Source organism: Zonotrichia leucophrys, chromosome 8 (genome assembly GCF_028769735.1).
Source record: "Zonotrichia leucophrys gambelii isolate GWCS_2022_RI chromosome 8, RI_Zleu_2.0, whole genome shotgun sequence".
Lineage (NCBI taxonomy): Eukaryota > Metazoa > Chordata > Aves > Passeriformes > Passerellidae > Zonotrichia > Zonotrichia leucophrys.
Window position 1 is genome coordinate 16,800,667 of NC_088178.1, and position 288,358 is coordinate 17,089,024.

Consider the following 288,358-nt stretch of genomic DNA (forward strand, 5'->3'; position numbering starts at 1 on the left):
CAAGGTCATGCAGTCCTGCTGGGGACATTTTCATGGTGTCAGGACTACCCCACCACCCTCAAACACAGCTTGTGTCAGAGACTATGGAAGGTTCCGATTTTACCCTTCAGGTTGTATGGGTGATTCCCATGTCTTTGAAGTTCTGTTCCCACTGAAGATGAAGGCAAATTCCTGCTGATATTAATGGGGCTAGGATGTGTCCTTGTCTCTGTTTCTTGCTGTTGTTTCCTTTGTTGCAGTAGACCTATTCCTTTATTAAAGTTTTTGCCTGGGGGAAAAAGCAAAGCCACGTTGCTAAATAAATTATGAAATATTTACATTTGTGAAGCCAACCCCTTATGCCTAGCTCCTCCTCTGATATTAAGCTGACACTTTTTATAGAGCTTCAGCTTCTATGCTGCCATTATTCCTCTGTGGGATCCGAGACCAGGAGGTGACAAAACAGCCACCATGAGCCAAGTGACAGTAAGTAATACCCAGGAATGATTGCTGATTTTGACTCAGTGCAGTAAGAAACTACTATAGTAGACCAGTGGTGGTTTGTTTAGTGCAGGAGAGCAAAGTAGGATCAGAGATGAAACTGAAAAAACCATAAAACTGGGGGAGGTTTCTAAACAAAGCTTGATTTTTAACCTGACAATAAAAGGTCATATATTGTACAAAATACCCATAATAATACTGATCCCAGGAGCAAAGTCTTAAAGGCATCATTTTGCTACTCCCTATGTATATTCTTTTTACTTTCTTTTGTATTTGTATTTACCTCTTTTTGTCTGTGGTACTCTCAATGCTGCAAGAATGAATGCAGCTCACGTTAGTGTCACCAGCTGTAATGAAATTATCTGCAGTTACTCTTGTGAACATTTTGCATCTCTTGTTTTTATTGTATTTGTACATTGCCTTTATACCTTAATAGTAGTTTCCTTCTTTTAAAAAATGGTTTAGCATGTTGTTCAAATATGTATGGTTCAAACAGGTTAGCCTAGCTTACAAATTTCTCCCTCCTACTTTTACCTGTTTAATGCATTTGGCTTTACCTTACCCCACCTCTTGCAGGTTTGGAAACAGAGAGGTAATGACTTTCTGGGGTGTTGGTTTGCACTGTGGTTTTTTACCACTTGGCTAAGTCACTTCAGTTTATGCCGTTTGCTTTTATCTCTGTGATGTAGCCTGTGGAGAGTGAATCTGTAAAGTGCTTAAGTGTTAGGTAACTACCATAGCAAATGAAACATCCTGTTAACTGGATTTTTGCACAGCTAACTCCAAAAGTTGCTCTGTCCCAACACACAAGGTCTCTGACTGCCTTGGTGTTGACCATTATAATGTTCCTTCTGCTCTTCCCTTGCTTCCCCCTTCTTGCTTGCCTCCAGTTGTTTTGTTCTCTCTTCTTCCTTTGTCCTGCAAACAATTTTTGCTGCCATTTCTCTGTCTATTCCCATCTTTTGGCAGGTTGGTGAGCAGCTGGGAATACAACTGCACAAATTGTCCCTATCTACTGTGAAGTGTTTCTTTCTTTGCAAAATGTTCTGCGCAAAATTTTCAGTTCCTTCATTCTCACCTTGGCCTTCCTGAAAAAAATATTTGGAGTAGTTAGAAAGCAAGAGATTAAAATATGAGATTTTCCTTGCACAGTGCCTAGGAATAACAAGGTCAGGATGTGAAATGAAGCAGCTTTCAGAGCAGGGAAGAGTTTCTGAAATTGTGCTGAAGTGGAGGACAGTGGTGCTTACCATGTACCTACTTGTTAAAAAATACATTTTTAAACTGCGTTACAGCAAGAGAAATATTGATATTTGGCTGACAGAACATTAACCCAAAAAAGAACCCTGGAAAATGGCAGACACAAAAGTGCCCTGGAGCTAAATACTCTCACTCTTTAGAAAGTCAGCAAGCAACAAGAAGAAAACACTCAGTGACACAGCTTTTAGTGCTTTTGGCACGTTTTGGAATGTAATGGAGAAACCATGCAGTGCTATAATGTGCTAAATTTGTGGGCATTAATACATGTGAAGACAGATTTTTTGATTACTGTATTATGATGCACAACTCTCTGGCTAATTTGCATGCAACATTTCTATGATTAATAAATGAGGCAATGCTGGAAACTACTGTACTACAGTGAACCACTTGTAGCAATTGCCAGCACTCCAGCATGCAACATTAAATACTATGCTCTGCTTCTGTAAGCTTTGAATATTTGAACATCAGTTTGCAGTTCCCAGGCTGCAAAGTGATCAAAGGAGGGGAAGAATGTTCCTTACTTTTATCTCTCTTACAGAGAACCAGAATAGTCAGCAGATACCTTGTGTAGAAATGTCAAGCAAACACAAATAGAAAAAAATAAAATCGAAAGGACTTACTAAAATAACTTGAGTAAAAGTGTAACACAGCTCTTTATAAAAAGCAAGATATATTTTTCAAGTCCTAAAGTTTTGTAGTTAACAGTTTTAGTAAAATGAACATAAATCATATTGCATAGAATAGCATACTCTCAATACTGGGATAAATCATTTAAAGACCATGAAGATAAGCATACAATGGGTCTGCATTAAAAATTTCTTGTTGTCTGAATCCAAGATCTGAAAATACTACAACTGATTTCTTGGTTCAAACACCACTTCTTTTACAGCATTCATGCCAAATTTGTGAGGATTATGTGAAAATTGAGAAGGTTAGATCTGTAATCTGGTATCTTCCGTCTAAATAAAAAAGTGTCAGATATGTGACACATATGGCTAGCAACTCAGGGTGTCAGGATATCTATAATACATTGATAATGCTATCCTAGCTTGGAATTTCAGATCAGGCTCTCTGCCTTTTACTATGAAGAATTTTTTCCCTGCTACAAAGGGTTTTTTTCTGACACTAACAGAAATTTTTCTCAGCCTGACACAAATTTCTTCATCTCCATTCTCATTTTTTAATTCCTGTCTTTTTAAGAAACCTCTTGTGAAATTAAAGAGGTGCATCATATTCTTGCATCACTCCCTGAGCAGAGTTAGGCTTTGGCTTCCTGAGCTTTCAGATGACGCTGCCAGCACCACTCTGCCTCCTGAACATTTTACTGCAGGCATGGGCAGCTTACATCTTCTGAAGCAATGACTATATTAAGTACCCAGTGATGTATCCTTCCCAGAAACTGAAAATAAAGGTATAAAAGAAATCTGCACAATAATTTATGGGTGTTAACATATGGGTGTAAGTTTCCCTGTGGGTAATTATGTGGCTATGCTAATAATGCCAAGGATGCTTTGATACATTAAAAAAATTTCTCACAATGATGTTATTGAGCATTTCATTAGTCAGAAGTACGCCTGCAGACCCCTATGACAAGACAAAGCACCAGGCTGCATTAGCATGCCTTGAAGAAGGTTCCCAGCTCAGAGAAATTGCTCCCAAAGCTTCCTTTGACTTGCTGGCAGGCAGCTGGCATGGAGCCCCAGAGTCCTTGAGAAATCCTCCAATACATTGCTCATCACTCCCATCATGAGAGCTCAGGGTATGTTCAGTTGCTGTGGAGACACCAGAAGCAATTCCACCACAAAGGCTGTCCTCTGAAGTGGGCTCAGGCTGCCATGCCTCTGCCTGTTTTCCAGTATTGTCATTGCTCAGCAGGAATTAAACTTCACACAGTTTAAATTTTTAAACCTTCAAGTTTTTTTTCTATTTTTAGCTTTTCTTCAATGTCTAATCCTTTGACATCTTGCATTAACTTTGTATAAAACTGCACTGTTCAAACCACTGCCCTACTGACACACAATTACCAGCATTGGGGAAGAATCCTCAGGGATGCAGGGGTTTATAGAAGAGCCAGCCAGGTTGTCTGAGCAGTGTCAGGGAGGCAGAGTCCTGCCCTTGCTCTGGCTGTGGGGAGGGCAGGAGATGCCCTGGTGGGGGGTTGGATCTGGGGAAGCTGTGTCTGCATTTCCTGCACCCCGCCAGCGTGTCAGGCGTGCTGGGACCGAGCCTCAGCTTGTGGAAATTTATAGCAAACAACCACCCCTACTGCTGTGTTTGTTACAAACTTGGCTGCAGCACAGTAATGTTTAGTGGATTAATAATGTTTGCTTTTGGCCTCTCCTACTCCCTCGGCAAACAATTTTCAGGTATAATAAATGTTCTTATTTAGTCTAACTAGAACAGAGCCCAAGGGTCAGAATAGCCAAACCTGCATGCTGAGAAGAGACTCCAGGTTTCCACACCAGGCAGCAGCTTTCTTCTCTCTCCAAGCCAGGGTCCAGTGTTTGGGCACTTCTGCAGAGTCAATTTTGCTGAGCAGATCTCCCTGAAACAGCAGAGGGGCCATGCCATGTGTCCCCTTTGGCAGGAACCAGTCTGTCCAGTCAAAAGGGTTGCAGTGGGCAGCAGAGGCAGCACAGAATCACTGGGACAGGCAGATGTTTCTTGCGTGTTTGGCATCTTAAAATAGAACAGCATATTTTAAATAAAAAAACCTTATATATATATATATATATATATATATATATATAACAGGCAAAAAGTAAACATCTCACATAAGGCATGCTGTGAGGGTGAGTAAGTGGCTTATGATCTTGCATTTTTGAAGAAATTCCTAAGACTTTTAGAGTTACAAACCCTTTAAAAATCTATACTGTTTATTTTGTTGACTATTAGTCTCTTCAGGGAAACAAAGAGTCTGGCCCTGTTTCATAACATGTAGCAGAAATACGCAGATATGCAAATACAGAAGTTACACAACGAAAGCAAAACCGAATTAAAGCTGTTTACAGTCAAAAAATGAGAACCAGATCTGCAGCCTTTTTATTGCTACACCACTGAAATGAGTGTGTGCACAGCCAGGCTGCTGAGGTGCTCATAGGGCTGAATGGTACAGCTGTTTCTCTGCATCTTCCCACTGCTCTTTTTGCCTCCTCAGTTATAGCTAAAATGGAGGCAACCAGTCTTAGGTATAATGAAAGACAAATGTTTAAGTAGTCCTGTAAAACTTTATGACAGCTATTAATTGACCAAGTAATTAAGAACAGCAATCAGCACTTATTGCAAGTGATGCACTGGGGAGCAGAAGGCTGGCAACACTTTGTGACAACCAGTGGGACAGAGATTCTTGGCTATTGAACCCTGTGACCCAAGTGCTGTGGCTGAGTATTTGAAAATACTACAAGAAGTACAGGTTGGTACACAGATCCAGGAGCTCCCTGACACACATGGTGAGCTTGCCAGCACTGTCTCCAGCAGAGGATTCCTTGCCAGTCCTGTACACTGAAGTTGTGCTTACACAAAGCTGTGGGCAAGACACAAGAGCTCAGACAGGCAGGTTAGGTCAGTGTCTGCCATGAAAAGATAGGCAAGATAAATTAATTTTTTCTTGGCTTATCTGAGCAAAGCCCTACCATGCCAAGGTGCAGTGTTCTGTGGCACAGCAATTTTCGCTGCCACAAAAGGTGTGGCTTGACCACAGCCAGCAAAACAGGAAGTAAATATATAAAACAGTTTGACAGGCATCAGAGAAAGAACATTATCAAACAAATCATCTATCTAATGTTATTGGGTCATATGCATGGAAAATAAAATAAAAAATTTCTTGCAGGATATCTAAGCAACAAAACTATTTTCACTGAGCTATGAGACTCAAGCTACGAGCTACCTTCAATCCAGACTGGCTAATTAAGAAACCTATTCCTGTACAATTCCCTTCATTATACATCACATAGATTATTTCTAGCTCTTCAAGAAATATGCACAAGTGTTTTCTGAAATTAATTAGTTTGACACTTTTTACACTTCGTTGTTTGGCTGATTGTTCAGGGTGAAAAGGGAAAGAAATCTTTGGCAACCTCTTGTGGTTGTGGGGCATTTCTTCATACCTACTTCCATGGAGGATCAGTAGTGGGGACTACAAACACAGCAAAACAGAAATATCAGTGGGACAGCCAGATCTTCAGATGGGAGTTTATATTAGCAATTCAGGAAAAGAAGAGACAGAAACATAGAAATATATTTAGGAACATATTAAACACAGATACACTTCTGAAATCTGAACACAAGAGTGTATTGGGAGTTTGCAAATCAGCTTTGTCTTTATAGCAAGACTGAAAACTTCAGCTCCTAAGCCTGAGAGTAGAGATATTGAAAATTACAGCCATCTTTGTTGTAATGTGAAAATGTAGGTTAAATAACATCTTTCTTCAAATATATTCTTCTCTTTATAATTTTTCCTAATTGTCTTCATTTTTCCTTTGGCAGCCATAAAACATTTTAACCAACCACAAATAACTATACAGATGGGAAAGGGAGAACGCAAACAGACTATTGTTACTCCTTGTTTTGCTTATTCATATTTGGAACATGTTTATTTGTTTATAAAATTGCTGTACATTAATAGAAGCACTAGAAATATTTCCAAGCTATTGGTTACAGATAATTTGAAGATGATTTAAAGTTCATTAATTTTCTAAAAATGAATCATGTAAAAATGAGGCCTTCCTGTCCTCAGATCTACTCATCTCCCTGTCTGGGTCTAATTTTCTCAGCTCTTTTAGAGATTCAGCCCAAGCTGAGCAGAAATGCTGTGATTTATCTCAACAGTGCCAGAAATCCAGGGCAGTTCTGAAGTTCTTGGGGGTGCTTATCCCTTGCTACCTGCCAGTGCTGACAGCCCAGTTCAAGGGAGAGGTTTCTGTTGTCCCTCCCATCCCAGGCCCAGCCCCACTCCCAAGGTGCCCAGGGATGCCCGTCAGGGTGTGCACAGAGATGTGCTTTGGTGCAGCCCCGTGCAGCAGTGTCCCTGCCATGCCATGCCATGCCATGCCATCCAGGGAGGCCAGGGAGCAGAGCAGGGCCCAGCACACACCCCCTGAGGGCCCCACAGCACAGGAAAGCAGCTGCCCTTCACCTGCTCCTACAGCTAACAAGAGGATGGCCTAGCATATCTGGAAACTCACAGGGCTGCTTTTCAGAGTGAAAATACAGTTCAGAGAGAGAGAGATTTCCTACACTTCCCATGTAACAAGGGCTGTGCTGGTTGGAAGGAATGTTTGTTAGAGGTCTCTGGGAGCAGAAGTGCAGCTTTCATAGTGGATTATCAAATGCCTGAAGGCTTTGTAGATCTGTTCATTCTGGGTACAGATGAACCCACCACTTCTCCAAGCTTGCTCAGCAGCACGGTTCAAGTCCCCAATGCATGTCCACTGATCTTTGTATTTCCTTGAAACAGCCCATTTGGAATGATCATTAATGGAATGGAAGGTGGAGTTCAAAGGCATCCCTATTATGTTTATGTTGTAGACGTGGTAGTCGAGAGAGCAATTTGAGTAAAGCTTTTCGCCAGAACGCTGCCAGGATTCAGCCAACAAATCAGTCTTCAGTTCCTGAGCCATCCAGGCCACGTAGATATCTGTGGAATAACACAGGGTGTGGGCAATCAGTGTTTCATGTTCCTTCATTTAAGGACAGACTGAAAAGCATAATCTAAATTGTGCTAGTTTCATTGTAAAGCATGAAGTCGGACAGAGAGAATTTTGTCCACTCCCCTTATTTTGACCTTTTCAGAAGTTCATTTCTACATTTTCTCCTTCTAGAAAACCTGTTACAAACAAACAGCACGAAAAAAGGGAACAGACAGAAAAATTGCAAGTCCTCTTCATAACAAAATCTTCCAGATGATTCAATGATTCAATCCCCCTATTTCTTCTTCTTTATTACTGTTGAATAATGGAACATAATTTTCCTGAAAATCTGATTGTTCAATACTTTAGGATGGACCAGACAGCTTTTTGCTTTGTGAGGTTATGAGAACGTTAGGATAGGACAGCAAACCTTGCCCTCTCACATTTATTGCTGAAGCTGAACTTCCTTTTTCTCCCTCAGAGAGAATATGAATTTTAAAAGAATTTATTAATTCATATTTTAAGAATTAATTAAGAATGTATTATATAGAGAGCAAAAGGTTCTCTTACCATCTATGAACAAGTGTGACTTTGCAAAGTGGAGAAAGGTTTCCCCCTGAGCTGACTGGAGCTTGGAGAGGCGGTGCAAGGGGGGCGAGGGCAGCCTGGACTTGGCACAGAGTTTCTGGAGATTTGGGAGATCAGCTTGGAAGATGTCAGGGATGGAACAGCTGTAGATTCCTGGATTATAACTCAACATCTGTTGGTCTGAGAAAAACCCACAAAAATGAACACATGCAGAATTAAAATGGGTTAAAGAAAAGCAATCAAGAGAGGAAAGTTCTGTCTTGGACAGAAAACCTAAATCCTTCTTAATCTTTCACAGCCCATCTCCTGGATGAGTTAAGTGTCAAAGTATCTTATTGTAGCAACTAAGAATTTGTGTATTGCTTTGTATTCTGACTGGCCCTGCAGCACAAAGACTGTCTGGGAGAGTACACTCAGGCTTTCCACTTACAGCCCTTTATTGCTAGCAGAGCTGTTAACTGGTGGTTTTGATCACTGCCACTCCCACTCATGCCCATCTTGGAGCCTCTCTGCAGTCAGGAGCCCTCAGACATCATGGGCAAATCCAAACCTGGCTGTATTTACAGGACTAGTCTCCAGCCAGTTACAGCTGCCAAGCCTAATGCAAACAGAGGAGCTGCCAAAGGCTTGAGTTTGGTTTTAGGGAGAACAGAACTTGACTTTCAGCATCTGGATTGAATCTGTAGGAGAAATCTCTTTTTCTGTAGAAGTCCTTGCCATGGATAGCATAAACAGCTAGGGAACAAATGGGCTCATTAGGTGAGTTCATGGAATACCAGTCCATCAGAAACATTCCAAGTCTTCTGGCTCAGGAAATCCCTGAACCACAGATTAGCAGAAGCTGGGAGGATGAGCATTAGCATATGCATCTCATTTTTTGTCCTCTTCTGCTAAACACATGCATAGATGTGTTTCCACAAACAGGAACCTGGGTTAGAGAGCTCTGAGGTGTGGCCAGGCTGGCAATTTGCACAGCATGTGCCGTTCATTAACTTGATTTGAGGTATGTAAGTGAGAGAAGAGGGGAAAAATAGTGTGAAAAGAGTTGAGAAACATGCCAACATGACTTCTTGTGCTGTCTTTCAACAGTCCCTTTTCAGGATTCCAGTACCAGTTATCACTGCCAGACTGTTCTCAATCTTGCAGCTGTATTTTGTTGGTTTTTTTTTTTGGGGGGGTTTTATATATTTAGCATTGGCAATTTTTGTGACAAAGAAATACCTGGGAAAATTCTAGGTGGTATTTATTCCATACTTCATATTTCTGATGAGTCAAGGCTACTCCAGCTCAAGCAGTGGTTGCCTTACATTTTTAGAAGTGCAGATGACTGATGCTGACTGAGCTATTACTGTTAAAAGTGATTAATCATCCTACTTTGTATTTCCAAAGCATTTGTTTGCATGGGCTGAGTTTACTCTTGATATGCACTTGTGACTATTATTATCCTGATAGTCCCCACAGGGAGATGAAAACAGAGCAGAAGAGTGAATTTCCCACATTCACACAGGAAATCACTGGATAAACACAACTGAAGCCAAGAATGCTTTTTCCAGGCTCCACTTGGTTTCCCAATGTCACAAAAAAACCTCAAGAACAAGGAAGTTTTGAGGGGAAACCTCAAGGAAAGCATTCAGAGAGGTGTGGTGGGACTTTCTTAGGGAAGCTTTTCATACCTATTTCTGTGAACTGATCATATTTGAAGGTTATACAGATGGCTGTCTGTCCAAAGGACTCCCCAGTAGATGGATATCCATAACCATCCTCAGGGCTGGGAGGGAACAGGGGCACACTGTGAATCACCCAGAAGCCTTGTGATTTATCCAAGAGCAGAAATCCTGTCAAAATAAAAGTTACTGCAAATGAATAAAGGAGGAAAAACCCCTGAGATGATAGAGTTGTGCCCTGCTTTGGTTTTGCTGCTGCAGATCCCACATTTCAATGTGTTAATGTCTACAGTAAGCTGTTCTAGAGTAGATTATTAGGCCATAGGAGACACTAATATTGAATTAAAATTGCATCAATTCTTTCCTGCATAACTCAAACTGTCATCATATTTTATTTGAATAAAATCCTTTCACACCCCCATCCTCTGCTCAAATTTTGCCTTCAAGAGTTCTGACAATAGAAGGTCACAGGTTGTGACCCTCTCTCCATCGCTCATCTTTCTTCACTTCAAATGTTCACTGGACAAAGGGAAACATGTTCTGTCAACACTGTGGTTCTTTCCCAGACCAAAATGTCTCCCATGGGGAAGCAGGAGAGAGACAGGCTATGCTCCTCCCCTCCAGGGGGAATCATGCTCCTGAGCTGTGCCCATTGCTGCAGCCTGGAAATACAGCCCTGCAAAATGTGCTCATTTCCACCTCAGGCTGGGCAAACCCCACCTGCTTCCTCAGGGGAACATTTAAACTCCACTCAAGTTTGTACTCATTTAAAGTCTCGATTTTCTGTAACTACATCCTACAGTGCTTCCATGATCTTGGCAGCAGTTTCTGGTCCCAGAAAGTGTGCAGAGGTTTCTGTTGAGGGAATGGTTCCCTTCACAACTTTTACTGCTTTGCCATCAGGCACAGGATGGTGCTCAAAGGATTTGTATTGGTTTCAACTCCTGAAACAAAAAGTCCATAAGCCCCAGGATCCTTCACACAGCACAGGCATAGCAAAACCAAAACAAGCTGCAGCGTAGGTAACGATACAAAAACCACACACCATGCAAATCACTCTTCAGTTTTGCTTTAGGGAGGAATTTTAGATATGCAGATAGGCAAACAGACAGACAAGCAGATGTTATCTGCAACTGTAGAAAGAAGAAAATAGTAGTTTGGGACTCTCCCTGTACCTTTGGTGTGTCCACATTTTGATCCTTTGGAGTCTGATTCAGGGATCTCATCGTTGTATATTGCATATGCAGTGGTGTTCCTCTGCAGGGAAACACACATTTCTGAAACATGACATTCAGTAAGAGAAAGGCACTTAAGCAAACATCTGCTGGGAACAGAAGAAAGAATTCAGGATTCCTCTGTGTGAACATCATGAGCCTAATCCTGCTCCCAGTTCAGCTGACACAGTCTCCACAGAGCTTACAGTACAATAAACCTGAAGACTCAGCATTAGGCCTCAGCTGACATGAAGTGGAAGCTCTCTCAATCGCTGCAGTTGCCCTTTCCCAAGGGTTGAAAATGCTTGCTAAGCCAGTTTATGTGGGTTTAGTGGCCCCTTGCTTGCAAAGAACTTCCACTGTCTGTTTTTTGGGCCTCTCTTTGATTTAGCAATCAGATCTGGTAAAAAATATTTGCTGAATAAAAATAGACATGACAACTGTTGTTATTAAGGGCAAGCAATTAAAGCTTTTTTGCAAAAAATTTGCATACAGCCACACCTTATTTCCCCTGAATAGAGAACTTCAAAGGAGTTGGGACATGCCTCCCCTCCCAATGTACTTTGTAAACAGTTTATTACAGCTGCAGTAAGACCTGGGATTTGACAGTTTTCTGGACTGCCAATATTTGAGTGACTTTTGGGAGTCTCTTCTACATACAAATTAATTGCACCCTACCACAAACCCACAGGAGAAATGTGAGGACACACCCAGACTCCCAACAATACCACAAGATGGGGAAAAAATAATTATAGGGAAATCTTATGATATTTTACAGTCACTTCACACAAATGTACGTGAGGTGTCTGAGGGTGGGAGCAAAAAAAAGGTCACAGTCATTTCAGGAGGACAATGAAAACCCAGACTTGATTTGAGTCAGAGTATGAAACACATGCACATAGCAGGGCTTAGGACAAGTGTCTGTAACAATTACCACTGACCTTGGTCAGATATTGCTTCAGATATTGCTCAACATGAATTGTCAATTCATGTTGGCATGAAAAGAAGCCAAAGGGAGAATGCATGAACACTCTTTTTTTGATGGACAATAACTATATTAAAAGCTTTATGAGAAATTAGAAGTTTGAGGATTATCCCTAATTGTAGCCAAAACTGCAAATAATCTGTCCAGCTGTCAAGGTGCTCCTCCCCTATGTGTTTTAGCAGATCCATTGGTCAGGCCTGGCCTTATATGCTTATTTTGGCTGCTTTCATGTCATCTGCACAAAATATCGAGTAACCACACTAACAAAAACAAAATGTCACTTGCCTTGGATTCGTATGTCTCATAGAGCTGCTGCAGTGTTTGTCCCAGAGCACCCTGGCTCATGTTGATGAGGTGTTTACCAAGCTGCCACTGTGGAGTCAGAGCATCCATGTACAGGTATTCCAGGCCCAGCAGGGGAATCTGTCCTTTGGCATGCTTTGGCAGCTTGTAAAGAGCAAACCTGCAACAGTGAAGAGCAATTGGTTTTTCACCACCACCCTGTTGGAATGTGTAAATGAGCACCTCCTTCCCTGAGGAAAAGGAGGGTGAATCCAGGGATGCCTGGGCTGGAGGGGGAGCAGAGGGGGGAGCTCAGCCTCAAAGCAATGACCCAGGGACCAGCTGCAGTTTGGCAGCACAGTCCCTGCTGCAGACAAATTTGTGCTGCTTCTTAGCAAGCAAGAGAGGCAGACTCAGCACCAAACTCCTGTTGCTGTGGCCAGACTGCTGAACAATCTGAGGTAGCCTTGGCTGAGTCCATGAAATCCCTATTGCTCCTGGTTCTGGCAAAGGTCCCAAACCCAGTCTAACATTCTCCCATGTCAAACAATTTCTATATTATGTAAATATGGCTTTATATTAAATAGATAAAAGGTATTGGAATAAAAAGTGCATTATATAATGTTTATATGTATCACAATCACAAAATAGGTACAAAGCAAAGTGATAAAGTGTAGTTCCAATCATACTTCTCATAATAGACTTGCACTCCGATGAACTGTTGCAGACTGGAAATTTTCAAACCATTAGCCAGGAATACAAATCTCTTCAAAATTGTAAAGTACTCAATATTGTCAGTAAACAGAGTAAATGGCTCAGTTCATACTAAGGTTCCTGATAAAGTAAACAAGTTTTCCCAGTGCACAAGTCCATGGGATTAATCACAATGTAATTAACTCAGCTACTTTCTCTGAGGGCTGTAATTGAGTAATTTGCTATTAATGTCAACAGTAAGGACTGAGTGGCATTATTTTCAATGTGTTTAACAAAAATGCAGCCTGTACTTAACCCCTCAAGTATATGAGGAGGAGAAAACCTTGCCCAGTTGATTTAGAGGCTCAAGTTGGTCACAAAAGACATCTCCAAATACAGGTAAGAAGTGGCAGGAAAACATTTTGCTAGAGAAGAACATTTAATCCACACGTAGAAGAAAAACACACACCAGTGGTGGTCCTGGTAATCTACCTGCATTGCCACTGACTGAATGATCTCCTCAAAGTATCTCAGGAGAAATAACTTCTGATGACAGATCACAGAGAAGAAAGTGATTTATATAACTAGGCTGGGGAGAGTGGTCTGTGCCTCCACATGCACCAGAAGTCACAACAATCCCTTTATTTGAAATAAAGATTTGAAATGAAGACTCGGAAAGGAGGGGAATAGCAGTAGTTACAGTAGTAAGAGCTGATCCAGGTATTAGTAGATGAAGCCTTTCCAAACTACTCTGACACCTCCTGAAAGGTTTATGCTCTGGAAGTGTTTACAGCCTTGCATCTGACAAACCCACCTTGGCAGACATACTTATGAAATGCTAGTCATTGAGCTATCAGGAAATTGCCTGCCAATTCCCAGTGGATACATGTTTTGGCTCTTCCCAGAAAGCCAGCTCAGTGTATTACCAATTAAAGTTGTATAAAATTTTTAGTGTTATTCGTGCACAGGAAATTTCTCAAGAACTTAGGCATTGGTGGGAGCAGAGTAAAAGTTATTTTCCTGAGAACCAAGAAAGAGCAAATCCGCTTAGACCGGATTAGCATTGTCACATTGTTTTCTTGGGACTGAACGCAACTTACAAACAAGAATCACATCTTTACTTCTTCCCTTCCTCCCCACCCCACCAAAGAAGCCCAAACAAACAATGTGCATGGCGGCTTCAGTCCTTGACTCAGCATTTCTCAGAAAGTATAGTTCTGGCTTTTATCTGCAGGGAAGGCTTCCCACAGAAAGCAGTGAGTTTAGATGAATAAAGGGAAGTCTCTGCCCTGCTCACACAGCCGGTCCTGCGAGGATTGTGGGATGAGATCCCGAGTGCAGGGAAAACACAGGAGCGATTTCTGCCCGCCCAGTGCTGCGTGCGGGGAGGAGCTGCCAGCCCAGCTGGGGAGCACAGATGGGATCCGGTCAGATACAGCAAGTGATCCCTGTGGTGCAGCGGCAAATGAAAGGGTGTGTGAGCACTGAGGAGTTGTGGAATACTGCAGGATGAAACCACTGCATAGCAGGAACTCACACAAACCTGCTGCTAACTGAAAATAACGCAGTGTTGTTTGTTTAAAAGGACATTGACATATTTTGTTTGAGAGGAGGCTTTTCTCAGCAGTTTCAGTTCTGCTTCTCCTGTCAGCTTCATAGCAACCAAATCCAGAATCCAAAGGCTGACTCTTTTTAGTAAAGCAGAATTACCCCAGCTGACAGGCAAGTTTCTCTTCTTTTGATCAGGGCATATTGAAAAGGTAACCCCCCTGTCCTAGCTGCTAAATTTGTGAAAGGGAACATGGATTTGCCTCTGCAGACCCCCAGGTTCCCTCCTGGAACAGGCCCCACGACACTGGCATTGACATTGAGGCACAGGTGAATTACTCCTAGCCCCTTTAAAGAATTTCTCAGAAAATTTTAATACAAAAATTGTCTTCATCTAAGAAATTGACTGTTTGTGTATATATTGGTCTGTAGTTTTTGTTTGTTTGTTTGGGTTTTTGTGTTCATTTGTTTTTCATTAAAAACTTCATTCTACAAGGAATAAATCCAGTTTAGGGAGAAATCAAATATCTCATACCTTTTAGTTCCTGGGTAGCTGCACCAACTAAGAGTCTGATTCCTGAAAAAATTACATTATCCAGAAGTGCCTTGGCAAAGGTGACAAGTCACAGGGATGGATTAGACCCTCATACATTTGATGCTATGCCAACAGAGAGCAAAGCCAGCCCTGTGCTCCTGCCTGTGGTGCAGGACCGCCTGCCTTCCCTGCAGTTAGCTCTGTGTGCAAGGAAAGGGATGGGCCTACTTCTTTAGCACTGGTATCCAAACTAATTGTTGTTCACAAGAAAAACATTTTTCTTTTGATATTTATCTTCAGGAAGCTCTTTTTAAAGAGCCCTCATTTCGCTTTTAAAATCTGAGGTGGATATTATGCAATTTTACTTTGCATCTTTTCATCTTGAAAAGCTCATTAATCCAATTAATCACGTAACGCCCGAAGTTGGGCTCGCAGCTGGCACTGGGAAGGCACCGGCGGTGCCGTGACGGCAGCTCCGGGCAGGGAGCGATTCCTGCTCCAGGCACGGGCACAGGAGCTCGGCCAGCCCAGGGCGGCCCAGCCTCCACTGCCCTCGGTGCCCTCAGCAGGGGCCAGAGCTCCGCTGCTGTCGGGGCCAGCCGAGGGACACCCGGGCGCCTTTCCCGCCCGGCGTTCCCGGGCCCGGCCGTGCCCCCGGGGCGGCCGCTGGCGGGAGCAGCCCTGGCACCGCAACACAGGTTGTGCTCCCTTTGATCATGAGACATGAACGCCGTGTAAAACCGTGCTTATTTGATTGTTCTGCAGTTAGTCATGATGCTGCACGGTGGTTGGTCGAGGGAAATGAAATCCGATTTCAGTGACTTATCCCAGGTTTTTCAAACGCAGCACTCCGCCACTACTCTCGTGCCAACAGCGCGAACCAGCGATTGCCTTTGCATTGCTTCTCGGTGACCCAGCCACTTCCCGCAGTTTAATCTCAATGTATTTATTTACTCTCCCAGCGTTTCTCTCCAGCACGGTATTTACTCACCAGTCCACTGTCTCCCCATCTTCATTCCTGCAGGAAATCCCAGCGGCCCACAGGGGCACGCAGGAGAGGAGTAAGAGCAGAGCAGGCTGGCACCAAGCAGATCCCGCCGGCATTTTGCTTTCCCGGCTGCGCAGGGCGAGCCCCGAGTGGCTCTGAAAGGAGAAGTTGCGCTGCCGGAGCTGTCGGCTCCTGCCCACGGAACGGGGAGCGCACCCCGCCTGGGAAACCGGGCTCCAGGGCAGGGCCGGCCACGGACAGTGGGGCAGGGGCTCCTGGGAGCCGCCGGAAACTGCTCCCGGCTTCTTTGGGCAACAGAATGACAGTGGACAAGCTATGTTTTTGACAAAAACCAGAAAAAAAGTATTTTGACTATTCAGAATATTCATGGTATTCTGCTTTAAATAAAGCTCCAGCCTGCAGATACCGAAACCCTTTTTGTTTTCCTTTCGGTTCTCCATGACTGACGTACAAATTTTTCACAACTATCTGAAAAACCCCTGGTGTTCAGACAAGCAAAACAACATCACTCCAGCTCACTGCTTCTCCGCCCAGCCCTTGCCCCGTGCCCGCAGAAAGGGCTCGCGGTGAGCGCCCGATGCCGGCTCCGGCGCTCGGCACCTCCAGTCCCCCTGGGGACTGAGCCCTTAGGGACCGAGCCGGAGAAACGCTCTGATCTCTGAACCAAATGAATTTACTTACAATTACCTAATGCTTTTTACGACTATTTTTAAAGTGCATTTAAGAACAAACATGTCTGAATGGAGCGATTTCACAGCTGATAATCTTTTAGCAACTCACACATAAAAAGCTTCAATTTATATTTTGGTGCGGAAAGTGTTCTTTCTCCATTCTCATTATGCCTACATGAAAAGGGGCTAATTTACATTAAAAGTTGATAAGGAGTATGGGATATTTCAGCCTCATGGAAAGTCTAGTGCAATGAGCTCTGGGTACTTTAGCACAACAGAAATCCTCACATTTGCAGAATTTTGTCATCTTGCTAGTACAGCCTGTCCAACACTGTAAGAGATGTGTAAATGGGGTGTGTTTGACAGAAGCAGGGTAAAACTTAATAACAGGGCTTAATGCAAACAAAACCAATGATCCCAGAGAAGGGACTCAGTGAAGGTCTATATAGGCAGGATTAATTCACACATGACAAATGAGAGATTAGTTCACTGTGACTCCTGTTCTATAACCTGTTCCTCAGAAAATTTTAGAATTTCATCACAGCTGCTACTAATACAATAATAGTCTCCTAAAGCATTTTTTCTTCCTGTCAGGACTCTGCAATTTATAATGAAAATACTCTCACTGTCATGGGTAACTACAAAAATAAAGGCCATAAGCACTGTTTATGTTTCACTGACATTGTTTCATGACTGCATAACTCAGGCTTCCACTGCATTTCTTTACTACTGCCACATGTTTTCTTTGCAGATCAAGGACCTTGAAGTCCTCAACTGTGAATATGGCAAGAATACAATTAAGTTCCTTCGCCTTCATAAAGAAGGAAAGAAGCAGTTTGTTAAAGAAGTGGAAGTGTGTGCGCATCTCCGACTGACTTCTCCTCAGGAGTACCTGGAAGGAAACAATTCTCTTGTGATACCTACAGACACCATAAAGAATATTGTTCTTGTGCTGGCCAAAAAAAATGGGGTATTTTTTTATTTTTTAACTAGCCTTGCTGTTTCTTACAACTTCATTTGGAAGTATTTGTTATACTAACTTTTTATTTTCAATTTGTATATCATACCAGTACCAAAGTAATTTCCAGTGATTTTAGTTTTCCTCCTCCACTGCTTGTCCTGTGGATTCTTTCTTAGTTTTCCAAAGCCTTTCTTCTCAAGATATAGCACTGTGGATTTATCATATAAAAGCCATCTTTTTTTTTTAAACTTAATAGCCCATAATCCCGCATTATTCCTATATAGTATTTTTAAACAGAAGGTCTCAAAGTATGAGACGCCTCTTAAGTCTTCTGTGTTCTTCCTGCCATCAATTGCATGTATCATAATGACAATCTGTAGCACTATATTTCTCCATAATGGAATCCCATCTTACCCTGTAAAACTTAATAACGGTATCACCATATCAATCAGAATAATTGTGATAAATTATTATTTCAGCATTATATCCGCAAAGCATAACACTCCTGCAGCAGTTTCTCTCAGTCCAAGAACTGCAGCTCATTGTACCAGAATGGAAGATTTTTGATACAACTTACAGTTGCTATTTGCAGCACACGCTGCAAGCTGGTCAAATGACTGGGAACAGTGAGCCAAGCTAGAAATAAGAGAAATGTGTTTTTAACCACACCGATTCTTACATACAACAACCAGAAAAATCTACTTTTGTACAGGAAGTTATTGCTTCTTTCTAATAATACTGTTTGCTGCCTTAGATCTCAAGTTTAGAACAATTTGCTATAGATATCTGCAATCACTTCATGACAACATTTTGCCAAGTGGCGTACGTCAAAGCCTACGTTCAAGAAGTACCATGGCAACGTCTGCATGAGGTATCTAAAATACTAATACATTCCATTTGTTTATGCTGTAGTCATTCCTCACTCTCTTAGCTCCTGTTTCCAAATTAACATAATAATATTTATGGCACTTTTACTTACATGTCTGCTCTAAATTGCAGGATGGCGTTCCCCACATCCACTCATTCATATGTGTTCCTGACGGGATCCGCTTTTGTGAAGCTGAGCAGTGCCGGAATGGTGAGAAAAGAACTGGCAGCATCCCCTACTTCTCTGTAAATATTTCTGCCAATGAGAGATGAAATGGCTTTAGAGATAGCTATGGGTGTTACAGGGCTTTGGGCACAGCCAAACTGCTCCAGAGGTCTAAACCAAAGAAGATTTTTATAGTGTAATTTTGATGTTCTTGATCTCTGAGACATGGCTGAGGAGCTAACGTAGCTCACATTTGTATGTATGTCCCAAACATGGAATGGTTACAACAGCAGATCCAGCAGAACTGTTACATCCTGCCACAGGATTTAACAGCCTTCTGAGAACAGGCTGCTTCCTTTTCTACTTTATACTACAACCTGTGGTCTCCTATGATCTTACCTGATACCACACTGCTGCAGGCCAATTGCCTGCTTTGCAGTAATTTCCAAACTCCTGTCAGCATGCCCTGATTTTATTTCTAGGAAAGCAATTTCACTGCTGCAAGCCAGACTAGCTTGCACATTGTGAGCACTCAGGTCTACACGTGAACCATTTTTCACATGAAAGTACTTCAGAGTGTGCTTACTATTTTTGCACACCATGCATAAACAAAGCAGCATTTGGCTCGACCAAGAGTTTTGTGATACTTAAAAGACAAGTTTTCAAGCTCAGCTGTCTGTCCATGAATTGGCATTCCAAAGGGAGTGTAAAAATTATCTCTACTTGCTGTAGTTTGCATCAAAAGCCCAAGTTCAGTCTCGCTGTGATGGTGTTTTGTTTAATGCATCTCCTGGATTACTGGGAACCGAGCTGAGGTCACTCTATCATTTTCACATCATGGCTTTAGAGGGCTTAGGTTTAGTTCAGTACCTGGCTATACTACATTAATGTAACTTAGAACTACTTGCCATCCTATCCAGAACCAGTGGCAAGACCAGTTTCACTTGCAGACAGGACACAAGTTTTGAAAGGTCCATCTGAGCATTGTTCCTGTGGTCCTGCTGAAAGAACACAGAAAGTCTCCAGTGCCTCTTGGCCTCATCTTTTTAATATCTCTAGTATTAACTACTGCTGTACTTTTGGCAGCCTCAACAGTATTGACTGTATTTTCTGGAAAATGTTAAAAAAGACACCTGAATTTAAAATAAAAAAGAAACAAACAAAAAAAGTCTATACATTTTTGAAAAGCTGTTGCTCTTAATATAGATTGTATTAAATTTTTCATAATCATGAAAATTTAACAAGCAATTCTGCAACTTCAGTTTCTACACAAACAGAAAGCTTTTATGGCTTACTGAAGAAACCACCTTTTCTTCTTAGACTTCCCTTCATGTAGCCCTTCAGTTGTTTCTTTAGAATTCCCTGCCTAGGTGAACAATAACCAAAGTGATGATTTTCAAATCACTTTTATTTTTCTTATAAGAGAATGTTCTCTATATTTAGCATCCTCCTATGCACCTATCAACCAGACACAGGAGTTCATTTCTCAGTTAATCCTATTGTTTAATGATTTTCTTATCATGAAGAAGAAAACCCTAGTGAAGTTTAATAGAATTATGTTTTGCCATTGTATCAGCTGATAAAAGGCTCACAGTTTTTTGGAAACTCAAAACACTGTAAGTAACTTAACCGAATCAAAATTTGTCAACTGAAGACAGCTCAAGCACAAAGCCCCCTGAAAGCACAGCACGAGCTGTTCACCTTGGAAACTCTCCCTTTGGAGCTAGTTTCAGGCTGATTGCTGTACAGTCAGCCAGCCTTTCAGTCAATCTTTTGTTGCAAGGAGCTCTTTCAAATAAGTCTAATTATTTGAATATAAGATAAATATTTCTCCAGGTTCACTGACAGTACCTGCACTACATTAATAACTGTGTGTCACAGTCTTATGCCCAAGTGCTGAATTATTCAAGAACTGTAAAAACCCCAAAATATCCTGTCCAAGGTCAGTCTCTTTTTTAGATTTTTTTACAGTTTTAGTATATACCAGGGGGACATGGGCAAAATGATAGATACACCTCCTTAGACTAATTCAAAAACAATACTGCATGTAAACAAGAAAAGAAATATAGATAAGATACAGTGTCAGTAATATTCAGTCACAGAGCAGTTTAAAAACACCCAAACCTCTAAACAACCATGCAATATAGGAATGCCTACCACGGTGGAATTATTTCCGGTATAAATTCCTTCAAAGACGTCATTTAAAGACAAAATTTGTGAATCCTCCAAATCCTAGTCAGGATTACTATGCACTTGACATATTCAAGGATGAATTTTGAAATAGCTAGTGTGAGCACCAAGAGCAGCACAAAACCAGCAGCTTGGACTTCAGACCTGACTATCTGCACAGGCCCTGAATGAGCCTGCATGCCGTGAAGTTTCTCTTTTCTGAATAAGCTCTTTGGCAGCTCTGGTCAGTGAAATTTTCAGTTACCATTTTGGTGTGCTCTAAATAACTGACTGCTTGAAATTGAAATAGCTGCCGTTCAAAAGGTGTCAGCAGAAAAAGTTCACAACTGCTTGGTGTTTGGAAGACAAAGATCCACCCATGCAGCAGTGATCCTCGACAGCTTGTTTTATAAATAGTGGCTAAGAGCAAAGCCACTGTCAGTTTGAACCTGTGGGTGGCATCTGTATCAGTGCCAGTTCCTGCTCATTAGCTGAACTGCAGGGATTTGCACTGGCTCCTGGCTCTCATTTTCAGAGATGCAAAACTCCCAACAGGATGGGTATCTAAAGCAAATTACTGACTGAGGCTCTGTGTTTATACCGAGAATTTTTACATTCGTCTGTGTTCTTGGAAAAGGCACCATCACAGCACTGATAGCCTATTTCATTTCCCTTTAGAGCCATTCCTAAATTGACATCAGCATGAGCCAACCCAACATGTCCCAGTTGCAAGCAAGATAAAAAAGTCTATCCTCAATTCTCCTTAACTGCATATCACTTGATGGGATTCTCCATTTTCTAGACTGAGCCTGACTTCAGTAGTTTCTGTAATTTCTTACCTTTCTGCCAATATCAGTATGCAGAAAGTTATTGTCTGCTTTCTGGCTCTGGAGCTGTCAATGCAAGTATGCACCCAAAGATTTCTTTCTTTGTGTAAAAAGAAGCTCATATTTTCTTGTAATTTTCAATCACAGGTCCTCTGATTGTCTTTGCTGGAATTAAGGACCTGAAACTTATGAAGACAACACAGTCTGGATTTGAAGGCTTCTATAAGAATGAACACACCACACTTCCTGAAAGACATGACAGGATTCTGTGTGGAGAGTTCTTCTGCAAATGGTCATACGGCGAATGCAAGGATTTTGACTTTAACTGCATATGGTATATGTTATATCAAGTAATATTAATTTCCCAATCTACACTCACAAAGTTCCTCTATACAACACAGAAGGTGTAAGGGCCAGATCCACAGCTGCTGTGCACCAGCCACTCACAGCAATAAGCTCTTGTTATGAGGGGTGAGAGGCATCTCTTAGGGGTACTTCCCTCTCTAAGGGTACATCATTGGACAGGATTCAAATGAAGAGTTCAGTGTACAGTACAGAAGACTTTAGGAAAATAAAATAACTATTTTGTTAAATAGTTTTAACAAAACCTTTTTGTGAATTATATATCTGGCGTGGGGTGGGGGGGAGAGGAAACAGAATTTGGATGAAAGTACAACTTGTCCTTGCATAAAATCCCATGGGCTATATATTTGTCAGAAAAGACATGCAAAATATAAACAAAAAATAGCCCACAGCAGAGCATTACAGATCTAAGCAGAGACAGCTGATACAAGGTTTTGTAAGAACCTGTGTTACCTCTAGGAAAAAAATCCGTGAATGTATCCTTGAAGCCTTTGCTGGACCACCTGACTGTGGGGAATATTCACCCTCTTACCAGAAAACTGTCAACTGTATCCAGATGCTTGTCCTTTCCAGAGTGCCACAGGTATCTTCTTTCCTCCTAATGATGTTTTACTTCAACAATAGTGAATGTTAATTGCACCACCGAGAAGACCAACATGAGGCTGTTATTTCCTCTGTCAGTTCTAAGAGTGGAAACTCACCAGCTGGAAACACAATGGGGGAGAACATCACTCAGTTCTTGGCAACACTTGAATAAAAGTGAAAGGTGTGCCACACATGCTCACTAGATTGCATTTGATCAACTGTACTGAGGGGGTGGCATTGTTCTTTTGTACACAGAGTGAAAAGCCTGCCAGGCTGTTGACTGAAAAGGTGCCCTAATTCATTGTCTCATCCATTTTCATGGTTTCAGGTACAGGTCATAGAAGTCGTCTTGAACAACACCTTTTATAATGTTGTAGACATGAAGAATCTAGGCTTGACCAATGACAAAGAAGTAAGTAAATGCTTCAAATACAACTTGACTGCCCTCTTTAGAAATACTCAGCCTCAAAGCATAGCAGCAGTTCTACATAAAACAGAGTTAAAGTGAGCAAACTTTCTCCAAGCCCCAGTAAAAGCTCTACATTACCTCTAAAAGAGACTTAAACTGATTACAAAAGGAGGATAAATAATTGTCTTTTTGTGTTATTGATAAAACTGAAACGGCAAGTGGAATACTCTGGACATCAAAAGGATCTGTAACAGAGACTATCTCTGAAAAATTATTCCTGCTTTCTCCACGGAATTTGACTCTCAATTATAATGCCAACCTGTGCATTTTACCCAAGCAGAATGCATTGTGGCATCCCAGATTGGTCAAATAGTGGGTAAGATACAAGCCTGGGATCAGGCAGCGAGCAAGAGGTAGGGGGTGAGATGTATTTGCTCCTCCCTCCACAGCCAGTATAGCTGCCAGCTAGGTCCAGCTGAAAGTCTGTCACATGAAAGAGAAAAATTGGGCTATTCCATTGACATTGATGGTCTATAGACTGTTTATGCTCTAGTCTCCCTCTAACGTCCTGTGGTTCTGCTACTGTGCTCTCGTATCCTTCCCCTCCTTCGGGTGGACATTATAGATCCACTCTATAATGTCAGCATCTACCACTGTTGTTCCGAAGAGGGAGAAAAGGTCTGGGCATGATTTTCTGCTGGTCTATCCCGGTCTCAAACATAACCTTTGTGTTTGTGCTCATCCCCCTCAGGTTTTGGTTCCAGTGGAAACTCCTTATGGCTCCTGTACTTGCACACTTGGCCGAAAGACGTTTTTTGAAGCACAAAGCCAAATGCTGAGAGATGAGAGGAGATGTCAGTTTGGACTGGCAGCTGCCCAGGGAAACTAAACTTCTTGGCTCTACTCAACCTTCCTGATAAACTTAACAGCATGGCTTTCCTATCAATGTTTACTCCTTATTGGCCTCTTCCATTGCTGACTGCTTTTCCCTCTATGAACTCCTGAACATGGGATTTATGAAGGACCCTCACGAAATTGGAAATCAAAGTCTGTCCCTGACTTCCAGTGTGATTTGCAGACTGAAGTGCCCTAAGCTCTTTGGAAAATCCCAGCTGGAAACATTAGGTAATTCAATTTTTAAACTAGCTATTCCTAGACCTTTTAATGAAACAAATAATTTGATGTCTGTAACATGTTTTTGACATGTAAAATCAGGAAATCTCTATATTCTCTTTATTAATATTTCTTCAGTAAGTTGAATATACAGGCATAAGACCTGCTGTTTCATTGACAACCTGTCATGACCCCTTGACACCACACTGATCTACAGAGCTGATGTTCTGACCGAGTGACTGAACAGGGAATCAGTCAGAATCAGGATTTATTTAAGCAGAAGATGAGAAAGAAAAAAACAAACATCTCTCATATCTCCTTTGTGTTGTAATAGTTACAACTTTCTCTGCATGTAATCTGACTGCATGACTGCTGCTGCTACTCATGAGACTGTAGTTACTATAGTACTTTTACATTAATCACTGAGGTGATTTGAGGGTTTGGGCTATCTCTGTAGGTTTAATTAAATAGTTTTCTTTATTCTAATAATCTTATCATGACTTCTGAGCAGGTAGGAGTCAACCTACGTAGCCCTATTACATTTGGGAGGGGTAGGGAGAAAACTAGACAGACAGATAATGCATATTTTACTTTAGTTACCCCAGGTGAAAGCTTTGAACATTAAGATAAAACAATACAGTCAATGATTCTCATCTCACAAACTGTGGCTACCACATTTGCAACAGGAATCATCCTCATCTTCCAACAGCTTCAAACTCTTTCTCTCGTTTTCTCAGAGTGTCATTTTCACAGACTCCATGTGACAGAGTACAAAACAAGTGGGAATTGCCCAAAGTAAAAACTGCAGTTAAGTTGCCTTTGTGCCTCCTGAGTTTGCAGACATGCAGCACTGCTCTGGTACAATCATTAAATTCACAGGCACCAAAAATAGGGGAGATGTCCTGCTCTGTGTGATATTTTGAGGTGCTCTGAAAGACAGAAACTTGCCTTGATGAGCAGGGCATAAGAGATGCAAGAGAAGAACACTCCACCAGCCTGGCCTATGCCCTGAACAGCAAGCAGGAAAAATGACACCATGGAGTGAGGCTGTCCCAGCTGTGATGTCCTCTGGTCACCAGCCAATTCTGAAAGCTTTATTCACAACACTTCTAGCTTTTCCTGGGGATGTTCTTGCTTACCTTCTTAGATTGTGTTGTACTGTACTTGCGGGCTTATGTCTTGCTACTTCTGTCACTTCTAGGCACTTTTAATTTATTAATGTATCTTTTAAAGGCAAATAAAGAGCAACATCAAAAAACAAAGTAGCTTTTGACTATTTACTACCTATATATAAATGTGAACACTTTAAGTAAAAGAACTATTTTAATTCATCCAATTTCACCTCAAGAAGTGACCAGTCTTCTTCCAAATGACACTTCACTACCAGTAGATGAAAAAGAATCTTACTGAACATTTCAGGATTTGCCTCCCTCTGAAACAAAGCAGAGCTGCACAACCAACTTCCTTTCTACCTTATAAGAAATTTATTGCATTAGGCACAAGGTTTCTTTCATTACTTTTTGTGCTTCATTTGTGGCCCTGCAGGGTAGCGGTGGACTATGGTAGAATGAGGACACAAAGCAGTGAGCAGTTGTTTACTGAGCCAACAAACACACACACACACACAGTCAGTGCAGTTTGTATAAACCTCCACAGACAGGCAGACATGGACTGTCTTTGGAGCATCTCAGTGCAGCTCCATCCAGCACTGCAAACCTGAGTCACTTATGTGGGCAGATTGCTTCCAAAGAAAGCACTCAGGCAATCGGAAGCAGCCCCAATTTCCCATATGGCAACAAGATTAGGGTAACAGTGGCATAAATCAGTCTTGAAAATGTGAGTTAGCCAGACTCACTTGGGCCTGAAATCTCACCAAATTCCCATTGGCTTCATTAGATTCAGCCTCCACGATGGACTTGCATTAATTTCATTCAGACAGATGTTTTTTCAGTTCCTGTCCTAAGGAGCTGCTCAAGTTGCTCACTGTGTTTTACTCAGAAGCAGCTGTGATGCTTTGCTGACGCCATCACACTTGATGACAATGAGCAGTAGCTAGCAGGTTGTAAAACTGCTGTTTAAAATACAACTTCTTGCTGATAACATGAACCTTGCTGGTCCTGGGCTACATCCCAGTATTCATAGGGGATGAAGTCTCCTACCAACAAACAGAGTATTTCAAGTGCACAAACACATTATCTTTTTAGTCTCTGATTCTTTCCCATCCTGTTTCTGTTCAATTCTGATAACTGCCCAGGACAGTCCAGCACAGCCTGCCTCAGCTGCTCACCATGCTCCATGCACAACCAATGTCACCCAGATAAAATGTACAAGCTAAACTCATCAGCCAGTACCTAAAACAGAGAACAGATGTCACTGTCAGGGTCAGGACAAGTCATCTGTCTTCCCTGACTGTATTATTCTATATATATTGTTACCTGCTTTCCAGTATACATTTAAACCTGCCAGTTTTTATTAACTATTACGGCTACTTTTGTTTCCTTCCTTAGAGTTGTCTTTTTCCTTTCCTAATTTAACCTTGTTTTTATCAAGAGTACATAATCTTGACTCTAAGTTAAGCTGAGCTACTTAAAGTGACCAAAAAACTGTTTCTGGCTAAAAATCTCAAAATAAATACTTCTGAATTTAGAATTACACTATTTTTATATATACAGCAGCCAACCATATCTCTCCTGGAAAGTGCACAGCTGTATCTAGAAAGGAAACATATGAAATATTTCCAGTTACTGGATCAAAAATATCAGCTCATATGTCAGCTACAATATAAAATGTTTTTTGAGAGCTTCACCATTCATAGCAGCCTGAGAAAGACACACACACGTATGTGTATAAAACATGAGTATAAATGACACTTACTAGATCAGCTGATGTATGTAGGACTGATCTATGTCTATCACATCAGAAAAAATGATGATCTGGGGTTAGTTGTTGCTAAAACAAAAAAACAACCCAAACAATACTGGAAGGATTCAAAATTAGATAAACGAGGGGGTAGAGCAACCTTTGATTCAGAGGGAAGTACAACAGAAATTCAGAGTGCCTGACTACTGTGGAGGGCTTCTGCCACTTCTCAAGTGTGGCATTAGGAATGAATTTCTACATTACATCTGACTGAAAAAGACAAGAGTTCAAGTTTTCATGACCTTATACTCCTGCAATGTTTTCAAATCCTCTAGACACACATATTTCCAGGCAGGAAGGCCCAGGCAAACTGGGGTGGGTTATTTATGCAGAAGGGAGGAGGGAATTTGAAGAGTGTCCTTGTGAAACAGGGTTGCTACACCCAGGCACACACCCATTTCCACATTTCTCTCCCCACAGTTTGGCCACCAGCTTGTGAACAAACTCACCCACAAGTTCCTTACTCTGACTTCCTTCCTCCTTCCCCAATCCACTAAGATCCACTAAGACAAGACAAAGCAATGTTACTCTTGAATCCAAAAGATCAGTGCAAATGATAAGCCTTCCCTCCCTTGTCTGATAAAATTTAGCTGCTAAAATCAGAGGCATCCTCAATATAGTAAGTACCAAAGAGTGCACTCTATAGAGGGGCAGCTGGATTATAGCAATCATCCAAAAAAGGGAAGAGAACATCCTGAGATGAATGCAAGTCTGCCAATGCCAAGACATTTGCTGCTGCCTTATCAGCAGATCAGCTGATAATAGAGCACTTGTAACTGCTGACTGCTCCTTCAGCAAGGATGCTCACGAGATCAGCATATAAATACAACACCAGTCTCCAGTACTCACCAGCAGCCTTCAGCAGCAATGAAACCCTCACATGGAGCCCAACAACCACTTACAGTCTTAAGATGCTCCCCTTGGCCTCTCCAGGTGCCTGAGGTTGCATTTCCCAAATTTATAGCAACTATAGACCAATGTTATTGTGGGAATCAAACACACATTGAAGATCCAAATGAACATCACTAAATCAACTCCCTAATTAGAGGGGCTAAGCAAAAAGTAATTTAATGACCTTGTTACACTATCAAAAAGAAGACAGACTTTCTCAATAGGAATGAAAGTTACTTACTAAATCAGTCTGCCCATTCTTCCAATGGAGACTGCCCCTGCCAGTGGGCTAATGGCAGCCACTGTCCTCAGCACTTCCCTTGGGGAAACTGCTGTCCAAACTGAGCAACACAGAGGTGATGGAATGGGACATGGCTGAGATCCCTTGGATCACATCTTCATGCACCAATTCCTCTCATTTGATGAAGAAGCCAATCCATTGCCTGTGTAAATTGCCCAAGGTGAAGGAGAGAGTAAAGCAGACCCTCCTCTGCAGTGCTCCACTCACCCTGCTGCTTAGGAGCCAGTGATTTTTACACCCTCCATCATGCACATTTGCAGTCATTTCATTTCCCACACGACTTTTGGGCCAAAAGCCCTGGAAGAGAAGGAACTGCTGTTCTGACTTAGAAAACCAGAATGAAGACAAAGTAAGGTAATATTTTTCTGGTCCTACCCAGACTCAGCCTTTAAATGTACAATATTACCATTAAAAAATGAGAAATAAATGTGCAGCTTTTGTCAGACTCACAGAAAATACGACCCTCTGATTTTAAAGCAACTGTCACTGTAACTTAAGTGTGACACTGGAAAGACGATTGGTGAAGACTAAAGATCAATTAAATGCTGATTTTTAAAAAGAGGAAGAGTGAAATGATTTGGTAGAATTTGAACATGCTGGAAAAAGCAGGGAAAAGAAAGAAGAGTTAATTTAGCAATTAATGTCTGATATTGACAGCCTAATGAGACATTTTGCCAGGGTCATTTCTAACCAGGAGTGATGCATGGGGGCTTACTCCCTTTGTTACAGCTGTTGAATCTTGTCTTATAATTATATGGGCAAAGAATCTTCTACAATCTAATCAAGTGCAGCACATTAGAACAAACTGGGACCAATAACATGTAGGCATGGGAGACAGCAGCAAGTAGCAAGAACCATTTTTCTGGGCTGAGAAAGTGGTCCTGGTGGACAAGTACTGCCACAGATCCCATACTTTGCTGACAGGTGCCTGACACATGCTTTATGTGTGGTACTTGGCTCTGTTTGGATGCAAAGAGAATGTGCCATGTTTTGTATCCACAGCTTTAGAGGAAAGTGACCAGAGCTGATGAATAATTCCTATACATTTCGTACCCAGCATACCAGAACAGACATATTGTAATGCTTTGAAATAATTTTAAAAGTGTATCAAAGATTCTGAATGATATGCACTTCTGATATTAGGAGAGAAGAATGACAGGGAAGACCTTGGCTGCAGCATGACTTCTTGTGCTGACCAACAGCAGGGCAGGGGAGCTCAGTGCTGCTTTATTCCTTAAAGCTGCCTCCAGGAGAAGGGCACTCTCTAAGCTGTGATTCAGTGTGAAAGCCAAGACCTTCATCACACTCACCCCCTGGATCAGCTGAGCAGCCAGAGGCTGGCAGCTTAACCATCACCCAGGGCACAGGCAGGGCTTTTAAGGAAGAGGGACTCTCCCAGCTGCAGGCACATATAAGGGCAGGATTTAAACTGGATTCCTGCATAGCTCTGCAACTCAGAGCTGCAGTACTGACATGGTATCCAGTAATGCCTATCAGTTGCTTCCTCATCTCAATAGCAGCTGTGTTTTCTGCAAGAGGAATGGTAGCTAAAAATAATCTGGCTTTGACTTCCTCTTTTAAACCCTTCAGTGTCTTAGAAAGATTTTTTTGTTCTCCCAGAAATGGCAAAGAGAATGTAAGAAACAAAACCAGAACAGTCAACTGCACAAAGAGAAGAGCAGCATTAGAAAGCTCAGAGAACAGTAGGAAACTACAGTAAAAATCAGAGACAGTAAAAAAATTGTCATGGTTTTGACCAATATTTTCCAAATTCCTTTTTGCACTTGCAATGAGATTTCTGTTATGCCTTTACTTGTATGACTCAGTGGTGCTGAGCAAAGGGGAAATAAAATCTGGATGTTTCTGAATGCAATTCATTTGCTCATTAAACATATTAAAAGAAAGAACTTTGTTCAGTAGTCATCAAATGCACTCTCATGTCTGCACAGTGGAGATTTTTACTCCCTCTTGGAATAAGGACATTTTACTTCAAATTCTGTCTTCCACAGGACCACAAAATGTAAATCCCATACCAAACATGCAAATGGAGAAAAAAAGAATATTCAATTAATCCTTCCATAACACAGCACTGCTCTCATCCAAAATAATTCTACACATACAGTACTGGTTAACATGTCCAGGCTACTTTTATGATCCTTTTCATAAACACACCTAATTCTATATTAAAATATTTAGGAGTTTCATGTATAATTTTTACATTGCAATCCAGAATTAGTCAGATACAGACTATAGCTCGATTCCCCAAGGCAGGGTTGATGATCTCTATTTGAATCTAGTCTTCCAGCAGAGCTCTACTCCCAGCAGGTATCTCTGGACATGACAAACTATAAATAAAATCATAAACAGAATTCAGACCATGACTTACAAACCTGCTGTTAACAGACCAATGCCTGAAGTAAGGTCAGTACAAGGGACAGTCAAAGAAATGATGAATACATCTCTGTCTTATTGTCTCAAATTCCAAATAAATACACTGTACCATGTAAAGGTTAGGAAGAATCCAAGAAAGCATGCTGCTGTATATATTTATGTAATATAGCATATACCATGAGCTTCACCTATGGCATCGGTATTAGCATGGCTTTGTCCCTTTTCTCCCCTCTTCTCCCTTTAACCACACACAGCCACCGCACACTTGGCCAAGTCAAGGGAAGGGACAAGGGAAGGCAGGGCCACTACCGAGGCAGGAAATTGCAGGAGATTCTCCTTCCTCTCCCTGAATCCTGTCCCCACTTTCACCACACTCTCATGCTTAATTCCTCCCTCCTTGTTCTTCTGCTCAGCATCACTGATGCAAGCCCACATTCCCCATTTCAGGGCTCATGGCAAAGCTCTCTGGGCCAGAGATGATGGTGAGCCCAGACAGGGTTTAGCAGCATCCTCGGGTGTCTCCAGACATTCTGGGGTAAATGGACCCACCCTGTGTACCAGGGCCAGCACAGCAGCTCCACAGCACTGACAGCTCCATACACGGTAAGGGAAACACAGATGTTACTGGTGAACTGTGGCCAGGGCTTCTCCTTCCGCAGTATGTGACACCAGAGAAGAAAGAACAAAAATAATTAAATCTTTAAATATTATGGTAGGCAGTGTTACAAGTAATCACAAGAACATAGAATAGTAAGTAGATTTTGATACCTTTTTAATAGGAAAATGGAGGAAAGGAGCTCCAGTATACCACAACAGAGAAAGTAAAAGATCTGTAAAGTAAACTGAATCCAAACATAAGCAATGTTTTATTGGGATATAGCAAGCAACCTATCAAATAGGGAACCAGTACAAACAGATTGAACATGACTCTCTTTTAACAGAGATGTATGGTGACAAGACAGCTTCTTTCAGTTCTTAAAACAAGTATTCAAAGTGTTAAGTAAAGCATTAAAAAAAATCAATCATTACAACACCAAAGACAGACAATATTAAAAATGTGCAGAATTTTACTTTTTACAAATTTCTGCATAATGTTAGAAAACAATCATAAATTAAAAAAGGAATAAAATGAAGCTTTTTTGTTTGCAAAGCAACACAAACCTTTAAAAACCAACTATATTTTACATAGGACTACTATTAAAAACAGGTGAATAGCTGAAAATTTAAAGGACAGCAAAAAATACACAACTCAGTTTCACCTGTCAGCAACACCTTCTGCTATCGAAGGAGTTATGTTAGTTCTATGTACAGCTTTAAACATTGCAGCATACCACAAGTAAACCTTAATAAGGTCAAAATAGGACCCTCTGCAAAAAAGGGTGACTTGGCAAGTGTCAGTCCCATCCTGAAATTATAAGTAGTAATAATTTTAGTAGGTCTTTAGTGTAAACCAAGACCTACTTTAATTGGTTCCTCTCTCTAAAGATGCATGTAAACTTTGGGGTTCTTTTTGTTTAATTTTTTGGTATCTTAATTAATGAAATCAAGAACACGTCTGGCTCAAAAATGAGAATGACATACCTCCCTTTTGTTCTGGATACAGTGATGTAGCTATCTCAACATGCTCATTGACACTTCCTAAAAGAGAAAATCATTATGTACTATGTAAAAAATACACACCACCTCTCTCAGTTCAGACTCAGCATATAGTATATTGCCAGCTCTATCCAATAGGATATATATTCTAATTTGGTTTAAACTCTTAATAGATATATTCTCTCTTTACAAAGTTCCATCACATGAAACCAAATTGCTTATTTTTCCCTTGAGGCACAGCATGACCCCAATTAGACAATTAGCTATAAAGAGTTGTTCTTTAGATGTTGTGTCTGTAGAGGTTTTACGTGATATTCATAGATTTTCAGCGCAGGCCCCAGTTTTAATGAAAGTCCAGTCAGTACATCATTTCTTGTCATCAACAGTAATGATTTGCCATCAATTTCCTATAAGAAGAATTAAAGAGTTGATAAAGACAAATGTACAAATCTAACAGAGGAGAACAGTCATGCAACAAATGGAATACTACTAGAGAGGATCAGTGAGGAAAATAGTAGCCTTGATTTTCCTGAAACCATGTTCACAGCTGCTGAATTCTGCTTGCTGTCTGTTTTTCAAGTGCTCACCTGTGCTGACTAAGGCATAAATACTATTTAGTCAAGCACAAAATCCAAATGAGCCTAATTTCAAAATTCCCTCCTTGTAAACCTTTTTCTAATTAATAGGTACAAGTGAAGAATGCCTAATTATCAGCCATTTAGGGAAGGATACTCCTAAGAATGCAGCTTATGAAGTGCATTTCAGAAGAATTACTATTGACAGCAATATGCAAGTTTAAACCAGTGAATATCTGCTAATAACTTCAGGTGCCTTCTTTAAAAGGCCAACCTTCCCATGCATCCTGTGGGGGAGAAAAAAGGAAAAGGCTCTTGCAATCAAAAATTTTGGAAGGGCTTAACTAGAACTTGACACACTGAGAAAACTTCTCTTCCTCTACTTTTAAGGGAAAATGAGAAAAGCAGCAACTTGTCAGCCTAAGTTTCAACAGCCCTAACACTTTCCTGCTTAAAATACCTCTTGTAAATCACAGATAGGGTGGGATTTTTTTTCCTTTCAGACCTGTTTAGGTTAGAAATCCTGTAGGCTTTGGGTTTTTGTTTTCCATCTTAAAACCTTGACATATGCTTGAAAACTCCCTCTAAATCATTTTTAAACTCAAAATGGAAGAGAAAGAATCCACATCTCTTCACTCCCTTCTATTATCTTGAAAATATCAGAGATCCAATCCTTGATTACAATGCAAGACGAAAAGAAGACTTCTATTAGAGCTCAGCAGGAATTTGTCAAGATGGATCTCTCTTAAATTTTGATAAATTTTATAAATACAAAATACATGGACAAACGACAACATAGTCAAAGATCAGCTGAAAGTGGCATTTTTAAAAAATATCCCCAAGATGTATACAACTACTAATCCCTCAGGGAAGCATAAAGTAACAGTAATTCTAAAAGAAAAAAAAGTTTCCAATAACTTTTTACCCAATTATAGCAGGTGCCTCTTTCCAATTACTGTTGAGAATGTTAATGGAAAAAACCAGTTTCTATCCTCTCTTTTCCATTCGTCACAATTCTTTCTGTGGGAATTTTGACACCAGTGAGTGTTTTGCTCATTGCTATGACCGATCTGAAGTTGCCTTTTCTGCTGCTGTTCAACGATGCTATGGAGGAAGAACAGCCTCCAGCTTGGTAGGATCCAAATGGAGTAAATCCAGTACCTGGAATAGGAGAAACTCCAAGAATAGGAAAAAAGCATCTATTCCTTTCCCTTCTTCTTCCACAGGGTTCCCTGTGCTTTGCAGAAATGCTGGTAACTACTAAGACTTCCACTGAATAGGAAACTGATTCTTTAAATACAGCTGTGTAGGAAGGAGTGATTACATATTCAGAGTTCTAGCATTTTATATCTTTGTGTGAATTGTAAGCTTTACCTTTTTCACTTCCTTTAAGTTTTCCACATTTACCTGATCCTGCAGAATTGTCACACCCTTTTTTGCACCAGGTAAGATTTCGTATGCTCTGGTGACTTCTCTGATCTCTTCTCCACTACTTCTCTATTTTCTGGATTTTTTTCAGGGTGCAATTTCAATGCTAGCTCTCAGTATGTCTTTAAATGCTACTTGCAGAGAAACTTCTCTGCACAAGTCAAGCTAACAGTAATTATCCAGGTGCCAGGATGACCTTAACACCAATATCACACTGTCTTCAACAAATAACCAGGGGACTGCTTAAGCTTCAAGTCCCCCCACCATCCCTTCTAAGTGACTGAGAAATGCAAAGTTTTAGAGTAAGCCAGCACACTCACGTGCTCCTCCCTACTGTGGCTCTGCCAGAAAGCAGCAGTGGACCCCAGCTGATGTCAAACCCCAGTTTCCCTTCTGGTAAGGCATTGCAGTGAGGCCAGCAAACTGGGTCACCTGGGCATGTCTGGCTATCACAACACAATGCTCAAGAAGCCACATGGACATAACAAAGGTCAGAGCACAAGCACAACTTGAGACCTTATAAACAGCTTCAGTCTTGGAGTGAGCCACAGTCCCCTGTGCTTCCAGGACTCCTACAGAAAGCTCAGCCACAAATTGGCAAGCTGTATTTTTCTGAAAGTGTCCACACCCTCGTCCTGCAACTGCTACTCCTCCCTCTTCAGATATCCTGTGTCCTCAACTTCTTGGCTTGTCTGATTTGCTTGCTGATGTTATGGATTTTTGTTATTGGGCAACATCCTTCAGCTGAATCTGTTTTCATCAGTGAACTCTTTTGATTTGCTGACATCAGGGAACTCCAAGAAGGAATAACAGATAATTATCATACAAGCATCACTTCCTACCAGCACTTACAATAGAGGTTAATAAAACTTTCTGCAGCCCTTAAAATGTCTCCTAATTATCCTTCAAGTATTGTACAAAAAATTCAGGTCTCAAAGATCTTTTGAGACACTTGTTTCAGGTGAGTCCAGATGTATTCAGATTCATCAAAGGAAAGTGTGGACCTAGTTATTGCTGTGTAAAAGCTCAGTGTAATAAAAGATGTCATGATTACATTCCGGGCTAAGGATATTTCCTAAGGAAACCATTGTGCTACCCCTACTGAAGCAGTTGTAGGTGAAACTGAATACTTTCCTTTACTGCTTACAATCTCATTCCTCTTCCAGTACATATTCAGGGCAGTAGATCAAATGAAACTGGGTTTCTGGGGCCCAGGCAACTGCAAGTGACAGAGGAAAATAGAGATGGCCAGAATTGCAGCTGCATGCCTGGTGCTCTATAGACAGAGGATGGCTAAAGGTTCAAAATGAACCTGTCTGCACTGCCATACCTGGGAGATCCTGACAAAAATACTGTAAGAACACAGGTAAAGTTAGTGGTAGCAGTTAGTGTAGAAGAAACTGGACAGCACCACTGATAAGAAGTTAGGGAGAGGATTGTTTATGGGGCTGTTCTTGATGCAGACAGGGAACAGGCTGGCAAACCTGGCACATAGAACCAGGCGCTTGCTGCTCCTCATGCTGCTAATGGAGAGGAAGAAGGAAATGGCAATGACTTCTGCTGCAATTATCCATCCCTCAGCTCCTGGCCACATCCTGGTGGCAGCTGTCAGCCCCTCTTTGCAAGGTTTTAGCATAAGGTGAAGTTGGCAGTGGAATCACAGCCACATTTCTGCACATGGCTGTCCCAGCAGAGTCCTCAGTTACCCTACTGAAACCACTTATACTCATTGCAAAATACTAATAAAACCTACAAGGCTGCTGTTGCAGACTGATTTGTCAAAACTCAGAAATCAGCCTCACCTTTTTGCTACAAAATCAGTAGTAATTATTTCAATATTATTGACAATAATTGCCAGCTGTGAGGCAAAGAGGTCGAGATATTTGATGGAAGCCAGAGGTATCTGTCAGTATAAGGAAAAGACTCCCAGAGACCACAATTACTTTGCCTGTGTCGTTGCCCACATTTCCAGGGCTTTTGTGAGATGGATGCTGGTATTAAGGAATGGACACACTCAAACACTTTCCTTTTTAGCCTGTTCACTCATCTTCAAATTCTGAAAAACTAGCAGCAGCTGCAGAAAGAACCTTCTCTGCAGCCTGCTAGATAATCACCCAACACCAGGCTTTTCACCCTCAAGAACAAAGAACTGAATTTAGATACTTTGTTATATGCATCAGTTACAATCAGACTGGATTTCACAGACGTGGTGCTGAAGATCAGCAACATTACCCTGCCCAACCACGACGTTATTTCAGGGGCCAAGGACAGGCTCCCTGCAAAGCTGCCAGTAACTTGCACCAGCTCAGTACCTTGGAAGGTCGAGCCATCTATTTTGATAACTAATTACAAGTGGGGGTGACTGATTTGCTGGTAGTCACACACAAGCCTACAGACTAATCTGGGGAGGTGCTGAAGTGGCAATGTGATGTAAGTTAGTTCTCTATGGAACAGGGGGGCTGTAGGCCAAGCAAGCTGACTCCCCAAGCCTGCCCCACCAGCACACAGCCCCAGCTGCTGGCAGGTGAGTCCCAATGGGCCACCTGACTGTTTAAGCTCTGACCTAATCTACCAGCAGAAGCCCCCCATCAGTATCAGCAGTTACAGGGCCCACAAACAAAGACCCAACCTTTTCTCAGACTGAGTCCTACAAAAATGCTGCTCCTCTGCCAACTTAGTGCCAATCTGTCCTTTCCATATTCACTTGTACTGCCAAGTTCAGTGCAACACAGCAGCCCCTTTGTCACCCTATGCCTTCACACTCACATTGTTGCTTAGAAGCCCCAGGTTTTATAAATACTCATGAGTGTAATTACACAATACACTAAGAAAGAAGGGAATTCACATTTTAAACACCATTCACATTTTAAATAACAAGACAGTGAAACTGAGTGGGTTGTATAGGGAGACTGAGTTCAAGCCAGAAAATTTATTTAGATTTCTCACCTTTCTGAATCCTATCTTAAACAAACTCCAACTCATTATCCACAGCTTGCAGAACAAGAGAGATTATTACATTACTCAGAGATCACAGTCCCATGCATTGTCACCCAATAACAGACTCAAATCCCACCATTAATGTGGGATTTTCTCACCTATTTTACAGTATATAACCAGGCTCACAGCAAAAATTTGCAATGTGAGAAACTGGTGGCAGTCAAAAGGTGTTTGCTAAGAGATTTACCTGTTCCTGAAAAGCACTGGCTTGTTCTTCAAATCCAGCTGTTCTGAAATAATTCACAACATCAGTAACAGCCCAGTCAGCAGGATCCAGAGGTCTCCCATTCTCTAGTGAACTGCAAAGTGCAAATGCAGACAAGTAATCACTAAAGGTGTGCAGAACATCTGCTGCTGCTTTGTGCATGCCTCATGTGCCCCCTTCCTTCCTTGCTTCTGCAGGAAAAGTGTTCTTTGATACATCTCCTTCAATACAGAACAGTGTCTCCTGTTCTTTCACATTCCACCTCATGCTGGGGAAGACTGAGACCCCTCTCTTTTCAGAAAAGAAGAAAGTATATGAATCTTCACATCAGCCAAAGGCAATCAGTTGGATCTTCATACAAGTGTGCTGTCTTTGCTGTTGGAGAATGAGAACTGCCATACTGGGGTACCAAACTCCTGCCTTTATAGCCTGCAGCTTGCTTTCAGCTACCAAGTACTTAAAGAATTAGATGTGGATTATTCTTTACACAGATGAGACTGTCCTTGTAACATGGGTAGAAATTACTGCTAGGCATCTTTACCTTGCAAAACAACAAACAAACAAACAGAACTTCCCAACCAAAACAAAAAAAAAGGCACCAAATGATTGAACTAATTCTCAATATAGAAAATTTCCCAAAACTGTTGTTAGACTCATCTTTAGACAAATCTATGGACTTTTTAAATAGCTGTGCATCTGAGAAAACATCTGTTAAACACAATCAGAATTAATTCCTTCTGTGATTAACCTCAGGCAATTGTTTTCCACAAAACATTCATATTTTTATCTTTATCTTGCATTTCTTTTCCTCAAACTACAATCACCCTGTCACAAACATAACGGTGTATCTTAAAATTTTTGGTAAAAAAAACCCCACATAGTGAGCTTGACTTCCTGTTCTACTGCAATTTATGAGGATGAAGAGCAAGATATAAAAGAGAGAGCTTCTTTAACATGTTTCCTCAACCAGAAGTCCTGAAGTCCATGCCAAATATTCCCATCATTATACTTGCTTAACCATAATGCTCATGAAGCAATATTGAAAATACACAGATTAGGGCAGGTGTCAGAATCCTGTCCATTTTCTTGTCTGAAGCTTGGAGGCAGGACTTTGATTTCAACAGCACCAGCTGGAAAAGAAACACAGATTATACTCTCCTGACAATATTTTTGTTCTGTCCTTCAATTTTTTTCTTTTCCAACTGTCAGTATCTCTGCCTTGCCTAGACTTGTCTGTTTTTCAGCAAAATAACTGGGTGAATCAAGGGCAGACCATTTTTCAAAGCAGCCAGATGCAATCCATACACAGAGTGCCTCCCATCGCCATTTCTATAACATTCTTACTCCTACAACTATCTGAGTCCTGGGAAGGAGGACTCATGGAAACAATGATTTTTGCATGTCCCCAGACTCTTGAAATGTGTATGTCAATATGGCAACAAAATCTGACCACAGGGACCATCTGCAGCCTGTGTTACACTGGGCCTCCTAAAAGCAGTTTCTTTCATTTATCACAGATCTCTCAGCAATGAGGAGCAGTTTCTTACTTTTGCTCATCACATGATGACTTACTTCATGAATTGCTTCACTGATTGTGATTACACAGAAAGCAATACTCAGCAAAATTGAAAATGAGGCTATATGGTCTTATCAGAGCTGCACTTTTTTCTTGTGGGTTTTTTTTTTTTTTTAATCAAAGAACGCCTTTCAAATAAGATTTTTTGGTGTTGTCCACATTCTGAGGCTTAAGAAATAAAATGTGAAAACTGCCACACAAAAACTACACTTATTTATAAAAGCAGCATTAGAGGAATTATATTTAAATCTTTGCATTTTCCTTAAGACATGGACTGTCACTTTCAATTACTCATTTTTAGTAAAAAAAAATAAACTAAATGCGAACCACTCAGTTAAAAAACCAAACAAATTGAATTTAACCCTTCCTAAACAGCAAATAAAAGGTTCAGTCTGTAAAAATATCACCTAACTGTAATTAACTTACTTGTTCAAACACTTTAATTTCAAATTAAATATGGCCCCAAACCCTCCTTCCACAATTTTTTATCTCAGCCCAAGTGCTCCAGTTTTCTTGTAGCTCCTCTTTTATCACTAGGGAGCTGCAGCTTGGTCTGGGTCCAGCCCCATCCAAGGCTCAACTGCAGTGACTTCAGGGGCTCTACCTCAGTCATTAATTAATCACAGGAATTAATTGCAAGCTCTTGCCTCAAGGAATAACATCATGCTGGACCTCAAGTGGAGCCAATTTCCACAGCTACAGCTGCAGAAGACTGGAAGGCATGTGGCAGACTGCTGGAGGCTGGCTGGATTTTAACCCATCTACCCACACAGAGGCTCATTCTGCTTGTAGACTTTGTCAGTCTCCTCCTCACACTGCTGCTGACATGGCTCTATTCTTCAGCCAAGACAAGGGAATATATAACAGCCATGGCTTAGCCATACACTGGCTTATGCCTCACATCCTGGATGCTTTAAAATCTTACGAGGACTGGCATTTTAGGCTTTGAAGCTGTATACTAGATGCACTAACAATGAATGAAAATTAGGCTTGTCTGTTTTTCACCACTGTCCCTGTGCCTTTATTGCCATCATGTGGCAGAAGCAGCAAGGTCTGAAAGGATATAGCTGAGAACAAACAGATTTTATCCAGCTTATTTATAGGCACTTCAAGAAAGTGTCAAATACTTCCTTTGTAGATATGCCCACATACATACAATATACATTCATCTAGAAACCACAGTCCCACAGTTTAAATACGATTTCCATCCACTCTAAAAGGCCAACTTAGCAATCAGTGGTTGAGTCTTTATCACCCAAGCCTTGGGGAAAATGATTAAACGTAAACTGTCCCTGCTTTGACTGCCTCCTTTCTCCTCCCACCCCAGAGTGCTCATTGTAGAAACCAGCCTGCCAAAGGGAAGGTGGTTTCTAAGGGACACACGATAATTATTCATAGTCACTGAATAGGAAAATGCTCTTTATGTTGGTGTGGTGTAGCCAGCATCTCAAGTGAAGGGGGAGGATGCTGATTTTAATGGCTGCCATCAGATCTTTTGATGCTTTTCATAATCAGGTGTTTTATCAGTAGCCTGAAGTGACCATTATGATTTACCTTACTCTAGTGCCTGGTAGCCTACGCACTGTCACGTTTTCTTGGACAGCTTATGTAAGAGAGATCTGAAAGAGAATAATGAGGTGCAGCTGCACAAAGTGTTGCAGCTTGACAGAACAGACTAAGAGCTTACTCTAGTATCTTTCCTTATGGTCTTTTTTCCTTTAATATATACACATATGTGTACATCTCTCTCACCATGGCTTCTGTAATCCTAAAGCAGCAAGGCCAGATTTTTCCACACAGAATGTCACTTCTCAGTCCATAATGTCATTCAGAATTGCTAGTCCTAAATAAAGAATTTCTGATCTTAAATAAATGCTTACAAAAAACTTCTATGCCTTAGCCTGTAGTTTACCATACAAAAGAAAGCTGTAGAGCAATGAACACTATGTCTCTGCCTTATTCCTCCTCTAGGTCTGAAATAAAACCCCAGCAACTTCAGGCTTCTCCAATAAACAGCTTAAAGTATCTGTTTCAGAAGGGAACTGACACCTAAGTGATATCCTGCTACTACTCAGCCCCAGACAGGTGGGCTGTCAGCAGAGAAGGGCACAGAGAGGTAACTTCCACACAGGACACTTCTCCCATTAGGCACTGGTTCTACAAAAGCCACTGACAGACAGGTGAGCTGAGCACAGTATTGGCTACAGTGCTACCACTTGCTTTAGTGTCTGGTTGAGAGGAAAAGAAAAAACATAATCCTGATTTAAGTTACTATCTTCTACATCTCTTCATTGCTATACAGTCCTACCACATACCACTTTTAATCAGCTCAGTGGCCTGGACTCTTCTATTTCAAAGCTGAAATACAACAGAAGTCATTAAGAACAGGGAGAATTTGAAATGTGCAAAGATGGACATGGGCACTCTTGCCAACCACATTAGCTCAAAGGAAAACTACATTCAAAATCCATGTGCTGTTTATGTAAAAGAAACACTTACTTTTTGACATCCAGAGAGCCATTTTCCTTGTTTTCCATGTCAACAGTTAGCATGGGGAGGATAGAAGTTTTACTTCAGCAACTGATTGATAGGGAGGAAAAAAAAAAGCTGTGTTTAATAAGGTAGTATGACCAGTGCAGCGTAACGTAACAGAAACAAGCATTCTACAGGGACACACGCATGTTTCCACTTGAGAGCAACAGCACTGTCAAAGACTGATTTCCCTGGAAGCCTGGCAAAGCTGATAGTAGCTAATGAACTAGAAAAGAAAGCTGATCTGTGCTTCAAACACAAGAAATAATTCTTGCCTGAAAATCAAGGAAGGTAATACTACATTTAATCTTTTTCACAAGTGTTAAAATTTTGATCAAACGGTATGTATTCAAATACAAGGAGACTGATGTGCAATATATAGCTGTGTATCAAGAGCTTGATGGGTCTTCCTGTGATACACAGGATCCAAACAGATGGAGGATCTTTAGAAAGATTTGGAAATCCATAGCCTTGTTTTACAAATGTGGACTTGGATACAGATGAGCATGTCACTTATGCCCATTGTACAAATAAAGCTGGTAAGCAGTTACTAATTGAGCCCCAAACTCCTGAGGCCTAAATCATAAGACCTCCCTTCCTGCACTAGAGCAGCTTCTTCTATAGGTATGCTACACTGAACTCCAAAAAGGAAAGGAGCACATGAAGGGCACAGGAGAAAATCCAGTTTGTTTCCTTCCTTGCAGCACGCTCGAGTACCTGCACCACACAGCTTTTTCCATCACTCCACGGAACACGCAGAAATAACCCAAGCCTTTCCCTTCTGTCCTCAAGTAAGCCATTTCTATTTCAGAAAGCACCAGAGAACGGGCCAAGGACTCAGGATGCTCTTGGTGTAGCATTAACGGATGCCAGTGAAATGTCTCAAAGCTCTGGGATACGGAATAGGGAAATCATGCTCTTCAGCTAAAACTTTGCAAAAACAGAGAATAGCAATTAATATTGCTGCGGGGGAAAAAAGGAAAAAAAGGGAAAAAAATAAGACGACCCTTTATTATACACATAGAAGCGCGTAAAGCACCAAGAGCACAGTAACAAACTAATCGAAAAGATGCTTCTTCCTGCACCGCTGACCAAACAACTCCACGAATTCCCTGAAATCACTTCTCGGTTCACCTGAGGTGACTGCAGACGACACCCGCACCAGCCTACCTGCGGAACGCCCCGCGCACGGCCCGCAGCCCCCGGGCTCGGGGCGGGCACTCCCGCGGAGCCGCGGGCCCGGCCGGCGGGGGCTCCCGGGGCTCCGCTTCCCGCGGCTGCGCCGGGGCTGCCACACGCGTTCAGCATCTCCCGGGCACCCGCTCGCACTGCACCACATTGTCACTCCTGGCTGGGGGCGAGGGAAGCAAGGCAGAAAAACCTACCTACGAGCAACTAAACCGGCGCATGGCTACCGGCTGCTGCGGAGCGGCGGAGCCCGCGGCCCCCGCCCCCCGGCGGCAGCGGGCGCTCCGCGGCGGCTCCGAGTGACACCGGGAGCGGCCCCGCCCGGCCCCGTGACGCGCCCGCCACACACGGACCGCCCGCGTCATGGCCGCCGCGTTAAAGGCGCCGCGCCGCGGGACCCCCGCCCGGCCGGGAGAGCACGCGGGGCCGGCGGGCTGGGCACGGCACGGCATGGCACGGAGCGGCGCCTCCGCCGAGCGGCTCACCCCGCAGCGCTTACCTGCTGGGGAGCCGCGGGCAGCGCCGGGGCCGGTATGGGCGGGCACGGACCTGCCGGCGGCACACGGCCGGAGAGCAGCGATCGGAGCTCGGTTCTTGACTTGAGGTTCTTGGGGCCTCCTTGTGGACATTTCTGCTCCTCCTAACAAGCGGGGTGTTAAAGGTAACGGAAAGGAAACACATCCCTTGTTGTTGAAGGATGCAGTACCAAGCCGAAGAAATTTTATACAAGGTACGAAGTAGGAGTTGCCAGATGCTGGCAGATTAATAAAGTTACAAAAATTCATTCCTAGAATGAGTTCGTCAACATGTTTGTGAGTAGCTGACACTTGGTTTTCTGTGGAACTCCTGCAGCTGCAGGCTCCGGGTGATGGGAAAGAGGAGTGACCCAGGACAGCACCACCGAGTCACCCCCACCGTGCCAACGCCGGCAATGGGAAAGGGAGGAGATGGAGGCACTGAGTCTGCAGATCTTGCTCGTCTGAATTCCAGACTTCATTTCACAAGGAGACCATGTACAGAAAGAATCAACTCAAAGAACTTACAAATTACTAAGTGTCCCACTGGCAATAACATTGCCACAGAGTTTAATACAATCACCCACAGAGTTTAATACAAAAGTTGTCGTGTTTTTCTGGCAACAGTACTTCTTCTTTTCTTTTTACACTATTTTTTTCTCTTAAGTATTTCCTTGCTTGGTGATGTTTTCTAGTGGCAGGTAGGCATTACCTAGATGCACTGTCAGTGCAAGGGAAATCAAGCAAGGACTATCAACACACCCTGTTTCCCCACACATGGGCTTTGTAGCCAGGGCTGCGTCCCAGCCACTAATCAGGTGCTGTGACCTTTTGATTATCCATAACAGGCTGGGTTACTTCAAATTGAAAAATTTCCTTCCAAGTCAAGGCACTAAAATTACACACCTGCTCTTTGCTGGAATGCAAGGGGGACATTACAAATTACCTGGGGATTTGCACAGAACCTACTGGTGACTTTGGCCTGATTTCTGCAGGGCTCTGACACGAGTGCCCAGCTGGCACAGACAGAGCTTGCTCAGCCACCAGAGTGGGCACCTGGGACTGTCCCAGGCACTTTGCATCTGTCTCACTCCCAGACAAAGCTTACTGCACCCAGACTGCATGGAGATCCAGGTCACCTAACTGCTAACTGGGCACACTTACAAGCACTAAAATTACCAGCAAAGTGGACTTTTGGGCAAAGGACTGCAAACACAACTTCCCAAACCACTTCATTTTGTCTTACTTATGTGCTGTCAGATAAATAACCAGAGCTTGCAGGAGCTTTGCAAGTAATGGCACTCAAATATCGACAGAAGCATTGAGAACGGAGGGCAGTAACAGTCCTCACTGCTTTGGGATTTAAATAAATGCAGATAAACAAAATAAAGAAAGGATTAAGTGTATGGTGCCCTAAACAAAACCCTCTTTACTTCCCATCCCAAAAAGTACTGTAAAACGTGGCATATTTGTATTGGACAAGTTAGCCAAGCAAGGCAATTCTTTTCTGTCTCTAAAGAAATAAACATTCTAAATGAAGCCATAATGAGTTTTCTGCATCAGCTGGTTTCTAACTTTGGTAATGAACTGACATTTGAGGATACAAATATAAACGAGCTATTTTACTCACACTCTCCCTTTCATCATGTTCTTCTGTTAATCCTTTGAGTATTTGAAGTGAGGCTCACACAGTGCATGCATTCCTTCTAGAGGACCTTGAACAGAAAAGAGAGGAATTTTAAGAAAATGGGTTGTGGAAAAATTCAGTGTGGGATATGATCTGTGGCCTGTATTTTCATTCATTGGTGTAAGGTAATTTAATTATAATGAAATTATGTCTGGAGGGAGATAAAGCAGAGAAGTGAATTAGCCTTTTGTTTGACTATTTGCATCCCGCTTACGGCCAAAAAGAAAAAGTTTCCAAGCCATACTGGGGACCAAGGGAGACCAGGGCTGGCAGATCCAGGTCAGGGGTCTGTCCTGTGTGTTTGTCTGAACTTCTGCTATCACATGAGGGGAAACATGCAAAGGTCAGTGCAGGTATCGGACACCATTGGACTCTGTTTTCTGGGTATTGAAAAATGTCAGTTTCCTATTGGAATCCTTCCTATCCTTTTGTTTTGTCCCTGGCAGTTAAAGAGTAGAAGACAAAATGCACGGCACATGTGGCAAAAGGAGAGCACAGCACCCTGCTAGCTGTGCAGAGAGTACTGAATTTCAGCTCCCCAGGGCTAAATAAAGCCCTTGGAACCTTCTTTTCAGTGCCCTGGGTAAAAAAACCATTGGGGAAGCTGAGTGAGAAAATAACGCAGGAAATTGAGGAGAAACCCCTCTCAATAAGGTGGCATTATGCAGAGTAGAATGGATCTAGCCCCGTGTAAAACACGTATTTCTTTGCCAACAACGACCGAATGTTTCAGAGCCCTAGGGGCCCGAGGGAAGCCCTGCGCCCTCAGCAGCAGACGCCAGGCAGGCCGCGAGCCGCCGGCGCCGCGGGGGCTGCTGGGAGTTGTAGTCCCGCGGGGGCCGCGCCTTCCCCTCACAGCCTCTGGGAGCTGCTGGTGCCGCCGGTACCCGAACCGCAGCGTGGAAGGTGCCTGCTGCTCCTCTGGGTTCTCAGGGAGACATTTCGGGGCTGGCCGCGATCGTTTGTGGTTCCTGCTGCTCATTGTGAGGAAGAAAGTAAACCAAAGAGATTTCATGCAGATGTGGCTGGCGGCCAAAAAAGCACCAAGTCCATGTAATGCTCAGGACCATGTAATGCAGCATGGGAATCCAATGGGGCCACAGGCTGTTTCTAAGTAACTTTCGTCATGAGTGTGGAAGTGGCATGGGTGTAAAACGCCAGGTTGCCCAGCAAACTGAATAAATGTATAGCTACATCCAGTCAATTACTAACAACAGTCTAAAAATCCTTTTGCATCACTTCCCTCCTAGCAATACCAGACTGGAAAGGGACTATCCAGGCCACGGGGTTTGATCTCCTGGCATGACAGCCAAGCCCTCACATAAGCACATTCACACCCAGTGCTGGCTTGGGGCCCGTGGGGAATCTCAGCCCACTCTGCCCTGCAGAAAGGCTCTGTCCAGCTCCTCTTTGCAGGGGGTTAAAAAATTTTAATCTAAAATTTAAAATATAGAAACAGTTTATTCCTGTTTGTTCGTCTAGTAATAATCTTTAGTTTAATATTGCTAAGTGCAATATTTGATCTCTCTGTTTCTCTGGTATTTACATTCTTATATAGACTCAAACATCTGAATGACCACAGTCCTTTTGTGGTCTGCATTTTCTGATCTTGTTCCCCTTTTCTCCTTTCTGTACATTCACCTTCCAGGTGAGGACATTTGTAGCTGCAGTAGGGTTTTGGCAGTACCTTCTCCCCTTCCAGTCTGCTCTGAATGGCCCCTTACCCCACGCTACACACTTATCCCACCTATATGGTACTGATGATTTGAGGCATCCTTGCACTGAAAAGTAACTAAGGGTCTTCTCCGCAGTTCCTGGCAACTCCTATCTACTCAGAAAGAGGAAAAATCCCTCTTACTGGTCCAGTTGCACCTTTTCAGCATTTTAGTCTCAGAAAACTGTCCTTCTTCACTTAAGGTATTTTCCATCCCATTTTCCATTCCATCTGTCCATAGTATTTCTAGTTTGCTTGAATGGAATTTTGCCACTTACCTTGCTCCAAAGTATCAACAACTTAATACCTGTTGTCCTGCTGTCCCTTCCCTACTTCAGCACTCCACAGAGGAATGAGAGACAGTTCCCTGCCCATGGAGTCCAGTAATGAAGTGCCTCTCTTCAATTCCTGTCTTGGCCAGGAAGGTCCTCCAGAAACCATGCTGTGTCTTCTTCACAGTTCCCTTCTGGCCTTCCAGGGTGTTCTGCATGGCTGGGTATTGTCATGTTGCTCTGAAGTTCTGCATAAAGCCTAGACAAAAGCCTAAAGATCACAATGGTGTTAAGCAAGTGAGGAGGGAAGGGAGGCAGAAAACCCCTGGCCAGAATGCAGCAGTGACTTGGTACCAGCTGGCATTCATTTTGGAGGCAGTTATGTTACGGTGCGTGTATACTGTGTATACTGTGGGCCTGAATTTACCCTCCCTGCAGTTCCCAGGGTGCTCTCCCACAAGGCAAAGAACAGGGTCTATAGATATGTAGGAACCTCCTGGGAAAGCTCTGGCGCCAGGCTGGGGGCTCTGATGGTGCCCAGCACTGGGTCAGTGACAGCTCCTGGCTGCAGGCTGGGGAGAGCAGCCCTGCTTAGACTCACTGACCAGGCAGGGGGCAAAGATCTGGCTTCTGTCCTGCTGGGCAGCCCCTGAAACCTTTGCTTTAGTATCCTAAGGTACTGTGGATACAATGTGCATTACCTGACCTTTTTCTCATAATCATATGTATCTCCAGTTAGATGACTGAAGTTGCACCCGCTTCATACAGCCTAAAAATGAATGTGTACAGTAGCTAACTAGAATGAAAGGCCAGTGACACCTTTATGCTTTTACTTCCTCTTTTTTCCAAGACTGAATTGCTTAAATAAATCTTCCTGCACCTGAATTATATACACTTCACTGAGAATTTCCTGCCCTACTTATTTTGTTGTGCAACTCCTTATTGTAGTAGTTGCTCATATTTAATAAAGCTTCTGTCTAGACTTAAGCCTTTGTTATTTTAAAGCTTATACTTCATAATAAAAAAATCACTGTATAAAACACAGCTCATTGTGCCCATACTAGCAGTAATACCTGCCACATATTTGCCCAGCTTGTAATAATGTAGCAAGAAGTTTATAAAAAGTATTTATATGAAATACCAACAGTGTTAAAGGGAATCCAGCCTGATAAAAACATTTTATATAAACATGGATCAGACATCTCAGTGAAATAGCAACTACCTGTCTAGGAAATCTCAAATGTAACACTTGGTTGCAGGAAGTGAGGAAAATGAAAGAGCACAACATGGTGATGCACTCAGAAAAACAGTTACAGACAGAAATGTGTCAACAAAACTCAAGCAGAAATTTCAACTATATTTCAAACAATACATTGAAAAAATAGTGCTAGTTTTTTCCCCCCACTTTGCTGGGAAGCTCTTCTCCTGGGAGTGAAGAACTGACTGTCAGAAATATCCAGATTTTTAAGATTTGTAAAGCAACCATGTCTCAGCAAATACTGGCATTTTCTCTCCATGTTGTTATTTGGGTGTAACTTTCATTCTTTGCTCAGCCTTGGAGGATGCTGCTCCTCAGCCCTGGGAAAGCATCTCAGACCCAGGCAAGGGTCTCACTCACTGCTTCTGTTTGGGGGACTTACAGGTCTCTGTGTGCTCTCAGGCACTGAACTGTGAGCAGAACAGAAGGAATGGCATCCCTATGATTTGTGCATCAATGTGCAAGCTCAAAGCATGCACACAGTGCTTTGGTAGGACAGTGGTTGCCAGAACAGACTGCAAGAAAGGAAGCTCTGTTACAGGGGGGGCAAATGTTCCAGTCACACTTTGGATGACCCTGTTCCCCCCTCTACTCTCTCCTTTGATATAAACCAAACCCAGATGCATCTGAACATGAGCAGACATGACATTCAACAGTTCTGCATTAAGATTGTAACAGTTAAACTGATCATTTAAAAACTTACTCAGCTCTTAAATTGGTTGATGATGCTCTGATCACGGGTGCTCTCAAGAGCACATTTGCTGTAACTTGTTCTCCAACTGCTCTGGTGATCACATAATTCAGAAAAATATAAACAGTTGTTGTTTTGCCTGTAAACATAATTAGTAGAGATATATCTAAATTTGATTACCATCCAACACAAAATTTTACATCCACTCTACTATAAATACTATTTACTTAACAAATCAGCATAGGAACTCTTTTCAATTTTTATTGGTGACCATCTTGGGTTAAAACAGTGTATTTCTGAAATTTCAATTGCACATAAAATAGAAATGTAATTGTGGGCTATGAGTATGGACACTCACCTCTAGTACTAGCTTCAAATTGAAATAGGAACTATCAATCAGGGATTTTTAGTGACATTTTAATGTAGTCCATGCAATAATACATATTATGAAAAAATACTTTTGTTCAAATTAGTGTCAAAACCTACTTTTTTGCTCATGCTGATGTGAAAACCAGTATAAAATATTGCAGCTGTTAACTCAAAAAGGATTTAAAGGCAAAATCTACTGATACACAAAGAACAAATACTCATGGTTGGTATTGCATGTATTATTCCCTGACATATTATGTGACTGGTACAATCTAAATTTTTCATTCCCTATTGCTCTTAAATACTTTCCAAGTCTCTTATTACTGTGCTCTGCAGCTGACATTTCTTACACAGCATTCCACACCATGTAAATGTGACATCTACTGGCAAATAAATGTAACTAGAGCAATTGGCTATGGAAAGCTCCTGAAGATGCAATCATGGAATACTTTGTGTTGGAAGGGACCTTAAAGATCATCTCCTTTCATGATTTTAGTTGACAAGATTTTGCAGTAACCTGAAACATTAAAAAAAAACTTCAAGAAAAGTCAGAGTTGAGTTCTGTTAGTCAATATGTAGTAGCAGAATGAAGACGAGTTTAATAACTTCAGACACAACACTAGGTATGCCCGAAAGCAGAGGTTTGTGTTGCACAAATCCCAAGTGAAAAAAAATTTGTGCTGATATTTCAAGTTTCCTTGAGTGGCTTTAAAAAAGATCAAATAAGTTTATGAGACTTGAGGGAGTTATTTTCCTCCCAGCACTCCCTGCAATACTTCTCTTGGCAGGAAGTACCCCTTGCAGCAAACTCAGTCTTGCTCTGAAATTCCTTTCCAGAATCCATGAGCTGGGTGCTGTGGCCTCAGGAGGTGGCTCTCTGGAGTGGTTCTGGGGAAGCAGAACCACTCTGGAGATGAACTCATGTGCTTGCACTAACAAACTGTATCACCACATGCAGGTTACATCACATGTTCTGCCACTGGGATCCTCTTTCTGCCTCCATGGGATGTTTTTACTAAGGCTGCCTGCTCAGTTCCTCTCTTAGTTTTGCCACTGGTAAGCAAAGCTGCCAGATGCACACTTCCCAATGCCAGAGAATGCCACGTCCCAATATGGCCAGAGAAAAAGGGAAATAAAGATAATATATTAACTGAGTGCCTTTTTTTAGGGGGGCAGTTGAAAACAGATACTTGATAAACACTGGGCATTTATGAAAGGATTACATATTGGTTGCTTACCCTGAATTAACATGTCTATGAGATGGGCGAATCATGTTTTACTTGTCCAGGGTGTTACCTATCATTACCAGAGTCCTGACACTCAGATCCTCAGTTCATGCAAGCATCAAGTATAAGGATGGCAAAGACAGGAGAAAGTGAAAGGACTCCCAGTCAAGCATTCATTTTGTTGAACTGTTATTTAGATAACTACATACACATTCAAAGTAGCAATGTAGATACAAATTAAAAAGAGCAATACTTTTGGTATTCTTGTGATATTGCTGTGTAGACCAAAGCATTAATACACCACTAAATCTAAGTGAGGTCTTGGATTTTTTTTTTTTTTTTTGCCTTGAATTGAATTAAAACACCTTGGTGGGGGAAAAATTTCAGTTAACCAAGCCTTTCCAGCACTCCAACTTTCTCTTTGTTGCCCTAGTCAGCAGTAATTTTTCCTAGAACTTACTGAACACACTCAGAAGATATCACACTGCTTGCCAGGCTGTTGAGACCTTGCTCCCTTTGTGTCAACACAGCTACAGCTGTGTCCTCTCTGATCTTCCACAGCACCTTGGAAGCAAAGGCAAAGGAAGAAGTCTCTGATAACAACCTCCCAGCAAAGGAAAACACCAGTTACTGTGGTTGCACACAGATGGAACAGATCACTGACCTCCCTCCTCAAACTCCAACCTTTCATCCTGAAGAGTTTTTGTGCTGCAGCCTTGTCATCAGACAAGTGTTGCCACTGTGTGCTCCATCACAATCTAGACCTGTGAGCTTGGCAGCAGTAAGAAATGTGCAAGTTTGTCACTGGCTCCTCCATTTGTGCTTACTGACAGCAGCTCATGTCAATGAACACCACAATTATGTTTCTTTAAAGCTTCAAAGCAAAGAGCCATACACACACAATTCTTAGGAATATGTTTTTGCAAAGACATTGGTACTTGACCCTCCAAGGGAGGGAACAGCACAATGAAGCTGTAAGGATTCTAAAGGAATTTTTACTGGCTTTGAAACACTGGTGGGAACTGATCCTAATGATGTCATACAAACCTCAAGCTGTTTTTATCCCTTTGAGGGACTACATTCTTTGTACTAGTCAATTACAAAAATAAAATACATTTTCAGTATATGCAAAGCTCCTTCAGGCATCCCTTTTTGTCATACAATACCCCTTCCCAAATCCAAACAATAAAGAGGTAAAAATGTGACTAGATCTCAGATTTAATTCATACTTTTATTCATCATCAAATTCAGAAGTTAGAAAGGGAAGATTTCATGAGATCCTGTCTTGCCTCTAGGTACCCATCTTACACTTCTAAAAAAATCCAACACTTCACATAATCCCTACATAAGATGACAAACACTATCTATAAGGCATTTAAACACCCTTGTGGAGTTCTAACCCTTTTACTGCCCAGCTTGAAGCTAGGGGCTCATATTTTACCTATCTGTTAAAGAACTTAAATCAGTCAATACCTTGTGAAAATACCTTTCCATTAAAAACATTTTTAAAATGTATGCAAGACCCACACTTGTAAAACTGTGGTGGTCAAACTCTTTTTTCTTTTTTTTTTTTTTTTAATATCATCAAACAGATCCAGATCAGCTATATGCACCTCAGCTAGAGAATGGAATTGGTTTTTTACCAGTTTCTTATGGAATGGCTCTTCAATTCTGATCTGGGATAAGTCCTCCTTATGCAGGAAATCAGAACAGATTTGAATGACACCTTCAAATCTGTGGCTCGGCATGCTGTGCTTGTTTAGGAGCTGTAGTAAAAGTAGAAGACAGTATTTTCACAGGTTTTTTAGCTGAGCTTTAGAAAAAGTACAAAGGTCTTTAAAATGTAAGTAGCAGTGGTACCAGGAAACCAAGAACACAAGACTGCAGTCGCAGGCGCACAGCAGCAGAAGCACAGAGGCCACAGCTCAGCTCAGACAGTGGGAAGAGGAGGAGCTGCATTACAGAGCAGGCACCAGAGCCTCTCCAAACACCACTTGCAGAAAAAGCCTCAAGACAAACAATGCCAAGACCATGAACAGTCTTTACTTCTATCAGTTGTTTCACAGCACAATGAGACACAGCACAAAGTTTGTACAGCGGGATCTGCAGACAATTTAAAAACAGGCAATTATCTTTAATAAAAAGCATTGAGTCTGAATGAAAATAAAATGAAGACAAACAATACTGAAGCTAATGATCACCTTGCTTGCTTTTGATTGTCTAAGAAGTCCAAGACTTCTCATAGTGCCTTTAATGTTCTCCACATCACCTTCTCCAGACACCCTAGTTAGTGTAAAGCTTACTGTGCCCCAACTCATATGTGTAGTAGGTTTCATAACCTTTTCCTCTTGCTCTCAAACTCTGCTCACATGTGGGGAGGTGCAACAACTGTCATCATACAACATTCTGATTCACAAAGAAGCAGCACAAGTGTTGTACATAATTTAATTTGCACTTCTGTATATAAATGTTTACTATTGCACACTATTGCAGCACTTAAAAACATCTAATTATTTGCAAAAATTAGTAAAATACTTTAAAGGATTTAAAAATAAGGGTTTTAATGCAACTGACAAGATAATAAAAAAAGCAATTTACTTAATGAGATACAATCCTTTATGTTGGAAATGAAAGTTACATACAACTAGAGTACAATTAAAATATACCATATAGTTCAACACTTAATTCCTCAAATGTGTAAAATTAACAAGCTTCTACTGTCATAGATATACAATTTTTCCATATTGTGAAAAGGATTTTTCAAATTAAATACAGGTAACATAATATTCTGTAGTTATATTTCATGACTGTGTTTAAATGAGAGGGTTGTATAATACTCACATTGTCAAATGTACTCACTAATGCCTTGGAAATTGCACACTTCCCCTCCTTTTCCAAAATAGAATCTCATTTCCATACTGAAGTCTATTATGCCATATTGGAAAAGTGTTTTACTTTCTAACAGGATTTTCATAAAATTAAAAAATAGCATAATATCATGGCATTATGATGACTTTTCCACTTATGCCCGTGTAGAATTTAATCTGGATATCAGACAGACATGTCAGAACCAATTTCCTAGACTTTTGTCTTATTGTACACGCCAGATGAATGATTACAGTATTTTACAGAACAGAAAAATCTTTGAACCTTTCTAGAACTATAAATGTAATGATTAAAAATTAAAATCATAACAGAATCAAATTGTGATCTTCAACATTTATTAAAATCTTTTAAAGTTCATAAACGACAACAAAGTTACTGTAGAATTTATCGCATACAGCTAGCATACAGCAGCATGTCCTTGGTCTAAATGAAATACAAAAGATTTTAACATTTTCATACAAAGGATTTCTTTAAATTTATTAATGTGACGATATATCTTTGTTACATAAAATTTGCTACAGCAAAGTATCTTATACTTTTCTTGCATGTATGTAAATATGGGTGGACAAAGACTGCATTCAGTGTCAGCCTCCTAATGACGTTGTGCAAAAATGCTCAACAACCTAAACAGACAGAACATTGGGTGGTATGTTTCATACTCTTTTGTAAAATGTCTACAAAGGCCTTTCTTTTAGGAGCGTCGTACAGATTAAAAGGAAGGAACGCCAGCTGTTTATCTGCACTGGCATTCAAACAAATCCAATGGCTATGTATCAATATAGCTCATTTTTTAAAAAAACAATTCATCCTTGTATGCATGTAAATTTATCATAAAACATGAGTCTAGTTTAAATTTTTAGATGTGCTGTTTTAAGACAGGTCACTGAGACAGCCAGAACCAAGTGTTCAAATAAAACTACTATGAATAAGTTTAAAAGCAACCCCGAAAAAAGTGCTGAGCCGCTGATTATTAACATTGAAATAAATGTGTAAAAGTGCCCAAAGCTAGCACATGGTAGCAATACCTTTTAAGTCAGTTGGTGAGAGTATACAAAACATAATTAAACCCAAATACTTGTATCTGTGTGACCATACATTCTGATTGATTGAAAGAAAGTAGGTTAGAAATGAAGACACAACGCAACTAAAATAAACTCAGCTGTTGCAGTTTTTAAACTTGATCTCTTTTCTTCATGAATGAAGTGCTGTAATTAAAAAGAAAATGATTGTAGCAGTACTCCATCCTCAGTTTACTAATATAGTATACCAGAATAAAAACTTGGCAATAACCTCTTATTCTTAACAGCTAACAAAAAATAACCGTGTTCATCCAGCGATGCATCTAGAACATTATTTTGCATTTGCTAAACCATTTGTTTTTCATAGCTAATGGCAGAGCGCATTTTGCTTTCTGTGGCATGATGGTTTTTATTCTAATGGATGCCTTTTTTAATCAAAAAAGGCTTGAAGCAAGGAATACTTTGGGAGCCGAAACATTGGCTACTTTAAAAAAAATAAGAAAAAAACAGAAGAAGAAAAAGTGAATCAAAATGAATTCTCTACAGTACTGACCAAAACTTCCTTTAAGAGTTTAGGGTTCTTGATCTTAAACAAGCCATTTCACACCTGCCAACTGAAATGCTGGTAAGTTGACTTGGTTTAATATGGTCCAAAGTGCAGACCAGGTGGAATTACTCCCTCTCATGAGACTGCAAGCTTTCCATGGTACAGTCTGGTTATGGCAACCCGCCTACTGCCTAGGTGGGAAATACAAAGGAAGGAGGCAGTGACGAAAACTGCAGGGATGTAGAAAACCAAGGCACGGGGTCTAGCTACTGTCCCCTACTTAAGCCATCCAATTGATTCTACTGAATTTTGGTCAGCCTCCAAGAAGAAATGTTTTTAAGTTAATTTAGCAGACATTTATATGGCGATAAATACTACCTTCAAAAATGCTAAAAATGTTGGCTAGGTTTAGTCTGAGCTACTAAAAAATTATTATAAATTGTAGCATCAGACACAAGACAGACATGAATTATTGGCTGGCACAGACTAGAAGCAACATTTATCTTTCACTTCAGTCTAAATCACACTAGCCGCAACACCTTCCATTTCACTCACACAAATAATACATTATTCAAAATAAAATGGAGCATTCTTGGGTAAAAAACTACTTCATTTCAAAGGGGGAAAATGAACAATACACAGAAACAAAGAACGACAGAAACCAAAGTTAAGTAGGAAAGTGGTCTATTATTCTGTGTTACTGCACAAACAGTGCTTGCTTAATTGTGCCTAGTTAGAAGGGTTGGTGCAAACTGCACACATGGAAGATGGCAATAAAGACCTCAGTCAGCTTTGTGGAATGAAGTAACTAGGTAACTGTTTTGACATATGATGGTCTCAGCTCCACCTCATCTGTTAACAGAGTGCAAAGATCCCAATGTGAGCCCTGATGTCATCTTGTCCTCTTACTCCTACTAAAAATCAGCAAATTCTTTTGCACATTTTTCTGTTAGAGAAGCACGAATATCTTCTTCTTCATAGTCATCAAAGTTGCTGGTATCTCCAGGACCTCTGCACTTTGGTATGAATGGAGCTTCTACCTGTATTGGTAGGAAATACAAAAAGGCAAATGAAATGTTACTGGCCAAATACCAATAGATTTAACGTTGTAATAATGAGCACAGCAATACTCCCATTACTTCTCACATCCTACCAAGAAATCAGGTATTACAGATTTAAGTCATGGCACAAACAAAACCAACCTAGGAAGGTAGAGGCCTAGATGTGTGAATCTAAATTGAAAAAGATTAATCTCTTGCTGACAGACTCAAAGATTAGTCCCCTCCTTGCAGAGGTGATGCTGCTCCTTCCAGCTCATTAGCACAGACATGGAGTGCGTTGATTGCCACCACCAATACACAAAAACCTTAGGAAAGCTTGGAATGCCTCTCCCTCTTACTTGAAAACAATCTTTTATTTCCAAACAAAAACTAACCTAATTCAAGTGGAAAAGAATTTGTTCTGCATATTTTATGAAGTTTCTCCTAGGAGCTAAGTGAGAAGTGAAAGCCTTCTAAAAACTAGGCCACAATGAGACACAAGCAATGACTTGAAGGAGTCACTCAAAGACTGCACTATCAGGTAAGCAAAATTACAAAAAATTATGCCGGTGATGCAATTTTAAACCTGGAAACACAAAGTAATCAGTATCTTTCTCCCAAACATCTCAAGGAGTAGGTGTGCCAGAGGCAGAATGGTGGGGAGACAATGAAATGGGGCAGGCACATCTCCAGCTGAGGCAAAGCATCACACCACACTGTGCCCCCAGGTAGATGCTGATGGTGGGGATGTGTTGCATGTTTAAATCAGTAAATTTAAGAGGTACAGCACAGACTAACAATATTAAACTCCAGACTGTGGGCAATACCATTATACACTGCCAAGAAATAACAGTAACTTGTGCATTTGTGCGTGCAATTGTCACATGTATATCCTCCTATTCTTAAAACAAGATACATGTTTCAGTGACTTAGCCTGAGTGAACACAGTCTGTGTACATATCCAGCCTACAAAGGCACACATTACCAGTATCTGAATTCTGTCTCTGTGTCTTCTTAAACTGATTTTCAGTTACTTTATTACAGCAAAACTCAGAGCACAGAAAATATCTCATTTACTGCTTGAACTTTAAAACACTTTCAAATGGGACACAGCATCACCAGCAGGGCAAGGGAGGGGATTGTCCCTCTCTGCTCTGCACTGGGGCAGCCTCACCTCCAGTGCTGGGGGCAGTTTTGGGTGCCACGATGTCAGAAAGACATTGAACTGTGAGAGTGTCCTGAGGAGGGCAACAAAGGTGGTGAAGGGCCTCGAGGGGCAGCTGTGAGGAGCAGCTGAGGGCACTGGGTCTGTTCAGCCTGGAGAGGCCTGAGGGCAGAGCTCACTGCAGTCACAGCTTCCTCGAGAGGGGAACAGGAGGGGCAGGCACTGATCTCTGCTCAGTGACAGGGACAGGACCAGGGAATGGCCTGGAGATGTGCCAGGACAGGTTTGGGTGGGATATCAGGAGAAGTTTCTCCATCCAGAGGGTGTTTGGGCACTGGAACAGCTCCCCAGGGCACTGGTGACCACACCAGCCTGAGAGGTTCAACAAGTGTTTGGACAATGCTCTTGGGCACATGGTGTGACTTCTGGGGTCCTGTGCAGGACCAAGAGTTGGACTAGATGATCCTTGTGGGTCCCGTCCAAATCAGCAAATTTTGTGATTCTGTATCCAAAACATGAAGTAATTGACTGGTTTACTTATGACCATAGCATTAAAAAAAACCCCTCAAAACAGCAACAACAGAAACCAAAGCAAACAAACAAACAAAAACCAAACAAAAACCCACCCCAAACAAAAACAAACAAACAAAAAACAACAACAACAAAAAAATCAATAAACCCCAATAAACCCCCAAAACCATTCACATGACATTAGCTGCTAATGGAACACTAGGTTTATTCAGGAGAATACATGCTGTGGTAACAGCCACTGTGAAAAACTAGTATCAGTGTAAGGTTTATTGCTGTATTTCTGTGACTACTTGAATGACATTACAATCCATGCTGTTGATTCAGACCCTATTACAATATTTATTCTTTATAGTTGGTAGCTTCAAACTTACTCAGTATCAGTTTTCACAACCTTTAAATTTAGTAATAGTTATTCTGACTCTACTACTTCTTAACATTTAAAAATATTTCTTATTTATGTGAAAGTAATTCACTATAGCAGTACACTAGCAATGCTAAGAGTATTTAACACAGTATTAAAACACTGTTAATATTATGGGGCCTGGGTGTTCCCAAACAGCATACTGGCAAATGAATCTTGCAGCATATAATGCCTCCTTGCAAAGAGCCATTAAGAAAGTGAAGAGCAGATAATTAGAATTCCACAATGGGGAATATTTTCTTAAAAATATCTATACTTAATGCAAGGAATACAGGATGCATTAATTGTACCCTGTCTTCTAGTAATTAATACATTAGTGAATAATTCAACAATTGTACTGTCAGTTTGTGTAGCCAAACAACCAGTTTCCTTTTATAAACTATTGTTAGTATTCAGGTTTGGCCCTTAAAATACTGCTGTTACAGCAGCAAGTTCATGCCTCTATAGTCAAGACTGTTAGCATTTCAAATCCAAACCAATTTCTTTAAATATTATCGCTTATCTCTAGCTTTTTTTACAGAAAGAGCAGGTTGCTTTAGGAGAAAAGAAGAAGCTCTAGCTTTGGCATGAGCTTCTCCACACTGAAGTACAGTCTGAGTGCTGGCTGGAAAGGAAAACAAATTCATTTCTGCTGTGGAGGAGTATTTATAGATGCCACTATAGCAGGGGTTAAATAAAAAGTGAGAGAGGCAGGAGATGCCTTGTCCTGAGATAATCCAGAAATACACTAATGCACAACATGTGTGTTAAAGAGAACGTGAATGTACACAGAGGTCCAGGCTAGAATACACAGAAGAAACAAACATAATTCAATCTATATATATCCTTTGGAACCTTAAAAGATTAAACTACTTTCACCCTTTCTCAATTAAGAAGTCACAGAATGGAAATGGGAATGGAAATTAAACACAACAATTAGAAACTTTACTTCAATCCTTTAAAGACTTGTAGTAGTTTTGATCAGGAAGGGTCTTACCTTTCTCTGATAAATGGCAATCCAATCTGTAGTTGCAAACCACTTGTGATTCTTTATGTCATTTACACCATTCTTGAGATTTCCATATCGTTTGGTCAAATCTACCTGGAGTAAATTTCTTAGAAGATCCTTTAGGTCTGAACTGAAGTGTGATGGGAACCTCACCTAAAATTATACACCCATAACATTAAAAAACATGATACAAATTTGATTCTTTCCCCTGTGAAGGGAAACAACTTGACACAAAGGGAAACAGTAGGGCAATTTTCTATCTTTCTTCTAAAATCAAATCACGCAGGAATGCATGAAGAGAGAGATGATTATTGTTACACATGCATTTCTGTTTCACAAAGCCTTCATCAGCAGCATTACATTGCCTATTTATGATTTCTTGAACTGGAAGTTTCTAGAGAGCAAGATATTAATTTAATGTAACAGTGGTCTAAAAGCTAAGTTGAACTTGGTGTTTTAACAACACATCATCTCAAGAGAGTCTCAGCTCTTTTCTAGATATATATTTTTAGATTATATTATATATATACATATACAGAGGAGACACAGTATATAGCATATATACAGCATATAAATACATAGATATGCTCTGAAATAACTGTACATTCAGCAATCATATATGAAAAGTCAATCTGGAACTTCATGCTGTACTGCAATCTGTTTCTCATAACTAAATGCACCAACATCAGAAGCCTTACATAACAGCACTATTTGAAGACAGCACACTAGTGACTTGCAATTCATTCAAACCTGGCTAAAGGATATTTGAGGATGATTCGTGGGATGTAATTACAAAGGGTTTTTCTAACAAATGATCTACTGACACCATTTGAGTTGGCAGAGAGAAGGAAGGGGAAAAGAACAGGCAGAAAGCTGTATTTGTCATCCTCATAGTCTCAGTGTTTGACACTCCTGATACTGAGCTGATCAGTTATGATGTAAATATAGATAATGGAATTACTTAACATAAAAACTTTTAAAAAATCAAGAAGTCCAGATATTAAGAACCCTGCTTCAGTTTACCTACCAATATAGTTCTATTGTAGATTATGAGAAATTCACAGGTTTAATGACTATATTATCTAGACCACTGAGAAGTAAGGAAACATTAACTCAAATTTTTATGTAGAGAACTATGCAAATGAGGTAGAATAAATGAAAGACCCCAGGTTGTAAACAACTGCTAGCTGAGGACTGAATTGCAGTCTCTAGAGCTGATGTCCAGTACTATTTCTGCTGTAGTGCATCCATGGACTCAGTAAAAAAGGTAGATAATGTTTTACAGATGTCAAGACAATTAGATAAAACTACAAAAACTGCCTAAGGTTTTGTTTTTAGTTTAGAAGAAAAAGATTTCTTTAAAAATATGTCCTGGTAAATTTATTCCCATATATTCATGGACACAGCTGAAGCTTCACAACATTAAACCTTTCAAAGAGCAACCACCAATCACCTTCTTTATTAAATAAGAATCAACATCAGTGCAGGGCACCACAGGCCTGCTGAGGTACTGTCCTTGATTGGAATTACAGAGGCACCCGAGATGCAGCACAGCATGTGTCTGTGCAGGGGCAAGGAAGAGAACAACTGTAACAAATCAAGTGAGCACAAAGAATCAACACTGGCTGGCAGGGAAACAACAGAATGACTACATTTTGCTGCTATCCAGCACACTAAGAGATATTAATGAAAAATAAATGGGAAACATTGGATACACTTTTCAAAAATTTTATATAACAATGAAAGCCAAACAACACTAGACATGTCTACCTATAAGACTGTGGAAGTAAAGAGACCTAGGAGTGATGGAAGCTATTCAGGGCTTCTCAAAAATTGCAAAAAAAAATTATAGAAAATAGCTAGGCAAATTAAGCACACAGCTAAGTAGTTGTTAACAGTCGTTGGATCACTTTAATCCAAGCATAAAAGGATACAATACCACAATGTCTGTAAATTTAGTAACTTACATTTTAAATTTGAAGGCAGGGAACAGATTTTTATAACTTTGGTTTTCAAGTAACAATGTCTGTACTTATGAAACATACATTACAAACTTCTCTTAGGTCCTTTTCAAATTGCTCCGTGTCTAGAGGCCAGTGAATTCTGCATCTTCTCTACCAAAACCCAGGTTCTATAAAAACAACTGTGTTTGTGGAAACACCCAGAGCCATAACCCACCTTGCCAGACACAATCTTCTCATAAATTTGAATGGGCTGATCTGCAAAGAATGGGGGATATCCAGCTGCCATCTCATAGATTAACACTCCTAGTGCCCACCAATCCACTGCCTTGTTGTAACCCTGAATGAGATGAAACATGCCACTGTTAGTACAGGTTCTAACACAGCTTAGGATTTTCAGTATAGATCTATGTATTTATGCAATACAAAGAAAGCAAATACATTTTTGTTCATTTAATGCAGAACCTGCAACCTGTCACCAACCAAATTAGCATTCACCGATTCTAACAGCAGTACACTTAAAACCTAACACAGCAATGACAGTGAAATAGGGATGGAATTAAAGCATTTTGCACACATTCCTGTGATGAGTGTCAGTGATTTCTTTACACTCCTGGGTAAATGGGCACAGCTTATTTATTTAAAATCAAAACAATTTTTTATAGACTGATAATTCTTCAAAGCTTAAGGAAATTTCATTACAACAACATACATAACATTTCCTATATTGTACACTGTCACCATTTTGCTTGATTATCCACATTTTGGAACATTCAGTTTCATATGTAGTTAACCAGCTACAAGAACTTAGAAGTTTAGTTAATTAGCTGTTAGAGTAATTTATGATCTGATCTTAAAAGCCTGAACCTTAAACCATTAGTAGGTCCTATTCAATGTTATGAAAGACAAAGAAACCACCAAACCCATTAATTTCATATATGTTCTTGGAGATTTTTTACAAAGCTCAGGGCTGAGACTCAGTCTTTCAGGAAAATCCATTGTGAAGACATTGCAGTAGATGCATTGTAATTTTTTCTGCTGTTTTAGCTGCGCAGGGGAGAAAAACATGCAACCAACAAACATTTTTTCCCCAAACAGAAGTATTTTCTGTTCACTTCTGACAATCTGTAAAAGGTATTAATTAAAGCACATGTTTAATGTGTACTTTAATATTATGCACTATGATTGTTTTATAGCATAAGCAGTTCTGTATTTACCATTTGCAAAACATACAGTGTTGCAGTTGAACAGCTATAGGATAAATAACTTTTTGTAAATGTTGGAACACTTAATGCAAGTAATGGACACACAGATCTACAGTCAGCTTAGACTGCATGTGCTTTATGTGTAAAAACAGTGGATTGTCATGTTTGATTTGATGTCAAATGCCCTAAACCTGAAACTGCAACTAGTTATGTAATGACTACCGATTTATCCCATATACAGTTCTTGTTACCTCTGGAGTTCTTGTTCTAGTGTGTTAACACTTCAGAATGGAATCACTCAGATCTGTTCTTCTGATAAGGATGTTAGTTAAATAACCTAATTACAGGACTTTAAATCTCTTTGCTCCTCATAAGTTACATGGCAAGCATATGTAGAAAGTTTGGTACAGTTATGTGAAAATTCCTTATCTGGCATAAATTTTGGCATACTGAACAAATATTTACAATGCAATGACTGCATTTTGTGTCATCTGTCAATTAACTAATCAAGATTTAATTTTTGGAAGTATCAGCAACTCTTTATCCCTCAGAGCTTGATAATTGGGTGAGAAGCTTTAACTACATCAAATGCATGGCTGAGTAACAAGACAAAGTACCTTGCTGAGAATTATTTCAGGTGCCAGGTATTCTGGAGTCCCACATAACGTCCAAGTTCTGCCTTTTACTCTTTTTGCAAAGCCGAAATCCGTGACCTGTCACCAGAAGAAATAAATTGATTGTAAGTGCATTGCTACAAAGAAAATTTAAAGGAAGTACTTTAGAAATATTTTGGAAAGCCATTTTTTTACAGGGGAAAAATTTATTTCTCAAAGCACATAGTATCATATACTTTATTAGTCAGTCTTCCTGGAACTTCTAAGTCAGACAAATAGGGCTCATGATGAAATTAATAAAGAACACAAAATATGTATTATGACCCTGACATCAGCTTCTACTTATAATTTAAAAATCACTAGAAACTATGATTTACTAATCTTCCACATGTACTGCAATTACATTATTATTTTTTGTTACATTTTAACATCAGACTGTTTGTCATGCTGAAAATTTGAAGAATATAAACAAGATATTTATCTTTTCCTTTAGTTAACAAATAAATGAATCACAAAAAGGGTCAATATATTCTCCAGTCTTGTAAACTTTGAATTTTATTGCATAAGTGTATAAAGGTCATATGTAAAATTAGTGTGGGAAGAAAACAACATAGAAGAGGTCTTCCAGTAACTTCTGATTCTGAGTATCTTTGAAAGCATCATCAGAGTCAAGTTTGTTTATTTGAGGCCTGGGGGGAAAATGCAGCAATAACTGTATTCACAAATGGCAAGTACTTGAACATTATAAATTCCTCATTTCACTTGTCATGTTTTCTACAGTAAGTTTTCAGAACTCTGTATGCAATATCATACTGGCTGTGTTTTTACCTGGACCATATTGTGGAATACATCCAGAACCCAGGTAATTACATGTGGAATTCTGGGATCAGTTTCAAGCTACTAAGTCTGTGCTTGTTTCTTTTGTTTCCTCCTTCTTGGTTTCAATTTCAACCCATTCCTTGAGCAAACATACTGTACCAAATGAGAATCACTGCTAATTATACAACAACCTGTGCTGATGTTACTGTACATTAATGTCACAACTAAAGAAGCCAAACTATCAAGGCAGCTTTTTTTCATTTTTGGTAGAAACAACAGCATCAGCAGCTGGAACTGAATGGAGTGGGAGACATGCTGACTGGAGAGACCTGCTTCAGTCAGCAAAGAATCACTTCTGTGTTTGGGAATGCACATCACTCTACGTATGAAGAATACACTGCAGGCATAGGACGAGCAGTAATTTAACTTTAAAATACAAAAAGAAAATTAATTTGGAGCTGCAGCATCAACATATGAACACAAGCCTCCCTCTGCCACCATCACAGAAACATGCTGTTGCACAGAGAGAGCTGCCAGTGCTGGAGTAAAGCAGTCACAGTAAATGGAGTAAACCAGCCATACATTAATGGTGCTCCCCAGCTACATTAAACTTGTATTGATCTTCTTCCTACAGTATTATCTTAGACTCCAAAATTATCTTACAGTTATAAACAACATAAGATATGAATCCTTTACACTTCTCTCAAACATTTTTATTATGTATTTTCTCCTTTTAAGTTTAAGGATTGCACAGCATTGCAGAGTGCTTGTTGCTGCACTCTGCCTTCCCATTTGCCATTTAGCTAAAAACATAAGAGATAAGAGGAAGATGAGAAGGTGCCATGAGAGGCTGTTGTAAAACAAAAGCTGTTATTTGAGCACTGCAGTGCAGACCTCAACTCAGCTCCCACCCCAGCTGTGCTGGGAAGGCTCGGACTCTCCAAGGGTGGGAGTACATGATTAAGTACTATCATGTCAGGGCTAATATCTAAGCTGGTTTTCCTACACTCCTTATACAGACAGTGCAGAGAAACAGACATTTTAGGGCATCTTTCATCTTGTTCTAGGGCAGACGTATAAAATAGGTCAGATGAACAGAGCCATGTAATCACCTACTTCTCACCACAGACCCCAAGGGAAATCCTGACAACTGGCTCAACTGCAGACAGCTCTACTGTGCATACTTAATTTTAGTCAGAGGAAGTACAACCCAAGGGTTTTAACCATTACTAGACTGTATGGCATTTGAATGCTCCACACAAACATGCTAACAGACAATTTATTCTAAACACATTTTCTCAAATTACCTAAATCTACACTGCAAGACAAAACTTCATCCCTAAATATATGAAAATATCATACCTGGATGTATCCTTGCTGATCAATTAAAAGATTTTCAGGCTTTAGATCTCTGTAGATGAGGTCTAATGAATGGAGGTACTCAAATGTTAGCACTATCTGAGCTGCATAAAACCGTGCATGTGGTTCACTGTGAAGAATTAAAAGAATATTAAGTACCCCAATGCTATGCTAAGGTACCAAAACAACCACCTAACTGTCAGGCATAGACAAAGTAAGTATCTTTTAACTGGTTCTTTTACTGTGCAACAAGAAAGAGCAAAACCAAACATTTTCAGAACTGATACATACATTCCTTAAATTAAAGTCTTGCAGCTAAAATACACAAGCAAATCAAGGTAAACGTATCCCACAGTGCAGAGCTTTGACTTCAAATTTTACTTTTAGAAACTATCATGAATTTCAGTGACAATATGCATAGGAATTCCAAGATTCTATTATGCACAGATCACAAATGCCTGCATTAACTAAATGAAAAATGAATAGGAGTTCTTCATTGCCTAATTTAAGTCCACTGAACAAGGGGTAAATGCACTTAACCTTTCAGAATTTTTCCTCAATGCTAACAAATTTTACAAACCCCTCTTCCCAAATCAGCAAATTAGGCTTTTTAAAAGGAATAGTGTCATTAATACTCTTACCTGAACCTTCCGATTCTTCTTAGATGTGAAAACATTTCTCCACCAGGAACATACTCCATTACCATGTATAAATTAGAATTGTCCTAAGGAAATTCAGGAGACAAGTAAACACATACAAATGCACATTAGGCATGCTAGAGTCTCTACAACTCCTACGTGGAGCAGATTTTATTAATGAATGAAAATGAAAAATTGTAGCCATCCAATGACATTGGCAAATGTAATGCAATATAGGTAGAAATTCTTGAAAAACTGCAAAAGAAGCATCATATATCTCAGGAAATATATTTTAAAGCAAATCTGATAAAGACAACTAGCGAGGTCCAGACGCAGACTGGTGTGTAAGAGACCTGACGGAAGAGAGGGTAAGATGTCTGCTGCAAGGCAAGACCTTGAACCCTTCAATATTTATAACTGACAACCTGAGGTATTCTTGTCTCCACAGCCCCTGCCCCAAACCTCAAACCTCTAGAGATTAAGGTAGAACATGTGTGATCATTTAAAATTAAAAAAAGAAAAAAAGAAGGCACACATCACTCCATAAACTAGAAAGCTTCTCAATTTCTTTACAAACTAACTAGTATGTACTGTCATTAAATTAGAAGCTTCATGTTAAAACTGTCCTTCATAGTCAAAACTGTCATTAAGACCTGCCTCAGGTACAAATCTCAAGCAAAAAGATCTGCAGAACAATTACAAATTTACCATTCTATATAGTGGTACAGAAGACACGCTTTGATATCTCTCAAAGGTAAAATTATGCCTTAAAGCTCCCTTGCTGTACAATCCAGCTGCCCTCCAAGAGAAGAGAAAACTCTGAGGAGTTCAACTTAATTTAATTTTTATTTTTTTTATTTGGAGATATCCTTTCAAACATTACCTGATGAACGGGGGTATATGAAGTGTACACGAGTGCACTCCACTCCTACTCAAGCCCTGGCAACAGTGCCAAATGAAGCATCTTTGAAAACAAAAATACTTGAACTATTGTACAGTAAAAGTTATATATTTTAATATCTAAAGTGTAAGCATGCACTTCCCTGAAACCCAACAACTATTTTGAAAGTAATGAATACCTTAAAAGAATACTCCAGTTTAACAAGGAAAGGAAAGTTCACTGCTTGTAATATCCTCTTCTCATTCAGTGTGTGTTCTATCTGCTTCAGTTTGACGACCTGGGAGAGAAAAAACAATCTTCAGCTTAAGTGTGATATTTTATAGCTCTTCATAAACTTTTCCATGTTGAACAATTAGCTGAAAGCAAATTTGTAACTTTACAGAAAATTAAAAACCTTATGGATTCCTAGTACAGTAACAGCACCAAGAAAGGACTTAAAAGTCTAATAACATTTTAAAGAGTAACACTTGTGCAATATGGTTGGCAGACAACTCTACAAATAGTGTTTCTTCCTTTTTGCTAAGTGTAAGAGTCAGTAAGGAAAACCTGTCTGCATTTTCTATGAAAGGTTTATGTTTATTATGGCCATATTTTCTCAGCACTTCAATAAAGTCCACTTGATCTTTGGACCCTTTGCTATGAAAGGCAGGAAACTGTGTAGGACACAATTATGAATTTTGTTACCTGTGAACAGAAGTAAACAGGCTTATGTTATACAGCTCACACATTAGTGACAAAACTAATGTGTGACAAAACTAATGTAAGGAGAACACAAATTCAAAATATCCATTTTTATGAACAAGTTACTTGTTATAATTCATAACAATGTTAGGGTACTAACAAGGCAGCAAGTGGCAGGTTTCTGTTCATTCCTTCTCAGCAATTAATAATCAGTTTTCTTGTGTTAGACCCCCACGGTGCATAATAAATTACATCCATTTTATTTAATCCCAATTGCACAATTTATCTATAACCCATTTTCAGAATGGCATGATTTCCAAGTAAAGTTAAGAGATTTTCCTCACTCCATAGGAAAAGCGAAGGAAATGTACATAAGTGATCAAAACAAGTCTGCTTTTATGTTTGGAAATCAAATCTAACTGCTATAAATAAGAGATAATCAAGATACTCCAACCCTGAATGAAATAGCATTTAAATTTAATTTTAGAAGCAAAAAGTAGTACCCATAAAAAACTCACTACTGTTTTGAAATAAACATCATACAAAGGAAATAATGAAACCCATTTGGAATTCTAGATCTTCAGGGTACAAATAAAGTTTCGCTCAAATCAACTAATTTGTGGGAAGTATCTCCTTCATCCCTAAAAAGCTACAGTGCTGGAAAGATCTTGTCCATCCAAGCAAGAAAGCCAGGGCTCTTGTCTGTGAGGTGTTCAGCTGCAACGCCAGACCAGACTTCACTCCTGCTCCTGCATCTGCTCCCAGGGAGGTACTGCAAGGGGATGGAGCAACACCACAGGCTGAAGCTGCTGTTTAACACTTCAGAATGTCCAACTGGGGCTTCAGACCCAGCTTGGTCACACTTCAGCACAGACTCAGGGCATGGCCAGTGTCAGCTTCCCATATACCAAATGGTATAATGGCAGATTCTCCAACAGCTTCTTTGTGCCCAGGCTCTTGTTCAGGATTTTTTTCTTTCCAAATACAATTACCTAATTAAACTAGCCAAGCAGTGGCATGTTACAGCCTTCCGAACTCAAGGCAGACAAAGGAATAACTTTAATAATCCTTACACAAGAAAACTCCAGGCTGCCTCAACATCCATTACATTTTTTTCATGTTCTATGAATCAAGCATGAGACTGGATAACAAAGACATTCACTGGATGCTTTCCCTTTTTTTCAAGCAAAATGGAAATGAAAAATTATAGGCAGCCTGCCCATTGTCTAATTTCAGATAGCTGTATGCTTTCTGTCATAAACAAAGAGACAGAAATGTATTCTTTATTTTTCTAACAATTAATGGAAGCTACTAATATATTTCTAATAGAATACATAAAAAATAATTATGCTAAGATAAGTTGAAAAACCAGGTATTTCATAAAGGAACACATCAAGATTTCTTATTATATACAAAACTATCTAATTTATGAAAGAAGACTGATGTCTGGATGCAAACATCTTTATAATCCTAGGAATCATTTACTGCAAGTTCACTGCAGTTGTTAAAAATGTGACCTTTTTGCTTTTTCCAGATAACTTTCCAATTTTGAGAGGTAGTAATGAATTTAATTAACTTAAAAAAAACCAACTCTTGAAGTATTTTTATGGCAGCTTTCTGAAGTAAGATGTTATTTCCTAAACTCCTCCAGTAATCACAACTCAGCCATTCACAAAAAAAGGGTTCAAAGTAAAAAAACAGCTGAGACTCTGAAATTTGGTGGTGGACTCTTTGTGCAGCACTGGGATGCTCTGCTGCAGGATGCCACCAGCCATGCTGAGGTAATGCTGAGGCACATTTCCACATAGGTGGAAATGGCTGGGCTGCCTTTATTTGTACTACGCTGGAATGTCATTTTAACTTCATTAGATTTTTTAAAAATACAAGTTATAATGGTGTCTAACAGGAGAATGCTTTAGATGCAAAAAATGGGGTTTTCTATGCAAAAAAAAAAAAAAAATCAAACTCTTCTGTAGCACAAAACCCCCAATGAATTATACCAACCTTCTGTTTGTCCAGTATCTTCATAGCATAATACTGTTCTGTGGATTTATGTTTCACCATCATTACTCTCCCAAATGATCCTGTTCCAAGGGTTTTTTGCCGCTCAAAATCATCTAGGCCAGCAGTATTCTATATGTAGGATATAATCACATTGTTTACAATAATACCAAAGAGAATTTTAACTGTATGAATTCAGTTATGGAAAAGAGTTGGGAAATACTACATTTAACAAAGATAACTATAGCCAACTATACTGTAATTTGATATCAGTCAAATTTTAAAAAAGAGATTTTACATTGCACTCATTGAAACAGAAGAATCAACATTTCTGTAATTTGTCCATACATGCTTAGTAAGGAACATCTAGCAGCAAACAGATCCTGAATATAACATGCAGATAAATAATCCCTTCATGCTTCATGATCAAGAATATTAGAACATGCAAAAGACCCCAAGCTCTAGAGAGAGTTCTACATGAGAGCTGTCTGAAGAGCACATCCCCAAGTACATTTTCTCAGACATTCATTTCCATAGCATCTCAAATATTGCATTAGAACAAGAATCTTACCCAAAATCCCAAATTTTACAAGACTTCACTCTAACAAGCTCATTAACCAGCTCCCAAGCACTATGCAGTAGTCTTAATACTCTTAATTCCACATACTAGCAGAAATTATTAACATGGTAAATTACAGATGTGCCAATGCTTCTGGTTATTAAAAAAAAGCCAACTAAAAACAAGCCAATAGATTTTGAGTCTTGTCATGTTCATTGTGAACATCATTCTCATAAGAGAAAATGTTGTTCAGTGGGAGCATTTTATCAGCTCAAATCTGGAAAATACTTGATAATCTCTGTTGATAAACTTTGATGAAAGTGACAAAGCTGGCATCAAAACAACCTGAAAATCCTTTACAAATTGCACTAAAATTATTTCTGCACTACTCATTACAGACTGATAACATATTGATAACATTATCCAAAAAATGCAACACAGAAAATTACTGAATGCTTAAATGACTGATACCTGAGGGGGGCTTTCCCATTTTCTTAAAAAGTCTTCTTTGGCTTTGGCTAGGAACTCTTTCACTGAAAACACACAAAGAAGGTACATTTCAATTAATCTAATTCATCATGAGTGCAATGGAGATGGTTTGTTAACAAAATACATAAACTTCATTATCAACTTCTTTCTTCAATTGATAATATGCTATTTTCACCATGGATGAAAGCAAGCATCAATGCCTCTAGAAGTTCTACTCTATCTCCAGGTGATATCTAAGCTTTCTGGAGTAACTACATCATTCTACACAAATTACTTAAACTTTACCAGCTCTAATAGCTCAAATACTCTATAGGCAAGCAGGCTTTAAGGTGATGTCAGACATTCTTAATTCAACTGGGAAAAAACCAAACACCTGACGTTTATAAATAGCCATTCCACAAAGATTGACTTCTTATCTCTTTAAATGTTGCATTCTCTTTCAGCTGCTTGAGTGTAATGTCAATCTCATTGCTTTTTCCCCTCATCACCTTTATTTAAAGGCTGTTTGCAAGCTCAAGGACCAAATGGACAGCATTACTGCAAGCAAAGACAAAGCACAGGGCTACAACAACACTGCACATTAGGCATGCCCACAGTCAGAGAATATGCAGTTTTAATATTGATTTTCCATTGAAATTGAAGGAATGTACAATGGCAAAATTCTGGATGACTGTTTAAAATGTGCACCAAAATATTTTGTTCAGATCATCTCTCAGCTGTTCTCTTTTTTTTGAATATCAATGCTCAGCCAGATCAATGTGGATTACTTCATGCACAGTCATTAATGGGAGGTGTTTCAGACATTGCTGTGGTTCTGAAAGAGTCACAGAATCAAGAAAATATCATACTGGTTGTGTGTTCTCTGAATCATTTCACATAATACAACATTAATAACAGTGTTTTTTCTGTACTGTGACGTTCTGCCACAAGCAATTGCTAAAAATACACCACAATATGCCAAGATTATTCTGGTCAATATCTAGCACTCTGTGTTTTAGCAACTGTATTTTACATTCTGACAGTCAAAAAATTAGGTTTATAACAGGTTGTAAACAAATCACTTGATGAATCAGAACTTCCTTGTACTTTTCAGTGAATACTAATGTTGACAAAGAAAACTTCAAAAATACTCTTCTTATACTGGTACATTTCCAGCAGCAGTAAAAACAGCAGCAGCCCTGGAGAAGGCTGGTTGTAAATTACTATTTTTCCTTTTCCCCCCCCTTCTTGGGTGTGCTATGGGACTTGATTATCACAAAACACTCAAAGGAGGTTTATGGCTCCCACTACCACTGGCTCTGATGGAGCACTAAATAAAATGGCAATTTCATAGAAGTTGTCAAAAGTTCTGGCTGACCTCAACATTAGGAAAGTGTTTAAAGCATGATATCCACTCAGCAATGTTATTTGAAGAGAAACAAGCAACATCACAGAGGAGGAGCATATTCAGTACTCTAAACTTATGGTTAAGAAGTGCAATAAAAACACAGTTTGTATCAAAGAAACTGGTAAAATGGTATTAAAACTGAGAGTTAAAAAATATTTTAGTGGCTAATTAGCAAAAAATGTTAACGTATTTATCCTGTGTGTCGAAAATATTTCCTTTGTTTATAAGTAATAGAGGTTATTCATGTAATGACTTTTAATTATCCTAATTTGAAGATAGGACAGGATTTCCTGTGGCATGAAATAATTTTCAACACAAAAACCGGAAACTAGCAATGTCCAAATTCATGTTTGATGATCCTTTTTCCAGTAGAAGAACAGAGATGACTTGATCAAGTGAGGAATACTGATACAGTTATTCAAACATCAATTTATGTCAAAGTAGCACAAATATTTTCTCTTAATGACAAGAAAAAAACCCCAAGAAAATCATTAAGATTACCAAAGAGCTGAGCCTTCAAACTTTAGCGGCTGTAGCTTAGAAGTGAACATTAACACAAAGTAATTTTTTTTTTTTAATGTCATTGCAGTACATATGTTTAAATATCTCTCATGCCATCTCTGTTCATATAAATAAATATTTTATGTTGCCACTTATTTCACATTGAAGTATGACTATTCAGTATATATAAAAATATACAATGACATTTACAGTCATTTTTATCTCTGTTCTACTTATGGAATAAAGAATGCTGTTTATGAACTAAATGTGATCCAGCTGGAAATATTCAAATTGTGGATTCATGAGAAAAATCTCTCATTTCTAGAATACCATTAAGCCACAAGCTCTCCTGCAACAAAACTCCTACATTGTTCTACTTTACTTTGGCCCTCTTTTCATAGAAAGCAGCATTGAACATAAATTTTCAAAATAAAGCTACCCAAGGCTAACAACTTATCTGAAAATCACTATATTTTAAAAACAGTTTAATGCTTTGTGCTCAGTTTTATTAAAATCAGTTTCTTCCTAATGACAGAGTACATTGAATTATGCCTGGTTCTCACTTCCAGAGGTCACCTGGGCTCCTACACGGCAAGATAATTCTGCAGGTGCTTTCAAATAGAACTTAGGCAATTTAAGTGCATGCACTTCTGTCATTTCTCAAAACACGACTTGGAATTTGAACTTTTGAAAATTATCTCTCAAGCACAAAACAGCAGCTCTTGCTAGAAGAAAACACATTTAATTTCTACTTTTAAGTGCAGAATCAAAATTTTTGCCAACTGGGTAGCAGTGGCCATTGGTATTACTGTGATGATGCAAACAAATAGGTGTAATAGATGATGACTTAGAGGTTTTCCTCAAGTGCACATTTTTAGCCACCTTACATTGTGATGATGTGGCTCTTGTTTGCTTTTCTAGTCTAAACTGTACCTAGCATCTGTGACTTTGGGCACTAATGAAGGAATGAGCATACCAAACGTCTCTATAGGTTCCCCAAGGGTTTGCAGGAACATTCACCCACACAGATGAGATGATGAAGAGAGGAAAGAAAGAGAAGAAGAAAAAAAAGTTTTATGCATTTCCACAACAAACACATAGAAAACACAAATACATTCCACCCTTTCCCCTCCCCACTCAAGAACAGACCCTGTAATAAACCAGCCCTTTCCCACACAGACAGAATGACTCATGTTAAATCACAGAATGTTTGAGCAAAGAAAGAAAAAAAATCACCAAAGGCAGCTAAAATCAGTATGAAAAAAAGATGATGCATCACAGAAATAAGCACAGCTTAGAAAACTTCAGGAGATCAAGTTGGCATCTTTAATTATTAAGCTATTCCAAGACATACACATCCACGGAACTGTTGCTAACAATAGTGTATCTATCTTCATCACAGCATGCTGGATCACAATAAAACCTGTAATCGGGTGATCTTCCCACTACTTAGCACTTTGTTCCAGAAGACAGCATGTGTGAATTGCATGGCATGTGGTAGATAGCAAAGAAGTGGCAAGCAGTCTCCAAAAAAAAAAAAAATCTCAATCAGATTTCAGTGATTTAAGTCCTATTACCCAATAGGACTGAGCAGCAACTTGAGGAGTCTAATCTGCACAGCTGAAGTTACTGTATGCAAAGTGGAATGCACACAGGGATCTGGTATGGACACCATATGAGCATGATTTAATTCGGTAAAGCTGTCAGAAAAAAGGAGCTAAGGATGTGGACATACAGGTTCCCATAAACACTGAAGAACAAGGATCACTTGTCTATGGCTGAACAAAGTGAAGATGAGAGTGGGGCAAGGAGTGTATGCACAGACCAGCAACAAACACTGCTCAGACTGGGTATGCTGGTACATTGGAAGTTGGAGTGCAGGAGGCTGAAAGCAAAGCAGGAGAGCTGCTGCTCAAGAAAGGAAGGTACTAGAAGGAGACAGCAAAGCACAGGTAACAGCACCAGCACAACAAGGACCACAGCAGAAACAACTGAACACGGCAGGAAGGACACCAGCTGGAAGCAGAGAGGATGCACCCACCAGCTGTGCAGGGATCAGGCAAGCACAAACACACAGCACAAACCCATGAGCACATGAGCAAGCCTTGGCAGGAGAGGCAGGCTCTCTGCAGTGCAAACACCCAAAGCAGGACATTTGGTGAGATTCAGAAGAGGGTGGGAAGAAATGGAATCATGGCCAAGGACCACAAGTGAATGGCTTGAAGCAGTCACACCTTCTGCCTGCTCTGGTTCACCTTGGTCAGAAGCAGTGCTACAACCACTGCAACACCAGGCCTCAGCTACTCCCTTGCATATCACAGGGGGCTTGTGGAGAGCTTACTTGGAACCAAGGCAACAGGAGGATAAGCAGGAAAATCTGCTGGAACAGTGTTCTAAGGGAAGAGGAACCCAACATCCAGAGGTTCCTAGGTAATGCCAGCATAGGAGGAATTAAAGAAAACCCCAAGCATACAAACCAACAACACCCAAACAAATGAAAAAACTCTGCTGCATGCAAAACAGAAACACCCCTGAGCCCACCCCCAAACAAGAGGAGATTGGTCTCTATTGGTATATTCACACAGTTCACAATATGTTTGCTTGTTTTATTGATCAACTTTTCTATGAAAAGTTAACATGCTTATAAAAAAACTGTTAACTAAGGGTATGAGTACTGTAATGAGTACTTTGACCTAAAACACAGTTTAAGGGCAAGTGAATCAGAAGCAAGTTCCTGAAAAAAATCAGGAGGGTGAAGACCTCTCGGTTGCAGGATTGCAATGACAGCAGAGGGAAAGGGGTCACAGATGGAGCAGTCCTGAGAGTTACCATGAGTTACTCTGCCTTTCTCCCACCTCCCACATGCACAGTATTTGTTATTCTCAACCACATCTCCCACAAGAGCCAGCAAGCCAGGATTTTTTTTTTTTTGTAAGGGAAAAAAAAAAGTATTTGGCTAGGATTCACAGCAAGAAAGCAAGAACTAAACTGATTAAGACTAAACACTGGGCACCACTACAAACCCCCATCTGCTGTGCTAAATGCCAATCTCTGTCTGGTATTTAAAATGCCCTTTATCAAAATACAATTCAAATTTTCTTCCAAAACTGTAATATAATCATTTGAAGTCTGGAGTTAAATGGGCTATTTAATTAAATAATTTAATGGAAAAATGAATATGTATGAAGAGATTCTGGTAAATGTATATGTATATTTCATTTTTATAAAAAGTGTATTTATAGCCTTAAACTTCATCAAGATGTATATAGATATCTGTGGTTTTGGTACCATATTTCAGATGCAAGTGAGAAGCTTCTGATTCTGGTTCTAAGTCTCATTCTTACACTATTAACCTGTTGTCTAAATTTTTAAATATTTCTCTTTTGATTAGCAGGAGTAATAAAAAGGGCTCAAAACAAGGTTTCTCTGCCCTGGCAAGTGTTTCAAAATGAACACAGCTAAGTGTTAAGTATTATTATACACTCAGATGAAGCAGTGTGAGCAACATTTAACAATTTAATAGCTGGAAAATACTTCAAAGCATAAACTAAAATGGTATCATTGAAACAGACTGTCAACAAAACCAAAATACTTTGCTTCTCACAGTATAAAAATGGTGGGTGAAAAAAGTCCAGGTGATACAAGCCTGGTTGAGGGCAAGTTCACCTTTTTTGAACACTGCAGAGAGCACAGCCACCAGCCCTCTTGCGAAGAGCTGACCAGCAAGGAGTCTGCCTTGTTTCTGCCAAGGCTGGATCAATGAACTGCCTCAACTAAATATCTCATTTATCAGGTTTTGACTTCAAGAGCAAGGTTTTGACTTCATATTTCTCTATAAACACTAATTATGGTAAACACAGATGATGCAGAGCAAACCAACTTACCAGCTGAAATGGGTAAGACTCTTTCTTCAGTTAAAAAAACAAACCAAACCAAATCAATCCAATCCAAACCCAAAAACCAAAATCCAACAATCCCCAGAAACAAAGAGCCAAACAAACAGAGCAGTTCTGAAAGAGCCCAATTGCTGAAATACAAAACCAGAAAGTTCTTAGTAGCTACATGATCATGTAAGAATTATGTATCTACTAATTAGTAGATTAACTGAATTAAGCTTGCTTTTCACTGAATATAAGCTTACTATTAAAATGGAAGCACTAATTATCAACTGTACACTGTAAACTTTTCTACAGAATAGTGGAAAGAATGGGGAAGAAATGGGAAAAGAGAGAGGCACGGAAAAAAGGGAGACAAAAAGGAAAAACCAGTAAATTAAGACCAATTACAGCTGTTGTGCCTAAAAACTAGAAGGCACTAGAATCGGATCTTCGTAGGAGCACATTCAGGAGTTAATTTAAAGTGTGCAGAAATTGTAAAGTACAAATTGATCTTATCCATTACAACTCAATTTTCAAACACGGGCACAAATCTTATTTGAATCCCGTGCATGATTTTCATGTTTTGAGTTAAACAGTATTTTGTGACTTTCCAAAAAGCAAAGTTAAAAGAGTTAAGAGCTCTGTAAAGAACCCAGTTCACTGCTTTACTTGGCTGGCTACACGGCAACAGCCTGTACAAGAGATGTGACAGATTAAGACACATCAGAACCGGAGCCAGGTTTTCAGCCATCAGAGATAACACTGATCTCTGTTGAATTCTGAGCAGTAGATACTCTACTGCACACAACTGCCACAGTCAGACTGAATTCCTTCTATTTTTATTATAGACAATATAATTAATTTCATTTTCAAATCCAATGCTCAGTCTTTCTCCCTTGATCTTTTCTTAAATACCAAAGTACTGCTTCAGAGGTGGCGAACCCTGCTAATGCCAAAAATAGAAGATAATATAAGGGGGGCACTCTGGGGAGACAGAATCAAACCCAAATAACAGAGTCACTTAGGACATGAATCCCTAAAATTTTGTTTCACCCCCCTCCGCCCCCCAAATTTATAATGTAAATCAGTAAAGTCAAATGTATAATGCAAAGCAGTAGTTTTTCAGTCACAAACACAATCAAATCTTGTACTAGCACTGCTCAGCAGAGTTGCACATGCACCCATGCCCCAGTTGAATCATTTTCCACAAAAAAATATACATACAAGATAAAGCTCTACTTTCTTAATCTAAAAGATTAAGCTCCTCCAGACCCAATGTTCATCAAAATTTACAAACACATACTTTAATAAGCGACTTCTCCCTCAACAGAAGATAAATGCCAAAAGCACCATAGCAGTTAACTTTATGATCCAACCTAGGATCTGTTATTCAAATCCTAAAGTAATAATGATTTGCAAGACTTTCTCAATGCTGACAAGCAGAATATTTTCATCTGAGCATCAATGTACAGGATGCGACAAAGCCTCCTGCAGATTCCTGGTGTCTGAGAGCCGTTCAACCCCACCTTTAGGTATTTTGGTCCTTCAGGCTGCCGCCCCTTTTTATTACTCAAGCTTCCCTTTCAAATTAAAGGGCTATTAGCAAGCTTTTGCTGATGGATTAGAGTTGAGGTTTTTGTTTCAATTCTTTAAATGGATCAGTTAGAACTAGCATTCAATTAGTTCTGGAATATATTAAAACAAGCCTTTGGCTTAATGAACAGAGTCTCACTCATACCTTCTTCCTGCCCTTGAAGCATAAATTGAAGCAGATGACACATTCGTAAACCTGCTTCCTCTCTTGCAACAATCCATGTGACTTGAGGCTTTAAAGTCCAAGAAACAGCAGCTTGGTTTGTCAGGTTACAGTTCAGTGTTCAGTATGGGCTGAAAAAACCCCCACAGCAGTCCTGTCCTCCCACAGTCATTCACTCCTGCATTTCTCTAATGACCTTCCTTGAAAGAGTAAAAGCATTCTCGTGTCTGACTGCAAGTCAGGCCAGGGAACCAGCCCAGACTGAAAAGGAATGGGCAGAAGGCAGGGAATGAGCAGAGAAGCAGCTCCCTCCTCTTCTCTTGAATGCTCCTCCCGAGGTGAGTGGGCAAATATGAGAGACAGAACTGCTCCTTTCTGAAAGGGTATCAGCTTGTGCTACCATGACAGAACCATGAACACATCACCCTGGACTGCTGAAAAGGCTTCTGAAAAATAATTCTCAATTCAAGTTATTGGTTTTCAATTATTGTATTGAATAATTCCACTATCTTAAAATTTAAAATTCATAAATTTTGTGTTTAACACAATTACTTTCAAATGCAGTACATAACACTCCCCATTTAAAAAATTTGCTCATACAGAAAAAAATCTATGTGAAGAATCTTAACATGTAACTGAAGAATCTTAAGATGTAATATACTCAATTGTCATCCTCTGAGGAACTCAGTAGGCAATTACGAATTAAGGTGCAGCTGTGCAGTACCATCCTCTATAGTTGTTGAACTTTATCCAGCAAATAATCTAAAATGTTACAACTATCACAGGACCTGTAGTGTAAAAGACCACATTCCTGTGTGAAATATAACAGGTATTAACAATACAACAAAGAAAGCTGAAAACTGTGTGACAATTGTCAAAATTCAAACATCTTTTGTTCCTGCAGTGCATACATTTCCATGGTTACCATGTGGGGAGAAAAAAAAAGAATACAGTTTAAGAATGAGTTCCAAGAAAAACATCTTCTAGGGCACTACTATAAAGTATTTCGTAAATGTATCACATTTTTGAGTAAAGGTTTTTAAGAAATTCTAGTAGTTGATACAAATACACAAATTAATCAGATTTTCCTATTACAGTCAAAACCACTTACCAACAAAAATGTTTTCAGCACCTGCTGCAGATTCCCTCTAGTTAAGCTCTCTGCGCCATTAAGATTCTGGCCAGTTGGTCAGCACCCACTTCCCTCTCCATATCACTGCCCCACATTTCCTCTCTGCAGCAGTTCAGTGACTACAAAGGATAACGTGCAGCTATCCCTAAGACCAGGCTTTATGGCTAGATTATTAGCAACAGTAAACAGAAATCTGCAGGTAGTTGATCTTATCTGCATATTGACTAATGAACTCCCTGCAAGCAGGGAATAATACCACACACACTCATGCACAAATACCCCTTCCTTTTCAAAGTAACCTTTAGAAGTTTTACCAAACTAACTTCTTCCTTATACTCCAACTAAAAACTGCAGGGGCTGTTCACTGTATGGATGCATTTAAAAAGTTACTTGAGAAGAGAAACTATTTTGTTGCTTTTTCTTTTTTTCAAATATTTAATACAAGGCATAAAAATAATAGTGGATGCAACAATCTTGGTCTGTGGGCAGTCATGTCCAAGCCCACTTCCCACAGGCTATCTTGTTCCAGCCCTTGCATTTTTAAAACTCCACAAAAATTATCATATAGATACTTTGGGATCAGCTAGACATCTTCACAGCTGTCAGGGTAAATCAGCAAAATAGTTCTTCATCTCCTCACAAGATCTGAGCTTCTGACACATTGCTGCACTGACATATCTCCTGCAGAACATGCTTTCAATATTTACAGGAAAGGGTTGCCTGCAGTAACCAGCCAAGCAGGAGAAGTTCATTTATACCCTTAAATAGCAGAGACTGGCTTCCTGAATAAGGAAGTCTTATGTAAATAAACACATTTCACAATTCAACACACTGGGTGAATAACAAATTTTTGTTTGTCTCAGGATTAAGGCAAGTAAAAAGTAGGTAAGAAGGTTTATTATCCATTCTGATAAAGAATGAGATTTTAGAGAGAAACTGGGTAAATTCAGCACTTATTTGGCATAGAGGCATGCCAAATAGAGGCATGCATAGAACTGAACTGCAAACCCTGAAAAAAAAAAAAGCTGAAGAAATTAAACCTATTAAACCGAAGAAATTAATTCTTAATGGGCTGGGCTATCTGTCAGCAGCTAAAGATGAATAAAGAAAAACAGCAAAAACATTGTGCAAGTTACAAAACTACCTGTAAGAATCTCCACAATTAAAGCTGGGAAACTTCTGTGAACTTTGGCCTACAACAGCAGGACTAGCAGAAACTCTCCGAGTAACCAGCAACAAATATATAAACAATTTGAGATGTTAACTAAAAATGAGGGCAAAAACCAAATATTTCTGATAAAAAAAATACTCTAGTCACCATTGCATTACTTTTGTAAGTGGGAGTTCAAGACTACAAAATACCAAATACCCATTCCTTTGGAAGAAATCTCAACTCTGTTACTCTCATTTTTTGCTTCTACCCCAAACCAAGCACTGTGTTCACTTTGTGGATATATTTCATGAATTATGTAAATGCAGCAGCCTTTGTCTTGTCTTTTTCAAATATTTTGTACAAGAACTAGAATAAAACACAAACCCAAGTTATCACCCAAGAAACTGCTGTAGTTTGCTGACAGAGGGTAATGAGTAACAGTAGGGAATTTTTGAAAATAAGAAAGCATTAGTCCCATGAGACATACATAGGAAGATATATGGTTCTGGCACCCAGAAATTCCATGGCATTCTTCCATTTTTTACAATCTTTTGAGCAGTGGGAATAATCAGTTGCTGCTTATTGCCCCTTGCTGTTAGAAATGTTCTCAGAGCACATAACTAATGCATTTATACTACCTCCCTTCACTCCTTACACAAGCCTATGCTCTAGTGTGCACTGAACTGGGCAATATTTCAGCAGAGTCCATCAGCGTGGCTCACGCCCTTTCCATGCACTGCTCCATCTGTCTCCATATACATCTGGTGACTGTCTTTTGAGTGCAAATGTCTGTATCACCAATTACCTCTATTTGCAGTATTGGAAAGTAGCAGCAAAATCATCTAATTAGTGACACTTCAGAATTTTAAGCCTATTCTTAGTGAAACAGAAGATTTAGCAGACTATACCTTTGACCCCTGGGAGCTGGGGCTATTATTTACTTGACCTTACAGTTTTATCTGTTCAAGCTGTTCAAAACAAAAGTCCAACTTCAAAGAAATAGAAAACCACCTTTTCCTTTGAGTCTTTCTAGAAAACAAAAAATCTAAGCATATAACCAGACCTTTTCTGGGGAGGGAAAAAAAGGAAGAAATAAAAGGGGGAAAAATTAGCCACTTGTACTTGCAATTGAAGAAAATACATAATTTTTTTCATCAAGGTTTCACTTGCATCTCGGTCGTCTTTCTCAAGGAAAGCATCTGATTTTATCCGCTGACAGGGTGTAATGTAACACTGCTGCAGTGAAGCCAGCCACAAAAATGCATTGAAAAGCATAAGTGGTTTAAATAGGGAAATGTTTACAGCAAAGACTTAATCTTGATGGAGCAGGAGATAGCTGCCTTTCCCTTGTCAAAATTAGACTAATTTATAGGTATTTTTGATTGGGAATCAACACCTGTTAAAAGTTGTTCCTATTTATTTCTATGTTTTAATGGAACTGGGAGCCTGCATGTCAAGAGGAATAAAATCTACAGATGCAAATTGCAGAACAAACCCCCAGGGAAAGAAAAAATCCCCAACCCTAAGAAGAACCACCACCCTCCAAAAACCCACACCACTAAACAAACAAAAAACCAACATAATTGTTGAGGTTATAAACAACTATAACCTCTTTCTCACCTAGCTTGTGTGAAATTTATTCCTTTATGACTCATAAATCATAAGAGAATATTCAAACAAAAACCCAAAACTCAGAATTCACAGAGCTGACTTCCACAAATCTCAATTCCTATGGAAGCTATGACCTAACTGTAAGAGAAACAGAGGAAAATGTGATAGAAAAACCAGTCTGGTACCAGCTGGTGAAAAGTGGAGACTTTCTGACCCCAGGAGAGACCTCTCCATGAGCAGAGGAGTGGCTGTGACATGGAGGAAATGCAGAGGCTGTCGCTTCCCCCTCCCCCGAGGCTGAGCAGGGCAGGTGGTGCGGGGATGCCGGGACGCCATCGCGTCCCTGCGGGGCAATGTGGCCACAGCAGCTCCGTGCTGGGCTCCACCTGCCAGCATCCCTGCGGGGATGTGGGGAGCACACACCCGGGCTGGGACAGCACTCCCAGGGACAGCCTGCGTTTGGGTTTATTCAAACAGCCGTGAATGATGCTGTGCCACAAATCTCCATCGTGTAGGTACAAAGTACTGAAACACTGCCTTAATAACTGCATCGGTTTTGACATTTGTACTTTGTACACCAAGGAAATGACAGCCACACTTTCCATTCTGGGCAAGATGACCTCAACACATTTGTATGAGATAAGTATAGATAAGCTGATATTAGATAAGGCAGTGGGATAACTCCTCCCTGCCATGCACACAAATGAAATCTTTGTAAAAATGGTCCTTTAAATTTGTAGTATTAAGCAAAACCACACAGACACACATGCACACAAACACCCCACATACATGATTAACTGCTCTTTCTTTTCAATAAAATCTGTTTCAAGTCATTTTCCAAAGCTCTAGACTATCTGTTTGAAACAAAAAGGCATCATTTCCATAGCTAGCATATTTGGGCTTTTTGAAAACAATTTTCAAAGGATATATTTTTCTAAGAAAACAGATTTACAGTCTATATATTGAGAAAAATAACTTTCAAAAATATTACAAGAAGGACTATAGCACTTCATTAACTCCATTATATTCAAAGTACCTTATAATAACTAGTCACAGTGGTTTTGGAAAGTAAATACCTGCCTGGTAAGTTTACTAGATCTATTACAGTATCTCATTTCAAATGAGACTCCCCTCCCTTACTTCCATGAATGACCTCAACTATTCTGCCATCCCAGCATTTGGAAGACTAAAAATAATAGCAGAATAAGCTGGTTCAGACGAAAAACAAAAGCCTGTTTAGATTTTCAGGTGATGATTACAATAATTTCAGAAGGCCTCTCTGATTTGTATAAATTCACAGAAAATAATTTATTATGAGTGACACAGAAAATTAAGTGAACAGACATGTATATATTCAATTACAAAATTGTCCAAATCGGATATTTCCAAAAGAAACCTTTAAAATAATATTTTAAATAATAATATCTAAATACCAGTCATGCAAAGCAAGCTGTTTAATAAAAAGCTGCAAATCTTTAAGACTAATAATTTTACATAGAAACCCACAGCGAGTCGATTACAAAAACAAAGAAACCAGCAGTCGATGCAGCTCTGCAGACAAGAAAGGGAAACCTGGTAGATTTTCCCTGATTGTGAAGACGGAACAAAAAACGTCTCAAAAGGGAATAGAAAAGACTTACCATTCATGCTGAAGAGCTAGTTTTCAGAAACATATTGCTCCAAATATTAATCCAACAGTTGATGAAATATGTTAATCTCTACCAAATCAGTGCTTCAATCTCTAAATACACTTACACACTAAGCAGAAAGAGAGCACACAGAATCCAGAGAGCTGCTCTTCCTTATGAGCTCCTTGTGATGCAAAAAACTACGAAGCACAAGATACCAGTAGGATATCAAAATCAATATTCAGGACACAGGTATTTGGTTTTGCTCATTAACTACTACTGTTCTGACCAATGCTACCTATTCATGTCTAAAGCAACTCAAAATGGCAGGGGAAAAAAGCATGCAAACACCAGGAGGGTTTAAGATGTTCTCAATTATATCAAGCACTGGTTGTTTCCATGGCAACCTTAGACCAGAATTATCTGTTGACTTGTACCCAACTAGTAGTTATTCTAAAGCTTTAAGCAATTCATACAGTATGCTCTGTACATTATTTCATATTTAACATGTGTTTTTCTCTCTCTGCACACACATATACAAGTAACTATTCTGCTAAATCTCTATAAATCATTCTACTGTATTTGGAAGTATACTGGTATTATTTTGAATCAGAGATCAAATTATATTCTTTTGATTGTTTATCACCCATCCGCTTTCAATTTAGAGACTGAAGATGGCAGATGCACTAGTGGTGACCCTTCTGACCATTTCAGGTATCCAAGTTGTTGATATTCTTATGCAGATTTGGAAAACACTTATTGGTTCAAGAATATAAGACACACTGATCTTACTGTCACTACATTCAAAATCAAGCAACCTCGTTCTCCTTTCCTTTCGCATTTCAGTTTTTGAAAGAGCAACAAGAAACTAAGAAAACAAAGCAAAGACCAAAATGTAGGTTCCATATATTTGCAAGTGGCCACAGTCAAGACTTTTAAACAAAGAATGAAATGCATCGTTCTGATGGCTCCCATCATGTCCCTTTCACCCTTGGGCGGTGCAGCACAACTGACCTGGTCACCAGTTCAGGCTGTGCCATCACATGTGCGCTCAGGCAACTTCTTAAAACAGATTTCAAGGCCTGTGGTGCCCTGAGTCACCTCTGCCCTACTGGACTCTGAGGACATTACAAAACACATTAATTTCATGCATCAACCAAGTATCCAAGGCAAGCTGGAGAAACTGTATGCTTTATATATCAAAATAACAAAGCAAAGATGTTAAGTTTCAAACCCAACCACTGAAAATCCCCAAAGGCCATAGACCACATGGTAATTTATTCAAATCATAACACTGACAACGGCAACTAACAACCAAAGTCCACCCAAACAAGCTCCTTCCCCTTCAGCAACCCCAGAGCTTCTGCAGAAACCACTTGTAAAAGAAACAGACCTGCTATTGTATTTCATTACACCAGAAGATACAAATACATCCACTTCCTTTTCATATAGTTTCTACCTGAAGCCTAAAACAACAAAAACTCTGAGAAGTTGCTTTGCAATTTTTTTTTTCAGGAATAAGAGTGTTTTTGCCTTGAACTTCAATAGTTATTCATGCTGTGTGCTAAGTAGCTTCACCTAAAACTTTACACTAACATTTCTAAGTTGCAGTGATATTGAAAGAATAGTTGAGAATATTCAAATATCCTTCCAAGACAAACCACCAGCATGTTTCCAAAACACTGCTTATTAATTAAACTTTCTGGGAAATTAATCTACAAGCTGAATTCAGTGACTCTAGGCAATTCAATTGCACTCTATTCAATTGACTCTAGTGCAATTCAATTGCACTCTTGGATATAAAACCCCCCCACAACAAAACAAAATGACCCCCAAACAAACATACCAACCAAAATGAAATTAACAGAAAAACCCAAACACCTTGTTTCTCTTTCATGTTTTACAAACTATTTTCAGTGATTATGGATTTTTCTGAAGATCTAATTAGAAGTCAGGAGTAGACAGAAATACTTCCTCCACTGTACTCCCTTTTCTTCTCTATTAGTCTGACTTCAGTGGTAGCAAAATGAGAACATTTAAATGTGAACTCAGTGCATGGGTACCTACAGTAATTTATATTATTACTTTTAAAAAATAATCTAGAGATTGAAGGTAGAGTTTCAGGATGAAGATTCAGAATTTCATCCCAAAACCAAAGCTACATAGTCACCCACCATTCAGTTACCAGCTCAGCAACTTCAGCTCAGAAAACTGCATGCAACTGTTCTGCTTAATTACGACTTAAAATAGCACAGAACAGCCATTTTCTCCATGTTTATCAAGAGACACGACAGTCCATTTCCTCATCAAACATGTCACACTAGGAAGCCTGCCTTATGAAGAGGGGAAGAAAGTAAGAGACTTGTACAAAACAGGTCGCAATTTGTGAGTGTCACTAGGTCATTACCATGTTTTTTTCTTCATGTTATATAAACAAAAATGCTTCAGTGTTATTTTTTTCAAACAGCTATTTACATAAAAAAGAGCTTCTTCATATACACAAGTATGTGCCTATTTTTACCAAGCTGAAAATATTATGGAGAAGTGAAAGCTCAGAATTTATGCACTTTCATCATTTATCTTCCCAACAAAACGAGTCAATTCTTCCTGTCTCATTTGGGAGACCTAGATTTAATCTATTTTAGATCACTGCATTAACACCTTTTTGTTTCCATGTTTACGGCTTATCCTCCGAGAATAGATTCACTCCCTACTCATAAAATATTTTAAATTTCAAGTAAGAAGTATAAATGCTGATTTATTTCATGGCAATACTGTGATGCTGAGAATTTCCAACATGGCCTATCTTCAACTGAAATAATTGTGCTATCTCAAATCCATCAATGAATCTGAAATTTGGAACAAAATTATCATAAATTACCATATTGTAACATTTTAAAATGAGTATTTAACCAGAGACAAGAATTGCTTTGCAAAATACTACACAGCTTTAAAGTTAAAAGGAAAATCAAACGTCAATTTATTTAGATTGTGATTTTTTGAAATCTCTTTCATTGCTCAAAATACAACCATGGAAAATATGAATCCATACAAATAATACTGTAAACTGTTCACTAATTAAGAAATTAATTAGCTAATCCGTATTCCCACACTAAGCTAATATGTAATAGTTAAAATTCAAACTCAATTTTATATTGTTTACCACTATATAGAACATTTCTGATGTATATATCCCTTAAAATCCAACTATGAATGATGAAAAATCCCTTTAATTAGAATTTTAATCTGCACAGCAATGTCTGCCTATTTTTAAGTTTAAACCTTCTAGTCTTTAGTTAGTCTTCTACTTCTGCTGAACTCACTGATTTAATTTGAAAATAAGTAATTTAGAAGTAAGAACTGTGGTGGGTGCTTGCCAAAACAAGTCAACTGTGCTTTGAAAGAAAAAGGAATGCACGATAAATTCTCCTGCCAGCCACCAGTCCATGAACCAGCCCCCATCTTCCCCTGCCTGATGCAATATGCTCTTCTTCCCATTAATACCTTTAGGTAATGAATTACAAAACTGCCCCAGAACCTATCACGCATCAGTGTTCACACTTCATTCACGAGGCAAACTGAAGAGCAACCACCTATAAAAGAAACCAACCCCTCCCCACACTTACTTGATGCATCCCACTGGGCAGTGTACTCAGAGCACTGCTGGCTCTCATTTTCCAGAGCCTCTCTCTGCTCATGCGCACCATTCTTGGAGTGCCTATGGAAGAGGCGGTTAGCAAACCCTTCCAGTCTCTGCAGCGCCGTGGCCGTGCCCTGGCTGCCAGGGACCTCCTTATGCCCTGACATCTACACACACCAGGGACTCACAAAAGCAAAAGAGAACACATCTAAGGGGAGCTGGACGCCCCAGCGCCACTAAGAGCTGTGCATGTGCCGAGCTTCCTGCCTGCAGTGTTTGCTAACCACGACTCTCTTCTACTTCCTGTTAAGGAAAGCTCTATGATGTACTGAGCTCTATGATGTATTGGTTTGTACAGTGAAAAGTTTCTTTTCATGTAAATTGAATAGTGTTTTGTTTTTTAGAAAACAAACAAGCAATAATTTCTCTAGTATGTATTCTCATTGCTTTTTAACGCATTAAACTTCATACTTAAGTATACATTTTATGTTAGAGAACTACAAACAACCCGTTTAGAAGTAAAGATCAGAAAGTAGATAGGTAATTTTTTCATTTACCACAACCACACGTGAAAAAAACCAAAAGTAACTATTCTGCAGTTCCTCTCCTGTTATTAAGATGGAGTACTACATCATCACAGCAACATATCCAGCTGGAATCTAATCTTTAGTAATCTCATGCTTTCAACTAATCAACTTCCTAAGCAAGGAAGTTACTGAACAAACTTACGTTATTACTGGAGGAAGAAAAACCATATTATTTTCTTCCTTTGTGGATAAAATCAGTGAAGAAGTTGAATTCTATTGCACATTTAAACACAAGCGCATTGTACTTTTTCAAACTGGGTTCTACTTATTCCGCAAATGAACCAAACACATTTAAATTTTGCTGATAAGATTTCATTCTTTCACAAGAAATCTTAGTATTTTCAACTGTGGAGTAAGTCTAGAAAGTGTAACTTTTAATGGCACAAAATATAAGGAAAAGAAACCGAAAGCTGTATTTAACACTATAATTATTTGCAAATTATGTAATTTTGCATGCTTACAATGGGTAATACTAAATATTCGTTTTTGTGAAAATGGAAACACATCTATTTCTGCACATCTACAATGTGGCTTTTTAAAACTTTAGGCTATTCTTAAGAAAGATTGAAATATGTTTTCCACAATCTGTCTCCTGTCTTACAGTCAACACGTGTTAAAGACATACCTCTCATTTTTCACCACCATACTTCTCACTGCATAGTTTTCAAATGTCAGCAGATACCCACCCTTGGACATTATATAACCATTTCATAACAGCCCTGTGCCTCAGAAAAAAACCCCATGCTGACAAACTGCCCATGACAGTGATAAAACAATAAAAATGCCAACAGACAGATTTTACAAATTTGGCTACATTCTTCCTCATGGGCACTGCTACACTTGTGATTTGCCTCTGCCAGCACAACCCATTACATTTCTAGACTCTACACAAAGCCCAGGAATGCCCTGTGCTTGCAGGCTCCAGATACTTTGGAAATGTAACTTCTTTCTCCAGCCCCTGGTCAAAATTTGGAACCAACTGTTGAGGTGCCTACATTCTGCACAGCCATCTGACAATTCGGGTAATCATCAGCTATTGCAGAGGTGCCCAGGCTGCTCCTCCATCAGGGTCTGGCGCTGCAACCTTCCCTGGATGCCACCTCATGCCTTGCAGCCTTTCACCTGCTCTGTTCCAAGGCCAATTATGACATCCAGAACATCCCATTGGCTCAAGGCTCTCTGCTAGAAACAGGATGTAGTGAAGATCATGAGGATCTGTTTGCCTTACCAGGGGTCACAAACAGGCAGAGGGGATATGTTCCAGCCATATATAACCCAACACAGAGTAAGGCCATGCTACTCCCACACAACAATGCAGAAATTATTTAAGACAACATCAAGATGCTTATTCCATGCATGGTGATCTTTCTGGAGCTGAAGAGCCTCTCTGGAATTGTACAGATGTGCTCCCCCTGCAGCTCACCACAAGTCCTCGGGCACTGAGAGATTCTTTCCAAGAGACTCATATTCTCTCTAACCTTGGCTGTTTTCTCCAGTAAACAAAGCTACCTGGTATGATGGTGTGCTTGTCTCTCTGCTCTCCCACGGTTCTGAGCCATTACACTGCTGCTGTTTTATCATTCACACAGCTCTTCAACTAAATCATTTTGTTTCCCTGATCTGAAAGACAGTAATTTACAAGATTCACATTACTTAAGTTCCAGTCTGCCAGCCATGTCGAGTCTATGGAGAGATATGGAAACTGCCACAGAGCAACTCTGCCCATCAAAATTCAGGGCACTTAATGCACCCAAATGTCTAGCCTGGACACTTGAAGCAGGGGTCAAAAGAAGAATCATCAATACTCATACTCTGACATCACAGAAGTAAGTGGTTTGAGTGAAAACATGTTACCAAAAAGGAATTCTTAGAAGAAATCCTAAGAGAAAGCCTGAATTTGCCAGAATTTTAAGAACTTCTGCCAGTGTATGGTTACAGAAGTTTCTGCACACATAAAACATGAAAAGAAAGTGCTGGTAACATTTTCACAGATAGTAATACACTTTCCTAATCTAGGAAATTCTTGGCATTGACTGGCATTGCCCAATGCAGTACAAAAAGCTACCATACAGACCAACATCTCATATGGCTTTCAATGTCTCCAAATGAAGTCCATGATTTTTAAAGATGGAACTTCCTATTTCTGTTTACTTAATCTTTCATCTTATTGACACACTGATCTTCCAATTAATTATTACATCAAGTAAATTATATGCTATATAGGAAGAACAGAATGCAAGAGAGAATCTGAAATTCCTGTTCTGTAAGAGATAAACTTCCAATTTCTTGCAGCCAAAGTCAACACTGAAATGTTGATTTTCTTTAGAAATTTTATTTTTGCTATCTTCTGACCACCAAATCTTGGCAAAATTTTAAAACACAGTCAAAAACTCAGAGCAGTAACATTCAACAAGTAACATAAAACTGAGACCTTCAACTCCGAATTTGAACATTGCATGTGCAAATTCTGGTATTTTCATAAACAGCATTTCAGCAAAAATGCTCCCCCAATTTTATAAAAAGCAACACCAGGATGAGTTAGCCCAAGGACAAGGGCTAACATAGTGGTCCTCCAAGCTGATAAAGGCAACAAAGCCATTTACACTTCTCCTGATGGCCAATCTATTGGCTGGGCAGATTTCCCAGGGGCTGATGCCCTGTGGCATATTACAACACACAGCACTATAACCCAGCCACAGATCCTCCAGCTCCTGGCTGAAAAAGAATCTACCAGGTAGCTACATGGACAATTTATTTTTAATAATCCCTGCTAAAACAGTATTTCTCAATTTCTAAGAAGAAACTCTACTGTACCAGTCAAGCCTTAAAAATGAAGGATTAAGAATGAGACTCCTCTCCTCAAAGGACCCAGATGGTTGAGTAACAGCATGTTACCATGTGTTGTAACTTTACTTGGAAATCGTTTGAAATATTTTTAAAGGATAATGTGTGCATTTTTCTATATTCAGGCAAAGCAGGACTGTACAAATAACACCATTCTCTAGTGTTTAATGAAGGTTAACCTTGAGAATCTTGCAATCAAGAACAAGAGTTTTTAAGACAACTAAATCTATTCCTTAACAGGACTTAGAAAAATGGGTTTACAATACAAACCAAATTTCAGATCACCTACAGCTAAATAAAATTTAGGCTTTAATTCCATATCTTGAAATAATATTTTTCTGGTTCCATCTTCTAGTTCTCAAAATAAAAATACTATTTTCTATCTTCTTTTACATATGAAACATATTATTTGAAACGGAATTTTTTTTTTTCACAGGAGGCCTCTATCTGTATTAAATAGACATACTGCAACAGTTTCTGCTTTTTTTTTTTAATCAATGGAAAAAATAACTTAAACCTTATAAATGACTAATGAAGAACTTATTTTTCCTAGAGGTTAAAGAAAGTTTGCTTATTTGCTTTAAAAATTGATGACTTGATGAAACACATTTTCTCCTTTATGCATCAGTTATTTCAAAAATGAAAGAAAAAAATCCATCTTCAGCATTTTTTATTTATTACAAAAGGAATGAGCAATTACTTGATACAACGCATTAGTGAGGAATCCTCCATTTTTAAGAGCTTGGGGATCTTGCCAAATTTTGCTTGTCTCTTACTGACCAATAAAGTATTTCTAAGTTGAAAGACACAGCCAACACATTACATAAAAAGAAAATAATTTAAGTGATGAATTTTGAATTTGAAAATAAAAAAAGTTTCTAAGTATTGAATGATTCTCAAAATTTTTACATGATATATACAAAAAAACCTAGAGTGTCAGTGCTATAAGCCTTAGGCAATACGTGTGGTATTTTTCTAGTTGTTAGATAAACCTTGAGAGAAAATGACGTAAAACAAAGTATACAGATAGCCCTTTTGTAACTTAAAAACCCCCTTCATTTTCATCCGAAATTATGTAATTGAACACAATCCATTTTGAGTCTTGCCAGGCATGCATATTTCAGAAGGAATTATGGGTAGAGAGACAAAAAAAGGCTCTTGAAAAAGCAGATGTGTTTTGATTTTCACTGTACATCCAGCACTATTCCACTGGGTTGCATTTCTTCTTAAACACACGGAAGGAGGAGCAGTATTTGCTCACAGCTTACAGCTTTGATGGCTCTCCATTTTGAAACAAAGATTTTTCAAAATGTACATAAGGAAAATAAACACAACCAGCAACCTCATTGTTTAATAAAACACAAGAAAGCAAACCCATCCAGGTTCAGTGTGCCTGTATGCCTACATTTTTCCTAACAAGGTTAACCCTTCCTAGAGAGTCCCTGCGAGAGCTGCACCGAAGCTGGGACTGCAGCACTGCTATAAATAGGAGCGCCAGGAGGAAGTTGTTGCTATGGAAACAGCAGTCATAGTTCTATTTTCACTCCACAGGACTCTACTGGCATCTACTGTACACCAGTTTAACTGCAGCACGCATTTAATACCTTCTCATCAGGAAGCATTAATTTAAGCTCACATGGTCAAACAGCATTGTTTGCTTGTTAACCATGATGATACAAAATAATTAAAAACATACGTGAGAACTTGGAGTAAAAAAAGGAATAAAAATGTCAAATTCAGCATCTGATTTTTCATATGTAGGCTAAAAGTTCTTACTCTTCCCATCAGTTTTCTTGTCATAATTTGACAAATTCATCATCTCAGATATTGTGATTCATGTATGTGCTGTGGACACATACCATGGCAGCAGATCAAGTTTCCGTTTCTACCAACACATTATCTGGTCTTTTTGAAATCAAATACCTTGTAGTCACCGTCTCACATCTAGCACAGACAAGAAAGGGACAGAGAATTCTCTCAGTACAAAAGGCAAATCTTCAACACAACTGTCCAATTTGCCAAAGACAACTGGATTTCTCCCCTAAGACACCACCTTGCTCCATGCTTGTCTCACAGCTCCCTTCAAGGTGCTGTGCTCACTGACACTGGCCAGTACAACAGCGGAGACTGCAAGACGGGTGTTGGCAGAATGCGAATAAAAATTGCACAATTGTTCCACAGTAAAACAAAGGTTAGCCAGCAACCATCTTTGAAAAAGCTGCTTTAATATAAGCACAGGAGATCTGAAAGTACTGGTGAGATCTGCTTGGTGTCCATGCCCTTCCAAATCACACACATTGCTCAAATAACCTTCTGTAGTTACTTGCTAGCACAATTTATGATAGCCTGACAGCCAATCAGAAGTTTTGTACTCTTACTTTGCAGCAAAAGAGAAAGTATCTATGTAAGTGGTTTTTATTGTATTTACACAAAATAGTAATCCACCAGGAGAAAACGGTTTCTGCTTTTGAACCAATGAGGTCTACAAAAAAAATGTAAGTATGTGGACTTTTAAAATTAAAATCCTAGGCTGAATTGTGAAGCAATTTAGCATGAACTCAGTTAATCTGCCTCTCTGAAAAACCCAACAGCAAATAAAGGTTTTGGTCCACCTAATTTACATCAAACTAAGTACTACTGTTGATTAACATTGAGCATTAATGGGTTATTGATCCAAAATGAGGTAAGATGAGGTTCTTGAATTAGAAGAACCATGTTTGCTCAGTATCTGACTGGGCCCAAGGAGAAGCTCTCTGCTTCCATCCTGGCCATTCTCCATCAGAACAAGGATGCTGAAGATCTGCCTTTCACAGGAACCATAAAGGCTCCTGCAGGTGCAAAGCTGCTGTGGAGAGGATCTTGGCTACAGGAAGCTTTGGGTAGAGGGGCTCTCCTTTTTCAAAAATCTGCAGGCTTGGTCTATCCTTCCTTGGTTTAGCTACTGAACTAAAGGAACTTGTAAGGAATTGCACCATATGAGGCACACTTAGGTTCAAAAACTCCTTCCTAGGACACATTAAGCATAATTTGTTGTGAATCACAGTGCCACACATCATGAATTATTATTAACTCTGAGAGATCTGGACTCATATTTACACATAATTTTTGATGCAGGATAATGGGAGGAAGCAAGAGAAAGAACAGCAGTAAAATGTTCACCTAAACTGAAGTTTTGTAGGCAAAAATTATTCACAATATTAGCAGCTAGACTTCACTATCAGATCTGTACTGAACAGTAAAAGACCAGAATGCTAAATACTAGAGCAACCAGAGACATTTTCGTAGCACTTTCAGGAAGCCAATCTGCATTTTAAATCACCAGCACACTTCCTAGGGGAAAAACAATTACCCAAACCAAATGACTCCACCTTGAGCAAAGTATTTTAAATTCATACCTTTGTTTTCCTTCCAAAACTGGAGCATTCCTTGATTATATGACACTTAGGTTCAATTAGAAAAATATCCCAATAAGGAAGAAAGCTAACCCAAAGTAACTCTATTAAAAGGGATAGTGCTTTTTCATAGACTGAAGGAGTAGAGAGTGCAAATTAGAATACAGAAGTGGCTTTTATAAAGTACAGTCTGAAGCACAAAACATTTGGCCAAGCGCTGCAGAGATGCACTCCCCACTGCAAAGCCCCTGTATCGCAGCGCCCCACCAGAGTGCAGGCTGCCCTAGAGGGTCCTGCTCCCTCCCCTCCCACCAGCCTGCTCTGCATCAGATACCCCACAGCACAGAGGAACAAGTGAAGCACTCGCTGTCCCCCCGAGCAGCTAGAGTGCAACATGGGCATTATGCCCTGACCAGTACAGGGGATGCTGCTGGCCACAGGACAAGAGGCTGCAGAACATCTAAGAGGGCATTTCAGAGCTCACCAAACACACCTTGTGCTAAGAGAGGGGAATCTCAGCTACAGGAACTTGCAGGACTGCAGAGGCATCAGAAGCACAGCTCAGAAAACAAGATTTCTCTATATACTGAGGTTAATTACACCGTGTTTACAAAATATATGTTAGTCTGCACTTAAATGGAGTAACAAATGCCATCTGCTGGTTTAAGACCAAAGCAAGCATGAGGTAAAAAACTATAATACTAAACAGAAAATTTTAGAAGTACTCGGTCATTCATTTGTAATGCGTTGCACAAACACAACTGAATATCTAATTTTTTAGAGGGGAAATATTTCACACACCAGCCTTCTAATTACTAGGTATTTGTCTTAGTGAAGCAGCAATGAAGTTCACAGACCGTACTTTTTTCCCTATTTGTGATGGGTTTTAATTTAAATACTAATTTATATTGAGTTTATTTCACATAAGGTGAATTTGTTTATTATTAGTCTGAATATATTGTTAAATAGTATTTACATTTGAATATAACAGAAATAATTCACAAAGTTAAAAAACATTCTTAAAATTAAACATTTGCCTTTGGCTATTTATGAAATGTGTTTACCAGTAAGCGACAGGCACTTTGCTTCTCAGTCCACATTACCTTGTGGCATTCCCAAGTTTTACTTTACAACAAATGCCAAAACAACTAAAGCTTGGACAGGTGGAATGGTCAAAAGACAGCTTTCACTCTTCTATTTACAAAGAATGAGATAATAACATAACTACAGTATATTTAATTTGGTTTTATGTTTGTTTTAAAGCATAGGAAAGCAGGAAGCACGTTCCAGGAAAGAAACACTACAAGATTAAACGCAGTGTTTCTTTTCTTTTTTGTGGATAAATTACACCAATCTTTGTAATTCTCTGAACAACTGTTGAACAAAGTCAAACAATTCACACGGCATGCTAGCTCCACATGCAATATGAATATCACAAAGATATAATTCCTTAATATTGTATCCTCAGCCTTTCAATTGTATTTTCCCTTTCAAAGCATCATGATCAAAGGTTTTTTTAAAAAAAGATCAAAAGAAACTAGTGGTTCCTTTACCAGCTTACAGAGAAAAAGTTACAAGCTGTGCTACACATAACATTTTTTTATTTTAATGGAAAATGAGTGCTTGATAATACATAACAGTTTTATTCTGAGAAGTTTAACAATTCTGCATTTTGTTTAAAAAGCAAACATTTTCTTTCTAAGAAACAGGTTTTTGTTATGCTGGCTACTTGTAATAGAGCTCACTCCATTCGATTTCACAAAGAATAAACTTTTCCACAGTAACACTATTTAAATTAAAAAATAATTTTCAGTGTAATATAAACTTTTAAGTGACAGGTTAACCACAGTAAATCACCTTGAAGCTACTTTTTAATTAGATACAAGAACATCCATTAGTTGAAATTGTATTTACCTTTAATTTTCTCTAAAGAGAAATAAGAGCAAAGGGCAATTAAAAATGCATTCTGAAAATCACTGTATTTCATACCGTGAATTGCCACTAAAAGCATTTTCTCAAAGCAGTGCCAATCAACCCCATACCCTTCTGAACAAGGATACTGTGACCCTTCTGTGCCACCGTGTGCTTCAGTGCCCACCTCCACTGCAGACTGCACACAGGGGCAGCAGATCCTTTCCAGATCCAGCAGATCCATCTAGGGCCTTCCTGCTAATACCTGGCAGTGGTCACACCATAGGATAGGCCATCTTAATCATGATTACTCCAAAATAACGAAAATGTTTTGACTATTCCTATTTTGAATGGGTGAAGTCTATCTCATGATAGCATTGTACAGACCCTTCGTATTTCTGGGAAATAAAAATCTCTCTCATTTAGCAGAGCTTGAAGATATCTCTTGAGTTTTTATCTTAATTTACTTGAACCATTTTGAGAAAAAAATGCTTAAAAGTTTGTAACTAGCCAGAGGCTTCATTTCTTCCTGCTGGAAGAACAAACATGTTTCACTGGGAGCCAGTCTCAGATGCTCACAGCTCTTCCTAACAAGCTCAATACAGAATTGTTATTTCTGGGAGTCACATGGCATGTGGGAAGGTTCTGGTTTTCTTCCAATTCCTCTCAAGTTAAAATCTACCCAAGAAAGCTGCCAACTGCCAAAATGAGGTAACAGTTGCACTACATTGGGCAATTTTTCTAAACTTATTTCCACTATAAGATCCACCTTCCTCCATTCTAGGGAGGGTGGGTGGAAGGAAACACATGGCATCCCATGTAAGTGAAGTATCAAAATAATGAACTTCGTAATTGCAGTAACTGAGCCCTCTTCTCACCTTTTAAATACAATAAAAAAAAAAAGCCCAGCACTTAAACTACAAGAAATAAAAGCCTAAATGAATACTTATCTGAAGCGAAAATGAGTGCTTACATATTATTATTAGGTAACATATGACATTTGCATTCCTTTGTCTCTGTGAAGTTGACACTTCCAGAAGAAAATATCAGCTTAATTTATGAGCCAAGTAAAGCAAAGTATTATTGCAATTTTTGAAAACACTGCTGATACATGATTTTGCTGTAAAGTTGTGCGAGGCTAACAATGCATTTATGCATTGCTGGAAAACTTGCAGCCTCAATGCCATTCATGTTGAAACACCAAGTTTATCTTCCTTCCTTGCTCTGAGGAAAATGGGTACATATATACTCACTCTAAGAAACAGGAAAGAGAGGCTGATATTCTGGGTACAAGTTTTGTTCTACTTAAAGCAACCAGCTCAAGGAATATAGATAAGAAAAGCATGCTTTCAGAAGAACTGCAAACAAAACCATAACTAATTACCCTAATAACAAAATGCTTGCACTCACCTAGAATAGGTATGAAAATAGCAGGGCAGGAAACTCAGCATGAACCTTTAACTCTTCTCCTTTTCTACAAAGACAAATTCTTCTCAATACTATTAAAAATGCAATTCATGTCTCTAGGTAAATATTTTAATGCTGAAAATCATATATGAACATCATTACAGGAGTATATATACTACTCAGTATTTTGAAAAACTTCCCCTCCTCCTTCCTCTCAGGTGGACAGTTTCTGTTGAAATTATTTGTTTCTCTCCCTTGAAGGAGTGAACACACATCTAGAGATACAATTACCAGACACAAGAATGGACACAGCACCTGCAAGAGAAGAGGCCACTTACTCATGTCCTGGGCAGTGAGCTGTGGAGCCTGAGCTCAGATGTTCTCTCTGCCTTTCTTCACAGAATTCTTTTGCACCTCTGGTTTTGCAAATACCTCTTTGATATAATTCTGTTCCACATATTATACATTCAAGTATTTTTCAGTTCAGCCTGACTGCTCAATATGCCAAAATTTCTAATCATACATTCCATCTGTTCCCATTAATTTATGTAGTCTAAAAATAATTGGTAGCCTGAAATTCAACAGAAAACTCAGCCATACACATGGAAACAATTTCAAATAAAATTGTCTGGTTTTTGATTAAATTAAAAATAAGACTTATTTTGATGTTTCATGCTTAAATTGGCATCCTCAAGTTCAAACACTTGCTTTTAAGGTTTTTTTGCATCAGACAAGAAGATGGATTAATATCACACTTTTGACAGTAAACAACAAATTGGCTGACATATTAAAAATTAAGAGAATTATAAGTACACATAAAAAAGACACATTTAATAAACTCTGAGTTTTGTCCTAAATCAAATAAACCCCAAATTAAGGCCTCCAAAGAAAACATATTGAGTGAAATAGATATTTTTAAGACATATGTACACTAGCACCTTTAATTATTGCTAAAACAGGTTAAAATATGAAAGATAAAGGAAATTAGACTTGCTTCTTTTCTTACAAATAATTAGTGAGCCATTAAAAAAGTTTAAAATTAAAATACTCTTTTCTCTGCCAGTAAGTGTCCCCTTCAGGAACAAGTATGACACAAGCATGGGGAACATAACAATATTAGAACACACCAGAACGTCACCAACACTCTGTCAAAAATTAGAATTTCACAACAGAACTGGGGGGGAGGAAAGGCAAAAAAAAAAAAAATAAAATCAGAGGAAGGGCTAACAGGCAAAGAATTGAGAATTGATGCAAGATTGCATTAGGGAGCTGGCACAAGGCAGAGGTAAAACTGAAACAAGGAGCTAAGGAAGGACAGAGTGAGGGCTCTGCATCTGAAACCACTACAGTGAGCGAAGACAAAACCTGAGCCTGAGGGTATGTTAAAGAACAGGAAAAGGCATCTTCATCTGTAGACTCTAACAATTAGAAGACTTTTATTCTCTCATATTATTAAAAAATAAAGTTGTACAATGCAAGCCTCCAAGGGTGTAGTGTAGCCAAAACTTTTCTAGATAAAAAGGTCTGCCTATCACTGCACATGAAGAAGAAAAATACCCTAACCCCTTGCTGCCAATTTTTCAGCCATTTAAATTTAAAGGACAATATTTCATGTCTCTATACAACTTCACCCTTAATTCTCTTTTAGACATTCATTTTAGAAGGTCAAAGGCCAAAAACTGATTTAACACAATCTTATTATCTCAACTCTTTTCAGTTCTCAAACTGAAATAGAAGCTTAATTTAGTTACTGAGGGCCAACTGGGCATAAAGGAAAGATGAAACACCCACTTCTTCAATATTCTTCAGTATTTTAGCAACTTATAACTTGGCTATAACTGACTAAGGAAATGCATACCAAACTACAGACACACTTTGGGTATGCTAAAATAATGAACTCCTCAAAAAAAGTTTGCTAGATCTTGTTTTGCTAGCCTTCATTTTTATCTGATGGTGCTACAGATACTGATTGAGACATTTAAGCTGTAAAACTTAGCGACTGCAGCATCATTAATATGTTGATGTCTTCATAGGAAATAATTATAAAAAAAAATCTGACCTTGGGGTGCGATCTCCTCAGCCAGAGCCAAGACTGCAGCATGAAGAGAGACTTCAGAAAAGCACTTCTGCTCTTTGGCTCACAGGCAAAGCAATCAAAACATCCAAAGTTTATCATGGATTACATGGATCACTTCAGGGTACTCCCCTGGACCCTAAATTATGATGGAGGTCAGACTGCAAAAATAATTAATATTTTTTTATGATGTGGTTAAATACTGGTATCTGTGGTGCTGCTTGTCATTGGTATTTTTCTTGGTAACTTTCAGACTGAATTACTACAAATGGTGATTACACACAATTATGCTCAAAAGCCCAACTACAATCAGTGTACACCACCACTGCATGCTCTGACAGAGCCACGGAATCAGCAGTTTAGTAACATTTTACCTGCTCTCCTAAGACTCATCTGCTGCATTCTACAGCTGCCTTCAACCTAGAAATTACTAAAATTCTTTATTGCCTTGGTGACTCTCTCTTTATCCATTTTCATGATTGTGATGGTTTGGTGAGATCTAGCATTTAACTTGGACCATGTGCAGTGGGGATAAAGAGATCCCCATTGGCCATTACAAAATAAATATTAACCTAAGCATAACTTCTGAGCCATGACTGCAGAGTAAGAAAGGTAAAGACTCTTTGCTTTCCAATAGTTGGCATATTTTTAATATGAGACTTATTTTTAATAAGAGATTAATAAGTTTTGAAAAGCCTGTCACTTACAGGGAAACAAACATTTTTTTCTTTGCTGTTGAATGTAAGTTCACAGAGAAAATGATTTCAAAACAAAATACTATTAATATGATTCTGAGCTCATGACTTCCAGCATACATTTAATTTTCCCTTGCAGTATCTGAACATTTTCAGGACTGAAATGAAGAAGATGAAGTTTCCCAGCTTGCTTATTTTGAAGAAGAATTTACATAATTCACCTGACTTTATTTCAGGGTTTTTAAATTAACAAACATAAAGGTTGAAAAGTGGCCAGAAAGACGAACGGCTATTCCAGAACCCCATTAGGAGGCACTTCACTCAGGAACACATGGGAAACCTGCTCTGCAATAGAAGCCAAAAGTTTGCAAAGTACTTTCCCAGAGTCCATTTAGGTTTAAAAATAGAAATGTAGTATTATGATACAGCAGTCACATGTGGTACATTTGATCTATTTTGAGCTAAAATTAATAAGCACTTTGAGAACGTGAAGTAAATTGATATACTAATTGCCATAAAATAAGGTATAGTTTTCTCTCTGTAACAGACTGCCAACTTAGATGTATTACTGTCAAAAAATGAAGATACACATTATTTTAAGTTACTACAAGTGTTACTACAAGCCTAGGGTAATTATAAGAAGTCTCTTTACTGTATTGCTGTATGCTTAAGTCTTCTAAAGAGTTAATTGTTAAATTAATATTTGCAGTTATTTGCCAGTTTACAGATGAAAGGTGCTTAATAGTGCCAATTAATTAAAAAAGCTAATTATTTTCCCAAAACAATTTCCCTGTTATTTTCCCTATACTTTCCCTAACAGCAATACAGAAATGGTTAAAAGCAGTAGGACTGTTAAGCCTGATTGCATTGCCTCTGCCTTGTTTTTCTGGAACATCGCGAATGAGAAGTGAGGATTTAGACAATCATATGACTCCCAAGTTTAACAGCCCAGATTTTCAGTGCATCAAGCCTAAGCAGGAAGGTCAACAAATACTGCAGTTTGACCTCGGATAAGAGCTGGGTAGTATCTACAAACAATTTTCATACCGTGATACCAGAGCATAACACATTTCTGCCATTTCTACAACACACTGATGGGTGGGCTTCTAATGAGATTTTTAGGAGTGCTTCTGAGTTTAGAAAAAAGAACTCCCTAAGAGTTCCAGACAGCAAAGGCTTATCACAATACCTGTTCCTGTCTTATGATCCCAAATTGTCTGTCTTAATCTTGATATAATAGATATATATATACAGATTGATTTCTTCCCAAAAATTTTAATAAATTCCTCTAACTTGAACATAAAAATATGCAAATTACAAACTATGCCACTGAAAAAGCTCCCATACTACCTCTTAGCTTTATTGTGCATTCTAAAAATACTAACCAGAAATTCCAGTGATACTGGATAAAGTCAACTAAACTACTGCCAACCTATTGTCATACTAATTATGAATATTTATGAATAAAGACAATAACTGACTAGTAAAATTTATTGCTTTTCATAGGGAGACATTTACAAATTAAACCATATAAACAAGTACTTGTCTACATAACTTAAACAGAAAACTGTGTCTTAAAGACATGCTTTATATTTCACATTTTGGCATCCAAAGGCATTTAAAAAGTCAGAATTAGTATTCTTTTTAAAAACAACCTGTGCATGACCCTTGTTTACACATTCTTTGTAACAACAGATACAGGCATGTATTCGATTTTCCAGAAACTGGTACTTCCTGCAGAACAATGTATGGAACTATCCTGGCACTCAATCAGGATCAGGCAGTGAAGGAAATGCATCAGTTGAGCTCCTTTGGAAAGACCAACAGAACTCTGGAAGCAGGATGAAGGAGCCTTTAGCAGCATCAGGACAAGCTGCTGCCAAAGGCTAATAAATACCATCCTTGAAAAGTAGACACTATCCTTGTTCTGTGACAAGTTACTTGAACTATATGATTTTGGGCTGTAGGTACTGCTGGTTTTTTATCCCCAGGATGATGAAATGTTATTTGGGTGCCTATTTCACAAAGAAGAAATAAAAACTATGACAACAGGAAGAAAACAAACAGGGAGCAAAATGAGGCTTTATTTTATTCTCTACCCACTACATTGGTAAACTTTTAGTAACAAATGAAATAACTTTCATATAAACCTTCAACAGAAAACAGTGTGTGCATGCACTATTGTAAAACTCCAATTTGAACAAAACCATAATGGAGACATAAAGCTAATCTGTCTGAAACAGATCTACGTGGAAGGACAGCTTGGGAAAAAGGTGTAATCAAAAGAGGGGCTCTGTGTGTATGTTAATTACAGCTGAAAGAAGTCCTATAGGACTCATAAGAAGTATACATAAAAATGAGGGAAAAAAGTTCAACTCCTTAATAAAAACCCTTTCCCTCTGCCCCCATCATGAGACTGATTTTAATTTGCATGAACAAGGAATCCTTTAATTGTTATAAGAGCTATATAACCATAAAAATTCATTCTAAGATGACTCTTAATTATGGACAATAGAGGCCTGACAGAACTGGAATTGTTCCACCAGAGTTTTTTTAAAGCTTATAGATTTACACAAGAATTGCAAACTTTCTCAGCAGCAAGAAAGCATCAGTTTTGCAAAATAAAGCAGCACACTTCATGTCTGGTGGTGCGTGACCACAAACTGTGAGAAGCTGTTTCTATAGAGAAAACACATACTGATTTTTAACAGCCCAGGAAAGGAAAATTATGTGTCACCTGAAAAGTCACATCTCAGCCTGTTGATAGAAACACTAAACCATAAAATGAAGGCAAAGAACTAGGTGATACAGCAAAAGAACCTTTGGACAGTACATATCATTACAGCTCTGCCAGTCAAGACCAAAACAACCAAACCCATGCTCCTCACACAAGTGCACATTGTCACCTACTTCACCTGAGCAGGTAACCTGCTGCCATCACCCACTCAGCACTTGAACAGAAATAAGTGAATGCTGCTCTCTGCAGATTGTCTTGATTCAACCCTGGGTATTTATAAAGAATGTATAAAAATCTACCTATACATAGAAACAAAGGTGACAAGTCCATAACAAGTTTTCTTTAGCCACACTCAGTCAAAAAATGCCATGCTGTGCTTTTCAAGGGCCATCTTCCACTATTTGCTCAAACTCTTTGTGTGGAATTCTTGCTGTGTCTTTGACTCCCCTCAGAAACAACACACATTCATCTTCCCCAAATGATATAGAGGTACACAGGTTCTCCTTCCTGAAATATTCCACTGGTGAGCTGCCTGGTTTTGTATTTTGAAAACATCAATTTGGCTGGTTTGAGTTTTGGTGGATTTCCAGTTTATTTACCAAGAACTGGAAAGTTGCATTTCCAGCCTTCATTTTCTCTAGAAATCTACCCAGCCTATAATGTGATAAGAATGGACAGCATAAGAAGTGTTTGAATAATTCTACTCTTACCAAGCAAAGTAAGATACTGAAAATGACCTGAATACTGATACTGAAAATACAGACACTGAAATAATGTAACCTTTACTTCTAAGCAAAGTAAAATTAAACTAATATCAAATAGTTAAAAAATTAAAATGTGTAGTTTTTAATACACCATAGTCATCACTGTTTATTATTTTAAACAACACTATTAATTATCCTGTAAGATGAGATTAAATATATTCTTGAAATACAAGGTGTTAAAAAACACCCCATGGCACCTTGTTTCAACAAGGTGTACACGTCCTCTCTCTTTTTTAAATATTACCTGAATAGGTGCAGGATTTGAGGGGTAAAGCTCATAAACAATGACAATCTCACTAGCCTCACAATTTCCTTTTATTTAAATGAATCAAATACATTTGCTTAAAAAAGCTCCCCACGACATATTAAAAGACCTCTTGAAACAGGCCTCTTATTCTCTTATTTTGGCTACTTTATCAAAATTGGTGACTAAGATGGGAACGGAACAAAAGTTGGCTATCATCTCCACTCTTCTGTGCCTTTACCAGTAAAAAGATGAATTGAGACCTGCTCTTCTGTAGTATGTCACATACAATGTCCACAGAATATTAATATGCTTTACAGAACTTTAAACTACTACCACATGAATGCTTTAAGATGCAACTGTCGCTATATTAACTACTGTTTATTCCCATTTTCCTAACCTCAGTTCCAATGTATCTCTCACCAACATCATCACTGTCAAAATACAATAAAATATTTACAAACAATGATCTTGCCTAGAGCATGACTGTATTTGTTGTATTAAAACTGTTATCCTTCACTTCCTCCAGCCTGAAGAATCAGTAAGTGGTAATGGTAGGAAAATTTTTTCTTGCCCTTGTTTGCAGCTTTTCTTCCTTCAGTTAAATGAATTCAATCTATACAGCAAGTATGCATACTTCAGTACAAAGCATCTATAAATGATAGGCTACCGTTAGGACTACATTTTTGCCTTCTTAAATTGTAAAAATTTCAAGGGCCAGATTTATATCTGCTTGTAGGTCATCTTTCAAAACTGTTCTAATTTTGCCATCCCTTCTTAAACACTATCACCAGTGAAGAAGCACTTGAACAGAATGATTAGCTGGAAGTACTTTTTAAACAGCAATGATGTCTAAGCATAGTATTTTGGTACTTCAAATTGCAGTCCTCTAAGTTCAGTTCTAAATTCCCCAATCTGTGACAATTACTCTGTGTTTGGACCACAAAACCTTCTCAGTAAGTACACCTATAAAAATGAAATACTGGTTTTGTTGTGGTTACATATTGTCCAATAAAATACTGCAAGGCTGATGCTGCTGCAGCAGGAAAGTAATTCTGATTCAGATAACCCTCCTGCAACTACACAAAGAAATGAGAACCTCCCAAACCATAACAGATGTCAGCAGCATCTGCAGTTTAATCGTTCATGAGAGAATACACTCTGCCATGTGATGAAACACCAGAAAAAATTTAATGCTACCTTTCATTGAGTACTTCTTGATGCAATTACAAATAGGGAGATCTAGTGTTTCATCATATCCTTGGAGTGCAATAAAGGTCCACTGGACTCTTTGCAGCAGGGAAAGAAGAAGAAGTGTCCCAAAGAGGAGTAACATCAACAGACATGTCAACAATTCTTTTTTTTTTTTAAACACACAATACTAATATACTTCTCTGTTTCGGAAGAGGAAAATACTCTTCATGCTATAATGCTATAACTGGTACCTGTAGCATAAGCAAATACTTAATAGGGACTAATAAATCTATTTCTTAATTTTGTCACATCTTTCCTCTTCAGTATTTACTATTACTTTGCCTCAGAAAGTTGCCAATATTGTGGCTTACACACATATACTGAAGATATTCCATCTTTCACAACTGAAGCATACATTTTCTTCAAATGTATTTCCCTCGCTGTCTCCTTTTCACTATTAAATGCACATTCAACAAGAAATCAAAAGCGTTTTTCATGTAACTCTTGCCTTCTTGAGACTGTCCCGCTGTGTTCACACCATTTAAGAGGAATCAAAATTCTCATTCTAGCTTTATTTCTTAAAAATGTACCTATCTATTGTCTTCTTCCCAGCTTGTAGTTCACTTCCTACAAACCCCTCTCTAGTGCTGCACAAGTATCAAACAATCTCAAGCTCAACAAACATGCTCTGCTACTCAGCCTCTCCCTATCATGTGAGAGAATCACAGAACATCAGCTTGGAAGGGATCTCAGAGCTCATCTGGTCCAACCTTTCTTGACAAAAGCATGCCCTAGACAAGATGGTCCAGTACTTTATCCAGCTGAACCTTAAGTGTCCTGCTGTTGGTGAGTCCATCACTTCCCTGGGGAGATCATTCCAGTGGCTGACAGCTCTCCTGGTGAAAACTTTGTGTCCAAGTCTGAAGGGACTGTATTTGAAAAGACTGCACTTTCATGCTTTCCATACTGAACATCTCTGCCAATGTGTCTTGAGCTGGTCCTCTTAACAACTAGACTGGCAGCAGAACAAGTAAAGTTTGTATGTATTAGTGGAAATGAATGAGTCAATTTAGTTGGTGGAGAAAATTATAGTGTTGTGAATAGAACTGTGTAAAACCAGCCAACTACTATTTTCTGTTTGGAATTATTTTCACACAAAGAAAGGCTGAACTACCACAAGTTATTTTTGAACAAAGGGACAGTAAGGCTATGAACTTTATTTTTACTTTAAATGAAAAATACATCCTGCAGAAAATCAGTATCTTCACCTCTAAGCAAGAATTCAGTTCAACTGCAGAAAAGACAAATGCAAGAGATGCCTTCATTTTTTTTTGCCAAAGATCATACTAAATTTCCAATGCTTACACCTCTGGCTTTACCATACTGTTTAGGTTAACTTTGGTATTGGATTCCTTCACATCTCATTGTGCTGCTGCACAATTCTGTACATCTCTTCTTCCTCCTGCTACTCCCTACTCACACCTTCTATCTAAAAGGAATGTGCAGGTTTTAGTCATCTTCCAGTTTTATTGTCCTAACAAATACTTGAGTACATTCTGGAGCAATTGAAATATGAAGAGGAAGGCTTACGATCTTTTTGATACCTTTGACAAAATAAATTGTGCTGACAACCATGAGGGTAATCACATTTAACAGAACTAAAATGATACAAACACTATTTTAGTCTCAGTTGTAAGCAAAAAATGGGGCAACTCTTGCAGATAGTATTTGAGAATGGCATGGTGATGCACAGCACAACAAAGTCAGTGAGCAGCACCTCTGGATCAAGAGAAAGCTCCAAGGAGTCCCTCAAATTAAAAACCATCTCACATTAACATATCCAAAAGGTGATACCGACACCATGCAGCAGTAGCATTTTCTCCTCCCCTTCAGTGAAACCTGTGTTTTCTTCAATAGCAAAAGGCACTTTCAACACCATTTCCCCATTTTGGATCTCTCCTTTGTATCAGCCCAACGCAAGGTGGGGTGGTGTTTTAAGATAGGTCCATGAAATAAAGGGTTAAAACAGCAGCACCAGGTGGGAGCAAGGGTCTTAAGCATTGTGGTGAGACACAGAGCAGTCCTTGAACAGCTGTATGAGGACAGGAGGAGCAGTGAATTGTAGCTATGAGCAGAGCAGCAGGGGTGATAAGGGCAGGCATTTTTCAAGTCAGCTTTACTGCCAAGGAAAATTGGTCATGTAAGTACTGCATAAGCAGCAAGGTGAAGAATGTTCATATAATTATAGCCTCAAACCTCAAGCTGAAGACAGTAGAAACATGCTTTGTTTTTGGTTTTTTTTTTTCAAAAATATCATACCAGCAAAAATCAGGTTCTACTCTGAAGACTCTTGCCCAGCAGACACTATAAAATTGCTTTTAAAATAGGTCCTGAAAAAAACCACTAAAGTAACAGTGACAAGCAATGGGGGCTATAACTGGTTTGAAAATTCAACCAGATCATCATACATCACTGTCTTATAGTTGAACAAGTTATTTGACCAAACTATGTTCTATTTTTCTGCTGTCAATTACTTAGCAGATGTCTTTCTTTAATAAACTGTGTAGTTTGAAGCATCTACTTTGAGGCAGAAAGCACAAAACAAAACCCAAAAACCATCACCAAAAAAATCCAAACTCTTCTGAAGTGAATAACTAATACCATTTTAGTTCCTGAAAGTACCAAGCTTCTAGAGACACCTTCCATTAAAAAACAGCCATCCAAAAGAAAAAACCACCAAAAAAACCCACTAAAAACCAACCAACCAAACAAATCCCCAACAACAACAACAAAAAAACAACAAAAAACCATCAAAACCAAACTAAAAAACCAACAATCCCCAAAAACCCCACAAGAACTGGCTGAAACTATACAATGCACCAAGTACACCTGGCACCTCTGGCAGAACAAAACCCCAGAATATCTCCTCAGGCATCTGGCATGAAGGTAGTCAGGGGTGTCCTCTGCCTCTGCAGCAAGAGCTGAACTCACCTACAAGACTGAGGCAGGAGTAACCCCAACAGAAGATTGTTGTCCTGTGAGACACATGCCTTTCCCATGCAGTATTTCAGCAGGCTTCATGGCATCCTGTTCATCTTCACACCTCATCTTGGAAAATTCCATTATGCCCTCATACATCACTTTCTCACCATTTGCCCTGCCTAGACAGCAGGGGATGGGATCTCCTACCATCAGGAGAGGCATCATGCCAGGTGGATCAGCTTGTACTTTGGGCTAAATCCAGAGCCCAGCCAGGAAAAATGCATTAAAGACATGAGCACATCCATAATGCTCTGCCTGGGGTCCTGAAAGCTAGCTCCCTCTGGGATGAGGTGGAATACATGCATGCCATGGCCCAAGTGGGATTAATGGCAACCTAGACCTCAGCTTCTCCAAAACTTCTCATTAAGATGCTCTTCGTTCATCTTTACATTTATACATTTCCTCTCTAACTCTCCACACAACACAGGATCTCTTAATCAGAGACTCTACTGCTCTGACCAAGCTGCAACCAGGTGGAAGAAGCTTTCCAGGATGTCCTGACACCTGTGATACTTTGATCTCCTCAGGCAGAGCATCTCTGGCCAGCACCCATCAGGTCCTTTTTCTGGGATGGGAGTATGTGGACAAGACCCAAACCATATTCTGCTCAGAGCTCCCTTTGTGTCCCTGTTTTTACATTTCTCTACTCACATTCCTTCTTTTACCAGCTGTTGCCTGTTTTTTTCTCCATCCTCATTTTCTGTAGTTTCTCATTCTCAAGGAGAGCTCTAATGTTTTATTACGAATAAATTGATATCTGTTCCTAAGAAAAAAGCCAATGGAAGCAATGACTCAAAGCAGTTACTTTAAAAAAAGCAAGAAAAAAGCAAGCATAGGACATTCCTCACTCCCCATGCCACAGTTTTCCAGATCATGTCTTCAAGCTATTCTAGATAGGAGATGTCACTTACATAGCAATTACATAGTAATTCTTCACATGAACGTCATTCCATCCTTGCCAACCTTTTCCTGAGTGTTCACCTGGCATGCAAGGTGTGTGATGTTCATCACCAACACATGGTAGTAAGTATTGCTTAAAAACAAAAATTGTTAATTGCAATTGAAGAATCCCAAAGTCTGAACACATTTTCTAAAGTTCAACAATGCCCTACCTTGGAGTTCAATATAAAAAACCTAAGTTAATATGCAAATGAAATAACATCTGCATTTGAATATTAAACAAACAGTTGGATTATGAGGTAGGTAGTATGAAAAGAGCAATCTTTATGGAAGAAAGCAGGTCATAACAGACCAAATTTAGATAGAAACTGAACTTTATTAGGTATTAGTGCCATCTGTGTGAAAAGCAGGCTAATTTTTTTAGTGTCAGTTTTGTATCTGATCATTCATCCTCAAGAAATTCAAGGGAAAAAGAAATTGCTAATTTGCAAAAGAACCAGGAAACACCCTAAGAACCACTACAAAGCACTACACACCCTCAATCTCCCAGGCAATTCCACATCCCATGAAGCTGCTGTGCACTTAAATTTCAAAACTTGCTTGTTTTGCAATTTGTTATTCAAGCTTGTTAATACAAGCCACTATACTAAGCAAAAAATCTAGCACCTAATTTCTCTCTGAAGTTCAGTTCACTACACAAATACCACTGCAATGTAGATTTTTCAGCCAATGGAGAGAATGCAGCTTGAACACACGATGCACTGTTCTGCTTTAGAATGCTTAACCCACAGTTCCCAAAGCAGAGGAGCTGCAGGGCGCGCTCCTCACTGCACGAGTCTTCACAAGGAACAAACATACAACTGAGGTATTGAATTCTTCAAAGCTGCCCAATATAAAATAGTCCTCAACAAGTTAATGAAAACATATCTTCTTCCATCATAGCTGTTAGAGGGAAATACCATGATCTTTCAAATGGCCTTGGCATGATTTTAGCTATGTTCTTTCTCTCTCTCACCACCTACCCTATTTCTCAATGAGAAACCCTGATCAAAACCTCGATCCTCCACAATAATCTATGGAGCAGTTAATAAAATGCTTAAATATAGATAATTTGCATTAAAAACTTTATCTAATGATAGACTTTGGTGCAGTCAAATCACAATTTTGCCCTGTGCAGAGTAAGGCTAGATTATCAAGTGCTTAATAATCAGAATTTACATACACAATAAAACTGTTACTGCTGCTTGCTACAAGACAAAGAATTTCAAACTGCCTAATGTTATAGTAATCAAAACTAACCTTAATCACTATAACAATGCAACTACTGAAGTAGCAGAGTACATACACGCTTAATTATGTCATTTTGTGAGAGGGAAAAGCAAACTGTTTCTGGGCACAGGCAAAGTAACAGTCTTTTCTATCTTTCAAGTTTCCACCTTCTTGCCAAAAAAGCACTTTCCTTTGTTTTAATTTCTTGAGCCACATGGTAGCTGTGGATATCTGTGGGTTTACAGACAAGTGCTAGCAGCAAGTGCAGTATGTTAATGAGCACATACTTCCTGGAAGCAGCTTAACCTGAGTGAAACAAAAGAAATAAAAAGTTCCTGATGTCCTCTGTTTAAATATTACAGTATTTTAGCAAAAGGATACAAGTTATCAAGAGGCAGAGGAACAACAAACTAACAATAACATTTACAACGCACTAAGCAGTTTATAAATTCACTCAGCTAGAAACATTTTAAAGGACACATAGGTAAGATATCTTGCTACTTTACGGTTAGTCTATAACAGAAATACTGTATCTCTCTAAAGAAAAAAGGTCAGTGCAAGTACAAGAGCACCTCTCCAAGCCCTTCCTAAGGGGAAGATTTGGCTCAAAATGCTTATCAGGTTTTCTCAGGTAAAGATCAGCTATGCCATAGAAAAGACTTTTGCTTTCTCAGAATATGGACATCCATTTAGCTCATGCAGAGTATTTATATGCCTCCTTGATTTACTGAGAAGTATTTCTAAAACCACAATTATTGCTCAAAACTACAGACAGATGACATGTCAGTGTAGAGAAACTGGTTGTTTATTCAGAAGTCACAAAAACTGTGGCTTTAAAAACCCAGACAAAACAAACACCAAGGTGTTTCCACACCTTTACAGCATAACATATTGCTAAGAAGTTAGCCTAACCCTTGCTACACGTCTAACAAGGAATACATACCAGAACTCATTCTACTAGAAGCCAGCAAACACCTTTTCCTTCTGGGCAGGAAAAACCAGAAGGTAATTTAATGGAAGAAATAAAAACTTTGTTATGTTTCTTCCTCTGAACAGCAAATTGGAAAAAACAAAAAACAACCAAATAAAACAAACAAATAGATACGAAATGAAAATCTTAAAGAAAAATAAAGAATCCTTCTAAAATATTATTGTCTTAAAGATCCATATGACAAGTGTAGAGATAAAAGCAAGCAATGTTTTGCTCTATTTTTCTCTACCTCCATATAGCTCTAGATGTCCAACTGATAGGTGTTAACATCTCTCATCAAAAAACTTGAAGTCTTGAATTTCTTATAAATATAAACAAATGCAGATGATAAAGTGGTAGTTTGGAGTAATATTTTTTTCAAGAAGTTGGCAGAGTGAGATTTTAAAGAGTTCAATGCTAAAAAATATAGACTCCTTTTTCTTGCCACCTGAGCATTTCATCGTCAATGGTGCTTTCAATGCTTCCTTTGAATCTGTCTTTTGCCATCTGACACCTCAGTGAATTAATTTGGAGTGCAAAAATAATTATGGACAACCCAAAGAGATAAAATCCGCATTGTTTTCTGCCTATGTAAAATACCTTAACAATGGATTGGAGAAACACTTGAGTCCTGACTTGTGAAGGGTCTAGGAATAAAACCTGATTTTTCAACAGTGCAAGTCACCAGATGGGCTCAGCTGTTTTGTGAAACCTTACTCTGAGCGGATGTGATTCTGCTGAGATGTGGAAGAAAGAGCAGGGGAGATGCCAAAGAGAGGCTCAAATGAGCCCTGAAGAGACTCCTGCTCACTGCTGCTGGTCCCAACACCACAGGCAGGGCAGGAGCTCCCTTTAGCTCTCTGCAGAGCAGATCCTCTAAACTGCTGCATCCCAATTCTCCTGCCACACAAACCAAGTCTCACCTTCACTCCCTGTCAGCATTTACTTCATTTCCCAAAAGAGTTTCAGAGAAGAAGGTATGTTTGCACAAACAAAATGGGGTTCTAGCTCATGACTAGCCCTCCTGAACACCAGGATAACAAAACGAAATAAAATGTGTCTAAATCCTTTTCAACCATTGAAGGGGAAGGTTAAAAAGAAAATAAATCGGAAACAAAGTGATTTTATCTTCTAGTTTTGCAACTCTAAGACAACAAACTCCTCACATCAATTACCTTCTCAGAGCTCCACTGCTACTTTGTTCTCTTTGCCATTTCCCAGGAAGCACTTCTACCTCACAGCGGAGAAACTGCTTGTGGTAGGAAAACACTCGCAGTACAGCCTGAAACCACAGCTCTCTTCTTGGCGGCAGCAGGTCAGGCAGCTCCCATTTAGTGCCTGCTATCCACTCTCTTCTCTGTGCCACATCCCACCTGCACTGGTACAACTCTGCTGTGGCTGCAGTGAACTGCATCAGGAAGCCAAATACAGGTAACGCAAGTCCTTTCTGCTTCCCCTTTTCTGTAGGGTTATTTTTAAGCTAGACCAAGCTCAAATTCAGTTCACCTTGTTGTCTCATAAACAGTTACTCCAGCACACTTGAGGGCACAGAGGCAGAAAAGCAAGTAGCAGGGGACAGAAAAGCAGAACTGCAAATGAAGGAAATGTTTATGAAATAGCATCTTGCACCTGAAACAAAGCTTGAGAGCAGCACTGCAGGGTAGACTTTTTACCAAGTTCTAGTCCTAAATTCTACAAGTTTATAAGGAAAATCCCCACTGATTCAAGGTTCCTAACACTGAAAACTTTGCAAGTTTAAATGCTAGAAGCACTGATTAAATAAAACAAAACGAACCAGTTTAGATCCAGTTCTAGATCAGATCTGATCTGGAACTCACCTGCTGTATAGCAGAAACAATATTCTTTATTAAACCAACTGCTGTAGTTTAGAAAAAAAAGCATCTGGACAAACAAGTCCTTTATGATGTCTAGAAAGGATGCAGGCAAACCACAAAATCTGACAGCTGTCCAAAAGCCTTTCCAAAGGAGCTCTGTCCAAAGGAGGGATGTGTCAGCTCCAGGAGAACTTTCACTATCTGGAGAGGACTCCCTGCCAGCCTGGTGTGGAACAGAGCAGTGCCCTCCACTCACACCATAACCTGCACTGCTGCATCCTTACATTCTGCTCTCTGTACCAATGAGAGGCTTCATTTCTGCAGCACAGCACAGCCCTAATTAGGCTAAGGAACAAAGTGACTCAAAAGAATATGAGCACTCCCAGCATTATTCAAGATATTACTTTTGATTATGTCACTTCTACAAATGTGGATGGGTAGATGAACAAACACTAAACAAACCCAGCAAGGAGGGAATGCCAAGTAATTTAAAATACTCTGTCTCTAAAGTAGTCTGAGCCTGTAAGAAAGGCCTAACCACAACAGCTAAACACAAATCAATTTATCACTTGGAGGCCCTTCTGACCTGTTGTTATGCCACCACGTGGCTATCTTTAATGAGTGATAACCTCTCTCTTTGCTAATCCAAGCTGTGAATAAGCATTCTGTTTTTAATTAAAGCAGAATTTTCAGATGGCACCTCTCTTCACACGATGCATACTGGTAGTCTTACATTGGTGATTACAGCAGAGGGATTTTCAGGTATTTCTTCAGCAAGTAATTACAACTATTTGTTATTTTCTTATTGCCAATACCTACCTGATTAATAGATGATACAACCTGAACATAGTGGGAAAGAAGCATTACATACATTGTTCAAAGATGTTATTAACGCTGATCATTCCAGCATCACTCCAATACACATTTTTAATTACTCTTTATACAATACATACTTTAGCTGATGTTCTGATCCAAGAACAAGGCTCCAAAAGATACCCATTTCAAAACTGGAGTGTTAAACATAATGAGCAAAGGAAGAAAGACAATCTCTGATCAAAAACACTCAAGCAAGAGCCTCTGGAAAAGCGACAGGGAATCAGCTACCTTGGAATAGCAATGGATACAGAGCTTTTCACCTTTACTTCACCAATTTTAATTTAACCAAGGTCAGCAGTGATAAATAAAGCCTTGCCTCATCTAGTCTTAACAAGAAATACAATTGTGGTCTCTTTTGGTCTTCAGCAAGAAAATACAACAGAATGACCCAGCAGTGAATATACATGAAAAATATGAAAAAAAACCACCACCCTCAGTTTTTAAGAAATGTACCCAGAGGAGGTTAAAATCTACTGGAAAAAGAAAAAGTAGAAGGCTGCATCTTCCTGTCAAGTACACTTCAAAGGAGCACTACTTAAACTTTCTACAAATTATAAGAGTTCAAAAGCAAAGAATTGAGTATAATGGGAACTCTCATACTGAAGATACTGTAGGGAACACTGAGGAAAAATGGGAGTGAATGAACACAAAACTCTCATGCAGAATAGACATCACACATGCGGTACTTGGCTATTTAAAGACCACAGAAGTCAAAGTTAGTAAAATCATGCTGGATTAATAGAACCAGAGGTCTGGCTACCAGGTAAGAAGATACATGTACAGAATTATGCTTTAAAAATAATGTATATTTTCCCTTTAAAGTACATTTTAAGAGCAATTTGCTACTACATATTGCCACAGAAAAAGCAGCAAAGACCACCTGAATCCCAGCAAATAAAATGCAGAAGCCAAGCCCATGTCATCAAGATCTATTGGAAGAAGAGAAAATTTAGAAATCTTTCAGTCCCTAAGAGTGTATTGTAATCACCTGGTCTCTCAGACAGTCTGGTGGTTACATAGAAACAGACCACATCACACCTAAGTACTCTTGAATCTGTGTGTGTGAGGGGGAAGGGGAATGGGCAATGGGGGAAACAAAATAACCCAACAAAACTACAAGTGGGATTACTATTAATTTATAGCCAAACCTCTTGCTATCATGTATGATATTCTATTGGATATCTAATAGGGCAAATAATTCAGAGCTGTACATCATAATTACTTTAAAAAAATCTGTATTATTGTGTTCTCTGAAGTAAAACACACACAAAACTTTCTAAGTATATAGTTTTGCAGAACTGACATACATTCTAGTTTAGAAAGCAGTTCTAGTAAAGTTAAAACCTTCCTGTTTTGTTGAAAATTAACAATGATTTTGAAAGCAACAGATTCACTTGCTGAACTAAAAAGTAATGTGACCTTTTTTAAACCTCAGATGTGTTGTAGTTATGTTTCATGCTACTTCCACCAATTAGTCCAAGATAATGAATAATAATAAAGCTAATATTTTACCACATTAATTGCAACAAGTTAAGGACTTGGCCTTTTCTAAAAAATGAAATTTACTACATATTGATATTTTTAACTTCTAGGTTGCAAAAGTTCTCAACTACTGTAAATGGAGCAGCTGAAAAAACCAACAAATAACGAAGAAAATAATGAAACAAATATTAGGATGAAGAATCAGAGTAAATTTTATGGCAATTCATAATTGTCTCTCTCCAGATTTCAAATGAAAGACACTTATACTACTGTTCTAAAAGGCCCTCAGAATTTGTAGGTTGCTGTGGAAAACCATGAAAACATCTAAAACAAAGCTAAAAATGGAGCCAGAACCCTGATGCTTCTCGTTACCAAAGGGCAACTTTTAGTTTTGGTCCTCCAAGTCAAAACCCAACGCATCTTAGGAGAATGTGGAACAGCAGCCATAGAAATAACCCCGTAAGAGATTCCATTTCCTTTCCAGCTTCTGTGCACACAATGTATCTTGTCCTCTCTGCTACACAAGCCCCATTCACTCTTGTGGTGACCAAGCCTAAGAAACCACCACCACTCAGATTTCATTCACCTGCAACTTCAGCCCAGAAATACTCCAAAACATTTCTTCTCATCTGCTGCTTGTGTTCACATACTCATGGTTTTATTCCACTACATTGCCTCAGTGAAGTAACAAGTACTAAAGACATTTGACTATAAATGGAAAGCTACAATAAATGAGAGGGATGCAAGGGCCATAGCAGGGTGAACAGCATTTACCGTGCTGGCCACAGACACTGCAAGAGGTCTCAAATTACACTTCATGAACTAGTAAGTGTAGTTATCAGGGGAAGCTGTGTTACCCTTCATTGTTCTTCCAGGGACCTTAGCATGCCCTTGATCCACTCAATTCCATAAGCTCTATACATGAATCAAGGCATAACATCACCTTTAGAATTCTAAGCTGGATATTCTTCCGTTGGCCCTTCAAACAACTTCATTTTCAGTGTCCCGTAGTCTGGAATACATGCTATTGATGACACTTAATGCAAAACTGTGCAAAACTAGAAAACTGGTTCAACAATGCAAATAAATAATTCAGAAATATTAAAGCTCCATCTCATTTTATATTTCTTTAGTTTTTGGTTGCCATGTATCATATGAATAGATGACAATCAACATTCACTGATAGTAAACCGAATGTTGTTTCTAATAATTAATTAGTTGTATAATAGTCATATCTTATCAATCTTCCATGGTAAATGAATCCTGGTCTTTCCCAGCAGTATGTCAATGATGACCAATTTTTTCTCCTAGTTACAGGAGTTGTATCATTACAGAATTTTGCTGCTAAATATACTGAGTAATTAAACATCTGAGCTTGATGACTCTAGCAGCATTTCATTTTTAAACACTAACAAAGGGAGAGAGAAGTTCTGAAGGAAACTCCTGCAACCTAAAAAATTATGATATATATATTTTATAATATGAGAAATCATTAAAATGAAAGTAAACACTGTGTGTTGTAGTGTTATTTAATTGCACAAACTAATAGCAGTACAGTTACCATGAAGTACAAAATGAGGTGTTTTGTCATCTGAAGTACTTCAAACAATCCACCCTCTCCATACTTATCTTTATAGTTAGGCCAAAATACTTCCCATCAAAATTAATGCACTCAAGTAAAAAAATAAAACCACTAAACAATAACGGTCAAATACTCGTAACAGATTTGGATTGTGAAGTCTACAATAATAGTGAGCTAAGACAGAAGAACTGCAAGGTGAACCCAACAATCAGAACTGGGTAGGTCAGCCAGAGCCCCTGCTCACAGCCGGAAGCGCCCACTGCAGATCCCTGGGAAGCCAGAGGAATGCTGTGTGGGCAGGACCCGGCCTATGCAAATCGGGTTACCTGCTTCTACCCCAGACCTCAATAGTAAATACACAAAAAGTACACACACTAAGAAAACCCTAAAAAACAACAACAACAACAAAAATCCCAAAATAACAAAAAAAACCCCACCACAACTAAAAAAACCCAAACCAATAACCAAACCAATAACCCCCCCAACTTCGACGTTTAAAGTTATTTCCATTTCAATGCCCTAGGATTTTCCAGTAACAAAGGGTATTGTTGTCACAACACTGAGCTTGCACAACTGCCTGCTCGCTACATCTTGTCTTTACTCTTATCCATCACAAACATACCCAAAGTTTTTCAGTAGAAACGAAATAAGTCAACATGCAAAAAAAAATAAAGTATAGGGTTTTCTTCCCAACAAATGAATCGGCTTTATATGGTTGAAAGTTGTGCTGAAATACTCAGAGGAAAAAAAAACCCAACAAAATAACAAAAACAAAGCAAACAAACGAACAGAAACACCAGCCGAAAGCTCCCTGCCATGACGAGTTCAGATCAATGCTTTTGTCTTCCATTTTACTCAGGGCTCAGGAGAGCAACGCGGTACCGAAGGCTCTCCCAGCGCGCTCCCGAGCGATGTAAACACGCCGCGGGGCTGGGGCTGCGCCGCGGGGCGCGGGCACGGCCGCGGGGTCACCGGGGCTGCACGATCCGGGCGAGCACGGGAGTTTCTGACCTACATTCCCCGCAGCGGGATAAAAACCCTCCCGCCGCAGACGGAGCGCGGCGGGCGGGAGGCCTCCCCCGCCGGCAGGGTGTGTTCGGGGGTGGGGAAAGCGAGCGGGCCGGGGCGAGGATGAAGGCTGGCGGAGGCGCCGACACCTGCCCGCCGACACCGCGGCCCCGCCGCCGGCTCCTCCTCCACCGGGGACGGACACCTGCTGCGGGACAGCCGCACGCGCGGCCCGGCGGCGGCCTCGGCCCGGCGGCCGCGGGCGGGCTTGTCCCGCTGCTTTCCCGAGAGCCCGCTGAGCCCCGCGGCGGGGCCGGGGTCGGGCGAACTCCCCGCGGCGCCGCGCAGGCCGCGGCCGGGCCTGTAGGGGCGGAGGGCTCGGCCCGAGGCCGCGGGGCCTGCGGCGGCGGCGACGCGGGGCGGGCGCGCCAGGCCCGGCCCCGAGCCCTCCTCCGGGAGCGGAGCCGGGCGGAGGCGGCGGCGGCGCGTCCCCCTCACTCACCGCTCTCGATCTCGTTGCCCTTCTTGGCGGTGGCTGCGTTCCCCATGGCCGGGCCGGGGCGGGGGGCGGGAGGGATGCCGGGCGGGGGCCGGGCCGGGCTCGGCTGGCGGGGCGGCGCGGCCCGCGGGCGCGGCGGCGGCAGCGGCGGCGGAGCTGCCCTGGCCCCGCTCTGGGTCTCTGTGTCTCCGGCCGCCGCGGAGGAGGAGGCGAGCGCTCTGCCCCCTCCCCCGCCCCGCACTCGGCGGAAATGACGGCCGGGGCGGTGCCTCCTCCCGCTGCGCCGCCCGCGGGGGCGCAGCCGACCACGGCCGGGCCGCTGCCGCCGCCTCGGGCGGGGGCTGGCCCGGGGCAGGGACTGGGGGAGCCCCGGGCGGCGCCCCCCGCCCGGCAGCGGCTCAGGGGGGCGGGGGCGGCGGGTGCCCGCGGCCGTCACCCGCGGGGTCTCGGCACCCTCCGCACCTCCGGGCTGGCGGGCGGCGGCCCCCGAGCGCCCCCGCTGCCGCAGGGCAGGCCCGGCCCGGCCCGCCCGCGGGGCCGCGGCCGAAGCGGGGGCGAGGCCGCTCAGCCCAAGGTGACCCCGGGAGGCCGCGCGGGCCGCGGCCCTGCGGCTGCGCCCGCCCCGCGGCCCTGAGCATCCCCCAGGACACCCGGCCGGGCCTGCACCCCGGCGGCCGACGGGAGGAAACTCGCACTTGCCGCCTGTTCAGTGACTGTTTTTACACGGCTCACCAGACTATAGAAAAAAAAAAAAAGCAGAAAGTAAGCGGGCTGCCAGAAAAGAGGTTTTTTTTTTTTTTTCCTCCCCCCCTTTTGCTGCCACCCATCATAAATAGCTACAGCTACACATTTTCAAGCGGTATTGTGACTTTCAAGTTGATGATAGCTCTCTTTATATATTTATCATGTGAAACACTTTGAATGTTTTAGCTCTGGAAGGAAATGCTTATGAAAAAAAGGCTCTATTTTACATGCTTTAAAGTGGAGAGAGTGGAGAGCAGAAGTGCTAATCTTACAGATCACAAACTGCATATATTCTGCCAGGACAATGTATGTGATACCCAGCCTCTCCTGGCAGCATTCTTTCCCCAAGGCTGCAGGAATTGTTCTGGCTACCATCCTTCTCTGGGGTTATCAAAATCCTCTCCCAGCACTGTGGGCTACCTGCTGGTAAAGCACATGCTATCACAGCCTAATACTGAATTACCTTACTACAGAACAGGATTTATACACATACACTAATGTACATTAAAGTAGATACTTCTAGGAAATTCCCAGTTTCCTAGGTCTGTGCAGTGGATACTGTGTATGGGAGCATTGGGCAGATCTAGCTGGTGTGTGGTCTGCCTTGACAGTTGTACAAGCTGCCTAGGTTATATGGCTGCAAAGTTTTGGGAACACTTACCTGAATTATCTTGATGTTTTGTAACTTGAGGTTTGATCAATGAACTTATTGGTTTAAGGGACTTTCTGCTGATTTTCTTCATTTCTTTCTTGCATTATCCTGATGTGTATTATACTGCTTACTTCAGGGGAGTAGTACCTGTGTTTCTATGATTAAAGAAGCTGCCTCTGAGGAAGCCAGGTCTCTTGCTTTAAAGATAGAAACAAGACTCAAACATCATGAGGAAATAACCTGCAAACCATTAAGGGCAGTGAAGCAGCTACTATTGCAGAGGGCTGTCTCGTTTTGCCAAATATTCTTTATGCAGTTAAAAAGAGGTTCAGTAAGTTATCAGTAATTCACTTTGCTGAGGAATGGCATGTAGATTGCAATGGCTGGATAAGCAACAGAAGGAGAACTTAAGCACGGGAAAAGGAGAAGGTACTTTTGTCATCTGTCCTCTCGATCATTCATACAATGACAAAAAATAGAACTCTGAGGTGCTGTAGTATTTAAACAAATATCTGAAAATTATATCTCAGGTAAAGATCTTATCCCAGTTTTAAATGTTTTCTTTGCTCCAGCCACCATAATTTTCCTTTTGGCCAGATTGAGTCTGAGTCAGCTGATTTTCATCCAGGTGCTGACAGGCATTTTGATATCCTTGAGAAGACAGCAGTGGCATCGCTAACAAATGAGGTTTGCTGCAGCATCTTTAGCATATTCCTGGCATTACAGCTCATCCCTTCGCTGCAAATTGTGCTGCAAAGGCTGCATATGTGGGAATCCACCAAGGTCCAATAGACATTACTGCCCTTTGGGTCTTGGTGGACAAGGATCAGCAGGTCATTGCATGTACTCCAGCAAAATCCTACATATACCATGTCCAGACCATATATACATATGTGTGTGTATGCAATGACACTGGTTCTCAAATAACCACATGCTCTTAATGCACATGCAGAACTGAGGGATTTGCATAAATGTTTTTACCCAAATGCTCTCTTTAACAGAAACGTAACAAGTATAATTCAACAGTGCTATGAAATATTAAATTAACCATATCCATGGTTCTAGCATTACATGTGTAGGCAAAGATAACAAAAATAAAGAGGGATGGATGTTTGTATTCACATTCACACTACTCACACATCTTATGCTGTATTAACAAGTTAATAACCATTGATTAATTGCAAAACATACCAATGATTATAGATATTATGTGTATACAATAAGCATTCAGACTCTTATTCCAGTCCTAATCTTTAGTTTCCTTAATTTTCTTATATAAAATCCTTTTATGCTGAAATACCTCATATCGCTGCTTATTTACAAGTAGTTTGCCTTCTTTCTGTCAACACAATTGGTTAAAAAATAAAGTAATGCAAATATGAAAAATGTTCTGTTTGTGTATGTTAATATATTTCACTAAAAGCCCAATCTGAAAATTCAAATTTCATTTGTTTTGCTGATTTATATGAGATTTTAAAAAATATACTCTAAGAAAGTCAACTCAGCAGTTTTAGCAGTATGGATTTGATGACGTTGTTTCAGTAACTCTCAGCAGGTTTTCATCCATTTTTTAACATATTTCTTGGGAACTATCAGCTAGGAATATCCTAGCAAGACCAATCCTTCACTCTGATAAAGCCTAAAGCTCTGTATCAGATGTATAGCTCCCTCATGAAACTCACATATTTTTCCCTACACAGACTTAGAACTAAAAATGAGAAGGTCATTTCAGGTCAAAAAGGATAAATTTCTTCTAGATTAAAGACTCTCAGGTGTTTTTAGTAGAAATCATCTGATCACCTGGTAATTACTTCTGGAGCCACATATCCTTTCACTTCATAACCATTCTGATTCCTAGATAAGATAGTGGCATTTCTGTAGCAACTACAGCAGTTGTTTTCAATACACATTTGAAACAAGTCACTAAATTTAAATCATTACACATCTTCATTTTCTTCTCCCAAATTTGAGGTGTGTCTGCATTGCAAGGGGTTGGCATAGACAGATTGATGGTTCAGCCCATCCATACTGCTCATCCTTAGCCTGAGGGTTTAGGCTCTGCTTGAGCTGTGACCATGTACCTGCCTTAGCTGGGGTTCTCTTTCTGTGGCCAGCCCGCCTCACAACTGCAGCAGTGCCAGTGCCAGTAAACTTCGGGCTTTGAATACCAAATTAGACTGCTTTTCCCAAAATCCCACATTCCTGCATCTTTGAATACCTCTGGCAGCCTCCTTCTCTCTCCTAAACAGAATGATATATTTGACATTTAACTCCTTGTTTTCCTTTTGGGTTGTTCCAGGCTACTGGCACATTTCCTGCTCTCAGCTAACCCCTGTTCTGCCAGTGTGGGATGCTTTTCTAGCAGGTTGCTAACGTGCCAAGAAGCATATGTATTTCTTTGTGAATATGGAAGATATTTTCCAAATTTTACAGCTTCTGACCCAGAAACAGGAATATTCATCACTGCAGCATAATTTCAGACCTGCCAAGAATACATCAATTATGTCATGTAGATGTGCTAAGGGAAAGGATGAAAGCAGGAGTACAGCAATTTACCCTGCTCCCTGTACTAGCTATACAGACAGCAATAAACTCCTTCCTTCTGCAGGAAAGGCTTAATCCACTGATGCCAAATTCATTCCAGTTGAGGACCCACCCACTCAGAGAGAAGTGAAAGGACTTACATCATTTTTCTACAATATCTGAGATTGCAAGGCCCTGAATCCACTATGAAACTAAAGCAACTTGGCCAAGAACTTGCTCTTACAATTTCAGATGTCCTGAAAAATGTTCTTTGATGCTTTTCAACTGTGAATCCAAAAGGAATCTGGAGACTCAGGAAGGTGTTTGTCACACCATGGATGTTACAATTTTGCGGGACATTTATTTTGGAAGGAGTCTTAACTAAGGGCAACTTGGGCTTCCTTCAGAGTGACTAGGTAGACTTAAAGCAAAAAGCTCCAAAGGAAGTTTACACCAGCAGCTAATACTTCACCACTGCCACCCTTTCTTTCTTGGCATTAGATGTTTCTCAAATAATTCCCAAGATAGCCACTGGTCAAAAACCCCCCATGTAAACAGAAGAAAAGAGTTTATATATTCCCTTACTGATTTTGGTTCACCCCAAGCCTCTCAAGAGCCATAAAGCTACAAGGTGAGGGTTTTTTTTATGTTTTAGACCTAATTTAACAAAAAAGGTTCTATGCTTTTGCTGTCAGTATTACCCCCTAGAAGAGAGTATTTGATCAAATTTTCTATGGATATTGGCTACATAATAATTCACCACAGGAGGTGACAGGTGCTGTGTTGAGGTCAATGTCCTGCAGAACAGACATGTTTTTTTGAGAGATAAGCTACAGACTGCCTTAATGGGCAAGTCCAGCTGCTCAGTTCTTGGCCTTTATCTCTTATGATCATTTGGCAGTGGGTGTAGTCTCTTGCTATCAGCCAAGCAGCACTTTTTTTCAGTTGCTTATAATTGTTCTGCAAATTATTCCATATAAGTTGATTATGTACATATTGAGTAGGGGAAGGTAAACAAAAAAAAAATCACTTTTTTTCTTGTATTTTTAGTAGTTTAGCAACATATTTTTACTGCTGCACACGAACTATAGCAGGAATGAAACAAAAGTCAGAGCTGATGGTATACTTGTCTGATATTTGATTCTAGTTTACTCCCACAGATTTGAATAGAAATACTGCTTGTGTAGTCAAAGTTATTAAAAAATGCAAAGCTGTTTAAAAAACTATATAGTAAGCCACTTTTAGGATAGCATCCTTAATTTCTTAAGTTTACCATAATTGAGAGGTGATCAATATTATACTGTTTGTTTTTACTGTATATTAAGACTCTGAATCACCTTCTACAGAATTGAGAAGATTAAAAACAAAAAACAAAACCAGTGGTGTTTTTAATTCATCTTTTTAGGTCTTTTCTACAGAGATCTCTAAGTTAATTACAACTGTTAATTTAAAGTAGACTAAGCTATATTAAATGCCTGAGTATCTATTTTTCCTCAGAATTAAAAATGACCTTAATTCAGTTTAGCCTAACTCACTTTGGAAGTGAAATATGCTAGGTTACCTGAAGGTCATTTTAATTCTAGCTGGGAAAGTTCAAACAATTTAGCAAGCTTTCCTACATACTCTGCACCCAATAAGTGAGGAATGATGAGGAACTAGTAGTCTCACATCTAAATCTAGGCTTCACTGTATTCTGCTCAAATGTATGTCCTATAAATTGTGTCTCTCTGTCACATATTACTGTATTGGTTAAAAAAGTCTAGCTGGAAAAGTTCTTAATGCATAATCATCTTTTCTGCTGTAATATCTTCAGTAGCGCCATCTAAAAATAGGAAAACTGTCCAAGATGGTTTTCCTGCATTTTTTTTTTAATTTCTAGAAGCACATTTTAAATAGGAAAAAATCACTTTCATAAACCTGTATTTTTACCCCTTTATATTTCTACAACTTGCTGTTTTTATCTCAGAGTTACAGCACAGTTCCTAGAAAGACTAGGAGCTGTGCATATATGCCTAATGAAGGTAATATGTCCCATTTGCTCTTATGTTTGTTATTTCTTCTGCACACATAACCTTTTGCTGCAAGTATTTTTATTTTACAGAAAACAATCACCCAAGGTAGCAACATGCAGTTTCTTCATGCTTCAGACCCCTTGCACCTGGAAGACAAATACAAGGTTTTGCTTAATGTTCAGAGTCTTCCATCTGCTTTATTTGTGTTGTTATTCCTTGCTCAGGAATTCCAGCTCAGGGTGTTTTTCTGCCTCTGATATCTCTGTCTTATGGTATTTTCAGCTCTTGGTAATATCTAAGGTTCCAAAGTACAGTCCAGTCCAACACTTGAATATTCAAGTACTAGTTTCTTGGCAGATTCTAAATTGCCTCAGCTGGTGCCTGCTTCTCCCAGGAGTCTATTTCTGTATTATTTGCTCCACTTTCTGTTGAAAACCAGTGGCTCTTTAAAGTTGGAAAGGCTTTACATTTTTTTTTAAATCTAAAAATCTTCAATAGATCTTACCCTATGGCAAGGTAATGCCACAATTTATCATACACTTCTAGCACCCCATTCTTATATAGTAAATATAATCTCATAATCTTGTCATCCTAATATTATAAAGTAAAATACACTTCTAAACATTCAGGACCAAAGCATATAACTTTAATATGCTTCATTTTTATTTAGAATGCAATACTTCTCATTTTTTGTACCAGCTTCATGAATATCCTTCTTTTCTTAGATTGCTGAGAAGTGTTAAATATGCCAAATGCATCAGCACTTGCTATTTTCAGAAGGAAAACCTCCTTCTGATAGACTTGCTTTTAAATAACACTTACTGTTTCCAGATGTACACTGAAGTGTTCTTGCCTTCTTTTCCAGTAGTTTCTGCTATTTCCAGAGTTTGAGCCTTTAAATGCTTTAATTTCTTCTCAGTGTCTTTTTTTTTGTTTAATATTTTTTTATATTGCTAGTGCCATGAATGAGTGGTCATTCCAGGCTCATAGGGTTTCAGCAGATGTTCTTCAGTCAGGTGCCTGCAGTGTCTTTTCCTTACACTAACAAGTCAGGAAGCTAAACTGCTAAAAGAATATTTAGACCAGTAGCATTTCATTAGAAGAAATAATAAACAAAAACAATAATAATATAATATTCATAGGGGTGAATCTATTGAAAAAAAATCCATGCAAGAAAAAAAGAGTCAAATTTAGCCACTTTCCATATAAAAAAAAAGCAGCCAAAACTGGATTAAAACTTTATTTACTATTTTTGGATTTCTTTTTGTTTGTCTTTGACTCACAAAGCTAAAAGGAGAAATATCTACAGTGCATGCCAAGAAGAACTTATTAATTCTCATTAGCACAAAGAAGAAGTGGTTATTTCAAGTGGTTGTGATGCAAATATCAATGTAAAACTTTTTTCCCCTCATCTCTAGAGCCTGAGAAGCCATTGTCAGACTATACTTTGATATCAGTAGATGTTCTGTATATTTGATAGATGTATGGCTGATTCACCAAGAAAGAGAAGTTGAGTGTTTTCAAGCATTGTTTTAATCTCATGAAACAGAGAACTTTGACTTCTATTTGCATTTAGCCCAAGCCAATTTTCTCTAAACTCAGTTTCACATCTGAAATATAGAGGCAATTTTCTAATAATAGTTGAAATAAATGTAATGCTTCCAGTGAAGCTTTTATTTTTCAAATTCATTTTAAAAGATGGTAACCATGTGCAGTACAGTTTTTGCACATGAATGTGACAGACAGGGCTTTTAAATTGGTATTAAGTATTATGATTTTAACCATCACATTTACAAGAAAGAACTCCATTCTTTTTTGCAAAGAGCAGATGCATCCCCAAGTAATATATTAGCCAATAAATGTCTATATATAAAAATGATGATCCTCAAGCATTTCTCATTTCCAATGCTGTAGTTCCTTTCAAATAACTTCAGGTAAAATGAATCAATCAAGGTCTCTAACAAAGGATGTATAGAAATCTGTCTTGGGGATAACATCTGCATTTATTTCTTATGCTCAGGTGCAACATTTTAACTCAGAGGTGATGGTATTATATGTGTACATCATTTGAAGTAGCTAGATATCAAAGCTTCCCTTTGATATTTCTCCTCAGAAATCTTCCCTTCCATCTACTTTATCACAGTAAAAGTTAGTTTGATTTAATCAGATATTTTTTGTCCCTCCTAGTTTAAATTTTTTTTTATACTGCTAAAATAAATTATATTTCCATTCCTCCCAAAAAATGTTCTTTTCTATCCTCCAAAGACTTTATATGCCTCTATTTTCACACTCTGCTTTTCCTTCTTTCCTATCCTTTTTGGCCTCTATTTTTGCCAAATATTGTTTGCCACTCTATTCCATTTACTTGGTCTTTCCCTTCACTGTACTGCAGATTTCCTACCAGAACTGTTATTTTGTAAGAGTTCACAAAATCAATGGAATTCAGCAGCACAGTCTGGTGGTATTTTGCATCCCTCACCTCCTACCACAAATATTTGGTACCTTATATCTTAATTTTTTTCTGACAATGTTGAACAAAAATGAAGATATGTTTAAACCAGTCAGGACCTTTCCTCATCATTACTGAGAAGACAAACTAGATTTCTGATCCCCTGGGCAAACACAAGCAGGAGCAAAGGCCATAGAAGCCATTACTGATGAGAAACTATTTTTCTAAAGTCTCAAATGAAATCTTGATTTCTTCATACTCAAATGAAGTTTTGCCATCAGTGACATCAGGATGTTACCTGCAACACTGGGCCTGGCTGTGTTTTCTAGTTTTGTGCCTGTTGCTCTTCATAAGCTATCTCAAGGATTGCATCCTCTTTTTCATTTCTGCAATAACATTGCATCAATTTAGTGAAAAGACAAGAGTATAATTGGCCATATCCATTCCTCAAAGTTAGCACAGGATAGTATATTGAATAGGCACAAAAGACATGTTAGAAATGGTCCTTGGGTAAATAACTGATTCCTATAATTTCTTAGAAGTGTTAAATCCAGGTTTAAAGTTCATTTTCCCTCTGGATGACAAGGAAGGAATATTTTTTTCAATTTATTGTCTGTTTGAAGGGGGAGCTAAATGGTTTGTATATGAATCCTTTAACATGCAAATATTAATAACACAATCAATATCAATACTTACCAGTTAGAGAGGGCTTTTTCATCCACAAATTTTAGGGTTATACAGTTAGAAGTAAAAGGCTTCTGAGAGTTCCAGTATGTTGGAGAGAAGGATTTCTATGGCAGCTGGGATTTCAAGGAAGGAGGGAAGAGAAAGGCTGGGCTGCAGGACAGAAGAGAGTGTTTGAAATGGTGGAGAGAAGAAAATGAAGGCAGGACAGCTGGAGCACATAAATGTGCAGGAGAGAATAGATAAAATAATTATGGAAGAATTGGAGAACTTGCCTCATGCACCAGGAAAATATGCAACATAGTCTTTTTAGAAAGATAATAGGAGATGGTAGCCTATCTCATTTGGAGAGAAAAAGTTTGCTTTAATTAGGAGAAACTGTGATTTTGTTACAATCTTGGCAATACACACACTGTCCAGGTTCATCCCTGCCTGTGTGTGTTCCATGTGCGCTGCTGTCTTTTCCCTGATGACTCTGAGTGCAGTAATTTGCAGACTTCTGGTCCAGACACAGTCTTTTAATATATGTTTGTACAGCTGCATCACAATGGGGGACTAATTTTGAATGGGGTCTCTGTTTTCTACCATAATTGAAATAATTAATCATAGTCATTCAATAATGTTGTCACTGTCACTTCTTGGACATAAAAATCCAATGAGATCATAAGGAAATGCACATTATGTTAATATTATCTATAATAGTAAAAAAATTACAATCCATATTCTGAATCAAAACTCACCATGTCTATGTAAGTCTAATTGTAATAGTCTTTTGTTTCTTTGCTACAGCAAGCAGTTGTAGGAAAGGATTGGCTAAAATCTGGAAGATTCTCCTGCCCCAGGCTGTGTTTCTCTACAGGCAGGGCTCCTTTCCTTGATGTGAGTTTGGAGCCCACAGCACAGACAGGGCAGGCCCCTTTACATCTCTGTTTTATCTGGTTGCCTAGACAACCCCTGTAAACATCAGTGAAACAACGTGTGGTTTTCAGAAAGCTGGGGACCTTGAGGAAAAGTGAGGTCATCTGGGGACAGACAGATCCAGGGTAGCCTTACCTATATTAGCAGACATAGATTTTTTCACGGACTTTTTTGCACGTTTCTTTTTGAACGCTTCATGCTCTTATAGTCTGTTTTAATTTGTGATATATGGAAAAAATAAACATGTTTTCTGGCAGCAGGTTTTTTCTTGTTTTCTATATTGCTTTCTGTTGTGACATAAATATATACTGTTTAAATATTTATACGTAATGAAAGAAGAATATGAGAAAGAGTACTTGGACTATACAAAAGTGACAACTCCACTTACCTTTTTTGATATGACTTTTTTTGATTACATTATTTTAAAAATTTTTTTAAATTTTCATTTTAGAAAGCATTAAAAGTACTAGTGAAATTCAAATAATGGTGAAAAAGTTACCATTTGCAATATGTTTTGCCATTAAAAATGATAAATAGATGGGTTTAATATTTGTTAGCTGTTACATTAAAGTAATGAGCCAATCAATTCAGATTTTGTCAACAACTCGATATAGAGGAATTTCCACTTATATCTGGTAAGGTATGGATTGAACAGATACTGAGAACTTTTACACTGTGAATGGACATGCATGCAAAAAGCACAGCTTTGCTGGGGTAGAAGTCTCATGCCCACTTTCCTCATATTTGACCATATTGCTTAAAATAATGATTTCATTACTGTGTCCAACTGCAAAGGAGGAGCAGCTCACATCCCTCTTTCTACTTGGGCCTACATGCCAGCAATAGCTTAAGTATTTAGTAACATTATATGAACTTGCCCCAGTTTGTGAATATTTACAAAAACTGGTTTTATTTCCTGGATGACCATAGTAACTTAGTTGACCAATAGATATATGTTTGCATTTTCCTTCAATTTATGCTTCATTTCATCTTACAGCCTTCATACAGGAGAATAATTTTTTTTCTCTATAGCTGCTTAACAAAAGGAAATGTTTCTCCAAACTGCTGAAATTCCTTTCTTAAACAGAGGCAAACAGCAGATGGAAACTTCAAGATATTTGAAAAAGAACCTCCAAGTTTTGATTACTAAACAGATACAGATGCTTCAAAATGATATTTTGTGTGGCTAAAAATAGAAGTGTTCCTATCTTAAAGCTGTTTAAAATAATTTCTGAACCAAAGGAGCCTCATTAAGCTTGAGGATAATTGGCTGTAGTCTGTGGATAGCCTTGGTGTTGTGGTATCTGCTTACATCAGTACTGAGTTTCACCCAGAGCATGTTTGGAGTGTTGAGGACTATAAAAAGTTATAGTATATGAAATGCTACATTATGTCAATATCATACTGCTACAGCTTGTAAATTCACATTGATCTCTATAATAAAAGATGTTTACAGCACTAATGAACTCAATCAAGTGCATATTTGCTGATACATAAAAAAGTAACAAGCCATCTTGCTGGGCATTTGATTTCCAGGAGATAATCCCAGACAGTGCTCTGAAGATTAGAGGGAGAGGAGATAAGAAGCTGTGACAGGCTGGCAATATCTGCCTGAAACACCATCCCCTGTTAGCAGGTGTTGGTGCTGCTGGGAAGCTGGTGCATGGATTTTGCTAACATGCTGAGCAGATGGCTTATAAAAGAAATGGGTGTTGCTTTTTGAAGCAAAAATTATGTATGGCCTGAGAAGTATTGTAGCAAGAATCCCAAGGGAATATAAAGTATAGGGATGGAAGTTGAGCTGAACCTTGCTTCTTCATTGGTAATGTTTTCTAGGCTGATGCTAGGAAATGGATGGTTTATGACAGCACAGATTGTGTTTGGACATGGCTTTATAGCAAGTGGGAAAATGCACCTGTTTAGAAAAGTGTAATCATCTACTCAGTAAATATATTCTAAGATGAGTGTTGTGCAAACAGAAGAAAACACATATAGCTATTAGCTAATAAAAATAGATATTATTCCTATTACAAATCTATATGCTGATTCAGTTTCAAAGCTTCTGAACTTCAGGATTGTCCCATTTAATATTTTGAAGATCTTTTTGGCATTTGTGAGTACTAACAGTTGCACAAGGATAGAGCCTGTTTCAACAGCAGGGGTAAAATGCAACTTCAAGTTTTCTGATCCACACCAGACTGTGCATTCTACTGCAGCTCTGTAAGCTGGCAGTGGAGTGAGCAGGAGAAACAGGTCTGCATTTCCAAGTCTATTTTGTGACTTTGTTCAAATACCAGTGTTCTTTAGAGAATTTAATTATCCTCTTTGTAATTTGAGGACATTGTCTTTACTGACTTGGAGATGGATTATATACACCAGTACAGTGCTCATAATTATTCAGCGAATATGTTTGTAGTAACAGGAAGGGTGAAATAGGAACTGTGTTCAAGTAAATAATAATTCTTTCTCTTGAAGACAGAACTGATCTGATTGCCCTCCCCATTTTTCAACTGTAACAATTAAAATTCATGAAGGAATCCAGAACTTCTGTATGGAAAAATTGGAAAAACCTAAGAAAATTCTTAGAAATATGCACATTTCTGAGAAAACACTTTCTTCTTGATCTGTTTTTCTGTCTTTCCTGTTTGTTCATTTATGAAATTCATAAGATAATCTTAATGCTATGTAAAAGGTATTTTTTTATTACTATTTCTATTTACAATAATTATCTAGGCACATCTGTTCTCAAGTGCATCAATATACAATATTTAAACTAGCTCAATATTAAAAATATAACTCTATCTAATGCTCCTAATTAAGCATCTGTGTATTTAATACCCCGCTTTGGTTCCTTACTACATTTTGTAAGCTCTAATGTTTCAGCATGGAGGTAGCGAGTACCATTTACTCTCAGAGTGATTCAGAATGCAGATCGCATTAAAAAGAGTAAATCTGATCTGCTTCTGGGAAACAACAACTAAAAGCACATTCAGGAAGAGATTAATGCCTCCTGCCTCCCAGGAATGGAGAGGAGAAAAGTGTTTCTGCTGTGAGGCTCTGGCCTTTGCTGGGAAGATGTGTTCCCAGCTGAGAACAGCACCATTGGTACCAGCTCTCTGAAAAGAGGAAGCACTAGCTGCACCTGGAAGGGGAGGCTTATCCTAAAATCCTCCCAGGAGCCAAGCAGGCCACAACTCTATCCCAAACTTCAGGTTTGCCTGTGAATCATAAAGCAACAGCTGGGTATGCTCTCATCACAAAGTCCTTTGTGGTTTGCTGCTGTTCCCAAGCTCCAATGTCCTTTGCTCAGCAGAGGTGTGCACATGGCTTGGGGTGGAGAGGCTGTGGAATGTGGGCACTCTGCTGAAACAAAGCAGGCAGGGGCTGCTGCATGCCCAGCCCGAGCTCTGACCCAGAGATAAGAGGCAGCCTTGGAAATGGCTTCATCTGCAGTCAGTGGCAGCATTCCAAATGAGTAACGGAAAGAGAATCAAACCTTTCCTCGGGAGCATCCTGGAACACAGCTTTGGCACAGCTTGACAATGATGACTGTTTACATGGGGACAAGCTTAGGTCCTGCTGCTTTAGCATGGGTTTTATATCACTAAAATTCAGACCTGTTTCTGCAAACACACAAATAAGCATGGGAGCTTCTATCAGATTACATGCTTGTGGCTAGAAATTATATCTCTGATTTTTTTTCCTTTTTTTTTGACAAGCCCAACAAAGGTTTTACTGGCAAATAAATCATAATTTCAGCATATCAGTAGAAATCACAACATAGTTTCTCATCCAACCCAATGAAAAATACCATGTCTGTAGAAAGTAAATTCTTCAACTTTACAAGCTACAAATTGATACCACACATGAGAAAACAGTCTGATATCTCTCTAGGATTTCCTAAAGGATTTTTAATGTGTTTTTCTGTGCTTAACAATAATTTTAGCATTTGCAAGAAGCCCATCATCTGTTCCTATTAAAGTATCAGCTTACCTCAAAAGATGTTAAAAGAGAGTAAAAAACCCCTTAATGCTGATCAAGTTGCAATTAAATTTTCATTATCATTTAACATTATCAACTTTGTTTCAGTTCTTTCTGACCAAGAAATAGAAAACCTAAAACTAAGCTACTGAACAGATTTATTTCTAACTGCCTTGAAGATGTAGTTGTAGACATTCTTAAGGAAGACCTTATTTTAGCCAAGAGATTGTGCAGAAAAGACTAGACTGGAATTGATTTTAAAGGTATGTAGTAGTGAGGAATGTGTGATGTAAGAATGTAATAGGATAAACAATGTAAGATCATTAATTAATTAACCATAAGTTGATAAGAGATTACCGCTAGTTCTATGACAAACATAATGCAGACAAAATAAAATGCCACGGTGACTTCCACTGCTTGTGAATTGGGCTCCTAACCTTGATAAATACAGAGGACACTGAGATACTTGACTAAATCTACTGAGATACTTGACTAAATTTCAGTTGAGGTTTTATGATTTATTCTGTAAGTATTCTTTTTTTGTCAAACTTTTTATTCTTCTGAAAAATTCCTAAAAAATTTTGTTTGGCAAGCGTTTCTCTATTTTTTCAATCTTTATTGCATTTATCTGATTAGGTCACGTGCCTTTATGCGAGGATGCAGTTTCAGGAAAAGCCCGAAATGGCTCTTTCAGAGTGGCAAACAGCGATGGTGCGCACGGGAGCAAAACATTTGGCTACGGTTCCAAAGGGGAAGAGCAAAAAAAACCTGTTTGGAGCCGCGGGCAAGGGGCACGGCTCTGTGGATGGGGCAGGTGCCGGGCCGTGTCCGGGGAACCGCCGGCGGCTCCGGGCCCGCGGGCGCCTCCACCCGCCCCGGCCCCACGCGCCCCGCGGGCGCTCGGGGAGGCTCCCCGGAGGTTCCCCGCGCCTCACGGCGACGCGAGCCCGGGCACCCACGGGGCTCAGCGGCCGGGGAGCGCTCCGCAGGATCCCTAAGGCGCTTCCCGGCAGCCGGAGCCGGGGCCGGGGCCATGGGTCCCGCGTCTCGGCGGGGCCGAAGGGAGACGGCCGCGGGCAGCCTTAAGGGCGGCGCGGCCCGCCTCGCTCCTCCCGGCCGGCGCTGGCCGCCCCGGGCGCTGCCCGCGTGGCCGCCGGGTCCGCTCGCGTCCTCGGGCAGCGAGACAGCGCGGGCCGCTCCACCGCGAGCGGGGGGGGCAGCGGCGGACCGGCAGCGCCGCCCGCGCCCGCCGCGCCGCTCGCGCCGCTCCGCGTCCGCCGCCCGACGCCCCTCGGGGGCGAACCTCGCACGTACCTGTGTGGGAGGACCCGCGCTCCCCGCCCCGCCCGACCGCCCGGCCGCCGGCGGTGCCCCCTCGCAGGGAATGGTTTGTCCCGGCTCGCCGCCGTAACCTCCCGCTCCTCCTCCCGCCCGTGCCCGGCGCGGATGCTGCCGCCCGGGCTCGCCCCGCCCGGCATCGCCCCGCCCGGCATCGCGCCGCCCGTGAGGCGCAGCACGCGCCGCCCGCGAGCACCGGAGCGCTGCAGGACCGCCCGCCCGCGCCCCGGCAGGTGAGGGCAGGGTGAGGGGCCGGCGGGGCGCGACACCTCCTCCTCCTCCTCCTCCTGCGGCGGCGGGGCACAGGCTGCCACCCCCGCGCTCGGGGAGGCGGCGGAGCGGCGGCCCGCCGTGATTCAGCATCGCCGGCGGGGAGGGGAAGCCGTGTCCGGCCGGGGGGTGCGGGGGTGCCGGGCGACCGGCGGCTGCCGGAGCGGGACCTGCCGCCGGCTCGGGGCGATGCTGCGGGGCGGGAGCGCGGGGAAGTGCCGGCAGCCCCGCCGCTCCCCCGGTGCCCCGGGGCAGCGCTGTCCGCCCGGGGCCGCGGGCAGGTGCGGCGGGAGCGCGGGCAGCGGCCCCTCGGGAAGTTTCCCCAATGCAGCGGGCAGCCCTCGCGCAGGGAGGGAGGATGACTGCGCGTGTTGTCGCAGTGTGAGGAATAGGGAAGCAGGAGGCATTCCAGGATTAAAGGTATTAATTTTCTCTTCTCGCCCCCCTCCCCCCCAATTTTTGCATGCCAAGCCCATCGTCTGTGCGGGTCGTATCGCATGTACGGCCAGGTCTCTTCAGAAGCAGTTAAGGTTAAAATGGGATCGTCTTTTGGCAGTGGTACCCAGTGGAGTCTGAAATGTAGAACAAGTTAAATCTCTGGAGATGCAAGTCAAATATCTTCCTGTGCTTTCTGTGCTTAGCTGGAAGCCCGTAATCTGTGGGATCTTTTTCAATTTCTGCTGCTGAAAGCACACATAATTGTAAGCAAAACGGAAAAGCAATTGATGCTGGAATTTGAACGTACTGCTGAATTCTGTGAAACTGACTTAAGGTCTCAGTATTGATCGCTTTGGTGCCTTTCTTATGTATTTGCAGTTTGAGTACCAAAATTAGACTTTATTCCTTCTTAAACCCCCTCTAAACCAAAAAACCACACACATCCCACCCACCCCTAGTTCAGTATACTTTTCTGTCTAAATCTCTCACTAATTAACCAGAGTGTTAGTACCTATCTAAATAATATTCAGAGAAATCCTGCTGGTTCTTTTCACACAGGAATGATTAGAAGTACTTTGCTCTGTGGGAATTGGTTGTCCCCCAAATACTGCAGAGTATCTCAAAATATACAGTGACTTGGCATCTGCAGAAGCTTTTACCCCTGTTTTAAGTGCTGCAGTGGGGGTTTTGGTAGAAATAAGACATGTTATTGTTTGAACTAATGATAGCTCAAACAAACAAAAATAGAGAAGTAGGTATTTATTATGCCATGGTTTGCCTGTGTGGTGAGTATATGTAATGTCTATGATGACATATGGAGCTCTTCTGAAGCAAGATTCTCTGAAGAAAAATGTTACAAAGCTTCAGAAAACTACATGAGGTATTTATTACAGAATATGTGACTTCTTTTATAATGACAAAATATGTTTTTACCTGCAGATATTCACCATATTATGCAAGAAAGTACAGAAAAATAGTTGTCAGGTTTATTTATTTTTTTTTTAATTTTTTTTCTTTAGAAAAATGCCCCTATTCTAGATGTCTGATGGTTTGGATACATTCCACATATTTCCAAAGGGATCTACCCAGCACTTTTGGAGTGTTAGAAGAGGTCAGGAGATCAAGCCTGTCAGCAGTTATTAGGTAATTATTCCAGTAATCTAGCAGTCATTTTAGTAATCTGAAGCTTCGGTTTGCAATCAAAATAAAATTTGTTCCCATGTTCTTCCAAAGCTGATAGTAGTAAATTGGCATCATAGATTTAGTTGTGGAGAGTTCTGAAGAACTGGGAGATTAAGTGACCAAGAAGCAGTCAGACACAAAGCCATTTTGCATTTATTTGTATAGTTAGGATTTTTCTCTAAGATGTTTCTAATGCTGTATGTTGGTTATGAGGGCCATAAATAGAATTTTGAAGGTGAAATGTGGCACACTGATGCTGACTGCTGAATGTGCTCACTCTGAACTGTCAACATCAAGAATGACTGAAGTATGATTTCTTGATTTTGAATCTCCATCCATGGATATTTATTATACATTTTAAAAGTCTCTGTAGGATACATATGGCAAATTTCTTGTACATCCACATTTTCTAATGTTCTGTGCTTTTTTTCCCCCCATTTTTTTCCTTGCCTATATTTTAATGTTGTGTTAAGGAGTATTTTTGCATTTACTAGCTACTTGCAGATGTCTCATACTAATTGAGAACACATTAATCTAAGTCTGTAAATCCTTATGTAACAAGAAATTGAAATGAAACCTTAATGTCTGAAATAGAGAAATGGATAACATCTTCTAAGCTACCCTGCATCTACTTTTGCAAAGCACCGGTCTTAAAAAATTCACATGGCAGCACGTTGCAAGACAATTTTTTAATATGAGTTACTAATGTTTTTTAAATTTTGTGCTACAATTTATCAGTGTGAAGATATCTTGTAGAAACTGACAATGTTAATTTCTCACTTCTATATGTTTCCACAAATCTTCAGAAAATCCCAAGTGTTATTATTACCTTGAAGTGCTGTGGCTTTTGGGGCAATCCTAAACCATGATGACACAGAATTTTTTTGATAGGCCTTGTATCAGTCCCTGACAAAAAAGATGAATGCTTGCCAATCTTTTTGATGAGCTATTTCCATCACTATAGTTGACACGGTGACTCTACAATGATCTGAGTGGGGAAGGAATAGTTTGGATTTGCTTCAAAGAGGGAGTTTGGAAAGGTGCATATGAACTGTCAAAGCTAGAATCTCACTGTAAGTACCACAGCATTCATATTGGAGCATTTTTGCTGGATTTTGTTTTTGCCTTGTGAACTTCAGAACACTTAGCACTCGATTAATTTTTATTTTCTACATACCTAGAAGTTAATTGGGGCCATTTGAATCCTACTGATGGAAGTCAAATGGCCCTTATTAAGCACGAGGAGCTCTTTAGAGCTCCATTAATGCTTACCTAAAGTCCTGCCAGAATGATACTTTGCAACTACTCCTTTTGCAAACATTATGAGCTTCCTGGAAAGTTTACCAGAACCAGTGAACCTTTTAAACATTAATATTTAAAATACTAATGTATTTTTAAATTTAGAATGGAGTTTGTTGATGTCTGCTACACTGATGGGTAAAAGAATAATTTGATATTGTATGGATATGTGAGAAAAAAGGTGACATTCTGAAGGAGTCAGCCTTGGAACCTGGTGGGCATTAGAGCAAATGTTCCTTTTCCAGGGTTGCAACCCCTTGGAGTCAGAATCTTTGACACCTGGACATTCTATAGTGCCCCAGTCTACTGAATCCTCTTGTTCATGGCAGTGAAGGCAAGAACCTACAGGTTCTGTAGGGGTTAAGCAATAGCTTTTTGCTAGGAGCATTTCCCAGTTTCCCTCCCTGCCTTCTCACTGAAGTGTTCATACAACTCTATGGTTTCATAATTCTACCTCATTAGTTTATACTCATTCACCAACATTGAATTCCATATGCCCAAAAACAACCTCTAATGTATTAGAATAAATTTTTGGCTTTGTGTTTTGAAAGGTTAAGTAAAGCAGACATAATGGGTCTTGCTTTCAATATCAGTTTTAATCAGAATACAGGATCTCCAGAATTAAGACCACTATATGTAATTGTACTATTTGTTTTCCCAGTGTTAAAGTTCAGAAAATTGAAAATGTTAAAATACAGATCCATATTGTTTCAAAGGCAGTATTAATAAGTATGATCACATGGGGTTTTTATGAACATTCATTTCTGGGGACAGAGGAACAGTACTGCTTTACAGAGAGCCCAAATGAACAATAATGGAAGAAAGACAAAAGCAAACATTCTGATTTAGGGATCACTTTTTACTTTCTGCAGTGGAGTGAGTGTCATGCCACTTCCCATTTATGCTTGTATTTGGTTTTGGAAGGATTCCAGATTGAAGTTTAATATGCACCACTGTCCAAACGCACCTTAGATGGCTACATTACTGTTAATTGATAGAAAAACTGGCTGCCTAAAAGGATGGAAGTGCTTTACACTGCAGTTCAGGAGCCTTTATGGCCAAGAGTAATAGCAGAGTACTAACAGTCACTCTTCAGAATATAGAAATTAAGACTAAATCCACTTTTCATGTATAATAAATGCTGCAGAACGAGTTGAGTAGGGTGTGGGTTTCACAGTTAGACACAGCAATGTGTTGACATGTTTATTTTCATCCTTGCTTAGTAGCAAAATGCTAAATATATTCTTCTTTGGTTACATTAAAGTATGTTTCCTTTCAACTTTGTCCTTGGGTTGACATGTGTTTGTTTTATTTTTAGCACTTGAAAACCAACACAGTTATATCCCTATAGGGTGCAGTGGAAGCACTGGAATATAGCATGAGAAAATGAAATCAGATGCTTAATACTGAATTGTTGCAGGTGAAGGGGCAAAGATCTTGATACTGGTTATGACCACAAAAAACAAGTGGACTGAATATTGATTTGTTGGGGAAATCATGCTTATGTGCTTGCTCAGCATGAACTTCTCTTGAAAAATATAAAATAGAGCTATGTGATAGAAGACTGCTTTCTATGCTTTTGTGGGTGGTTGTCAAGTGTTTAGTGTTCATTGAACATGAAATTTCTGTGAATTTATAATAGTATTTTATCCTTCCAAGCTTATCTTGGTGTTGTGGAAGGTGGGAGAAACATGCAAAAACGCTTCATGTCAATTATTGGCGAAAGAAATCTCAAAGGCGTGCAATTTACTCACCCAGAAAAAACTACCCTTTGAATTACATTTTATTTCATGGGGCTTTTTAGAGGGATGTAATATTATCCTAACTTTTAATGTCAACCTGAAGTCTTTGAAAGACTATAAATTACTAGTGAACATTAACAATTAGGCATTAATTTGAATAAAATGATTTTTTTTTCTAAAAATGAGCAAGAATGAGCTGAGAACATGAGTTTGGTACATCTTGTGCCACTTAAGAAATGGGAGCATTTACTGAAAATAATGTTCTGAGGATGGAAAGGAGCTATCCAGTGAATAAAATAAAGTATGGAGTTACAGGAACCAGTGCTGTTTCAAGCCAAACTTGTTTCACATGCATAGAGTTGGGAGTCTTGTAGGATATTGTGCTGGTTTTGGCTGGGAAAATGTTAATTTTCTTCACAGTACATAGTTTGGGGCTACATTTTGCCCCAAAATGTGCTGAAAATTGTGTTGATAAGAGATGTTTTGTTATTGCTGAGCAGGGCTGACATTGAGCCAAGGCCTTTTCTGCTTCTTGTACTGCCATGGAGACTGGGGATGCTTGGGAAATGGAGAGGGAACACAGCTGGGACAGCAGATCCCAGCCCACCAAAGGGGTATCCCAGAGCATGTGACAGTCATGCTTGGCAAATAAAGAGGGGTGAAGAAGGAGGAAGGGGGGGATGTTTGGAGTGGTGCCTTTTGTCTTCCCAAAGAACTGTTACTCGTGATGCAGCCGTGGTTTCCTGGGCATGGTTCAATGCCTGCTGCCCATGGGAAGTGGTTCATGAATTCCTGGTTTACTTTTCCTGTGCATGCAGCTCCTGCTTTCCCCATAAAACTGTCTTTATCTCAAGCCATGACTTTTCTTACTTTGATTCTGATTCTCTCAGCCATGCTGGGAGATGGAGGCGGTGGGGAAGGGAGCGAGTGGCAGCGTGGTGCTTAGGTGGCAACTCAGCTTAGACAGTGACAAATATTGACCCAGAGCAGCATCCACAAGTGCAGAAATGGCAGACAAGTAAGGGAACAATACAGAGTTAGATTTGAAAGTCTGGACACCAGTTGAGAAATTATGCAGTTAATGACCTCGAGCAGTCAATTAAAAAAGCCTATATATTACTTTGTTCTGTTGCCTCTAGGTATGAAGAGAAAATGAAAGGACATTGTGGCCTTTTTGCCAAAAGCAACACTCAGGAATACAAGCACATACAGGAAGCAAGTCTTTGATATTTTATGGGAAAATGAAATAAAATTTATTAGAAATTAAAATAAAAAAAGATCTATTCTTGTGAATGTGTGTTTGGGAAGGTTTTACACAGATAGTCAACACACCATTTAGTTTCCTTGATAAATAAAAAGTCTCAGTCCTAGGATATACATACATAATACAGTTCCAGTTGTTTGAGGGTAACAGATTGATAGTACAGTTGAAGCTGAGTTTCTGCAACAGCTGCATGTATGACACCTGGAACCAAGACAGTGTGAGGAGCCATGGGGAAAAGTCATCTGTGGGAAGAGACTTCAGGAGAGATGTCCAGATTTCACTCCCTGTTCTATTCTTCCACATGAAATTGCATCTCAGGTGGCTGCATTAAGTTTTCTCCTATAATTTCCTATAGTTTCAAAGTCCTTGAGTAATTTCTTCAATTTTGGAAGGTGTACTTGGCCAATATGACTGAAGTAGGGGCCTTCATCCTTCTCTAGGATGGGCAAGCAAGAGACATTCTCTGTTGTTCAGAGAGAGCTTCTGCTCCTATCATTTGCAAATTAGGGTGGTAGGAAGTAAGGGGAAATGTTTTTTACAGACACTGTAGCCTTTGCACACTCTGCTCCCCAGCTGTATTCTACCTGCATTTGATTTCCAAGGGCTAGCATTTGGCTACTTTATGTGAATATATCCCTTCCCATCTCACTAGACTTTATCCATGATATCTCATCTGAGGCCTTGAGAGGCTACCTAGAGTGGAGGCTAGACAGTGCCAAAGGAATAAAGTAGGTATTTATTAAAAAAGCCTTCGAAGGATCCTTGGGCAGTACAAGGGCCTGGCCAAGGCTACGCCCAAGAGGGACAATGGGTCACACATTTTCACACTTTTATAAGTTTTGTTCCATTTACATATTGGGGTTAATTGTCCAATTATAGCTTTAAGTTATGAAGTCTCATCCTCCCACATTGCTCTCCTCAATTTGCTGTTGTTTATACCTTTTGGGCTGGAAAAGGATTGTTTTATTTATTAAGCTGTGAGAAGAAGTTGCTAACCCTTTGTGTGAAGTTCAGAGTTATATACTAATGCAGCACAGAATCTGGATAATATGAAAACTAAAACTTAAGGCATCACATCCTTGTAGGATAGGTATGGAACTAGTGGTGCAGTCAGTCTTGTCTGGCACATCCCATGGGCCTGACTCCTATAAAACTAATGCAAAACAATGGAGTGCACTTGGTACCTCCAGTTTTCTTCCATGGTTGTTCTTTTTTGGTGGCTGTTTGTTTATTTTTTTCTGTGAGGGAAGAGTAATCCGTTTGAACAAAGGAACTTTCCAAACCTTTTATTGTCAGATATCCTTTGTGGCCCATGTCCATTAAAGTGTACTGAGCTGTCAAATCAGAGCAATCTTTTCTTAATGTAAAAGAATAATATGACAAAGAAAAGTCATCTTTTGAAGTGATGTCAGAAAACAATTTCTTATTGGTATAAATTGACATGGTAAAAGAAAACAACCTCATTTGAGGCGTAGGAATTGTTTCAGAATACTACAGAAACAGCTATTCCAGTAGAGGATGTACCTTTTCTCTTTCCATTACTACACTTAATATTTCATTTGGTTTAAAAATTGATCTATAAGGTTGTAATGCTGGCTTCACTGAAAGCAGGTAGGTTTGATTTCAAAGCTCAGATCTCATAGATCCAAGCCTGGAAGAGAATGAGAATCTTTTTTCTTATTGCAAATTATTAACTTCTTTAGCCTTCTATACCAGTGCCTTGTGTTATTGTGGTCTTGACCTCTTAATTCTATGTTTGGAGAAACCATTGTCCTGGTTACAGTAGCTCATATCCCTGTTATATCTCTTTCCAGTCACTGAGTCATTTTCTGTTTTTAGATTGTACTTCTTTTTAGCTTATTGTTATGACTAAATCCTACTGACTTTCTTCCCACAACTCTTGTCACTAAGTAAAGTGGGAAATAATGCATTCTTTTCTTATAGCATATATCGTGCCTTTGTCTTGCCACCCAAAACACAGGGAGAAAATACTTAGAAAGGGTTAAGAAAGAGATCTAAAAAGTGCTAGAGATAGGCTAAATGGGAAGGAGCTGCTGCTGCAGCCAGTCTTTCCCTGGTGTATTACTGCCTGAAACTGTATCTGCTGTCAATTATTGATAGAAAAACCTGTTTCTGGAGAGCTGACTCCTCAGATATTTCCAGCAATGCAATACTAACGGTAAGTGATTTCATTTTGCTACTTCTACTGCAGAATTATTTAAAATCTGTTTCTATATCAGTGGGAGGTCTTGGTATGACTGTATATTCTGCAGTATGTAATCTTGTCAGCAAAATCCATGATAAATAAACGTTTTGCACTATCAGTAATTGTATGCAGAAAAATTTGGTATATCACCCTGCCACATGCTGCTGCAAAGGTTCATTTTGTTTGTGGTTTTTTTTTTCACTATGACTCTACTGCAGACTATATTAATTGAAATCCATTGCCTTCAGTTTGAATGCTCATGCATTCTGTCCACCACATATATTTTGCAATGAATTATTTTTCCAGGATTCTTGTTCCTTTTCTGTATTTTTTATGCTTTTTCTGATCCATCCTTGAGAGCTTGCAGTTTATCTTTCCTTATAACAGAGAACTAGATTCGGGAGCATCTACTGAATGCAGTAAATTGTGAGCTGTTATTTGGACAAAATGTACTTGTGGAGAGCAGCATGAAGCATTTTCTGTGGCAGTGTATCTGTATATCACCTGCACAGTAATCCCGGTTTCTAAACATGTGAATCCTGCATGAGCTGTGGAATATGAAGTCCTACCTCTAGACAGCCAAACAATTCTGAAAGTGATACTTGAAGCTTGTATTCTTTGCCAAGAAAGAGAGAAATTTGGAGGCAACTCAGTAAGTTTGAGTTGTCATTTCTACTGTGGTGAAAGTTTGATTTAAGTGGACTCTAGTTTTGATGTGGATGAGACCAGAGTCTTAATTATAATTCTGAATTGCGTCACCAGCAGGTCTGTCCTGGAACTGAAACATCATGATATAAAGTCCAAAAAACTCAATAGAAATATCTGTATTTACTTCACTAGGTTACAGAGAAAATCCTGTATGCTTGATCTCATTTACATTATGGCCTTGAGAAAAATTTTGTAATTTTTGTATGTATCTTCAGAATGATGGGACTAGGAAATTTCCTGAAGAAAGCTTTTTCTTCCTTTGAGCAATCAAAGGAGCTAAAAAATTTGGAAAGAAATTTCATATTTGTGAAGTAATATTCAGAGTTCTGCATCAATGGCCAACTATGAATGCCAGTTTATGATCCTTTTTTTTCTATTTGGATGCCAGTTGTGATCATCTCAATTCTCATCTGTATTGACACTTTGCATGAAACTTTTTCTGAAAGATTTACTGTTTTAGTTATTAGGTGTGTTGTACTATTTCCTTTAGTACTTTAGATTTAAAAATACCTTTGATTCAGTTTGGTGCATTTCCTTTTTCCTTATCTGTGGTTATAAGGCAAGTATGCTACTCTCTGGCTACATATATTCTTCTATAGTGTGAAGGGCACAATATGTCTGAGAGAGTCAGAAGTACAAAAGAATAAACTTCATAATTTTCTGCCTAGGATAATATGATTAAAAAAAAGTATGTGGCTCAGTTCCCAGTCATGTTTTGTTTTGGCTGGCAGTGATGTATGTTGCTATATCATAATAAGAAATTAATGTACTTGTTTCTTTTGAATATTTGAAAAGCAGTTAGCTTTGCAGCCAGCATGCATTTGACTAAATAAGTTTATGCATTTCTTTTTCATTATGAATGCACCTTTAAGAAATATAAGATTAAAGCAATGGAAAATAAAATTGAGCCTTGCTAAATGAATAGAATATCTCACTCCTCCAGCCTCTAGTTGAGGACTTTAATTTCAGAATACTTTTCAAGTGTAGCTCTTAGTTCTTAATCTTAACCAACACTTTTTTTTTAGATTAAAAAAAAAGGGAAGAAAAAAAGTAATACACACATGCCCGAACCTCTTACTTTTAAGTGTAGCTTTTTGGACTTGACCAAGATGGATGAGGACAGGACTAACTGTGATATTGTTCCAAACTTGGAACATGGCTTCTGCTGTGATTAAAGCAATGGAGGCAATAGTTGTGCTTAGGGCAGTTTTCTCCTCTGGTTTTGGAACTATTTTAAACTACATTAAAAAGCTCTGGTGCTGTTGTTCAGTATGGGCTCTGCAGCTCAGAGGTGGTGCATGATTACTCAATAAATAAACTACTGAATACTACAATGTTACCTCAGTAATGCTGTACTTATTCAGAAAATACATTATCCTGATCCCATGAGTTCAAGCAAATCATAGGAAATTGCTTTTTTTTGTAGGCTATTCTCTTGATTTAAGTAAAAATTAAAGCTAATGTGTATAAAGTCTGGTACACTTCACTTTTCTCTCTTATTTTGGATATTCAAAGTATTACATTCAGGATCAATATTTAAGACATTATTTTTCTAGGCTTTGTGACTACCTACTGCATTTCTCTACAGGTGAGCAGTATTTGCACAAAATATTCCTATAGTAGAATAATGGAGTCTCATTTCACTGCCAATGAGGATAGTTACTCTATTTAGATCCGCTACAATGGATAAAATAGTGTGACACAAAGGGTTTGGAGCCAATCCAGCCTTTTAAGGGAATTTCTATAAATCAGGTCTATTCATTTAAAGAAGCTTCTGAGGGCTCTCATCCTTTTGAAAGTGCTTGATGTTCTCCTGTTTTTATGTGCAAAAATATTTTCAAATCAGTGGTACCCCACTGAGCCCCAAGTACTAAACTGTGGGGAGGAAAGCATGTTTTTGTGAAATATTTTGTAGCTGCTGGGGTTTCTGGTTCATTTATCAGCTGTTTGCAAACTCTTACTAGCACTGAGTGTTGGCTGCAGTGGCCTCAGTGATATTGTAGGCCAGCTGTGAATATTTCTGACTGTCACTTGTTCTTTTCAGAGTAGAAGTACATGACAGTCAATAAAATGTTAGAGATCTACCAACACTCATACAAGCATACAGGTATTGCTGTGGAGCTGAGCAAATGATTTCATAGTTGAAAATGTCAAGATAATGTGATTAAGAACGTGGTGATCATATAAGAGCACCTTTCTTGTACTTTCATGGTCAAGAAGGCTTTGAATAAATGTTTCTTCTGATTGCAAGAAACTTTTTTTGGGTGATTTATTCAAGACCTGATTATTGTCTTAACATTTGCACATCTGATGCTGAAACTACAGGCTAATGTCTGCCAATTTAAATTTCAGACTGCTGTGGGAGTGTCACCCTTGTTGTTAAACTAGAAAACAATGTTATGTGGCAGCATGTGAATTAGGATGATGTAATCTTCAATCAGAGTTGTCGTGGGCCGTGTGAGAGGATTGCAGCCCATGTCTAGTGATGCTGAAATGAATCTATGAATTGCAGGCTTGTAAAATATGAGATGAAATTATGCAGACCAGCACAGGGCTGAAGTGTGGCTCTTGTGATACACAGAACTCTGTAGAAATGAATTTAACCATATTTGTGTTCTTGTGTTCCTGAGCTTGAGGTTGTTTTCACACTAAGTCAATGCTGCCAGCTTGAAGCAAGGGAGGGAGAATATGATGTGTGAGGGGGAACGGTCTAAAGATATCTTTTTCTCTTTTTTTTTCTTCCCCAAGATCCTTAGCAAATCTCTCCCCAAGGTCTATTTATAATATAATGAATCACTGCAAACATATCAGCTTCATTAAAGGATCAGTGCTTTTTATGCTAAGACAGCTCTGCTGATATATGTGAAATGTTAAATTGTCCTATCTTGTAGATCCCTAAGGCCTCTAGCTCTTACTAGAGAAATAAATCTTTTGAGAAGTGAATGATAGAAAAAGAAAGGAGTAGTATAATTCCAGCAGTGATTAGTGTGTGGTGTACACAGTTTGAAGCTCTGCCTGGTAGCTCTTGGTGTGTGTTGATGTGCTATAATGAAGAGCTTGGATGCCTTACTGCAAAGTCAAAAGAAGAGCAGAGATGCTCCCACAGGTGCCACAACTCAAATTCCTCATTTAACTCTCTCTTGTTTACCTTTTCCCCTACCAAACCCACAATGTTGATGTCACACTTCAATATTACTAAGACACAGGATCATTATGGGATGTTGTCATCTCTGTTTCATTCATTCAAGGCCATGACTCTCTCACCGCAGAGTGTGTGAGTCCCTCAGGGAGTGTGGCTTCCTGGCCTTGGTCCTCAGCACAAAGCAAACCAACGTCCTTGAGCTGTTTGGTTCGGGGGAACGTTTCATTCGAGGGGACAGGGCTCCAGCCCTCCTGTGGCCATGGCTATCTGGCTACTCAGCTGTGGCTTGCACAGCTGATGGGGCTGAGGCTCTACTGGTGTGTGCATTTCTGGGCTGGAAATGCCTAAGCACACCAATGCTGGTCTAAATGAAGGTGGAATGGTTGTATATATTTATATAAAACCATTTCATATATATATATATATATATATATGAAATATTAAAAATGGTTGTATATAATGGTTCTGTAATAAATAGAGAACTTCCATTCAGCAGTGTTCAATGGAACTTACTGTGATCAGGGGTAGGAATACTTTATGTAGCAGAGTTAGTGAAATGTTTTGTCAGATTTATGGTGCTATTGACACTTAGTGACGTGGTGAACAAGCTCTATGCATTGTCTCTGCTTTTTGCTGGCAGAGAGTAGAACATGAAAGCTGATTTTTTTTAGCAGCAAGGCAGAGATATGTATTTTCTGAAATTTGGATTTTACTGTATAAAAGCATTGTTACACTTGCTTGTTTGAGCTATTTTGTCAATATTTTTCCTTGCCATTATGATTGCTAAATAATGTTTATTTAAAGTTCACAGCATTTTATTTTTGCATTATTGATTTTTAAGTCGTGTAGATTCTTTTCTCTTGCCTTGTCAATGAATATATTTTCAATGTTTTACTGAACAAGTTAAAGATGCAAACCTTGACTTTTCTGTACTTTTCTAATTTGGTCTCACTTTCTTTGATGGTCCTTGTTCAATACACAAACCATAACTATGAAACTCTATAGTAGTCAATTTGCTAACAGTCTGAAATATGTTATCACATTAGAAAGGGCTTTTGAAGGGTGAGAGTGAGCTAACAGATAGTCACAGTGTGTGCTCTGCTATGAAAGTCGCTTTGAAAGTCATTTTTTAAACAGAAAATCAATCTTCAGTTTTGAAAGATTTGACATTGATTCAAATTTGGCCAGTGTTTTGAAGTTTCATTTTGGAAAATGGATGAATGAAAAAAGAAGCAATGTTACTTCAAGACAACACTGAAATTTTAAAAATTGCTTCTATGCTCAGTTGTGGTCTCTGTATTTTGTGAGTAGGAAGTGATTAATGCCTGTGAAACTTTGATGTGAAACTTCCACCATTTTAAAGCTTCTAATCCATTTCCTGTTGTCTGAATCAGGCACTCTATACTTATAATTTCATAGATGTTTTGTGATATTAAACAATAAAAAAATTCAATCCAAAGCTGTGAAGTGCTAAGTCAGGAGAAGACCACAGTAAAAGCTGTGAACTAAGGCTGCAAAGCTCCTGGGGCTCTGTGCCACTGCATGTTGCAGCCTTGGAGCTGCCACTGAAGGGTCTTTTCCTGGCTGGACTCCAGCCATTTAAAGTAATGCACTGTAGCTTGGCTTGGTCGTTTTCTTAGGGAAATGGAAATGCTGGCCATTTGGATCAACTAGTTCAGACAGTTGTTTCACAGGACTGCATGATTTGAAAAAAGTGGTGTAAATCGTGCTATTTGGATTCCTTTGTAGCTTGTACCTGTCCATTTAGCAAATCAAACACCTGGGAACTCTGTATGATCTGAAAGAGCTGCTTAATAAATGTCATATCTCTTTGGTGGTGGGAATGAAGGATGTTTAAATTAATAGACTTCATTTGACTTCAGAATATTTTGAACCAAGCCCTAATTACATGCAATTTTAAGCCAGCTGACAGATAGCCTTTTAAAAACAAGCTTGTCACTTTGACATATCAAGCCTCAAAATGAAGACTACTTTTGGCATATAGAATTTCTCTGTAAGAGAGAACTTGCCACCAAATTGTTCTTTGAACATGTAACAATAAAACTGGTTGCTATGCTTGTTTGTAGCAGGAACACTTCAACATACATTTTATAAGGCCATATATTAAAAAATCATGAAAAGGTAGGAGGCTTTTAGTTCTGCAGTTTCATTACTGAAAATTGTTATTGTCTTGCTGAGCAGGGTCCTGAAAAAGGCATTTTTCTCTATTTATCTAATTTTGAATCTGAATTTTATATCTTAATTCCAGATCAACAGTAGATTATAGGTTTGCATAACTGCAATAAATTGCACACCCCTCACTACGGTGTGTCCAGACTTCCATACTCTAAGATCTAAGGATAATTGATTTAAATATTAGATTGAAAAATCCCAGAGCACAGATGTTTTCTAGGTCAATGCTCTGAATACCATATGTTAACATCTTTCTTTTACCTGTTTCTGTGAAATTTTTGTTAATTTGATTTTCCAGCTAAGTGAAGAGTAGGGATTGCAGCACTGTGATGTTGACCTTCCATCTCTGTGGTCACCTGCCCATTCCTGTAACTGTATCTCCAGTGTGTCTCCATTTCACTGTGAAAGCTCCTTATGTCAGGAGCTTTGTGGGTTTCCTTCCAGCTCCTCTGCATTTGCAGACACTTGTGACAGCACTGAGTAAATTGCACTAATGGGCTCAGAGGAAAGCAGTCTGCTAGTTTGAAAATCTGTTCTAAAATATTCCAGCTCACTGTTGATGAGTGAGTACTTATCTGTACCCAAAGAATTCAGAAAATTACCCTGACAATCCATTTTTGTAGCCTTTCACCTAGGATGTAGGATGTTAGCTGTCTTTGAGAGGTCTTGAGATCTAAGTCTTGTTTTCTGTTCATGTATATAAAGTTAAACACATGTATAACCCACAGAGCTTTTCAAACTGGGCACCAGTAGTATCACAATTGCTTAGAAGAAAGGAAGTTCTCATTGCAAACAGTACACTGAGTGATGTGTAGAACATAGAGTATTTTGTAGCAGGTGATTCTACCATTCTGAGAGACTAAATATATCAGATTAAATAATTTTAAATGTGCATATACAATCTAGTCTCTTTTTTCTTAGGGCGCACTGTTGTGATTTCAAAGTTACTGGTATGATCCAAACTAGGTTGAAGAATCTCATTGGCTTGTTTGGAATAGATTCTCAAACTGCACTACCTTTCTTTCAGTTTGAATTTGACTCTCCTTGCTCTTTTTTGATCTGATTTATCAAACCTTTTTCTGTGATACTTACTGTTTGTGGGGGGAAAAAGGGGGTGGGGTCTAATGACATACAATTACTATTTAGAGATTAAAAACTTTCCAGATTGCATCAAGACATGAAGTGAAGGTTCATGGAAGGCAGAGGTCACTTGTGAGTAGTCTGGAGGGAAAAAAACAGGGAAATTAGAGAGGAATTTGTTAAAAAATACCTGCATATAATCTAGGCCAGAAGAGTATTTTTCAGGGCAATTTACTAACTTATTATGATACTCTTAATTTGTGTAACAGCATGAAATATTATTAAGTTTTGAGTTTCTAGAATATACAATACACAATATACAATTTGTCAAAGAATCAGTGTATTAACTATGAAACCACTTTTTTTCCACTGTCCTCTGCTCTTTACCAAGGCACTGTTCCTTTAAATGGACTTGAGCTTGGGCATCTGCTGTGTTCTCTGTCCATGTGCAACACTTCCCTCTCCAGTGAGAGTATCCTGCCTCTCCTGTCCCTGGAGGAAAAAAGATCCTTTTTTCTTTTTCTTTTTTGTCTTCTGTGCCTTTCTAGGACAGAAATGTGTCTTTCCTACTGTCACTCTCACACCTTTGCCAGGCAGCTGTAAAGATAACATCTCATCTTTTTTTTTTCTCTGTGGAGCACATTTAGTGCAAGTGCTTGTTTATATAAGAGTGTGCTAACCTGATGAAGATGCTTTCATTTCTTCTTCACAAGTCTTTCTCCCTTTATATGTTAACCATTTTTGTTCAGCTACCCTTGAATCTGTATGGTTGAGCAACAAACCTTCCCTAATTTATGTGTATCAGGATTTCAGGAGGGAAATGGCATATGCAGCAGGAACTGCAATCCTTTTCTGCCTGAGTGTGAATTCAGAGATTTCTGACAGCTGACTTGCTCCAAAAGTCCCAGTTTGAAAATAGAATGCTTTCTCCTATGTTATTAAAAGCAATCTCTTGGAAACAGCTCTCTCAGGTAGATTATGTGCAAGATATGCCTTTGCATTATTGCAGCTGAATGAGGGTTATAGGTTATGCTTATTTTATAAGCAAAAACATGTCACAGGTATGAGAACTGACTCAGAATTTGATGCAGTCATTACCCGACAATGCTGCTGCTGTTACTGTGCATGATCTGGGTGAGTCCTGCAATCAGCTTTGGCCTGTGACTGGCAAAGGCTGCCTGCAGAGCAGTCTGTGCTGCTTTTCCTTCAGCTCTGCTCTGACCTGGGAGTAGGGCTTGGCAATAACAACAAATAAGAGGATGTGAGCTAGAAGAAGATACCTGGGGAGGGCCTGGGCCAGGGAGCAAAGTAACTTTGGGATGATTTCTGCTGTATAGAATTAAAAAAGAGCTGTAGGAGCTTGTGGCTGCCAGGGCCTGTCTGAGTGAGCTCTCCTCCTTCCAGCTCCCTCCCCTCAGCACCTGCCTTTCATGTATTGCTCTGAGAGGTGTATTCCTGTCTCTCCCAAGTGATCCATTCCTCTGCTTAGAGAGTTGGTTATCCAAGGGCAGTTAGAGGAACAGTTGCAGTTTACCTGGGAAGGCTGCAGCTTCCTCAGCAGGCTGGTCCTAGGTTTTCTTGCTGCAGAATTGGAGCATCTCATGCTACTGCCCTGGGGATGCACAAAGCAGGGAGGTCTAAACAAGGGCAAGTGTACTGCTCTATGGCTTAGCCTACAATTCACAGCAGCAATTCACTGCTCTGGGTAAGGTGTCCCCCCAGATGAGATGCAGTGTCTCTTGACATGTCATGTCATGACTCTTGATCTGTCACTTGACATGGTGGGAAAAAATGCTGAGACTGTCCCATTTCACTGGACCTTATGTGGCCTTTGGAAAGGAACAAAGGGAAGGACTGCATCCTATGTAAAATATTTTGGAAAACTAATGGTTTAGAACTGCTGGTCCTTTGGAATTCAGTGAAACACTTGGTTGAAGATGGACTACTGAAGAGAAGTCAAGAAGTTGTAAAATAATTTTTAATTATTACATGCAAGCTTAGATCAGAATATGAATATATATTGGTATGGAGTGGTGCTTTTGAAAAGTTAAAATCCTAAAGTAAGTTTGAGTACAGAGTACAGTCCCATTACCTTGTTTTCCATATGGCTGAGCTACTAATTGTTCTTGGAATACTCTAAAGGTAGCCGTAAATCTTTACCATCCACTCATCTATGTGTACAAAAAACGTGAGTGGTCACAGACCTTGACCCTAAAGAGTATTGTTTTGAGAAGAAAAGAATAGTGTCTATCTAAAGAAAAGCAGTAATTCAGTAGTGTGGTGCAGTTTGGAATTTTATGGTCCACCTTCAGAACACAGTGTGTTATGGTAACTTTGGGCAGATAATTTTCTGTGTCTCTAAGATGAATGAAAGTTGTATGAGCTGCTCGCTTTTTATTAGCATATCATAGCTTGTAAATCATGCTGTGTTAGTAAAGGGCTGGCGTTTCTCACAGGGCAGTGTTAGTCCTCTTAACATTCTTCCAAATTTATTACAAGTTTTTAGTCAGTACAGCAAAGAAATGACTGCCATGCATTTTGTACATTATTAGAAGTCCTTAATTGGCTAACAGACATACTTCAGTATTATTCCCAGGAACTAAACATGTCTTGTACTCTGGTGGTATTCTTAGCCTGAGAAACAGATAACATGCAATAGCCAGTGAGTCACTGTGCCCAGCACTGCTTTTCCTTCACTGTGGTTTTAAGGAGGACAAATGCTTTGCTTTCCCAACTCTGTGTCTAATTTTAGTATGACAGTGGGCCCAAGGACTTTCAGGCCACCTTCTCAGATAATGTCATCCAAAACATTCAAACTTCAAAATGGCTGGGTGTTACTGCTGTGCTGTCTGACATTGTATCTGTGTATTAAACATCTCCTGTTCTTCGTGGATAAATACTCAGGGGCACTAAATGGACATGAGGGAGATATTTGTCTTGTTACAAAGCAGAATTTGACTCCTGGTATATTTGTGACAGTCATAAAAGAACCATAATCTGTTCTTTTTATGCTTTTGCATTACTGGGCTATTAAGGGTAAATGTCTGTCTTGAAAGGAAGTTAGATCTTGGAGCTCAAAATATCTGCTTTTGTAGTTTCTTAAAAGGTAGGTGACTTGTCCAGAAAATACATCTCCCTCTCCTCTGTTGTGTGCACATACACAGAGAAAAAGAAAAGGTGTGGACTTGTAAGTAATGTTTTAGTAATTTCCTTAATGCACATCTTGTCCAGTCTTATGACCACATATATTTTGCATCATAAGTCATGGCTGAATTTGACTTTGCTGTAATTTTCTGCTATTTATAGTAGAAGAAATCCCTTGTGCTCTCTATAAGTTATTTTAAATAAGTCTTGCAATCACCAAAAGCAGCAATATAAACTGATCTAAAGCTAGTGTGAGGAACCTTAGCTACACATATAACTGCAGAAAAGAAATGAAAGCTTTTAAAGATCAGTAACATCTTAAATATGTTTTGAAAACTTGTTGATTTGTTTGAGGCAGCCTGCCAAAGACAGCATTTATTTCCTTACAGACTTTGGTATAATAGTGCTGCATGTCCAAAGTCATGTAGCAGTGTGTTTAGAAGTGATGTATTCCCAAGGTTTTTTCCCTAATATTTTAACCCATTGTTCTTATGGTGCTTAAGCTGGACCTAAAAAACTTAATATGAGTGATTTTTCATGTAGTGCTGTATTCATGAGGGAAAAAAGGAAAAGGGAATTTTGTGTGTAGATGTAAAAAATAGCATTTTATGCAAATAAATGTTCACTTTAAAAACTGAAAATTTAAATGCTTGTCAACCCAAAATGTCTTCAAATCATATCTGTTGTGTCATGAAGTAGTCATGAAACTGCATCCACATTACCACATGGTTACTGGACAATTGCTTCAAAAAACATTGAAAAGTAAAAAAGAGGAAACAGATTATTAATGTGATTTCAGTTATTTCCCACTTGGTACTGAAAATCTATCACACAGTGTGTCTGATTTTAATTTTTTATTTCAAATATGGTTTTAAGTATAAAATACTAAATTCATTGAGCTTTATGGAGATAGAAAGTGGCATTATTGATTGAATTCAGTGTTACCTATTTTCATGTCCAAAATGTCCCATATCCAAATGAAAATCAGAAAAAGAGGTAATATAATTTCATTTTGAAAATTATCACTGCATAATGATTTTTCCAGAAAGAAAATAATTGAACTGCAATGAATAAAGTTTTATATTTTCAATAGCTTGATCAATCTTCTGAAATAAGCAATTCTTTATACATGCAATTAAAAGTGTTTTCATATTTAGTTTCCTGCTATTTGCTTTTTTCTTTTCAGGACTTGTCTATGACAAAGTCTCTCTTATATTTCTTTAACACAGGTATCTGTCCATTCCAGAACTAATATTTTCTACAACCAGAGACTGAAATGGCATGGCCGGAGTTTTAAGTAATTTGGCTTTGACAGTTTCAGCCTTTGCTGAGAAGTTGGAACAGAATTTGAACTCCATTTCTGCACTGTCCTAGGTTATAATGCCATCCTTTCCTAATGAGGGAGGTATGCTAATCTTGGATTTTTAATATACCCTATGAATTCCTCAGTATGCTTGTACCTATAAATTGTGATGGAGTACTGCTTGTATTTTTAGTTAATTTGTATATGTTATTTGAGATATAAAAATGTTAATAGTTACAACATTATTTTTCAAAGATAACCGTGGAACTGCTCCACTGACTTTGAGTTCAGAACTACCCTATCAGAGCACAATTAAAAGAAAAGTCAGAAAGAAGAAGAAGAAGAATGGAGTTATCACTGCCAATATTGCTGGCACGAAATATGAAATTGGTAGGAAGCTGCATATTTTGTTTTCATCCTAATAGCCTTTGATGTGAGAGAGTTACTGATTAATGGACTGAATTAATGGATTCTGTATCAAGCTGACAGTCAGACAATTCTGAAGGAGTTTCTTTTATAAGAAACCTGGGGTTTTCTTGTAACATTTAATTCATAGCTTTGGATACTGTGCATCTATTAATCCCCATTTGTTACTCATATTGATTCCCACTTGTTACTTTGAAATGTGAAAACTTAAGTAATCAAGAAGGCTGTGGAAGAACCTTCTAAATACCTATGTGTTTGGAAGTTTATTAAAGCCTTGAAAGATGAGCAGTGTAAATTCAATGTTAAATACTCTAATTATTATACAGAGGCATTTCAGTAAAGTCTGTTAAGGTTTTGTATTTTCATGTTCAGTGCTAAAATATTTTTTTCCTATAATCAGAGTTATGCATGGCATGTTATCAGATTTTTTTTTTTAATTAAAATAATGCATGCATTTGCTTTTGCAACACTGTACCTTCCTCAGGGAGGTATTTTTGTCCCTATCTGCAGTGACACTTATAGTCATCACTGTTTTAAAATTAACTTATGGCATAACCAAGATTAAATCTAACTGCTGTACAAGAGGATTTTTGTTGGATCGTTGGGGAATACCTTGAAGCTCTTGGCAGTTCCCATAAGAGGTTGTGCTGATTCCTGCCTCACTTTAAGGTGCTGAAGCATTGTAATGGCAGGTTTGCAATAGACTGATGGAAATACTGCAAGATAAATAGCTTGCCATGCTAACATTGTTCTCTGACAAAGGGTTCTGTATTGGAAGTATTTAAAATCTTAATTGATTTTTTAAATGTTGACAATGAATCTACTTAAGAGATTCAAGATAGTGCCTAAGAGTGTGATTTCTCCACAGTGCGTATAGTAATACAAGAGATGGGATTTGTGAAAACGCGTGATGAGGATGAAACAGCAAATCTGATCTGGAGCGATTGTGCTGTGCAGCAAGAGAAGATTGCTGAGCTGCAGAACTATCAGGTGCAGTGGTAGTTCAGATTTTTGTCATGTTTCCATAAACTGCTTTACTCTGAGATGTGCAGTAATTGTCAGTAACTGCTCAGTTCCCTTTGTGTGGAGGGGAAAAAACCCCACACAAACCACAAACCAAACAGGCGGCATTAAGGCTGAACCACTGCATAGCTTAGAATCCTATTCTCTTCTCCAGAGTTATTTGTTCTTACCACTTGGAATTTGGTGTATAAATATTTGGGGCTGTTCTTTCATGCTTTTTTCTGCCAGTTGAGTGTTGTGAATGATCAATTTAAAGAAGATACTAAGCATCATTTATAAGTTTCTCATAAGCTTTGAAGCAGTAAGTTAAGAAACAGAGCTCTCTCTCAACAGTCCTGTGAATGAATATTTTGGTTTTTTTACCATTATCTTGTGTTTGCATTCTCTGTTTCTAGATAGCTTTGTGAATAAAAGTATGATAGTCTCATGTATGAAATTAAATCAGTGGGCACTTATATGGATGGAAGAGAATACATCTTGCAGCATCTTCAGCATTGTTAGAATAGGTAGTGTAGTGTAAGATATTATCTTAAATAATTTAGATTTAACAGTACTTGTGTTTGCCTGAGCATGCAGTTGAATGTTTTAAATGACTGTAATTAGGTATGCCAGAAAAACTAAAAAGTTTCAATTAATTTTCCTTTTTTTTTTCCTACTTCCTCAGAGAATCAACCATTTTCCAGGAATGGGAGAGATATGCAGAAAGGATTTTCTGGCAAGAAACATGACTAAGTAATATTTCTTTTAATATTAAGAAGTTTTCCAGCTGTGATATTTAATGCAATAATATACAGAACTATTGCTTTTGAGGCTTGTTTATTTTTACTAAGAAACTAGGAGAGGACCAAGAAGAATTTTCAAAGTTTTTTAATAGCTTTAGCTTTGGTCCTGGATCTGAAGCATTGGAGTGGGCTACTTTATTTCTCCAGTTGACTTCAGTGGAGTGTTATGTGGGTTCACTTCTCTGTCTAAACACTGCAGAATGTAGGTGAGTCTTGAATTATTGTACAATAAATCTAATACATAATGCACCCACGTATGTATCCCATAATAGAAGAACAGAACAAAAGAACTGTATGTGGCTGGATAGTGCATCTGGACTATCCTGTGCAATGTGCTGTAGGATTGCCCTGCTTCACCTGGGACCCAGGACCTGAGAACCCACTGAAGTCCCTTCCAACCTCACCAATTCTGTGATAGTACTTGTTTAAAATAATTAATGTTTATATTTTTCTGTATATCACATTTAAAAAATGTGAAGCATCTTACTGTTTATATAAGAAATTAGTCAGTGAGCCTCATTTGTCTAATTAGAAATTCGCCTCACTCTAGTGGATTAACTGGGTTCTCAGGAATTATCCTAGCTGAGAATCTGTGAGTAAGACTTGTAAGAAAACAATACTAAATAATGATCTGATAGCCAGGTAAGGAAAGGTTTGAGGGTAAATATATGTCAATATTTTATTCTAATCTAAATTAGTTTGTAGAGCAATTATTAATAGAGCTAATCTTTTGGCCCAGAACCTGACTTACACAATTTAACTTCTAACAGAACAAATCTACCTTACTCAGAGAGGGAAATACTATTCAGGAGTAATGCACTTCAGGAGTTCTTTTTTCAGGCAATATCCAGGCACTCTGGATCACAGGACCATGTGGTTTTCACGTGCAGAAAGGTGGAAGGGAGCAGTGTAATAACATGTGTAATATAAAAGAAGACAACTCAGCAAAGAAAGTATAGGAACACAGAATAATGGAACAGATGGAAAGAGAAATGTAATTGAGAAAAAAAGGCGGACATGAACATCATTTTCAAGGATAATAACAAGAACACAGAAAAGAAAAAAGTAACAATAGAAGTGCCATTGTAAGGCCAAGTAGATCTTAAGAGACCGTTGTGAAGAGTCTCTTAGATGAGAGTTCCTTGTGTGAAGGATAAGTGTGGTTACAAAATGAATGCAGTAAATGGGGGAGAAAGTGCACAGGATGAGTGGGAAGGGGCATGGATTCAGCTATGCAATATTGTCTTTTCCAACACCTTTGTTGATTGTATTTAAAAGGTTCATGAAATGATCATGGGCCAAGAATCATTCTCATCCATATATACCCACTAACGTTTCATATGTGAAAAGTCAGGAAAGTCAGTGGAATCTGCTTTATTAGACTGAAGGTTTTGCCTTTTGTGAGCTATGTTTTGTTCAACACCATTGATTCTTTTGTACAGAAAGCACTCTGAGATCAAAAGCAGTCTGACCACATTTGTGAGCTAAAATAGTACTCAGAAGAACAATAATTTGCTGTTTGTTTCTCAGACCTCCTGATAAGGACAGCAAAAGCTAAAGGATAGAGCAGCACAGTGAAAAAGTGGTTACTCATGATAGTGGACAGCCCATGTGCTGAAAAATAGGGCTATTGTAATGGAATAGGCCTTGATTCCACAGGCTACTTAATGATGTTCCTAAGCCCTTTCTGAATAGGGCTTTGCAGGGAAAGAACAGAGCTGAATTCTTTTTTTGAAAGTTTTAGTGAGCCCCAGAACCTACAAACAATGCTGAAGTATTCCACTTCATAATATTAAGTGTTTGTAATCCCCCAGTTATGCATTAAAAAGATAAGGCATATAGAACTTTTATACTTTCAGTCAAAAAATAATATCAATATGTCAGGAATAGCTTGAAGCTGGAGTAGGCAGTGTGTATATTGAAACCCTTGAGTAAGTTAAACGACAGGTCTCTAGCATGTAACAGGAGGCATATGATAAATAATCTGGAGAGGAATTTAAGCTAACACAGAAATTGCTTTTTGCCTAAAAATAGGATAATTTTTGCATAGATAAGACACTCAGTTGGCAAAGTAATAATATTCATAAAGACAGAGCAGATGGAGAGTAGTTTAACTACATGAATCAATCAGGAATTCAAATATCTACTTCTGTTTTCAAAAAGTTTTCCCGAATATTTAGTGGCTTTCATTGAACCAGATTTCTTAGAACCATAGTTACAATGAAGCTGCAGAAGCACAGAACCTCATGCAGTAGTGCTGCAGCCATTGTGGTTTCTGCAGAGTGTTTGTTGGGAGGTTGGCTACACAGTTTGGTGACAGTGTATCCATTATACCAGTAGGGCTTGGCTACAGTCCTAGCCCCATGCATGTGGCTCAAAAAAGCTCTGTTTTCTCCATTAGTATTTTAGCCACTTAAAGAAAAAGTATCTGCCCAAGAGTATTACATAAGCTCATAGTAGAAATGAAAAATAAAAATATTTCCTTTTTTTACACATTATTATGCTGATGCTATTAGTTTTCAATACAAAAGGAGAAATATACCTAAATCTGTATTTAATTAAAAAATATTAAATTTCACCATAGTGGTATTTAAAAAAAATAAATCTAAGTTGGAGAACTTCCTGTATCACCTAATTTCTTTTCAAATTTCCAATTCCTTTCAGTTGGTCTGTGCATATTTGTATTTTAGATGTGTCCACTCTATGCTACAGAGTATTTGTGAGTTACCTGAACTAATTTCGTATGAGGTTCTGTATGAAGGGAGTTTCAGGTACTCTGAGTATCTGAAACAAGGTGGCTACAGCAGTGTGTAACTCAGCAAAGACTAAATTTACCCTGTTGGGAGCAATGATGCCAGTGTGCATAGCAGCACCAAGTGCCCATTGCTCCTAGACCTTGGCTGCTAAGCAGTGTTAAAGGAGCTGTGTGTACCTCAGCCATACCAACAGCGTGGGGTGGGTGTATCTTCCTGTCATACACAGCTCTGGGTGATGGACACTTCTGCTACCCCAATTCTTTACCATTCTTCTTCTTCCATTTTTCTTTACAGAGGTACAGACTTTTTCTTCACAGAGGTATAGAATGAGATACATTCACTACCTCAGCTGCCACAGCTATTAAAGCAGGGAGATCAGGACTTTGCTGCATCCTTTCCCCAGATTCAGCGTTTGATTCCCTATTTTTATTTTAGTTCTTTTGCTCCACCCCTTCACCCTACTCCCTTCCTGCTTGATCTTGCTTTGAATGTCTTTGCTTTCTTTTGATTAAATTAGGTGCTTTTGGAATCTTAATCCAAATATACTGGGACCAAAGACTAATCCAAACTTGTGTGATTTGTCCTATATAGGAAATGAATGAGTTGCTTGGCCTGTGTCGAAGTCTACTTACTACAATTCCTCATTTTTAAAATTCTTTCAAAAGGAACAAAAAACTCCTCCTTAATTGCTTCCAATTGCTTTTTAATTTTAAATTGAGTCTTTTTTGCACCCAAGAAGAAAATCCCAATATCCCAACTCCTCTTTTTTGTGTCTGTTGAATCCTCATAGCTCCCCAGACATCTAACAATATGAAAATTAAAATACTTCCCAAATACCACCTCCCCATGCCAAAAAAAAAAAAAATCCATGGTTTGTTAGGAGTTCAATATTAAATGGTAACAGGAGTGAAATGGATGCCAAGAAATGAGATGGATACCAGTAACATAATAAGCACATAAGCAAAAATGCTCAAGATAATCTGCTTTAGAATATAATACATTCACACTCATATGAATATGTAATAGAATGCTAACTATTCTTAAAGAAATGCAAAAGTTTGCTTTCATATTACAGAATTTTGCTGAAAAAGCTCCCTTGTCAAATTGTCATGAGTGCTTTTTCATCTTGAGGATTGAAACATCAAAGTAGTCAAAAGATTTTAACTCAATTACCCTTTTTGTGCAGAATGATCAAGAGTCAGCCTCAGGAGTACAGTTTCATTCCTCGAACGTGGATCTTTCCTGCAGAGTACACACAGTTTCAGAACTATGTAAAAGAATTGAAGAAGAAGCGTAGACAGAAAACTTTCATAGTCAAACCAGCTAATGGTGCAATGGGACATGGGTGAGTTGTGAGTTACCTTCAGTCTTCTTTCCTGTTAAAGGTGAAATCCAGTGCTACTTACAACATTAACAGAAGCTGTGTGTTAATAAGAAGATTGTATTTTGAGTGTAAGTCAGTGTATTGGGTGAAGGCTTCACAAGCATTAAATAAACTCAAATAATTATTATGAACACAGTTATTTTATTGTGAATTTTTCTGCTGTGCTTAGATTTATAGGGTGAGATTGTACTGGGCATAAATGGCAGGGTTTTGGTGGCTGGAGGCTGCAGGGATGTGTGTGGGAGGTCAGGATCTTTCACAGCTTTAAAACCAGCTCAGACACCCCATTGTGTTCCCAAACTGCAGCCAGTCAGAGATGCAGAAATGTGTTTGAGAGCAGCAGCCACAAGGTTTAGGAGAGACAGAGGAGATGCTGTTGGGGATGTGGCTGGATGTGCACTCTTGGAAGCAGGGCACAGCCCTGAAGAGACTGCAGCCTGCAGTTGAGTTGAAGAAGTTTTATTTGTGACAGGGCCACACAGTAAAAATCCAATGAGATAAATATTGCAATTGTAATTTTAGTTCCTTTTTTTTAGATATTTTGGTTTTAGCTTTTATTGCTTTTAATATCAATTTGAATTATGCTATATAATAAAACTCTTAGTTTTTCAGCATATGTCAAAATTACTATAAAAGTAAGGCTCCCGAACTTTCAATTTCTTTATTTTTCAGTCTTCTTGATAAGGGCTAAGATAAGCTAAAGGGAAAGGTACTGGCATAGTCCAGAGAAATTTCTGCAAAGTACTTCACTCTATTAGGACTATTCAGTACCAAACCTCTGAAATGTATAATGAATAATAGGGAATAAGGTTAAGGTAGCCTTAAGGTTCTGGGAATTTTAGGTTAATAATAGTATACTGAAAATATTAGCTTTTACAGTTATTTAAAAGTCTATATTATTAGAGATTGGAAGTTCATAGTTCATATGTAAACCTTTTTTCACTCTGGTGTAAAGGAACTGGAAATACAGAAATACTGAGTTTAATCTATGCCATCCTCGGACATACAGATCAGTGTCCTGCTTTGCAAACTTCATCACCTATGGTTAGCACTGGAAGTTCTTTGCAGTCTGTGCCTCAGGCAGAAGTTGTGACAAAGACTGGAAGTCTATTTTTAGAGCTGCATGAGGAATAATCACAGAAGCTGGAGACTGGTCGTTCTGCCAAACAATTTCTAAGTGTAGAGCAAACCCATTATTACAAATTGTTGAATCAAAGCAAGCAGAAAGTTTCTTTGAAATGGCTCGTTGCTTTTTTCCATCTAGTGAACCACAATAAAGGACAGGAAACCAAAAGCCTTGTAAGGGAATGGAACTTTTTCTCTGCCCTAAAAATCAGATATCTAAGTCTCTCTAGGTAGACCTTAGCCTCCCTACTTGGCTGGGTGACCACGATAATCTATTTCAAAGACTAATGTCCAAGTTTTAAAATAACTTTTGTTTTTACCAGGATCTCTTTAATAAGAAATGGAGAAAAGTTACAAGCTCAGGATCACTTAATTGTTCAGGAATATCTTGACAAACCATTTCTCATGGAAGGCTACAAGTTCGATTTACGTGTGTATATTCTTGTGACCTCCTGTGATCCATTAAAAATATTTTTATATCATGATGGACTGGTGAGAATGGGCACAGAGAAGTATCACCCCCCCAGTGACTCAAATTTGGTAAGTTGGAGTTTATTCCAATTTATTGCTTATGGTATAGACTTTAACCTGTGTAGTGTTTGCAGGTGGTAAAATTAAATAAACTGGGACTTGAGTTCATCTGGATAAACTTCTACATTGCCATTGAAGAGAAAAAAAATTTTATGAAAGACACTTAACACATGGTTTTCTATCAAAATCACAAGTATAGCCACATTATTGCTTATATATAAAATTTCATATGACTTTGCATGTAGTATGCTAAAGAATTTAAATATATTCTAGGGGAAAGCAAAAGATAACAATCCAAAAAATAAAATCAAATCACTGCAAGAATGGGCACATTGCTTTTATATTCATCTGAGACTGAGGCTGGGGTGGCAGGTGGTAATAAGCTTTATCTCCTGCTAGATCAATGCTCAGCATCCATGACGTTTGGAGCCTTTGCTGAGGGTCCTGCCAGGTTTCAGCCATTGTGTTGGGAAGTGAGGCAGAAAGGAGAGAACCAGCACTGCAGGGGCCCAGTGCTCACTGCAGTCCCTGAGCATGAGGAATCTCCTGCTGCTGCTGCTGTTTGTCAGTGACTGCTCCAGCAGGGTCAGGAGTGTGTACTTGGCAGCTTTAGGGTGATTCAGAAGAGCTGCCTGTAAGCACAGAGAAAACCCAGAAATGCTAAGGGTCGTGCTAAAGATTTTGCACAATTTTCTGCTCTTGTTCTACTGTATGGCATGTTGCCCTATTGGGGGGTGTAAACCCTTCTCTTTTGGCTCAGACCAAAATGCAGATGTCTAAGAAAGAAGTAGATTTGCAGCATTGGAAGGTATTAGTAGGTTAGGTTTGTTATACCTCTCTCTGTACTCCATTGCTTTTAGAGCAGCTTCCATGTAATTATGTAACTGAAAACACCATAGAGCCTTTTTGCCTATGTGAAATTTAAAATTCTGACTGTCTCTTGCTGTGCCTTTGAAAAACGCAGGTACAATTTGAGGCCCAGTACAAATGCTATATTTGGAAGTGTTCCAGTACTATATTTGGAATAGTTTGCTTTTACAATTTGTGTATTGCTGCTAATCTCAGCATTAGCAGCACTGAAATATGCTCTGAGAGGATAAACAGAGCAGGCAGTTGTTTCTGTGTTCTCAGAACTGTTCATGCTGGAAGTTGTCTATTGTGTGAAATAACGTGCTTGTCACTAATGACATTGTTCTTTGGATGACATATTTCCACAGTGACATTGTTCCAAATAACTTTGGACTATCAGTTCAGATGCCCAAATACTTTTTTTTTTAATAGTCTAACACATAATTACTTTTGTCTGAAATAATTTGAATTTCATGGAATGATGACTTAAAACCAATAGATTTCAGAATGATTCTTAAAGGAGTAATGAAGCCATGGGAGAAATTCAGTGCTTCTAGTGCTACTACAATATACTGTTAACTCGTTTGCAATTAAATTGATTGGTTTTGGTAATTTCATTAAGTTTTTTAAAGATAAGGAAGTGTAGTAAGATAAATGGCAGCAGAAGGCTTGTGTTATCTATTAAAAATGAATTGGAACAGAAGGCTTATGGTCACCTTAGAATATCATCTACTCTCATGTATGTAATCAAACATGACAGAGAACTGTCACTGTGATAGGACAGGCATCACCACAGTGTAAGTGAAAAGCTGAATTAATCTCTGGGAGATAATGTAAATGTACAGATCATGATTTATAAATTGAGCTTGGAAAAGGAATGCTTTCTTTAAATTCAACTGATAACGTGAGTCTATTGCTGCTGACATTTTGCTCCATGAAGGATCTCAGTCATTTATGTAACGTATGTTTTGAAATTTACCTCCCTCTGATGTATGGCTACCAGCCAGTTAAAAATGAGCAATTTTGGCAGATATCAGCATGGCAGATGAGTTTATATGTAAAAGATATTTTAAAGTATCACTATCATGAGAACACTTCTCATAAATAAGCTGCAGTGAAAACTGAAATGTGGGATTGTCTATGAAGCAGATGTCAGAGTGTCTTTTAGCACTTTAAAAGTAGCACTTCAAAATACTGACTTTATTGTTTGCTTCTTGTGGAATGTAATTATTCTCTAAGTTATGATAATTGCTTTTTACTTTTTTAGGTAGTTGTTTATATAGAGACCTGTAAAAATGGGAGATATAGTGTCTAACCAGCTGTGGATTGGTGGATCAGTTCATTGCAACTGGCTTAAGTAGAAGCCCAGGTTTTGTTGTGAGAAGGCTATGGAGCATTCAGTCATGCAATCTCCCAGAATCAGAAACACTAAATCTGCACGTAGTGTATTTCCAAATATGAGCTGTTTGATTATGTCTTTATTGATTTAATGTCAGTTTTTCTTTACATGATTTTGAATTGACTATTTTAGAATTGTTTTTAAAGTTTTTAAAATGTCTTCTCTTCCTTTTTTTAGAGTCAATTGTATATGCATCTGACTAACTACTCTGTCAATAAACATAATGAGCACTTTGAACGGGATGAAACAGAAGACAAAGGAAGCAAACGCTCCATAAAATGGTTTACTGAGTTTCTAGAAACAAATAATCTTGATGTCTCCAAATTCTGGAGTGATATTTCAGTAAGATCGACTAAAGCACTTTATTTTATTTTGTGTATTTTTAGAAAATTAATTGCTTCTGCCATCTGCTTTACTGCAATTCAGAATGATTTTTGAAACTTTATTAACCCAAGTTCTCAGCAATGGATGTCACAAAGGACATACTATAAACTATTACTATGTTTTTAAAAATACTAAATTCATAGATGTTAACATTTTTTGTAAAATGTAAAAAATGTTAACATTTTTTCTGAGGATCAAAAGTCCTTTCAAGCAGTTATTCACATAAGGAATATGCCATTTAAAGCTACAAAGGAATCATGCCATTTAAACTCTTGGAGACTTTATTTTAGTGTATAAAGTGAATTTTATGTGTAAATATTTACAAAATTGTAGTCAATTGTAGTCAATTGCATATATCTTTGTACTTACTCAAGCACCACTGAAGTGGTTGTGTTACAGGTGTCTTTAGATGAGGAATAGGCTTAAGACTGTTAGAGCTTAAAGCTGTTTGTATGATTCTGAGAACACTTATCAAAAATTATACTGCAAAATGAAATGGATGAAGATTGGCTATACTATTCAATGTTACCAATTTGCTTTTATTCTTTAACTTATTGCAAGTCTCAAAGTTTGTATGTAGCATGGAAAGTACAGCAATAGTCTAGAACTATATAAAGTTATATATGGTAATAGATCGGAATAGTTTGTTTACTATACACTATTTATTTGGTATTGTAAATTTTTTTTTTAGTAGGTATGTATGTAAATGAAATTTGAGATATTAAAGCAGGAAACACTGTAGTTCAGTGTGTGCTGGTGTTTTCTCTGCTGATGAATTTTTCTGAACCGCATCCCTGCAGGAGCTGGTGGTGAAGACTCTGATAGTGGCGGAGCCGCACGTGCTGCACGCCTATCGCATGTGCAGGCCGGGGCAAGCTCCAGGCAGCGACAGTGTCTGCTTTGAAGTCCTGGGATTTGATATTCTGCTGGACAGAAAACTAAAACCATGGCTCCTAGAGGTAAATCTCTTCATACAGATGTAAAGTAAATTTTTAGGCATAAAGTTAATTAAGCCCCAGCTGAATCCATATCTATGTAAGAAAACCTGCCAAGAAAATCTGTGCACTGTTGTTGGGTACATGAATGGTGCTTTTTTGCAGCGTCCATACAGAAGTGCAGTATCACCTTGCAGTGATTTTTGATACTGAAAAAAAGATAATTGTTTTCCTAGACTGATGTTGCATTTCAGATATTTTTGAAAGTTTTAATGGGAAGTGTAACATTAATGCAGTTATTATTGTAGCTAGAGGACCTTGATTGTAGCAAGTGGGTGCTACATAGATTTCTTTCATGAGTATGGCTATGTAATATGGCTCAGGTAACTTTTGTGAATGTGTGCCCTTAATCTTTTCCTTTTTGTGGATATGTGTTCTTTTCCTCTCCTGTGCTTTTAAAAGCATGGCCATAAACAGAGAAAATGAATTTGATATACAGGAAATTCTGCAGACAATTGGTATGATGGGATTGGAAGAAACATTTATTCTCTGATATGTTTGTTAGTGGTACAGTTAAATTAAGTGGTGCTCACACACATTTTCAACCAGAAATGTTTGAACTTTGTCTGTTGTGTCTCTTATATTGCTCTATTAATAACATACGGATGATGTTCACTTGTCTTTTTTCAGATTGTCTTATTTCATTCTGTTAACTGGTTGGGGGCTGTGCAGCTTGGGGAAAAAAAAGCAAAATGTATTCAAAAACCCTCTATTGACAGCAAGTCATGAATATGATTTAGCTACTGATGAACAAAATATACACAATTAACTTACTGAATTATAACCTCATTTGCAGGCCATTAATACTGTCAACAGTTGTTTTGTTGTGCTTATTTCTCTCAGGGATTGATTATAATTTTAATTAGAAAAATAAAATTCCTCCACTGTTGCCATGCAGACATAGCATATTTGGTGGCTTTGATGTTCTCGCCAACAGCAACGCATGACACGAACTTAGTCTGTACTACATCAACATCTTCTGTTTTTGTCCAGTGAAGCTTGCTGCCCCTTTGATTTAGCACTGCACTTCCAGATTATCATCTGTAGGTTGCCTGTAGCTTGCATATAACTGTGTGTAGTTATTTGAGTGCAAACTGAGGGGTGTGTGTAACATTTCATTCAGCCCTGTAGCAAATGCTGACAGACCAATTCTGTGAGAGGTGTTGAGTCAGCCAGCATTGGGAGTCCATTCTGAAGGACCCCTCTCTGTCTGCTCTGATGAACTATGGAGATTTTGGGGGGTTTGAGTAACTGCATATGTGTCTCTGAGGAGAATCATATTACCCCAAACTCCTTGTTTAGGAGGGAGTAAAGTAGTAAATGCTCCTGGTATTTTGAGTTGCTGGAGAATACTTCATGACTTGGAATTTTGTACCTAGTAATTACTTTTTTTAAAAGCAAAAGTCCAAGAATTTCCTTTTCTGCTTTTGGTAATACACGTATCCTTCAGCTTGTTTTGCCAGACATTTACCAAAACTAACAGAAATTTCAAATTTTGAAACTTGCTAATTTTGCATACTTATTTACTGTTTTTTACCTTGCTTGTTCATGCTTTTTTGCAGCAATTCCAAGAGTGTGTAGATGTATGCACACTGTATGTATGCTGTGTGTAGTGTAGTAAAGGTCAAATCTGCAATGTATATACATAGACTATACATAATATATATAGTTGGTGTGTATATATATATATGCGCACATATATAGATAATTATTACTTTCTAAAACACTTGTGCTACTTCCACAGATTTCCACTCTTATCTCTTTTCACCATTTCCCTCTTGCCAAAACCCCCTTAGGGGAGTGAATCATTCTTTCTAACAGTGGTAACGAGTCCTAATCACAAGGCCCTGAATGTTCCCAGTGTTATGGGAAAATTGCCAAAATAGGATTAAGATGATTAGTTTCATGTTTCCATGCCTCATGTAGCTTTTCTGTTATAAAGATAGCTTAACAAACTATTAAAAGAAATAAATTGTGCAACTTTTATAATGTCTCTGCTTTCCTGAGCTGACTTTTGTTTATATTGCCTTGATGCATTGTAGCTCCCCTGCTCCTTGATGCTGCTGAACTTCCGGAACCTTCTACCGTAGCGAGGGTTGTGGGAAATGCAGGATTGCCATCTTGTGGCACCAAGTGTTTCTGGCAAGGGTCTGTGCAGCCTCCATCCTTTCTGAGTAGCAACAACGACCTAGACCTCCCTTCGATTCCCAGGAAATCCTGCTTTGCTTTTTGACCAAAATTTCCATGTTAGTTTATTTTATGAAAAAGAAAACCGTACAGTTGAACTTCTTGGATGGACTCCAGCCTTGTTTACCCTCATAATATTCAGCTAGGATCACACAGTTATGATCATAGGAGAAAAAGATAACTTGCATTTTAATAACTTCCTCGAGTGTAGGGTACCTAACTTCCTTTGTGATTTATGTGGGCAAGGCAAAGGAAACCTTACACACACATTCAGAAGTTTATTATTTAATCTCACTGAGCTAGCAAAATCTGTTCAAAACTTTATCAATCCAGTGAAATGAATGTGAACATCTTAAACCAATCTATTATTGCTAATTCCTAAAAATGAAGTAGTTAAAGTTCACATACACAAACTTTCTGGCATCTACTTGTTTCTCTTGTGTTATGCGTGCCCTGTTTGTACCCCTGGAGGTCCAAAGGCCACCATAGGGGTAGGAGAAGTCCACTTCTCCAAAAAAGAGATGGTTATACCAAGTTTTCAGTGTCTTATGTTCTTCACCAGGAAGAATACACTCTTGATGGTGAAGTTTTCTTCATCTTTGCTCTTAATTTCACTTTGGGTTATTTTTCTTTGTTTGCTGCCATGATCAACTTACTAGAGGTTCATTTACTGGCCAGCAATTCCACATTGTCTCCAAGTTTTACCACAAGTCTTTTACATCTCCTGGAATCATGCCATGTGCTTTCTTTGTTACCTCTAGACCCAGAATTATCTAGTTTATAAGACTGCGTTCCTGTAGTGAACACAGTTTAGCCACTGGCATCAGTATCTAGATTGTCAAGACCTTTGCAGTCATCATTTGCTTGTACTTTTGGGGTCCCTCATACAATCCTGTTTTTGACAACAATCTTCAAGATGTGCCTTGCTGATAAAATTACTGATGTAATATTAACACAGCCTAGTTGTGCATGTCCTGGTTCTCGGGTCACTGAACTCCAAATAACCATCTCCCAGCTGGCAGATGCCAGACAAAGGTTTGGTAAGCTGTTATTGTGAATAGCTATTGTGGCATATCACTAGTATGTTATCAAGATTACAATGCCACAGTTGTATAGATTAGTCAGCAACCTTATTTATCATCTTTGTGATATGATAGTGGATGAACAGGTCAGTCTAAAGAGGTTGATCAATCTTGTATAAATCTTTTCACTATTTCTGCTGAATTTTCAAGATTTTTCTTTCAACATCAGATCTCACTGCTCACTTTGCCAGTCTGTCTGCAAAAGCAGCAAAGGGGCTGACTCCCAAAGCTGAAGGTACCTGTCAATTATGGGCATAAGTGATGGGGCAGCTGGGACTCAGCAACAGGACACTGGGTGGCTCAGCAGCCACGATAGTTCTGTCCCACAACTGTAGAGGCTCTAAGATGTTCTGATATATTTAGAGTGCTAAAACAAAATAAACTGCTTTTGCCATCTACTTTGGACATGCTAACTGTCTCCCACTTCTGATTTGTATGGGGCACAAGGCATTATTTTTCACTTCTGAAGCTCTTTTTTATCTGTGCCTTCTGTAACCAGCACTGCTCATGCACTATCAAAGTGAGAATCCTGCTTGTCATTAGCACCCATTACCCAAGTATACATTTTTATACCACCCTGGAAAGAGTTCCTAGAATAAATCATTATTCCTCCTCAAATCTTCCTGAAAACTGAGGTTCTGCAGGGAGTCCAAAACTTGTCAGGGTTATATAGGATGTTAAGTGTATGACTTAGTCTCACTATGAGATTCCCAGTTGCATTTTCCTTGCTTCTCTATATTTATGGTACAGTTTTTAATCTCTAATCTTGTACTTTGCTTATAAGCTTTTTGTTGTGGAGACTGTTAATTATGTTATGTTTTCACACTCTGTACTGATTTAATAGCTTAGATCTCTATGTGTTGCTGTCAAGTGTATCTGAAAAGTTATTTAAATATGCTTAAAAATACCTTGGATTAGAGCCTCTTTCTGTCCTTGTACAGTTGTTATGTTTTGAAGTAGTATTTAAAGTTCCTTTCAGATTGGGAACTAGAAAAGAGTTTGACTCTTTCTGTGCCTGACCACCACAGCATGGCACATAATCTGTTATGATGTGTTTAACAGCACTTTGTGTGGTAAATTTTCTGGTGGCAGCAACCAAGAGTAGATTAGACTGGATTCACAGTGGCAGGACTTGAATGGTGTTCACTGGAAATGTCTGGATAACCTGGTGACTGAAAGGGTACATTTCCCAGCTCCCAGTGTCTGTCATACTCAGTACTCTATTTAAAAAATATACAAATGGAAAAGAACTTCTCAACATGCATTCTCTTAAACTCTGTTGTACTTGAAAGCCACTTCTACAAAGCCTGTTACAATAGGTGTGTTCCCAATGAACCTGAACATCCCTGAGTCTTCTGTGTCTCGTTTTTTTTCAGATTAATCGTGCCCCAAGCTTTGGAACGGATCAAAAAATAGACTATGTTGTAAAAAAAGGTGTTCTGCTAAATGCATTGAAGCTTCTCAACATACGGTACCTTGTCCTCTTTTCTTCAGTCTGGCTCTATTTCTGTTGCTTTGATTTTTTTTTTTTTAATTTAAATTGGACTTAGAGGAAATGAAAAACCTTTGTTCCCACCTTCACATTTTCAAAATGTAAATGTTTCCCTTGCTATCAGTTTGCCATAAAAATTAACCTAAATTTAATTTTTCTTCATGCATATGTGCTTGCAAAAAATGAATGGTAATAGTAATCTTTGTACTTCTTTATAAAAATTTTTCAAACACATCTTGAAGTTGGCATGTGCAGTCATGGGTACATGGCCATAAAGAAAATTTCCTTGAGTGATAGTGTCACATTCAATTGAAAGCCTACCTCTCTAGAGGAAAACTTTGTAGCTGAGATATGTTGAAAAAAAATCTAGAGCTCAGGAAAATAGATACAACCATGTTTGTATATTAAATTATAGCACAGAGCAAATACAGTATCCCTTAAAGTGTTAAAATTTTGTAGCCATGAATGTTTAATATTAAAAAAATCTTATTGAATGTTTCAATTCTGATTTTATATGATAAACACATGACTGACTGGATTATTTACTTGATATGAAAGTTCATCTCATTTTGGCTGCATTGAATTGACATTTCTTACTATAATCTGTGCTTCAGGACAAGTGATAAAAGGAAGAATTTAGCCCAACAGAAGGCTGAGGCTCAAAAAAGATTGTATGGTCAAGGGTCAGTGAAAAAACTGCTGCCAGGTTCCTCAGACTGGGAGAAGCAGCGCCACACACTGGAAAGGAGAAAACAAGAACTGGTAGGAAGGGGAAAAACATGCTGTTTCTTGCTCACGGTTTATAATCTCTTTTGTTTTAATTGTCTCACTTTCTTGATTTGTAGAAGGAAAGACTTGCACAAGTACGTAAACAGATTTCCAAAGAGGAGCATGAAAATAGACACATGGGGAATTACAGGTGAATGTTTTTGACTGTATTAGTAGGAAATATTCAGTATATTCTTTAGGAACAGTGGAAACAAGTATTTGTGGTAGATGATAATTTTCTGCCAAAAATGTGTAGGCATTTATAGAAAATACATACATATACATCAGGTATCTTTTTTCAGAAGGTTCTTTTCTTGATTCCTATTTTTTCCATGCACTTAGGAATTTATAAGGCATCGGTCACCCTATTGTTTGTGCAAGACATTTGCTTCAAAGAGATGATTGCTCACATTCAGTGCACATTCAGTCCATGACTGTTGTTATGGACCTGTTCTGTAATCACATATGATCATTCTTATCATGGTGGCAGGGGGTGCAGTGTGATATTCCCCTGTAAAAAGATCATATTTGAATTGCATCTCTGAGGCTTGCCAAAAATTCGGAATATGGGTGCTTCCATCATTTTGAATAGAGTGACATTTGAAATACTTTACTTTTATTTTTGCACTTGAATTTTGGATCTTGGCAGGCTGAAATGTAAGTACCTTCAGATTCCTTTGTAAAAGATGTTCAAAAGAGAGCTTTACATTGTCAGTTACAACGGGAAAACAAAAATTTTGTTTTGTGATGTTTTTATTATTATTTCTTGTTATGAGAAGTGAAAACATGGCCTAGGAGTATTTGGTGAAAGGGAGCAGAGTATGGCTAGCAATATATGATGGGAATATTTGTTCACTCTTTATAACATCCATCCAGAATGTGGGAGGTCTGAGTTCACATATTTTATTGTGAACTACTCAAAATACCTTTGTTGCTGTTCTTCATTGTGTGCCTTTTTTTGAGCAGATGTTCTATATTTCCCAGTAAAATTCTCATTTAAACAGATAGATGTTTCTGTGAAATTCACATTTTTGATGACTTAACATTTTGCTTAAAAAGAGTCTTTTTTTGTAACTTTTAATTACATATTTTCTTGATGTGTAGAGCTGAACTAATAGGTAAAAAAAACCCCTCTAGATGTATAATGAAGTGACGAAGTGGTTATTTTCATGCTACTAAAAGAAAGAAAAGCACTATGATGCTTTAACACATTTTTCTTTTTGCTAACTTAAATGTCTAGCTTATTAACTGATCACATTTTAAGTTGCTTATTCAGTTCTTGACTGAAAATCAGACACATGTTCTCTTTATTTAGCTTTTGGGTTAATGTAAATCAGTAAAACCACAAAACTTTCTTTTTCTCAGGAAAAACTAAAGTGTCACTTCATGAGGAATCTGCACTTTTAGAAAGGCAGAATAGCTTTGTGTTTTCTTACTACCATGTCTTTGAGAAAAGGCTGAAGGATCAGCAGACCATGAGAAGGAAAGAAATTTTGGCTAGAGAAGAAGAGGAATTTTATCTGAGAGTTATGCAGTATTTTCTCCATGTGATATTCATCTGTAGAGTAGGACTAGCTTGTGTCAGGCCTTGACATAGAATCACAGAAATTCTGGATGCTAGTATTGCTGATTAGATTAATATTGCACTCTGAATAAAAATCCAGAGAAATCTCAGTCAAACTCAGGAGGTTTGGATTTAATCTGTGGATATCAGCTCAGCAATTGGCTTAGTCCATGTCTGTGCAAGCACAGCAGGCTCCAGCAGGAGTCTTGGGGCAGCTGAAGTAGGAGCTGCACTTTCGAGCTCTTGTGGAATCATGAGGAATTGAAAAAGATGTACATGGCTTTGAAATGGCCTTTAGCTGCAGTTTATTTCCAAATACATTAAGAATATTACTCTTTCTTTAATGCAAACTGGAAGCATCTTCATTTGGTTCTACAACTGCCCTGAGACTAATGGTATCAAATCATCCTTTTTCTCCATTGAAACAAAATCCTCACCATAGATACCTTTTCAGGGAGAAAATGTCTAAAAAGGAAGAACAAGAAAAAAAAAAGAAGCTTGTAAAAAGTTCAGAAAAGACTCACAAATACAAAGAAGTCACAAAATGTCATGCACTGTATAAATGGTGTCCATGCCTTGCAAAGTGCAGGCAAAATTACCTTATGGGTTACTCCTTACAACACATTAAAAATTAGTCTTCCATCTTAGCCCTATTTCTGGCTGTGTTTCGGGTATTCATGACAGATGGATTGAAGTGGTTTTCTTCAAAGCCCATTGTTGCTTGATGAACATGAATAAATCACAAAGTCCTGCTTCTGATATTGTCATAATCTCCTTACCTGTAATTTTAGAGAGTAATGGCATAGCTGCTCTAATGGAAAATCAGTCACTGTTTATATCCATGTACCAGGTTTTTTTCTTTCTTTCTTATAGCACCTATTTCTTCCTGTTAATTTTTTGGAGGACTTAGCATTCAAGTGCACTACATACTCAATCTTTAATTCATATCCAGCCCATGGGATCAAAGCTATTGTTCAGATTTTCACTGTTTTGTGTCCTTTGATTGCTAATACAAATTGTTTTGTGTCCTTTTATTGCTAATACAAATTATCTTGTGGCTTTGAATTTGACATACAATATTTTGTTAATATTTCATGAATCATTCACACCTGTATGCATCACTCACACCCACTGAAATTTGTAAGCACTGCAAAACTGGGTTTTGGTGTACTTTTGGCATGACCTACATGGTATTTCTTTTGACTGGCTAATTGCTGGTTTAAACATGAACGTGTTCACTGAATTAAAAGTAGATTTAGACAGCAATGGTCAGAGATTATGTTGTATAATTTGATATTATATAATTATTATAGATGGGATACGTACATGTTAAAAAAAAGACTGTGTATTGTGATGAATACTTCAGCTTAAATTGTTCTCTTTTTCCTTTTTCAGGCGAATTTACCCTCCTGATGATAAGACATTACTTGAAAAGTATGAGAGTTTGCTAGCCACTGCTTTCCAGACGTTTCTTTCTGGAAGAGCAGCTTCTCTTCAGCGGGAAATGAATAACCCCTTAAAAAGAATGAAGGTACTGAAATACACCGAGTTCTGGCTTTAGGAGTTACTTTGAATTAATGACCTCATGGATTAGTTTCACTAAAATCATGTGTGATGGCTGCTAAATAGCATTTGATAATGTTCTATGATCTTATTATTATTCTTTGTGCAGCTTGTGGGCCAGATCCTTGAATCTGGATGAACGCAGTGGACCCAGGGTGGAGACAGGCTAGATGGCTTTAAGCTACTTTACCATATCCCTGATCCTCAGCCTTACCCCTGGCCAAACCAGAGGTTGGCAGAAACTGCTTTTGAGCTGGTAATTGCCTCCTTCTTCCTCCAGTAATGTTCCCAGCCTATTCATCCACTTGTATGGACTGGAACAAGAGGTACCCTAAAACCAGCTCCACTACTTAAAGGATTTAAGGCATCCAAAAATTTCACCTGATTTGCCTACTTATTTAGTCAGAGACAGTAGGAAAACAGCTCTATTAATAACCAGCTAACATGATGTAATTTGAAATCTGAGAAATAGTTTTGCCTCTTTGTATTTGTCATCATCCAGCAGTTTTACAGGAATCTTTGTTCAATCCTTCAGATTTTTTAAAAAATATATGTTAAGACTTGATTTTAACCCTCAATTTCATGTTGCTTGCAAGGAAAGATGCATGCATGAGAAGAAATATTTATATTTCCTCCTGTGGAGGAATTCACATTCCTATTTCAGGAATTAGTAATCAGAGTAATTTCAAATTTCTACCACTTGCTGCTTGAATTTTTGAAGGACAGGGTATGTCCTGCTTTGAATTAATAGTAATGAAATTCCCATTTCTAGGAGGAGGACATTTTGGATCTTCTGGAGCAGTGTGAAATAGATGATGAAAAACTAACAGGAAAATGCCCCAGGCAGCGAGGACCTAAGGTATTTGACTTCTAGATACTGATTTTTTATTTCACTCTATAGACAGGTTTTCTGAGTTAGCTGATCCAGCTGGAAGTTTTCTTCCTCTGACTGCAATTAACCTTTTTTTATTTTTTTTGTAAGTATAAATAGAGGTATGACTACCATTTGTCCAACTAAATCCCATTAAATTTTTAACGGGATATGCAATCCTTCTTTCCCTCTCTAAACCATTTGGAGGAATTGCCATGCATGGCAACAACTGTTGCACGAGAGATTGATTTCAGTGTGTGAAAGGATTTTTATACCAATAGTGGATCTCAAAAGAATGCCTTCATCTCTAATTAATTAGTGCCAAAATCAGGTTTTTGAGATCATGGGATAAAAGGCAGTATGGAAAGTCAAAGAATTAATTATAATTTTGATATATTTGGAGCTTGCTCCCTTGCTAAGAGGGTTGTACAACATATCTTGGAATGCATTTTGTATCCAAAATCTGCTTTTAATGTGAATGTATATTATTTTTAGCTTAATGCTTTCTGCTTGTGTGCATAGTTCATGTGAGTCCTTGCCTTAAATAAACTGCATATCTCTAAGCCAGTAAAGATAAATAGTTTGGGCTTGACTAGAATAAGTATGTTTTTTATATCCTGTAAACATTTTAGGTCAAGTCTGCTTAGAAGAGCCTACATCTCTGTTCTGAGCTTTGATGGATTTGTTTATGGATGCATGTAAATTTTTTTACAGTGTTTTATGTTTCTCATGACATAGTGTAAAAATCTGTGGATATCTGTATAAAATGAATGCTGACAATTGTTCTGAGCTTGAAGAGGTACTTTAAATATGTGCAAGAATCCAAAGAGCTGCATCTTATTACAGGCGTGCATTCTGGAAAGAGGATCTACATGCCCAATCTGGTATTAAGATAGATTTGCAGGGACCTCATTAAAATATGGGGATTTTGTGAGCTCGTGCTTTAACAGCAGTGGATTCATTTAAACAAGAGAAAAAACCTCAGTCCACCCTAGCAGTACTCTCAGTCCACATTCTTACAGAGATTCTTTGCTTTGAAATTTTGTTCTTTAACATGGGGTCAGTTATTCAAGTTCAACATCTCAGTCACATTTTCCCCTTTTCCCAGAACCCTGTGTTTTCCCAGCAACCCTAGAGAGCAGCTATCTGGTTGACTGAATTCACACTGACTTGTTCTATTCTACCTCTACACTCCTTGCTCACAAGGCTTTCCCAGGCTAGAGACTGTAACTTTTAATTAAACATTAATAGGGTACTAAGCCCATAAGCCCAAACTGAGAAACCTCTCTCAATTAGTTTTAAGATGAATTTTGATTAACTTATGAGTAAGACTTGGTCTTCTTTTATAGCAGGCAAATGGATGGTGTAGCTTATGGCTGCCTTAGTGGTACAATATTGTTTGCACTTAGGCGAGAGAGAAAAAATTGCTTATGACCAAAATTTCATTTTTTCCCCCTAAAACTGATGAAATCCAGCCAGAAAACAATGAAACTAGCTTATTCAGGGAGAGCGTTTATTTTCCTTGCACTGTACATACTTAATGCTATGCAGGATTCTTATTCCTGCATCTTTTTTTTTTGGCCCTGATACATTTCTCAGTCATTTAAACCTTGCCTACAGTGAAGCCATGTAAGCAGAGATTTCCCTGGTTGTATAATGTCCTGTGAGCTCCCTTTCAAATACAGATGACCATGCAGATGGTCCTGGTATCTTTTTCCAAAAGAGCATCACCTCTTCCCTGTGAGGGTTAAGGTGCATATGGCCAATCATATGCATGTAATTGGCCACCTCTTTGTAAAGAGCTTGCTATGAGATATGTAATGTCTAAATATATGTCTATACAGAAATTTGGTGAGTGAGGCAGGCAGTAGAAAGTACTATTGCCTGTCAATCTGTCAGGTAAGAGAATAATCCAGCTGTAAACCTCATCTTGTAACGATAAAATCCTACAAATAAAGAACTATTTCCACATACAGGATCTAATAGAAAAAAAACCCCAACAAAACAACCACAGGACTGGTACTTTTCATGTCATGTAATCCAACATGAAAGGTTCTTTGAGAAGGTCATGGAGTCTGTCCCCCCTTAAATTCAGTGGCAGCCCTGCTGACTGAAGGTACTCTTAGGTCAGATGCTCTGCCTTGGGTTGTACTCTTCCTTAAAAAAAAAACATCAGTCAGGACTCAGAAAACTACCAGGACAACTGGAATAGTTAGGAGAGAGAAGTGTGTGAAGTGTGTTCCTACTCATAGGAACATGAGTAGAACATATTTCCTCCACACATAGAAACATATAAACCTCTACATTTCCACATACATATCTCTGCATAGGAGAGGTTGAGGGCAGTGCACGTATAAATAAACACAAGCTTTTCATCTAACAATTATTCTGTATTTGCTAGGAATTTCTGCCTTATTTTTATTTGAACATGATTAGGAATTCAGTGTAGGAAAAAAGAAGTCAAGAAGTTCACAGAATGAAGGCATTTTTTCCTGCACTTAAAATATCACTGAATTTTGCATAGATGGAGAAGGGCATTCTGGAAACGTCCAGTTTATTTACAGCCTCTAGAGGGCTCCTGACACCTACACACTGTCAGGGTTACCTGTGTTTGCAGGGCAATGGACTAAGGAACTAAAATAACAGATGTTGTACAGGAAATGAGAAATTAATTTTAATTATTTTGGTATAAGATCAGATGAGTTTAGTCACAGAAAAATTGGGTTAGCATAAGGGTAAGATCAAGGTGATGAGCTAGGCAAGATGTGCTAGGCAATCAGATGTCTCCTGAGATCAGCTATTATTTGTTATTGAATCTCCAGATTCAGCTATTATTTGTTATTATTGTTTTTTGTAATTTCTTTGATCTTTCTTTTTATTTTTCTTTGTTAATTGATATTGTTTACTGTAGAATGTGTGAGGAAAATGTATATGATAAGTGGAATAAGATCTATCTTAAAGCCTCTGTGAGCTATGATTGAAAATGTTTGTTATACCTTGTGTAACTCCTCAGGAATGTCTGATCAATACGTCTACATTATACTCAGCATTTCATGATAAGAACAGCTATTTTTAATAAAGTGGTATGTGTTGAGGCACCTTACTTTTATCCCTTTGGCAGACAGATACATATCAATCTTGTATATATTCTTTGTGTAACAACAATTGTCAGGGCCCTCCTATATGCAATATTCTTCTCTAACTTCTCCTTATCTGGTCTAGCAGCTTGGGATGGCATAAACATGCTATTAGTGACAGAAATCCCTTCCCTTCCTTGTCTGGAATAGAAGTTTAGGTAGCATCTATTTAGTTAAAAGTGTATCTTGCAGGAACAGGAGGTTTTGGGGCTTTTTCCTGTTACTCTTATAATAAATTTAGGTGCATTAAATTATGCTAAGATGTCTGAAAAATTTAAATTCTTCCTGGGAGTTCTTTTTCACTTTGACTCAAAATATGTCCAAAAATTATGATATTAATTATTTTTAAATCTGATGTTTAATTGGAATCCATTCTGTAGATGAAGCTATCAGCATAGCTTCTTATAGCTGAGAGTGACTGGAAAGAAAGTGTGTAGGAAAAAAAGGTGACCACATAAGCCTACATAGGAGAACAGATGTAATGGAAGATAGAGCATTTTTTGTGTCTCACTGATGGTAGATGGAAGATGAAAAGTTTTCAATTGTAGTTTCTGTTCTTGGATCAGTTTCTCTGTCTCCACCTTTTTGGTTTTGTCTTGCAGTATCCTTAGTAATAACACAGGATTAAAATTAGCTAATGGCACTGAGTCCCATGTGCATATGAGGCACCAAGAAACCCCAGCATGGCTTGCTATAAATTCTTTGGTTTCTGCTCTCTGTGGGATGTAGATTAATCACTTTCTCTTTGAAAGTAAAACAGTTCCCTGATGTGTTTTTCTACTTCTGTTGATCACTGTTATGCTATAGTTTCAGTTGTTGCAAATATCAGTGAGGAACCTGAACTGATTGTAAATAGTATTCTGAGTAAATTGATTTATGATTTCAAACCATAATTTGATATGTCTGGTAGTGCAATTCATACTTCAAATAATTCCCCCCCCCACTATATTAGGCTGCTCTTCATGTGACAAAGATTAGAATTACAGTGGAATGAATTTAATGAAATATTTAAGCAATTATTCTAAAATTTAGGACAAAGTTCCAACTAATTTGGGAGGATTTATAGCTGTGCAAATACTGCCTGAACCTGCCTGAATCAGGGATCTAGTGTGATAGCTGGTTGTTTCTTTGGGATTCAATTAAATTTCTTGGTTTTTTTTTTTGTTTTTTTTTTTTTTTTAGCCCTTGTGTTCAATGCCAGAAAGTGCACATTCCTTAAGGAAACATAAGAACCACAGCAGTGACAGTAGCTGTGATAGTGACAGCAGTGTGTCAGACTCGGGAGAAGAAACTGAAAAGGAAGATCACAATGAAAAAAAAGAGAAAAAAGTTTCATATGATGTTGAAGAAAATAAATACAAATCTTTGGAACGATCAGGTAAGTTAAATAATCACTTTTCCAAGGAAGTCTGGCATTGATGATGATTTGTATTAAATTCCTCAGTCTTTTAGAATGTGTCAGCTTTGTATCTCAGGGTTTAACTCTGGTTTGCTTTAGTTTCTTTAAGATGTTTTCTAAATTAATAGATATATACCATGTTATTGTTTGTTTTAGTGATGTATTGTTTCAAAGAATTTTATAATGTAGTTGCACATGTATAAGGGTGCTTCGAAAATTTTATTTTTCATAGCAGCATTTATTTAGCTGAAAACTGAATTAAAAAATGGTGTAACTATGCCTTAACAAATGAGAGATACTGAATCTTCAAATATGAGATCCATTGTGCAAATTTTCTCTCCTGTTTCCATATCGTTATGGTCAGGAAACCATACAGAGAAGTCACATATATTTTGACCTAAAGATCACATGCCCTCTCTCATAAATCTCGTGTGTGTTATAGTGGATTGGAGTCTGGTTAAAGCTGAATATGAGGAAGAAATAAATGTTCCTATGAATATGTAAATTCTGTATTGTTAGGGGATCTGACACGACTGACTTCTACATAGGTAGCTGTTAGTCAACACACATTGTAGTACAACATCTGTGCACACACTGATCATATGTGTTGTTAGTTACAAAGACTGAAAAATGGGTGTTAAAAAATAATAAATAATAACATCAATCATTTGATCTGTCTGCAGGTAGAATGAACTGCAAACCTTCAAATAAAAATGTAAAGTCTCCATCATATTCGTCCCCCACATCATCCACAGGTCCAATCCGGCGTTCTGTGAGCTGCCCTCGCTCCATATCAGTCCTCTCTATGCAGTCCCAGGGAGCGGAGCCGCGCCCCTTCTCAGCCAAAGCAGCTCTCCAAATGCAGCGAACAGCCTCTGTGAACAGGTCCCACTCCTTGAGTCGTAGCCCATCTTCAGCCAGATTCTCTCAGACAGCCACCTCGGGAACTATGAACTCTTCAGGGGTGAGTTAACACAGTGGTTGCATTCAAAATGTGTTCCATTCTTTCTAAAACTCAATAAATACACTAGTAATTTTTGCAACATCAGAAAATTTGAGGTACTGTTGTCAAGATTGTTTTGACAGACACTTGAGCATACAAGATCTCTAGACCTGTGTGTGAAATGGGATGAGTGCCAGCTGTGATGTCTCAGTGTTTGTGGTGCAGCAATACAGATGTTACATTTTGTAGAAATAGGTTTCTTAAGAGAATGGGAAACCCTCACTTTCTGAATGGGAAACCTTCACTCCTAAACAGCCTTTTGAAGATAGAAAGGATCATTACTTCTCTTAAAAATTTTCTGTGATTTGTCTGGGGGCTCCTGGTTCTGAAGTAAGGCTGTACCTACCTTCAAAATCCTTACAGTAACAAAAATACATCCAGATTTCAAACCCAGTGTATAGTCCAAGGGTAAATACATTGTGCCAGAATAAAACATTAGGAAGGTTTTGTATGGCTGTCCATTGTAGAAGATGGTGAGATTAATTTTCAACCTATTAGAGCTGTTTTGCATATGCTATACCTCTGCAGTAGAGCTCTACTTCCAAAGTGAACAGCTGAAAATTTATACAGGGCTTGTGGTCTTCGGGATTTGCCACTGCAGTAGCTGACTCAGAAGCCATTCTCTTTTTTAAAAAAGAAGATAAACTAGCTTTCATTTGCACCCTCTCCTTGAGACAGACAAGCAACTGGCCCAAATAATTAACAGATAAGATTAAACACTTCTAATTGTTTAGAATTTTTGTGGTTTGTTATACTTTTCACAATATACTTCTGGACCATGTATATTTTTTTCGTTTTGTTAGCAGATTGCTATCCTCTTTGGTATCTCTTCACAGCCCAGGCATTTTTTCTTTTGTGTTGGGGTGATGGAGCCCATATTCACTTATCCCTAGGCAGTGTTTGCAGGGATCAATCCCCAGCCTCACTCAGGATTGCACTGCCTGCTGGTACCAGAGCATTTCCATTCATGCTTTGATGCCTGACCTATATATTTCATCACCCAAATAATTTGTGTGGAGCTGGGGCAAAACAAATTGGCACTTTTAACCCGTATTTGCTGCCTCTCTGCATTGTGGTGAGCTTTGATTGTGAGCAATCCTTTTGTAATGCTAATTAACTTGCTTCATAGTATTTACTATCTCTAATTATCATTTTTATCTGGTAGAATGCTCATTGTCTGTTTTGCCTGTGAGGCTTTGTCTAAATGATGAAAAAGGGTCCTTTTAAAATTGTGTGCTGACATCTTGTGAAATACTCTTTAACATGGTTTTCCATCTTTAAAGTCAGCTAATAGAATTGGAAAGACATTAAGATTGTGTCTTCACAACAACGTGTTAAAGGTATGTTTTATTGCATTAGCTATCTCAAGTTTAAAAAGTACCCTTTTATCATCACCATGTACCCTGAGAGTTTAATGAGACAGTGCTAATATGGATTTTTCTATTCACATTAACTTTATATCAAATACAAATTACTGAAAGATTAAAAGCAGTCTTTTACCATCCGATGTTAAAAATGGCCTACTCGCTTAAATTAACATTAGTTAGAAAGCATACTCTCTTTTTCATTGAGAAAGCTCCACCACAGAAATGATCTTGATCTTGATGTCTAGAACAATTACTTTGGGTGATAGAGCTTAGGTCATGCTTCCTAAAAATGATGTGAATAAAATTACTTACAGAATGGATAAGAATTACTTATAATTTAGCACTATATTCTGAATGAAACTCTGTTCATAATTATTTTTGCAACTAAGAATAATATATTATATATTACTGCTAGAATAACATTAAAATTGATAATCTGTGACTTACTAAGAAGAAATCATTTGTGCATGATAAAGTGTTAGTTTATCTGTTCTTTGGGCAAGAAAAGAGCAGTACACTGCCATTTTTGGAGTCTGCTGAGATCCAAATGTTCTAAATGCAGGGAAACAAAATTTAAAATAAATCATTTACAGTTGGGAATTACAGACATATTCTTATAGGAGTTAAAAGCATAAGTGGATTTAAAATTATTTGCTATCTTATTATTTCAGCCATATTAACATGTATCAAATACCAGAGTATTTTTTTTGTGCTTGAAAATATTTATCACTCACTTAATTAAAGATATCCTTAAGTATTGTAGTTGTTACAGAATACAAAGATTAGAAGTGCCTAAAAATTTTGAATTTCACTCTTGAAAAATGTTAAAATTAGATTGACTTGGTCTTGCAAATGAGAAAAAGCAAAAGTATGTGAAAGTACAGAAAGAGGATCAGAAACACTTCTAACTAGTGTGTCATGTTTTTAAGTAGACCCCCAAATCCTCCAGAGATGGTCTTCTGCCAACCCTGCAGGGGTTCAGATCAGTATTGGTTTAAAAACCATTGATACTTTAAACAAAACTCTGGACAACTGGAGGCCCTGTCAGACCCCTTACTGACTAAAGCAGGAGAAAAGTGGCCTTTTTAATGCTCCCTGAAATGTTGGCCCTGTGGTATATTGCCTGTTTATGTTAAATTGTTGAAGTGACGCATTGAAAGGATGCTTTTTATGACTAATATTTTTTATTATGTTGAATTTAAATTCAAAGTCTATTATCTCAATTTCAAATTTATACTTTAAATTGTGGCACCATAAATATGGAATATATGTTTGTTTATTCTGTTTCAAACAAACGAACATTTTAACTGTTTTTCTTGGATTTCTTGACAACTCTCAGTAATGGTGATGCATTAATGTATGTGATGTATATTAGTTCTGTATTAGATAATATGTCTATGCACTTTATTAATATATTTTACGTCACTCTAGAATTTTTTTTTTGTCAAGCAAACATCTTTGTAATGTGATTTAATGGCACGCTTAAAATCTTTTCCTCTGCTTTGTGCTGGCTTTTAGAGTGAGTCTTTGCTGCAACAGAAAACAAAAGAGCAAGAAGTTGCTTTGACAAAAGAGACTCTTCTCCGTATCAATGACTTGAAAGTAAGGTTCCCAGGAAAAACAAATGAAGAATCTGAATTAATTATAGAAGATGTAAGTATCTATAAATAAGAAAGAAGAACAGGCTAGACATTGTTTAGGCTTCTGAAATGAAGGAAAGTAAAAAGCTCAATCTATGATTCATTAGCTCCTGTGGCCTTAAAACTTCCAGAACTCAGGATAACTCAAAAGAATTTGAAAGCTTGGAGCTTTCTGACCTTAAAAGCACAGCACTGAAAACATTCCTGTGTCCTTATAAAATATGTGAGAAATAATCAGGAGGGTTAGGAAAATTCAGTTTTTCATTGTAGAGAGAGTTCAAACTTTTAAGTAAGCTAAGAAGAATGTTACAATTCATATTTCATCTGATATTGTTAAAACAGACCCTGACCTGTTTAACTTGCTCTCAAGCAGGCGTACTAGAGAACTCAGAACAGTATGCTGCAGGCAGAATGGAGGTTTGGGGGTCATAAAGAACACCAGTCTCATGTGCTTTTTTGGCTCTTGTAGTCTACCAAATTCACCTTTCTCACATCTAATGTTGTCCTGAGCCTTGTAGTTTAGTATTGAAGACATGTGAAACAATGCCAAAAAAAAGGTCAATTAAATCCCAATACTTGATATATAAGCAGAAATTGCATGGTGTCTAAATAGTTTGTAAATATTTAATGCAAAGAAGCTAACAGAATGGAAAAGAAAAAAATAAAGATGGATGTTTTCTTGTCATTTTAGAAGGAAAATGAAAGAATTCAAACACCTGTGCTCTGATGTAGTGAGCACTGTCCTTGATCTGTTAAAATTAATCTGATTTATTATCTGGCCAGAAAGGACCTGAACTCTGTGAGCTTCCAGAATGCTGATTATGTTTCTAGCAATCTCTGCTGCTACACTGGAGTGGGAAGGAATTCTTCTGTAGTGATGGTTGATTTGGTGCTGGTGGAAGACAGTACTCACCACCAGCAGGCTGGGTTTCCCAGCAGCAGGGCTGGAACCCTCCATGAGAGGCTGTCCCCGAAGCCCCAGTGCGCGGTTCTGCGCGAGCTGGCCGCGAGTGCGCATCTGGCGCTGCCTCCTCGCACAGCGCCAGCCTGGGGAGCCCCATGCCTTCCTGGGGCACAGCTCTTGTAACGTTCATCTGGCCATAACCAACTCCTGATGGGAAAGAGTTCATCACGGAGGAAAACGAGTGCTGGCGAGACAGAACTTGTTGAAGGTCTGGAGTAGAGTAGGAAGAAAACAAAACGAGAATAACAATGTATGTTTGCAGCTTGAGCTATTTTGGTAGCACTTATATTTTGTGAGAGGAGAGTGTTGAAGTTCATATGATTATTTATCATATATGATTTCCAGGTATGTCCAATGTCCCATTTGCAGCAAAACCCCTCACTATTTAAATATATCAGCAGTTATGCATTCTTGAACATACTACTCTCAAAAAATCTGGGCTGAGTCAGTCAAGACAACTTTCTAACTGCTTTGTAGTGTATGATTGTCAGAATCAGGTAGAAAAGAGGGTGGTATTAAACTGAAGCATCACACAGATCTTTGCAAATTTTGCCCCACATAATTTTGAAAATATTTTGCTATTTCTTGTAGAGAAAATTTCTCTACAAGAAATAGCAAAATATTCTCAGGAGTCTTTAAGATGCTCACATTTTTAAGGGTTAGGAGTGATTGTGATTGAAAGACCAGCTTTCAGTTGTTTTCATGCGTATTTTTTATCTTGTGTTTTACAATGACCACAGATTATGGACAATTGGAAGTATCATAAAACAAAAGTCTCATCCTATTGGTTGGTAAAACTGGATTCAGCAAAACAACGAAAAGTAAGTGACATATTTCATTTTCAGAAGGTCATCTAAAGTAGGTGCATAGCAGTGCTTCTACTGGTGTTTTGCAGCGGCTGGGAGGGACTTGAGATGCTAAAATGTAGACTATTGGTACTAACATAGATATGCATTAATTCAATTAAAGGACATTATGCTCCATATTTGGAGAAGCATGATTGCTCTGGATTATAATTTAAAAATCAATTTCTCAAAAAATTAGTCTTCTAAAAAAAATGCAAACAATGATTAGTGCTTACATACCTAAGTTCTAGCTAATGTTCTTAGAAGGGTATTCACTTGGCAGATTTGATTGATAAAGGCTACACCAGTCAGCAGTTTCAGACCAGGCATATTAAAACTCCATTAGAGGTAGTGATACTCACTTGGCTGTTGGAGTATTTGACCGACAGTATTAGAAGAGATCATGCTGAATAAAAAATGGACCTACCAAGCAAAGAATTTTCTCCTTTAAGCGTTATTTCAGAAAGCCTCCCATAGAGGGTGGTTCTGCCCTTTATTTGACTGGCAGTCATGTTAAACCAAGGGCACATGTACAAAGTCAGGATGACAGAGATTGATGTGCCAGGTTGTTACCTGCAAAAACTGCACAATCAGAAATGTGGACTTTTTGCTCTTCTTGTGAGGACATCTTTTACAACTTTAGGAGACTTATAATTCCTGAAGCACTAGTGAGCCCTTCATCTTTGCTTGCACTGGAAATGATTTGCCTTTTTTTAAAACTGCTTTTAACCTCAATCCCTTCAAGCAATCAGATAGTTATTCTTAGAAGGGTAGTTTATAAAAACGGATTAACTTTGACAATGACATTGCAGCTGAGGACTGCCAAATGTCTTTTGTTGATTTGAAAGAAGTATGTTTTATATTCCAATGAGGTGGGTGAAGGAGAAATGAGCAAGGTGGAGAATATTTATGCAAGTAAGAAATCTGTCTCAAAGGTACCTTTTGCAACTTTGTGAAATACAACACAGAATCTCAGTCCCCTTCCCTCTTACTTACTGGGAAATTCTAACACACAAGAAGAAAATACCTGGGCAATGTACTAGATTGCACAATGTTCATACCTGACAGCTGTATTTGCTTAACAATTATTCAACATCATATAGAAAAATTAAACTTACACTTATAATCTTGTGTGTAATGTTCTGGCATTACAGCATGGATATAGGAGGCATTCAGAAGTTGAGAGTAAACCAATTAAATCAATTCATGTTAAAAAAAATTAACTTCTACTCTAAGACTTTCAATAAAAAGAGATTTTGGTATGGGAGGAGTTATGACTGCTTGATGTTGCATCACTTTACATAATTTCTTTAAAAGTGTTTTGATGCTTACCAGAGGGTTTTGAATACACCCTTTCATAACATCTTGTTCTGTTATACCTAGAAAATTTGTTTTGTTAAAGTAAATGATGTAAATTAAAGAGAAAAATGAAGGCAAGTTAGGGAAATTAATTTAGAAAAATGAAGATATAGGTTTCATGAAGTTCCAGCCCTTGTGCAATGCCTTGTCTCTTTTCTTAAATGGATGATTTTTTTTGCCATGTTTGCACATTAGGGACAATTAACCAGCACATTTCCTGCATTGGCATATTGGCAATATCAGCACAGTAAAAACAGGAGAAAGATTTTTTTTTCCAGAGTACTTGGCAGTCTGTGGCTTGCTCTAAGATGTTCAGTTCTTAGTTTTCTTCAACTCCAGGTACTACAGTAAAAGGAAAAGCTCTACATTGGCATCATTGTTTTTAGCTTATGTCTTTTGAACTAGTGAGGGAGTCTATACAGGGTGGTATTGTTCTTTTTCACAGAAGGAGATACTATTGTCAGTGTAAATCTGCAAAGAAATGCAGGGCCGATTCTTATGTGCTTTAGGGACTGAGTTGTTTCAGATGTGTGTTTGACCACAGACACCAGCCATGTGTGTGGGAATGCCTTGGACAGGTGAGACACAAGGAAAAGGGCTTGGGAAGCATGAAGGCTGATGCTGCTAAGGAAGTGTCTGAAAGTCTGAGCCTGTCCCACAGGCATGGGACAGTCCAAAACCTGGGCTTAGCTCCTGCTATCACAAAAAAAGATCAGCACCCTTAGATTTTAATATCTTACTCCTTCTATCTCACTCTTTGGGAGGAGTAGGCCATGGGTGTGGGTTTTAGTGCATTAGATACCTGCATTCATAATGATTCCCAACAGAGAGGACAGTATTGTATTTACTTTGGGCTATTATGTACATGGAATTTCTGCAAGACCTGTGCATGCAGACTAATCTCAGGTCTTCAAAAAGAGTTTAAATAACATGGAAAAAACCATATTTCATCAAGGCTGTCATTATTAGGTATCTATAGATTTTCTGCCCATTAGGCATACTAAACAGCTTCCTTGTGCTATTGCATTTTGTATATTTAAGCTTTATTTCCTTCATTGTCAGACAATTTATAAACAACAATTTTTTATGTAGAATCTAAAAATTGCAATTCCACAGCATTCTTCCATAATTTACTGTTCTACTAAATCTCTTTCACCTTTTGAGAACCATGATTCACTACATGAATCGGTTTGTCTTACATACCTGAAAGTTTCCAGGGAAAGCATTGTACTTTCTAATTTATAAAATCTTACACAAATTAGCAAATATCCCCATCTGTTTACTACCCACTTGAGGGTGATTGCTTTTTTGGTAGATGCTGTTATGCCAAAAAGGCAGAGAGGGTGTTTCCTTTAAGGAAATTTCATGGATTTAACTGGCTTTTTTTGTTGATAGTTTACATGCACTGTAGGCTTTTTTATAGGACAGATTTTACACTGTTCAGAGTGTCAATATGTGGTCTAAATACTACTTTGGTCACAAAAATATTCCCAGACTTATTGATAGTATCTAAATAGACAGAATCCAAGACACTCTGGAGTCTGATACACTCCAGGGATTATGAAGGGAACATAGACGACTCGGTTAAGAGAATATCCAGATATTTAAAAGCAGGCACAATAAATCCCACCTTCCTTCCATGCCCCAGTTCAGTGGGATGTGCAAAGGTGTATCCAGGACTCTAGTAAGTTGGATGTGCAGCTGTCTAGCACTATACTGAATGCAGCTCAGCCTTTATGCTCTTGAATTTAAATGTAGTCCAAATGTAATAAATCCATGGTGTGCTGATAAATGTTTCTATTTTAAATATCTTGCTGATTATTTTCTTACTGATGTCACCACTGTCTCTTGCCAGGTACACTAAGATGGTTTGATATAGGGCAACACTGAGCTTAAACAGACATTAAATCAAAGGCAGTTTGTAATTTTCCAGGACATTTTAGTTCTTTATAAAATAGATTTTACAAGGGAGTGGGAAAAGAAGACATACAGTGCTTGGGTTAATTAAGTTGCTTCTAGTCTTAAATTGACACAATTAAAGACTAGATTTTGTTTCTTTTTACCCTTTCTGTCATTTAAACGAGCTAGTATTATTGAACAGACTGAAAAAACAGAAATAAACTTTTCAGTAATAAAATTAAAATACTTTGATTTGGCTTTGCAAAATGTTACTAACAGAAAGAACACATAATAATAAAAAAGTTAGCTGATGGCTGCACAGAAATGAACCCCAGACCTCTGTAGAAATGTACAGGTATGCAGTCATATGTACAGGGATAACTGTCCGTATGCATGCTGGGCATCAGCCATCAGCTGGGTTTTGGTTTTGCAAAATGTCTTTGATTTACTTGGAATGCTCTTTCCTAGGTTTTGGATATAGTCAGGACAAGTGTCCGTGCAGTTCTACAGCACGTCTGGAAAGCTCCGGACATTGAAAATCTCCATCTGTACCGTCTTTTTAACCGGCTGTTTAATCGCTTGCTTTGGAGCCACGGCCAAGGCCTATGGAACTGTTTCTGTAATTCAGGGTAAGCCAATTTTTCTTTTCTTCTTCTTCATAACTTCACAATTACAATCAATGCTGACAAATTTTATTGCTCATTTTCACTCACAAGAATGATGTCATACACTGAACTTGTTTGAAAAGCACCTTAAGATATATAGTAGAATTAAATCTAGCAATCAAGGCCAACCTTTTCAGAAATGGAATCTAACATTTAGTAATGTATTTACAAATGTAATAATCTAAGGAAAAAATATAATATTCAAAGTATTTTAGCCCTTAAGTCAACTCTTTTGCTGGATGGTGCGTGATTTTTAAGCCAGACCATTGTGTCAAACATGGACTTGCCATCAACAGAAATGAAATTATCTATTTGTGCTCCAGATCATTAGGAGAGTTCAGTCACAAGTGCAGCTGACATCTCATGCCAGATGCAATGTCACTTCTGTGGTTTACTAATAAACAGTATAAACTTCTGTGCTTGATTACATTCTTTGTTTCCCATACTGGTAGAAAGTTAAGTATATGCAGAATATTGAACGTCCATGTAAGCAGGTGTTTTTGGTTTGGGTAGCAAATACAAGTTTTTTACAGGGAAGAAAAGATCTGGACATATAAACAAGTTCAATAACCTCTACTTCAGAATCTAAATTCCTGAAATCAAAGGCATTGGTAGAAATATAGATTTGGGGGATCATATCAAGGGTATTAACCAATTGCTCCCACACACCAATTTATTCATAAAATAAGAATACAAAATTTTAAATATGAAATATATTGCACACAAAAAAGAACATTTTCTCTGTTATTATATAAAATGTATAAAGAATGAAGGGGGGCATTTGTTAGCTTGCATAAGTTGTTCTAAGAGATGTATTGAAAATGAACTACAACAATTAATATGCTGTCGGATATTGTACGGACAAAGGAATCAACAATGTTCACACATAGTCATTTATTGTATGTGGAGAACTCACACATTACCCTTGTTAATTGTTTCCCAAGAAAACTGATCACAAGAAGAAGAGGGATCTGAGGGATCCAAAAGATCCACAGGTCTTTTATCATTATCTCATTACTGAACGCTTGTTGTGCAAGCTCTTAGGATTCTTTACAATTTTTTCTTTCCTTCATGCTAGCAGAGGTGTGTAAAGTCTTGAGTACAAGCTCAATTATTTTGTTGTCATAAAATATTATAAGTGGAGTTATTCTTTGAAAAAGATCCAGTTCCTTGTAAGAGGAGTTGTTATATAAAAGATTCTAAAAATACTGTAGAATATATAAATATCCAGGATGTATAAGTATCACTCTGCATGTAAAACACTTGTTACAGATAATACAGAATTCATGGAAGAAAACAAAAAGGCTGTTTGCACATTGCCAGTGTGTTGTTTATTCAGTTACAAGCATCCTTCTTGCCCCATAACACACAGCTGAGAACTCATGGCAGTACCTCTGTAGCAGAGGTCTACTTTTCATCACTCTTCCCCAAGAGTTCATTGTGCCATTTTAAAGAATTGGAATAAACAGATTGGAATAAACATAGGGTGTGTGTAGAATTTAGAGAAACATGTTGGGAAAGAGGAATTAATGTGCTGATTCAGAAACAACATTACTATGTGAAAATCCATTAAGGAGTGTAGTGTGTTCACTATTCATATTATAGATGTCTTGGGAGAAGAATGGAGCTAATGGCCTTAAGGTTTCCTCTTGCTGGTTAGATCTCTGCTAGGTATGTGCTATTTTAATGAAAAGAAAGAACAAAAAATTCTCTTTGAAAAAAAGGTGTTGTAAAGGGTTTCATAAAGGTTCATTTGTTTTACTGTATAATAAACAACTAAAACTAATAGAAAAAAACTAGAAGAACAAGTTGACTTCAGATGATTATAAAAATAGTAACACATGATTGACCACATTGCACAATCCAGTATAATACTCTTTTTTTGTATCTGGTGACGAGTCTGTGATTTCTCACTAATGTATGGAAGATAAAGTTACAGCATAACCAATTAAATTTAGGAAACAGAATTCTGATCCCTGTTGATTGCAGTATAATGGAGAATAAACTGAATCTGTCTAACACATGGAGGAAGTTGCACAGGCACATTTATATGAAAGTTCATTAAAATTCATGTGTATGTTTCCAAATCTCAGCTTTTGTTATGAGGGTAACTATCTAGTATTAGTTCATAGTCAGTCACAGTTGCAGCAGGCCATATATTATTTGTCACTGAAAAAATGCCACTTAACTGTAGAAAAGTTATCACAAAGTCCAGAACCTAAAGAATTTATCAGGAAAGTTTCTTCTACAGGATTTCTGAGTGAATGAAGTTAATTATAATATAATTATGTGTAGCAATGTGAATCTGTTGAAGGAATGTAATACTTGGACCGTCATCTTGCTACTTTCTACCAACTTGACTTCATGAGGAAAGACTGAAGACAATAGATTAATTACAATATAAAAATAAATATGGACAGTTTGCAGACAGAAAACAGTTGAGAAAAATATATTAAAGAAAAGTAGTAGTATTACTCAATGATCTTAAGAGCTCATTTCCAACCTAAATGATTCTATGATGATTCAGTTTGTGAAATTAAAGTTTTGATGTATACAAACAATACTTAAACAATTGTATGAATAATAATTAAAGACAAATGCTTGCATCATTGAAATTTATGTTTGCAATGAAAATTCAGTAGGACTGAATGTTTTCAGCTGGAACATACCATCTAGACAGAGGAGCCAGGCTGACAAATCAGTTAACTATACATACTTTTAGTCATAAATGGTTTAAATTCCATCCTAATCATAGAATCATTGATTCATAAAATTTTAAGGGGGTGGAATGGACCTTATAGATGATCTAGTCCCAGCCCCCAGCCATGGACAGGGACACCTCCCTCTAGACCAGGTTGCTCAAGGCCTTTTCCAACCTGGCTTTGAACACCGTCAGGGTTGGGGCATCCACAGCCTCCCTGGGCAAACTGTGCCAGTGTCTCACCGCCCTCACAGTGAAATGCAGCTCAGTTTAAAAAAATCTTACTAGGCAGGAGTGAGCTTGCTGGTTCTGTGATGTTGTTTGAAGGATGAACTTTCTACATGGGCATTGTGAAATCTACTGCTGCTCTCTGTGGGCAAGGCTAAATCGGCCTGGATGCTATGTTGAAGCCAGATGCAGCAAATTTTCCGCACTCTGTGAAGTGCTTCTTTCATACACAAACAAAAAAGCTCAAGCTTACAAACCATCTGTGCTACTGGATAATAATTTTGTCCAAAAAAAGTCTTCACAAGCACCACGTTGCCTTTTAAAACAGATTGAATGATTTATAATATGGTCAGAATTTTGCACAAACAAGAGTGCAGAGATGTATGCAAAGAACTATTTATTGTAGTCTTCTGTGCTGAAACACACCTGGTTTATATGGATGTGGTAGGCCTTGTGGCTTTTTTTCCCTCAAAGAAAAATGGCTTCTTAAGAAAACAAAAGGAATTTTTCTATAGATGTACTCTGCAAGTTACACTTAAGTGTAGATAACCAACCCATGCGACCAGAGGAAATAATAAGCAGTATTCGAATGACTAAACTGAAGGGACTCTCTTCATATGCTTTTTTGCATAAGGAAGCAGAACACATACTAATGTCCTGTAAATTAATTTCATACTTGTTTCTTACTATCATGAACTTAAAATAAAAGTATTATTATGCTGTGTGGACATTTAGAATTAATTTATTACTTTTATTACTTCCTTTAATTCCTTTTAACAGGTGGTAGCCTGTTAAAAATAATAAGTGTTTTGTGTTATTCCTGTTGTTAGACAAATATACAATTTTGTGACCATAACTCTTTATGTGCTAAACCGAAGTAATGGCTCTGTAAACACTTCAGGAAACAAACCAAATGAAAAATGGCAGTGGATATTTCCCATATAAAGATTAATTTCTTACTTTGTGTTTTGGACTCAGCATCTGCCAGTATTTGTGTTAAATAGTATAAACCTTTCCTGTGCCTTTCCTGCAAGGTTGTGCTTTTTCTCTTGTTCCTCAGTTGTTAAATCTGATATAACGTAATAAAGCTCTTAGATTGCAATTTGTGACAGAGACCATGAATTTGTTTCTGTTTCCATAATAGGAGCTCTTGGGAAACCACATTTAGTAAAGGCTCAGAGGCGCTGACTCCGGAGCAGCTCCAGTGCTGCCAGCGAATAGTTCAGCTTTGTAAACACTGCCTGCTGGTAGTTTACAAACACTCATCAGATGCAAGAGGATCCCCAACTGGGATGAGCCACCACTGGGATGATACAAGGTATAAATTTGAATATTTTCCTCCTAAGTTATACGTATAAAGGATAGTACTGGAACAGGTTTTATTCCATGTTGCTACCACTAAATTTTTCCTTAAGTCTGGTTTCCTCTGTATTTAGCAAAAAAACCCACCAAACTCCCCAGCATATCCCTTGATCTTGACTTTTAGTCATTCCAATATCACTGCCCCAGTCATGAAGTGCTACCAAAAGAAAACTTGACATACACATCTTGTATGTCTTATGAAACTTCTGTGAACTTGTGTACATCTTGTACACTTATTAAACTCTTGATTGCCTACTGCCTAATTAGCTGCAGCAAAGGCTTTCCAGAAAGTGAACTGAAAATCTCCTTTCTTCCCCTTCTCAGATCCCTCAAAGTCAGTGTTTCCAGATTTGCATTCCTAGAGGTATCCTAACATGTCAGATACTTCTGGCTTCACATTCGCAGTGGGCTGCCATAGGGGCACAGCTCCAGCCAAGGGTCAGGTAAGTGCCATCTGATTTACTGTGTTGCACAGTTTTGCAAAGTTGATTTCCAAAATCTATAGACCAGAAGTTTTATTATTCCATTTTATGGAGCATAAATATATTTTCAAACCTTGCAAAACAGCATCATATAGTAAAAGAATTATTTGGCACTTACTTGACTCTCCATTGGCTGGTTTAGTTCCCCAACTGGATACAATAGAGGTTATAATATTATCAGTGTAGGGATTACTGAGAATGCTCCAACTATGGCAGTCAATAATTTGCAATTAAACAGTCATAGACAGAGAATTAAATGTCAGTTTTAAATTACCTAGGATCCAAATTCTATCCCATTTTAATTACTGTGTATATAAAAATTACAAGTGCTTTGTTTATATAAAATATCTTGCATATATTGTTTCATAGAAGGGCTTTGTGATTTAAGCATTATGTGAAAAACAAATTTTTGATATATTATCTATTAAACTTATTTTATTACTTAATTGCTTACTTGATATATCTCAGATTAGTTATTTGATACACTGGACCCATGCATTATTGACATGTGGATCTTAAGACACTCTAACATAATTTAAAGCCAACCAGAAACTAAATTTGCTTGATCACAGCAAAAGCAGAAGTAGGTTAGCCACAAACCAATCGTATTCAATATTAACAGCTCCTGAGTAATAGCAGGAGTACGGTAAAGTCATTTGGATTAGCTATGACTAGAAAATCTCAAAGTTTTTATTGCCTTTATAGTTAATGCTGCAGAAAATTTTACATCATGACCAACCACAAAGATCAGATTACTGTAATGTACTCAACTAACAGGCTTGCCTTTGGAATGCAATGAAAGGGATGTTCCAAGAGAACTTTCTCGTCTCCAGTTTCTGTATTTCTTTGGATGCTGAATGGAAGTTATTCATAAACTTCATAGGCTGGAGGAATCTAAGCCCTCTATATCCTAAATATCAGTAATGGAGTGTCAAGACAACTCTGATTAAAGTTACAGTTAAATGTTTCATCTAGACATGAATACAGCAATATGCCAGTTAACCATGATATTCTGAATTTGTGAAATGAAAGACACACATGGAAATAAATTCTCTTGTCTGTAACAGCCCACAATTGTAATGAACTCCTTTTCTAGAAGTGGGAGAACCACAATACCAATTCACTTTTCACACAGGTTTCTGTTTTTAATGAATCTCCACTACTAATAATAGTTCTCCTGACTCTCCATAAAATTCTGTGGTGGCAGAAAATATTACAGTATAATGTAATAAATGTATGAGAAGTCAATTTTTTCAAGACTTTATAAAATCTAATTTGAAGAACTTTGTTTTTGTCTGAGCACGAACAATTTTTTTTATTTTGTTTGTGTTTAAGAAACAAATGTTTGTGAAACTAAAGCTCTCACAGTTTACAAATAGATAGGCCTTTAGCTGGGAAAATTTATTTGTACAGGGACAGATAAAAAGATAATGAAAACTGCCACAGAATTCTTTAATAACTTCTCAAATTTCTTTTCAATTCTATCTCTTAACTGGAAACCCACTAAGTAAATGAAACAACAGGATTGCTCAAAAACCATACCAAAGTCTCTTAAAAAATTAGCTAAAATCAAACTGTCTAAAAAGTCATAAATTAACCCATGTTACAAAAAAAACAATTTAAAAAAATCTACCATTAGGTCTTTACAGCTTGCTAAATGACCTTATCTATTGCATGGCATATTCTCTGGGAAGTACTGGAGTTTTTTACTGTATCATCAGGAAAAGGTAGGACTAGGTCTGGTGACGCAGTGAAGTGTCAAGCTCACCAAAAACCCATTCCAAATCAGACTTTTTTTTTTTTTTTAATAAATTCTTTAAAAATATGTTGGTGATAAGGTTTTTCTCAAGCTTAAACAAAGCACATGTGCACACTTTCTCATATACATTGTTCCTCTTGACACAGTGCTGCTGTTTCTATCCATGGGATCAGTCTGACCAGTCTTTTAACTTATTTGTCATTAATCAATATGATTCACTAGAATTGCACAACAATTTTTAAGCAATAATTTATACAATGTGTTGTGTTAATCCATCCTAACACTGACATAATTCATTGTGAAATTCTGATTTAGTATGGATGTTATTTTTGCACACTTTATTGACTTCTACAATTAACTTTTAGTTAATTACAGCATGAAAATATTTAAGAATTAATATTAGGATACGATAAACTGCTCTTTGTATTTTTAGATTAAATACAAGCTATACAGTTGCTTGAATTTAAAAGGCAAATAATCACTGATGGGAATTGAATTACTAGGTTGTAGGATCATTTCTTCCTTTACTACTGTAGTGATAACATGTCTATTCTTAGAACATTAGACATGGAAATCTTGGTGTTTAATTAGTTTGTTTTTTTTTTTTATGATCCAACTTTTTATAAGATGGTTTTTTGCCCAGTTTAAATTAAACAGGATTCTGTTGTTTACACAGGATTCCATTGTTTATTTATTTTATGGCTTGAAACATAAAACTGGAAAGATGTTTGATCCTCATACAACAGAGTTTAGATTCCTTTTCTGAGTTAGTTTGTTCCTATTGCCCTCTGTGTTTCATAAATAGCATTTACTGTACTGAGTTTCCTGCACACACCAATCATAAAGTCTGGCACATTAACAACTAGTTCTTTTGCTCTTGAATGTTGCTTTGTCTGTAAACTTTGCTGTGTTTTTCATATCCTTTCTAGGTGTTTATTGCCAAGACCTTCACTGTTCATCCTGAAACCATCCTCATCCAAACTTAGCTGCAGTCCATCTGGATCGCCTCGCCCTAACCTTTTGTTCACACACAGATACAGCCACTTGTGAAGTAAAAGGAAATTGCTGTTGTAAATAATAGCAATTTCTTTTTTTTTTTTTTTAAACTTGTGATGGAGCTAAACATAAGCACTGTTATATATTTCTTACCATCGTATTATAATAAAATTTAGCTGAAAACCTACTGTAAAAGCATAGCTTTTCTGGGAACATAATGAACCTTGTTAAGTTGTTTACACACACATGTGAATGTGTAGATCTTGCTAGGTTTATAAGTAACTCCTTCCTACTAGAAATGTTATTTTTGCTGCAGAATATATAAAATGAAATTGTTCTGGAAGATTCTATACAGTATTACATTATTTTGTAAGTACAATACTTTGACTTGAAAATTATTTATTGTAAACTGTATTATTATTTATTGTCTCAAATGTCCTTTAACAAAGCAGATAATTAGAAAACTCTTGCAGAAGAGTAAATCTGTAACAGTTATCAAAAATAATTTGATCATGGATATGTTATCAAAAATAATCTGTTCTTGGATATGTTTAAAATAAACCCCAAAATTCTGTAAGCCAAATCTAAAGCAGACATATTTTTATTTCTCCTCTGAAATGACAAGATCTATTTAATACTGCTATTTTTCTTAAAGGACATGATATAGTATCCTTTAGCCAAAGTGAAGGCATCTAATACACAAACAGTAAAATATCAGTTTAGGCATTCACTTCCTAATTGGATTCTCGTAATAAAATGGAAGCCAATGTTTGTTTCCAGGTTTTCATTCACATTACCTGTATCCTGTGCCTTTAGGTTTCCTTTGGGAGCAAGCAGTCATCCTCAGCTCCACACGCATGCATAGTGCATAGTTTTTCTGTTACACTGCCTAAGTGGTAAAGCAGACATTTTTAGGAAATACTGCAGCTGTAATGTATTATTTAAAACTTACACTAATTGGTTTGTTGTAGTTTTTAGCATGCAATCCAGTACCTACTGTAGAATGTATCTTTGCAATGGACAGTATTTTCTAGATTGCTGACACCTTTAAATGTTGGAAATCTAATTCACTAGAAAGCTCTCATTCAGGTCTAGATTCCTGAGACTGGCTGAACAGCACAAAACCAAAATGAGCCAGAGCAGGAACCTAGTATTTACAGGATTTGTAGCCTGAAAACATCATTTGGGTTTTGATACATACAGCCATTTATCCCACTCAGCATTGTGCCATGTGAGCCTTATTCATTAGAGAAATAATTATTAAAGAAATCAGTTACTCTAGATCTAAAAATAATTGAGTTTTTTATTTGAGTGAAGAGCAGAGTAGTTATTATTTACCAAAGACTCGTGTACTTACGAATCATTTAACCCTGAAATGTGTTTTTAAATTATCAATGTATTTCAGGTATACTTTAAAAATAATTTGGGGGCTAATTATCCTCAGGAGCAAATATGTTAGTGTTTTTTGATATCCAACAATTTAAGACAAAATTTAAGAGACTTAAGAGATTTCAGACTGAAGTTGTATGGAAATTATTTTTTAAGACGTTTTAGTCATAGGATATATAAAAACTGGAAATTTGGTTGAGATTTTTGATGCCTGTGCTGTAGTGCCTCAGCTCTAGAATTGCAGAATATATAACAAGAATATTTGTAAACAAATAAAAATACCCTCTTGCAATTACCAGATCAAATCAGTCTTTTGGTCTGGTAAAGTCTTTTTACTTTTGTGGTAATAATAGTTCAGTAATATAGTATGTTCACATTAATTGTATGTCTCTTTTGATCCATACAGTGACTATTAATGCATACTCTGGTTATCTGTAACATCTAATAAAAGCTGTAAATTTTCTCTTCTTGGAGGAGGCATCCATTGCATTCTACTTTTGGCCATAAGGATAAGATCAGCTTCCAGCTTAGCTTGCCAGACTCTAACAGGGCTTTAGGACAGGAGGTTCACATGTCTTTTTATTCCTAAACTTCACTATATGATTTCTATTTTCGAATGCCAGTGCTGGGCCAGGTCAGTCTGTACAGAATACTCTGCCAAAAGAAAGAGGGCTACTAACCATACCTATGGACAAATCTAGGAAAAAAAAAATCATTTAGCATGTACAAAAGTGGACCAGATGGTGGTTTACATCTGACATGACTTAATATATTTGTATTTCTGATAACCTTTCCTAAAGTGGTCATGTGTTCCTAATATAATGTGTGAATCAATACCTTCAATAAACATCATGCTACACTTGGCTGCAGCTCCTCAGAACCAGCGCGTGTGCTCTGCGGGTGAATTACGGGCTACGCCTGTAGCCCCGCTCCAGGGAGTGCCCTAGGTGGAAGCAGTTACCCCTTTCCTCTGCAAAACAGCCGCAATTTGCTTTGCGATCACACCAGTGGTTCCAATAAATCTTAATTAGTGGCCGTAAGCTCCTGCAGCCTCTTGACCAGCAGGTCTGTCTGTCCCTCGCCTTGGTCCTGCCACCCGGGCTCTGCTCGGGGAGCAGCAGCAAGCTCATGGAGCGCGGCCCTGAGAGCAGCCCCGCAATGTCCGCTCTAGCGCAGCGAGATCCCGGCTCTGTTTCCAGGTGCCGTGTGATGCCAAGCAAAGGAACACAGAGATGTCACCAGCGGTGATCTTTACCCGGTTCCGACACGACTGGAATGAGGTATTTAATGGCTCTGTGCGGTGCATTACAGCACCTGGAACGCGCCCGGTGCGTGCCCAGCTCTCGGCGCCGGAGGCGGCAGCCCCGGCCCGCCCGGCCCTGGCAGAGGAGCAGGGAGAGCTGAGCTCCTCGTTTATCAATAACGGCATCTCCGGAAGCCCCGCTGGCGGTTAGTCACAAATATCGACTTTTTAAATTTTATTTTTATTATTCCGGCGGTTATTGGAGTTACACGGTTTTTACAGTCGGTCGGTCGGGAGCGGGGCCGGGAGCGGGCAGGGGAGGCCGGCGAGGAGCGGCCCCGGGCGGGGCTGGAAGGCGGCAGCGCTCACCCGGCCCCGGGGCTGTGGGAGCCGCGTCCGACGTTCCTACTGCCCCAGCGTAGAGACGGGCTCGGAAATGCCGGTTATTAAAAATTACAAAGACTTCACGCGTTATTTGAGGACCAGAGCAAGGAAATTACCTTTTTGGAACCATTGCTTAAATGTTGGAGGAAATGTTACTTGAAGTATATCATAAAGACACCTGTTTGTAGACCTTGGCCTTGGTTGTTGTCCTGCCTCGAAAGACTCATACTCATTTTAGAAAAATTAGTATCTAAGTGCTGATTCTCTGTACTGAAAAGTAAGCAAATTACTCAGTGTTTAAAATTACATCTAAAAGGTTTCTTATCTGGTCTAGGAGCTCTAGAACAAATTCACTTTTTCTATATAAAACCTTAAGTTTGTGGTTATGACTTTCCCCTGTCATATTCAAGTGAAAATATTAAAAATGTGCCAAGAGGGATCTGGATAGGCTGGATTGATCAGCAGAGACCAAGAGTGTGAGGCTCAACAAAGAGAAATGCTGAGTCCTGCCCTTGGGTCACAGCAAAGCTCTGCAGTGCCACAGGCTTGGGGCAGAGTGGCTGGAAACTGCCTGGCAGAGAGGGACTGGGGCTGCTGGTCAACTGCTGCTGGGTACGAGCCAGCACAGGCCAAGAAGGCCAGTGGCATCCTGGCTTATGTGAAAAGTAGCATGGCCAGCAGGACTGGGACAGGGATTGTCCCCCAGTCCTTGGCACTGGCGAGGTGCCTCGAGTGCTCTGTGTGTGCTGGACCACTCAGTGCAGGAGGGACAGGGAGGTGCTGCAGGGTGTCCAGTGGAGGCTCTGGAAGGTAAGCCCCATGAGGAGCAGCTGAAGGAGCTGGGTTTGTTTAGCCTGGAGAAGGGAGGCACTCAGGGGTGGCATTATCTCTCTGCAGCTCCCTGCAAGGAGGGTGTAACCAGGTGGGGTCAGGCTGGTCTCCCAAGGAACAGGTGACAGGACAAGAGGACATAGTCTCAAGCTGTGCCAGGGGCAGTTCAGGTTGCACAATTGTAGGAATTTCTTCAGAGAAATGATTAGACATTGCAATGGACTGCCCAGGGAGGTGGTGGAGTCACCATCCTAGGAGGTGTTTAAGAAAAGGCTGGACATTGCACTTGGTACCATGCTCTAGGTGACATAGTAGTGTTTGGTCACAGGCTGGACTTGATCTCGGAGGTCTTTTCCAATATAATTGATTCTGTGAAAAGACTGAATTGCATTGACAGTTATAGCATCTAATTTAGGTGTTAGCGCATATGAGTATTTGCAAGTTAGCTTTGCATGCATTGTTAAACAGTTAACTTGAAGCAGTTCCAACGGGAATCCATTTTCAGGAGGAAATAATTTGCTGTTAAATGGCATTCTTACTGGCAAATCTTTCACTTCAGCATTTGCTAAAAACATTCGTAATTTTTTCTGTATGTGGTAAAATTCCCATGTGTTAGATTGTTATTCTGCATCTGTGTTCTTTGTTCTCTGCCAGCCACCTCTGTGAAGTTCCCTACATTATTGAAATCTCGTGTTAACATAGAGGAGTCTTTGTTAGTGTGTAAATACCTGTAGCACTTTAGGACTCTTAAGGAAATGGGGGTAATTTTACCTTTTACATATATGGAACAGAAGACTGCTTGTGGGGAATCAAGGCAGGTGCATTCTTGATGTTTTTAACACATCCTCATTTCTTTAAAACAAAAGGCAACATTTCTGCAGAAAGGAAATCTGTTTATACTGAACTGAGCGCCGCCCTCCTTTCAACACGGATGCTACAGCTTATGCTATAAAATAGTGCAGTGAAGGCTACTGTGTATGGCCCAAGTCCCCACTGCGTGGGTCAGCCTGCTTTTAGCACCACAGAGTGAAGCGCAGCCCCTGCCTGGCTGCAGGGGTGTGTGACACGGGTGCCAGCGTGCCGTGCAGGCTCAGGCGGCTGCACAGCAGTCGGTCCCCTCGGTGCCAGCCCCTGGCAGGGCTGATCAGCAGCGTTGTGCAGGGAAGTGACCCCTATCCGCCCTTCCTCTGTGCCCTCACTGCTCCCAGCTCCTGCCACGCAGCACCACGGGAGGGATGCGGAGCACGGGCAAAGCGCTGCCTTTCAAGGCTGAGGGGGGCAGCCATGAGGTGCAATGGAGCCCAAAAAGAGTATAAAATGTAAGGGAATATGGTGAGAAAAAAAAACATTATCCTGGAAGTGGTTTCATATTAAAAGTTTTCCTTGTGCCCACCTTTGTGGAAATTATTTGCTGTTATGGCAAATAATTCTGCCATGGCAGAACAGATGGTTTCACTTAATGCTATATATTGTTTTTAACTAAGTGGTGCAGTGTCATCTGACTGACCTATATCATTAATGCACAGTCAGTTGTTTCTTAAAAAATTCCCCACAATCCACTGTCTTTTTTGCAAGCTTATCAGAGGGACATAGAGGACCTTATTTTCTACATAGAAGCTTTCAATTTCAAGACTGAAAAAAAGTCATTCAATACTTTTATTTCAGACTTCTATGCAGTGCTCAGATTTCTTGATCTGACCCAGGTATCAGACTATCACTCAAGTTGTCCTTGCACAAGAGGGATGGGATTAATTTACTTTGCAAAGAGAAATACAGCTCTGAGTGATGCAAGTGGACTCAGCAAAGGTGCATCTGGCACAAGAATAGACAAATATGGAAAGTCAAAATGTGTTTCTAGGAGAATGCACCTGTACCCTGAGCAGCCCTTGTGTGCAAGCACTTCTCTGCTGAATGATTTTGCTCATAGCTGAAGTTGCCCCTACAACTCTGATGTTGCTTGTCCAGGGACTTGGATGTCACAGCTACAGGTTTCATTAGTTCTAGTGTTTGTTTGGTAAAATAACTGATTTACAATGTCCCTTACAAAGACATTAAACTTGTCAAACAACCAAACATAGACAATGAGGAGTAGTACAAATAGTCCTGTGCAGAAATCTGGACTCTTTCTGTTAACTAATGAACTGGGACACTGTGCAGTCTAGACACATTTTTGAAACTGACCATGTTGGTAAATAGCTGGCAATCTCAGAGATACCTAAGTGTTGTGAGAGTTGAACTTTATACCATCCCACCTGTCCTTTCCCATCCAGCCCTTTTAGGTGATTGCAGGTGTTCAGAGTCAGGCCTCTTCCCTCCCCATGCAGGGTTTGTGCTCTCTATGGGTGGGATGTGCTTTTTCACAATTGTGTGGGATTTAAGCCATCTGATATCTTTTATTCTGATTCAGAGGCTGAACAAAGTAGCTGCATCAAAATGCCACAGTAGTAGACAAGTGTGCTGTGGGGCAGTTTAACTTCAGTCACACTGTTGGTTGCTTTGATGTTTGCTCTGGTCTGCATTATGCAGTCAGAAGCAGCTGAGAAATCTTACAGGCATGGTGAAAAATATGTTCCTCTGGTACTTAAAATAACTTCTACAAGTATTTGGTAAAATGGACCTGACAGGATCTTTCTAATAACTCAGTCTCTGGGATGGTTTTCCAGATTCATCAGAATGACTGCCGAAAGCTGTGTGTTTGGGTTATACTCACTAAACGTGACTATATGGCACACAGGACAGAGTTGGTGCTTTCCTCTCTTGCTGTCTGCAGTCGATTCAGCCTGTATGTTCCTCTCCTGTCACCATGGCCTCTGCTTTTGATTTGGAACAGAGGAACCCTTCACTCCCTTCAACTGTGATGTGCCTTTTACCCTGGGAAGCCAAATGCTTTGCTCCACAGGTGTGCTGCTGTGTATGACAGTATGGTCACAAGTGGTGAATAATGGCAACACAGGTAGCAAGGGAATTTTTTTGAAAAGCGGGGTAAGTGCAGTAGTTGTGTAGTTGCCCTCCAAGCCTCTTGCATGGGTTGTTGCAGCTGTCAGAGCAGGGTGGCTGTTTGCTGTGCTAGAGGAACTTGTTGCTAACTCAGACTCTTCTTCCTAAACTTTGCAGTTTTTCTTCCCTTCCTTCCTTCCCCCAGCTCACTCAAATGGAGGAAAGAGTAAGTTTTGTATATCTTATAGCTTCCAAGGCTAACAAATTTGGATTTGAGGAAAAAGCTTTAATAGAAATATGAATCATCATCTGATGTGAAAGTGTTCAAACTATCCAAGTATATGTGCTTATCTGTGTTTCAATACACCTCTTTTACAGGAAATGTGTTTCAGTTGCCCAAGTGGTATCCAATTAGTATACTCTGCAACACCTCTGCCTGTTGTATATTTTCCTTCAAGTGCCCCAATTCAGGTATTATTAATGATAATAAAAAACCTACTTAGGATTAGAATACTGAAGTAGTTGGGTGTCTACTCTTACTTGAAAATCACGTATGTTGTGAAGAGGCTTGGCTCTCAGTCAAGCTTTCACAGTGATTACGTCTATTTCACAGTAATTTTTTTCTCCTGTGCAGGCTGGAACAACATGGTGAGGGGTAGCTTTGCTGATTATTATAGTCAATCAAGTAAATAAAGTTGGTATACACATTTCTGTGAGTTAGCAGCCATATAACTTGTTTTACAATTCTAGGAGAGCAATTGTGTATATATATATATATTTTTTTTTTTTTTTTTGTATCAACAATAACAACATCCAGTAGCTCTAATATGCATACTGTGATGTCAGCATTTTTGTTATTTAGGAATTTGTACCTCACCTGAGTTACAGCTTAGCTTGCAGACCCTCAGCAGGAAGTATAACACTTTAATTATTTAATCAACACTAAATTGTACTTTCCCGCTAGTGCTATTGCATTTTATTATTTTAAAATAAAATGTCATGCTTTTCAGAAGCAACTTTCCTTTCATTGCACACCTACTAGTCCTCTTTCTAGTAACTGTAGTCCAGCAATGCTCCTTTCTAGTGTCTGTACACCCATAAAATTCAATACCAAGGTTTGCTATTCTGTGCGGAGAAAGGATTTCACGTTTTGGTCATGTTGGTCTTAAGCTACTGAGTGTTGAGATTATTTCTAGTTCAGGACCCTTATGTGGCAATGTGACAGCACTGGAGCCAGTGGCTCTGCAGCTGTGCTCTCACACTGCCCGTGCTTGCTCTGCCTGTGTCCTCTGCAGGTGTCAGCAGTGTCACCTGTGCCACTGGAACCAGCGCCTCCAGCAGCGAGGGTGCTGAGAGCAGGGACTGTGTCTTTCCCTCCCATTCCTCTAACATTCCTCTCTTTGTATTTTAGCTTTGAAAGTCTGCATGAGAAAACTTGTAAAATACCAATGATCCTCTCTGAGCAGGGAGGGCTCTCTCAACCTGCAGGTTTCGCTTCTTGAAAACACGGGTGAAATAATCCAGTTCCCGCTGCAAGCCCATCAGAACAGAGGACTGACATTTTCTGTTGCAATGGCAGTAAAGGAATTACTTTAGCACTACCAGTGATGATTTTTCTTATGTATTATTATTTTAATTATTTTCTTCAAAGTTTTTGGGAGAGATTTTTTTCCCAAGTTAATGTTTTCTTGTTCCCAAGGCCAAGTGGGAGAGCAGTCTAGTAATAATTACCCTGGCCTTTTTGTACTGGTAGTTACTGTTTCTGGGGAAATTTTCTTCTGGAAGATTTAGTTCCTGCTCACACTCTTTCATCAAATAATGCAGATAACCCTACCCCTATGTAGCTGAGAAGCAATTCTTAAGATAGCAGTAGTTTTCTACAAATCAATGTCAAGTGGTTTGGTGTTTATTTTGGTTTTTTGAACTTATGGTCCTGTGTGATTTTATCAGGTGGAATATGAGGGCCAGCAGCATTTGTGCAATGAGATGTTGTCAGACATACCTACAAAAATGTAAATTAAAGGTGCTTTCCTTAAGTTTTCTCCTTTTTAAAAGCAGTTTGCCATTTACATATTTTTGTTGTGTGAAAATTTGCATTTTTAGTATCTTATAATGCAGCATAAAATATTAGTGTTATTCAGGAGTCTGAAACATCACTATAGTGAGACTTGCATGAACTAAGTATGTCACATGTAATCTGGGAATTAATTTACAAACCTAGTTCATGTCATTATAGTGATATGGGAACCTTGCAGTTGTTTGTAAGAGAAAAAGGTAGATTATCAGAGGTATAGAAAAGCCAAGTATTTTCTAATTACTTCTCTAGTTAAGGGAAAAAACCCCTTCTTGAGCTGCCCCCAAAGGAGTTCTCTAGTTTAAGCCAGTAATTGCAATTAAGAACATCAACTAAAAGAATGATATAATGCTGCTCCATTTTGCTATTAAAAGCTTAAACTTTTGCTCCATTAAAATTGAAAGTGAGGGAGAAAATCTAAAAAGGATTTAATTAACTAGTAAACTTGAGTGTTTATCAGCTGTAAAAATGATTTGATTTCTGTAGCAATAGGATACAAATCAACTTGGAGATTTTAAAGATCAAAGTAAGAATAATTGCAAAAACACTGATTGACTATTTATTTATTTCTATTTTTAAATGAACTTTTAAAGCTCAGTATTTCAGGATATTTTTCCCCACTTACTATGGGTTATTGGGATTTGGTGTTTAACTTTGCATTTATTCTATAAACTGTAAATTAAAAGGCAAAATAATATTTGTGACCCTTAATAAAGCCTCAGTGGTAGAAAATTGCTCTTGGATATATCTGCTGTGTCAAGGGACTGTAACCAGCAGATTTCTGCCTTCTGTTCATGTTTGGGCTCAACTGTAACTGAAATAATTCCAGTTAAGGAGTTATTAAATCAGCAACAGTGAATTGAGTGGTGTGAGCTGTGAAGGGTCACGGTGTAACAGGCTGCATCCCACCAGCTGCAGAGACTCCAGCCTGAAGAGTGCACAGAGCCTTTCTTTTCCCTTCCCCTTGGTCTCCAGGCTGGGACAGCTTCCCTTCTGCTCTCTACAGCTGGCTTGCAGGATGGCAGCAAGGGAAGGCATGCAGGGTGGTGAGCTGTATGGGGTGGGGATCAAGAGACAATTGATGGAGTTGTGCAGAAAATTGCCTTGCAGTTTGTTGGGGCTGGTTTCCAGAGAGATACAGCAGTGGGTGGCATTCCGTGGAGCAAGGGATTTGACAAACTCAGGGCAGGATGAGCAGACGTCACTGAGACTCTGCCCATGTTAGCAAGCATTAGACTTAAACTTGTGTCAGGTGTTTGAAAATGAGTCCTTACACATTGCAGTGTGGTTTTAAAATGTTCTTCCTTGTTTTGGAATTTAGCTCACAAGTGACAAGTCACTCTCTGAGGGAAGCAGAAAGCAAAAAGTATTTGTTCTGTGTTAGATTGTGGGAATTCATGCTCTTTTCCTTTTGAACAGCCCTGTCTTCAGCCTAGCTTCAAGTGATTGCATTGAGGTGCTGGCAAGCCGTGCTCAAGTGAGAAACAAAGAATTATGGCTGTATAATAAATTGCAAGGGCACCCTGGGAAAACATGTGGCCAGGGATTGTAGATATCAAACACTTACCCACAAGGTTTGTTGTGCTAAGCCCAGGTGTCTCCTCCTTGGTTTTGCCCTGAGGTACTATGAGGTAGCAGCAGTCTGGTGCTAGGGTTGAGTAGGATGGAGAGGACTGAGAAGGGCTGTAGCAGATAATCTCTCAGGGTTCTCTCAACTCTTCACATCTATTGTTTTGGGTCTGCTTAGCCCGGAGAAAAAGAGGCTCCGGAGGGAACTTAGTGCACTCTCTAATTACCTGAAAGGACAGTAATTAGAGAGAGCAGTAGGTCAGTCTGTTCTCCCAAGTGACAAGAGGAGACAGCCTCAAATTGCTCCAGGGGACATTTAGAATGGACTTTACTTAAGATTCCTTCACTGAAAGGGTTGAACAGCATTATGACAGGCTGCCTAGGAAAGTGGTAGAATTATCATCCCTAGAAGTACTAAAAAAATGTAGATGTGGCCCTTAGAAATATGGTTTAGGGGTGGATTTGGCAGTGCTTGGACTTCATCATAGAGGTCTTTTCCAGCCTTGATGATTCTATGATCTTACAGTCATTCTGTTCCTCTTGAGACCAGTTTCTATTATTACAGCTTATCTGATATCCTGTCCCTTGAATTACAATATTGTCTTGATTCTGTTGTATGTTGCAAACATACATGTTTGGGCCATTAGTTAAATCAGCTACTACAGTTTCTGCTCCAGAGGTGTGTTGCTGTTTATGAATTATTCAGTTTCTCTTACCATTCATGACTTTGGTGGAATCATTTGACTGAAGTACGGCTCCATTAATCTTTCTCTCTACTATTTATATGTAATAATTAGTTTAAAAATTCACTCATTATGATATGTGCATTAGGTATAACTTCTAGTTACTCCTGGAGCAGCAGCTGTAGTGGGAATACTAATCAAAAGGCATGGTCACAACAGTTCTGCTGCTATTACTGTGTTCTGTGTATGGATGGAGCAATGGATGCAGCAATTTAACTACACAGGCTTCTTCACAGGTTTTTAGGGAAGTATTAAAGAGATTCCGAAACTTTCATTGATTTAACTCTCACACTTCCATGCATGATTTCTTTGATTTACAGATTAGGTAAGTGCATCTGGATCAAGTGGGATAAGTAGCTTTTTGAAATATGTTAAAAGATAAGATTTTTCTAAATATCACGAAGTCCTTGAGTAGCTGTTCTTTTTATACTTATGCAAAATCTCTGTATTCCTTTATTTCTTGTTCACAGAAGAAGAAGGACAAAGCTTCCAAACTGTGGTGGCTAAAATTATATGTCACCACAGTTAATACAGCTCAGTAAAAGAAAGAGGATTTAAAGATGCTGAGTGCTTCATTTTGTGCCACTAAAATCCAGGAGAACCAATAAGTTTTCTCTCATGTTAATGAAGAATGATTTTTGCTTATTTTTATGCATATAGGTTTGAAAGCTTCATTTTAGGTGCTTAAATTAAGAAGACTGTCCTTTGATGATTAGACTTTTTCACAAAAATAAATGGAACAAAGTATTTGCCCTCCTTTAGTACCTTAAGTCCATGTGTACCCTAAGGATTAATCTCTTTAATTTAGATTATTTGTCCTGAATGAGAAATAGCCTGAAGGTTACTGGGCTCTGTATAACTACCACACAGAATTGGTTATAAACATTATTACTGCAGTTCTGTGCAGCCCAGGTGGAAAGGACAGGGATTACTATTAAACATTTTTATAGTGCAACATATGTACAAGCAAGCAGGTGAACACAGAGGAGACAGAATAGGACAAAAGATGAGGAAAACAAGGATCTAAAGATATCACTGGTGAGAAGGGGTGGCTAAGGAAGAGTTTAATCCAGGAGGATGGGGAGGGCAGGAAGGCCCACAGAGGGGGAGATGCAGGGGAGTATAGGAAGTGTTTTGATGCTGTGCTAGGTCTCTGCTCTATGAACTGTGATGGGGGTCTCTCAACAAGCATGCAGTGAACAAATCCATTTGCTTTAATTTTCATATCCTGTTCATTCTGCGACTATACACAAACAACTGTATTTACACTGAATTTTTCAGTGAATGCTTTACTGTTTGCTGGCCTTTGCTTCCCCTTCCTTAACCTCCAGTGCAGTAAAGTACAGCTGCCATTGCCATGTTAAAAAACCAAAACAATTGATCATAATATTTTTTCCAAAACTATTCTTCCCTTTCAAAATACATATTTTTGATTAATATTTTTGTGCATGTAGATAAAGTATTATAAAGTATTTGAGCCACTTTGGTAAAGTAGCTTGTGGCATGTAAGCCTGGTGAAGAGGCAAGGACAAGAGCAGCTAACTTTTTACATCATTAGCCTTTTCTGAGATGTGATAACAATGAAAAAATAATCAGCATTTTAATAGGATTAAAATCAGAAGCTGAAGATCATTTGTAAGACTAGTTTTGGAATCAGAGTTGACTAAGTATTTTTAAGGCTGGAATTGTTGCGCAGAGAAATTTGTGTCAGTACTGCACATTGACCAAAAGAGAGCAACATAGGCACACTGTATGTGCTGCAGGCAAGGGGCCATTTTACACTGTAGGCAGGAACATCTTGTCCTCTGTTTTAGTCTGTTTTACCTGCCTCTGAATGTGATGAATGCGGTGCAATTATTATTTAGGTTTATAGTTATCGATGATGTATGTTTTATAGATCATATTTTTGTCTTTCAAATGTTTATGTACAATATGTTTCCTCATTCATTATGACTGCATTTAGGATACATGCTTAGACATTTACTGAAACATTGCTGCTTTTCTTTCCTTCTAGAAACTTTTTTCAACAACACAATTAGTATTCATTAATTTTTTTTGGCTAAAGGCATTAAAATGTGCTTAACATTTTTAGTTTTATTAAATGCTTTGGCATGGGATCAGCTATGTATTTGATTGACTTGGAAAAAAATCACTTTTAGGCCTAGAAATGAGCTAGTTTTTTGCATTAATATTTGTCACCATCCTGAGTATGTAGACTACTTTATTTAATATTCAGATTCATCTTGCTAAATAATCCTTCTAGCCCCAAAGCTAATAAATTCCCTCAGAAATACTTTAGGTAAGCATTTGGAAGTTCCTTGAAGTCCCTTTCCTACTATTATGTCCATCTTTAGTTAGCAGCTGTGAATTTTTTAAAGCAAAACTGAAGAGAAATGATCCTCAAAATAAAAGAACAAGGACATAGTAATGCACAAGGTTCTTTTTGGAAGCCCTTGCCTGGAGTGTCCAAAACCTCCCTGTGTCATTTCTCATAACTTGGATTTGGGGGTTGGTTGTTTACATTGTCTGTATATTTGTGCACCCTGTGGCCCTTGGCTGACATCAAGGTGTTGGGGTGTGACCTTGTTTAGAGCAGTGCTAGAACTGGTGATCTTTGTAGGCTGAAACAAGGGGAGATCTTACTGCAGTTGGAAAAGGATACATGAGCAACAAATCTGTCCTGTACCAGGCGGAAAAGGTTTCTCCTCCTTCTTTCTTGTGTGCAGGAGAGAAAGAATCATTTGACTTCTTTTTCCCTTTTAGTTCAGGGTTGAGTTAAAAGAGATCCAAGTTAGTTTCAGCTATATTCCTGCTGAGCCACTAGAAACTAAGATCTGTAAACTTTCTGGTCCCTTCCAATGTCCCAGTAATAGACACTTCTTCTATAGACACTGGCTGCACACAGTAGACCCGTGTTTGGGAGGGTGTTCTGTAACCTGGGGTCCTCAGGCAGGGATGGAGCCAGAGTTCCAAAGTGCTGCTTGTGCCAGTGGCTATCCATGACTCAACAGCACGTCCTGAGCTCCTCAAAGACTCTTCAACAGATTCCATAGTCAAAATGGCTTTACTAGGATTCACTTAAGAGGAAAAAAGTCAGCTGAACATCATCTTTGGGCTTGTGGCAGGGTGGAGAGAGTCCGAGTACAGGAAAAGAGGAAAAGAAAATCCTGAAAAATTGCTGTAACAAGCCATCATCCCATCATGGTCATTAGGAATGGGGATGATGCATAGTAATAGAAATGAAATATGAGATGTATATAAAATAGGAGTGTTTGAATTTAAATGTGGCCAGAGGCAAAGCAAATGATGGTGTTTTTAGTAGAAACCTTGCATGAAAGCCTTGCTGGAGCCAGGAAGTGCTAGGTATGGGTGTCACTGGAAAGGAAATTGTAGTCTACTATAGCCTGGATTTTTGAATGTATGTGCCCCTATTTACTTTTGTTTAAAGATAAATAAATAGTTAATTTCAGACTTGAGTATTCTGTGGAAGTTCCCTATGAAGAACAAAAGGAAAGCCCTGATAGATGCTCGGTGTGGGAGTGAGTACATTGGGCTCTGGAGAGCTGAGCAAAGATGCAGCAAGATTTGGCTGTGCCGGAGGCTTTGAGCCCGTGTTTGTTTGTTGTGGTGTGTCTGCTGGAATGAGTAACTCTTCATCTGAGACCTCTGTGCACAGAGAGTGACCCTGTGTGTGCCAGGCAGACTCTGCCCCTCAAGAACTAGGCTCACATCTCTTTGCCAGCAGCTTATAAACATTGGATTGAACCTGTTTTTCAATCCCACTAGAAAGGATGTCTGCATAAGCTGCCCAAAGTCTAAATGTAAGGACTGCATGCAAATAAGAAAATGTATATATCTCTACAGATCTGTATGCATGTACATATGAATTTTGCTCAAAATAATTAAATCCAGATTTCTGGAAGACTAGAGTATTCAATAAGGACTGTTTTTCTGACTATGAGCCAAGGCATCATCCTTTTTCCAAATATTTTCAGACTAAATAATCATTTGAAAGAAGCATAGATTAGTAATTCTGGGGCTGCTGAAGCTTGCAAGCCTTAGGACTCTGGATGTTTCACATCTCAGATTGAAGCAGAGCATTTTTGAAACTCCTGTTGCAAAGGTATGGGGTCTTGCAACAAAATTTTGGCTAGTTTTCTACAGAGTCGGGGTACAGTGATTCTGTCCAAATGAGAAGTGTTGACATAGTTAAAAAAGCTGAATTTAGGAACGCTGCTGTGCGACCTCATGGATTACTTGGTTTTATAGACTGAACTCACTTTCCTAATTCTGACTTGCAATATGAGAAAAGAGTATTCCCCCTTTTCTGATTAATGAGATTTATCAAGGTTTGTAAAGTCAGGCTAGGGAACCCAGCTGAGGGAAGAGCTTTTGCACAAGAGACATCTAAACGAGACACCCTCATGGATTGCTGAATCCACATTTTGGCACATGGTTTCCTAGAAACTATTTTTTTTGAAGAATGTTGTTAGTGAACTGTTTTTTGAACTCACTATAGTAGCTATATATGTACATCATCAGCCATGAATGGTATTTTAAGTATTTAACTGTGTTAAATTATCAGTGTGAATTAAACTGACTTCAGTATCAATGCCAGTAGCATACGCAGAGACCAAACGTGACCCAGTGTTTCCAGACTAAGTTTGTACAATTTATGTGAACAAAAGGTGCTTATCCTTTACTAGCAAGTTATATATTCATCAAAATAATCTGTCATGTTGTGACTGAATCATTCTTATTTAGAATGAAATGTGTATTTTCATGGCTGTTGTTGCTCTGCTCTTTGGTCCTTGTAAGCCTTCTGCTCTGGTTTACAGAAAAGCCAAGAGTGAAAACATGGGACTGCCAGTTGTAGAGTATAAATTCAGGGAAATTTTGGTGAAATGAGTTTGTGTGGGCAAGAACACCCCTCCTAGACATTCCAACTCGCAGAAGGTGAGGAAAAGAGGAAGAAACAAGGGCTCCACTCTAAGTGGGTTGATGTTTTTGAAATGTTAAGCAAATGAGTATGTCAGTGCTGGGAGGTTCCTGTGCTCAGGAAGTGCCCTATTATTTTCTGGGCAGTTGCACGGGAGTTTCTTTGGCCTGCACCTTTGAGAGTAATGGGCTAGTGCTTGAGACTGGAACCTTGTAGCTCCAAATTGTGATAATGTCAGTAAAAAAAAAAAACAGTTAGGATTGATCCTTGAGCAGGGATTACTTTTCAGGGTCGTACTGTCCTTCTGTGAAGGTCAAGTTTGGGAGAAAATTTATGTATCTATATCTCTGCACATGTCTATTAAAAAAAAAAAAACAACAAACAGCCCTTTCTGTTCCCCTGATCATAACCTGTAGTGGGACTCCAGGTTTTTGATTATTTTGAGTTTGCATCTTTCTAGCTTCTATCTATTGACAACTATTTTCTGTTCATGTCTATGCAAAGCAGAATTTAAAATGCTTCATGCAGTTGGTAATGGAATTCCTGGCAAAGGTAGATTTCAGGTGCTAGGAGAGAGAAAATTTATTGGAACAGGAGAAACATCCAATTCAGCTCTTGCTGTGTTTGCCTCTGTGACTTGTTTGTGTAGCACAGCACTGTAGCTCTTACCACCTAAACAGCCCTGCATCATCTGGTCCCCTGCTGTAAGGGCGAGATGTCTAAAAGAACTCAGCAGGGGCATGGCAATTGCAGAACTTGAAGATCAGAATGGACCAATACAGAACTTACAATAATTGTTTAAATCTGTAGTATCCAACTGGTGGTGGATGATGGTTTCAGGCTTCTGCTCCTCATAATAATTTTAATGAAGCTGCAGCTTTCCAGCTATGTGTGATGTGAATTTGGAGATGGGTTGTTGCTCTGCAGTGCCCTCAGCAGCAGGATGTGGACACTGCTGCCACAGCACCGACAAGAGCTAACTGTGTTACCCAAACAAAGCGTGTGAGTGCTGGGATGATATTGAGTATTTTTCATAAAATTATTTTGGCTTTTGTTTTAGACAGAAAAGCTTCCTAAGTTTAGCAGTCATTTAAAGAGCTTTTAAGCATGTAACTGGAATGTAACATGAATTATCATTTCCCATTTCATTGCAATTCTTTGCATGCTGTCAGTGATTCCTGGCTCTGTAAATTATTGCTAAGTTAGGCCAACCTACAAATCCTGATATCTTTGCATAATCTCTGTTGTGAACAGTAAAAGCATGTGCATTCTGCTAATCCATATTCAGATAGAAGCCTGCAGTCAGAGTGCTAAATATAATTTGGTTTTAGGCCAGGAAAAATAAGTTATCTTTTTCCCCATGAAAAAAAAAAAAACTATGAAGCAAATATTGCCTTTTTTGTGTCTTTTTGTTTTTAATTTTTTGAAACATATTCCACAGCAGATATTCTCCCCACAGAAAACAGCAGGAGGGTTTTCTTACATAATAATCTGACAGATGTGTCATGGTATCTAATCCCTTAAACCTCCAAAGCCCTCTGATAGTGGATGCTTTAAAAGGCCAGATTGAAAAGCATGCTGCTCTTTTATTGAGTCTTTGCTTTCAGTGCCCATTCCACACTTGATCACTTCATTTTGCTAAAGCACAGTATGTGATAACTTGAAGTCAAGAAAAAAAAAAATATATCTTAGACAGCAGAATTAAAAACACCATTAAAACAATTAATGCCAAATGAAAATACCATTTAAAACCTACATTTACACCTGGATTTTTTTTTTGTGCTTCTCTGTGATTGAATCAAGAAGTAAATCAATAATAATTACACACACAAAATGACCAGCAGAATTGCAACTGAAGCATCAGGATTTTCAGATTCCTGAACTGTGCAGCCGTGTAATCACATTACTGTAACTCTTGTACCTCGTGTCTCGGGCTGTGCTGTGCCTTCCAGCGTCCTGTCCGAGCGCACCGCAGGCCACTCCAGCTGGGGACTCTGGCTTCCTCTTGCCTGGGTAATCACCTGGCATTCTTTTTAAAATAACAAAGTCATTAGAAAAGTCTTTGCCTCTTAGCTCATTTTAGCCTTTTCTTTTTCAGAGCAGTTATAGCTTTAATAATCCAAATGTCAGACGGAATATGAATTCAGAGGATCAGGGTTTCAGTTAATCATGTTAAATAAGTTCCCCTGATAGTTAGGTACAGCAGCATACGACCTTATTTCAGCCACCAGGAATTTTAGATAACTGGGGCTTGGTAATAAACATTAGAATACCTGTGCCTAATGCACCATTTGCCATAAATTTGAGTTCTACATAATTAAAAAAAAAATTGTATCGTGTGCCAGTACATGGGTGTTGGATTTCAGCTTGTACTGAAGCTTAAAGGAAGCAAATATTTAGAAAGAAAAGCTGACTTGTTTGGGATTTTGACATCTTGTTTGTGGTCTTAAATGTATATGTAAGAATACCTAGAATTTATTTGAAAAATATTTTTCCTGTTTGTTTTGATAAAATTGGAGCTTTCTGGTTTTCATATTCCCCATTACTTTTGCTAAGGCAATTATTTAGGGCTTTATCTTTGAAATGTGAACTGACTTAACTCACCTGATGAGGTTATCAATGATTTGTGAAATGACACTCTGGGGCTGAGAAATCATGTTTGATGACACAAACCCGTCTGTCTTTTTAATGAATTCAGCAGCTAACCTTGAATAACCTTGACACATGGCCAGTTTCTACATTTTTTGCAGGTTTTAAAAAAATAAAGTTTTTCAACAGATTAATTCTAAAATGCAGTAATTTCTTTTTACTGTGAGGATTTCTAAGTGATGTTTAGTTTTCATGCTAAGGTTCTTTATATACCAGCTGTATACACACAGAATGTAAGATAAAAACTGAAGACAGACAAGAAATAAAGATTATTCACAAAGACTTCTAGACTTAAGTGGTTCTGCCAGTCTAGCAAATGTGAAATATGAAGTTAAAAAAAGATGTCTTTATTATTTAAGTGCCATCTGTTGCATTATGGACAAGAGCTTGGTCTCCAGGCACTGCTCATCCCTACTTGTGGGGTCAGGCTTCCTCTGCTTTTCTTGCAGAGAATTGACCATTGTCAAATTATCACCTCTCTGTGATTTTTTTTTGTTTGTTGCTAATTGCTGTGTGTATGTTGATGAAATCTTGATGATTCAAATGAGCACTTTCATCTACAGCACGGTACAGCATGCATGTTTCTCCTGTACTCATGAGATTGGATTGTGGCTTTCAGACACTTGTCTCAATGTTGGCAGGCACTCTTTGGAAAATCAGTGATACAGCATGAACGTCTAGGCAAATCTGACAGCAACTTGCTTGGTTTCACTGTTCAGGTCTGTAAAGAATGGGGAATATGAAAGAAGAGAAATGGTGGTTTTTTCCTTTCCGACCAACTGAAGGAAGGGAAACATCTGTTGGTTGATTTGATGTTAATTTTACTGTCTGTTGAATAGGAAGAGTTTTCAGGAGCAAGGATTTACCTTTTCATGGAACCACTTCATTCCAGAATTGGTTGTTTATTCTGTAATTCCTGTTTTTTTGGTACTGTCCTAATCCCTCTGTAACAAACTAGGTGATACGGGGGAGCAGAGAGCCAGCCTGGAGAGCTCTTATAAAACCACTGCTGTCTGTTCTTGGGCAGCTCTTTTGATCAGTTTGACCTGGTGGATGTGTCTCCAAGGCTAATACTTTTTCTATTGCTGGGAACACTGTATCAGTTAACCAGTTAAGGGGACACTGTAGACTTCAGTCCTAGATAACAACGTGAGGGGTCTGCTCAATTTTGTTGTCTTGCTAGGGTAGCAGACATGACTTCTGCTTGTGTATGGAACATGCTAAAATAACAGGTTGTGATTAAAATGCTTTGGTTTTTGGAGGCTCAGACTTTTTTTGTGACTTTTGACTGATAATTTTGGCTCAGAATCTCACATATACTTAACAGCTATGTAAGCTGTTAGGCATTTGATCTTCCTTTTAAGTGGCAATGACTGTTTTAAAATCATCTTGCCCTTGCTACCTCAACCTGTTATTGATACCTCATAGGCAATCGTTTGTTTGAAACCAGAGCTCTGCAACAAGATCAGCAAAGTTGAATTGCAGATGCACTTTTTGAGCAGGCAGCAGCTGAATGGTGCTCGTGTACAAAGCAGCTGAAACCAAAAGCAGAGGAACTATGGTGTGCTGAGATCTTACCAGAATACTTGCATAGAGAGAATTTTTTTTCTTTTATTGTTATTTAAAATTTACTTTTGTTTTTTACCTTGCCGGACAAATAAAAATTTAGGTCTCTGGTATCTCAGGATAGTATCCTAGCTACTGAACTGTAGATGAGATTTCTTTTTTCATTATAAATTTTACTTATATCAAGAAGAGGAGTTTCAACAAGAAAGAAACACCTCCTACTTAGCAATATTTTGATAGAGTGGAATTTTAATTCATGCTTCACCTTGATGGTTTGAATACTCAAGCTTATGATGTATTTCACATTTGTTGGTGTTTCCCTCCCCCCAGTTAAGCAGAGGTGAGCTTTTAGAAGTGCTGGTGTTGCACTGAGGGCCCTGTGCCTGGAGCTGCACAGCCTGGGATTAGCTGTGCCAGTTCTTGTGGATCTTCTTGGTGGGAGAAGATTCAGGAGGTGTTTGGTGCTGCCTTGTGCTGGTGGGGTCCATGCAGGCACTACAGCCAGGGGAAAAATGGCTTTGCAAGGGCAGCTGCAGAGGGGCACTGGGGTGTCAGATTTCCAGACAATTTAGTTCTAGTTTAATCTGCTGTTTCTGTTTGGATCTTTATTCAAAACCAGCTGGTTTTGCTTGATGAATGCCCAGCTTTTGCAACTGGCCTGAGTTTCATGGCTGTGTACAAGGTCAGACTGTTTCTGTCTAAAATACATCATTTCTAGGGAAAGATATTATTAAATGAATAATTGCATTTTATTCTCCTGTGTACCTACCACACAATAATTTCTAATATTCTGTCCTCTTAATTTTGATATATATTTTGATATCATTTATGAACCACATAAGTTCTTACTTCTGTGGCCGAGTTTCCATTTTGCCAAAAAAAAAAAAAATTATGACATGATTAAAAAAATTTTTTTTAAGGTTCTGGTTCCTGATTTTTTGAGCCTGCTAGTGATATTTACACTAAATGCATTCTGCTTGCAAATAGGAGAGAATTAGTGTAAATGAGTGCTGAGTTTTTTTGTGAAGTGTTTGCTACATTGTTAAAGCCCTACTTTTTTAAAAAAAAAACCTTAAAAAATAAACCTGTTCCCTGATTTTGGAATCATGTTACAGCACTTCCAGATGTTGTCGTATACAGTTCTTTAGTGAAGGAGCCTTCAAGAAGGAAACATAAACCAGGGAATCTAACTAGATGACTTGAAAATTATTTCACATGATATATCATTCTGTTCCTTTAAAAATGGGGCAAGAAACTCACTGGTCCTGCCTAAATATTTAAGAAAATTACAGGCAAGAAGTACATAGGGTTTGTCTCTGCCTCAAGTCTATATTTCACTGGATATTTAACAATTTCTATTTAAAGAACTTTCACAGGTTTACTGCATTTATTTATTAAGAGAAAGGTTCCAGTCACTGAGAAACTGTTGAAATGTGCCATGGTCCATCTGTCACCAATTAGATTCACTGTTATCTTTCTATGCCCAAAATTTGGATGCCCAGAAATCATGAAGTCAGCTGTCTGGCCATGAAATGTGGCAGGAGAGAACACACAAAATTTCTTACACTGAAACTCTGTCCTTTTTTACTAGTGGACTAATTGTTCCTGTGGCCAAAGTGATACACTTGATACTGGACAGTAGAGCACCTATCTAGAACTGCTCTAATTACAGTTTATTTAGAAGACAGTGTGTTACCCTAACTGGATGGAAAAAAAGTAGCATTCCTAATCTAGAGCTATAGATTCCTTCAGGTCCCTAGAGTTATGTGGAGAGTTAGTAGGAAGGGTGTGCAGCTGGAAAGGCCTGGCTTCAGGGGAGGGCAGCTGTGTCAGCCAGGTATTTCCTTCTGAACTGGCGATTCTGCACAATTTCTGTGGGGTGCTCTTTATGTGCCATCGCAGCAGATCAGGCCAAATTCTGATAGTGCTGCTTCTATGAAGAGCACATGGGCTTGTGCAGGTGTAATGGGTTGGAAATTAGCAAAATTAGACAATAATTCTGCTGGCACTTTAGAGGGAGGAGTAAAAGTCACAGTCCTTTGCAGCTGTCTGAGGTGATTACCTACAAAGGGCTAGCAGGAAAATTATCTCTTTGAATGGACACTTTTGCAAATGAAAGTGGTGGTTAAAACTGATATTATCTCAAGACCCCTTTTAATGAACTATTAATCAGAAAATGTAGAGATCCTAGGCTCAGTTTTGCTGTGTGACTCTTTGTCACTGAATTTCCATGTTCTTTGCTCTGTTCACTGGAAAGGCACATGATGACAGGTATCAGTGGTACCACTGTTAAAAAACCCTGAAAAATCCATGACGTCTTATCTGGAATGTGGGACTTGTAATATGACATTTTGGGGGATGCTGCTGGAAGTGGTGTAGTGGTTTGAAATCAGAAGTATCAGAAGATAGGTAGCAGGGAAATGTCCATAGCATGGATGAGTTAGAGAGGTTTCTGACTCTGTGGAGAGGGGGTTTGTAGCTGCTGTTCTGCTGGGGGACTGAAGCAGTGGGTACCACTATTAGAACAGTTGCTGCAGAATCAGAGAGCAATTGGGGTAGAGTGGATCCTGAAGTGCAACCCTCCTGCTCAGAACAGGGTCAGCTGAACAGGCTGCTCATAGCTGTGTCCAGCTGGGTTTTGAACATCCTCAAGGATGGAAACACTGCAATCTGTCTGGGCAATGTGTTCCAGTGTTCAATTGCCCTTACAGGATAAAAAATAGGTTGTTCATATGATTAAATGAAATTTCTTGACTTTTTTATGGACAAGTCCTGTATGTTCTGGGTAAATAAACCCCGTGGTTACAACAGTGACAGTCTTTAACAAGAGTCTTTAAGGCTTCCTCCCTCCCCCACATTCTCAGCCATTGGTCTATTGCAATGATTGCAATTAGTACAGGAAGATTTCAAGATAATACTTTGTTGTGAAAAAGGCATCACTAAGAAGAACTGGACTTGATTCTAATACTGAAAACCAATATTGACAAGTGTGTACTATTTAAGGCTTTGTACTGCTGCAGCTCTTTGCTGGCAACCTCTTCTATGGTGAAGGTCAGAAAGAACACAGCTTTGTGCCCAGGCAGAGCTAAAGTTTGACTGTTATTAATTTAATTATGAAAGAATAAAATGGCTGTAGTCACCATTAGGAGATGTTTAATGTGATAGATATAAATCACTTCAGCACTGTAATGTCATTGAAATGAGTGGAGCAGCTATAGATTGTGACATTTCCTGTCCCATCAATTGCAGTCAGAGTTGTTTTCAAATTTCAAATGACTTTAAAGTTGCTTCTAGTGTTTGGATGCTTAAATGCCAGCAATTTTGGAAGGTGGCTGGGGAGGTCTCCATGTATGTTTTTCACTGGGGTCCAGCTGTCCTGTTCTTGCAGCTGCTGCTTTACAGTTTATTCCAAGAGTTTTGGTTTTATTCTTTTTCCTTCTGAAGCTGTGTTCTGATGGTGCTCCTCTCTCAGTTCACAGGGAGAAAACTTGTCACAGGATCAGCAACTGGATTGGGACCAGTGGTCTGTGCTTATTAACAAAAACGCTTAGGGGGTGTAGATAGGTTAATTGAAGTTAGTTGTGTGTGACCAGGTAGGTTTGTCTTTAATCTCCTATGTTTAAATTTCATATGCATGAAGACAATTAATCCTCTTAACTGCTGTAGACTTTGAATGCTTAGTAAATAACTGGCCTTTTTAGTTGATGCTATGGTGTTTGCCTGTTTAAACCAAAATAAAAGTAAAGAGCTACACTGGGCCTTGAGGGAATCTTCCTCAGTGCAGTGAGAGGTTCTATTATGTAAAAGGCTTAAGAGTCTTCCCAGCTCATTATTTTAATAGTACTGTCTGCTTTGCTCTTTTAAGACAATGGTCTTTTTTATAGCATCAACAATTTTGAGATCAGAGAGCACTTCCTAAGTCAAGGCAAATTGAGCAAGATATTTCAGCACCTGGCAATCAAAGATACACTTCTCATGCATGCAAGTTAGCACTGTTTTCTTTCTCTCTCTTTTTTTTCTTTAACTGAAATCCAAAAAAAGTTCCTTTCAAGTGAAGGGATTGTTATTTTTGCAGTGTGTACTTATTTCTTCACAGTGAATAATGAACTACTTTAAAGAGTGTATTCCTAGGGATTAATTGCTGGCCAACTGACCAAATTACTGATATTCTCTACCAATAAATCTGTATAATAGTTTTAATGAGATGTGAAGGATATGTTTGTCATTTTTAATTGGGTTTTGAATTTTGTTCAGGTAGGATGTTAACACTTATTCCATTGAATGCCATATTAGTGACACTTAATAAGCACATCCTTTTTTATACCAGATTTCAGATTATAGCTGTGTTTCTTAAATCTTTGTTCCAGTGTTGTTTTACTATGGCCTGTGTGATGAATAGATTAGGTGTAATAAGATGGAAGGAAGGAATCTGATGTTTAGAGATAATTTTTCATACATGAGCTATGACAGAGAAAGGGATTGTTGTCTGATTTGCAATGAAATCTAAATTCAGATGAGTTTCACAATAAATATTTTGCCAATATTTTCACAATAAATATTTGCTGCAAATGTCCTCAGTATTGTGCCAGTCAGCAGCTGAGCATGAATGAGAATTGTTAGTGCCTCAGAGAGGCTTTTTCCATAGGTGCCACACTCACTCACTGCCTCAGCCTGATGCTGCATAACTGTGCTCTGAAGTTCTCAGATCTGATCACACTTACTTATGCATGTAATTGTGTTCATATATAGTTTTTCATTTTTTATTAAATTCACTCAGATTTAATAATTTTGGGAGAAAAATAATCTATGTTAAGTGTAATCTGTATTTTTGAATAGCTTTTTTTGAGGTTCTTAATTTTTTAACATAAACTTTTAAGGTCAGTGGTCTGACTCTGTAAATTATTAAATATTTCTAAATTTTTTATAAACTTTCCTAGCGATGCAGACTGGATTTTTCCCCCTCTTCATAATTCCTGAATCTGTGCAGTATGGAGGGTGATACTGTACATTCTTTGATTTCTTCCAGAACATAGTTATTAATGTGAAATCTAAGCGCTCATTTTACAAATTGTAGTAGTAACATAGGAAGTATTTTGCTCCCTCCAAATAGAATTGACCTGTGTCTAGTCTTTGAGACCGAACAGCAGGTGTCACGTTCATCCCATTGTTTGGGCTTCCTCTCTAGTGGACCCCAGGTACTTCTGTGGATCAGTTCTCAAGGCAAAGCCTGGCACTACCCTAGAACAGAACTGCTGCAGCAGAATTTGACAGTCTGCACTTCTACTGATTCTAAACCTGAAGATTCTGCCCTAGGTCAGACATTGCTCCTCTGAAATTGTGGAGCAAGAGGATAGTTCTCATTTTAGTAGGGTGACAGTACAGGGAAACATTTTTCAAGGCAGTAACATGTCAAGTTGAAGTCCTTCTGAGGAATTATTCCGAAGGATATATTCCGAAGGATGCAGCCATAAGTAGGGAGACACATTTGTAGGGTATCTCTCAGACTGCTGTACATTTCTGTAGGGATCACGTTTGTTTTTATCTGTTTGAGATTGCTGAATGCAGATCCCTTTTTTCTCTATGTGACCTTGATTGTTTTACTTCAACATCTCTGTGACTGTGCTAAGGCAGCCCTTTGGAATGGGTGCCCTCTCCATTTTCTTGCTCTCCAAGCAAGACTGAACCTATAACAAATAGTTGGCAAGTCATGAGAAAATCCATTGTGGTTGGGCAGCCATATTTATAAAGTATCTGTTTAATGTGGGGAATGAAATGGCAAATGCCTTTAGACTGTGAGTTCCATGAACAAGTCATCCCCCTCATCTTGACCCTCATCTCCCATGGAGTGACACTGAACCAAGCTTCCTGGGCTGCCTGCACAATTTACAGACCATATTACTTTCCTCTTCATAATTCTCTAGTGGAAGAGATTAACACCTCTGTGTGCTGGCAGCTTATTTTTTTCAAACTTATTTATTGGAGAAGGCAATGCTGCTTATCCTTCCTGAGCCCCTTCTAGAGGGAGTAAAAGGGCTTACCTGGTAACAGCATACTGCAGTGGGCACACAGGATATTAATAATTTGTGGAGCAGATAAACACACTGCCAGTTACTTGCTGTAGCAATGAAACCTGTTAATCACAATGAGGTAAAATTTTCCCTGTGCAAAATTTTCAACTTGACTAGTCTATGCCCAAGGGAATTGAGAGCTATTCCTTCTGGTATTTCAGTGTCCACATCCTTCCATAGATTGAAAATGTTTGTCTGTAAAGCAATAACTCTGCTAGATAAGCAATAGCTTTAGAAACATTTATCTGAATTTTGAAGCTTGTTTCACTTTCCCTAGAGCACATATCTGAAACAGTTCAAATAGTTCTCAGTTGGAGACCACCAACTGAGGGTTTGGTGTCTGCAGCCCCATCAGTTAGTCTATTTTATCATTGTGCCCACATCACCTTGTAGGCAAAAAGTAAAATGTGTTTCAGTAATTGAAAGCATTTAAATTCAAATTCAAAGCTTTGCAAACATGACATTTTGTTTAGGTCAGCCTTTAGATGCTTGTTGCCCTTAATAAAAATCAGTGCACTATCTTCCTATCAATGATAGTCACATCAGATAAATACAGCAGCTGTAAAAGAAGCTATAAAGCAAACATACCATTCATTAGATTTTCCAAACCCAAATATTATTCCCTCACCAAGAAGTTGCCCACTCTCTAAACCAAGAACTCTCTTGTCTGACTTTGCCTCCAGAACTAAGAATATACTTAGAAAAGGAGATTCTTTTCCTCTACCCCTTTAATTCTAGTATTATTATTGAGGCATCTGGTAAATGTACCTAAATTTCTTGAGTTTCATTCTTGCTGCAAGGAATACATTCAAGTAGTTCCTGGATGTACCTTATAGTTGCAAAATCACAGTTCTATACAAAATCTGAGTCAAAGATGAAATTAAGAACAGAAAAAAAGAAATTAAGAACAACTTAAAATATAGAGGCTACACAGGAAAAATAAGTGAGTCTGTGTATGAGATGCTGCTTATGCTTAACTCGACAACAGATGTCACAGTCTTCAAAACAGCAATTCAAATACAAACCAGAGCTTTTAAATTTTGGTTGTCCGTTAAAAAAGAAGCTTAATTTTATGCTGATGGAATCAGGCAACATGTGATGTTTCTGTTGCTTCTGAGCACACACAGGGTGTGTGCTCAGACTGAAATGACCACCCATCCTGTGTCTTGTAATGTCTGGTCTTGTGAAGCATCTCTGCCCTTCAGGCAAGCTACCTTGTGCTGTTTCTGATCCAACATGAGCTATGAATGTTCAGCATCTCTGGAAATCAGACACAGATTGTCTCAAGTTGGGTGCCCCAAATCTTCAGAAAATGCTGCTAATTAGGCATTTTGCTGGAGGGTGCTCTCTGAAACCACCATGAGATAGGGTTACTGTGATTGAAGTCCCTTCTACTTTGGCATCTGATTTTAAAATGAGTGACAATAAACACAGTGCCTGATCAAAAGACATGCAAAGTATGGGGTCCCCTCCTGCTGCATATTTATATCTTGCAATGTGTTATAAATACATTTAGCTCAGTAGAAACCATTGTAGTTTATATAAATCAGCTGTTATTGAAGAGCTCTCCAGTTTGTTAGTGTATGTGCTTTTGCTGCTAGAGGCAGCAGGTTTCTAGAGAGTCAGACCTGTGATGGTCCTCTTGCATCCTTCCATTCAAAGCATCAGCAGTTAATTGCTGAAAACTGCAATAGCTCTTGTAAATAAAATATCCACATCTTTATCTTTTGAAAAATACCTTTAAATCAGTTACAGTGCAAGCACAGAAACAATGGCGACATGTTAGACTTGTGTAAAACATTTCTGTCTTTCCGAAAAAGACGATCTGTCCTTTTAATGTCTTTTTGGGGCGTTTTTTGTGAAGGTTGAAGAAGGAAGCTTTGTCTTTGTGGCTTTATCTAAATTTATGTGTCAGGTGAAAGTAAGGCTCAGTGATTCAGATGTGGTTTTTACCTCACAGATAAATATTATTGCATAATGAAAGGAGGACCACGAGCCTTACTTGTCCTCCCTGATATTAGGACCAGTGCCATGATGTGGAGCAGAACTTATCCATGGACTCAGTAAAATATTTATATGTGATGCAGTTTTATTTGAGCTGTGTCAGAGGCAGAATTGTGCTGCTGGAACTAGCTACCCATTTTAGTTCTTTTGCATTCCTGGACGTCTGTGAGAACAAAATTGGTAATGCCAACAAATACATAAACAGACGAGAGAGTTAAAAGGTAATTTCATTTGTCATCATTTAATTTGTTTTTCTACAGAAACGTGTTACCATCCAACTGAAGCACTGACCAAATATGTCGCTAACGATCACAAGCTTCTTGAAAGGACCAAAAAAAAAGGCCAAAAATAAATATAATTTTTCAAATACAGAAAATCCCTTTTGTTTTGAATGTGTTAGTTTCTCCTGAGTATAGCTGTTTATTTGCCCAAGACACGCCAATACTTTTTTCTTTTTGTGAAGTTAAATGTTAATTGTGGGAAACTACCTGTCAAAATAGAGAAGTTACTTCTTTGCAGGGATGGTGGTAAGGGGAAAGAACGGCTCTTTCTCACCATCTGTTTTCCCTAGGAGGTGGCCCGTGTGGAAGATTGCATGTATAACTGCAAAGTCAACTGCTAATGAGCCACTGGGGGTGGTCTTGAAGTAGCATTAGTAAGTCTTCTCAGTCCCCTGCTCATTGTGCTCTATGGATATTAATGTTTGCAATATTCCACAAGTTGGTGAAATGTTGTGCAAGTATTATCTGCTGATTATATATCAGCAACAGAGCCTAGAAACAAAATAATTTTCTTACAGATCACTGCTGAAACTTGGCACAACTGTTAGGGAAACAAATCTGCCTGTCCTGTACTCACAGATGCATCAGGAGAATCCTTCTGTTTCCTCAGCATATTTGCAGTGTGCAGCTCACTGCATGTGCAGCCTCCTCTGCCCCCCTGCAGGAGTCCCTGTGCATCTCCCTCTGCCCCCCTGCAGGAGTCCCTGTGCAGCTCCCTCTGCCCCCCTGCAGGAGCCCCTGTGCAGCTCCTCCTCTGCCCCCCTGCAGGAGCCCCTGTGCAGCTCCTCCTCTGCCCCCCTGCAGGAGCCCCTGTGCAGCTCCCTCTGCCCCCCTGCAGGAGCCCCTGTGCAGCTCCCTCTGCCCCCCTGCAGGACTGCTCTGGCATGCAGAGCACTGACAGGAAGGAGAAGCAGCCACCGAGCAAGGCCTCGAGCGCAGCTTTAACTTCAAGGCCCTGTGATCTCTGTTTCTGGTGAGACTGTTGTCCTGTTGAAAACAGCATCAGATCTGAGCACCTTGTTGAAGCAAGGTATAGTCATAAGCAAGAATCTAAAAATCCTGCTTTAGCAAAGCTGTCATCAAGTGGTTTGCATCTCCATAGAAGTATAGAGCCAGAGGGCAGCTGCTGCCTCTGTGCCTTGTTATCAGGAGTTGTGTGTTGGCTCTGGAGGTAGCAAGATCCACTAAACCAGAGAATCTCTAGGCATACATAATTATCAGCTTCCACTGAGTCCTGGTTTGGACACCTGGTTCCCTTTCTAGCTGGAGAACTCACATGTTGATAATTGCTGCTCATTTTACAGAAGAGAAGCCAAGTCTGGGGGAGAAAAAAATCATTCCTAATGGTGATGTTTACCAAAATCTGGTTAAAGGTGGCCAAGAGTTTTGGTGGTCACAGACAATGGGAAGGGATATTATTTGTGGGAAAATGTGAGCAGCTCACATTTTTTGTTGGTTTACTGGCTCAGATAAATTAGATTAGTCTGATGGAATAGGCAGATTAGTGCAGTTCAAAGTATTTATGGAAGTGTTTACTCCATACTTATTCTGTTTTGTTACACTCACTAGATGATAACCAGGTTGGCCTAAACTATATATATATATATACACACATACAGACACACACACACATATATATATCTCAGAATTCTCAACTTGTTTATTTAATGTTCTTGCTGCACCATTCTTAATAATTTCATGTATGCTATAATCTCAAAAAAAGATTAATGGGCTCTTTGTTGGATATAGTAAAGTGAATAGTAAGACACACTGTATAGAAAATATTTTCACATGTTAGGCAGCTGCCTAGTGGATTAAATTCTGTAGCAGAGCCTTGATCAGATGTTTTTGGTGTCAACCTAAAATGCTGGTGGCATCACTGCTGACTAAATAGGTACATCCTGATGTGTTTAATGCAACCCCAAAATAACAGTTTGGGATGGTGGTAGTTTAAATGCAGGTAGGACTGGGAAATGGACCCTGGGCAGGAACAAGTTTTGACAGCAAAGACTGTGCCAGGGAGCAGTGTGCTTTGTTTATATATTCTCTTTTTGTTACAGATTGCTCAGCCTCACCAGATGAAAGGAGGTTGTGTTTTTTCTGTTTTAAACATAGTGATACTATATGAAGAAACTTCTTACCCACACACTGATTTAATGAATCTGTAATTTTAGGCTTGTCTATTTGGAGAGAAGGGATTTTCTGATGTTTCCTGAGGAGACTTTCTGAAAAGCAATAACTATAATATTAAAAACCTCTAAGTCACCCTTTTTTCCTCACAGGAAATAACACATCTTTCCTTGCATCTCTAGCAGTATTTAATTATACCCAAATTCTTACAGAATGGCAAATGGCAGGTTGTCTTTGTCATAGAAGATTTGAATTTTTAGATGTGAAATGCAGATTTTCTGGGTCCTGGATTATCTGGGCTTTGCCTGTGTATTGGAGCTCTGACAAAATTTTCCACTTACCTTTGTATGGTAGAAGGCACTGAAAGAAATGCTGCTTAGAAATGTGAACTTAACAGTGTGTCTCTAATATTTGCTGTGTGCTCCTGGCCTGAGGATACCTCAGCCTGATTTATTGCCTGACACTGGACAACCCAGACCTCCATGGGGTGCATGTGCTTGCTGCAAAGTCGTGGTAGATGAAGATTTATTTACACAAAGCTTCTTTATGCTTTCTGTGTGTGTTTTTCTGCCTTGGTAATTGCATGCAGCATCTTTTCTAAGATAGAAAGATTGCTTGCACCTTGGTCTGGGGTTCTTTTTGGACATTCAATGGTTAACAGTTCTTTTGGCAAATAGTTGTCAAAGAAAGAAGATGTTCTGACCAGAGCATTCTTGGTAGGAGGGTTAGGGAGGTCATTGCCACAGGAGAAAGCTGCTTGCAACTTGGGTTCCCAGTTCTGACCTTTGCAGGTATTATTTCAGCATGGCAGAAAAAATTGCAAGTCATCACCTCTGTGGGGAGTTAACGGTAGGGATGTGACAACCTGTTTTGTTCCCCCCAGCATTCCCTTTTGAGCAGTGTTGGAGCTCCAGCTCCTGCCCTGTGTGCTGCCCAAGTCCTGGAGGCTCAGAGTGGTGCCAGAGCTCACTGTGCCACTGGGGACACCCCCTCACAGGGCCCACCCATCCTGCCAGTGCAAGGCAAGCCAGACCATTCTGCAGGAGCAAAGCCACCTCGGTGCTGGTTTGTGCTCGGGGCTCTGTGTGTTGCACACACATCAGGGGCTGTGGGCACTTTTTAGTCAGAATTGGAAGAAAAAAAAAAAGGAATAATTAAAAAAAAATATATGGGGGAAAAAAATCACCACCCCATTAATGCACTTCTTTTTGTTATAACTGCTGAGAAATGTGAATGTCTGCACAGATTGGGGCTGACTGAAACTCTAATCATTATACTGTAAGAATATTTTTGATGGAATTTCAACAGCTCCAGAGTTCCTGTCAGCATCACTATGTGGCTTTTGAAAGTTCTTTCCTTTAATGGGTCCCAGGACCCGTGAAAACATTCGGGTCAGTTTAGTACCTGAGTCTTCCCAAGTAATTAGCAGGTAGAATTACCTGGTAGCAGTCAGTGTTTTCTGCTGTAATCTGTCCACAGAAGCTGCAGCAGAGTAATTGCTGTCTCTGGCGGCCCTGCAAACATGTCTGATTTAATGTGTCAATAGGGATTTTTCTCTCAGTTTTTTTTTTCATCCCCAATGCCAGACTGTGAATTTTCCTTTCAGAAGGCCAGACTCAAAGTGAGATGGATATATTGAACATGTGGATTTAAAGGCAAATGTTTTTCCCAGCAACTGTAAATGTGTAAAAGCATTCAGAGCTCATTCTCCTCTCCACATGACTTTTCACCAGGTTAAATAAATGTATGTAGCAGATGTACTCAACTACGTGTTCCACAGTTACTGGAGCAGATAAATGCTAAACTGACCGTGGTGTCTCTTTGCCAGCAGTGCAGTGTTTCAGTCCTCCTGGCTTTGGGGATGTTCTGGTATTCTCTGATGCTGAGTCAATGATACCAACTACTGGTGAGACACATGTAGCCTTTTAGTCCTTCCTTGGTGAACATTTGCCAGTAGTGAAGGAACAGATGGGCTGGGATCTGCTCAGAGTTGAGATGTGGAGTGAGGGTATTTACAGGATACTCCACAGGTGGGTTTTCATCAGCAGGTTCTGCATCAGGGCAGCAGTTATCTTTACTGCTCCATTTGCCTAAATACCACCCTCTTTTGTGTCATGTTGCAGGGGCTCTGAGCTTTTGTTCTGTATTGAGAAATCACAGGGTCTTATTCTGCATGAGGGAAAGCATGTATTCTAATGAAAAAAGGATTATTCCCAAAAGAAAGATCTATGTATTATAAATTCTCTACAGATCTGTAAATAGTCCTTTAAGTCCAGTCACATCATGCTGCGAGTCACTGACGTTACCTCTTTAGTTTTCAGTGAAGGCCTTAGCCTCTCAGTTGTAAAGGAAGAATAAAATAAATTTATCTTGACCACACCCACTGGGCATGTTTGTGAACAGTCCTAGATACACAACACACAATATTATTAGATATTAAAGGAGAGGATCCCTGAGAATTGGAGCTACATTCTGTCAGGGATCCCAAGCATGCAGAGTAAAACTGTCCTTCCTGCCAGCATCAGCAAGACCTGGGTGACCTAAGTGGCACTGCTAAACTGAAGGCAGGAGACCCTTATTGCATTAGCCACTTGTATGGTAGTATGGTCCTCTTTTTATGCTAGAAAAATTCCCTTTTGAAGGAGTATTTAGTGTAGATTTGAAATGCTAGAGGGCTGTGGTGTGCTGCTCAAGGTCTTGTTGCTTTCCTTTTCTTAATCTGAATTTCCCAACTTTAAAATGGACCCTTTGAAATTGGAAATACTGGTTCCAGTGACTAGCACTCATGTATATAAATGCTGCAATTATGCTGGAAATGGATATCAGGATTAAATAACTGTAGCAGGATCTATAGTGAACATGAGTAACACAACTTTATTAATGAATTAAGACTATAATTCATACAAAACAAAACTGGATCCAATGTCAATTGAAAGATTCAACTGCTTAAATAAAACCAAAATAGTTTGCCATAAATTGTGACATTTTTAATAAAAAAAAAATTATTTTGAGCCTTAAATCTATGCAATATAATAATGCTTGAATGTAGCCCTTTTCAGAAGGATGACCTACAAGTTTTACAGGGAACTCATTCAAAACTGCCTTTCTGCTCAGCAGAATAAAAACTGAAGTCCCTCTCTGGTTTAAATGGCAGGCAGAAAATCCAAGGTAATCCCTGTAACTTTTTATATAAATTTGATAACAAAAGAAAGGTGTGCTACTGGTATCTCTATAACATAAGTAAGCTTCATTGCATAACTCAAACCATGATGGAGATTTTGACATGCTTACTGGCAGCCTGACAGATGTGTCACAGTGTCTAATCCCCAAAAGCCCCAAAGCTCTTTGAAAATGGGTGTTTCTGAAAGACTGGATTGGAAAACATGCTACTTTTTTATTAAGCTTTTTTTTATCAGTGCTTGCATTACTTTCAATGTCATCTTGTTGCCAGGCTGATTTAAAGATCTGCACTAACCAGGCTGGTAACTCTACTTTGTTAGCAAAGAGGTAAAATATCTACAATTACATCCACTTAAACAATATATTTTATATAAATTATGAAAAGCAACATTTTTTTTTCTTGCAGTATGAAAATACTGATTTTGGAATTTATGACTTTTTAAATGTCAGATTTTCCTGTTCTGTGGAAATGTACTTCTGGTGCATCCCAGCCTCAGTATTTCTGGCAAATAAGACCAAAAAACAGTCAACATTAATAAGGATTTGTAATAAGTTCAGAGTGTATTCTGGAGCAATGAAATGCAAGTTGTAGGGAGGAAAGTAAGCTATGTGCTTAGAAGTGTGCTTGGTGAAACAACTCCTCAATCTAAATGCAGACAGCATCTCTAGTGGGGGATTTGCCAGCATATCTCTAGGCCAGACTCTTGGGAGACTGAAAGCAGGTTTCATGCAACACCACTGTGTCCTACATATTGTGCGGAGTGGCGTTTCCATTATTTGGATGACATCCACCATTTTTAAAAAGAGGAAATTGGGCCAGTTTGCATTCTCTTACAGAGCAGCCTCCTGAATGACAGAATAATTTCCAATAAAGGTACCCTGGATTACTCCCTGCTGTGAACTAATAGGGTGCTAATTAGCATATTTCATTTATTTACTTAACTGGGATAAAAACAGTTGGGCACAGGTCCCATTTCCAATGGTTTCCTGGGGAAGCTGCAAACTGCTGTTAGTGTGACTGTGCTGCATTAAAAAGATGTAAGCTCACATAAACATAATCTGCAGATTGAACACTAACTGGCATGGCTGTCCAATCTCCTCATACACAGAGAGCAATTTAGAACATTAAATAAAGCTGTATTTCTGTTTGCTCCAAATCTTTAAATGGGCCAAATGAAATCACAGCAGTATGTTTCCAGTCCTTGCAGGTCTGCTGGTGGCAGTGCTGAACAAGTGCTGTGCTGTGCATCATGTTCTGCCTTCTGCTCTCCTTGGTGCTCACTCTTGCCTTAATGTCTCTTGACTATCAACAGTATTGACACCTTCTGCAAGTACAGGGTTACCTATGAAATGTGGCTTGGAAACTGTCCTGCAACTTTTTTCCTCCCGTGTATTTCCATGTTAGGGCTCACCTGCCCAGCCCACTGTGCCATTCTTGAAGATGTTTCTAGTTGCACAAATGTTGGAAGTGCCCATTGATTTCTGCTTCACGCCCTCAGATTTCCCATGCTGCTGGCTTCTTGCATCTTCCATAATTTATAAAATTTCAAGTACCCAAATTAGTACCTCATCTTGAATGTATATACTGAGATTGTAGAGGGTGAGGCAGGAAGGAAAACCCATCTCCTTTGCTAAACAAAGGATTTTTCCAAACTGTGTGACGTTTAAAATAACGTTTTTGCATTTTTATATCCTAAATAAGATTTTTACTGAGGAAGCAATTCCTTATACATTTTGATCCACATTCTGCTTAGTTATGAAATTCTGGATTTGGCCTAAAGCAGTATAATATCTGTCTGCATCTGGGAGTCAAGATCATTAAATGAAAATGGGAGATTTTGTGATCAAGAGAACTGAGGTCTGCTTCTTCCCTCTTTACATCTGCTTGTGTGAAACTGAGTAAGCTGACTTATATTCTTCAGTTTCCATGTTCATAAACTGGAGAGAACAATGCTTTATTGCTCTACATAAAATATTATAAAATTCTGAATTAGAAAATGCTGTAATCCTAACCCTAGGCAAAACCCTAGCTGTAGCTGAGACAGGAAAAGGTGCATGGGGATGAGGCAGGTGTCAAGAAGAAAGGTGATGAGGGAGCCTGGGGTTAGGGTTCTGAAAACCACAAAGCCCCAAGCACACTGCAGCTGTGAAAGGCATGCTGAGGGGAACACAGACCTGCCACAATGTGGCTGCCTCCACAGCTTTCTCCTTTCCACCAGCCTTAGCCCAAGGCTGCTTTTACTGCCTGGGATTAGGGTTAGGGTTCCCAAAACCACAAAGCTCAGAGCAGCCTTCAATTAAACTGCAAAGGAAAAGGTCCTTCCCATCATGGGCCATCATTGGTATGTGCATGTATCTGTATGGTGTTAGAGCAATCACTAAATCTAGGAGGTCCTTTCTAGTGTATTTCCTATACTCAAGGTGTTCCTAAAGAGCTGTGTTCATTTCTTTTTCTTGGATTGCCTGAAATGTCAGAGTAACATGTTGAGATGTCAGTTTTCAATGAATGAGCATATGATTTGAAATACGTGTGTAATTTAAAACAAGCTTTAGGATTAGGAATATTTGAATAGCTGGTTTTGGTTAACGTTTCTCTTGATCTGTAAACATCAGAGTTACTGAGCCTACTATAAAAGAGCTGCATGAAATTCTGGAAAAAGTAGTCCTATGCAAATTACTGTCATTACTTAATCACTACTTCTTTTATTTAGTAGAGAAGTTAGAAACATCTATCTTGTACTTCAAATTTAAGATAGTTCTAAGCAAGTGATACTGGTAAATTTGGATTTTTCTAATATACCATTTTAACCCATTATTGTTAAATTAATTTTTGGAATGTAGCTTGATTTTAAATTTACATTATTTTTTGTGTTTGATGTGGGATCTGAACTGAAATGAGCTCCACACAGAACTGGGGGAAGTGTGGCACCTTCCTCCTCTGTTAGATAGGTTCTCTGTCTAACTGGGATGTCTCTGGCTTGGAGACCTTCCAAGATAACCATCATTTATCATTTGTGGTATGGTAAATGACTGTTATGGCTTTCTCACAGCCCTTCCTGATAGATCTGTTTATTTAATTATGCACCAAGATAGGTAAAAATGTCTTGGATATCTAGGAAGAGGGTCTGTGGCTCTGACAATAGCTGGACATTGTCCTTACCTGTGTCTTGCTCCTGGCTCTGAGTGAAAGGGTGTCCCTCCAGAAGGACAGGGCAGGAGTGTGCTGAGGCAATAAATGCTGTGGCTGTTTGGAGCATGGATTGAATGTGTGAGTACCCTCTGTCTCTGCTTTTCTCTCTTCATGCTCCAGGAACACAGCACTATTGAGCAGAAGTAGAGGGAGATTGAGCAAGAGTGTCTATTTCTGTCTATTTCCTCAAATATTTCTAAGTATAATGGTTTTGCATGCCTGTCCTTGTTGCCCACTCCCTCTGCACATCCAGACACAGGGATGTGTAGCTGGGAGGAACTGAGTAGTTCTTCCTGGCTCTAGGTAATTTATAATGTGAATATTTATGTAGAAAAATTGGGGAAGAAGGGATATTGTGGCAGCAGAGTGCTCAGAGGAGAAAACTGGACATTCACAAAAAAATGAAGTTTGTTTCTGCTTCCATGCACACAAGAGATGTTCTCAGGTATATTTACTTAATTTTTGCTGTTGTTTCATTTTCTATGTTCCTTTGTTCCCTGATCAGTTGTTTTGTTATTTGAACTTGTTCTTTTTCTTCTGAAACTGATATGTGCATAAGCTGTAGCAGAAATAGCTGAATATTGGAGATTTTGTGTCTGGGACTCATTCTACTGTGAACTGAATACATTATTTTTTTAGACTCTTTACCCTTTACAAAAGAATTGCTAAATATATGCATATATAATATATCAAATGACCAAACCCCACATCTGGTTAAAGAATTTTTGATTAAAAAAACCCCCCTGCAGCTAATTTTTTTACATTTCAAAATTCAGTAATTGCAAGGAATTAGGGGTGGATACTTTTCTGCAGACATCCTCATAAAAATCAAAACAGGAACACCAGTTGATCTACTCCATAGCAATTTATTTCCTTTAAATGTTAATAGAGAAAGAACAATCAAAGAAAAAAAAGTTTAAGATATAAATCTTCCCAACTAACGTTGGAAAAAATATTTTCAATGTGTATATGCAATGCAATGTCAGTGCATTTTGCATTGCCCACCTGGCTGCTTCTTTATCTCCCTCAGATGAGCCCTGTGTTACTTTTTGTGGGCTCAAGAAGAGGCTGTGTGACCTACAGGGGAGCCAGGAGCCCCTTTCCTGCCACTGAGCTGGAGCGCATCTGGGTTGCTCTGCTCTGTTCCTTGCTTGCTTCTTGTTCCACACTGAGGTGTTCAGAGGAGGTGGTCTGGAGAGGACCTCTCCAGTGCAGTCCAGCTCTCTATCCAGTTTGCTGCTGCCAAACAAACAGAACTTTTGCTTTGCTTGTGAATATTATTAACTTGGAATATGTCAGGAACGAAATGTCATGTCGGTATTGACAGCAGGTGAATTGTGCAGTGTGTGCTACTTGTAAGCAGTTCATAACATTTCTCATTCAGCTTTGTGGATACCAACTTTTACTTTCACAATATTATTTAGAAAGCTAAATGCTGCTTTCTTAATGCAGAATGAAGTTTGTATTTTTCCTTATTGAAATAAATGACCGTGACTTATAAAATGCTAGCAGCTGACATTGTCATGACTTTAATGTGCAGAGAGATTTTTATAACTTATTCTTTCTATTAATGCAGTTTTCTTCAATTCTCTACAGGCATGTATAGGGATAGTTTTTTTAGTACTTTGTCAGAAGTTTTCATGTATCTATCTTTTGTAAATATATGAAGCTGTAGACAGAAAAGCTAAGCCACAAAGAGAATTGTTAAATCAGACTTGATGTTCTTTGCCAAACGAAGGAAAAGTTCAAACTGCATTGTAGATATAGTGCAAATGAATTTCTTTGCAGCTATAGACACTGATCCATGGTCTGATAAAGACTATTCTAATTCTGTTCTCTCTTCAAGGCTTTACAGTCGTGTCTGTCTGTCTGGGAATTCTTACCAGTACTGGAGCAGGTGGCTGAAAACCTGCATCACCTTGGAAAGTTGGTCAGGATCTGAATGGGGCCCAAAACCAGCACAAACCACAGGCCATTTTAGATATATTACCAAAAAAATGGTACTTGGTTGAATAATTATTTTAAAGAAAAACTCCGATGTGCCTCTTTATGTGAAGTCTTCTTTTGAAAATCATCAGAAAACTAAGTCAGTTACAATATGTTTGGAAGTGCTGGGGGAGGAAGGAAAAAAGACAGTGTTCACAAAGACTAATTGAAGCACAGAGATATGTATCTTTGTGTATGTTCCATTTATTATTTTTCACCACTTGTTTTATTAACATGCATCTAGAGTTACATGTTGCTTTAATCTCCTTGATTAAGACTTGGTGAAAGGATCTGTCATTATTTATTGTCAGAGAGCCTCAGGTCCCACTTTTTGTTTTACATTAGCCTTGCCAGCTACTTCTGACTTGAAAAGGGAATACTGTAGTTGTGGTGAAGTTTAGCATTACTGGGTTTATTTAAAAAAAAAAATCAAACAACAAACCAGAAAACTAAATCAATTATGTGATTGTATGATTAAGGCAGAAGAACCCACTTGCCTATAATTGATATATAAATTCTTTTGAATAGGTTTTCAGAGCTGTTTTCTGTGTTGTTATCTAAACATAAGTTTGCTATGACCATTTTGTTTTTGCTGATGAAATACTCATGGGTTTTTTTCCTTTAGTAAGTGATGTCTTCAAAATTGAGGTGAATTCTTTTTAGCCAGAAAGAGTTTAGTCAGCTTGATATGCTTTACTGCTGAGCCATATTTAAGTAGTTCATTGGGGCAAGTTCCTAGAAAGATATTCACAAGAGTTTACTATGATTTCAGCTCAAGAGGAGAAAATATGTTTTTAATGTAGGATTTTTTTTCCCCCTGTTATTGAGTTCAGGAAGATGCTTAGTGGGAGAATGAAATAAAGGCCCATTGTAAAGGTACCTAACTCATCATTTCCACATGCAGGCTGTACATTTCTGTTGCACTGTTGTCTTTGATATTATAAACTGATGTTGATTTTTTAAATCCTAAATTGGTTTTTATGTTCAGGAATACATACAGAAAGATATAATTTAAGAAATATTTCTAACATATGGTAGAAGTATTTGTATGCATGAAAATACCACCCTGACTCCCAAAACTAGACATACATTCTGTATTTCGATTTTTCTTTGTTTGTGAGTGTATTGGAGAGAGGTTCCAGTTATGAAAGACTCTAGTTATAGTAACTATTGGTTAGGGAGCATGGGATCTGCTTGGAGAATTTGCAGCTAAAGATGCAATTTACATATTCTGCTTTCTTAATACTTCAGGTTAGTAAGAACTGCTATAGGAAAGTAGGATGTAGATATTTAGAACAGTTGGATTACTTTTGACAACAGTGCAAGGAATCCATTCAAAGCTGATTTCCCTCTTTTGTTCACTGAGGACCTGCAGAATCTAAGATAAAAATGGCAGTTGTCCTGAGGGCACCCTGAGGCATGTCATTAAAATTGGAATTTGATCCTCTTTTCATGGTTACTTGGGACAATCAACCACAGCAAACCTGAAAACTCATCAGTTTTCAAAAATATGACATGCCCTTGACTTTGTCAGTTTGGATTCTGTGTGCAGGATTCGAGTATTTCAGAATCCCTTTAGATGTCACTCTGTCTTCAAGAATACAAATATTGTGCCTTGTACTATACAAAAGACACAGTACTTCTACACATTTCTGAGCACTTACCGTATTTATGGCAAGGGAAAAGCTAAATTATAGTCATCAAAATGAAATGCTTTTTTAATTGAGATTTTTAACTGCTAATTGTAAGAAATACAGTTGTATGGAGTCCAGTTTTTTAACTATTAAAATGATTTAAAATGAAAATTTGACTGTTTGAACTGATATGGACCTTTCCAAACTGGATTAAACTACCCATTCTACCTGGCTGTGTATTTCTATCTGATAACTGAAATTTTCAAAAATACCTGGAAAATGGATGTAAAACAACATTTTTCTGTTTATCTCTCTGTAACTGGCCTCTTACTGCTTTCAAACCCCTTGCCTTCCCTGCTTCCAGACTGTCAGGTTTTTAAAATTTGCACACGTTTTTGTATGTATTATTTTTTACCAATAGCAAAATAATCAGTTTTCTGTTCCTGCAGCTGGGCTGCCAGAAAATTGCATTTTGTCTCTGTGGCAGAGAACCCATGAGCTGGCCACTTTGCCATCCCTGCAGCTTGCTGTCGGGAGCTCACTGATGCTTGGTGTGCTGGGAGCCATATGGCCACTTCTTGCAGCTCTTCCTCTTGCTGTTCCCCTGAAAGTTGCAAGGGGAGAGGAACCTGGCACCAAGGACAAACAGGGGCTTTGTTCATGAGAGGGATGGTGATGGTGACAGACCTCTGACTGTACCTCAGATTCCCCTCGAGACATTTTCCTCCCAGCTACCTCTTGCCCTTAGATTTTATGTAATAAGCATATGTTCCTCCCTCATATTTTTTTTCTTTTTTAAAATTTTTTGGTACTACTTTATTGCTTAGTCTGTACTGAAGTTCCTAGTTAATATGCAGATTATTTGTAACTGCAAATCCATTCATTTGATAATTGGCATAAAAGTGTTACACATGGAGCGGCACAAAACTTGGCAGCAGCAGGCAGGAGGAGGTTTCGGTGCCTAATCCCCACCAGGCACATGGGTTAAGGTGTTTACTTGCACCATTTGTGTGGGAAGGAGCAGCCTTGCCTGTTCATGTGGAAATTCCTAATTGCTTTCTTTGTTTTGACAGATTTATGGGTTACAACAAAACATAATTGCAAGTAACATAACAAAGTAACACTCTCCTGAGCACCTGTAGTGTTGTTATTATAAATAGAACTACTAATGTACAATGCTGGTTATTGTAAAAGTACATTCAGTTGAAGCTCTCGATTTTTCTTGCCGTGCGTGCTGTGCTCTTGGTCTTCCGCTTTAGGTTGCAGGAGAATTTCATCAGTCTTCAGCCCAAACATGCAACATCTGTTGTCTCCCTTTTCTCATCTCTTGTTCAACACTGAAATGGTTAATTATGTGCTAGAGGCAAGTTAGTACCTGGTAATCTGTTACTGGTCCTGAATTTGCACTCATGGTTGAAATCAATCCCTGGGTTTTTGGAGAACTCTCTGCTTTGTGAAGTAGTCCTTTACAAAGAGGTATTGGGCTATAAGACAGAGTACAGTAAAATTGTGTCTGTGGCAGCTGAGGAAGTTACATGTCTGTGTGCTCTGCAACACTCACAAAGAGATCCGTGGGTCTGCTGAGATGCTCACTTATCTGGTGTGACTGTTGAGGGGTGTCAGGTGGATAAATGAGGGAAGGAACCCTGACCTGAGGTTGGAAGAGGTCGTGGATGTTGGTATTTAGGACACTTCTGCTGCCTGCCTGCTTCGTGTACTGACTTTTCTTCTGCGACAGTTGACAAATTATCCTATTTCTTTGAGCCTTGGTGTCCTTCTCTACAAATTGAAAATATTTCTGCATTTAAAAAAAGACGTTTCAGTGGCAGAATGCTGTAGGAATGAATACTTGTGCAGGCACTATAAAGTCCTCATATCAGTTATGGTGATGATTTAGCAAATACATATCACATTTGTTCTAAAATCATATAAGAATATAGCACTTCAAGTAACTGATGAATAGCTGTGCTTATTGAAAAAAATAAAGAAAAAGAAAATGAGCCCGTTCAAGAGAGCAAGTAGTTCTCTGATTAAGAACTGTCCAGATCTCTGTCTTCACCATACGCTGCTCCAGGAGGGCTTTGCAAACCTGGCTTCTCCCTGGCCGTTCTGCACACCTGAGCTCTGGAGGTGTCTGAGCACTCCCTGGTCTCCCACCACCCCCATCCCTGCACAGCCCCAGCTGGGAGACAGGTAGGGGGGTGTGAAACCTGGGTTCAAGCTTTATTGGAGATGAGGTAGCATCTTTTCCTTTGAAAAGAACTGGATAGTGTCTGTGCTTGCATTTATAGCATGCTACAGGATTATTTTCCAGAGGCCTGTTGTCAAGACTGCTGTGCTTAGGGAGAATGAGAGAAATTTTGATAAGTCTGAGGCTGGGTGTGTTCCCCCCTTATACTGTTTTGCAGAACCGTTTTCCTCCTTTTTTTAACTTCTAATTCTCATAGCTCTGTGCCATTGTGCTTAATATCTCCTAAGAGCAAGGAAAGATATGTGCATTTTAGTATGATGAAAGCTACATGTTTTATAAACATATTAAAAATTGAATTATGCTGGTATTGAAAATTGTCTGTTGAAAATACTATGCGAACTCTGAATAAATTCTGCTGTTGCAAATCATATATTTGGATTATAGTTGCTGTGAGGCTGAGCCCTTACAGATTCTTAAACTTTTCTCAGGATAATTTCAAAGCTTCACTCAGCCTGGGATTTTAGCCTAAATCTGTTAAACAGAAAGGTCTTAAGATTGTCTGTCAGAGTTTTCTGTCAACAGTAACACAAATACTGGGCTTACTCAAATGCTGGCCTCTCTGGAATCTGAGTACCTTGAGCAAGGTGCTTCAGAGCAAGACCTAAATCTAATATTAGAGATAAAATATTGACTGTTTTTATTTCTTGCTGAGAAAACTAATTAGCATTTTATTATCAGTGCACATGTTTTTTCTTATGACATTCATTTATGTTTGGTGAATATGAAAAAAAACCTTCTTCAGAGTCTCAGAAATTCCTGTCCTTAATTTTGAAAAGACACAGTCTCAGTTCTGTGACCTTTATCATAGCAACAGTGAAGAGTAAATCTTATTCGAGGCATTTAAATGAGATCAAACATAACCTGCAGAGTAGGTAGAATGGAAAGTCATCTCTTTTTGTAATGCTTCTGATAGCAAACCCTTGCCTTTGGCCCTTGGTTATTAAAGCATGACCCAAATGTCTTCTAATAGCACCTAAACTGGTACTGGTGGATGTGCTCTGGAGTCACTGCAAATGAAATCCAAACCCAGTGCATAAAAGCTGCTCCCTTTACAAGCTAGAGGAAGCATTTCCTTCACATCCTGATAGTGGAAACATTTCACTGCTGGAGTGATGGTAGTAGGCACTAAAGACAGTGTTGGTAATACATGTGTAAAACTTGTTACATATGGAATTCTTTTGGTGTTTTTATCGTGCTAAGCCTCACTGTGAGGCATCTCAACAAATAGCACCTATTAATCATTGCTGGTATGCCTCAGTTTTGGTCCATTTACTTTTCTGACACCAAAAATGGTGACTTGAAGACATTTAATTATAAGTTTATGCTGAGAGAGTTTGTTATTAACATTGAAAGAGACCTTTTTTATACAATAGAATATATGTGAATTTAGAAGTCTTAGATGATTTTTATCTGTTGCCTTTCCACCTTATTTAGGGATTTTATGTTGAAAGGAAAATAGCTTAGTATCTTAGTTAAAAGTAGTGTTATAGAACACATTTTGTGACTGGCAATCGGGCAATAAGGAGCTTGTAAACTTCAGAAAGTATGTAATTCTCCTCCTAGATTTTATCTGTCCAGATTTTTTTATGTCTTTAAGTACTTCATGATCAGTAAATAATAAATTTAATTTACTGAATAGAAGTTTCATTACTTAGAAATACTTGGAATATATATTTTTAATTGGCATCAATGGCACATTTCCCAGGGAGCATAACAAAATGGATCATTTAATAAATGCCCAATCTCTCCATCCATCTATCTATCAGCACAGCACATGATGTTTTGACTTTAACATGGTAATTATCTCAGGCTGACTTCAGAGAAGAAGCTGCCACCCACACAGCAGTGCTTAATTACTTCAGACTTCAGTTTGCCAAGAGAAAAATTGACTTTTTTTTTTGCACATTGCATGGAAATGAAATGATTTCATTGTCATTTTATTTGAAATGCAGCCTGACATCACCATGGCATCATGGGAAAGAGAATGCAAAATTTCTCTGAAATTCTTAAAATAGGCTGAAAGCTGCCTTATATTTTAATGGTTTTCTATGAAGCCTGTGTTCACGTTCCTTGAATGTTAATGATGAGCTGCTTCAGCGTATGGGAGGAATTTTTTCATATGAATACATTTCATTTGCAAGCCAATGAATGCATTTTTTTAAAGTTGCCAAAATTAATACAAACTTTGGCATTTTAAGGGTAGGTTACTGTTCAAATTAGTGTTTGTGCACTGTAGAGTTTGAGAACATTAATAAAATGAAAGAGATAATGAATTAATGGTAGTGTACAGGCAGTTTAGGAATCAAATAACTAATTTTTTTTGTCATTGAAAATTACAGCTATTATCCTGAAATGAGATAAGAAAGTTGCATATGCGTGTTTTCAGCATCTGCAAGCTAAATTTAATATCTATGAAAATTAGTACAAGGTTTTATATATATGTTGTTAAACATGCTGCTAATTGATTTGCCACACAAATACTTGAGACAACCTGCTTGAATTAGGCACTGTAGACAGACTTTTGTGCTCAAAAGAGGAGAGAATTTGACTCCTAGATGTCTAACCCTATGTTTTCTGAGCACAAAGAGCCATTTTGGGATCTATTTCAAAGGCTTTAGTGGGTCTCTTGCAAGCACTAATGCCAGTGGCACTAAACTCCTGGAAGCCTGGGGGACAGGAAAGGAGCCTGAGCACACCGGTAGCCTGGATCCCATAGGAAAAGGCTCTTTGTTGCCAGGATAGAAAGCAAAAACCTGGGTCTTCGCTGTGATGCCTTCCACTGCTTCTCTGGTGAAAGCTTTTGTAGGGCTGCAAGTAAAGCTGATGGGGTCTGAAAAAATGCATAGATCAATTGTTCTTTAAACTAGCTGGCCTGCTGCTGGCTGTGCCCACAATTGTGGGTTCTGGCTGAGCTTGGGCTCCGCATCCTGTGCACATTTTACCTGGCTGTGCATGCAGCACTGAGGCAGGGCAAAGCATGTGTATTTATCTGTATCAAAATTGGTAATAAATCTTCACACAGTGAGCTCTGACAGTCTTCCTGTTAAAATTTTTACCCTTAACAAGAAAATTCAATATACCATCTTCCCAAATGGCAAATAAGTAATATTGGAAGTGTCCTTTTTAAGGTAAGATGTATTTTCTTCTTCAGTTTATACATCTGTATGGTAAAGACCCACTGAAATTATTTCATTGTCACATGCACTTCTCACAAAAGAATAATGTGGAGAAGCCTTTTGAAATAAATCTGGTGACACTAGAGAGTTTACAAATACTAGCATATTAATATACAGCTAAAATAATAATAAAAACCAGCATGCTGCTAAAGATGTTTAGTATTATCTGCTCGCTGCGGGAGTTTATTAGAAACTCCAGCTTTCTTTTATTAAAATTTCAATTGGCTTGGTGAATGAGATCCTATGTTAGTGTCATAAAGTGAGAAGCCAGAAGGAGAGGATATTGGCATTTAAGTGCAGATTTCATTTTGAAATAGTGTATGTTATTATACCAGAATATTGCATATCACAAATATTACATACTGCTGGTGTTAGAAATAGTTGCATTGATTTCTATATTCATCAAATTGTCATTGTTTTCTGTGCCATCTGGTAGTTTATACATGTCATTTTAAAATATATCCTAAGAAGTTTTTAATATATCTATAAATAGAAAGCAAATACCGCAGAGTTCTTTGGAGATTTTAAAAGATGGTTGGCACAGATGATCTCCCACAATTGGCTTCAGCGTCAAGGGATGCACTTAAATCAAAAGACAAAACCTTTTCTGAATCATTGTAGGGAGGTCATGGATTTAGCTTTGACAATTGTGTCTTTTTAGCTGTGTGGTTTAATAGTGATTTTTATTTAAGACTCCTTGGCGTATTTTCAACAACGTTCTCACTTATGTAAAACAACATTGTGGCTGTGATAGCTTTTCTCAGCTGAAAATTAACTCTTATTTCATAACTTTTCCTAGTGCACTGGGCTTTGCTGGGTTGTGTGGTACAATGATAAGCATATAAGCAACAACAAAGGCTTTTGCTGCCTATCGGCCTCTATTTCCTGGCATCTTCAAAGAAGATGAGCTGGAAAAGACAAGCAGTTAGTGTGCAGTAAAATGGGTGGCGTGTGCTTACCACTCCTCTCCACTCTTCCTGAAATTGTCCTTTGTGTCTAATTACAGCAACTGGTGGTGTTTTCCTGTCAGACATGCTGGGGGTGGCAGAGGCTTCGTTGTTGGGAAGGGAGGAGCGTGGCTTTACTCTCCCATTTCTCTGCAGTGGTGAAAGCACTTGGGTGAAAAGGGGCTCAAAGTTTTATTTCACCTAAGATCCCACAGAAGGACTGTAAAGTGAATGTCATTTTGTGGCTGAGTGGGATTTGGTGTATATATTCTATATAACCTCATACATACATGTTTGTATGTATCCTCATAGACAATATGAATATATCCGTATAGTTCAAATCTCAGGTTTGTACCTTTTGCTTTTCAATAGCATGTCTGGATTGCTGTTTAATTCTGCACTGGTATTTTTCCTTACTCTTTGTTTTGGTTTCATGTAATGTAACTTTGGTGGTCTCAGCACAGTGACATCTGGACATGTTGCAAAATGGTCATAAATTAACCCACAGTTTTTCACATACTGGTGTAATTAGCTTCAGATTTTTTTCTATTTTATTTTTAAAGAGATTCCTCTGTTCTGTTGTTTGTGATTGGATAATCAGTGTTTCATTATTTGGTGAAGTGTTGCTCTAAAAATTGATGGCACCAACAACTCAATCCAGCTGGAACCCTCCATGGTGGAACAAAAAATCTCTCACATCCCCCCATCTGGATTCTTCAAGATGCAGTGAGAAGTTTGCACTTCTGCAGCTGCAGTTCTTTCATGACAGGTTCTGTAAATTTTACACATGGCTGCCTGCTTGGAAAATATTTTCCAGATTTACATGTTTACAGCATTGACTTGTGAAGCTGAAGAGCCTTCCTTCTCCATTATGGCACAAGTACTCACAGATTGCACACTGACTTTATAAAATCTGGAAATGGATCATTTACAACTTTCAAACAAATCAAAGTGCCCTTTGATCTTGGCTCCAAGTTTCCTTAAGAGCAACAAATAAAAATAACTTTCTGGTGGGTTTTTTCCTCTAAATATGGTCAATATTAATGTAACTGTTGTTTCTCTCTGAAAAATCAAGAAACACATTTAATAAATTTTTATCTCAATGTTTATATATTTGGAAGAGAAATAGAATTCAGCAAATGTAGGCATCATTAAGATCATTGTATCATTGATAAGTGCATCTGTAGAGGCTATATGAGCTCAGCAAGAGATAGTCTGGTTCATCCTTTATTCCCTCCTACGTGTGTGGTTTTATTTTTATTAATGTTATCAAAAATTTAAAGTAGTGTTGTTGGAAAAAGCCTGACAATGCAAAATCTATTGAAATCTGTAGTTACCGTGATGTAAATTAACTTATCCCATAACCTTCAATTATGTTTTTCTGATTCCTACAGAACAGCTAAACACATTAAAAATGTATGCTGTTGAAAGTGTGAAAAATATGCAACAGTTGCAGAACACTTGAATTTGAAAATACTGCATTTAAGCAGTCATCATTGTGATGAACTTCAAGTCACCATATTGCCTATAGTCATTATTTTCCTTGGCCCATCATTTATTCTAACTTGAGTTACATTTTAGATATCCTTTTGAATATTATAAAAGTTTAAAAGGAGAAAATGCAACTTGCTGACAGAGGAAATAAGCATCATTTATTAACACTGGTTGAAAAGATATTTTTATTTCTGTTAGACATTGCAGATTTTTGCAAACATGTTCTGTCTCTTGCAAGCTAGCCAGACTGGAATCCATGGTGTATATGCTCAGTGTTTTCTTAATGTTACTCATGGTGCTGCCTGAAATACTTTACCTTTATAACACCTAGCAAAAAATATATTAAAAACCCCCTTTAGTAAAGACCGACTTTAAGAGGAAAAGACTGAGCATCTCAAAACTAAAACCAGCTCTGTAGAAATGTGAAATCACCTGGGTTCACAGGGTAGGTGCCAAATAGCTCATCTGCAAGGGAGGAGTGAGGCATCAGTGGGCTCTTGGATCATTCGCTGACCTGCTTTCGGAGAGCTCAGATGGTTGGAAGCAGTTTTCATTCAGCAGTGTTTATGAAGATGGGTAGGGCCTTCAGGAGGGTTTGTCGTGTTTGATGGGGAAGGTGATGGCCTGGCTGTGGCTGCCTGAGAGGTGAAGCTGGGCTCAGTCTGACTCTGCTGGCAGCTGCCCCTCGGAGAGCTTTGGAAGGCTCCAGAGGCCAGCAGGGGTCAGAGCATGGAGCTCACCCTTCTCAGGGCTAACACAGGCCACAGAAAGGGGTTTCAGATGGAAGTACAATATCTATCACTTCAGATAATTTTTAACTTCTTGTTAATTTTCTAATATACGTATACAAGCCACTTGTAAACAAGTACTTTAAAATATTTGATGATTCCCTTACATGGTAAGAAGAGTGAAAGATTTAGTTAGAGCCAGAACTGAGCCCTTGTCTTCCCTCCCCGTCTTCTCCCTTAATAGTTAAAAGAAGAACCTCAAGTGTTTTGTGATGGAAGCTGGGAAAGTATGAGAAGATACAAAATCAGGTGACTTTAGGACTATTTCTGCATGCAATTCAGCGTGATGAATGGCTAGGGTAACGTGGAGGAGCAAGATGAGCTAATGAAAAAGTGATGTAAAGTGCAAGTCAACTGTTTTTTAAAAAGTGGCATCGTCACTGTAAACAAGAGAAATGAGAGCTATCACTTTGTATTTAATCATACAGTACCCTCATGATGGGCTGAAAGGCTGTATAAAACATGAGCAAAGCAGCCTGCTCAGGAGGAAAATGTGTGTCTGTTTTTCTTAAAGAAAAAAAAAATCACCTTTTTAGCCAATTTTGTCACGCTCATAAAACTAAATAATGATCTCAAAATTCAGAGCCACACTGTATACATGCACTCTACTGGACTCTACCACCATCTTCTCTGTATCTGAACTAAAAGTTCTTGCTGTAATGCTTTAATCCAAAATTCAACAGTGTACTGATCAGAAAGGTTTGCATTACTTTATCAAAGTAAAATAAAATATCTGTTGAATTTCTTCAAATGATGGTTATTTGCAACAGGTGCCATACTCCTTCTAAATCCTTTCTCCTGCTGATTAAATGTAGAATTTCTTTACCATTTTCCCACAAAACAACTATTAAAAATGAAATATTCTGTAGCATTGTACTCCTTTCCTGTAAAGTGTGAAAAAAGAGGGCTGTTAAGAAATCCCATAGTCTTTAGGCTTGTTTGTTGGTTGTTTTTGGGTTTTTTGTTTGTTACTTTTTTTTTATTTTTTTGAGAAAAGAGAATGGACTCTGTTGAGCTAATAGGCATTAATATGGTAAAATTGCTTTTTCAGATGATGACTCTTTGTTTGCTCATAATTAGGATTAAACCTAAGTCTAGCAGGTAGTGATTATGTGAGTGGCAGTGCTGAGTGGAGAAAAAGAGAAAAGGGTACTTTATTTCTATCTCTGTATTCCATCCCCCAGCAGTCCCAGAGAGGGGAAGTTTCCCAAGTGATCAGGGTTATCCCAGGGTTGGGATGGTGGAGGAAAGGCAATGTCAGCTGTGGCATTTGGCATTCCTGGGCAGCCACGGTGGCTCCCAGCTTCTGATTAGTACACGTGCATTGATTTCTTTTTTTCCACTTGCTGAAGCAGTGACTAGTGTTTGGTCTATTAAATGGTTGTAAGAGTAAAGATGTGCTTTTCCAGGTTTTCCCACATTGCCTAATGTGGGAGCATTTTAATAGTTTCCATTTAATTGTTAGCTATGTAATGCATTTTAACAAAAAGAGGTTCGAAATCTTTGTGTGCCTATGTTGAAAATTTTATATAAACAGAATTCCTTGCCCTTTGTTGTTTGTGTTCCCTGATAACTAAATCTCCAGGCATTAGGTACTGTCCTGAAATTCTTCAGTGTTTTACTTACATAACAAAAACAACAAAAAACTATTTATTTTTTTATATAGAGCTTATATTGTGGCTTAGCTTTGTGCTGGGTAGCTGCTTTTACATATGAGCAGTATTTGTGTATGCTGTCACACAGAGGTGGCTGCAGATCTGAAGGTACACTGGCTGTCTTTGGTAGTACTTACAAAAAGAGAAAAGACAAAAGATTATTGTAATTTGTAAGGATCTTCTCAGTGGGAAGATTTTCTGGTTGTTGAAACCAGTACAGATCATGCAGCCTTTATATACTCAGTGGTGGCAGCTCTAGTACTTGTGTGACTGGGAAGAGAACGAGGGATGGCAAGAGTAACTCTGCATGTATCATTTTGTAGCTGGGGAGGACAACTTCAAATACCTTTTTGTTTCGTTCAGATAAAGCTGAGGGAGACCTGAGGGAGAGTGTGGTGGGATACCTAAGAGAATAGAAACTGTTGATTTCATTCTGCTTTTTTTTCTTGACATTATTTTTTCCTTGTTTTTTTTTAAGAGACTTGAGACAGAAGAAAACTCTCTGTATTCCAGTTTACCTCTCAGTAAAATGACTTTCATAATACTTAATGTCCAGGGGTGAACTTTATAGTAGATTTCAAAGGCCCTGAGATTAATGGATAGAAAGCAGTGGATAAATTTAATTGTCATCCAGATGTTTTCCCTTTCTGCTGCTTCATCACAGTATAAAATTTTTAATGGGATTTTTAACGCAACTGGTTGTTGTTTTTGTTTCATCGTTCAGAAAATTAATTTTTTCTGTGCTAAATGTCTTGCCTCAGAGTGGTAAAGAATGCAAACTGTGTAATCTGATAAAAAATATTTGTGTTTGCAGTAAACTGTTTGTGAAATATAGGCAGTGTTTTGAATTCTATGGTATTTTTTAGAGAGAAATTGATTTTACAAGATACTTTAAAATTTCCTACATGTAACAGGGAGTGTGTAATGTTATCAATTTAGCCCCAGTGTGAGCCAAGGTGCTCTGGTTTTGTCATGAGGAACATATTTTCATCACTCCTCCTGAGTATTTAAGGGTGGCTTTTGGCTTCCTGCTCCGTGTTTGTGTGGAAGCAGCTGAGTTAAGTGTGGTGCTCTGAGCCCAGCCCTGTGTGCCACAGACCAGGGAGTGTGCTGAGCAGAGGGGAGTATTCTCCTTGCTGGTCATGCTGTGCTTCTGTCTTGTACCTGCTGCCAGAAGCTCCTCAAAGAGGCCTTTTTATTATGTAGCAGTTTTTAAAACATGAGCCAGACCCCTGCCATGTTCCTTAGTTTCTGGTTCTCTCTTCCCTTTTAATCTCTTCACAGTGGTCTAGATCCTGGTATCCTGAATTAAACCTTCACCAAGGTAGTGGCTACAGGTGATGCAGACAATAAGCTTGACTGACAGTTTGCTGGAAATCTCCCTTGTTCTCATATTTTTCCAAATATTAAGGTGGAAAAAATTAATAAATTGTCATTACGAGGTAAAATTAGGATAGATCTACCCTCCACCCCAAAAAACATTCTTCATGTTGAGTGACTGAGAGATTGTTTCCAAGCATTTCTCAGAAGATTTTAACTTGATTACACTGGGGATTGATCCTTTGTGTTCTTGGGGAACTACTTGAAGGGAAATGGGAGACAGAGCACAGAGATGTCAATAAGCAATTATTTCACAGAAAGCAGTCACAAGACTTCCAAATCTTGTAAAGTGTGGCATCTATTTAATACATTTTTGACCAATTAAAAAAAGTAGATGTTAGGAGTTTCCCCCTGCCTTTTTAGTGTTCTCCAAACAGAAATCTCTAGCATAGTGTTCCCAAGTGGGAAATGCTCTGTGAATTTCCAGAGATCACATTTAGCAAAGAGCTGAGCGATTCAGCTTCTGTTGGCTTTTGTTCATGAGGCAGAAGATGACCTAGCTTGACTCTCAGATTTGATATTGTATTTGCATGTTGGCAAGCAGAAAAGTAAACAACACTTAACTTGTAAACTTAAAACTTAATTAATGGTATTAAAATAATTGAAAGAATGTGAATGTAAAATGCCAAGATGTTGTTTTTATTGCACCCTATACAAAGCAGAACTGTAGTAAAAGTAAGTTATTCTGTAGTGTAGAGGAGTATGCATTATTAGTACATTAATATTTGTTTTTATTGGAGTTTTTAATGGCTTATTTGGCAATTGAAACATAAAAAAATTAACATCCTGGAGATGGCCAAGAATCACAAAGGGCAACAAATATATTAGGCTATAAAGTATAATGTGCTGTGTTTCTGGAATATCATGAAGAAAAGGTGAAAGCCATTTTGGTCTGGATGTGACATTGTGCCACACAGTTTCTGTGAAAAAGCACCCAGAACTACAAAGCAAACTGAGGCATGACTGTCTGGGTAAGCTTTTGCTTACACAGCTTTTACTTTGTACTGCTGTAGAGGCTGTGTGAGGCTCACAGGTGGATGCTGTCCATGCTGTGCCCAGCAGCCATGGGAGCTGTTCCTGGAGCCTTTGTGATGGCAGGAGCAGCAGGTCAGTCACTCACAGGTGGGTGCTGGCTACGCTGTGCCCCAGCAGCCAAGGGAGCAGTTCCTGGAGCATTTGTGATGGCCGGAGCAGCAGGTCAGTCACTCACAGGTGGGTGCTGGCTACGCTGTGCCCCAGCAGCCAAGGGAGCAGTTCCTGGAGCATTTGTGATGGCTGGAGCAGCAGATCAGTCACTCACAGGTGGGTGCTGGCTACGCTGTGCCCCAGCAGCCAAGGGAGCAGTTCCTGGAGCATTTGTGATGGCTGGAGCAGCAGATCAGTCACTCACAGGTGGGTGCTGGCTACGCTGTGCCTCTGCAGCCATGGGAGCTGTTCCTGGTGCATTTGTGATGGCCGGAGCAGCAGGGTGCTGCAGGTGAGCCCCTCAGAGGTGGGTGCTGGCTGTGCTGTGCCCAGCTGCCATGGGAGCTGTTCCTGGAGCCTTTGTGATGGCAGGAGCAGCGGGGTGCTGCAGGTGAGCCACTCAGACCTGGGCTGGTGCTGTCCTGACACTGCGCAGTGGCTGAACTGAACTGGAGGGATCAGGGTCAGTTTGATTTCAGCTCTGCAGCTGATGTTTGAGATCAAGGGCCAGTGAAAAGAGAGAATTAAATTTTCTATGTTTATTTATGTGGACATGGGGGTGCACAGGAATATAATTATCATGGGAATGAATGGTTAATGCTGTGTAATTAAATAACCTCCAACACTTTTCAATGTAACATTTCTGAGAGTCATAATGCAATGGCAGTGCTATTAATTAAACAGGTATATAGATAAGTATGGGCAGATTATCCTGAAGGGTAATTGAGTCAGGTAAAGATGAAATGAGAAATTTGAATATTAAAGTGAAGGAGATGGAGAGAAAGGAGCAACATGAAACATCTGGATTGGAGATTTACATAACTGCAAGCCACACAGTTGGACTGATATTTGTTAGGCAACTGAATTTTTGTGTAACAATTATATATTCCTGGACATAAGATAGCAAGTCAGCTCTTAAAAAAATCCTCAAACAAAACTTCCCTTAAATGATTGATTCTGAAAATAAGTTAGGGTTTACAATATAATTTATATAATGTATATTTAATGCATTTTTAATGTATTAATTTCTTTAGGTGTTTTCTAGAAGACCTTTATAAAAATGCTGTAGAAAAATTCTACAGAAGTAAATACATTTTTTCTAGAAAAAATACAGTATAATTTCTAAGCAGTTTTTCAAGTGGAGGTATTAATGAAGAATGTATCCCAATATTCCTTGGGACCAGTAACCCAGTAAGTGTGTATATATGCATGTATACACATGTGCAAAAGGATTTTCTTTGGTTTCCAGAAGAAACTGAAAACACTGACATTGTGCATATATTACTCCATTAAAATCATAGCAAATTCATCAAGGATCTTTTCTAGATTTTTAAATTGTTGGTTTTTATAGATTTGTCAACATTGTGTGACATAAAGAAATAACTTGTGGAAAAAGTAGTTCTACTTTTTGTTTCTAATTTGTGATGTTACTAAGAAATCTTCCTGAAATTAAACTCTATTTCACTTTCAGACATACTCTTCTCTTTTAGTAGTGTACAACAGAGTTTGACCCTGGCTAATGTTTTTCTCCACTTGTAGTGCCTGAGAGAGAAAATATGTTTGCTAGCTTTCTACCCTACAACTAAATTAATAAACTGGGGGACCAATTCATTAAAATTTTATATCTGATTTGTTTGGGTCATAGCTCTGTTATAACTTGTTATAAATATCTTATATTCCTTAATATTGCATACTCTATTAACATAACAGACATTAACAACTATAGCCCATCTGGAGCTAGAGGGAAAAAGCCATAATCATTTACCTTACCAGCTGAAAAATGGTATAAAAAAATCATGTGTTACAAAAGTGATTTGACCCCTCTCACTAGTAATCAAGGAGATTATAAATAATTAAATAGCCTTGGGTGGTTCAATAGAAACTGTCCTTCTTCCTCCCCTAATGATCTGATCTTCTCATTTACTCATTCAGATATTCACTAAATGGTAAACTAGGCTAAGGCCTCTTTTTCTTGGGTTTGGTTTTAGAAGATACTGAACAATCCATCCTGCTTTATGATAAGATTAAGGTTGATAAGTCACTAAGTCTCCAGCTTTACTGTAGAAATTATTTTGTGTATCATCCTCTTTAAGTATCAGCTCTGACTCAGGACCTGTGAAGATGTTCAGCTGGGGAGCTCTGCTCTATTCCCTCAATTTCATTTGGCAGGGAAGGAGGGCAGAAATGTGACCCAAACACCTAAATATCATTTTATTCTCCATGGTTGATTACTGTACATCTTCCATTTTTTAATGTTTTTCTTCATTTGTTCCAATGAATGATCTTCTCCCCATAGTGGATCTCTTGTCCCTGCTGTCCAGTGATAGGATGTGTGGGAATGGTTCAGAGCTGCACAAGGAAAGATTTAGATGGGACATTGGGAAGCTTTTCTTTACTAAGAGAGTAGACAAACTCTGGAACACGCTTCCTAGAGAGGTGATGGATGGCCTAAGCCTGTCAGTGCTTAAGAGACAATTGATCAATGCCCTTACTACCATACTCGAATTTTTGGTCAGCCTTGAATTGATCAGGCTCTGGGATTAGATTATCACTGTAGGTCTCTTTAAGTGGAAATATTCTATTCTATTCTATTTCCTCTTTGTTTAAGAGAGGAAAATCAGTCACATTAGCAATACAGAGACAATGTTGGCATAAAGCAAGGAAAGAAGTCCTTGTGAAAAAAAGGATCAAAGTTGAGCTGATGTTATTAGAAAAGCTGTCAAACGCTGATCCTGAACATAACTCTGGATAGATTTGATGGATGTCAGGGGAGAGCTACTGATGGGTTCTCTGAACCAGAAGGGGCCATAGTTATGGATGGTTTATAAATTATAGGGAAGTAAAGAGAAAAGTATTGTCCTTGTGGTACAGTAGTTCCTCTTGTTCACATCTGAATTGCTAGGTTTTAAATCTGTGTGCTAAGTGAAATTAGAGGATGGCACTGATTAGCTCCTCCTCTCTGCTCAAAGTGAGCTCCCCTGTCTGTGTTTGGAGAGCAAGTCTTTCTCTACCTGATGTGGGTCCAGATACTCCTGCCTGCATATGACTGAGCAATCCACGAAAATTGTTTTATACCCAGAGTAGTATTTAAATAAAGGCCAAAGTAAAGAAACAAGCAAACACTGGAATCTCTTGCTGATTGACTGTGGTTCTTCAAAATTTCATAATGTATAATTTGTTGCTTATGCCACAACTTGTGGATAACTCTTCTGGAATGGGTGGAAATGACATAGCACAAATTTTCTCTCTCCTGTCCTCTGAATCTAATTCACATCTCATATTCCCAGGGGCAAATCAGAAGTGGGATGTATATGGTTGTTGACTAAGATAGTGCGTGTGTGCTCGTAAAAAGGAGGGCTGCTTTTGATCTTTGTATTTGCATACTAAACTAGGCTTATTGTAGCCCTCATATTTTGGACTTTGTCAGCAAGCCAAACATAGGAGAGAAAAGCTGAACAGAATTGAAGAACAAAGGCTGGTGAAGGTTGCCAAAACACTACACGTCACTCATCTGCAACTAAATATCTGATTTGGTTTTTGAGTTCTTCCTGGTGGCTGTAGATTAGAGAGATGATAGGATTCTGCCCATCTCAGGCAGCCCCCAGTTAATAGTGTCAATAGTTGTCGAGATGTTCAAAATGCATTTCCAGATTTATAGCTTCCCAAGGGAATGGGTTGGAAAAAAGGTAAGTGCCCATTTTGTTCCTGAAGTAACCTGAGAAAATTGTGTGTGGGGTATGGGGGGAGAGGGGAGGGGCTCTCTCTGTACTCAGTAGAATAAGTATTAGTTCAGAATCCAGGACTCCAGATTGTCTTTGCCTATACACAGTGACATTCTCTCACCAGATTCTTACGACTCTAAAGAACATTGAGTTGCAGATTCCTACTTCCATTATCTATTTTTATGTCAGCACAGTGGGAATGTCAACCTTGGCTCATCAAGTGGCTGAACAGCACTGAATAACTTTTGTGCATTAAAGCAGGTTCAGAAAAAGCTTTATTAGTAATAGTAACATTAGGAAAAGGCAAGAACCTTTTCAATGTGTTAACAGATTTGTGTAATCAGAAGTTTCTAAGTTTTGAGTAGATTAATTCTATGAAATCATAAATGAGTGTTGCTTTGCATTCAGGGAAGACTGGGGGAAAGAACCCTGCTTAATTTATTTTTGTATAGGTGAGTAATCTGGTGGCACAGTGCATTCCATTCTACCTCCTTAAGTAAGAATTAAATTTTCTTTCCTCTAACAGTATGTTGAAATTAATCATTCAGGGAAACTGGGACTTAACCTTCACTTTTACTAGAGCATTGTAACATTAAACACGCAAAATGGAAAACCTGTTAAATGAGAGACACAGAGCTTTTGGAACATTGCAATGCAGACAAAAGATTGCAAAAGCTTCCATGCAATACAGTAATTTCAGGGTGGGTTTTCTGATGTTTTTTAAAACACATCTCAAACCTTTGTGAAATGCATTTAGGAAGTAATGAATTGTTTCTCTGGAATAATATGTTTCTTGATTGCAGTTACAAGGTTTTGTCACTTTTGTTATTAATCACAGTGACAGTTTTTTGTCTTTAGGCCAAGGGCAAAAGTTCTCTGTTGTTGATCTAGTCAGAAAGTACTCAAAGTGTGTAGTGGCATGTCATTAATATTTACACTGCACAGGTAATAGAGTAAATATTAAGGCTATGAATTATTGAAAGTGAAAGAAAAGAGATGAAATACTGTTTGTTAGTTTGGTTCTTATGTAGTTTTGCATGTTTTTGGAAAAAGAGGACCTGTGAAAGAGAGCATCACTTTCAGTAGGGCTTATGACTTCTGCATTAATATGAATTTTCTTTGTCAAATGATATGAATGTTAAAAAGATTTCCAAATCCAATTCTTATGATGAGCTGTAGGACAAAAAAAAATTACAATAATTGAATGCAGCTGCCTTTCAGAGGGTTGAAGGTGTATCCTCTACAATGGCTACCCTTGCAAGCAAGTGTGATTCTCAGAGTATTCTCAGTCTCTACTGTGATAGTGCTTCAGTTCTGCTTTTCTCTACTCATCATCCCTTAACTTCTGTTTATGGATCTGGTCTGTGGAAAAAAGCCTTTGAAAGGCTTTAGGTAAGTTTCCTGCTTAACTTTGGGGCAGGAGTGTAAGAAAATTATGTACATACAAGCTGGGGAGCAGTGCAAGTGGCTTTTATATCTGCTTGAGTGTAAAACAGGGAAATGAAGAAGGGGTTTCTTGTGTGTGTATTGGAGGAGTTCTGCAGTTTGCAGCAGTTCACAGCTAGTACTGGATGTAGCAGAGCAAGCAAGGAAAGTCAGCAAGGTCAGTGTGCAAGCAGAAAGTGAGTAACACAAAAACTTGTATCTGCTATTGGACTTCTGACCTGTATATGCACCCGCAAAGTAACATTATTAACCAAGAGATGAAGGATTGCAGAGCAGGCTGGCCCTAATGCCGGAAAGGATCTTGCGGTCCTGGGTCACTCAAAGACAGGCTAGTGGTACTGCAGTTTGAATTAGCCAACAGTGAAGTGATTTTCTTTTCGATAAAACCCATTCTGTGCCCTGGTTACTGTTTTTCTACAAATGGCTTCAAAGTTTCTTGGTTTTATGGTGTGCAGATCCTTCCCCAGAAGTCAGTATTCACCCCACATCTGCCCATGTTTTTTTATTTTGCTCTGTCAGCTCCTTATCCCCTTTAGCCTAGCAGCTCTGTGGGGCAGCACTGGGGCTGAGGGCTGATAACTATCCCTTCCTCAAAGAGTTATAGCCTGTTTTCAAAAAGCCTGTGCCCTACTGTTGCAGAGCCAGCTTGGAGGAGACCTGTGCTTCTGTGGGAGCAATGAGGATTTCTCACTTGAGCTTCTGACTGTTGCCTGTACTAGCCTGCTGCTCTAGGCAAATTTTTCATGCTTCTGCTCTGTCTTGGTGTGTTGATTATTGTTTTTCTCTCTCTACTGAGACAGATGATATGGGACTTCATTATGAATACAGAGAGCTAGGTCAATGGAATCTACTTGAGCATCCACTGATACTATTGCTAGATCGGTCAGGGAAATTATTTAATGGTAGAACCAGGCATTCTGTAGTGATCAATGCAAAAAGTCACCCAGTTGTATCCAAAATTACTGCTAAAGCCACAGCACTTGCCAACAGCTTGGAGGATGTGGTACCAAAGTGATCAGAGCTGCTTTCAGGGTTATGCATGTCTGTTTTTATCATGCTTCTTTGTTCACCTTCTGTGGTACTTATTAGTAAAACATGACCACGCATGACCGAGCGCTCTCCAGAAGACTGAGTTAAATCTAATCAAGCTGACTTCTCTGCTAAAGCTGGCTAAGAGTAGAGATGCAGGGACCCCTGTGCTGTTGTACTGACTTCTAGTGGAGTTCAAAGAAATTCTGAGCTGAAGAACCACACCCTGCCTCATCTGGATGAGATGGCTGTGCTTCTGAGATAGACCAGGCTGATGACAGACTCACAAATCAATTCTGGAGTCATGACTGAGCACCCACAGTAATTAAATAATGGGTCATTTCAGGATTGAAGGATTAGTTTTGGTCTGAGACAGACTGCCAAAGACTCCAGGCAGCAAGGCAGTGCCAGTGGGCAGAGCTGGATTTGGCCAAGCAGGCCAGCCAGGGACAAGCTGCAGCACAGGGAGGGCAGCATAAAGAACCATGGTTCAGCAGGTGGGAAGCAGGATCAAGAACTAGAGCCAGGAATCAAGGTGTGAAGCATGATACTGAGGCAGACTGTGAATTCCCACAAGGTTGCTTGTACAGACGGTGCTTTGATGTCTCCTGTCATTAAGAAGAGGCACTGAATATGGTCTTTGTTTTCTGTTACCTCTGTCACTATTGACCAATGACCAGAGATGCCTCGCTCCAGCTGGGCAGTGGGTTCATTATATGCTTTTATTTTTAACACTGGCTTTAGTGGCAGGATCTGTATTCCCCCTTGTCCCAGCAGTTTTGTGCTTCCTACTGAGTTTGCAGTTCTTTATCAGACAGGCAGTGAAATTGTTTACCAGAGATTTACATTCTGACCAGCCAGGCTGCCTGGACTGAGCAGAGCAAGGGCCCTATTCCTCCTTGGCCTATTAGGCTGGTGTCTGTCTCACCTTTGCTCCTTTGCATCGAGTCTCTCTGATTGCTTGCGAATGGAGAGGCTGTGATTTTGCTGACTGTGCTGCTTTGGTTCAGCTGTGAAGCAGTTGCTTGTAATTGGTGCCAAGAAGTAGCAATCAACTGGAAAAAAAAAAAGCTCTGGGAAAAGTTGGTTTTTTTCCCCCCTGCAAAATGTTTTTGTGAGCTGATGCTTGAAATGAAAATGTGGGTAGAAGAAAAAAGACATTGTGGAGTTTGGTTTTCAGTGATTTACAGCAAAAATCTGCTTCTGGATGGTGAAGGGGTAGAAATAATGATGATTAACCCATATGCTGTTTGGGCCTGGTTCTCAACATTGCTTTTTTGATGTCTCAGGGGGTACTTGGTAAACAAAGGAACAACACCCAATTTCAAAAGGTGACCATGAGCAGTTGTTCATCTTAAAGGAAGACTTCATTAAAAAAGAAAAAAAAGAAACACTGACAATGACCAAAAATTAAGTTAGTTCAGTGTTTCTGATATCTGTGGGGAAAACGTCACTTCCAAATGCTAACAAAAATGAGAGTTTAATTACTCTCCATAATTATGTATTCCTCATTGGTGGATCTCAGGGTCATTTTCACAGTACAGTTTGGTTGGGGGTTTTTTGATCACAAACTGTTTACTAGTACAGTTTTGTGCTTTTAAACAGATGCTGACTGTTCTACCCTTAAGATAAGCAAAGTAAATTCTGATGTCAGCTACTTCCAAATATTCAGGAGGCAAGACAGAATGTATCTACTGTTAGGCTGTGATCGATAAAGGTCATTATTTGTATTTGCCAACAAACTTCCTAATTTTTTTTAAGCAAACCTTACTCTGATACATGAATTTTGAAAGTACATCACACCACAGCTTTGCAGCATAGCAGGCTTGTTTAATTTAACCAAGGGTCATCTCTTGGTTATGGTCATTTTTAATTATTATTTTCCATGCTTTTAATTCAATAGCATCTTACTATCCAATTTCACCTCTCTCTTGCTACTTGAGTTATTAAGGTCATCCAGTTCTTACTAAACTTTAACGTCTCTTTTCTTTCAGGTCTTGCATATTTTTTCTCTGATTGCCCTAATCAAATTCAATGATATCTTATTTTTTAATCATTAAAATAAATTCTAGTATTTTCAAGTCTTTGATCCTGTTTTGTCTAAAAGGCTCAATTATTATCAAAATTTTTAGTTCAACATACTTAAACAGAACAAGTCTTGCAATTTCAGCTGTGACAATTTAAATAAGAATTACAGTGTTGAGAATATGCCAAGCTCACCCCCTGACTTTCACACTTTATCTGGTCGGGTTACTGCTTCTGTGTAAATTCTTCCCTTCCTAAGGAGAAATTTCCACTTTCATTAATTTTTTTATGTAGAAGAAGTTGCTTCTGCTACTGCTGTTATTTTCTACCTCTGATCATGTAAGTGCTATAGAAAACAGATTTATATATATTAAAGACTGATGAAGCTCAGTAATTAAAGATTAATGAAGCTCTAGTTCCCCCCAAATACATTGTGTATCCGATTTTTTTTTTCCATCAGAATGTGTGGATCTGGAACTTGCATACCTGTAAATGTTTTTGGGTGTTAAGTTGCTCCTACTGCATGTGTGATCAAGAGAGTGGAGAGTATATGTTACACTTAAACACTTTTAGATGGAGTTACTAGCAAAAGAGTTAACAAAACAAACAAACCAGCATTTCCTAACTCACTGCCTTGGGTTTACTGTAGACTTGAGACATGAATGCAGCAGTGGCTCAGCCATCTAAGGATTACTTTATGTTTCACATTTGAATCTCTATGCTAGTAGCTTGTTTTTTAAGAAAGCCCAGATAAGGAGTTAACGCTGATTCACTTCCTTCTCCCTGGGTACACAAATAGGTAGTGAAACTTTATATGGAAGCTAGCAGAGATTTGTAACACCATGATATCTTTGCCAGAGGGACCAAAGCTGAGAGCTTTCCCTCAGAAGCAGGGGCCACAGGAGTGATGTGCTCACCAGGAGCGGCAGTGGGGCAGCTCCTCTTTGGGCCAGTCGCAGCAGGAGGCAGCAACTCAGCCAGCTAGTGTTCTAAAGAGCTTCTTTCAGAATTCTTACTTTTTGGAATTCAGAATTATGTAAGTCAGGCACAGAGAGGCTCTCTGCTTAGCTGTAGCAGGTTTCATGTTGGTCACATGGAGCCAATTAGCCTTCCAGAAGTCTAGCCATGAAACTTATACCTGTGGCTTTGTGTAACAGTCACAGCATTCATCCTGCAAGGGGGAGAAGGGGAGGAAAGAGAAATAATTAGCTTCCAGAAATGTGTACGATTCCAGATAGTGACCAAAATTACATTTCTGATTTTAATGAAAGGTTTTCTGGCTCAATAAAATTTAGAGCAAAGCCCTGCTGGTTCAAATTATTAGTGCACTCCTTAGACCTGGTGAGTTTTATATAGTTTCATGTGGCTCTTTGAACATTTTGCACAGCTTTAGTTCAACTCTATTGCCCTCCTTGTAAGAACCCTTTTATAGACTTACATAGTGATGAAATTACTCCTAAGGAACAGTATTAATGGAATGATATTACTCATAATCTTCTTGGAGACTGGGATGTTTTCCAAAACAGCAGTATGCTTTTGAGTGGAAGAAAAATTACAGATCTGGGATCATTCTGGCTGAATTTAGGAACAGTGATAGTTTAATAAAATGAAACGCTACCGGGTCAAGACTGTAGCTGTGCCATGTCAGTTACAGCGGAGTGCATTGGGGAAGGTAGTTCTGGCTGTCCAGGTGGCACTTGGCTTCCCCCCACTTACAGGGCTCTCTTTTTGGAATTTTACTTAGTATTGCTCTTGTCTCAGTAATACATTTTGTGATTCTGCATCCCTCTGTAGCATCCTGAATACAGCTGCAGTAATCACATGGAGCAGTTTGAGCTGGCAGGAGGGATGCAGGTGGCTTCTTCACTTCTAGGTCATGGGATCCAACAGGTGGGAGGAGGGAGTGTGGCAGAACTGCAGCTCATTTAACCATCTCATTTTAAAGCCTGTTCAGGACTGCTTTGATGACACATCAGAAGGGAGAGTTTCAAAGCAGTGCTGAAGTGGCTTGAGTTTATTTCATTTCTGTCATTTGAGAAGAAGATGGAAAGCTTGTTATCTGCAAGGTTAATGGCAATAATTTAGGTAAGAACAAGATGAAGAAAAAACCCCTTCCTTCACTTCCATTAATAAAAAAGTCAACATTTAGTTCTCTGCAGACAACTATAAATAACTGCATTGGGCACACACAGTATTTTTTCCTGCAGGAAATCCAAACATTGTTTTCAGGGGAAAATTCATATTTCATACTTCCTAAGTATGAAATAAAGGAAAGTTTCACTATTCAGCTATCAATCCTCTGATAAGCAAAACACAAGGGATCTTCACCACTTGAAGTATTTTATAGGCAAAGTTCTTCTGTTGTACTAGTTCCATTAATTATTTCTAGAAAAAAATAGGTCTTTTAAAATACTAATTTTGATGCGATTGTATGTTACAGTGTACATCCTGCAATTTACTCAGTGTAGTCTAAATAAGTTATGTGTGTGAAGTGGGAAGACACTGGTCATCCCAGAGACCAGTCATGGGTTAATGCACTATGGTCAAAGTCCTGGCCAGGTAGGAATGATGTAGACATTTGATCATGTAAAACAGAGTTTTCTATTGCTGTCTCCAGAAATTCTGCTGTTTACAGCGCTTAGAGGAGCAAACCCTTGCAGAGGCACCGAGTGTGCAAGAGAAGTTTCAGAAAGGGCCAAGACCTCCACCAAAATAGTAACAACTCTCATCTTGAGCTAGTCATTAACTGCTATTTATATTGACTCCTGCATTTTTTAGAGTGTTTATAGCCACTCCTCTCTTGGTAACAGTAACTTGCAAAATCCCCACAGTGGACAAATGCATCAAGATGACAAGGCTCATTTCACGCAGTACGTGGGAGTAGTTGATGTGATGTTTTCATCTTTTAGAGCTACCAGCTGTCCGGCCTTGAGCCACTGGAGTTTCTCGTGGCCATGGCAGGGACATGGCTGCGTGATTGCAGCTCCTGCGGTGTGCGCTCCTCGCACCGCGTCCTTTGCTGGAACTGTGACACATTGCTGATGGCTTGGAGAAGCAAGGAAGCCCATTTGAGTGGCCTGAACTGTTCTGTTAACCTCTGACAAAATAGGCAAAACTGGCAGGTGAAGTTAGATGTCCCCTTACTTCTGAAAATGACAAAAATATGCTTTTCTGCCTGATTTTCCACTTACTGAATATGTTAGTATTCTCTTAGTCACAAGTCTCTTCATCATATGCTGCTCAACAGAGTTAGTAAATATATTACAGAAGACAGAAGGAAAATTTATATTTCCAGTAGTTTTCTTGTATAGATGTGACACATAACTGCTGGCTGGCAGTAGTTCTAAAACCTTATGAAATACACAATCACTTCTATGTCCATCTGACTGATGGCACTGTTCAAATTATAAGCTTGTGCTGACTGAGAAATGTGACTTCTGGAAAGTTATTCTTTTTTTGTCTCTGGTTGTCAGGGTGCTTTTTGTGAGGATGGCATTTCAAAAAAAAGAACATATCTAACAATAATTCTGGAGATACTTCATTATTGCAGCAAAGGTGGATAAGAAACAAAAAATAATTTCCTATCTAGAGGTGGACGAGACTGTATTATTTTCAAAGTAAATGAGGTATTGATGAAAATATAATAACAATTATATGACTCTGAAACTGAAGGACGGTGACAGGACTAAATTGAATATAGTCAGCACATAGCTATAGTAATGAAAAAAACTGCCATTATATGTATATATATCTTGTGAAGGAGAGGTTTGATTTGCTTTTATATGTATGTATTTTTTTCTTTTTGAAACAAAGACCTGCTATTTCAATATAGAAAGTTTAGCTTGAAGTTCCAAATTGTAGAGCCGATGGGTAGACAAATGTGAGATGATTGTGAAATTATTCCTGTTGCTGGCATTATTCTGCCAATGTCGTGTATTTAGTTCTTGTTATCACACTTACCCATCTTGAAACGTGTCATCAGGGAGTGTCATTACCTCTTTTTGTTCCTTGAGAGAGAGGAGACAGAGAAAAGAGAGAAGTGTTTCTCAATAAGATGTGAGAGTTAAAACAATTTTTCTGTATTTGGGGCATTAGATTAAAATCAGCACACTTGAGTGTATCTTAATTGTAAAACTGTTCTTGTCCTTTTAATCTGTTTGCCTGCTATAGACCTTTGGCCTCTAAATATTGGAGGGCTCAAAAGGTGAATGTTTTATTTCTTTTCAAATCAAGCTGGTTTAGGAGATGAACTTGCCTTGTCAAATTCTTGGAGAGCAAAGGGATGACAATTCAGCATGAGACATGGTAGGTATTTAAAGTGTACTACTGGGTTTAGATATGATTTTCTTTTTAAGGATTTTTTTGCATGCTTTTGGTTTTAATGAATGGGAAGTGCTGCCTCTTATACATGCAGAGAACCATCCAGGTACTTCTTTAAGAGATGCAGTATCAGGTTCCTCCATTATTGGTCAGTCAGATGCAATGCAGTTGGCTGGATAAATGCAGATTAGCATGACCTTTGGGTTACCAGTCTGTGCTGAAAAACAGCAGGTGTACAAGGAAATAGAGGCAACAGCAAAATTTGGAGGACAGAGGTTAGCAGCAGTGTCCTCAGTCCTGGTGCTTCACTGTGAAGAAATTACATAGAAAGATTGCCTTAAAAGGTATGTCAGTAATTTTGTAGAAATGAGGTACTTTGAGTGTTGCTTGAAATTTCTAAAGGAGCTTCAGGAATCTATAAAATGATATGCAAGATTCCTGTTTCATTATGGTTAACTTCAGGAAACAAACATTTTGTCATGTGTGTGTATTAGAAATATCCAGTTAAATTCTACATGTGTGCTCAAATCTCAGTTTCTGGTTCCAGGAAAGAGTTAAATAAGTAAAACATATTTTGTTTATCTGAAGAGAACACATACCCATAGGGCTCTTCAGTTTAGATATTTACTCAGGTTCAGGTGATTTCAATGTTCCCATACTTGTCCATGCCTCAGCTGGACCTCTTTTTCCTTTTTCTCTTCTTATCCAGAGTCTGCATCATTCCCATGGATTCCTGTCCCCTGTGCTCTTTGGCTGCTCCATATCTGCAGAGAGCTACTTCTCTGTCTGCCCCCGGCAGTCCAACAGCAGCTCCCTTGCTCCTTTGGACATCATATTGTGAGAATCAGCAAATCTATTTTTTTTTTACACTTAAAAATATAATCATGCTGTCACTTGTGCTGTCCACGTGTTCTAGTTTGGTTCAGACTCTCTAAAAGATTCAAAGGTAATGAGGTGGAAGCATTTCCTATTTCATACTAGGCTTCTGCATCTGTTTTAATTTGCTCAAGGCAAAATGTTTTTAAAGCATGACTTGGAAGTGGAATTTAATAATGGTCAAGTTCTGGTTGCTGTCATTCATAGGGTCCAGGAGTATAGCTGGCAGCTGGTGTCTATACATGAGGCCACATATATGAGCATGCACATAGACACACACACATTGATGCATTCTAACACCCCCATCCTTGCAATCTGTGCAATACACACCCATCATGCACACACAGCCTGTTCTGCTGCACAGCTCAGGAAGCAATGTGCTAACGTGTCAGCAAAGAAGCTGATGGGAAATCATGCTTTCGCTTCACAAAACATCCTGGAGACATTTTACAGCAGGGGAGAGAACAGGTACTTTGACAGAAAGATAAGGAGGAGAGAAGAGGTAAATTCCTAAATGTGTCATGTTGAATGCAAGTGATGGAGATGTAAAGACTATTAGGAATAAAAAGCAGAGAGGAAATAAGATGGGAGAAGAGAGGGGGAAGGAGAGCCTTAAGTATCATGAAACAGATTGAAAGAAAGACCTGGTAGGAGAAACTGAGAGCATAAGCAAATTAAAAGCATGAAAGTGGTTGGGTCGGGAGGGGTTTGCCATGGTGTGTCTGAGCAGAAAATGATGATGGAGTGAAGAGCATGAATACAAAATAAAAGGGTATAACTGAGGAGGAAAAGAAATCGTACACATACTACTAAAATTTAGGCAGCTTTGCTTTATTGTATAATGCATGCATGCATGCATTTCATAGTCTAAAACAAGAACTTGGTAACAGTAAAGGTAATAAGTTAAAATGAATAAAAAATTGGAAAATTTAATAAGATAAGTGTAGGACTAGCTGAAATCTGGGGGACCATTGGCTTACTCTTCACAACAAAGATGAATAAATGGCAAACCCTAAAGGTTGCGTCAACATCTTTGATAACGAAGGAAACTTGCTGCCTCCTTAAACAAAAAAAGAAAGCAATAAATAATAATTTCCCTTTTGATTCACATATCTTGCAAAATGTCTTCGTCCATTTCATGTTTGTTTGTAAAATTTCACTATATAATTTTAAATAATAACACTTACTTATTTTCATAAGCGTCTGTACTAATAACATTTTTACTTAGTAAAATGAATTAAACATGACCTACATAATAGCTAAATATTTGTCATGGTAATGGTTTTTGTGAGAGAAGTTATTCTAAAGCACTCAAATCTTCCCAAATAAATCCCACATTGTATTATTAGAAGGTAAAAGAAAAGAAAGTATGACTGTTATTTTTACATAGAGGCACCATAAGTAAAGTAGAATGTTTCCCATCCCAATAGCATGTAGTCTTTTCTCAAAATACTCATACATAATTGTGTGAACAAGAAAGCTGGTGCAATGTAGGGGGCTGACATTTTCTGAACAGACCACGACATTCAGAAGTGAAAACTGTCAGCTAGGTGATAGACTTTGACTTTTCTTGTGTGCTGAAGTTTGTGTTCAGTTCTATTACTAACTATGTATAGATTTTGAAAACTAGGTCATCAGTGGTACAGCATCTTTTTATTATGATTTATACTCTGCATGTTTGAACAACCAAAATAATTTTCATGTATACCATGAATCATAGCCTTATTTTATCCTTAGTTTTCACTTTTTTTTCCTTATATAAGCAAACTCCTATTGATTTTGAGCAGATTTTCCTTGAATAAGAGCTGAGGAGGGACTGTGGTATTTGGCCTGGAGGATTGTATAAGCTAGTATGAATCATAAGAATTTGGAGACAATATATTCTAAAATTATTTCCTCTCAAGTACATTACTGAATCTTGCATGTTACTAGGAGCTGTCTGGATGTTGTTACCATATGGATAAATAAACTCTCCCATTCCCTGCTCACTCATTTTTCAGAGCCTCCCTAGTTTTCTTGGCAGGTTGTGTTGCAGAAATACTATTGATGGGGCTCCTCAGCCCATGCACCCTGATTCTAAAGCTCTGTCTGAAGAGCCTGTTATTTGGCTTTTATTTATCCTTCTTTTGAAGACAGCCCCCCTTGGTATAAATCTTGACAGCCTACATCAAGGTCTCAATCTTCTTTCTCCTTGTGATGGAGTTTGTGATCAACAGTAAGACATCAGCTCTCTCTTCCGTGTGTCTCTGGAGCTTTTAGAGCTCTGAAAATACCAAGAGCATGACCCTCAGTTATATATATGAAAATACTATTTTTTTCCCCCAGAAAAAGAACAAATAGGGACTTGTCAGTCAGTCTTTTTGAAAGCAACTTCTGTCAGGGAAGCTAGAATATGCATCTGTCATTTGGCTAAGGGTATAACTGTGGCCCCAACATGAGGCACAGTGTAAAGCTGTGCTCAAATAAATGAAGGAAGTTGGTAAAAAAGTTTCTGCCATTGCGCAGTGACTTTTGTGAATCATGACATGAGCTTACTGTCAGATATGGTGTGCTGCTCACAAGCCTTTCCACCAGAGGCTGCACGCCTTGGGAGTTTTGGTGACTAATGCTAGCATGGTACATGTGGGAAAAATAGGTATTTTTGCCAGAGAACTGGAGCCTAAAGTGTCTGAGCAGTTTTACACTGGTTTGAAGAAAGCCAAATAAGAGAATAATTTTCATTTTAAATTATCAGAACAGGGTTTCTGATACATATATATTCACTTTTCCTCAAACAGATTAATTATTCAGATTGGCTCAAGAATTCCTGAGTGTTTCTTGTGGATTTTTTTGGTTGGATTTTTGAACCCATGTATGTTGTAGATATAGAATTGTGGGTCCAAATGAATTATTTTGAAGTTCAATAAAATGTTGTGCATAATTGGAAAAATGTGCTATCAGTTATGCAAGAATAGAGCGAGAAGCAAACTAAACTTTTTTTGCCTTATGACTTGAAGGTCAACATGGTGCATACTTGTAAATAGAAAATATAGGAGGAAAATAGGATGTTACTCTGAGAAAATGATGTGTTTTTGAAAAAAAGCAATTACAACTCAAGGAATGAGAAGAGGATTTTGTGTAGTGGTTGCTAATCAAGTCTTGTGTATTTTTACACCAGTCAAATTACTTTCTTTAATGGCTGCACAAAACACAGCTTCTTAGATGTTATCTAATATGCAAAACAATATATTTAAAAAAAACCCCTTGAACTTTTTGCATAATATTTTCTGATAGCAGAAAGTATATATATTTTCACATATACAGATGTATGTCTGTAGCAGCATAAATTAGAGCATTGTTCCAGAAAGCTGCTGCAGTTGAAGTTATGTCAGTCATGGGCAGTATTAGAGGCTGCTTGGCTCCTGGTGGCTCTTTGGGCAGGGTTATTTCCAGTGATATATTATTTTTTGATATAGCTAAATAGTTTTCTAAGTGCTTGTTTTTTAGCTATAATTAATCCTTTGAACATCTATAGCTGTTCCATTAAGACTCTCATAACTAATGAATTAAATCTGACAAAATCCCATTGGAGATGCATTTAATTTATTGGCTTTAAAATTCTAATGGAAGTAGTTATAGACGTCCGAAGGATTAAGGATTACTTAACTGGGAGGTCAGTCAGCATTGCATCCATTTTAGAGATGAATAAACTGAGGTGGTGGGAGATAAATGAAGAACGTAAAGAAAAGTATATTAGATAGGAATGCAAGCCAAAGCTTTAGTCAATGCAGTTGCACTATATGGAAAAACCTCTGTATTTTCACTGTTTCTTGAAGGAGCCACAAAGTGTAGTTCATTGCTTTACATTTTAATTGCAAGAATTCCATCACTTTGAAAAGCAGAGAGATGGCGTCTGAATTGTCCTAAGTTTGTTTCCTTCTCCTGCCTCATTCCTACTTTGTGTGACATTTTGGAGCAGATGTTTTTTCCTTCTTTTCAAAAACTGACAGTATTAATTCAATCTGTAGCTTCAGAGATGGAAAAGAGTTAATAGAAACATTAATAAGTACAACCTCAATAGGATTTGAACTCACACCCTTTGAAATATGAATTAGGAATTTATCTGGTAGTCTACACAGTCTTTCATTAGCAGCTGTGGGAATTTACAGGTGTTAAATTAGTTAGAGAAATGCTGCACTATTCCATGAATGCAATAAAACGTAATGAGAACTACAAGGAAATAAATTAATTCTAAAAAAGGAATCTAATATAAGGGCAGCAAAGTTCAAATAAAGGCTGCTCTCTAGCTTTTAACAAGATTTCTGAGATGTCACCAATATTAGACATAATATCGCATTGTTATGCTTCACTTGTTGAAATATTTTCATTAAATGCAAACTTTAGTGATTTTTTTGCCCTCCTTCTTTAAAACTCCTTCATTTTAAATATTTCTGTGTAATAGTTTGCCTGTTGAAATGATATTGCAGTGTGATAGGTTAAAATCAGAAGCCCCTGGTCTGAAGCCTCAGTTGGAAGGATGCTGGCTGCTCTCAGGTGTTGATGAGAAGGGAGCAGAGAGCTGCTGGAGGCAGAGCACTGAGCACTGTTCCTCAGGTTGTGGGGAGGAAGGGAAAATGGATTGACCAAGGCTGTCAGATGTGTCAGATATCTGACAGTTTTAAAAATTTTGAGTGAAAAATATGTTTCAACTTCAAGGGCATTAAAATACTGTCATCCCGGTTGGCTAATGCATGAATTAAAAAAACATGACCAAATGTACAGAAGCTTTGACTTCATGATGTGAATGCTTTGCATTATGTGTTATGGGACTTAGGAAAATTAATGCAATTTTAGGTCTTGCGTTGCTTTTCTTCCTTCTGGTTTTAGAAAAACAAAAGCTCAGGTGTAAAGCATTTTGAGTCAACAAATGCAGGAATTAGTTGTACCTCAGTGAAGGGAGAATGAAGAGACTTGTTGCAGGGGCTTATGGATGATAGCTCAGAGACCAGCTCTGTGGGCTCAGCAAATCTGTGTTATCCACATCCATGTACGACATTTTGCTGCATTGCTCCCTGCAGTGTCTTCAGCAGCGTGTTACTGCTGCTGTACATGGCTGCAGCACTTGCAATGAAGGAAACAAATCACACTTGCTTAGTGGGGAAAGTAGTTCATTGGCACACAGGGCTGTGGTATAATCACTACTGAGAGGTCAGCACAGATGCCCCAAATCTGATCAATATAGATGTGCTAGCCATGACTCTGGACTCTGTGTCTTTTGACAGAAAGCAAAGGCTGAGCAGTTGTTGATGGATCTTGTATTCAATATTTATTAGAGCTGCTTGTGTCAAGCTCTGGGTGTTTACAATTGGTAGAAACAGACATACCCATTTTGTCAGGAACTTTTGAATCATAGGCTGCAGTGTGATTTATGTTCCTGAGTTGCACCCAACCTGACAGAATCTTAAGTTTGTAGAAATCTTTAAAAAACCTGCAGGCCATTCAACACGGCCTGGCATGAACAGAGTGAGACAATATCAAATTGCTGAATATCTTCTGAGTTTCTCTTTCCATTTTTCTTGAACAAGGGAGGTGGAAAACACTTCTGGATTATGGTAACCTCTTTTTTCCCCCTGCTGCTCTGAATTTCTTCCAAAGCCTTTCCAGTCATTACGGAGTAGGGACACAGCTGAATTGACTCTTTAAAACTAAAATTTCAGTTTTAGCCTTTGAATACTCTTCGGGAATATTTAATCAAGTACATAAGAATAGGATACATTGAGCTTCTTTATGTTTATACCCATGAGTTTCCTCTCTCCCAGAATTTGTGATCATCATTTACAGCAAGTGAGTTAAGCTGAATAAAGGTCTCCAACCCTTGAGAGAATGTGGTGAGAAATACCCAGCTATGTTAGAGATTTGTTTTGTTTGTTGGTTTTTCCAATGAGGAAAAAGAGCCTCTGCTGCCTGGAAGCCCTGATTGTGAGCAAGCAACTTATATTGGTGATGGTACTGCCCTCTTCTCCAGGCTTTTTCTTGAATCAGTGAATCCTGATGGATTAGTTATGGGACAGATATATTGCAGGCATGTGGACTGATTGTCAAGTTAATGTCTGTTATTGTCTGTGGGTTTTCCCATTTTGTGTTAGCTGTCTTATTTTCTGGCTTTTTCTATTTCTATTCTATTTTTTTCATCTATTTTATATTGTGATATATCTTCAGTGTGGCATCCGGTAGTAAATACAGGAAAACTAGGACTTGTTGGCAGGAAACATGATTTAGAAAAAAATTGCTGTTAACCTTGAATTCAGTTGTGTTGTATGACTTAAAATGGATTATGAGTCTCTTCTAGTTCTTTAGAACTGCATTATTTATATATGAGTATATTGTTTTAATATATTTAAATATATAATATTTACCTTGAACATATATAGTATATTGAATTTACCATGTTTTGAGAAAATATATTGGGATTTAATGACACTTCATGACTTCTCAAAATTAAGGTTGAAACGTGCATCACAAAAATATTTCCTACATTACTTAAGAAAATATAACTTTTTAATTTGTTTAATATATTATTATTACATCAAATAGTAATAATTTATAATTATATATTTTGATAATATATTAAATATGTAATATTCTTATATATTATCAAAATAAATTATATTTTGATATATTTATAACAAAATATAAATTATTTGAATGGCATTCAAATAATTCCCAATTTTTAGTGTTTGCATATAGAGAATTCTTAATTTACAGATTTAAGACCATATTGTTTCATCAATTTGAAGTGGAGCTACAGGCACACACATATCTCTGTATAGATTTTTGTGAAACACCAAGAGGAATGTCTTAATATTTTAGTTCTTAGAAAAAATAAATGGCCATTACAAAATATACAGTAATCTGAGCACTTCTAGAAGTTCTGTTTAATCACTTGTTAATTAAGATTATTTTCTTTAAAATGCTTAATATTTACTTGAAACCTTTAGTATTGCTCACACTTTGCAGGATTAAAATAAATAGCTTGAGAAATCAACCAAAATAAGAATTTGATATCAAACACTTCAGATCTCTGTAGAATGTATGTTGTACTTCAAAATTTAGTTAGTTTCTATTACCCCATTTCCCTTAATTTGATCTTTTGGAAGTATTTCTTTATGTCCTTTAGCATGATTTTTTAGTTTCTTTTGCATTTGTGTTGCTGGATATTGCTGTTGAGTGAGAGGATTTTGGCTTTGTTTTTTCTGAGGGAGGGGATGTAGGACACTTGAAGAGTATGCAGGTGGCTCCAGGTCTGCAGTCCCTCCAGAAGGTGGGCTAATTTTCCCTCCTCAGCACTGTCAGACAGGAGGCTGCTGACTTTGTCTCTAAGCAGTATAATTTCAACTGTGCAACTTTTACTGGGTCCAGATGGATGTGAGTCCTTGCTGTTGCTGTATGTTCTTTGTTCCTGCATGTCTCATTTCTGACTGGGGACCTGAAGACAGTGCCCTGACTTCTCAGGGTAAAGCATGACCCCCACACATCCTTTTGCTATAATAAATACTAGTGGGGTTTTTTTCCTCAGGCTTGTACCAAATGATGCCAACAGTTTCAGGTGACCTTGTGTTTGCTGTCCAGCCATTCCTTTAAAAAGAGTTTCACTGTAGTGTTTTGCTTGGCAGTGAGTTTCTAAATATTCCATTAAAGAATCTGTAACACTTAAGAATTTCAATGTGAATTATCCCCTCCATTACAGGAGTGCAGACTCAATGACTCCCGTTCTTTTCTGTGCTTAACTGAGAGGACAAATGGTTATTTACTGCACTTTGTTTTTTACCAACTGATCAAATTTAATTGTGCCAGGCCCCTTCCCACATGCTCTGTTATGCAGGTATGGTAATTCAATTCATATAAAATGAGCTTTTTCCCCCCTCTGTCTTCAAGATGAACTCAGCTCTGGCTTCTGGACTCAACTCTTTATTCAGTACTTCTTGTACATGGAAGTTTCCAGAGATTCCCAAGCTTCTGCCTCATGCATTCATTTTACTGTTCTATTCCTTTACTTTTTTCTAGCAGTTTGACACAGCTGAATTGACTTTTTAAATCACAATCTATTGTAGGAAGTATGTAGAAAGTACTAGGAATACTCTCCAAAATTTCGGAGGTACTGTCAGAGGTGAGCTAAGCATTTCTGAAAGCAAGTATGATTGTCATCCAAAATCTTCTTGAATGAGAAGAAGCAGAGGCTTTTTGTGTCCCTGCCTCGTGTCTCCCACTACTGTTCGGGGGAAACTGCTTTGGAGACCCTTCCTGTTCAAATAAATGTGGGCATGTCCATCACTCACAGCAGTAGTAGCCAATCAGACTCTTGCTCCCAGGAAAATTAAAGAACATAATTCTGGGGTTTAGCATGCATGCCCTCTCTCTTTTTAAAGAATTTGAGAGTTCTAGAAGGGGTCAATAGGCAGGATAGCTTTGTATGTTTGGTAACATTCTTACAAGGGTCAAGCCAACCCCGCAAAACCACTGGTTCTTTAGGCAGGACATGTGCAGCAGCACTGACGCTATTACTGGATTGAGAACAATAGAATTTTATGCATGGTTGGATGAATTTATCCTATATCCTAAAAAGTACTTTTAGCCTGCAATTTAGCAGGATCTGACACCGCTCTGTAAGTGGTGTAAAGTGTTATTGTACTGATTTGGACTGAAGAGTATGGGTAAAATTAAAGCAGTTCTATGTTTCCTTTCGGCAGTGTTCAAAGTCTGGAGTAACTTACACATGTAAGTGAAAAAATATTAGATTGATTAGTAGATAAGTAGTAGATTGTACAATAAATATAACTATGTATAGGTAATGGGAAATTCTGTATGGATTTTGGTCTGGAATTTGTATGCATTGAAGGCAACCTTCAGTAGCTGCCTGGAAATCTCAGCTTTCAGATAGCTGGCTGTCCTGCTGCTTTGTTCAGTTGCTTTCAGAATAACAACTGAGGATTCCAGTGGCTTGATGGCACATCATATCTTGGGCTTGGGTAAGGATCTCATTTAAATAAAGCAGTACTTTTCATACAAAAAAAAGTTAACATTTTAGTGGGGCATGGAAAACTGATGAATGTAAGTAAGTCTGTAAGTCCAATACCTTTTTTTTCAGTCTGTGGCAAATATACCACTCCTTTTGTAAAGGCCAAGAAATTAATGAATGATTTTATTCTTCCCCTTTGCAGCCTGCACAGGGTAATTATGTATTATTAATAATGCAGCAGTACAAATGATATTAAATGAACTACATTTGTTAATGTAGATCTTATCCAACTGCTTTTTCCATCGGTGGACTGTTTCTCATCAGGGGGTACTAATTAGCTCTAATATGTGGAACGATGGGACAGAAATCCAATCAGATAAATAGGATAGATCTGGAAAAATCCAGGAAGGAAGAATACAATTTAAGATTCTGAGTGTATTATTAAGAGGAGAGATGAAAATTTATGCTATTTTGCTTTTACATATATTTCATGGTCATTTGAAAATAGCATCAACTCTTGTTCTACCAGGTCCATAAAGACTCACAGAATTAGCCATTTGTCAAAGCCATAATGTTAGTTTCCTTTTGCAGTAATAGAAGCACATGTGAAAGCTTTTGGAGTCTTTGCTGTGTTTGCTCTTGTATTTATTCAAGCTTCTGTGTTGATGAAAATTAGTGATTGTCTATTGCTGTTAGATTTTTTTTTTTTAAATCCCTAACCTGCTGATAAAGTTCTTTCTCTCACTCTGTTTGAACAAAAATCTGTTAATTTTTACATCTATATTGTCATACCTTTAAGCATGGTTATGCAATAAATACACATGCATAATGCATAAATGTAAAGGATTTGATCTGACTGCCTAGAAATCAATGAAAAGATTATTGTAGACTTCAGAGGGTGTAGTATGAGACCAAGTAATCATTCTTATAGTTAATGTACTGTTGAGACCCACTTCATATCAAAATGAAACCAACATAATTTCATTTGAACACAGGGCTTACATCTGTGTTTACAGGACAGAAATGAAATTAATCTCATACATTATTAACTCTACTTCACATTTGCATTGTGTTTCTTGTTAGTAGAGTCCAGTGGTTCTTGTATGCTGTGGGATGGACTATTATCATCCAGCTACACAGTTTTCATTTCCTGTCCATCTACAGCACCCTGACACTGGAAACCTGTTTGAAGACCTGTGGTAGCAAACTTGGTGCTCTGTCATCTAAAGGTTTGTAAACCATCACAGCAGGCACTGTTTAAAATCCTCTAGCAAGCTGGAATGCCTCATGCATTTTTAAAGATAATGAATTGTACAAGTTTATATTCCCTCTGCAGTGGTGGAATCTGTTCCTATTCCATAGCGAGGCCACCCTTCCCCACCCGCCCATCAGTCACCCCATGACAGCCCTGGCACATCCCACTGCCATCAGCTGGTGGGGAGTGAGGGATGGCTCGGGGTGAGGGGTGCACCCCCAGAGCCCTGCAGGGCTGGGGCCATTGGTGGGCATTGCTGTTACAGACAGCAGCCTCAGGACACAGAACATTGTTCTGAAAACTCTGCACAGCAATGTATAGATTCAGAACTATTTCCACTTTAATACAACTATTTCATGTAATTAAAGTAAACAGATAAGCATATCAATATGTTGAAACAGATGTATAAATATATAGATAGACATATTGCAGAGAAATCTTAATATTTCATCCAAATGAAATACCCTCTTCCAAATATGCCCTGTAGGAGTTTTGCTCAGGGCTATGCTTAGGTATAGTCAAAAATTCCCGATAGCTAGTCACGAGGGAAAATATGTTCTCTTACAGATAATTGCTACTGGCAGCTAGAGACCTAGAGAATTTGATGTGCAATAATGTGACCTGACTATGTATTAAACTTTTTTGAAGGACATGTGTAGAAAAAAAATTATTTGCTTCTCACATGCTGTATTTTTTTTTTTGGATTTCACTTGTGTTAGCACATTTTTAACAACTTTCCTATGTTTAATATCTGTTACATTTCATCCTAATAGTTCTCAGCCATAAAAGATCCTAATATTATGTTGGTGATTTTTTTCCCTTCAAACAAGTGTGCTTAAAAATGTGAAGCAGAGATGGGAAGGAGAATAAAGCCCAGGTCACTTGTAAGGAATATGTAAACAAAACAGAGTTGCATTATTGATGGTAGAAGTGGAGAAAAAAACACAGCAAACATTTTTTCTTCAAAAATACGTGAGAGTAACCATTCAACAGCTGCTTATTTCCCCTTCTTCAGTTTGAATATTATCTTGTAAGCAAGCATCCAGTTTGTATCTATATACTTGCTTCTTACCACCCTGTTGTCTCTTAGAAAAGCTTAAAAGATGATTGCTTTTTTATACTAGAAATTAATATGTTGTATATTGCCTTTAATCCCATTAGAAAGCACACAGCATTTATATAAAAACAAGTCAGAATTGTTTGCTATTAGGCTTATCTTTTCCTTTAGTGCTGGTTTGTATTATTTGTTTCCCAGTATTTGGGGTTATTACTAACCAGTGATGTGTAGTTTGAATTTTCATAAAATGCCAGGAACTGAAAATGAGCTTCCAAAAGACACAAAATTACATAACTTCAATAAATATCTTTATATACTTTATAAAAATTCTTGAAATAATCTTGTTTTGTTGTTAGCAGATGTTAATAGGCTATATATATATACACATTGTTGTTCAGTGGCCAAAGTTAAAAGACTAGAGTAACTGTTTCCCCGCATGATAAAGTTCTTTTCTATCTTTTATTTATTTGAACCCCATCCTGGATTCTAAATTTAGATCTATAATTGATTCAAGTCACAGAAACTTTTGTTTTTATCTTTATAATTCCCATTATTATTTTTTTCACACTATATATATGAATATAGACAACAATACAGTGTTTCCATGTAAGTTGGGATATTTTAGATTAACATAGTCATCTAAATAAAACATTTGACATTCTTAATGCAAAAGAATTCTGACTTCTTATTAAAAAAGTAATGGCTTTTCAGTAATTTATAATATGTGGTATTTGTGGAAAATAGTAGAACATAGACTCTAGGAATTAAATAGAAAATGAATTGCACAACTATTCCTCCAAACTCCTTGGCCAATGTAATAGGGATGTGATCTTTCTTTGATGCATCCCAGTTTTGTGGAGATGATTGTGGAGGGATAGAATGTAAGAAAATATAGGTAGTGCAGAAGGCAGTCTCACACCTGAGGACTTGCAGCTGTACCAATCACCAAAGATTAGGAACAGGCCTGCCCTTAACAGGCCACAGCTGTGTCCAATATTGATGAGTGCTATAGAGGAGGGGTTTAGCTGGGTGGAGTTTGTTGGCTGTACTGTGAAGAAGGAGGAGTCAGTGCTGCAAGGAGCTGTCCATGAGAAATCATCGAGACGGTATAGGAGATTTACAATAAGATGGCAACAGATGAGGTCAGGACAGACAGTTTGCTGGGATTCAGCAAGTCTTTAGTCTTGGTCCCACCTTCTTCAGGAGTTCTTTCTTTGCATTGCTGCCACACAATAAGTGCATTTGATAAATAAGGTTCTAATGGGAAAGTATGGAATTGTCACACAGTTTTGTCTGGAAGGAAATCCTATGGCTTCTTTGTCCCTGGGATGTATCTAACTCAGCTGAATGAGTCCTAATATGCTGAAAACCTGATCTCTCTACTTTTCAAGAGATATTTGAATTTAAAAAAAAGTTGTTCCATTTGGGCTTTGAGAGAAGCATTTTTGTGCTCCTTCAACTCCACAAGAAAGTATCAATGGAGTTATAAACACACCAGGGGGGGATACACATTTTCAGTTTTCTGGGGAGGCATTCTGGTCTCAGTTGCTGTGTGAGGTGGGGTAGACAGGTGGCATCAGGTGGTTATCAAATAAAAGATGAAGGCAGCAGCAGGTTACAGCCCCAGGCTCAGCAAATATTCGAGTCAGCTGCAGCAGGTTCAGGCCTGAGGTGGGACAGTAGAGCTGACTCCTGCAGTCACAGTCAGACCTGTCACCTCTGCAGTTCACCCACCAACGTGTGCAATGGGGATGCTGCACGGACATTGTGGAGCCGTGCAGTTACAGGTCAGTCAGGCAATTTGCACCATCTGGCTTGCTCCTTTAGCCCAGAATTCCCCCACAAATGGGAATTTATATTGTTCATTGAAAGGTGCGTTGATTAGAAGAATTTGCAAGTTGCTTTTATGGAATGTGTAAAGAAAGGTGTAAGCAAAAAAACTATAAACAGACATAAAAGATGTGCCAGTCTTGGCTACTAGCAGCTGCTGGAAAGGCCCATTGGGTCAGTGTAGAATTCTGAGGACCATGGGAAATGAGAACAGAGGATCAGCAGAACTCATGGCCCAGGAAGGAAAGCATGAAAGAGACAATCCTTTGCGTATGTCTGTAAGCAAATCTATATTCAAGCAAATTTTTTTGCCTTTCTTTTATGTATTTGCCCCAGGGAAAGTTTTTTAGCTCCAAACCTCTCTGTTTCTCCAGTATTGGTCTAATTTTCCTTCTCTCTATGTGCTGCTCTTGGATCCTTAAGACCAAAGTTGGACATAGCAACTTTACTACTGTACTTTGAGCAGCAAAAAAAGTTAAAAATATCCCTTCTCTAAAAAAAACCAAAACCAAACAACTAGATAAGCAGAGCTTTCTATCTTCTAATAAATTTCAAAGCATAATATGTGTACTCTAACAAATAAAAAAAATTCTTGGCCTATTTTAATCGTGACAGTGAAACTTTAATCACTTGAGAGTGGAGGCAGAGTGAGAGTGAGATGTTACACTATATAGTAATAAACATTTGGACTTGTTATTTCTACCACTCAGAGCTCAAAGTCAATGGGAATCTCCCCATAAATATGAAGCAAGAGATCAATCTTGAGAGCACAAGTTTTATTAATTGAAAGGCTAGACCTCAATAAAGTGAAATATAATTCATGGAAGTAAATTGATGCACTGATCCTCAAACACCCATGTAAAAAAACCAAAACAAAACAGCTATGGTTTTAACTGTATCCTGTTACAAAGTAGATGAAGAAGCAGGAAGGAAAGATGAAGAAAAGGTCTGTCTGTCCAGAACATGTTGTGTCTTTGTACATGAACCTCTTCTGAAGTCAGTGGTAGTACAGACTAGGAAGCTGCTAACTTGAGAACTGCAGCAGAGAAACATGGGGGCAATGTACCAACAATTTTTCTCTTTTGCTAAGCATAGTTGCATTTGTTTGAAATGGAAAAAAATTGATTAACTGAGAACAAGATTTTTCATTTCAAGGAAAAAAGAAATGAGAAATTTTCTGGTCTCATCAATGACTTCAAAACACTTGGGCAAAGAAAATGTATAAACTTACTGTGTAATTCTGTAATGATTTAGATCAGTGACAGACAGCTTGTCTGTGAATTCATCCATGGCTATGCTTTACTGGGATTTCTAAAGCTAATGCTGAGGTCTAATTTAGGGGGCTATTATGAAATGGTAGAACAATCCACAGGGGATAAAATTCTTTGCTAATAAACACCAGTTAAAAATGACATAATTACTGAATAAGCACTTTTAAAAAATGAAAAGTATCTTTAAGTTTTTAAATAATGCACATTTAACATAGAGTGGTATCTCTGAAGCAGATGTCTCCTTGACATGTGCATTCAAGCTGTTGGTGGTGACCTTGTAGGGCAAAGCAGTTTTGAAAATTAGTTTTTGCCTCCCAATCTGTGAAAATAGTGCTGTAGTGAAGATTTAATAAAAGTCATAGCTTCTCATATAAGCTTATTTCAGCAAAGTAAACAATTAAAATAACAAATGTCAGCTATTTCTCAGCTTGACAGTTAACACAACACAGCTTTTGCTTAGCATGATGTACAGAATGTATGGGAGGTATACCTATAATTCATTTTATCTAGGTATGGTTCACCTATTATATTTTAATACAGTGATAAATTAACAAACAATGCAGCAGTTTTCATAGTGGTGTGAGAGCTTGGGGAAAACCCATCTGGCATGCAAAAAGTGTATGGCTAAAATAGAGGAGAAAAATGAAATTAGGAAATTTCTGAAGGATTTTAAGCTTTGCAAAGTGAAGGAAAAATTGGAAACCCTTTCTTTTGGCTTTTAAGTTGATACTGCAGTGGAGATAGCAGAATAAGATTTGCATTTTTATTACAACATGGTTTTTGCCTAAAATGAAAAAAAGCAAGAAGGCAGAGTTATGGTTTTGAGTTACATGCTCCTGGTGAAGTTAAATGTCACTCAGGAACCGAGTCAGAAGGAAACTGCCATCACGTACTCTACAAAGCTTTATTCTGACAAAGGGAGGTGCTGGATCTTAGCACAAGCCAAAGCAGCTCTGGGGGTTTTTGCCCACTCTTGCCACCTCTTCTGCCAGGTGGAATCACCAAAAGGAAGCAGCCCAGCCTTGTGTCTCACGCTGCCTGGATCCAGCAGCTTTGCAATACTGAAACAAATCCTTTATGTAAGCTTTACGTTCTGCTGCGGGCATTTCTGTGGATGCTTTCTTCTTTTGTTGGCCTGATAGTTTGGTGTAAAAAAGACATAAAAATGAATATCTGAGATTCAGGTTTCCATTCTTGACCTGCACCTCAGCAACCTTGTTAAGTCTGTGAGAGAAGGTAAACTGTATAGTGTTTATAGCCTCTCATTTTGCAGTTCTGCTTTTGTGAACCTAGCTTGAAGTGACAGAACTTTTAATTTCAACTACACATATCACTCCTTTGAACGAGCAGAACTGCTTGCTCTTGTCTCTTGGAATCCCAGAACTAGGAGAGCATGTTTTGAGAAATTTGTCCTTAACCTCTGCCACAGGTTTTTTAACTGCAAGGTATATAAAATGAATTTTTCTTTTCTGAATAGGTTGTGAAATAGAGATAACTCTCATTTGATTTTCTTGCAGAGGTAAGTTCCCCTTATAGCTGAGAAAGCAAATTGTGGAGACAGGTGAAAAGCCAATGGCCAATGTAAATAAGGTGATAGATTCAGAAAAGTCTAAGCACAGGTCCAAAAGCAGTCAACAAGGTTATGAGCCCTCACCTCAGAAGTCAGCATTTTAAAAATTTGATGGTCAGTGACTAGGAAGCTTAAAAGTCAAAAACAATGTACTTGGTATGTTTCTGCAGGAGCAAAGGGATTTTTTTCCTGGTGAAGTTTACTATAATCTGTATTTGTTTGAGATTCCACTTTCCTTCCTGGATGCAGTTAAGAAAACATCTTTTTAATAGTAAAACAAATGAGTGGGTTGTGCTCTCTCTGATTTTTATTTTAAATTTTTTTTCTGGTCCTGTACTCTGTGGCACAATGCTTATCATATTCAAGGAGAGGGACAACATGTGTGAGAACGCTGTCAGAATACTGATAGTGCAGATCTAAAATTCTCCATGATTATCTGAGAATGTACCAGCCATAAAAGGAAAAACCCCACCCCATTCTATCTGTTTTTATTTCTTTTTCATCCTGAATGATTGGAGCACTCAAAACTGACTGTGTAAAATGTAAATATTTTTAAAAGTGGTAAAAACCATTACATTCATCACTTTTCTAAGTCAATGAATCAGGGAGAACACAAATCCATTTCTAGATGTTAATTATAGGGCTGCCCATAAAAAAAACCTTCATCCAGCCTCCAAGAACACACTGACTGAATAGCAACTTCTGTGTTACAATCTTATTCACACAGATGTGCTCTTGCTATACAGCATTTAAGTTTTGGCAGGCTTTGGCCTTGATGCTGTGCTGTTCGTTGCATTAAGTAGAGCCACTAGCAAAGAGAGGTGCTACAGCCACGTCCACATCAGCTTTCTTGCACTCTTCTTCTTGAGTGTGATATCTTGTGTGAAGTGCTGGTTATTTGGCATTTATAGAAATAAATAGTGCCAGGAGTAAAACCACCTTTATTCTTAGTCTTTAGAGATGGCTTTTATTGCTCTAAAATCTTGCTTACCCTGATTAACAAGGTTGAATAAAGATATGAATATTTTTATCATAGCTGTCAATGTAACTGTAACCTACATACTTTTTATGGCAGCATTGATTCCATGAAGCAATGGGAAGGAATCATTCTGTTGGATTGAAGACTGTCTGCAGAGCAATTTAGCAAGAGGAAGCCAGGAGTAGTGTGTAGTAGATGAGAGACTGGTTTGGCAAGAGTTATTGAAGTTTTCACTGGCAATTTTTGCCTTGTGAGTCTGCAGTCTGTCAGTCTCTAGAAAAGGAGTACTCAAGGTACTGAAAATAAATGCAGGCGTTAAAGGCCAACTTGTGAACTCATTACCACGGGATGTGTCTGCTGAGAGAGCGGAATCCTGATACTGGTATTTCTGTGGGTAGAAATGATGGTTATTTTAGCTCTGTTCCTACAGAAAGGCCTTCGTTAGGCGTGTGTTTGGTCTTCCACCACAGATTTTTAGATTTGAGAGGGGAGCATTTCTTGAAAGATGAACAGCCTATGGAATTTGCACTTAGAAAGTGATTAATTGTCTAAAAAGGGCAATTTATTTAAAATTAAATAATGGAGTAATATTTATCAAAGTAGAGATCTGGTAACATTTAGCAAACAAGTGCACTCACAGAGAAAAGTTAGAGTGTGTGAATAATCCCAAGATACCTCACCTCCACAAATTGTTGTGTGCCAGCTAAGCAGCAGGAGCTATGTGTGTTCTCTTAACAACTGCAAGGTAAAAGATGTTGGACTGCAGTATGCTCATTTTTTTAAGTAGCTGTCTGGAAAATAGTAGAAGACACTACATGTTATTTCACATTTTCCAAGTGCATGCAGATGGTGAGTTACCAGGGCTCAGCTGTATGTTCACAGCAGGATGCAGCAAACTGAATGTGTGTGGGTCCCCCATGCAATGAATAATATTAAAATCATACTATTAGGCAAATCACCCATGCCTAAAACATTTTTGAGAAGATGTAATGCATTCATGAGTGTATTGTCTTAAAACATTGTAACTCAGGGAATGCGCACATAGAAATTATTTGCTGTGGCTCTTGAATTACAAAACACCTTATATCAGTAATGGTAAGAAGCTGGCATATGGAGCACTGAACAAATTTTTTGCTGTAGTTTTCTATCAGATCTGCCTTAATTATTCCCAAGACAATGTCAGTCCAAATATTAAAGAACTTTGGCTGATAAGGTGATTCTCTTTCTACAGTGAATGTAAATAAAAATCAGTGTCTGTAGAAGGACTGAGGCAGAGATGCTGCTGGAGCCAGAAGGAGGGTCGAGTAGGGTCTGTGCTACTCTTACAGGCCCGTGTTCCCTGGCAGATGTGAGCCAAGACTGGAGTCTTGCAGTGCTGAGAGCCAAATCAGCCATCAGACTTCAGCGCTGCATGCCCCACTACGTGTGGTTTGTAAAGGCCACCACAGCACCACTGGGACACTTCAATGGGTTGTCCTCAACATAGCTACATAGCTGGAAAAAGTACAAGTTGGAATTTTTCAAACCCTAACTCTTATAAAAACTTGTATTTGATATGTTATGTTTTTACAGATTGTTGCGCTTAAATATTATGTTTCACTTCATGATACTTTTGGCATTTTCAGTATTTATGCAGCTATGGTTCACAAAATAAACATGATGTTCTTGGAACTACTGGGAAGAATCTTGCTGATCCAATTGTGTATAAAATTGGCCCATTCTACTTGTGCAACACTTTTTATAAAGAGAAAATTCTGGCTACATCAAAGATGGCTGTAAGCATCAGGAAGGGAGCTGTAATTCCCACAGGCCTAATACAGATTTTGCTATGATCTGTGTCAATATATGTATGCCAGAGTGGGTCAAACAACCTGAAAGAGCTCAAACAATCTTGTCTTTGACACAAATAGAATAAGGCTGTTGTGTTATTTTTTGAAGGTTTTAAAATACAGAGTTAATAATCGCTCTTACAGTGTCTCTTTTCACATGCTAAGTTCAATTATCTGTGCAGTGAGAGAGTAAGGAGATCCTATTCCATTTTTCTTTCAAGGCATTAGTCATACACTTCCAGCACTGGAATTTTAGGTGCTTCTGGTAAGTGAATTTTTGTTTTGGTCATGTTTTTCTTCCTTCTTACACGTTACTAAGAGCTGAATTGAATGTATCTCATCAGTTTGTATCTGTCTTCTGCCTATGAGGGCAAACAGTTCCAGTGCAGCAGGATCTCTGAGTACTTCTTTTAAATGTTTTGATTGAAGAAGTTTTTAATTTCTCTTAAACAATCCTCATATGTAGCTCCTGTGTATGAGGGTCATGTATCTGGAATTCAAATTGATGATGTAGCATTTTACTCAAAAATATGTTACTTCAGGAAAATAATAAGGGGAAACTGTTTTTACAATCAGTTCATTTGTGAGGGAAACTTGAATTTATTCACTAAGTCATGACTTCTTGGTATTGTGTAATATCTCATCAACTAAAATACATATTATAACACCTTCTCAGATAAATATTTATTGTGATTTGCTGCACAGTACAACAACCCAAAGTAACACAAGTATAGAAGCTGTGGAAAAAACCGTGAACGCAGTCTGATTAAACTTATGAACTAAAGTTTAGTCAACTGCATGAAATGGGAAAATCACTTTTCCTAAAGGTGGGACATCAAAAAGTGTGTCATATTTGTAGAGCTGTTTTTTATGTAACTATCTGCAATCTGAGCCTTGTTCTGTTCTGTCAAAACCCCAAGGTGAGCAGTAGTGATCAGCTTTCACATATTTTTCTCTTTATTTATAAATATGTTTATTTTCAAATCTAACTCACATCTCAGTGTTTAGGTCCAGGTGTGAGGATGAAACTATTTCTCTAGAAACTGGTGTCAGGCATTTGCTTACTTAGGGACACTTATTCTCTGTGACTGTTTCTAGAAACTACTTATAGTGTTGTCTGGCTCACACCACTGTAACTGGAGTGGAGACTTCTGCAAAGGATTGCTAAAGTAAACAAAAAAAATTATACTTTATAGGACATTGTTACAATCATAATGGTGAATTCAAAAGAAATACCCTTGTCACTGATCTCAGATTTCACTAGGAAATACCTGTGATCTTTGGAGATTTTAGTATAATATTGCTGTCTTGGGCAGTAGTGCCTGAACAAATCATTCCATTACTGGAGTGTGAGTGAGTACATGCTGCATATCTGGGTGCACTGAGGAGGGACAGGGTGTGTCCTTTCCCCTTTTTTTAACTTCTGATATTATAGTTTCAGAAGGATTTTCCCAGCAAAACCAATAGGAAATGCAGGCACTCTGCACTTGTTAATGCAGGCTAGGTCTTCATTTTCCAGGGTGCTAAGCACCTTTTGTGCTTGGTGACTCAAAGGAAACTCTGCTTGCTCAGCACCTCAAAAATGTGAGTCCTTACTGCAGGTAGGCACAATTGGAAATACTGGCTGTTTTCCCAGAAGAAATTGGGTTTAGCACTGTGCAGAAGAGGAGGGTTTGTCTTACCCACCCTTTGTCCTCAGGCTCACGGGTGACTTATATTTAGCTGTTATTGCTGGTACAGAAGAACTCATTACAATGCAAGAGCCCAGTCTTCATGCTTCATTCACTCTAAAGACTCCTCTAGTAAGCAGCACTGCAGCTCTTTTATCGTGAAGAGAGCTTGAAAACTATTTAAAGCTGTGAGCCTATATGAAGCATCTTCCTTGAGAATCACAACTTTTTATAATGCTGGGTAAATGCTGCTCAGTTGCATTTGTTGTAGCAGAATCAGTAGCACTTGACAACTGATTACTTAGAGAAACTAAAAGAAAAATCTAATTCCTTTCTCTCTCTTCAGTATTGGTAAAAATTTGAAATGCACTCCATTAAACCGGATAAATAAGGAAAGTCCTCGTAGAGGGGCCTCTACACTGGCTGGTAGATTTAGGACAATAGAGTTGAAAGAGTGAATAACAACTGCTCTACCTCTTGTAGCTTGGACTCTCTCTCTCCCCAGTACTGGCACCAGCACTACTGTCATCAGCCCAAGATTTTTGTCACAAAACACTTGGAAAAGCAAGACTAATGATCTAAAATTAGGGGATGCGACTGACCCCCCCAAGAAATCTAAGCACTATTATTTATATTGTTATGGGTTATTGTTTTTGTAGCCTGTTACTTTATATCCTGTTTTAGAACACAGTTTAGGGACACCATAAACATCTCAAGCTCGATTTCATTAATTAATAAAGTGAACTAGAATGCTTGTATGAGCAGCTATTTTGTGGAATAGCTGTCTCCCTAAAAATAATGGATTTCTGTGGACAGCATATATTGTTGACTTTGCAGCTTTTATAGATTTCCTATGCTCTAAAGATTAAATCTTTTCAGCTACTAGTCATTCACTTAATGGATTGCTTATATTGACAATGACTATTCCTATTTCATGAATATAAAAGAGAATTTAATTTGATAATTGGTTCTATTTACTGGCATTTTTCAAGTGAAGGTTAATATATCTTCTATAGATATTGATTTCAAATGGTGCACATGTATTGACCGAATTTCAAGTTCTCTGCCCTCTGCAGAGGAGGACTCTTCCAACTTAAAACAGTAAAGTGAATGCAAGAAAAATATACTATTTTAAATGAAACTGCCATTATGTAGTTTTAGAGAAATGTACTTGCAACCTCACTTACTACAGGATAGTACTTGTAAATAGATTTTCTGAAAAAAATAGAGCCTTTTCCTGTCAGGGTAGTATCAGAATGATTTTATTCATCTTCCTGTAAATGCAGGGAATTCAGCTATTAATGGACTTATAATTTGGAATACATATAGAATATGGACTTATAAATAGAATTATAAAAGGCACTGTTGGTTTGTGATTCGCATTTTGCAGCAGCAGTAAGAACATGGTATTTTGATCATCCAGAAGCAGTTTAGAGTCTGGGTTGTACTGTAACCAGAATGATGCAGCAGAACTCAGTTTCTTTTTCATGCCAAAGTAAAACTGTATCACATAAATATATCTTGGACACCTTGCCAATAGTTACCACAGTCTCTATTGAGAAATGAATTACCAATTTTTGCTAAATGATTAAACATGACACATGTAGTTTAGCTGGGTCTAGTTGTGTTGCTTGCTATGGGGGTTTAGTCTTTTTGTGTTTTATGAGTTGGCCACAGTAAATCCAAATTACCTGTAATTTTTTTCTCTCAACATGTGTGGTCTTGTGCTTGAAAATTAAATGTAACTGCCTGTCAGGCCATTCACACTGAGGATTGTCCTCTTCCTTTGGCAGTTAGTAAATGGGATTTTGTGTCTAGCTTGGGCTATGGGGTGAGGCCAGACAAGCTGGGCTTGCTAACCCATTCTGCACTATGCTGTGTCCAGGCACAGCTTTCTGGAGAGGTGGCTGCTGGTGGCATTGCTTCCCTTCTGCTGAAAGGTGCTAGATTTGGGTGTCCCTTTTGGGGTGGATGGTAAAAGTGTGCCTGCTCTCTTTGCTCCTGGCTGGTTTTCTACCAGCCCCACATGGCTGTAACTGGTTGCCACGTCCCAGGAGCAGGGAGGACAGGTGTGCCATCAGGTGGTTCTGGTTCAGCAGAGATTTATGTGGTTTTTGGTGTCTGCTAGGCATTAGGAAGAAGCTCCATAAGCTGCCCCATGGCTTTGATTTGGCTTTCATTAGAGAACTTGTTCAGCAGGCTATTTCTTTTCTGCTTTGCTATGGCTTGAAGGGCTTAGCATAACATATAGTGTGTAACTGTTACCTATATGGCGTTGGTGAGGAAGATATGAAGACATCTTTGACTTTGTTGGGCATTCTCTTTAGAGATACTGCCTCCTTACTAAACCCAGTAACCCCATTTACTATCTGTGTGTTAGCTCTTAACTTGAATTTGGTCTAACATGAAACATTGATGCTGAATGTTCTAATAATTTTCTTTTGAATTAACCAACTGAAAGGGGGTAAATGCAACAGCTATAGTTAGCAAAATTTGGCAGTTCATAAAATAATATTTTTTTTCTGGTACGTTAGTTCCTCTAATAATTGAATAATCTTATCAAATTCTGTGGCTTTTGATCATAAAATTTATTTTTAAAACCAATTTCTTAAAGTTTGCCATTTTGTATCTTGATTAAGATTAATTGAAATAGGGTTAACTCAAATGTGGTTAACTTACTGTGAATATGGAACCTGACTTAAAGCAAAGATCTTGAGTATGAACAGATTCACAGTAACACTTCTGCAACTCCTGCTCTCTTCTGGAGCTGTTGTATTCAAACACACCTAAACTCACCTCGTTTAGCTGCATGACCTGTGGGATCATAGTTGAAGACTCTATGGCTGCAGGCATACTGAACTCTATTATTTCATTGATATTTTGTCCACCAGTTTATAAATTAAGTATTTATCATGCAGAAGCTGTCATGCTTCAAAAGATTGTGGGGGCCGGATTTGTCCTACTTCAGGCAAGAATTGTATTTGTTGCAGTGTAGTTTTACCAATGGACCATGATGTGGAGTTTTGTTTTATGTCTGCTGAATAAATAACTCTTTGATCCATAGATCACACAGCAGGCACTGACTAGTTTCCTTTGTTGGATGCCTCCACTTGTACTAGATATCTTAGATACAGAGTTTTTGCTATGTTAAAAAAACTTATTGCCTGAATTTTTTTGGATGTAATGCAGTCCCTCTCAGTGTTATGTTGGTATACACAAGAGTTTCCCTTAAAGCATGTCAATATTCACCCTGCCATTGAAGGTGCTGTTACTATTGTGGACTTTAATGTGGTATAGATCTTTCCCAGAATCTGAGAACTAAAAGACTGCATATAGCCTTGCCTGTCCTCATTTTGGAGCTGGACAAGACATCAGATTAGGTAGGTCAGCACATCAGTAGGTATTGAGCTAACCATAAAGGAGCCTTGGAACAGTGGTTAAAGAAACATCGATTTTTTTAATGCTAGAAATATTTGTGCATAGGATGGATTTCCACATTTGCCCTTTACTACTGCATTGACAAAAAAATAAAAATCCACACTTGTTTGTTTTTCATCAGGTGGAAATGTGTAGTACACACAAATATTTGCCACCTTGTTTGACCTTGTCCCAAGATATTTACATCTTGGAACCCATTTAAATTTTCTTGTTTTGTTGGACTTTGAAGTATTTGGCTGTGAAAGAGTTGTTGTTGACATACCAAATATTAATTTTAGCTTTAACTGCTTATCATACTGTATATGCTGCATGGAAATGAGAAACACTTAAACCAGTTGACTTCACCTGCTCTTTTCAAGACAGAAGTATATTTATTTAAAGGAAGGAATAAACAGCCAAGGTTCAAAATACTGAGCCTAATATACCTGAGTAAAATAATAACAAACCCTTTCTTAGGGATATTTGAAAAACATCTGTGTTTGTGCTGAAATGCTCCTTGCCTTAAGAAAAAGAAAAATAAACTCCACCAAAAACAAACCAGAAAACTGCAAAATGGAACTGACCTGTATGTCTGTTAAGATGTGGCCATTCTGAGCTGAACTTTTTGATAACAGTTGATGCCAAATCCTTCTGATGTCTGTGTGTAGAAGGATGAAGGATCATATTTTGGGCTGGCTTCTGCGCTTTTTGGGGTTGTATCATTACGTATGTGTAAGTCTGTACGAGTCTGTTCCCTGTACTTTCAAAAGTAGAGTTTAAATTAATACAGAGACCTGGAGCAGTACAATATTCCCAGTACAATACTCTACTCTTTTAAAAAGCAAACCTTGAAAAGTTCTGGCCATTTTGCTATGTGGCTACTGTGGTTCTGATCCATCTCGCCTCACCTGCTGCTCTTGACATGTGTGATGTTAACAGTTGTATAAAATATGTTCTGCTGTTTTA

At 38.7% G+C, this 288,358-nt stretch overlaps 4 protein-coding genes across 21 annotated transcripts; 1 reads left to right on the forward strand and 3 right to left on the reverse strand.

Annotated features, from left to right (window-relative positions):
• Positions 1-5,945: 5,945 nt before the first annotated feature.
• Positions 5,946-31,305, reverse strand: DNASE2B (deoxyribonuclease 2 beta). Of its 4 annotated transcripts, XM_064720438.1 has the most exons (11): positions 31,068-31,254; positions 22,442-22,613; positions 19,459-19,551; positions 18,497-18,640; positions 18,095-18,153; positions 15,868-16,019; positions 12,104-12,281; positions 10,795-10,876; positions 9,629-9,790; positions 7,938-8,135; positions 5,946-7,375 (listed from the first exon to the last, which is right to left on the reverse strand). In XM_064720438.1, exons 4-11 carry the CDS (start codon positions 18,615-18,617, stop codon positions 7,020-7,022), a joined length of 1,308 nt encoding a protein of 435 aa, XP_064576508.1. In that variant the 5' UTR covers positions 18,618-18,640; positions 19,459-19,551; positions 22,442-22,613; positions 31,068-31,254; the 3' UTR covers positions 5,946-7,019. The 4 variants fall into 4 exon arrangements, with proteins under 4 accessions (XP_064576508.1, XP_064576512.1, XP_064576511.1 ...); XM_064720442.1 differs by lacking the exons at positions 19,459-19,551; positions 22,442-22,613 and adding an exon at positions 31,287-31,305 and having other exon boundaries at positions 31,068-31,168; XM_064720441.1 differs by lacking the exon at positions 22,442-22,613 and having other exon boundaries at positions 19,459-19,548.
• Positions 31,306-31,380: 75 nt separating this feature from the next.
• On the reverse strand, positions 31,381-43,172 carry SAMD13 (sterile alpha motif domain containing 13). Of its 4 annotated transcripts, XM_064720445.1 has the most exons (5): positions 42,813-42,924; positions 42,145-42,357; positions 41,395-41,475; positions 37,302-37,413; positions 31,381-32,521 (listed from the first exon to the last, which is right to left on the reverse strand). In XM_064720445.1, the coding sequence occupies exons 3-5, from the start codon at positions 41,445-41,447 to the stop codon at positions 32,378-32,380; spliced, it is 309 nt and encodes a 102-aa protein (XP_064576515.1). In that variant the 5' UTR covers positions 41,448-41,475; positions 42,145-42,357; positions 42,813-42,924; the 3' UTR covers positions 31,381-32,377. The 4 variants fall into 4 exon arrangements, with proteins under 4 accessions (XP_064576515.1, XP_064576516.1, XP_064576513.1 ...); XM_064720446.1 differs by lacking the exons at positions 42,145-42,357; positions 42,813-42,924 and adding an exon at positions 43,115-43,172; XM_064720443.1 differs by lacking the exon at positions 42,145-42,357.
• Positions 43,173-52,368: 9,196 nt separating this feature from the next.
• On the reverse strand, positions 52,369-133,528 carry PRKACB (protein kinase cAMP-activated catalytic subunit beta). 4 transcript variants are annotated; one of them, XM_064720125.1, is made up of 12 exons: positions 133,447-133,528; positions 127,246-127,386; positions 124,923-125,165; positions 70,154-70,215; positions 69,127-69,255; positions 66,620-66,718; positions 65,544-65,626; positions 64,906-65,032; positions 62,728-62,823; positions 61,123-61,245; positions 58,933-59,097; positions 52,369-55,839 (listed from the first exon to the last, which is right to left on the reverse strand). In XM_064720125.1, coding segments are annotated over exons 3-12 (1,011 nt in total). In that variant the 5' UTR covers positions 124,924-125,165; positions 127,246-127,386; positions 133,447-133,528; the 3' UTR covers positions 52,369-55,713. The 4 variants fall into 4 exon arrangements, with proteins under 4 accessions (XP_064576195.1, XP_064576192.1, XP_064576191.1 ...); XM_064720122.1 differs by lacking the exons at positions 124,923-125,165; positions 127,246-127,386; positions 133,447-133,528 and adding an exon at positions 118,173-118,523; XM_064720121.1 differs by lacking the exons at positions 124,923-125,165; positions 127,246-127,386; positions 133,447-133,528 and adding an exon at positions 86,844-87,039.
• A 14-nt stretch (positions 133,529-133,542) lies between these two features.
• On the forward strand, positions 133,543-198,676 carry TTLL7 (tubulin tyrosine ligase like 7). 9 transcript variants are annotated; one of them, XR_010441240.1, is made up of 24 exons: positions 133,545-133,703; positions 135,198-135,321; positions 153,368-153,543; positions 153,697-153,831; positions 154,736-154,857; positions 155,555-155,622; positions 159,615-159,773; positions 161,261-161,477; positions 163,894-164,058; positions 164,901-165,059; positions 169,741-169,835; positions 170,471-170,618; positions 170,702-170,775; positions 173,584-173,719; positions 174,524-174,610; positions 178,942-179,137; positions 179,842-180,122; positions 181,445-181,501; positions 183,047-183,181; positions 184,873-184,953; positions 188,704-188,864; positions 192,974-193,147; positions 193,516-193,634; positions 196,362-196,489. XR_010441240.1 is itself a non-coding variant. In XM_064720119.1 (23 exons), exons 3-23 carry the CDS (start codon positions 153,519-153,521, stop codon positions 196,480-196,482), a joined length of 2,724 nt encoding a protein of 907 aa, XP_064576189.1. In that variant the 5' UTR covers positions 133,543-133,703; positions 135,198-135,321; positions 153,368-153,518; the 3' UTR covers positions 196,483-198,676. The 9 variants fall into 9 exon arrangements, 8 of the variants coding, with proteins under 8 accessions (XP_064576189.1, XP_064576182.1, XP_064576190.1 ...); XM_064720119.1 differs by lacking the exon at positions 193,516-193,634 and having other exon boundaries at positions 133,543-133,703; positions 179,914-180,122; positions 196,362-198,676; XM_064720112.1 differs by lacking the exon at positions 193,516-193,634 and having other exon boundaries at positions 133,546-133,703; positions 196,362-198,676.
• The last annotated feature ends 89,682 nt before the right edge of the window (positions 198,677-288,358 follow it).

What these genes read in the sequence shown, in the direction of transcription:
- SAMD13 (XM_064720446.1), bottom strand. Translation starts at nt 41,447, where the DNA reads ATGCTAACTGTTGACATGGAAAACAAGGAAAATGGCTCTCTGGATGTC. An exon ending in GGCTCTCTGGATGTCAAAAA is followed by an intron (nt 37,414 to 41,394) that starts GTAAGTGTTTCT and finishes TGCACTTTGCAG; the next exon opens with TTCACTAGAGAATGGGAGAC. An exon ending in CCAGTGCTTTTCAGGAACAG is followed by an intron (nt 32,522 to 37,301) that starts GTAAATCTCTTA and finishes TTCTTCTTATAG; the next exon opens with GAAATTGATGGCAAATCATT.
- DNASE2B (XM_064720442.1), bottom strand. Translation starts at nt 18,617, where the DNA reads ATGCTGCCAGTTCTTTTCTCACCATTCCGGCACTGCTCAGCTTCACAA. An exon ending in ATGAGACATACGAATCCAAG is followed by an intron (nt 10,877 to 12,103) that starts GCAAGTGACATT and finishes GTTTCCCTGCAG; the next exon opens with AGGAACACCACTGCATATGC. An exon ending in GTCACACTTGTTCATAGATG is followed by an intron (nt 7,376 to 7,937) that starts GTAAGAGAACCT and finishes GTTATTCCACAG; the next exon opens with ATATCTACGTGGCCTGGATG.
- PRKACB (XM_064720121.1), bottom strand. Translation starts at nt 87,024, where the DNA reads ATGTCAGGGCATAAGGAGGTCCCTGGCAGCCAGGGCACGGCCACGGCG. An exon ending in AATGGGAAAGCCCCCCTCAG is followed by an intron (nt 69,256 to 70,153) that starts GTATCAGTCATT and finishes TCCTACATATAG; the next exon opens with AATACTGCTGGCCTAGATGA. An exon ending in CTGAAATAATTCTCAGCAAG is followed by an intron (nt 61,246 to 62,727) that starts GTACTTTGTCTT and finishes CATCTCATTCAG; the next exon opens with GGTTACAACAAGGCAGTGGA.
- TTLL7 (XM_064720112.1), top strand. Translation starts at nt 153,519, where the DNA reads ATGCCATCCTTTCCTAATGAGGGAG. An exon ending in CTGAGCTGCAGAACTATCAG is followed by an intron (nt 154,858 to 155,554) that starts GTGCAGTGGTAG and finishes CTACTTCCTCAG; the next exon opens with AGAATCAACCATTTTCCAGG. An exon ending in AACTGTTTCTGTAATTCAGG is followed by an intron (nt 188,865 to 192,973) that starts GTAAGCCAATTT and finishes TTTCCATAATAG; the next exon opens with GAGCTCTTGGGAAACCACAT.